General features: G+C 49.7%; 14 protein-coding genes across 30 annotated transcripts in view; 10 read left to right on the plus strand and 4 right to left on the minus strand.

The window, feature by feature from the left end:
* The first annotated feature begins 1,676 nt into the window (after positions 1 to 1,676).
* Positions 1,677 to 7,229, plus strand: LOC310757115 (uncharacterized protein). The gene is made up of 2 exons (XM_083602308.1): positions 1,677 to 1,762; positions 5,019 to 7,229. The coding sequence occupies exon 2, from the start codon at positions 5,096 to 5,098 to the stop codon at positions 6,500 to 6,502; it is 1,407 nt and encodes a 468-aa protein (XP_083458434.1). The 5' UTR covers positions 1,677 to 1,762; positions 5,019 to 5,095; the 3' UTR covers positions 6,503 to 7,229.
* Positions 7,230 to 22,261: 15,032 nt separating this feature from the next.
* LOC310758056 (uncharacterized protein) lies at positions 22,262 to 31,363 on the plus strand (the record flags this gene model as incomplete). The annotated part of the gene is made up of 3 exons (XM_083603994.1): positions 22,262 to 22,331; positions 29,574 to 31,012; positions 31,203 to 31,363. The coding sequence occupies exons 2-3, from the start codon at positions 29,656 to 29,658 to the stop codon at positions 31,361 to 31,363; spliced, it is 1,518 nt and encodes a 505-aa protein (XP_083460120.1). The 5' UTR covers positions 22,262 to 22,331; positions 29,574 to 29,655.
* Positions 31,364 to 44,204: 12,841 nt separating this feature from the next.
* On the plus strand, positions 44,205 to 78,845 carry LOC310756938 (uncharacterized protein). 3 transcript variants are annotated; one of them, XM_083601902.1, is made up of 4 exons: positions 58,055 to 58,142; positions 59,450 to 59,492; positions 74,478 to 74,604; positions 76,642 to 78,845. In XM_083601902.1, exon 4 carries the CDS (start codon positions 76,720 to 76,722, stop codon positions 78,124 to 78,126), a length of 1,407 nt encoding a protein of 468 aa, XP_083458028.1. In that variant the 5' UTR covers positions 58,055 to 58,142; positions 59,450 to 59,492; positions 74,478 to 74,604; positions 76,642 to 76,719; the 3' UTR covers positions 78,127 to 78,845. The 3 variants fall into 3 exon arrangements, 2 of the variants coding, with proteins under 2 accessions (XP_083458027.1, XP_083458028.1); XR_014544993.1 differs by lacking the exons at positions 58,055 to 58,142; positions 59,450 to 59,492; positions 74,478 to 74,604; positions 76,642 to 78,845 and adding exons at positions 44,205 to 44,312; positions 64,204 to 64,289; XM_083601901.1 differs by lacking the exons at positions 58,055 to 58,142; positions 59,450 to 59,492; positions 74,478 to 74,604 and adding an exon at positions 44,214 to 44,312.
* Positions 78,846 to 80,137: 1,292 nt separating this feature from the next.
* On the plus strand, positions 80,138 to 102,203 carry LOC310756941 (uncharacterized protein). The gene is made up of 2 exons (XM_083601908.1): positions 80,138 to 80,475; positions 99,595 to 102,203. The coding sequence occupies exon 2, from the start codon at positions 99,672 to 99,674 to the stop codon at positions 101,244 to 101,246; it is 1,575 nt and encodes a 524-aa protein (XP_083458034.1). The 5' UTR covers positions 80,138 to 80,475; positions 99,595 to 99,671; the 3' UTR covers positions 101,247 to 102,203.
* A 12,464-nt stretch (positions 102,204 to 114,667) lies between these two features.
* Positions 114,668 to 118,085, plus strand: LOC310756216 (uncharacterized protein). Its single transcript, XM_083599921.1, has 2 exons — positions 114,668 to 114,824; positions 114,885 to 118,085. Exon 2 carries the CDS (start codon positions 115,192 to 115,194, stop codon positions 117,220 to 117,222), a length of 2,031 nt encoding a protein of 676 aa, XP_083456047.1. The 5' UTR covers positions 114,668 to 114,824; positions 114,885 to 115,191; the 3' UTR covers positions 117,223 to 118,085.
* Positions 118,086 to 120,710: 2,625 nt separating this feature from the next.
* On the minus strand, positions 120,711 to 132,853 carry BRD2 (bromodomain containing 2). Of its 10 annotated transcripts, none has more exons than XM_083600819.1 (13): positions 132,361 to 132,851; positions 126,785 to 127,085; positions 126,226 to 126,313; positions 125,747 to 125,884; positions 125,431 to 125,572; positions 125,069 to 125,280; positions 124,586 to 124,960; positions 123,775 to 123,903; positions 123,414 to 123,668; positions 122,985 to 123,211; positions 122,462 to 122,775; positions 121,793 to 121,915; positions 120,711 to 121,696 (listed from the first exon to the last, which is right to left on the minus strand). In XM_083600819.1, exons 4-13 carry the CDS (start codon positions 125,855 to 125,857, stop codon positions 121,566 to 121,568), a joined length of 2,019 nt encoding a protein of 672 aa, XP_083456945.1. In that variant the 5' UTR covers positions 125,858 to 125,884; positions 126,226 to 126,313; positions 126,785 to 127,085; positions 132,361 to 132,851; the 3' UTR covers positions 120,711 to 121,565. The 10 variants fall into 10 exon arrangements, with proteins under 10 accessions (XP_083456945.1, XP_083456939.1, XP_083456946.1 ...); XM_083600813.1 differs by having other exon boundaries at positions 123,414 to 123,590; positions 132,361 to 132,834; XM_083600820.1 differs by lacking the exon at positions 132,361 to 132,851 and adding an exon at positions 131,993 to 132,187.
* LOC310757260 (uncharacterized protein) lies at positions 127,092 to 132,350 on the plus strand. 2 transcript variants are annotated; one of them, XR_014545059.1, is made up of 2 exons: positions 127,092 to 128,462; positions 132,193 to 132,350. XR_014545059.1 is itself a non-coding variant. In XM_083602552.1 (2 exons), exons 1-2 carry the CDS (start codon positions 129,361 to 129,363, stop codon positions 132,206 to 132,208), a joined length of 543 nt encoding a protein of 180 aa, XP_083458678.1. In that variant the 5' UTR covers positions 129,353 to 129,360; the 3' UTR covers positions 132,209 to 132,333. The 2 variants fall into 2 exon arrangements, 1 of the variants encoding a protein (XP_083458678.1); XM_083602552.1 differs by lacking the exon at positions 127,092 to 128,462 and adding an exon at positions 129,353 to 129,887 and having other exon boundaries at positions 132,193 to 132,333.
* A 3,849-nt stretch (positions 132,854 to 136,702) lies between the features above and the next one.
* Positions 136,703 to 142,206, plus strand: LOC310754144 (class II histocompatibility antigen, M alpha chain). The gene is made up of 5 exons (XM_083595688.1): positions 136,703 to 136,853; positions 138,173 to 138,430; positions 138,654 to 138,935; positions 139,042 to 139,170; positions 139,472 to 142,206. Exons 1-5 carry the CDS (start codon positions 136,769 to 136,771, stop codon positions 139,474 to 139,476), a joined length of 759 nt encoding a protein of 252 aa, XP_083451814.1. The 5' UTR covers positions 136,703 to 136,768; the 3' UTR covers positions 139,477 to 142,206.
* A 4,079-nt stretch (positions 142,207 to 146,285) lies between these two features.
* LOC310756208 (class II histocompatibility antigen, M beta 1 chain) lies at positions 146,286 to 152,289 on the plus strand. Its single transcript, XM_083599906.1, has 6 exons — positions 146,286 to 146,739; positions 146,929 to 147,213; positions 148,382 to 148,666; positions 149,574 to 149,690; positions 150,480 to 150,515; positions 151,387 to 152,289. Exons 1-6 carry the CDS (start codon positions 146,679 to 146,681, stop codon positions 151,392 to 151,394), a joined length of 792 nt encoding a protein of 263 aa, XP_083456032.1. The 5' UTR covers positions 146,286 to 146,678; the 3' UTR covers positions 151,395 to 152,289.
* On the minus strand, positions 151,931 to 165,072 carry RING1 (ring finger protein 1). The gene is made up of 7 exons (XM_083599904.1): positions 164,952 to 165,072; positions 163,743 to 163,826; positions 162,783 to 162,943; positions 160,731 to 160,946; positions 157,415 to 157,711; positions 155,786 to 155,954; positions 151,931 to 154,071 (listed from the first exon to the last, which is right to left on the minus strand). The coding sequence occupies exons 2-7, from the start codon at positions 163,818 to 163,820 to the stop codon at positions 153,970 to 153,972; spliced, it is 1,023 nt and encodes a 340-aa protein (XP_083456030.1). The 5' UTR covers positions 163,821 to 163,826; positions 164,952 to 165,072; the 3' UTR covers positions 151,931 to 153,969.
* Positions 165,073 to 178,541: 13,469 nt separating this feature from the next.
* Positions 178,542 to 184,232, minus strand: HSD17B8 (hydroxysteroid 17-beta dehydrogenase 8). Of its 2 annotated transcripts, XM_083595325.1 has the most exons (9): positions 184,165 to 184,232; positions 183,481 to 183,671; positions 183,016 to 183,132; positions 182,775 to 182,870; positions 181,658 to 181,743; positions 181,313 to 181,397; positions 181,180 to 181,222; positions 179,866 to 179,940; positions 178,542 to 179,262 (listed from the first exon to the last, which is right to left on the minus strand). In XM_083595325.1, the coding sequence occupies exons 1-9, from the start codon at positions 184,208 to 184,210 to the stop codon at positions 179,246 to 179,248; spliced, it is 756 nt and encodes a 251-aa protein (XP_083451451.1). In that variant the 5' UTR covers positions 184,211 to 184,232; the 3' UTR covers positions 178,542 to 179,245. The 2 variants fall into 2 exon arrangements, with proteins under 2 accessions (XP_083451451.1, XP_083451452.1); XM_083595326.1 differs by lacking the exon at positions 181,180 to 181,222.
* Positions 184,233 to 185,942: 1,710 nt separating this feature from the next.
* On the minus strand, positions 185,943 to 195,868 carry SLC39A7 (solute carrier family 39 member 7). The gene is made up of 8 exons (XM_083602157.1): positions 195,602 to 195,868; positions 193,821 to 194,346; positions 192,721 to 192,889; positions 192,466 to 192,540; positions 190,220 to 190,345; positions 189,324 to 189,434; positions 188,984 to 189,180; positions 185,943 to 187,112 (listed from the first exon to the last, which is right to left on the minus strand). Exons 1-8 carry the CDS (start codon positions 195,739 to 195,741, stop codon positions 186,861 to 186,863), a joined length of 1,596 nt encoding a protein of 531 aa, XP_083458283.1. The 5' UTR covers positions 195,742 to 195,868; the 3' UTR covers positions 185,943 to 186,860.
* A 308-nt stretch (positions 195,869 to 196,176) lies between these two features.
* On the plus strand, positions 196,177 to 213,614 carry RXRB (retinoid X receptor beta). 4 transcript variants are annotated; one of them, XM_083601848.1, is made up of 10 exons: positions 196,177 to 196,423; positions 200,661 to 200,893; positions 202,860 to 203,013; positions 204,340 to 204,519; positions 206,579 to 206,748; positions 207,366 to 207,495; positions 209,575 to 209,707; positions 209,819 to 209,910; positions 210,079 to 210,184; positions 211,989 to 213,614. In XM_083601848.1, exons 2-10 carry the CDS (start codon positions 200,762 to 200,764, stop codon positions 212,134 to 212,136), a joined length of 1,245 nt encoding a protein of 414 aa, XP_083457974.1. In that variant the 5' UTR covers positions 196,177 to 196,423; positions 200,661 to 200,761; the 3' UTR covers positions 212,137 to 213,614. The 4 variants fall into 4 exon arrangements, with proteins under 4 accessions (XP_083457974.1, XP_083457973.1, XP_083457972.1 ...); XM_083601847.1 differs by having other exon boundaries at positions 196,203 to 196,423; positions 206,579 to 206,811; XM_083601846.1 differs by lacking the exon at positions 196,177 to 196,423 and adding an exon at positions 196,455 to 196,674.
* Positions 213,615 to 223,962: 10,348 nt separating this feature from the next.
* Positions 223,963 to 242,500, plus strand: part of COL11A2 (collagen type XI alpha 2 chain) — a 97,592-nt gene continuing 79,054 nt past the window's right edge. The window contains exon 1 of the mRNA XM_083600295.1: positions 223,963 to 224,056. Coding sequence (XP_083456421.1) covers positions 224,002 to 224,056 — 55 coding nt within the window. The 5' untranslated portion in view covers positions 223,963 to 224,001. The remainder of the gene's footprint in view (positions 224,057 to 242,500) is intronic.

A 242,500-nucleotide genomic window follows, 5' to 3' on the forward strand; every position in this document is an offset into this window, starting at 1 on the left:
CGCCACCATTATCCTGTGAGTCTCCTTGTAGATTTTGTGTAGTTCTTCTGGAATTTATATCGCAATATCAGCTCATGAGAAGTTGTCCACATGAGCCGGAAAGCTGCCTTGCTCCCTTGGCCTGAAAGCGGATTTAAGCACCACACGCCATAGTCAAATTCAGCTGGACTTAACTGCCCAGGGGTCCTGTACCTTTTACCTGTATATAAACCCTGAATGCATTTCTATAGCATCCTTCACCCCTATTTCTGGGTTGCTGTACATCATCGTCAGCTTCAATCAGCCACGCAGCGGAAATAAGAGCTAAAACCGGAAGCCTGAGAGAGGGAACCTCTCCCAGGTGGACCAATGGTTTCATTTGGTATAATGCAGCGTCCTGCGTCTCTGAGGCAACAGCTGACCTGAACCATGGAGGGGGTGGGGGAAGTGGACCCCCCTTTCCAGGGACCCCTCTGTCGAAGAACTTGGAGGAGTAGCAGATTCCTTGCCAGGAGGGAGAAGCCAAGTGCAATAAACTAAAATCTGCCCTTATTCCCTTATGGGGGACACAAGAGCCCTTCTAGAGTTCTTTGCAGGTTCTCCATCGGTCAGAGAGAGTAACAGAGGGAAACCAGGATGGAGACGACTCTCCAAAAGGCCACGTCTCTCTCTCTGTCTCCCCACTGCCAATGTACCACTGGGGGAAATGGGGGGACGTGTTGCAGGGGAGCCAGGCCTGCCGGTCTTTCCCTGGGAAGCAGAACTGGCACCGCTCCCTGACCTGCATTGCAGGATCCGGGTGCGAGTCAGGAGGGGGTCTCACCCTCATAGCGGGGAGCTGAATGGGGGGGGACAACTGCTCTGCCAATGAGTTGCTCCCCCCATTAGCAAAACTCAAGTTCAAACACCAGCCCCTATTTTAAAAAGGCCCCCATAATGACGGCACTGGACTACCCTTTAGGGTTGTTGCATGTCAAAGTGCAAGTAGATAAATAGGTACCACTCCGGCGGGAAGGTAAATGAGGTTCCGTGCGCTGCTCTGGTTCGCCAGAAGCGGCTTAGTCCTGCTGGCCACTACCCGGAAGCTGTACGCCGGCTCCCTCGGCCAGTAAAGCGAGATGAGCGCCGCAACCCCAGAGTCGGCCACGACTGGACCTAATGGTCAGGGGTCCCTTGACCTTCACTTTAAGTTACTGTTCCAGGCCCCAAACCCGTGTCAGGATGCCAGAGATTATCACTCAGGCAGAGGGGCTGCTGAATACCTGGCCTCCCGCTTTAGGCATCATGGCTGCCCCCGCTCACGGCCCAAGCTCCCCCCTTGGTCGCCATTTCCTTCCCAGACAGAACAACGGTGGACGGTTTGTGGTGTCGGGGCGTCATGCGGGGCTTTGAGGAGACACTGTGTGTGTGAATGAAGGGGGGGACACTGCCTGCTGGAGGGCAACCCCCCCAATCATTCTAAAAATTTATGTAACATCGGCAAGGGATTAAAAGAGATGAAGGGGGGCCTTTTTCCCAGTTGGGGGGGGTCTCCTTCCCTGCCGCCTCCGGGGATCGAACCCGGGACTGTCTCAGGAGAGAAACAGGAAAACGGAGCTGGTTTGGAAGGAGGAGAATTTGTGTCTTCTGGGAGGGAGGGGCCACTCATTCCTCCCCCCCCCCGGTCAGTGAGCTCCGCTTCCTAGAGAGGCAGGGAGGGAGGAGGCCAAGGGGGGGAGGGGAGGGGCCCGATCCACCTTCCCGGAAGAGGAGCAGCTCTGCGGAGGAGGAGGAGGGGAAAGAGGTGCGAAATATATCTATATCTGGGGGGGGGGGGGAGAAGGAGGGGCTTTTCCTCCCCCTGAATCTGCAAACAGGGCAGCTGGGAAGGGGGGCAGATTTGGGGGGGAGAAAGGAAAGGGGGGGATTCCTCCCCCTCCCCCTCCCTTCTGGGGATCCGGCGAGCGGGGGAGGGGCTGGTTTAGGAGAAAGGAGCCCCTCCCCCCGAGGGGGCGCCTCCTTGGAGACCCCCAGCCCTTTGTCTTGCGGGGAAGGAAATGGGAATAGCAGAGCGAGCGAGGGAGGGGGGAGAGGAGATGCTCAGCTGCCCCCCCCCCGGGAAGGAAATGGGACTTGAACCCAGGCCCCTCTGCGAGTTCCGGCTTCCCCCTGGCAGGAATCCCTGGGGCGCCGCGATCCTGGCTTGGCGGGTCCCCTTTGGGTGGAGACTGGGGACTCCATGGGTTAATGGGGGCGAGAGACGCCTGGATGGAGCCCCCCCCCGTCTCCCTCCTGGGATGGGGAGAGATTTGGCAGGAAGGCTGAGCCGGCCGGGGGGGGGGCCTCTGGGGAAAGGGGACCCGGGGGGGGCGGAGGGAGGAAGGGAGCATCCCTGGGGAGGGATCGGAGCCATCTTGGAGAAAGAGAGACGCCTGCCTTGACTTCTCCCTCCTGCCCAGGAATCTGCCAGGACTCCGCGTAGACCAGGGAGAGATCCCTGAGCAGGAGCCCCGATCCAGCCACCCTCTCCTCCCCTGAAGCTCAGTCCTTGCCCTGCCTGAGGTCCCAGATCAGGAGCTGCAGGGGCGCTGGGGGCTGTTCGAGCGAGTCCAGCCATGGGGGGAAAGAGGAAAGGGAGGAAGCCCCCTTTATTATCCCCCCCCCCTTTGAGGCTTCTCTCTGGGCAACTCCAGTCTCTCCCACATGCCTGTGTTTCTGTGCAGAAGCATCTAAAGGGCTCCCACCCAGAGACACCTGGGCCCAGCTCCTTCTCATATCAGATCTCTTAAATCTGTGGGTTTAAGGGATGGGGAAGATTGTTATGGAAATGGGTGGGTTCCCGTGTTCCCCCCTCAAGAGCCTGCCTTATTATTATTATTACAGTGGTACCTCGGGTTACATACGCTTCAGCTTACAGACTCCGCTAACCCAGGATGAGAACAGACATTGTGGTCCAGCGGCGCGGCAGCAGCAGGAGGCCCCATTATGTTAAAAACACTTTCTTAACCACCGGAACGAATTGAGTACTTAACCCGAGGTACCACTGTACCGCAGTTTCAGTTATTGTTATTGATTTATTTACTCTATTAGTTGCTTTCTCTTGCCCAGGGCAGCCCAAAGGGACTTACAACCAGTTGTTGTTGTTGTTATGTTCCACGGTGACACTCCAAGGCCTTCTTTGTCGTGTTTCCTGTATTTTGGGGGAAGAGAGAAGGCTGTTCTCGGGGCCTGCTCCCCCACTAGGGAAACTGAGGCAGCCCCCTCAGGCAGGAGATGCAGGGAGGGGCAAGGAGGGGACGGAGCTGAGTCCCATTTGGCCAGCCCTGATTTAACCCTCTATCCTCTCCTCCAGTGGAAGGTGCTGTCCCATTGCCAGTGTCCTAGACACAATGCAGCCGCCTTGGGAAGTCAATGGTGCAGGATGATTTGGGAATGTGTGCAGTTGGTTGGACTGCATCAGGAAGATGTTGGAGATCACGGAGGAAGGAGGAAACAAAATGCAGATATTCAGCGTTTTCAGGGGAGGGGGAAGAAGGGGAAAGTGTGTCCCCCCAGATAAGACTCCCTTCCTCCCTGGCCATGGGCCATCCTTCCTTGGGCAGGTGGTACTTTGAGTGCAACCACATCTGGAGGGCCAGAGGTGCCTCCTCTCAGCATAGACGGTTCCTCTAGGGCTCAGTGCTACTTGGGAGTTGGTGAAATTGGATCTTAAGGGTTCTTGAGACATTGCCAAGGGATTGTGATTGGTATCCAGACCCTAACAGTATAAAGCCAAGGTGTCCCCACTGAGCAGTTTATCAACCCTGCTGGCCGCTGGGGAAGACCTTCAGAAGGAAATGGTTTGCCCCCAAAGTTGCTTCCTTCCTTTCTCCGCTGCTGCTGCCACACTAAAGGAATGTCTGGATGAAATCCCAGGGATGTCTGGATCCTATGTCCAGTTGATATTCTAGAAAAAAGTGTGGCTAAGATTCTGAGTCACAATCGTGGCTGAGAAATACAGCCAGGGAATATGAAACTGATTTGAAAATTGGTTTCTTCTTTACACGCTGGGAATATGAAACTGATTTGAAAATTGGTTTCTTCTTTACACGTTGTTGTTGTTGTTGTTATATTACATTCAGGAGGACACACCACTGGTTTCATCTTCTTTCTATTCTTTCCCACAATCAGTGTTATTCACCTTTAATACTCACCTTTTTCAGTGTCACACAGATTTTTATCTTGTGATCTTCATATGAAGAGAGGTATAACAATTTAATAAATAATTCCCAGTTGGAGCAGAGCTAGAATATCCAGAAGCCCTTGGCCACCCAGGGCAAAGGAGGAAGAACAGTGAGAGAGGCCTGGACAGGGAATCTCCACTAAGATAAGCCAGTGTCAGGAGGCGGGTGCGAGACCCGGTGGCATATAATTATTATAAATCATAATTGGGGTGGGTGTCTCAATCTGGCCTTCCCAGCAGTCAGGCTCCAGCTGCTTTCCTTCTGCATCTCCAGCTCTCTCCATTCAATAATGCAAGGCTGAGAGATGGAGGTCCAACCCCAAGAACATTCTCCAACTGAGCGCTCCTTCAACCGACCACAAGCACCAAGCCTTGTCACTAGACTTATATATGGGTCTCCCAAAATGGTCACTATGCACCTCCTGAGGCCAAAGGGACTGTGCAGGTGATGAATAAAGATCTAGAGGTCGAAGGGGACAAAATGTGGCCCAAGGGGTGGAGGATTATAGTTCAGCGGATGAAGAACTTCATGATGAATTTAGGATCCTGATTAATATTGGCCAGGTTCATGGAACATAGAGCAGCTCCCGTTCCTGTGAGAAACCACTTTTTATAAAACGTAAACCCCACAGTTCAACCGTATTCTACGATACTGCTGCTTCATTAATGCTTAATTAAGGGTTAGAAAAGGCTGATGATGCATTACCATATTTAACATTATTTCATCTGTCTTTCCTAAAAATTTGGAACATATGGAGGACAGGAAAGAATGTACGAGACGTCAAAATAAGAGCAGGTGCTAATTGATGTGTGTAATATTCCTTTGTTCTCTTCCTAGGTTTCCTTTCCCCCCGCTCCTCCCTGTTGAAAGAAGACAATGGAGAAGGCAGTCAAAATTCTGGAGGGCCATGTCCAATGGGAATAACAAAGAAACCATATAAATTCATGGAATGTGAAAAGAGAGAGGAGAAACAATTTGAAAGTATGGAGTGTGGGAAGAGTTTCACTGACAGTGGAACACTTGGAAAACATCAATGGACTCACACAGGAGAGAAACCATTTAAATGTATGGAGTGTGGAAAAAGCTTTGGTTGGAGTTCAAACCTTCGTATACATAAACACACTCACACGGGGGAGAAACCATATAAATGTAAGGAGTGTGGAAAGAGCTTCAGTCAGATTGGACACCTTAGAAACCATCAACGAACCCACACAGGGGAAAAACCATATAAATGTATGGAGTGTGGAAAGAGCTTCACCGATAGTGGAACATTTAGAAAACATCAACGGACCCACACAGGAGAGAAACCATTCAAATGCATGGAATGTGTAAAGAGCTTCAGTCAGAGTAGAAACCTTAGAATCCATCAACGGATTCACACAGGGGAGAAACCATTTAAATGTTTGGAGTGTGGAAAGAGTTTCAGTACAAATAGAGGACTGAATATTCATCATAAAACTCACACTGGGGAAAAACCATTTAAATGTATGCTGTGTGATAAGAGCTTCACTGTTAGTAGAACTCTTAGAATCCATCATCGAATTCACACAGGGGAAAAACCATATAAATGTATGGATTGTGGAAAGAGATTCAGTCACAGTGAAACACTAAGAAAACATAAACGGACTCACACAGGAGAGAAACCATTTAAATGCATGGAATGTGGAAAGAGCTTTATTGATGGTACAGCACTTAGTATCCATCATCAAACTCACACAGGGGAGAAACCATTTGAATGTATGGATTGTGGAAAAAGCTTCACTTGTAGGGGAACACTTAGAATCCATCAACGGACTCACACAGGGGAAAAACCATTTAATTGCATGCATTGTGGTAAGAACTTCCCTGATCGTGGAACACTTAGAATCCATCAACGGACTCACACAGGGGAAAAACCATTTGAATGTAAGGAGTGTGGAAAGAGCTTCACTTCTAATAGAGCAGTAAGAAGACATCAATGGACTCACTCAGGGGAAAAACCATTAAAATGCATGGAATGTGGAAAGAGTTTTATTGAGCGTAGAGATCTGAGAACCCATCATCGAACTCACACTGGGGAGAAACCATTTAAATGCACTGAGTGCGGAAAGAGCTTCAATCGCAGTGGAACACTTAGAAAACATCAACGGACTCACACAGGGGAGAAACCATTTAAATGCATGGAATGTGGAAAGAGCTTTATTGATGGTACAGCACTTAGTATCCATCATCAAACTCACACAGGGGAGAAACCATTTAAATGTAAGGAGTGTGGAAAGGGCTTCACCAATGTTGGAAATGTTAGAAGACATCAACAGACTCACAGAGGAAAAATCATTTAAATGTATGGAGAGTTGAAAGAGTTTCTTTCAGAGTGGAGCCCTAATTTCACACACAGGAAACTTAGACGACATCAACAGACTCACTCGGGGATAAGCAAATAAATGTATGGAGTGTGGAAAGAGCTTCAATAGAAGTGGAAACCTTAGCAAACATCAGCGAACTGAAAAAGGGAAAACCACTTACGTATATGGAGCGTACATAGAGCTTCAGTCCTGATGTTCTTAGAAACCATCAATGGACTCGCAAGGAGGAAAAGCTTTAAGAGTTGAAACCCTACAATCCACAAACTGAAAAATCTAAAATGGTTTGAAAGGAAGGAGTGTGGTGCTGGAATGGATGCTGGGCTGTTTTTGCCTCTACGCATGGGTCTGGGAATGTTCTGATCAGTTCACATTGAGTTCAGTACCCTGACCTGTTCTTAACGCATTGCTGACCACATCTAGTGAACGCGGTTGTTATGTTATTTAATGTCATGCAAAATCAATCATTAGTAATAGTTTAAGTCTTGATACTCAATCACTAGTTAATAGTTTAATAAGGAGGTTTCACGCCTGTCCAATTCTGTGTTCCCTTTCCCACCCTTTAATCTATTGATGATTAATACTTATATTCAACCCTTGCATTGTATTCATGTTAACCAATCAGCAACAAGCACATATGTAATGCTGTAATATTCAATAAAAGGGACTCTCCAAGACTTGCTCGAGAGATGCCTCCCGTATGACACCTTGCCATTCGTCTGTCGCTTATTTCAACCCAACAGTGTGGGAAGTGTTTCAATTGCTTTATATATAGATAATTTTATTAATACAGTGGTACCTCGGGTTACATACGCTTCAGGTTACAGACTCTGCTAACCCAGAAATAGTGCTTCAGGTTAAGAACTTTGCTTCAGGATGAGAACAGAAACCGTGCTCCGGCGGCGGAGCAGCAGCAGGAGGCCCCATTAGCTAAAGTGGTGCTTCAGGTTAAGAACGGACCTCTGGAACGAATTAAGTACTTAACCTGAGGCACCACTGTATATAATTTTATTTACAAATTGCGCTCAAAAATGGAAGCATTCACCTCTGGGTTCTTGGCGTTTGAAAGCCCCAAACGTTCAACTTCCCAAGCGTTCTACAACCGAGATTCCACTGAGAATCCAGCAATAGTGTGTTGTCCAACGATATCCATTCTTTTAAGCAACACAAAGAGGCTGCCTCGTAGTAGAAAATCTAGCAGTGCGAAGCCACCTCTATTTTTAGTATCTATCAAAATTTTATACTTTATTCTTGGTGTTTTCCCCCTGACAGAGTAATCATGAAATATCTCTTTGCCATTCGTTAAAGAAGCTTGCATTATTTATTATTGGTATCATTTAGAATAAAAATAGTATCTTAGGTAAAACATTTCTCTTTATGGTTGAAATCCTTCGTAAAAGTGGTAGTTTCATCCTCCCCTATATTTCCAAATGTTTTTAACATTTTTTGATACTCTAACGTAATTGGAATATGTTGTAATTCAGTGTTTTTCAAATAAACCCTTATTTAGTCTCCATCTATACAATGAACTCTTTTCACCCCTCATTATCATCTATGTTGAGTTTTGATCTGATATAGTTCTTGGCTGGATCGCTACAGTCTTTAATCCTGTAGGGAGTTCCTTCAATATCCAGATCATGTTTCTTCTTCCCGCAGAATCCTTTGAATCAGAAGAACATGTTTACTCTTGTTCTAATGGGTGTCTGAATCTCCAAGCATCTGGGTTGGCAAACTAAGGCCTGTGGGCCAGATCAGGCACAATTGCCTTCTAGATCCGGCCTGTGGACGGTCCGGGAATCGCCGCATGGATTGCCAGCACGCACATTCTTTCCCTCTCCCTCACCCGGCGGCTCTTTTCTCCTCAGGGACAAGCAATCTTGTCACACACCGGGTGCCATCAACGGGGGGAGTCGGCTCACTCGCCTGCCTGCCTCAACAGGGTGGCGCTGGGAAGGGTGTGTGACGCTGGCTGCCGGTTGCTGCTGAGTTTTCCTCTTCTGCTCCTCCCTCTCCCTCAGTCCGCCCTTCCTTCCTTTTCTGTGCGCCTTCTCTGTGCCGCTTCCTCACGCACTTTCTTCGTCACCCCCTCCCTCCTTTGTTCCTCCCATGATGTTCAGGCGGTTTGTTGCAGTGGCTGCAGCTGCCGCTTGCGGGTGGGCGGGTGGCTCTATCTTCTCGGGAAGCAGCAGCATCAGCAGGTGGTGGGTAAAAGCTCTGGCAACGCCCCGGTTCCCCTGCCTCTGTTCGCAGCTCCGCCGGGGCTGCTGCTTCTGTCTTCAGTGGCCAACGCAGCCTCCAACCTGCCCTGTCACCTGGCTGGAGAAGCCCAACTGGGGCTATTGGGACGACAACTGGGACAGGTAAAGCCAAACATCTTCAGGCCTCTTTGCGGGCGGGCCAAAATCGCTCATTTCCTCCCGAAATATAGTCCGGCCCCCAACAAGATCTGAGGGACAGTGGACTGGCCCCCTGCTGAAAAAGTTTGCTGACCCCTGATCTAGTAGATGCATTCTTGTAACCATATCAAAAAAGTATTTGGTACTTTGCCTTCTTTTGAGACACTTTCCCTCAGTGTTCTGTCATAGTCCAGTGATACTACTCCATTAAATTCACCCGTAATAATTATATTTCTGTCATAAACCTCAGACATACTTTCCTCCAGTAGTTGGAAGAAATCTCATGCAAAAAGTGGCTCTGAAAGTCCCAGTCCCAAATCTTAATCCTGCCACCCTAAGATATTATAAGCAAGCCCCACATTCCTCTTTCCACCTGCAATAGGGAGGTTAGAAGAACACTTAATACCCTGCAGGGATATGTGAGATACTTCCTAGAACACTATCTGATCACAACCCAATAATATTACATTTAAATTGGAAAACTCAGGGTATGTACAGATGGAGAATGAATGACTATTTATTTGAAAAAGAAGAAGTGATTGAAAAGGCTAAAACCACCTTAAAAAACTACTTTGATTTAAATATCAATAAGGAGACAAACATGGACATAGTTTGGGATGCCAGTAAGGCAGTGCTAAGAGGTTTTCTGATACAACAAAATAGTCAAAGAAGAAAGGTGAGAGAACAAAAAAAAGAAGTTAATTACACAATTGAGAGAATGTGAAAAGAATCTGATAGAAAAACCGAGTGATGAAGGGAACAAGCAACTGTACAAGATATTACAAGCACAATACTCAACATTAATAAATCAAGAGGTAGAATGGGGAATTAAGTTAATGAGACAAAAATTTTTCGAATCGGCAAATAAAACTGGAAAGTTTCTGGCATGGCAACTGAGAAAAAGGAAAAAACAAAACGTTTTTAATAAAATAAAAGTAGAAGAACAAATCTTGGAGGACCCTAATGAAATAAAAAAGAGCTTCCTCAAATTCTATGAAAACCTATATAAAAGAGAAGAAGAAGATGCCATAGAAATAGAAAAATATCTAGAAGAAAACAGAATTAACAACATATCAGAAGAGGAAAGAAGTCTGTTAAACAAACCCATAAAAGTAGAGGAAATCCAAGAGGCGATAAAGAGGATGAAACTGGGGAAAGCCCCAGGCCCAGATGGTCTATCGGCCAAGTATTATAAAGTCCTAGAAGAACTTATAACACCGGTGCTATGTGAAGTAATGAATGAGATTTTAGGAGGAGGAAGAACACCAGCATCCTGGAAATAAGCATACATTACGTTGATACCGAAACCCGATTCGGACAGACAGATCATTAAGAACTACAGACCGATTTCATTACTGAACAATGACTACAAGATCTTCGCAGACGTAATGGCGACCCGACTTAAAAAGTGTCTAGTTAACCTCATCCATACCGATCAGGCTGGTTTTTTACCTAATAGGCAAATAAAAGACAACATAAGACATACAATAAACATCATTGAATATTTAGAATGCAAAAATGAAATCCCCGCAGCTTTAATGTTCATTGACGCCGAAAAGGCTTTTGACAATGTATCCTGGCGTTTTCTTATAAAATGTTTGGAAAAGACAGGGATAGAGGGCACATTCTTTGAAGGAATAAAAGCAATTTACTCACAACAAAGTGCCAAATTAATTATCAATAATAACTTAACAGAACCCTTTGAAATTTCGAAGGGTACAAGGCAGGGGTGCCCTCTGTCACCTCTTCTGTTTATTATGATGTTAGAGATAATTACAAATAAGATAAGGAAAACTTCAGAGATACGCGGAATAAATATTGGAGTGAAAGAATACAAATTGAAAGCATATGCTGACGATCTTATGTTGTCTTTAGAGGATCCAAAAGAGAGTGTTAGTAAGGTGTTAGATCTGTTAGAAGAATTTGGAAAATTATCTGGTTTTAAATTAAATAGAACAAAAACTAAAATGATGCCTAAAAATGTGAAAGAGGAGGTAAAAAACCATCTTGAATCTCAAACTGGTATTAAAGTAACAAAAAAAGTAAAATACCTTGGAATCTGGTTAACGATGAAAAATATAAATTTGATGGAAGATAATTACATAACCACATGGAAAGAAATAAGGAAGGACTTAGACACCTGGAATAGAATAAAACTTTCTTGGTCGGGTAGAATGGCGGCGATTAAAATGAGCTTATTACCGAAATTGTTGTTCCTATTTCAAAATATACCGATAATAAGGGGAACCTCAGTATTCAAAGATTGGCAGAAAATACTCTCTAAATTTATCTGGCAAGGGAAAAGGCCCAGAATCAGATTTAAACTACTCACAGATCAAAGAGATAGGGGAGGATTCGCAGTTCCAAATTTAAAGTTGTATTATGAAGCCTCGTGTCTTTGTTGGGTCAAAGATTGGATCGTTATTAAAAATAAAGACTTGTTAGATCTAGAAGGATTTAATATAAGATTTGGTTGGCACTCTTACCTATGGCATAACAAGGGAAAGGTTCATAAAGGATTTTCTAACCACATTTTTAGAGGACCACTGCTGGAAGTGTGGGAAAGAAACAAAAAATTATTGGAACAGAAGACCCCTTGGTGGCTATCGCCAATTGATATCCTGACGATAAAAAAACCAAACATCGAAGGAGAAAGATGGACATATGAAGACCTACTAGTAAAAACAGAGACTGGTTGGAGGATTAGGCCTTATGAAGAAATAAAGAACAAATTGACAGGATGGATCCAATTTCACCAAATTAATTCTATATGGTCTGAGGATAAAAAGAATGGGATAAGTGAGAAAAAATCTAGATTTCAGATTGAAATACTAGAAAGAAAAACAAAACTCCTATCGAAAATGTATAGCCTGTTACTTGAATGGGACACCAAAGATGAAGAAGTAAAGGAGGTAATGATCAGATGGGCAATGGACTTCGGACATAACATAGAGTTTGATAAATGGAAGGCATTATGGAATAAAGGTATGAGATTCTCGGCATGCACAACACTCAGGGAAAATATGTATAAAATGATGTACAGGTGGTATGTAACGCCCGTAAAATTGGAAAAAATATATAAAACTGGTGATAAATTATGTTGGAAGTGCAAGATCAAGGAGGGCGATTTCTATCATATGTGGTGGTTGTGTGAGCCTATCAAAAAATTCTGGGAATCTATTTACAATGAATTAAAAAAAATCCTCAAATATACCTTTATCAAAAAACCCGAAGCCTTTCTGCTGGGGATAATTGGGGAGGAAATTAAAAAGGAAGACCAAACACTCTTTCAGTATGCGACAGTGGCTGCCAGAACTCTAATAGCGCAGAATTGGAAGACATCAAAAATCCCAACTATAAACGAATGGCAAACCAAACTATTTGATTATTTAGAACTGGCAAAAATGACACAGAAAATAAGAAATCAAAAAGACATAAAGTTTAATAAAGAATGGAATAAATTTATGACATACATGGAAACAGAGGTAAAAAAATCTAAAAATCACAGTAGGTGTGACGTAACATGTGTGACGTAAAGAGTCTTTTGAGGAAAAGAAACTGCAGATAAAAAATCATATAATATATTCTGAAACCGAGATGAAGGGAAGTCAATTAATGTTGTGTGTTATTTAGTTATTTAGTTAATGTAAGTTAATTAGTTGGTGTTTTATGTTAGGAGATGTTTTTTCTTTTGTTTTTTTTATTATTATTATTTCTTTTATTTATGTACTCCTTTTTTGGTATGTATGTGTTATGTATGTTTATTTTTTCACTTGTTTTAATGTTGGATGTAGCAAAATGAATTAAAACCAATTAAAAAAAAAATACCCTGCAGGGATCATAAGAGCCACATATGTGAAATATCACTAGTGAACAGAATAATTTAAACAAGGAAACCAACAACAGTATTCAAAGAGAGAAAAACTGGATTTGAAATGACCCAACCACAAGATGAGAAGTCTCCCTACTAAATGAGGGAAGGGGGAGGCATGGGGGGGGCTTTTGAAGTCTCCCTGCTGGCAAGGGAAATCCAGAGCAAGGGCGCCTCTGTCTGTCTGGAATCCCTCACTGCCTCTGAATCCAGTGGGTGGTTTTTTAATGGGGGGAGGAGGGCTGGTGTTTGAAGCTGGGCTTGGCTGTTAGGGGGCGTAGCTCAGCAATGCAGCAGCTGCTCTGCATGCAGAAGGACCCCGGTTGAGTGCTTGGCATGCAGAAGGAGGCCCAGAAGGAGATGCTCCCCCTCCCTTAAAAATGATGGTGGGTGAAACTTGGCCAACTCCCCCCTCCCCTCTGGAGTCCCCCTCCCTGCCGCCAGTTGGGGGGCGGGGGCCGGGTCCCCATGGAGCCCCCAGAGCAGGAGGCCAGAGGCAGCGCCGCCCCGTCGCCTTCCCCTCCGAACACAGGGAGGGGCTGCTCTACCAAACGTAGCTCTAGGGATGCGCGCGTCTGAAAAGGAGCCGGAAGTGTCGCCCCGAAATGCGCCGGAAGTTCCAGACCGGGAAAGGAGGAGGGGCGTCGCTGAAGAGCCCCAGAGGTAAAGAGGGAGAGAAGGGGGGGAATAGAGGGGAGGACAAAGAGACCCCCCGTAAGGAAAGCGCCCTCTCTGGGGCCCGTCGACAGGGGCCCCGATCCAGGCCCCGACCCAGGTGGGAAGGGGGGACCCAACACCTGCAGGGCTGGCCTTGCAAGATCTCCTGGGCAGCAGCAGCACCGCCAGACTCCCCTTTCTCTTTCCTGGGGGGCCGAGAGATGCTCAGCTGCCCTGCCCCCCCTGGAGGCCTTGGCGGGAAGGGGAATGAGGACCCCAAGCAGGGCTGGGGGTGGGGCTGAGGCCCCCCATTCTCCCCTGGCAGGAATCCCTGGGGTCGTGGGGCGCCTGGCTGGGGAAACGGAGAGAGGGAGTCCAGGGAAGGGTTAAAGGAAGGGGAGGAGCCTCGACAGAGACCCCTCCCCTTCCAGCACCCCTGACCCCCTTCTCCCCCCCTTCCCTGATGACACCACCAGGTTATCTGCATTCACTAGGACTCATCTCCATACTTTGGATTGTCCTGAATACCACCATTTGGTAGCCTAGCCCAAACCCCAAAGTCCTGCTAGGATGCATCTTGGCTTGTCTGCTGATGAAACTGAGTGTGTGATGATTGATAATATTGTCATTTAGCCGTTTCACACCCCTAAGTAGTAGCAGCTGCCAGGACATTGTCCTGTTCGCCTCTGTATAGTTCCAGCCTTATTTCAGACATTGTGGTAGATTGCAATCAGGGTGGATTTGATATAAGTCAAATTGATTTCAATCACAATTTACGGTAAATCACTAGTCAGTATGATTCTATTTAAATCAAAAATTTCTCATTTGGTTACACTATTAGAAATAGACAGATAATTATGAAATCATTCTGAGGTTTAATAAGTTAATTGTCTATATTTGGACAACATTTCTGCTGTAATTTATTGGAAGGAGAAAAATAATCATTTCCTTAGTAACAACTTAAACAATTTATTTAACTAAAACAATAATATTATAGCATGTTGCTAAAAATATTTTTTTAAATAAAAAACAACCAAGCAGGATGAGTTTTAGCGCACATGAAAAACCTCAGAACTTAAGCATTTCACCACCTCCACTACCAGCCACCCCTTTGGACTGGCTTCTGCATCCAGGTGCCTATTCTGTACAGTTAAGTGTTAGTGCGGTTGTTGGAACCCAGTGGGATTGGGAAGAGGTTGCCAGCCCTGAAGAGCCTTCAGCGCTTGCCTCAAGTCTGACTTGCACAATTATTACACAAAGACCCCAAGATGTGTGGAGTATTCTGCTCACAAGGTTGCACTTTCATTTTTACTGCTTCACACTTAGCGACTTGTGCAGATCTCTTCCACTGCAAACCATCTGTTCATTGAACCTCTTGGAACTTAGAATTTAAGGGGTTGATTCTGTGTATATACATCTGCAAAGGAACAATGGGATTAAGGTTTTCCCTCAACTCTGTATATTTATTTTATAACATTTTTCATGCGAAGAAAAGGCATGTTATCTCTGCAGATACAGAAATTCACACTTTTGAGAGTGGCAAAAACAAGCATCTGTGACAATATCTTCTCATTAGAAAAACTTCCCCAAATAATCTTACAGAATTCCCCCACCTCCCGCAAAAGCCCGCAGAAGCCGCACACCCTTTGAAGAGCACGCCGCTCTTGGGGGCTTTTCCCAGAGGAGGGACTGACTGGCTGCGTCAGTCCCTTCTCCCACCTCGTAAAAAAGCTCGCAGGATCCGCACGCTCCTTAAAGGGTGCGCAGCTCCTGTGGGCTTTTGCGGGAGGTGGGGAATACTCCCAGAGCTTGTCAGGGCTGGCGGGGGAAGCCCGGGATGAAGGCTCGCTGCTGCCCTGCGGAGGCTTCACGGGCTACCCCAGAAGCTAGAACAGCTAGAGAGAGCGCTGCGCAGTGCTCCCTCTAGCTGTTTTAGCTTCTGCCTTAGTGGCGCAAAGCCTCCGCAGGGCACCAGGGAGCTCTGCTCAGCGCTCCCTTTAAATAATTTTAAATATTTTTTTTCTTGAATTCCCCCTCTAGAAACTAGGTGCACCTTATGATCAGGTGCGCCTTATGGAGCGAAAAATACGGTAGGTAGGAGAAAATAACAGAGGCCAACCAGAGGATATGGAGAAGCAAAGCGGCTAGTAAGCCTGATCTTTATTGCAACAGTGTCCCCCCCTCTCACCACAACCAGGAGGGAGGTGTGCAAGGCCTTATATAGTCTTTTGAAATTGCCCACCCAAGACCCCCCCCAATATCATACAGAAGGAGAATGTTTACAGCAGGAATACATCACAGGAGGCGGTCTACAGCAGAAAACCTGTCCCCAAGGATACCTGTTAATGGTCACAAACTGCATTACCTGGGCAGCCTGGCCATTCTTTTGTGATGGTAAATACTTTAGTTCCTGAATCCAGGTCACAGGCTCACCCTGTTCATCCCTCCTTAAGGCAGTATTTGTAAGCACAAAGACAATGGGAAGGCTTCCATTTGCCTCCTTTACTGCAGAGGAATATTTGAGTACGTTTATGAGCACAATTCAAAGTGTTGGTGCTGAACTTTCAAGCCCTACACGGCTTCAGTCCTGTATACCTGAAGGAGCGTCTCCACCTCCATCGTTCAACCTGGACACTGAGATCCAGCGCCAAGGGCCTTCTGGCAGTTCCCTCATTGCAAGAAGTGAGGTTACAGGGAACCAGACAGAAGGCCTTCTGGGTAGTGGTGCTCGCCCTGTGGAATATACCGTATTTTTCGCTCTATAGGACGCACTTTTTCCCCTCCAAAAATGAAGGGGAAATGTGTGTGCGTCCTATAGGGCGAATGCAGGCTTTTGCTGAAGCCTGCAGAGTGAGAGGGGAGACCCCGCTGCCAGCCCCGCAAGCTCCAGAGACAGCTGGGAGGCGCAGCGCGTCTTCCCGCTGTCCCCGGACCTGGTCTGAGGGCGGGCGGCAGGGAGAAGAGCGCTTCTCCCCGCTGCCTGCCCCGCAAGCTCCGGGGACAGCGGGGAGGCGCAGCGCGTCTCCCCGCTGTCCCCGGACCTGGTCTGAGGGCGGGCGGCAGGGAGAAGAGCGCTTCTCCCCGCTGCCTGCCCCGCGAGCTCCGGGGACAGCTGGGAGGCGCAGCGCGTCTCCCCGCTGTCCCCGGACCTGGTCTGAGGGCGGGCGGCAGGGAGAAGAGCGCTTCTCCCCGCTGCCTGCCCCGCAAGCTCCGGGGACAGCGGGGAGGCGCAGCGCGTCTCCCCGCTGTCCCCGGACCTGGTCTGAGGGCGGGCGGCAGGGAGAAGAGCGCTTCTCCCCGCTGCCTGCCCGCAAGCTCCGGGGACAGCGGGGAGGCGCAGCGCGTCTCCCCGCTGTCCCCGGACCTGGTCTGAGGGCGGGCGGCAGGGAGAAGAGCGCTTCTCCCCGCTGCCTGCCCCGCGAGCTCCGGGGACAGCTGGGAGGCGCAGCGCGTCTCCCCGCTGTCCCCGGACCTGGTCTGAGGGTGGGCGGCAGGGAGAAGAGCGTTTCTCCCTGCTGCCTGCCCCGCAAGCTCCGGGGACAGCGGGGAGGCACAGCGCGTCTTCCTGCTGTCCCCGGACCTGATCTCAAGGCGGGCGGCAGGGAGAAGAGCGCTTCTCCCCGCTGCTTGCCTCGCAAGCTCCGGGGACAGCTGGGAGGCGCAGCGCCTTAGAATTCATCTACGGACTCACACGGGGGAGAAACCATTTAATTGCATGGAGTGTGGAAAGAGCTTCACTACTAGCAGAAGCCTTAGAATTCATCTACGGACTCACACGGGGGAGAAACCATTTAATTGCATGGAGTGTGGAAAGAGCTTCACTACTAGCAGAAGCCTTAGAATTCATCTACGGACTCACACGGGGGAGAAACCATTTAAATGTATGGAGTGTGGAAAGAGCTTCACTATTAGCGGAAGCCTTAGAATTCATCAACGGACTCACACAGGGGAGAAATCATTTAAATGCATGGAGTGTGGAAAGAGCTTCAGTCAAAGTGGACAACTTAGAATTCATCAACGGACTCACACAGGGGAGAAACCATTTAAATGCATGGAATGTGGAAAGAGCTTCACTGAGAGTAGAACACTTAGAAACCATCAACGGAGTCACACAGGAGAGCAACCATTTAAATGCATGGAGTGTGGAAAGAGCTTCAGTCAGAGTGGAGACCTTAGAAGACATCAACGGAGTCACATGGGGGAGAAATCATTTAAATGCATGGAGTGTGGAAAGAGTTTCAGTACAAGTGGAGTTCTTTCAAAACATCTACAAACTCATACAGGGGAGCAACAATATAAGTCCTAGGGAAGTGGACAGAGGTTCAGTTGTAGTGGAAGTCTTACAAACCATCAAAAGACTCCGAGGGGTAAGAGCTGTAATAGTGGAAACACCTTCAGGCCATCAATTAACTCAAAGAAGAGAAAGGATTTAGACAGAAGGAGTGTTCATCCTGCTTCGGTTATTATGCAACACTTTTTAGAGTGTAGGACCTGTTTTTCTCTAAGTTGACACTTTTTTTTTAATAGCTTTTATTTTGCTTAAACAGGTACATATAAATATAAACAGCCAAAAATTACAAAGGAAAATTCCTTAATAGTAATGAAAAAAAACTACAAAAACTACAAAAAATATTGAAGTACATGACACAGAACATAAGCAACTATGGGAAAGGTAAAAGAAAAGAAAAAAGAAAAAAAGAAAAAGAAAAAGGAAGATGAGCCAAAGCAGGAAAGCTCATCTATTGTACACTTCCGTCAAACTCAACAGATCATTATTCTTATCAATTGACTCTATCTGCATTCCAAAGGAATCCCTCATCTTGGTATCAGGGAACATTTCTTTATGCGGTATCATTCTAAACATAGCCAGATCTTTCTTGCTGAGCCCTTGTCCCCTAAATTATTATTTAAACATTCCCATTCTTCTTTCACCAATTTTTTAGGTTTATCTCTTATTGCATCTGTCAGCTTTGCGAGCTCCAAGTACTCGCACAATTTGACTACCCATTCCTCTTTAGTGGGTATATTTTTATCTTTCCAGTGTTTTGCCACTATAACCATTGCTGCTGACGTCGCATACATAAATAGCCTAGTTTTCTTTTTGGGAATATTATCTGAAACCATTCCTAGTAAAAATTCTTCCGGTTTCTTGCTAAATGTAGTTTTTATCAATCTCTTTATCTCTTCATAAATCATGTTCCAAAATCTTTGTATCTCTAGACAGGACCACCACATATGGTCGTATGTTCCTATCTGTTCCTTACATCGCCAGCACTTATTATTATTTGATTTATTTATTTTTGCAAGTTTTACAGGGGTCAGGTACCACCTATAGTACGTTTTCATAAGATTTTCCCTTATAAGGAGACAAGCCGTGAATTTTATATTTTTAGTCCATAATTCGTTCCAAATATTGGGTTTGATCGTATGTCCCAGGTCCCTCTCCCATTTTACTGTAATTTCTTTGATATCTTCCTCCTTTCTTTGTCAATTCAAAAGTAGTTTGTACATTTTAGAAAGTGTCTTTTGATTATTATATAAAATATCCTTCTCTAGATAGGATATTTTTTTGTCAAATCCTTTGGTTCTTTTATCCTTTTCAAGGGCGGCTTTTAATTGATAATACTCCAGCCAGGTTATTCCCTTCTGTTTCAATTTGCCTAGGTCCTTTATTTTCGGATCATTACTAGTTTCCTCTACTAAATCCTTATATGTTAGCCAATCACTGTTCATATTCAGCCTGTGGACTGACATAGATTTCATTGGTGACAGCCACCATGGTGTTTTGGTTACTACTGATTTTTTACTCCTCTCCCATACTTCATATAATGCCCTTCTCACCATATGATTTAAAAATCCTTTGTGAAATTTAACCTTGTTATAGCCTATGTAGCCATGCCACCCGTACACAATATCCCATCCCTCCAGATCTAGGACTTCCGTGTTTTTAATTAATATCCATTCCTTAATCCATGTCCAGCACGCTGCCTCAAAGCACAGTTTAAGGTCAGGGACCGCGAAGCCTCCTTTTTCCTTCAACTCTGTTAGTCGCTTAAATTTTATGCGTGCTTTTTTCCCTTGCCAAATAAACTTGGCAAGGTCTTTCTGCCAATCCTTAAGACACTTTACGCCTCTAATTATAGGTATTGTTTGGAACATAAAAATCATCTTTGGCAATACCATCATTTTAACTGTGGATATTCTCCCCCACAGGGACAAATTCAATTTCCCCCAAGTCTCCAATTCTTTTTTTATTTCCTTCCACTTCTTCTCATAAGTGTCCTTATATAAGTTTATATACTTTCGTTCACATCAATAACAGGAAATCAATCTTAAACGCATGCAGCGTATGTGAGCTTTTGTTGTTTGCATGTAATGTTGTCTAGACATATATTTAAATAATGAAGGTAACATTTCACAATAGTAAGCATAATATAATATTTAATGTGAATCTGTAGTGTTGCTTCTGAATGAGGGTGGACTGAGAGTGAGCTGGTGTTGGTGTTTGGTGGAGGGAGTTGGAAATGTTTGTATCTGGGAATAGAGAGTTGCTCAAAGTGTAGCTGAGACTGGTGGTCTTGCATGAGGAGGGAAGGGGGCACAGGGAAGAAGGGGCCGTACCAGAACATCTCAAAGCAATGTGCTGGGGGGTGGGAGCCATGGTGACGCAAGTGTAGAATGCTATCCCCAAAATGACGCAGGCGAGAAACAATATGGATGAGTATAATGGGGAAGGAGGTTCAGGCAGGTCCCAAACCCAGAGTGCTAAGGGTCAGCTTCCTCCAATTCCACCAGCTGCCCCAAGGCACAATCCACCTCTGGGCCCTGAGGGTGGAAAGTCTCCTTGCACTTTTGCAACTGGACATGATCTGAGGGAGTCCTCCTGCCAGCAGAGCACAATGCATACTATTGATGTAATTATCTTATTGTTGCTGTTGCCATCATGGACTGGATGGATGCAGAGAAGGGGGGGAGACCCTTCTTTTCGCTCTCCTAAATCTTCCACCATTCCTGCTTCATGCTTCACTGGATTCCATGAGTTCTAGTTTTAAGGGGGAGTGGCTTTTCTCTATCCTCTTTCTCCATTCTATCTGACATGTCCTTCCTTCCTCGTCTTCTCTCCAAACTGAAAGGTCCCAGATACTGAACTGTGCACAGTACTCCAAATGTGTTCACACCATAGATCTCCATAAATAATTTCCATTCCTCCTTAAGGAGCAGATACGGGTTTGTTATGTGTCACATGTCGGTTTACAGTCTCATGCTCTACTGACTGAGCTATAAAAGTAAAAAACAGGACAACCCCAAAATTGTAGAGCTTTTTTTTAAACAAGGCCCCAAATAAACGCCAAAAAAGCCCATGAGTTTTCAACTGACTTGTCTTAAATTCAGGACAAAGTGCCATCATTTGGAAATTCCGCCTTTGAAATCTTTTGCAAGTCTTTCTTTTGAATGGGGGGGGGGTTCAATTGGCCAATCCCCACGCAAAAGAATAAATGGAAACGTATCAAAAAGGGCAGCATTTGGAAACCACCCCGGTTGCAAACCACTCTGGGTCCCTTGGCCTCCTGCTAGCAGAACTGCCTGAACTGCTGGCTCCGCACATGGGAGCAGAGTAGGACTTACTTCCGAGTAAGCAGGCACGAGACAAGAGAGGAGGTTCTTTATGCAGGCCCCAAACTAGACTCCAAGCAGCTATTTAAGGACAGTGAGGGAAGAATTATTAGTTTGGAAGTGACACTGGCAGGAAGGAAGAACAGTCCTGGAGGAAGAATTATACACAGCAAATGGGAAGAAATCAGACATTTACATACTGTATGGGATGCAGGCAGTGGTGAGGGGCTTTTTAGACAGCCTTCTTTCTAAAGAAGCAGAGGGAAGCTCCAAAAGCAAGATATATGAGCAGAAATCAGGGCGAATGAGAAGAAATCCACTAATAAAGCAGGGAGCCCGGGGAGTCTGCCTCCTTGGCGCCTGAAACTGAGGCGAGGCTCAGATGTCGAAGGGCGGGAAGTTGGGAAAAGGCGGGAAAAGTCGTTGCCCTCAGAGTCGCTGAGGGAAAGAAGCAGCGGGGGGAGGGGCTCCTCCTCTCTTCTCCCTCAGAGACACAACGGGGACCCTCTTGGGAGGGGAGCAGAAAGGGGTCTCTCTCTCCCCCCTCACAACCCCATTGCATTCCTCTCATGGCGGAAGGGGATCCGACCCTCTCCCTGCCTGGCGAGGGGGCAGCCGGGCCAAGGGGGTCTCTGGCCGCAGGAGAGCCTGTGGGGAGGAGGGGGAGAGGAAAGGAAGCGCCCCTTCGCTCTCAGGCAGCCCCATGTCTCTTCCCACCCCCAGAGGCTGGGTCCATCTCTGGGCTTCACAGAGGACCTTCCGAGGCAAACCTGGGCGGGGGGGGGAGGGACCCCCCCTTGGCTTCCCTGGCTCAGCCCCTCCCCCACTCTCCTGACCCACAGGGGGAGGGGCAGCCCTTCCCTCCTTCTCATTCATCCTCTTCCCTCCCAGCCTCCCTGTTTGCAGATTGAAAAGCACGTCCCTCTCTCCCCGCAAACCCAGGTCACCCCCAGATATGATGCCCCCCCGCAGCCATCTCGACCCCCTGCTGTGGGGAGGAGGAAGGAGGGGGGCCATGTCCCCATGGAGCCCCCAGAGGCAGCGCCGTCCCGTCCGCTTCCCATCTCAACACAGGGAGAGGCTGCTCTATGGACGTAGCTCTAGGGGCAAGCGAATCCCAAAAGGAACCGGAAGTGTCGCTGCTAAATGTGCCGGAAGTTTCCAGGAAAGGGGAGGAGGGGCGTCGCTGAAGAGCCCCCCCCCCCAGCCCTTTCTATTGCAGACAAGGAAAGCGGACTAATCCGGAGCCAGGGAGGCGGAGGACCAAGAGGTAAAGAGGGAGAGGAGGGGGGGATAAGAGGGGAGGACAAAGAGACCCCCCCGTAAGGAAAGCGCCCTCCCTGGGGCCCGTCGACAGGGGCCCCGATCCAGGCCCCGACCCAGGTGGGAAGGGGGGACCCAACACCTGCAGGGCTGGCCTTGCAAGATCTCCTGGGCAGCAGCAGCACCGCCAGACTCCCCTTTCTCTTTCCTGGGGGGCCGAGAGATGCTCAGCTGCCCTGCCCCCCCTGGAGGCCTTGGCGGGAAGGGGAATGAGGACCCCAAGCAGGGCTGGGGTGGGGCTGAGGCCCCCCATTCTCCCCTGGCAGGAATCCCTGGGGTCGTGGGGCGCCTGGCTGGGGAAAGGGAGAGAGGGAGTCCAGGGAAGGGTTAAAGGAAGGGGAGGAGCCTCCACAGAGACCCCTCCCCTTCCAGCACCCCCGACCCCCCTTCTCCCCCCCTTCCCTGATGACAGTACCAGGTTATCTGTATTCACTAGGACTCATCTCTATACTTTGGATTGTCCTGAATACCACCATTTGGTAAAAGGTAAAGGTACCCCTGCCGGTACGGGCCAGTCTTGACAGACTCTAGGGTTGTGCGCCCATCTCACTTAAGAGGCCGGGGGCCAGCGCTGTCCGCAGACACTTCCGGGTCACGCGGCCAGCGTGACGAAGCTGCTCTGGCGAGCCAGCACCAGCGCAGCACACGGAAACGCCGTTTAACTTCCCGCTATAAAGCGGTACCTATTTATCTACTTGCACTTAAGGGTGCTTTCGAACTGCTAGGTGGGCAGCAGCTGGGACGGAAAGACGGAAGCTCACCCCGCCGCGGGGATTCGAACCGCCGACCATGCAATCAGCAAGTCCTAGGCAGTGAGGTTTTACCCACAGCGCCACCCGCGTCCCTTTTCCACCATTTGGTAGCCAAGCGCAAAACCAAAAGTCCTGGTGAGATGATTATTGATAATATTGTCATTTATCCGTTTTAGACCCCTAAGTAGTAGCAGCTGCCAGGACACTGTCCTATTTACCTCTGTAAAGTTCCATCGTTATTTCAGACATTGTGGTAGATTGCAATGTTTAGCCCAGGGGTCGGCAACGTATGGCCCACGAAGACCATTTTACTGGCCCACGAGCTGCCCGTGGACCGAACTGTCCGCTCGGCGAGTCCCCTGTGCGCTGCGCTGCACCGGTTTAGCACAGCGCACAGGGGACTTGCCGAGCGGCGCCGGAAATCGCGTTTGCGCATGCACAGATACTGGAAATTGCTTCTGTGCATGTCCAGATGCTGAAAATCACTTCGCGCCTGCACAATTTTGGGCGTCTGGCCATGCGCAGAAGCTACTTCCGTCGACGCGGACATGCACAAACGCGTTTTCCAGCGTCGCGCTGCATTGGTCAGGCCCAGGGACTATCTCTGCAGGAGTGATAATGGCCCATGGCCATTATCTGGTAACATGACATTCACCAGGTGATATTGTGAGGTTTAGATGGTGATAATATTGCAATGTTTAGCTGGTGAGACCACGATGTTGGAAACCAGATATCGCCTAGTCCTTACACCCATTGTGTTTCGCAATATATTGTCGGCTCAAATATTAGGAAACAGCTACCACAATGTTAACTTCAAGGCAGTCTTGGACGATATATCGCCCAGCTCTAATTATGACTTATATTTCTGGCCTAGTGTATCACTGCTGATTTTACCAGTTTGTCTTTTGTTTCCCATTCCAATAGTATCTCTTACATTTTGGAAATCACTTTCTCTTTACTCTCAATGATATCTCTTTCAATGTGCAAACTTTGAGTCACAAAATCTCTTCTTTTATCTTGTATAAACAAGATAATTTGATGGTATTGTAACCAATCGATGGCTGTACCTCCCACCTCATCCTGTTTATTCAGTTTTCTTTTTTCTTCTGGAAAGTCCAAAAGATCTCTGTAAGTTGCCCATTGTTCTTCCATATTGCATCCTTTAGAAGCTATTGCTTCTGTGGGTGAAAACCAAAAAGGTGTCTTTCATTCCAGCAGATTCTCATATTTATCCCATACTCTAAATTTGTTTTTCCTAATAACATGATTCACAAAGCTCTTGTGTGTTTTAGTTTTATGATACTATGAAGAAACATGCCGACCAAAGGTGTTCTCATGACCTTCTAAATCCAGTCGCTTAGTGTCTTTCACTATCACACACTTCTTAAGCCAGCAGAGGCCTCATAGTAGAAACATAAATCTGGCAGAATCCACCTCTCTCCTAAGTATCCATTATAATTTTATATTTAATTCTTGGTTTCTTTCCTGCCAGATAAACCTAAAATGTGTTCTGGAGCTTTCAAAAACTATCAGTTGGTTCTGGAAAGAATGAACACTCACTCACCCCAACAATGTTGACAGATGGAGGTCTAGATCCAAGAACATTTTCCTATCTGAGCACTCCTTCAGCTGACCGCATGCACCAAGCCTTAGAAAACATCAAGGAACTGACATGGGAGAATCCTTTTAAATGTACAAATAAAGAGCTTCAGGCAGAATACAGAGCTTGATATGCATCAAGGGACCCACACAGGAGAGAAACCGTTTAAATGGATGGCGTGTGGAAAGAACTTCAGTAGAAGTGGAAAACTGAGGAGCCGTCAACAAGCTCAGACATAGGAGAAGTCATGTAAATGTCAAGAATATAGATGGAGTTTCAGTCAAAGTTTAAATCTGTCATGTATAGACATGAAGGTAGGGTCTCACAATAGTAAGCATAATGTAAGATATAATCAAAACAAAATAAAAAAGAATTCCTTCCAGTAGCACCTTATAGACCAACTAAGTTTGTTATTGGTATGAGCTTTCGTGTGCATGCACACTTCAGTCCCCAGAGGGGGCGCGTCCTTGGAGAGCCCCCAGCTCTTTGTATTGCAGGAAAGGAAATCGGAATAGAATAGCAAAGCGATGGCAGTGGAGGGCCAGAGAGGACAAAAAGGTAGAGCTGTAGGGTGGGGAAGGGGGCAATAGGTGGGGGGAGAAAGGGGGCAGAGACCCCCAACAACAACTCGCTTCCTGGGTGCTATATTTTTTTTCTTTTTTTAAATTGGTTTCTCCCCCCATGTTTATTTCCATGCTTCAGATAGGCTATCTAATTCAGCATATTCAGTCAATTTTTGTATCCACTCTTGGTCTAGAAGGAATTATGTCGCTCTTCCACCTTGTAGCTATAAGAACTCTTGCTGCCACTGTTGCATACAAAAAAGATCTTTACATTTTTTAGGAATATCTGAATCAGTGATGCCCAACAGATATGCCTCTGGTTTCCTAATAAATGACATTCTTAACTTTTTCTCCAGTTCAAGGTGAATTTCCTCCCAAACTTTCTTTATTTTGCTACATTGCCACCATATATGGTACAGTGAGCCTGTTTGGTCTCCACATCTCCAACAATTACTTTTGGTTCCTTTGTAAGCAAAGGTAAAGGGACCCCTGACCATTAGGTCCAGTCACGAACGACTCTGGGGTTGCGGCACTCATCTCGCTTTATTGGCCGAGGGAGCCGGTGTACAGCTTCCGGGTCATGTGGCCAGCATGACTAAGCCCTTCTGACGAACCAGAGCAGCGCACGGAAATGCCGTTTACCTTCCCACCAGAGCAGTACCTATTTATCTCCTTGCACTTTGAACATTTATCTACGTGCTTTTGAACTGCTAGCTTGGCAGGAGCAGGGACTGAGCAACGGGAGCTCACCCCGTCATGGGGACACGAACCACCGACCTTCTGATTGGCAAGTCCTAGGCTCTGTGGTTTAACCCACAGCGCCACCCGCGTCCCCTGCCTCCTTGGTACATTTTGGCTAATTTCCATGGAGTTCAATACCACCGGTGTTGCATTTTTAACAAGTTTTCCTTTATGGCATAGCATATAGTAAATTTCCAACTATTCTTCCACAGGTTTTCCCACTGGGACATTGTTATAGCATACCCAAAGTCTTGAGACCACTTTATCATATTCTGATGTAACTTCCCATTCGAGGAGGAGGCGGTAAGCTTTAGAAAGGGTTTTACTTTTTGAATTCATTACGTCGGATTCAAATCTCAGCGTTTCTCGGCGAACCCTTTTTGTTTATCTACTTTAAATCTTTTGAATATTTGATAATATTGGAACCAATCTGCAATGACATCTCTTCATTCCTCAAAACTCATAAGTGTCCATTGGTTCTCTTCTTCTTTTAAAAGTTTTTTATAGGCACAGTAGTCCAATTTTCCAACATGTTTTTCTTCTTTACCACTGTGGCCTCTACTGGAGAGGCAAACTTCCTGGGTGCTATCTGCAGAGGCCCCGATCCATGCAATCCGGCTGCAAATTGGAGACCCTCCATTCACAGGATTCGCATTGCAAGATCTCCTTTGCAACCCCTCATCCGCTTAAGAGTAGTGAAGAGATGCGCAGCTGCCCTACTCCCCACCCAACCCCGGTGCTTGTGCAAGAAGGAAATGGGAGGCCCCCCAAGGGCTGGGAGTTGAACCGAGACCCCGCACCTCTCTGGGAGTTCCGGGTTCTCCCTGGCAGGAATCCCTGGGGCGCCATGATCCTGGTTCCCGTGGGTGCCAAGGCGTGCCTTGGTGGGTCCCCTTTGTGTGGAGAATCAGAGAGAGGAAGTCCATGTAAGGGTTAAAGGAGGCAAGAGAGCCCCACCCTGTCTCCCTCCCCTCCACTCCAATTTGGCACAAATGGGACCCTCGGGGTGGAGGGAGGAAGGGAGCATCCCTGGGGAGGGATCGAAGCCATCTTGGAGAAAGAGAGAGGGACAGGGGGGCCGCCTGCCTTGACTTCTCCCTCCTGCCCAGGAATCTGCCAGGACTCCGCGTAGACCAGGGAGAGATCCCTGAGCAGGAGCCCCGATCCAGCCACCCTCTCCTCCCCTGAAGCTCAGTCCTTGCCCTGCCTTAGGTCCCAGATCAGGAGCTGCAGGGGGCGCTGGGGGCTGTTCGAGCGAGTCCAACCATGGGGGGAAAGAGGAAAGGGAGGAAGCCCCCTTTCTTATCCCCCCCCTTTGAGGCTTCTCTCTGGGCAACTCCAGTCTCTGCCACATGCCTGTGTTTCTGTGCAGAAGCATCTAAAGGGCTCCCACCCAGAGACACCTGGGCCCAACTCCTTCTCACCTGGTTTCCATTATTCCCACTATATCAGATCTCTTAAATCTGTGGGTTTAAGGGATGGGGAAGATTGTTATGGAAATGGGTGGAGTTCCCCCCCAGCCTGTGTAATTATTACTACAATTGTTATCTTTATTTATTTATTGAATCTATTAGTCGCTTTCTCTTGCCCAGGGCAGCCCAAAGGGACTTACAACCAGTTGTTGCTGTTGTTGTTGTTGTTATGTTCCACGGTGACACTCCAAGGCCTTCTTTGTCGTGTTTCCTGTATTTTGGGGGAAGAGAGAAAGCTGTTCTCAGGGCCTGCTCCACCATGAGGGAAACTGAGGGAGCCCCCTCAGGCAGCAGATGCAGGGAGGGGCAAGGAGGGGAGGGAGCTGAGTCCCATTTGGCCAGCCCTGATTTAACCCTCTATCCTCTCCTCCAGTGGAAGGTGCTGTCCCATTGCCAGTGTCCTAGACACAATGCAGCCGCCTTGGGAAGTCAATGGTGCAGGATGATTTGGGAATGTGTGCAGTTGGTGGGACTGTATCAGGAAGATGTTAGAGACAGGTATACAGTGTTTTCAGAGGAGGGAGAAGATGGGAGAAAGTGTGTCCCACCAGATAAGACTCCCATCCTCCCTGGCCATGGGCCATCCTTGCTTGGGCAGGTGGTACTTTGAGTCCAACCACATCTGGAGGGCCAGAGATGCCTCAACTCAGCATAGAAGGTTCCTCTAGGGCTCAGTGTTACTTGGGAGCTGGTGAAATTGGATCTTAAGGGTTCTTGAGACATTTCCAAGGGATTGTGATTGGTATCCAGACCCTAACACTATAAATCCAAGGTGTCCCCACTGAGCAGTATATCAAGCCTGCTGGCCGCTAGGGAAGACCTTCTGAAGGAAATGGTTTGTCCCCAAATTGCTTCCTTCCTTCCTTCCTCCGCTGCTGCTGCCCACACTAAAGGAATGTCTGGATGAAATCCCAGGGATTGTCTGGCTCCTATTACAAAGAGATCCAGTTGATATTCTAGAATAAAGTTTGGCTAAGATTCTGAGTCACAATTGTGGCTGAAAAATACAGCCAGGGAATATGAAACTGATTTGAAGATTGGTTTCTTCTTTACACATTATTATTATCATTATCATTATCATTATTATTATTATTATTATTATTATTATTATATTACATTCAGGAGTACACACCACTGGTTTTATCTTCTTTCTATTCTTTCCCACAATGGGTATTATTCACCTTTAATGCTCACCTTTTTCAGTGTCACACAGATTTTTATCTTGTGATCTTCATATGAAGAGAGGTATAACAATTTAATAAATAATTCCCAGTTGGAGCAGAGCTAGAATATCCAGAAGCCCTTGGCCACCCAGGGCAAAGGAGGAAGAACAGTGAGAGAGGCCTGGACAGGGAGTCTCCGCTAAGATAAGCCAGTGTCAGGAGGCGGGTGCGAGACCCGGTGGCATATAATTATTATAAATCATAATTTGGGTGGGTGTCTCAGTCTGGCCTTCCCAGCGGTCAGGCTCCAGCTGCTTTCCTTCTGCATCTCCAGCTCTCTCCATTCAATAATGCAAGGCTGAGAGATGGAGGTCCAACCCCAAGAACATTCTCCAACTGAGCGCTCCTTCAACCGACCACAAGCACCAAGCCTTGTCACTAGACTTATATATGGGTCTCCCAAAATGGTCACTATGCACCTCCTGAGGCCAAAGGGACTGTGCAGGTGATGAATAAAGATCTAGAGGTCGAAGGGGACAAAATGTGGCCCAAGGGGTGGAGGATTATAGTTCAGCGGATGAAGAACTTCATGATGAATTTAGGATCCTGATTAATATTGGCCAGGTTCATGGAACATAGAGCAGCTCCCGTTCCTGTGAGAAACCACTTTTTATAAAACGTAAACCCCACAGTTCAACCGTATTCTAAGATACTGCTGCTTCATTAATGCTTAATTAAGGGTTAGAAAAGGCTGATGATGCATTACCATATTTAACATTATTTCATCTGTCTTTCCTAAAAATTTGGAACATATGGAGGACAGGGAAGAATGTACGAGACGTCAAAATAAGAGCAGGTGCTAATTGATGTGTCTAATATTCCTTTGTTCTCTTCCTAGGTTTCCTCCCCCCCCCCCCCGCTCCTCCCTGTTGAAAGAAGACAATGGAGAAGGCAGTCAAAATTCTGGAGGGCCATGTCCAATGGGAATAAGAAAGAAACCATATAAATTCATGGAATGTGAAAAGAGAGAGGAGAAACAATTTGAAAGTATGGAGTGTGGGAAGAGTTTCACTGACAGTGGAACACTTGGAAAACACCAACGGACTCACACAGGAGAGAAACCATTTAAATGCATGGAGTGTGGAAAAAGCTTTGGTTGGAGTTCAAACCTTCGTATACATAAACACACTCACACGGGGGAGAAACCATATAAATGTAAGGAGTGTGGAAAGAGCTTCAGTCAGATTGGACACCTTAGAAACCATCAACGAACCCACACAGGGGGAAAACCATATAAATGTATGGAGTGTGGAAAGAGCTTCACCGATAGTGGATCATTTAGAAAACATCAACGGACCCACACAGGAGAGAAACCATTCAAATGCATGGAATGTGTAAAGAGCTTCAGTCAGAGTAGAAACCTTAGAATCCATCAACGGATTCACACAGGGGAGAAACCATTTAAATGTTTGGAGTGTGGAAAGAGTTTCAGTACAAATAGAGGACTGAATATTCATCATAAAACTCACACTGGGGAAAAACCATTTGAATGTATGCTGTGTGATAAGAGCTTCACTGAGAGTAGAAAACTTAGAATCCATCATCGAACTCACACAGGGGAAAAACCATATAAATGTATGGATTGTGGAAAGAGATTCAGTCACAGTGAAACACTGAGAAAACATCAATGGACTCACACAGGGGAAAAACCATATAAATGTATGGATTGTGGAAAGAGCTTCACTTACAGTGAAACACTAAGAAAACATCAACGGACTCACACAGGAGAGAAACCATTTAAATGCATGGAATGTGGAAAGAGCTTTATTGATGGTACAGCACTTAGTATCCATCATCAAACTCACACAGGGGAGAAACCATTTGAATGTATGGAGTGTGGAAAGAGCTTCACTTGTAGTGGAACACTTAGAATCCATCAACGGACTCACACAGGAGAGAAACCATTTAAATGTAAGGAGTGTGGAAAGAGCTTCACTTCTAATGGAGCAGTAAGAAGACATCAGTGGACTCACTCAGGGGAAAAACCATTAAAATGCATGGAATGTGGAAAGAGTTTTATTGAGCGTAGAGATCTGAGAACCCATCATCGAACTCACACTGGGGAGAAACCATTTAAATGCACCGAGTGCGGAAAGAGCTTCAATCGCAGTGGAACACTTAGAAAACATCAATGGACTCACACAGGGGAGAAACCATTTAAATGTAAGGAGTGTGGAAAGGGCTTCACCAATGCTGGAAATGTTAGAAGACATCAACGGACTCACACAGGGGAGAAACCATTTAAATGCATGGAATGTGGAAAGAGCTTTATTGATGGTACAGCACTTAGTATCCATCATCAAACTCACACAGGGGAGAAACCATTTAAATGTAAGGAGTGTGGAAAGGGCTTCACCAATGTTGGAAATCTTAGAAGACATCAACGGACTCACACGGGAGAAACCATTTAAATGTATGGAGAGTTGAAAGAGATTCTTTCAGAGTGGAACCCAAATTTCACACACAGGAAACTTAGACGACATCAACAGACTCACTCGGGGACAAGCAAATAAATGTATGGAGTGTGGAAAGAGCGTCAATAGAAGTGGAAACCTTAGCAAACATCAGCGAACTCAAAAAGGGAAAACCACTTACGTATATGGAGCGTACATAGAGCTTCAGTCCTGATGTTCTTAGAAACCATCAATGGACTCGCAAGGAGGAAAAGCTTTAAGAGTTGAAACCCTACAATCCACAAACTGAAAAATCTAAAATAGTTTGAAAGGAAGGAGTGTGGTGCTGGGATGGATGCTGGGCTGTTTTTGCCTCTACGCATGGGTCTGGGAATGTTCTGATCAGTTCACATTGAGTTCAGTACCCTGACCTGTTCTTAACGCATTGTTGACCACATCTACGGAACGCGATTGTTATGTTCTTTCATGTCATGCAAAATCAATTGTTGTTGTTGTTTAGTCGTTTAGTCGTGTCCGACTCTTCGTGACCCCATGGACCAGAGCACGCCAGGCACCTCTGTCCTCCACTACCTCCCGCAGTTTGGTCAAACTCATGCTGGTAACCTCGAAAACACTATCCAACCATCTCGTCCTCTGTCGTCCCCTTCTCCTTGTGCCCTCCATCTTTCCCAGCATCAGTGTCTTCTCCAGGGAGTCTTCTCTTCTCATGAGGTGGCCAAAGTACTGGAGCCTCAGCTTCACGATCTGTCCTTCCAGTGAGCACTCAGGGCTGATTTCCTTAAGAATGGATGCGTTTGATCTTCTTGCAGTCCATGGGACTCTCAAGAGTCTCCTCCAGCACCATAATTCAAAAGAATCAATTCTTCGGCGATCAGCCTTCTTTATGGTCCAGCTCTCACTTCCATACATCACTACTGGGAAAACCATGGCTTTAACTATACGGACCTTTGTTGGCAAGGTGACGTCTCTACTTCTCAAGATGCTGTCTAGGCCTGTCCTTGCTTTTCTCCCAAGAAGCAAGCGTCTTTTAATTTCGTGGCTGCTGTCACCATCTGCAGTGATCATGGAGCCCAAGAAAGTAAAATCTCTCACTGCCTCCATTTCTTCTCCTTCTATTTGCCAGGAGGTGATGGGACCGGTGGCCATGATCTTCGTTTTTTTGATGTTGAGCTTCAGACCATATTTTGCGCTCTCCTCTTTCACCCTCATTAAAAGGTTCTTTAATTCCTCCTCACTTTCTGCCATCAAGGTTGTGTCATCTGCATATCTGAGGTTGTTGATATTTCTTCCGGCAATCTTAATTCCAGCTTGGGATTCATCCAGCCCAGCCTTTCACATGATGTATTCTGCATATAAATTAAATAAGCAGGGAGACAAAATACAGCCTTGTCGTACTCCTTTCCCAATTTTGAACCAATCAGTTGTTCCATATCCAGTTCTAACTGTAGCTTCTTGTCCCACATAGAGATTTCTCAGGAGACAGATGAGGTGATCAGGCACTCCCATTTCTTTAAGAACTTGCCATAGTTTGCTGTGGTCAACACAGTCAAAGGCTTTTGCATAGTCAATGAAGCAGAAGTAGATGTCTTTCTGGAACTCTCTAGCTTTCTTCATAATCCAGCGCAAATCAATCATTAGTAATAGTTTAAGTCTTGATACTCAATCACTAGTTAATAGTTTAATAAGGAGGTTTCACGCCTGTCCAATTCTGTGTTCCCTTTCCCACCCTTTAATCTATTGATGATTAATACCTATATTCAACCCTTGCATTGTATTCATGTTAACCAATCAGCAACAAGCACATATGTAATGCTGTAATATTCAATAAAAGGGACTCTCCGAGACTTGCTCGAGAGATGCCTCCCGTATGACACCTTGCCATTCGTCTGTCGCTTATTTCAACCCAACAGTGTGGGAAGTGTTTCAATTGCTTTATATATAGATAATTTTATTAATACAGTGGTACCTCGGGTTACATACGCTTCAGGTTACAGACTCTGCTGACCCAGAAATAGTGCTTCAGGTTAAGAACTTTGCTTCAGGATGAGAACAGAAACTGTGCTCCAGCGGCGGAGCAGCAGCAGGAGGCCGCATTAGCTAAAGTGGTGCTTCAGGTTAAGAACGGACCTCTGGAACGAATTAAGTACTTAACCTGAGGCACCACTGTATATAATTTTATTTACAAATTGCGTTCAAAAATGGAAGCATTCACCTCTGGGTTCTTGGCGTTTGAAAGCCCCAAACGTTCAACTTCCCAAGCGTTCTACAACCGAGATTCCACTGAGAATCCAGCAATAGTGTGTTGTCCAACGATATCCATTCTTTTAACCAACACAAAGAGGCTGCCTCGTACTAGAAAATCTAGCAGTGCGAAGCCACCTCTATTTTTAGTATCTATCAAAATTTTATACTTTATTCTTGGTGTTTTCCCCCTGACAGAGTAATCATGAAATATCTCTTTGCCATTCGTTAAAGAAGCTTGCATTATTTATTATTGGTATCATTTAGAATAAAAACAGTATCTTTGGAATATGTTGTAATTCAGTGTTTTTCAAATAAACCCTTATTTAGTCTCCATCTATACAATGAACTCTTTTCACCCCTCATTATCATCCATTTTGAGTTTTGATCTGATATACGGTAGTTCTTGGCTGGATCTCTACAGTCTTTAATCCTGTAGGCAGTTCCTTCAATATCCAGATCATGTTTCTTCTTCCCGCAGAATCCTTTGAATCAGAAGAACATGTTTACTCTTGTTCTAATGGGGGTCTGAATCTCCAAGCATCTGGGTTGGCAAACTAAGGCCTGTGGGCTGGATCAGGCGCAATTGCCTTCTAGATCCGGCCTGCGGACGGTCCGGGAATCACCGCGTGGATTGCCAGCACACACGTTCTTTCCCTCTCCCTCACCCGGCGGCGCATTTCTCCTCAGGGATGAGCAATCTTGTCCCACACCGGGTGCCATCAACGGGGGGAGTCGGCTCACCCGCCTGCCTGCCTCAGAAGGGTGGCGCTGTGAAGGGGGTGTGACGCTGGCTGCCGGCTGCTGCTGAGTTTTCCTCCTGCTCCTCCTTCCTCTCCCTCAGTCCGCCCTTCCTTCCTTTTCTGTGCCCCTTCTCCGTGCCGCTTCCTCACACGCTTTCTTCGTCACCCCCTCCCTCCTTCATTCCTCCCATGGCGTTCAGGCAGTTTGTTTCACTGGCCGCAGCTGCCACTTGCGGGTTGGGAAGCAGCAGCAGTTGGTGGGTAAAAGCTCCAGCAACGCCCCGGTTCCCCTGCCACTGTTCGCAGCTCCGCTGGGGCTGCTGCTTCTGTCTTCAGTGGCCAACGCAGCCTCCAACCTGCCCTGTCACCTGGCTGGAGAAGCCCAACTGGGGCTATTGGGACGACAACTGGGACAGGTAAAGCCAAACAGCTTCAGGCCTCTTTGCGGAAGAAATCTCATGCAAAAAGTGGCTCTGAATCTGAAAGTCCCAGTCCCAAATCTTAATCCTGCCACCCTAAGATATTATAAGCAAGCCCCACATTCCTCTTTCCACCTGCAATAGGGAGGTTAGAACAACACTTAATACCCTGCAGGGATCATAAGAGCCACATATGTGAAATATCACTAGTGAACAGAATAATTTAAACAAGGAAACCAACAACAGTATTCAAAGAGAGAAAAACTGGATTTGAAATGACCCAACCACAAGATGAGAAGTCTCCCTACTAAATGAGGGAAGGGGGAGGCATTGGGGGGGGGGCTTTTGAAGTCTCCCTGCTGGCAAGGGAATTCCAGAGCAAGGGCGCCACTGTCTGTCTGGAATCCCTCACTGCCTCTGAATCCAGTGGGTGGTTTTTTAATGGGGGGAGGAGGGCTGGTGTTTGAAGCTGGGCTTGGCTGTTAGGGGGCGTAGCTCAGCAATGCAGCAGCTGCTCTGCATGCAGAAGGACCCCGGTTGAGTGCTTGGCATGCAGAAGGAGGCCCAGAAGGAGATGCTCCCCCTCCCTTAAAAAACGATGGTGGGTGAAACTTGGCCAACTCCCCCCCTCCCCTCTGGAGTCCCCCTCCCTGCCGCCAGTTGGGGGGCGGGGGCCGGGTCCCCATGGAGCCCCCAGAGCAGGAGGCCAGAGGCAGCGCCGCCCCGTCGCCTTCCCCTCCGAACACAGGGAGGGGCTGCTCTAACAAACGTAGCTCTAGGGATGCGCGCGTCTGAAAAGGAGCCGGAAGTGTCGCCCCGAAATGCGCCGGAAGTTCCAGACCGGGAAAGGAGGAGGGGCGTCGCTGAAGAGCCCCAGAGGTAAAGAGGGAGAGGAGGGGGGGAATAGAGGGGAGGACAAAGAGACCCCCCCGTAAGGAAAGCGCCCTCCCTGGGGCCCGTCGACAGGGGCCCCGATCCAGGCCCCGACCCAGGGGGGAAGGGGGGACCCAACACCTGCAGGGCTGGCCTTGCAAGATCTCCTGGGCAGCAGCAGCACCGCCAGACTCCCCTTTCTCTTTCCTGGGGGGCCGAGAGATGCTCAGCTGCCCTGCCCCCCCCGGAGGCCTTGGCGGGAAGGGGAATGAGGACCCCAAGCAGGGCTGGGGTGGGGCTGAGGCCCCCCATTCTCCCCTGGCAGGAATCCCTGGGGTCGTGGGGCGCCTGGCTGGGGAAAGGGAGAGAGGGAGTCCAGGGAAGGGTTAAAGGAAGGGGAGGAGCCTCGACAGAGACCCCTCCCCTTCCAGCACCCCCGACCCCCCTTCTCCCCCCCTTCCCTGATGACACCACCAGATCATCTGTATTCACTAGGACTCATCTCCATACTTTGGATTGTCCTGAATACCACCATTTGCTAGCCTAGCCCAAACCCCAAAGTCCTGCTAGGATGCATCTTGGCTTGCCTGCTGATGAAACTGAGTGTGTGATGATTGATAATATTGTCATTTAGCCGTTTCACACCCCTAAGTAGTAGCAGCTGCCAGGACATTGTCCTGTTCGCCTCTGTATAGTTCCAGCCTTATTTCAGACATTGTGGTAGATTGCAATCAGGGTGGATTTGATATAAGTCAAATTGATTTCAATCACAATTTACGGTAAATCACTAGTCAGTATGATTCTATTTAAATCAAAAATTTCTGATTTGGTTACACTATTAGAAATAGACAGATAATTATGAAATCATTCTGAGGTTTAATAAGTTAATTGTCTATATTTGGACAACATTTCTGCTGTAATTTATTGGAAGGAGAAAAATAATCATTTCCTTAGTAACAACTTAAACAATTTATTTAACTAAAACAATAATATTATAGCATGTTGCTAAAAATATTTTTTTGAATAAAAAACAACAACCAATCAGGCTGAGTTTTAGCGCACATGAAAAACTCAGAACTTAAGCATTTCACCACCTCCACTACCAGCCACCCCTTTGGACTGGCTTCTGCATCCAGGTGCCTATTCTGTACAGTTAAGTGTTAGTGCGGTTGTTGGAACCCAGTGGGATTGGGAAGAGGTTGCCAGCCCTGAAGAGCCTTCAGCGCTTGCCTCAAGTCTGACTTGCACAATTATTACACAAAGACCCCAAGATGTGTGGAGTATTCTGCTCACAAGGTTGCACTTTCATTTTTACTGCTTCACACTTAGCGACTTGTGCAGATCTCTTCCACTGCAAACCATCTGTTCATTGAACCTCTTGGAACTTAGAATTTAAGGGGTTGATTCTGTGTATATACATCTGCAAAGGAACAATGGGATTAAGGTTTTCCCTCAACTCTGTATATTTATTTTATAACATTTTTCATGCGAAGAAAAGGCATGTTATCTCTGCAGATACAGAAATTCACACTTTTGAGAGTGGCAAAAACAAGCATCTGTGACAATATCTTCTCATTAGAAAAACTTCCCCAAATAATCTTACAGAATTCCCCCACCTCCCGCAAAAGCCCGCAGAAGCCGCACACCCTTTGAAGAGCACGCCGCTCTTGGGGGCTTTTCCCAGAGGAGGGACTGACTGGCTGCGTCAGTCCCTTCTCCCACCTCGTAAAAAAGCTCGCAGGATCCGCACGCTCCTTAAAGGGTGCGCAGCTCCTGTGGGCTTTTGCGGGAGGTGGGGAATACTCCCAGAGCTTGTCAGGGCTGGCGGGGGAAGCCCGGGATGAAGGCTCGCTGCTGCCCTGCGGAGGCTTCACGGGCTACCCCAGAAGCTAGAACAGCTAGAGAGAGCGCTGCGCAGTGCTCCCTCTAGCTGTTTTAGCTTCTGCCTTAGTGGCGCAAAGCCTCCGCAGGGCACCAGGGAGCTCTGCTCAGCGCTCCCTTTAAATAATTTTAAATATTTTTTTTCTTGAATTCCCCCTCTAGAAACTAGGTGCACCTTATGATCAGGTGCGCCTTATGGAGCGAAAAATACGGTAGGTAGGAGAAAATAACAGAGGCCAACCAGAGGATATGGAGAAGCAAAGCGGCTAGTAAGCCTGATCTTTATTGCAACAGTGTCCCCCCCTCTCACCACAACCAGGAGGGAGGTGTGCAAGGCCTTATATAGTCTTTTGAAATTGCCCACCCAAGACCCCCCCCAATATCATACAGAAGGAGAATGTTTACAGCAGGAATACATCACAGGAGGCGGTCTACAGCAGAAAACCTGTCCCCAAGGATACCTGTTAATGGTCACAAACTGCATTACCTGGGCAGCCTGGCCATTCTTTTGTGATGGTAAATACTTTAGTTCCTGAATCCAGGTCACAGGCTCACCCTGTTCATCCCTCCTTAAGGCAGTATTTGTAAGCACAAAGACAATGGGAAGGCTTCCATTTGCCTCCTTTACTGCAGAGGAATATTTGAGTACGTTTATGAGCACAATTCAAAGTGTTGGTGCTGAACTTTCAAGCCCTACACGGCTTCAGTCCTGTATACCTGAAGGAGCGTCTCCACCTCCATCGTTCAACCTGGACACTGAGATCCAGCGCCAAGGGCCTTCTGGCAGTTCCCTCATTGCAAGAAGTGAGGTTACAGGGAACCAGACAGAAGGCCTTCTGGGTAGTGGTGCTCGCCCTGTGGAATATACCGTATTTTTCGCTCTATAGGACGCACTTTTTCCCCTCCAAAAATGAAGGGGAAATGTGTGTGCGTCCTATAGGGCGAATGCAGGCTTTTGCTGAAGCCTGCAGAGTGAGAGGGGAGACCCCGCTGCCAGCCCCGCAAGCTCCAGAGACAGCTGGGAGGCGCAGCGCGTCTTCCCGCTGTCCCCGGACCTGGTCTGAGGGCGGGCGGCAGGGAGAAGAGCGCTTCTCCCCGCTGCCTGCCCCGCAAGCTCCGGGGACAGCGGGGAGGCGCAGCGCGTCTCCCCGCTGTCCCCGGACCTGGTCTGAGGGCGGGCGGCAGGGAGAAGAGCGCTTCTCCCCGCTGCCTGCCCCGCGAGCTCCGGGGACAGCTGGGAGGCGCAGCGCGTCTCCCCGCTGTCCCCGGACCTGGTCTGAGGGCGGGCGGCAGGGAGAAGAGCGCTTCTCCCCGCTGCCTGCCCCGCAAGCTCCGGGGACAGCGGGGAGGCGCAGCGCGTCTCCCCGCTGTCCCCGGACCTGGTCTGAGGGCGGGCGGCAGGGAGAAGAGCGCTTCTCCCCGCTGCCTGCCCGCAAGCTCCGGGGACAGCGGGGAGGCGCAGCGCGTCTCCCCGCTGTCCCCGGACCTGGTCTGAGGGCGGGCGGCAGGGAGAAGAGCGCTTCTCCCCGCTGCCTGCCCCGCGAGCTCCGGGGACAGCTGGGAGGCGCAGCGCGTCTCCCCGCTGTCCCCGGACCTGGTCTGAGGGTGGGCGGCAGGGAGAAGAGCGTTTCTCCCTGCTGCCTGCCCCGCAAGCTCCGGGGACAGCGGGGAGGCACAGCGCGTCTTCCTGCTGTCCCCGGACCTGATCTCAAGGCGGGCGGCAGGGAGAAGAGCGCTTCTCCCCGCTGCTTGCCTCGCAAGCTCCGGGGACAGCTGGGAGGCGCAGCGCCTTAGAATTCATCTACGGACTCACACGGGGGAGAAACCATTTAATTGCATGGAGTGTGGAAAGAGCTTCACTACTAGCAGAAGCCTTAGAATTCATCTACGGACTCACACGGGGGAGAAACCATTTAATTGCATGGAGTGTGGAAAGAGCTTCACTACTAGCAGAAGCCTTAGAATTCATCTACGGACTCACACGGGGGAGAAACCATTTAAATGTATGGAGTGTGGAAAGAGCTTCACTATTAGCGGAAGCCTTAGAATTCATCAACGGACTCACACAGGGGAGAAATCATTTAAATGCATGGAGTGTGGAAAGAGCTTCAGTCAAAGTGGACAACTTAGAATTCATCAACGGACTCACACAGGGGAGAAACCATTTAAATGCATGGAATGTGGAAAGAGCTTCACTGAGAGTAGAACACTTAGAAACCATCAACGGAGTCACACAGGAGAGCAACCATTTAAATGCATGGAGTGTGGAAAGAGCTTCAGTCAGAGTGGAGACCTTAGAAGACATCAACGGAGTCACATGGGGGAGAAATCATTTAAATGCATGGAGTGTGGAAAGAGTTTCAGTACAAGTGGAGTTCTTTCAAAACATCTACAAACTCATACAGGGGAGCAACAATATAAGTCCTAGGGAAGTGGACAGAGGTTCAGTTGTAGTGGAAGTCTTACAAACCATCAAAAGACTCCGAGGGGTAAGAGCTGTAATAGTGGAAACACCTTCAGGCCATCAATTAACTCAAAGAAGAGAAAGGATTTAGACAGAAGGAGTGTTCATCCTGCTTCGGTTATTATGCAACACTTTTTAGAGTGTAGGACCTGTTTTTCTCTAAGTTGACACTTTTTTTTTAATAGCTTTTATTTTGCTTAAACAGGTACATATAAATATAAACAGCCAAAAATTACAAAGGAAAATTCCTTAATAGTAATGAAAAAAAACTACAAAAACTACAAAAAATATTGAAGTACATGACACAGAACATAAGCAACTATGGGAAAGGTAAAAGAAAAGAAAAAAGAAAAAAAGAAAAAGAAAAAGGAAGATGAGCCAAAGCAGGAAAGCTCATCTATTGTACACTTCCGTCAAACTCAACAGATCATTATTCTTATCAATTGACTCTATCTGCATTCCAAAGGAATCCCTCATCTTGGTATCAGGGAACATTTCTTTATGCGGTATCATTCTAAACATAGCCAGATCTTTCTTGCTGAGCCCTTGTCCCCTAAATTATTATTTAAACATTCCCATTCTTCTTTCACCAATTTTTTAGGTTTATCTCTTATTGCATCTGTCAGCTTTGCGAGCTCCAAGTACTCGCACAATTTGACTACCCATTCCTCTTTAGTGGGTATATTTTTATCTTTCCAGTGTTTTGCCACTATAACCATTGCTGCTGACGTCGCATACATAAATAGCCTAGTTTTCTTTTTGGGAATATTATCTGAAACCATTCCTAGTAAAAATTCTTCCGGTTTCTTGCTAAATGTAGTTTTTATCAATCTCTTTATCTCTTCATAAATCATGTTCCAAAATCTTTGTATCTCTAGACAGGACCACCACATATGGTCGTATGTTCCTATCTGTTCCTTACATCGCCAGCACTTATTATTATTTGATTTATTTATTTTTGCAAGTTTTACAGGGGTCAGGTACCACCTATAGTACGTTTTCATAAGATTTTCCCTTATAAGGAGACAAGCCGTGAATTTTATATTTTTAGTCCATAATTCGTTCCAAATATTGGGTTTGATCGTATGTCCCAGGTCCCTCTCCCATTTTACTGTAATTTCTTTGATATCTTCCTCCTTTCTTTGTCAATTCAAAAGTAGTTTGTACATTTTAGAAAGTGTCTTTTGATTATTATATAAAATATCCTTCTCTAGATAGGATATTTTTTTGTCAAATCCTTTGGTTCTTTTATCCTTTTCAAGGGCGGCTTTTAATTGATAATACTCCAGCCAGGTTATTCCCTTCTGTTTCAATTTGCCTAGGTCCTTTATTTTCGGATCATTACTAGTTTCCTCTACTAAATCCTTATATGTTAGCCAATCACTGTTCATATTCAGCCTGTGGACTGACATAGATTTCATTGGTGACAGCCACCATGGTGTTTTGGTTACTACTGATTTTTTACTCCTCTCCCATACTTCATATAATGCCCTTCTCACCATATGATTTAAAAATCCTTTGTGAAATTTAACCTTGTTATAGCCTATGTAGCCATGCCACCCGTACACAATATCCCATCCCTCCAGATCTAGGACTTCCGTGTTTTTAATTAATATCCATTCCTTAATCCATGTCCAGCACGCTGCCTCAAAGCACAGTTTAAGGTCAGGGACCGCGAAGCCTCCTTTTTCCTTCAACTCTGTTAGTCGCTTAAATTTTATGCGTGCTTTTTTCCCTTGCCAAATAAACTTGGCAAGGTCTTTCTGCCAATCCTTAAGACACTTTACGCCTCTAATTATAGGTATTGTTTGGAACATAAAAATCATCTTTGGCAATACCATCATTTTAACTGTGGATATTCTCCCCCACAGGGACAAATTCAATTTCCCCCAAGTCTCCAATTCTTTTTTTATTTCCTTCCACTTCTTCTCATAAGTGTCCTTATATAAGTTTATATACTTTCGTTCACATCAATAACAGGAAATCAATCTTAAACGCATGCAGCGTATGTGAGCTTTTGTTGTTTGCATGTAATGTTGTCTAGACATATATTTAAATAATGAAGGTAACATTTCACAATAGTAAGCATAATATAATATTTAATGTGAATCTGTAGTGTTGCTTCTGAATGAGGGTGGACTGAGAGTGAGCTGGTGTTGGTGTTTGGTGGAGGGAGTTGGAAATGTTTGTATCTGGGAATAGAGAGTTGCTCAAAGTGTAGCTGAGACTGGTGGTCTTGCATGAGGAGGGAAGGGGGCACAGGGAAGAAGGGGCCGTACCAGAACATCTCAAAGCAATGTGCTGGGGGGTGGGAGCCATGGTGACGCAAGTGTAGAATGCTATCCCCAAAATGACGCAGGCGAGAAACAATATGGATGAGTATAATGGGGAAGGAGGTTCAGGCAGGTCCCAAACCCAGAGTGCTAAGGGTCAGCTTCCTCCAATTCCACCAGCTGCCCCAAGGCACAATCCACCTCTGGGCCCTGAGGGTGGAAAGTCTCCTTGCACTTTTGCAACTGGACATGATCTGAGGGAGTCCTCCTGCCAGCAGAGCACAATGCATACTATTGATGTAATTATCTTATTGTTGCTGTTGCCATCATGGACTGGATGGATGCAGAGAAGGGGGGGAGACCCTTCTTTTCGCTCTCCTAAATCTTCCACCATTCCTGCTTCATGCTTCACTGGATTCCATGAGTTCTAGTTTTAAGGGGGAGTGGCTTTTCTCTATCCTCTTTCTCCATTCTATCTGACATGTCCTTCCTTCCTCGTCTTCTCTCCAAACTGAAAGGTCCCAGATACTGAACTGTGCACAGTACTCCAAATGTGTTCACACCATAGATCTCCATAAATAATTTCCATTCCTCCTTAAGGAGCAGATACGGGTTTGTTATGTGTCACATGTCGGTTTACAGTCTCATGCTCTACTGACTGAGCTATAAAAGTAAAAAACAGGACAACCCCAAAATTGTAGAGCTTTTTTTTAAACAAGGCCCCAAATAAACGCCAAAAAAGCCCATGAGTTTTCAACTGACTTGTCTTAAATTCAGGACAAAGTGCCATCATTTGGAAATTCCGCCTTTGAAATCTTTTGCAAGTCTTTCTTTTGAATGGGGGGGGGGTTCAATTGGCCAATCCCCACGCAAAAGAATAAATGGAAACGTATCAAAAAGGGCAGCATTTGGAAACCACCCCGGTTGCAAACCACTCTGGGTCCCTTGGCCTCCTGCTAGCAGAACTGCCTGAACTGCTGGCTCCGCACATGGGAGCAGAGTAGGACTTACTTCCGAGTAAGCAGGCACGAGACAAGAGAGGAGGTTCTTTATGCAGGCCCCAAACTAGACTCCAAGCAGCTATTTAAGGACAGTGAGGGAAGAATTATTAGTTTGGAAGTGACACTGGCAGGAAGGAAGAACAGTCCTGGAGGAAGAATTATACACAGCAAATGGGAAGAAATCAGACATTTACATACTGTATGGGATGCAGGCAGTGGTGAGGGGCTTTTTAGACAGCCTTCTTTCTAAAGAAGCAGAGGGAAGCTCCAAAAGCAAGATATATGAGCAGAAATCAGGGCGAATGAGAAGAAATCCACTAATAAAGCAGGGAGCCCGGGGAGTCTGCCTCCTTGGCGCCTGAAACTGAGGCGAGGCTCAGATGTCGAAGGGCGGGAAGTTGGGAAAAGGCGGGAAAAGTCGTTGCCCTCAGAGTCGCTGAGGGAAAGAAGCAGCGGGGGGAGGGGCTCCTCCTCTCTTCTCCCTCAGAGACACAACGGGGACCCTCTTGGGAGGGGAGCAGAAAGGGGTCTCTCTCTCCCCCCTCACAACCCCATTGCATTCCTCTCATGGCGGAAGGGGATCCGACCCTCTCCCTGCCTGGCGAGGGGGCAGCCGGGCCAAGGGGGTCTCTGGCCGCAGGAGAGCCTGTGGGGAGGAGGGGGAGAGGAAAGGAAGCGCCCCTTCGCTCTCAGGCAGCCCCATGTCTCTTCCCACCCCCAGAGGCTGGGTCCATCTCTGGGCTTCACAGAGGACCTTCCGAGGCAAACCTGGGCGGGGGGGGGAGGGACCCCCCCTTGGCTTCCCTGGCTCAGCCCCTCCCCCACTCTCCTGACCCACAGGGGGAGGGGCAGCCCTTCCCTCCTTCTCATTCATCCTCTTCCCTCCCAGCCTCCCTGTTTGCAGATTGAAAAGCACGTCCCTCTCTCCCCGCAAACCCAGGTCACCCCCAGATATGATGCCCCCCCGCAGCCATCTCGACCCCCTGCTGTGGGGAGGAGGAAGGAGGGGGGCCATGTCCCCATGGAGCCCCCAGAGGCAGCGCCGTCCCGTCCGCTTCCCATCTCAACACAGGGAGAGGCTGCTCTATGGACGTAGCTCTAGGGGCAAGCGAATCCCAAAAGGAACCGGAAGTGTCGCTGCTAAATGTGCCGGAAGTTTCCAGGAAAGGGGAGGAGGGGCGTCGCTGAAGAGCCCCCCCCCCCAGCCCTTTCTATTGCAGACAAGGAAAGCGGACTAATCCGGAGCCAGGGAGGCGGAGGACCAAGAGGTAAAGAGGGAGAGGAGGGGGGGATAAGAGGGGAGGACAAAGAGACCCCCCCGTAAGGAAAGCGCCCTCCCTGGGGCCCGTCGACAGGGGCCCCGATCCAGGCCCCGACCCAGGTGGGAAGGGGGGACCCAACACCTGCAGGGCTGGCCTTGCAAGATCTCCTGGGCAGCAGCAGCACCGCCAGACTCCCCTTTCTCTTTCCTGGGGGGCCGAGAGATGCTCAGCTGCCCTGCCCCCCCTGGAGGCCTTGGCGGGAAGGGGAATGAGGACCCCAAGCAGGGCTGGGGTGGGGCTGAGGCCCCCCATTCTCCCCTGGCAGGAATCCCTGGGGTCGTGGGGCGCCTGGCTGGGGAAAGGGAGAGAGGGAGTCCAGGGAAGGGTTAAAGGAAGGGGAGGAGCCTCCACAGAGACCCCTCCCCTTCCAGCACCCCCGACCCCCCTTCTCCCCCCCTTCCCTGATGACAGTACCAGGTTATCTGTATTCACTAGGACTCATCTCTATACTTTGGATTGTCCTGAATACCACCATTTGGTAAAAGGTAAAGGTACCCCTGCCGGTACGGGCCAGTCTTGACAGACTCTAGGGTTGTGCGCCCATCTCACTTAAGAGGCCGGGGGCCAGCGCTGTCCGCAGACACTTCCGGGTCACGCGGCCAGCGTGACGAAGCTGCTCTGGCGAGCCAGCACCAGCGCAGCACACGGAAACGCCGTTTAACTTCCCGCTATAAAGCGGTACCTATTTATCTACTTGCACTTAAGGGTGCTTTCGAACTGCTAGGTGGGCAGCAGCTGGGACGGAAAGACGGAAGCTCACCCCGCCGCGGGGATTCGAACCGCCGACCATGCAATCAGCAAGTCCTAGGCAGTGAGGTTTTACCCACAGCGCCACCCGCGTCCCTTTTCCACCATTTGGTAGCCAAGCGCAAAACCAAAAGTCCTGGTGAGATGATTATTGATAATATTGTCATTTATCCGTTTTAGACCCCTAAGTAGTAGCAGCTGCCAGGACACTGTCCTATTTACCTCTGTAAAGTTCCATCGTTATTTCAGACATTGTGGTAGATTGCAATGTTTAGCCCAGGGGTCGGCAACGTATGGCCCACGAAGACCATTTTACTGGCCCACGAGCTGCCCGTGGACCGAACTGTCCGCTCGGCGAGTCCCCTGTGCGCTGCGCTGCACCGGTTTAGCACAGCGCACAGGGGACTTGCCGAGCGGCGCCGGAAATCGCGTTTGCGCATGCACAGATACTGGAAATTGCTTCTGTGCATGTCCAGATGCTGAAAATCACTTCGCGCCTGCACAATTTTGGGCGTCTGGCCATGCGCAGAAGCTACTTCCGTCGACGCGGACATGCACAAACGCGTTTTCCAGCGTCGCGCTGCATTGGTCAGGCCCAGGGACTATCTCTGCAGGAGTGATAATGGCCCATGGCCATTATCTGGTAACATGACATTCACCAGGTGATATTGTGAGGTTTAGATGGTGATAATATTGCAATGTTTAGCTGGTGAGACCACGATGTTGGAAACCAGATATCGCCTAGTCCTTACACCCATTGTGTTTCGCAATATATTGTCGGCTCAAATATTAGGAAACAGCTACCACAATGTTAACTTCAAGGCAGTCTTGGACGATATATCGCCCAGCTCTAATTATGACTTATATTTCTGGCCTAGTGTATCACTGCTGATTTTACCAGTTTGTCTTTTGTTTCCCATTCCAATAGTATCTCTTACATTTTGGAAATCACTTTCTCTTTACTCTCAATGATATCTCTTTCAATGTGCAAACTTTGAGTCACAAAATCTCTTCTTTTATCTTGTATAAACAAGATAATTTGATGGTATTGTAACCAATCGATGGCTGTACCTCCCACCTCATCCTGTTTATTCAGTTTTCTTTTTTCTTCTGGAAAGTCCAAAAGATCTCTGTAAGTTGCCCATTGTTCTTCCATATTGCATCCTTTAGAAGCTATTGCTTCTGTGGGTGAAAACCAAAAAGGTGTCTTTCATTCCAGCAGATTCTCATATTTATCCCATACTCTAAATTTGTTTTTCCTAATAACATGATTCACAAAGCTCTTGTGTGTTTTAGTTTTATGATACTATGAAGAAACATGCCGACCAAAGGTGTTCTCATGACCTTCTAAATCCAGTCGCTTAGTGTCTTTCACTATCACACACTTCTTAAGCCAGCAGAGGCCTCATAGTAGAAACATAAATCTGGCAGAATCCACCTCTCTCCTAAGTATCCATTATAATTTTATATTTAATTCTTGGTTTCTTTCCTGCCAGATAAACCTAAAATGTGTTCTGGAGCTTTCAAAAACTATCAGTTGGTTCTGGAAAGAATGAACACTCACTCACCCCAACAATGTTGACAGATGGAGGTCTAGATCCAAGAACATTTTCCTATCTGAGCACTCCTTCAGCTGACCGCATGCACCAAGCCTTAGAAAACATCAAGGAACTGACATGGGAGAATCCTTTTAAATGTACAAATAAAGAGCTTCAGGCAGAATACAGAGCTTGATATGCATCAAGGGACCCACACAGGAGAGAAACCGTTTAAATGGATGGCGTGTGGAAAGAACTTCAGTAGAAGTGGAAAACTGAGGAGCCGTCAACAAGCTCAGACATAGGAGAAGTCATGTAAATGTCAAGAATATAGATGGAGTTTCAGTCAAAGTTTAAATCTGTCATGTATAGACATGAAGGTAGGGTCTCACAATAGTAAGCATAATGTAAGATATAATCAAAACAAAATAAAAAAGAATTCCTTCCAGTAGCACCTTATAGACCAACTAAGTTTGTTATTGGTATGAGCTTTCGTGTGCATGCACACTTCAGTCCCCAGAGGGGGCGCGTCCTTGGAGAGCCCCCAGCTCTTTGTATTGCAGGAAAGGAAATCGGAATAGAATAGCAAAGCGATGGCAGTGGAGGGCCAGAGAGGACAAAAAGGTAGAGCTGTAGGGTGGGGAAGGGGGCAATAGGTGGGGGGAGAAAGGGGGCAGAGACCCCCAACAACAACTCGCTTCCTGGGTGCTATATTTTTTTTCTTTTTTTAAATTGGTTTCTCCCCCCATGTTTATTTCCATGCTTCAGATAGGCTATCTAATTCAGCATATTCAGTCAATTTTTGTATCCACTCTTGGTCTAGAAGGAATTATGTCGCTCTTCCACCTTGTAGCTATAAGAACTCTTGCTGCCACTGTTGCATACAAAAAAGATCTTTACATTTTTTAGGAATATCTGAATCAGTGATGCCCAACAGATATGCCTCTGGTTTCCTAATAAATGACATTCTTAACTTTTTCTCCAGTTCAAGGTGAATTTCCTCCCAAACTTTCTTTATTTTGCTACATTGCCACCATATATGGTACAGTGAGCCTGTTTGGTCTCCACATCTCCAACAATTACTTTTGGTTCCTTTGTAAGCAAAGGTAAAGGGACCCCTGACCATTAGGTCCAGTCACGAACGACTCTGGGGTTGCGGCACTCATCTCGCTTTATTGGCCGAGGGAGCCGGTGTACAGCTTCCGGGTCATGTGGCCAGCATGACTAAGCCCTTCTGACGAACCAGAGCAGCGCACGGAAATGCCGTTTACCTTCCCACCAGAGCAGTACCTATTTATCTCCTTGCACTTTGAACATTTATCTACGTGCTTTTGAACTGCTAGCTTGGCAGGAGCAGGGACTGAGCAACGGGAGCTCACCCCGTCATGGGGACACGAACCACCGACCTTCTGATTGGCAAGTCCTAGGCTCTGTGGTTTAACCCACAGCGCCACCCGCGTCCCCTGCCTCCTTGGTACATTTTGGCTAATTTCCATGGAGTTCAATACCACCGGTGTTGCATTTTTAACAAGTTTTCCTTTATGGCATAGCATATAGTAAATTTCCAACTATTCTTCCACAGGTTTTCCCACTGGGACATTGTTATAGCATACCCAAAGTCTTGAGACCACTTTATCATATTCTGATGTAACTTCCCATTCGAGGAGGAGGCGGTAAGCTTTAGAAAGGGTTTTACTTTTTGAATTCATTACGTCGGATTCAAATCTCAGCGTTTCTCGGCGAACCCTTTTTGTTTATCTACTTTAAATCTTTTGAATATTTGATAATATTGGAACCAATCTGCAATGACATCTCTTCATTCCTCAAAACTCATAAGTGTCCATTGGTTCTCTTCTTCTTTTAAAAGTTTTTTATAGGCACAGTAGTCCAATTTTCCAACATGTTTTTCTTCTTTACCACTGTGGCCTCTACTGGAGAGGCAAACTTCCTGGGTGCTATCTGCAGAGGCCCCGATCCATGCAATCCGGCTGCAAATTGGAGACCCTCCATTCACAGGATTCGCATTGCAAGATCTCCTTTGCAACCCCTCATCCGCTTAAGAGTAGTGAAGAGATGCGCAGCTGCCCTACTCCCCACCCAACCCCGGTGCTTGTGCAAGAAGGAAATGGGAGGCCCCCCAAGGGCTGGGAGTTGAACCGAGACCCCGCACCTCTCTGGGAGTTCCGGGTTCTCCCTGGCAGGAATCCCTGGGGCGCCATGATCCTGGTTCCCGTGGGTGCCAAGGCGTGCCTTGGTGGGTCCCCTTTGTGTGGAGAATCAGAGAGAGGAAGTCCATGTAAGGGTTAAAGGAGGCAAGAGAGCCCCACCCTGTCTCCCTCCCCTCCACTCCAATTTGGCACAAATGGGACCCTCGGGGTGGAGGGAGGAAGGGAGCATCCCTGGGGAGGGATCGAAGCCATCTTGGAGAAAGAGAGAGGGACAGGGGGGCCGCCTGCCTTGACTTCTCCCTCCTGCCCAGGAATCTGCCAGGACTCCGCGTAGACCAGGGAGAGATCCCTGAGCAGGAGCCCCGATCCAGCCACCCTCTCCTCCCCTGAAGCTCAGTCCTTGCCCTGCCTTAGGTCCCAGATCAGGAGCTGCAGGGGGCGCTGGGGGCTGTTCGAGCGAGTCCAACCATGGGGGGAAAGAGGAAAGGGAGGAAGCCCCCTTTCTTATCCCCCCCCTTTGAGGCTTCTCTCTGGGCAACTCCAGTCTCTGCCACATGCCTGTGTTTCTGTGCAGAAGCATCTAAAGGGCTCCCACCCAGAGACACCTGGGCCCAACTCCTTCTCACCTGGTTTCCATTATTCCCACTATATCAGATCTCTTAAATCTGTGGGTTTAAGGGATGGGGAAGATTGTTATGGAAATGGGTGGAGTTCCCCCCCAGCCTGTGTAATTATTACTACAATTGTTATCTTTATTTATTTATTGAATCTATTAGTCGCTTTCTCTTGCCCAGGGCAGCCCAAAGGGACTTACAACCAGTTGTTGCTGTTGTTGTTGTTGTTATGTTCCACGGTGACACTCCAAGGCCTTCTTTGTCGTGTTTCCTGTATTTTGGGGGAAGAGAGAAAGCTGTTCTCAGGGCCTGCTCCACCATGAGGGAAACTGAGGGAGCCCCCTCAGGCAGCAGATGCAGGGAGGGGCAAGGAGGGGAGGGAGCTGAGTCCCATTTGGCCAGCCCTGATTTAACCCTCTATCCTCTCCTCCAGTGGAAGGTGCTGTCCCATTGCCAGTGTCCTAGACACAATGCAGCCGCCTTGGGAAGTCAATGGTGCAGGATGATTTGGGAATGTGTGCAGTTGGTGGGACTGTATCAGGAAGATGTTAGAGACAGGTATACAGTGTTTTCAGAGGAGGGAGAAGATGGGAGAAAGTGTGTCCCACCAGATAAGACTCCCATCCTCCCTGGCCATGGGCCATCCTTGCTTGGGCAGGTGGTACTTTGAGTCCAACCACATCTGGAGGGCCAGAGATGCCTCAACTCAGCATAGAAGGTTCCTCTAGGGCTCAGTGTTACTTGGGAGCTGGTGAAATTGGATCTTAAGGGTTCTTGAGACATTTCCAAGGGATTGTGATTGGTATCCAGACCCTAACACTATAAATCCAAGGTGTCCCCACTGAGCAGTATATCAAGCCTGCTGGCCGCTAGGGAAGACCTTCTGAAGGAAATGGTTTGTCCCCAAATTGCTTCCTTCCTTCCTTCCTCCGCTGCTGCTGCCCACACTAAAGGAATGTCTGGATGAAATCCCAGGGATTGTCTGGCTCCTATTACAAAGAGATCCAGTTGATATTCTAGAATAAAGTTTGGCTAAGATTCTGAGTCACAATTGTGGCTGAAAAATACAGCCAGGGAATATGAAACTGATTTGAAGATTGGTTTCTTCTTTACACATTATTATTATCATTATCATTATCATTATTATTATTATTATTATTATTATTATTATATTACATTCAGGAGTACACACCACTGGTTTTATCTTCTTTCTATTCTTTCCCACAATGGGTATTATTCACCTTTAATGCTCACCTTTTTCAGTGTCACACAGATTTTTATCTTGTGATCTTCATATGAAGAGAGGTATAACAATTTAATAAATAATTCCCAGTTGGAGCAGAGCTAGAATATCCAGAAGCCCTTGGCCACCCAGGGCAAAGGAGGAAGAACAGTGAGAGAGGCCTGGACAGGGAGTCTCCGCTAAGATAAGCCAGTGTCAGGAGGCGGGTGCGAGACCCGGTGGCATATAATTATTATAAATCATAATTTGGGTGGGTGTCTCAGTCTGGCCTTCCCAGCGGTCAGGCTCCAGCTGCTTTCCTTCTGCATCTCCAGCTCTCTCCATTCAATAATGCAAGGCTGAGAGATGGAGGTCCAACCCCAAGAACATTCTCCAACTGAGCGCTCCTTCAACCGACCACAAGCACCAAGCCTTGTCACTAGACTTATATATGGGTCTCCCAAAATGGTCACTATGCACCTCCTGAGGCCAAAGGGACTGTGCAGGTGATGAATAAAGATCTAGAGGTCGAAGGGGACAAAATGTGGCCCAAGGGGTGGAGGATTATAGTTCAGCGGATGAAGAACTTCATGATGAATTTAGGATCCTGATTAATATTGGCCAGGTTCATGGAACATAGAGCAGCTCCCGTTCCTGTGAGAAACCACTTTTTATAAAACGTAAACCCCACAGTTCAACCGTATTCTAAGATACTGCTGCTTCATTAATGCTTAATTAAGGGTTAGAAAAGGCTGATGATGCATTACCATATTTAACATTATTTCATCTGTCTTTCCTAAAAATTTGGAACATATGGAGGACAGGGAAGAATGTACGAGACGTCAAAATAAGAGCAGGTGCTAATTGATGTGTCTAATATTCCTTTGTTCTCTTCCTAGGTTTCCTCCCCCCCCCCCCCGCTCCTCCCTGTTGAAAGAAGACAATGGAGAAGGCAGTCAAAATTCTGGAGGGCCATGTCCAATGGGAATAAGAAAGAAACCATATAAATTCATGGAATGTGAAAAGAGAGAGGAGAAACAATTTGAAAGTATGGAGTGTGGGAAGAGTTTCACTGACAGTGGAACACTTGGAAAACACCAACGGACTCACACAGGAGAGAAACCATTTAAATGCATGGAGTGTGGAAAAAGCTTTGGTTGGAGTTCAAACCTTCGTATACATAAACACACTCACACGGGGGAGAAACCATATAAATGTAAGGAGTGTGGAAAGAGCTTCAGTCAGATTGGACACCTTAGAAACCATCAACGAACCCACACAGGGGGAAAACCATATAAATGTATGGAGTGTGGAAAGAGCTTCACCGATAGTGGATCATTTAGAAAACATCAACGGACCCACACAGGAGAGAAACCATTCAAATGCATGGAATGTGTAAAGAGCTTCAGTCAGAGTAGAAACCTTAGAATCCATCAACGGATTCACACAGGGGAGAAACCATTTAAATGTTTGGAGTGTGGAAAGAGTTTCAGTACAAATAGAGGACTGAATATTCATCATAAAACTCACACTGGGGAAAAACCATTTGAATGTATGCTGTGTGATAAGAGCTTCACTGAGAGTAGAAAACTTAGAATCCATCATCGAACTCACACAGGGGAAAAACCATATAAATGTATGGATTGTGGAAAGAGATTCAGTCACAGTGAAACACTGAGAAAACATCAATGGACTCACACAGGGGAAAAACCATATAAATGTATGGATTGTGGAAAGAGCTTCACTTACAGTGAAACACTAAGAAAACATCAACGGACTCACACAGGAGAGAAACCATTTAAATGCATGGAATGTGGAAAGAGCTTTATTGATGGTACAGCACTTAGTATCCATCATCAAACTCACACAGGGGAGAAACCATTTGAATGTATGGAGTGTGGAAAGAGCTTCACTTGTAGTGGAACACTTAGAATCCATCAACGGACTCACACAGGAGAGAAACCATTTAAATGTAAGGAGTGTGGAAAGAGCTTCACTTCTAATGGAGCAGTAAGAAGACATCAGTGGACTCACTCAGGGGAAAAACCATTAAAATGCATGGAATGTGGAAAGAGTTTTATTGAGCGTAGAGATCTGAGAACCCATCATCGAACTCACACTGGGGAGAAACCATTTAAATGCACCGAGTGCGGAAAGAGCTTCAATCGCAGTGGAACACTTAGAAAACATCAATGGACTCACACAGGGGAGAAACCATTTAAATGTAAGGAGTGTGGAAAGGGCTTCACCAATGCTGGAAATGTTAGAAGACATCAACGGACTCACACAGGGGAGAAACCATTTAAATGCATGGAATGTGGAAAGAGCTTTATTGATGGTACAGCACTTAGTATCCATCATCAAACTCACACAGGGGAGAAACCATTTAAATGTAAGGAGTGTGGAAAGGGCTTCACCAATGTTGGAAATCTTAGAAGACATCAACGGACTCACACGGGAGAAACCATTTAAATGTATGGAGAGTTGAAAGAGATTCTTTCAGAGTGGAACCCAAATTTCACACACAGGAAACTTAGACGACATCAACAGACTCACTCGGGGACAAGCAAATAAATGTATGGAGTGTGGAAAGAGCGTCAATAGAAGTGGAAACCTTAGCAAACATCAGCGAACTCAAAAAGGGAAAACCACTTACGTATATGGAGCGTACATAGAGCTTCAGTCCTGATGTTCTTAGAAACCATCAATGGACTCGCAAGGAGGAAAAGCTTTAAGAGTTGAAACCCTACAATCCACAAACTGAAAAATCTAAAATAGTTTGAAAGGAAGGAGTGTGGTGCTGGGATGGATGCTGGGCTGTTTTTGCCTCTACGCATGGGTCTGGGAATGTTCTGATCAGTTCACATTGAGTTCAGTACCCTGACCTGTTCTTAACGCATTGTTGACCACATCTACGGAACGCGATTGTTATGTTCTTTCATGTCATGCAAAATCAATTGTTGTTGTTGTTTAGTCGTTTAGTCGTGTCCGACTCTTCGTGACCCCATGGACCAGAGCACGCCAGGCACCTCTGTCCTCCACTACCTCCCGCAGTTTGGTCAAACTCATGCTGGTAACCTCGAAAACACTATCCAACCATCTCGTCCTCTGTCGTCCCCTTCTCCTTGTGCCCTCCATCTTTCCCAGCATCAGTGTCTTCTCCAGGGAGTCTTCTCTTCTCATGAGGTGGCCAAAGTACTGGAGCCTCAGCTTCACGATCTGTCCTTCCAGTGAGCACTCAGGGCTGATTTCCTTAAGAATGGATGCGTTTGATCTTCTTGCAGTCCATGGGACTCTCAAGAGTCTCCTCCAGCACCATAATTCAAAAGAATCAATTCTTCGGCGATCAGCCTTCTTTATGGTCCAGCTCTCACTTCCATACATCACTACTGGGAAAACCATGGCTTTAACTATACGGACCTTTGTTGGCAAGGTGACGTCTCTACTTCTCAAGATGCTGTCTAGGCCTGTCCTTGCTTTTCTCCCAAGAAGCAAGCGTCTTTTAATTTCGTGGCTGCTGTCACCATCTGCAGTGATCATGGAGCCCAAGAAAGTAAAATCTCTCACTGCCTCCATTTCTTCTCCTTCTATTTGCCAGGAGGTGATGGGACCGGTGGCCATGATCTTCGTTTTTTTGATGTTGAGCTTCAGACCATATTTTGCGCTCTCCTCTTTCACCCTCATTAAAAGGTTCTTTAATTCCTCCTCACTTTCTGCCATCAAGGTTGTGTCATCTGCATATCTGAGGTTGTTGATATTTCTTCCGGCAATCTTAATTCCAGCTTGGGATTCATCCAGCCCAGCCTTTCACATGATGTATTCTGCATATAAATTAAATAAGCAGGGAGACAAAATACAGCCTTGTCGTACTCCTTTCCCAATTTTGAACCAATCAGTTGTTCCATATCCAGTTCTAACTGTAGCTTCTTGTCCCACATAGAGATTTCTCAGGAGACAGATGAGGTGATCAGGCACTCCCATTTCTTTAAGAACTTGCCATAGTTTGCTGTGGTCAACACAGTCAAAGGCTTTTGCATAGTCAATGAAGCAGAAGTAGATGTCTTTCTGGAACTCTCTAGCTTTCTTCATAATCCAGCGCAAATCAATCATTAGTAATAGTTTAAGTCTTGATACTCAATCACTAGTTAATAGTTTAATAAGGAGGTTTCACGCCTGTCCAATTCTGTGTTCCCTTTCCCACCCTTTAATCTATTGATGATTAATACCTATATTCAACCCTTGCATTGTATTCATGTTAACCAATCAGCAACAAGCACATATGTAATGCTGTAATATTCAATAAAAGGGACTCTCCGAGACTTGCTCGAGAGATGCCTCCCGTATGACACCTTGCCATTCGTCTGTCGCTTATTTCAACCCAACAGTGTGGGAAGTGTTTCAATTGCTTTATATATAGATAATTTTATTAATACAGTGGTACCTCGGGTTACATACGCTTCAGGTTACAGACTCTGCTGACCCAGAAATAGTGCTTCAGGTTAAGAACTTTGCTTCAGGATGAGAACAGAAACTGTGCTCCAGCGGCGGAGCAGCAGCAGGAGGCCGCATTAGCTAAAGTGGTGCTTCAGGTTAAGAACGGACCTCTGGAACGAATTAAGTACTTAACCTGAGGCACCACTGTATATAATTTTATTTACAAATTGCGTTCAAAAATGGAAGCATTCACCTCTGGGTTCTTGGCGTTTGAAAGCCCCAAACGTTCAACTTCCCAAGCGTTCTACAACCGAGATTCCACTGAGAATCCAGCAATAGTGTGTTGTCCAACGATATCCATTCTTTTAACCAACACAAAGAGGCTGCCTCGTACTAGAAAATCTAGCAGTGCGAAGCCACCTCTATTTTTAGTATCTATCAAAATTTTATACTTTATTCTTGGTGTTTTCCCCCTGACAGAGTAATCATGAAATATCTCTTTGCCATTCGTTAAAGAAGCTTGCATTATTTATTATTGGTATCATTTAGAATAAAAACAGTATCTTTGGAATATGTTGTAATTCAGTGTTTTTCAAATAAACCCTTATTTAGTCTCCATCTATACAATGAACTCTTTTCACCCCTCATTATCATCCATTTTGAGTTTTGATCTGATATACGGTAGTTCTTGGCTGGATCTCTACAGTCTTTAATCCTGTAGGCAGTTCCTTCAATATCCAGATCATGTTTCTTCTTCCCGCAGAATCCTTTGAATCAGAAGAACATGTTTACTCTTGTTCTAATGGGGGTCTGAATCTCCAAGCATCTGGGTTGGCAAACTAAGGCCTGTGGGCTGGATCAGGCGCAATTGCCTTCTAGATCCGGCCTGCGGACGGTCCGGGAATCACCGCGTGGATTGCCAGCACACACGTTCTTTCCCTCTCCCTCACCCGGCGGCGCATTTCTCCTCAGGGATGAGCAATCTTGTCCCACACCGGGTGCCATCAACGGGGGGAGTCGGCTCACCCGCCTGCCTGCCTCAGAAGGGTGGCGCTGTGAAGGGGGTGTGACGCTGGCTGCCGGCTGCTGCTGAGTTTTCCTCCTGCTCCTCCTTCCTCTCCCTCAGTCCGCCCTTCCTTCCTTTTCTGTGCCCCTTCTCCGTGCCGCTTCCTCACACGCTTTCTTCGTCACCCCCTCCCTCCTTCATTCCTCCCATGGCGTTCAGGCAGTTTGTTTCACTGGCCGCAGCTGCCACTTGCGGGTTGGGAAGCAGCAGCAGTTGGTGGGTAAAAGCTCCAGCAACGCCCCGGTTCCCCTGCCACTGTTCGCAGCTCCGCTGGGGCTGCTGCTTCTGTCTTCAGTGGCCAACGCAGCCTCCAACCTGCCCTGTCACCTGGCTGGAGAAGCCCAACTGGGGCTATTGGGACGACAACTGGGACAGGTAAAGCCAAACAGCTTCAGGCCTCTTTGCGGAAGAAATCTCATGCAAAAAGTGGCTCTGAATCTGAAAGTCCCAGTCCCAAATCTTAATCCTGCCACCCTAAGATATTATAAGCAAGCCCCACATTCCTCTTTCCACCTGCAATAGGGAGGTTAGAACAACACTTAATACCCTGCAGGGATCATAAGAGCCACATATGTGAAATATCACTAGTGAACAGAATAATTTAAACAAGGAAACCAACAACAGTATTCAAAGAGAGAAAAACTGGATTTGAAATGACCCAACCACAAGATGAGAAGTCTCCCTACTAAATGAGGGAAGGGGGAGGCATTGGGGGGGGGGCTTTTGAAGTCTCCCTGCTGGCAAGGGAATTCCAGAGCAAGGGCGCCACTGTCTGTCTGGAATCCCTCACTGCCTCTGAATCCAGTGGGTGGTTTTTTAATGGGGGGAGGAGGGCTGGTGTTTGAAGCTGGGCTTGGCTGTTAGGGGGCGTAGCTCAGCAATGCAGCAGCTGCTCTGCATGCAGAAGGACCCCGGTTGAGTGCTTGGCATGCAGAAGGAGGCCCAGAAGGAGATGCTCCCCCTCCCTTAAAAAACGATGGTGGGTGAAACTTGGCCAACTCCCCCCCTCCCCTCTGGAGTCCCCCTCCCTGCCGCCAGTTGGGGGGCGGGGGCCGGGTCCCCATGGAGCCCCCAGAGCAGGAGGCCAGAGGCAGCGCCGCCCCGTCGCCTTCCCCTCCGAACACAGGGAGGGGCTGCTCTAACAAACGTAGCTCTAGGGATGCGCGCGTCTGAAAAGGAGCCGGAAGTGTCGCCCCGAAATGCGCCGGAAGTTCCAGACCGGGAAAGGAGGAGGGGCGTCGCTGAAGAGCCCCAGAGGTAAAGAGGGAGAGGAGGGGGGGAATAGAGGGGAGGACAAAGAGACCCCCCCGTAAGGAAAGCGCCCTCCCTGGGGCCCGTCGACAGGGGCCCCGATCCAGGCCCCGACCCAGGGGGGAAGGGGGGACCCAACACCTGCAGGGCTGGCCTTGCAAGATCTCCTGGGCAGCAGCAGCACCGCCAGACTCCCCTTTCTCTTTCCTGGGGGGCCGAGAGATGCTCAGCTGCCCTGCCCCCCCCGGAGGCCTTGGCGGGAAGGGGAATGAGGACCCCAAGCAGGGCTGGGGTGGGGCTGAGGCCCCCCATTCTCCCCTGGCAGGAATCCCTGGGGTCGTGGGGCGCCTGGCTGGGGAAAGGGAGAGAGGGAGTCCAGGGAAGGGTTAAAGGAAGGGGAGGAGCCTCGACAGAGACCCCTCCCCTTCCAGCACCCCCGACCCCCCTTCTCCCCCCCTTCCCTGATGACACCACCAGATCATCTGTATTCACTAGGACTCATCTCCATACTTTGGATTGTCCTGAATACCACCATTTGCTAGCCTAGCCCAAACCCCAAAGTCCTGCTAGGATGCATCTTGGCTTGCCTGCTGATGAAACTGAGTGTGTGATGATTGATAATATTGTCATTTAGCCGTTTCACACCCCTAAGTAGTAGCAGCTGCCAGGACATTGTCCTGTTCGCCTCTGTATAGTTCCAGCCTTATTTCAGACATTGTGGTAGATTGCAATCAGGGTGGATTTGATATAAGTCAAATTGATTTCAATCACAATTTACGGTAAATCACTAGTCAGTATGATTCTATTTAAATCAAAAATTTCTGATTTGGTTACACTATTAGAAATAGACAGATAATTATGAAATCATTCTGAGGTTTAATAAGTTAATTGTCTATATTTGGACAACATTTCTGCTGTAATTTATTGGAAGGAGAAAAATAATCATTTCCTTAGTAACAACTTAAACAATTTATTTAACTAAAACAATAATATTATAGCATGTTGCTAAAAATATTTTTTTGAATAAAAAACAACAACCAATCAGGCTGAGTTTTAGCGCACATGAAAAACTCAGAACTTAAGCATTTCACCACCTCCACTACCAGCCACCCCTTTGGACTGGCTTCTGCATCCAGGTGCCTATTCTGTACAGTTAAGTGTTAGTGCGGTTGTTGGAACCCAGTGGGATTGGGAAGAGGTTGCCAGCCCTGAAGAGCCTTCAGCGCTTGCCTCAAGTCTGACTTGCACAATTATTACACAAAGACCCCAAGATGTGTGGAGTATTCTGCTCACAAGGTTGCACTTTCATTTTTACTGCTTCACACTTAGCGACTTGTGCAGATCTCTTCCACTGCAAACCATCTGTTCATTGAACCTCTTGGAACTTAGAATTTAAGGGGTTGATTCTGTGTATATACATCTGCAAAGGAACAATGGGATTAAGGTTTTCCCTCAACTCTGTATATTTATTTTATAACATTTTTCATGTGAAGAAAAGGCATGTTATCTCTGCAGATACAGAAATTCACACTTTTGAGAGTGGCAAAAACAAGCATCTGTGACAATATCTTCTCATTAGAAAAACTTCCCCAAATAATCTAACAGAATTCCCCCACCTCCCGCAAAAGCCCGCAGAAGCCGCACACCCTTTAAAGAGCACGCCGCTCTTGGGGGCTTTTCCCAGAGGAGGGACTGACTGGCTGCGTCAGTCCCTTCTCCCACCTCGTAAAAAAGCTCGCAGGAGCCGCACGCTCCTTAAAGGGTGCGCAGCTCCTGTGGGCTTTTGCGGGAGGTGGGGAATACTCCCAGAGCTTGTCAGGGCTGGCGGGGGAAGCCTGGGATGAAGGCTCGCTGCTGCCCTGCAGAGGCTTCGCGGGCTACCCCAGAAGCTAGAACAGCTAGAGAGAGCGCTGCGCAGTGCTCCCTCTAGCTGTTTTAGCTTCTGCCTTAGTGGCGCAAAGCCTCCGCAGGGCACCAGGGAGCTCTGCTCAGCGCTCCCTTTAAATAATATTTTTTTTCTTGAATTCCCCCTCTAGAAACTAGGTGCACCTTATGATCAGGTGCGCCTTATGGAGCGAAAAATACGGTAGGTAGGAGAAAATAACAGAGGCCAACCAGAGTATATGGAGAAGCAAAGCGGCTAGTAAGCCTGATCTTTATTGCAACAGTGTCCCCCCCTCACCACAACCAGGAGGGAGGTGTGCAAGGCCTTATATAGTCTTTTGAAATTGCCCACCCAAGACCACCCCCCCCCCAAATATCGTACAGAAGGAGACTGTCTACAGCAGGAATACATCACAGGAGGCGGTCTACAGCAGAAAACCTGTCCCCAAGGATACCTGTTAATGGTCACAAACTGCATTACCTGGGCAGCCTGGCCATTCTTTTGTGATGGTAAATACTTTAGTTCCTGAATCCAGGTCACAGGCTCACCCTGTTCATCCCTCCTTAAGACAGTATTTGTAAGCACAAAGACAATGAGAAGGCTTCCATTTGCCTCCTTTACTGCAGAGGAATATTTGAGTACATTTCTGAGCACAATTCAAAGTGTCGGTACTGACCTTTCAAGCCCTACACGGCCTCAGTCCTGTATACCTGAAGGAGCGTCTCCACCTCCATCGTTCAACCTGGACACTGAGATCCAGCGCCAAGGGCCTTCTGGCGGTTCCCTCATTGCAAAAAGTGAGGTTACAGGGAACCAGACAGAGGGCCTTCTGGGTAGTGGCGCTTGCCCTGTGGAACGCCCTCCCATCAGATGTCAAGGAATTAAGCAGCTATCCTATTTTTAAAAGACATCTGAAGGCAGCCCTGTTTAGGGAAGTTCTTAATATTTAATGCTGTATTGTTTTTAACACTCGATTGGGAGCCGCCCAGAGTGGCTGGGGAAACTCAGCCAGATGGGCAGGGTATAAATAATACATATTATTATTATTATTATTATTATTATTATTATTATTAGTCTGTGGTGCTCAATGTTTAGGTATAGTAAATATTAGGATTTAATTAGAACTTGTGTGTTATAGCGGGGATATGTTATAAGATGGTCTCAGTGTATTTTAGAAAGGGAGTTATGTAAAGGGTTTTTTGTGTTTGATCCGTGTTTCTGTGTAAATACTGTGCGTCAGACTGAGAATGTCATCAGGAAGGTCTAGGAAAGGGTGCACCTGCTTCTGAGCATCAGAAATGAGCATGGAAAGAGTTAATATCATAAACCTACCGGAATCGGCCCCCTCCCTTTGTAACAAGCAGCTGTAGGTCTTTTGGGATTTAATATCAGCTTATGAAAAGTTGGGCACATGACCCGGAAAGCTGCCTGGCTCCCTCCGTCTGAAGGCGGAGATATGCACCACACGCCATAGTCAAATTCAGCTGGACTTGCCATGGGAACGCAGAAGGGGCAAGCAAGGAAGGGGGAGACGGCCAAAGAAACCTGCTCTCACACAAGTGCCCCCCCTGCCAATTCCGTAACATTAGCAAAGCCCAAGTTCAAACACCAGCCCCTATTTAAAAGAGGCCCCCGTAATGATCACACTGGACTGCCCTTTACGGTTGCCGTAAGTTACTCTTCCAAGTCCCAAAAGCACGTAGCAACTCCGGTCTATTTTGCAGGGCTGTTGTAACGGGGACACCCTACGCCACTGCCCAGGGCAGCCTAAAGTGACGTATAACCAATCGTTGTTGTTGTTGTTGTTGTTGTTGTTGTTTTCCACGGTGAGACTCCAAGGTCTTCTGTGCCATGTTTCCTGTGCAGTGGACGTTCAGGTTGCGAACGTAATCCGTGCAGGAGGCAGATTCACAACCCGCAGTGCCATGTCTGTGCATGTGCGGGTTGCAATTCGGTGCTTCTGCACATGCGCAAAGCGTGATTTAGTGGTTCTGCATATGCGCAAGGGCTGAAACCCGGAAGTAACCTGTTCTGGTACTTCCAGATTCCGTGCGGTGCCCAACCCGAAAACACAACTCGAAGCGTCTGTAACCCGAGGTATGACTGTCTTTTGGAAGGCAGCGAGAAGGCTGTTCTCAGGGCCTGCTCCACCGTGAGGGAGACTGAGGCAGCCCCTCAGGCAGAAGATGCAGGGAGGGGCAAGGAGGGGACGGAGCTGAGTCTCATTTGGCCAGCCCTGATTTAACCCTCTATCCCAGGCATAGGCACCCTAAGGCCCATGGGCCAGAAGTTTGGAAAAACTTTAAAAAGTATAAAAACTCACATTAGGTAGTAAAAAAATAGTAATTTAAACAAAATGCTTATAAAAAATAAGATAATTACTTAACATTTAGCTTCTGTTACACATTATATCCCCATAAGTCAATATATAAGTATATAAAGTATATAGAGATGATGTTCAAGATGTGCCCTTTGGGAAATTTGTTTTTGGCAACCGCAAAACAACATCCTTCAAATCAACGCTTGCAATAGGGAAGACAAACATACAAGATCCTGGTTTTTTCCTGAGATATGACACTTGTTTAGAGATTATTGTACACTAAGCGGGGCACTTTAATGCCGTATTTTTCACCCTGTAGGATGCACCATCCCATAAGGCGCACCTAGTTTTTTTGGGGGGGGAATTTTTCCCCCAGGTGCAGGGCTGGGGCGGGGGAGGCCCGAGCTTCCCCCGACCCCAGCCCCAAAACAGGCAGCTCTCTGCAAGCCGTGGGAGCCCAGCGCTGGCTCCCGCTACTTGCGGAGAGGTCCGCGAAGCCTGGAGAGTGAGAGGGGTCGGTGCGCACCGACCCCTCTCGCTCTCCAGGCTTCAGCGAAAGCCTGCATTCGCCCCATAGGACGCACACACATTTCCCCTTCATTTTTGGAGGGGGAAAAGTGCGTCCTATAGGGCAAAAAATACGGTACATATCAATGCGTCCCATGTCTTAGTGTATCAAAGTGCCCCAATGGACATTTTCAAAAAACTAACAATTGTTAATAAAACCACTGAACTTATTTGAAAATCACGTGTAATCCTGATTATTGAGTGGAATAACTTACCTTTGGTATTTTTAAATCTTAACTAAATGACGTAAAAAAGTGTTGGAACACTTTTACATTTCACATAATTTTTAAGTTGGTCGTGCTAAAAACACACCTACTCTCTTCAAACGCCAACGGCTAACTGGCGGCCAGCGCAGTGGCAACTGTTCTACTCACACATGTATAGGCACATTTGGGTGATGTCGCGACACGAATACCATTTCTCGATATTGAAATATTGTTGGTGTGTAAATGTGCCCCTTGCGTCAATGTGCCCCTCCTCCCCCATTCAGCATTTTCAGAGGAGGGGGAAGAAGGGGAAAGTGTGTCCCACCAGATAAGGCTCCCATCCTCCCTGGCCATGGGCCATCCTTGCTTGGGCAGGTGGTACTTTGAGTCCAACCACATCTGGAGGACCAGAGATGCCTCCTCTCAGCATAGACGGTTCCTCTAGGGCTCAGTGTTACTTGGCAGTTGGTGGAACAGGATCTTAAGGGTTCTTGAGACAATTGTTCAGGGATTATGATTGGTATCCAGACCCTAACAGTATAAAGCCAAGGTGTCTCCACTGAGCAGTTTATCAACCCTGCTGGCCGCTGGGGAAGACCTTCAGAAGGCAATGGTTTGCCCCCAACGTTAATTCCTTCCTTCCTCCGCTGCTGCTGCTGCCCACACTAAAGGAATGTCTGGATGAAATCCCAGGGATGTCTGGCTCCTATTACAAAGAGATCCAGTTGATATTCTAGAAAAAAGTGTGGCTAACATTCTGAGTCACAATCATGGCAGAGAAATACAGCCAGGGAATCTGAAACTGATTTGAAGATTGGTCTCTTCTTTACACTTTTTATTATTGTTGTTGTTGTTGTTGTTGTTGTTGTTATATTACATTCAGGAGGACACACCACTGGTTTCATCTTTCTTTTCTTTCCCACAATGGGTATTATTCACCTTTAATACTCACCTTTTTCAGTGTCCCACATATTTTTATCTTGTGATCTTCATATGAAGAGAAGTATAACAATTTAATAAATAAATCCCAGTTGGAGCAGAGCTAGAATATCCAGAAGCCCTAGGCCACCCAGGGCAAAGGAGGAAGAACAGTGAGAGAGGCCTGGACAGGGAGTCTCCGCTAAGATAAGCCAGTGTCAGGAGGTGGGTGCGAGACCCGGTGGCATATAATTATTATAAATCATAATTTGGGTGGGTGTCTCAATCTGGCCTTCCCAGCGGTCAGGCTCCAGCTGCTTTCCTTCTGCATCTCCAGCTCTCTCCATTCAATAATGCAAGGCTGAGAGATGGAGGTCCAGCCCAAAGAACATTCTCCAACTGAGCACTCCTTCAACCGACCACAAGCACCAAGCCTTGTCACTAGACTTATATATGGGTCTCCCAAAATGGTCACTATGCACCTCCTGAGGCCAAAGGGAGTGTGCAGGTGATTAATAAAGATCTAGAGGTCGAAGTGGACAAAATGTAGCCCAAGGGGTGGAGGATTATAGTGCAGCGGATGAAGAACTTCATGATGAACTTAGGACCCTGAGGAATATTGGCCAGGTTCATGGAACATAGAGCAGCTCCCTTTCCTGTGAGAAACCACTTTTTATAAAACGTAAACCCCACAGTTCAACTGTATTCTAAGATAATACTGCTTCATTAACAATAATTAAGGGTTATAAAAGGCTGATGATGAATGGCCATTATTTTACATTATTTCATTTGCTTTTCCTAAAAATTTGAAATATATGCAGGACAGGAGAGATTGTACAAGATGTTAAAATAAGAGCAGGTGCTAACTGATGTGTGTAATATTCCTTTGTTCTCTTCCTAGAAAACAAATAGGATTTTCTCCCCACCCCACCCCATCGAAAGAAGACAATGGAGAAGGCAATCAGAATTCTGGTGGGCCATGTCCAACGAAGAAACCATTTAAATACTTGGAGTGTGAAAACATAAACAATTTGAAAGTATGGAGTGTGGAAGCAGCTTCAGTAAGAGTAGAAACCTTAGAATTCATCTACGGACTCCCACGGGGGAGAAACCATTTAAATGCATGGAGTGTGGAAAGAGCTTCACTACTAGCGGAAGCCTTAGAATTCATCTACGGACTCACACGGGGGAGAAACCATTTAAATGTATGGAGTGTGGAAAGAGCTTCAGTAAGAGTGGACACCTTAGAATTCATCTACGGACTCACACGGGGGAGAAACTATTTAATTGCATGGAGTGTGGAAAGAGCTTCAGTCAGAGTGGACACCTTAGAATTCATCAACGGACTCACACAGGGGAGAAACCATTTAAATGTATGGAGTGTGGAAAGAGCTTCAGTAAGAGTGGACACCTTAGAATTCATCAACGGAGTCACACGGGGGAGAAACCATTTAAATGCATGGAATGTGGAAAGAGCTTCACTGAGAGTGGAAAACTTAGAATTCATCAACGGACTCACACTTGGGAGAAACCATTTCAATGCATGGAGTGTGGAAAGAGCTTCCGTCAAAGTGGAAACCTTACAATTCATCAACGGAGTCACACGGGGGAGAAACCATTTAAATGCATGGAATGTGGAAAGAGCTTCACTGAGAGTGGAAAACTTAGAATTCATCAACGGACTCACACTTGGGAGAAACCATTTCAATGCATGGAGTGTGGAAAGAGCTTCAGTCAAAGTGGAAACCTTAGAATTCATCAACGGACTCACACTGGGGAGAAACCATTTAATTGCATGGAGTGTGGAAAGAGCTTCACTGACAGTGGAGGACTAAAACTACATGAACGGACTCACACGGGGGAGAAACCATTTCAATGCATGGAGTGTGGAAAGAGCTTCAGTCAAAGTGGAAAACTTAGAATTCATCAACGGAGTCACACGGGGGAGAAACCATTTAAATGCATGGAATGTGGAAAGAGCTTCACTGAGAGTGGAAAACTTAGAATTCATCAACGGACTCACACTTGGGAGAAACCATTTCAATGCATGGAGTGTGGAAAGAGCTTCACTGACAGTGGAGGACTAAAACTACATGAACGGACTCACACGGGGGTGAAACCATTTAAATGCATGGAGTGTGGAAAGAGCTTCAGTCAAAGTGGAAACCTTAGAATTCATCAACGAAGTCACACGGGGGAGAAACCATTTAAGTGCATGGAATGTGGAAAGAGCTTCACTACTAGTGGAAACCTTAGAATTCATCAACAGAGTCACACAGGGGAGAAACCATTTCATAGAATGATAGAATCATAGAGTTGGAATAGACCACAAGGGCCATTGAGTCCAACCCCCTGTCAAGCAGGAAACACCATCAGAGCACTCCTGACATATGGTTGTCAAGCCTCTGCTTAAAGACCTCCAAAGAAGGAGACTCCACCACATTCCTTGGCAGCAAATTCCACTGTCGAACAGCTCTTACTGTCAGGAAGTTCTTCCTAATGTTTAGGTGGAATCTTCTTTCTTGTAGTTTGGATCCATTGCTCCGTGTCCGCTTCTCTGGAGCAGCAGAAAACAACCTTTCTTCCTCCTCTATGTGACATCCTTTTATATATTTGAACATGGCTATCATATCACCCCTTAACCTCCTCTTCTCCAGGCTAAACATGCCCAGCTCCCTTAGCCGTTCCTCATAAGGCATCGTTTCCAGGCCTTTGACCATTTTGGTTGCCCTCCTCTGGACACGTTCCAGTTTGTCAGTGTCCTTCTTGAACTGTGGTGCCCAGAACTGGACACAGTACTCCAGGTGAGGTCTGACCAGAGCAGAATACAGTGGCACTATTACTTCCCTTGATCTAGATGCTATACTCCTATTGATGCAGCCCAGAATTGCATTGGCTTTTTTAGCTGCCGCGTCACACTGTTGGCTCATGTCAAGTTTGTGGTCAACCAAGACTCCTAGATCCTTTTCACATGTAGTGCTCTCAAGCCAGGTGTCACCCATCTTGTATTTGTGCCTCTCATTTTTTTTGCCCAAGTGAAATACTTTACATTTCTCCCTGTTAAAGTTCATCTTGTTTGTTTTGAAGTGTGATCCTGTCCTCTGGGGTGTTAGCCACCCCTCCCAGTTTGGTGTCATCTGCAAATTTGATCAGGATGCCCTTGAGTCCATCATCCAAGTCGTTGATAAAGATGTTGAATAAGACCGGGCCCAAGACAGAACCCTGTTGCACCCCACTAGTCACTCTTCTCCAGGATGAAGAGGAACCATTGATGAGCACCCTTTGGGTTCGGTCAGTCAGCCAGTTACAAATCCACTGAGTGCTAGCATAGTCAAATGCATGGAGTGTGGAAAGAGCTTCAGTCAGAGTGGAAAACTTAGAATTCATCAACGGAGTCACACAGGTGAGAAACCATTTAAATGCATGGAGTGTGGAAAGAGCTTCAGTCAGAGTGGAAAACTTAGAATTCATCAACGGACTCACACAGGGGAGAAACCATTTAAATGCATGGAGTGCACCTTAGCAAACACCATTGAACTCACAGAGGGAAAACCACTTACTTATATGGAGTGTAGATAGCGCTTCAATCCTGATGTTCTTACAAAACATCAATGGACTCACAAGGAGGAGAAGCTTTAAGAGTTGAAACCCAACAATCTACCAACAAACTGAAAAAGCAGAAATGATTTGAATAGAAGGAGTGTGGGAAGTTCTTCTATTACTTTATATGTATATAATTTTATATGCAATTTATTTTTATATGCAATTTATTTACAAATTGCTACATACTTTCCAGATACACATTTATTTCATACTTGACTTCCTCTCCATGGTTTCCCCATAGAATTTTTAAATTGCTGCATATTTCAGATATTTACACCTTACCTTTTCCATACTCTTCTCCAGCAATTATTCAACTGTTGTTTTCCATTCAGCTCCTACTTGTGTTTGTACATGTTTACAAAAATTCTTTAAATATTCCACAAAAGGTTTCTACTCCTCCTTAATGTCTGTCTTGATCTCTTATTTTCATAGTTAAATTTGCCAATTTGACATATTCCATCACTTTTAACTGCCGCTCTCTTGATCAAGTGTAGCTGTCTCTTGATTTTGCCATTTTTGTGCATAAAGTACTCTTGCTGCTGTCGTTCATCTGTCTTCATGGAACATTTAACCCAGTTATCCCTAAAAGAAATGGTTTCTTCAGGAGCGTCACCCTAAGTAATTTTCTCCCTAGTTATAAATCATCTGGTTGGCTGAAAGCCACAAAGATGTTTTCTTTTCCAACAAATCCTTATACATTTCCCAAACTCTTTATAAATTCTTCCTAATTACATAATTAATTACAAAAAAAGTATTTGGTATTTTGCTTTCTTTTGAGATACCTTTCTGCAGTGTTCTATCTTAGTCCAGTGATACTACTCCATTAAAATCGCCCATAATAATTATATTTCCAACATAAACCTCAGACATACTTTGATCCAATAGTTGGAAGAAATCTTTCTTTTTCCTCATTAGGTGCGTCAGCTCCTACCAATAATATTTTTTTCTCCTTCACCATCACTTTCACTGCAATAATTATTCACCTCTAAAGATCTGTTTAGAGTCCAGTTTGGAATTCATATATAGTACCACCCCTCTTTTCTGTGTTTTATATGAATTCCTGTCCTAGTCCTTTATTTACCAATAATCATTTTTGTTGTTGTTTCCTTGTGAAAATATGTGTAATTTTATTTCATTTGGTTTTGTTGTTCAAACCATTCACATTCAATGAAAACAATTTTAAATCCATCATTGAATCCTTTAAACAGTTTTAAGTCCCCTTTCCCCTTATCAGCTATCTCCCTCCTCCAGCTCTTCTACTGATGCATCTCCCAGCTCTTTTTTTAAACATTTCCTCTAGAATGCCTCTGCTTTTATTGGCCCTTGCCATCTTTGTTTCTTCCCTATGTACATAAAATAATTCCCTTCCAGGAATTCTCAACTAAAGGGAATTGAATTCTTCTTGAGCGTATCAGCCAGAAACTTATAGCTGGTTCTTTTCTTCAGCAATTTTGAGCATTGTAATCAGTTTTTCTGGTAGTGTGTTTGGAGTTATTGATCTTGAGTTTCATAAAATCAATCAAACTCCTGGTAGTTTATTTGCTTTTGCATAAGCTGATTTCACTCTGAAAGCAAGAATCTCCATCAAGTCGGTTTTTTCTTTCTTTCTCCTCGTTTCTCCTTCTCTACTTTGGTTGAGGGTGTCTTCCTCGTCTGGCCCATAGTCATGTTATTGTTAACACCCAACATTTTTATAGCTTTCCACTTTTGGCAGAGTGCTCCGATGTTCCAGTAACCCCAGAGCCTTATGGGGGGGCTATACCCACACTCTCTCCCACCCCCATGGCACCTGTAGTAAAGTTAGCACTTTGGTCAAGCGGAGTGTGAGGCCTTGTGGGAAACCAGCAAGAATTATGGGAACTAGGTCCTGTTGCTTTAACCCGTAGACCCGTTGGCTCCAAGGGCGTGAAAGGTTTACTATGGGAGAGGAATTCTCTGGATAATGTGAAGGGTTGATACCTGTGAGGGAAGTTATGTATATCCAGCCGGTGATGTTATCTCCCTGTTAATTGCCCAAAGGAGGTGCATCTGCATAAGCTCCAAGAAAGGGAGGAAACATCTTTGATCTAGGCTCTGGAGTCTTAATTGGCCCAGCTGTCAGAAGTTAAAATTATTAGCCCACAAGCTGGTCATTGGAGAATTCAAATGTAACCAAGAGTGGTGATTGTCCTGGGGGATCTGATTCCACGTGCAAATTAGGGATAAAAGATCTTGAGAATGGCTGGGAAGGCTGGCTCTGCAATCCGAAAAATGGCAAAATCGCCCGGCTGCTGATGTTCCACCTGAGCAGCCGTTCTTTTGTGATGAAGATTTTTTAAGACCTCTGAATGCAGATCTCTGAAGGACTCTGAACTATCCTATCTTTGCCTTAGAGTGTAGAAGTGAGTATTAGCTAGCTATATTTTGCAACGTTTTTATTTTCTCTTTACTTGTAATCTACCAAAAGATGTACCTACTTTTTAGCATGTTCTTTATGTTTTAAAATAAATTTTAAGCAAGAAACTTTCTCTTGTATTGTGTGTGCCTATCCGTGGGAATAGCTAAATCCAACGCCTAGCTTCTTGGTTGCGCCTTACTAAAGAATTTCTGCCTGCAAGCTTGTGGAAGCAACTTGTAGTTTGGGGTTAACCGGTAACAAAGAAGCACAGCCGTCTCCCTTGAGCTGTGGCTTAAGGTAACCCTGGGACAAGGGAGTGGTGGCAGCCTTACCAGTTCTGTTTCGTCCTGTTTCTGAAAAGGTAAAAGGGTCTGCCAGCCTTGCTCCAGAAACCTGGTCTGGCCGGAGAGCAAAGACAGGTGAGGGAGGGGCAAATGGTTGGGGACCAGTTTACCACAGGACCTGATCTGCTGCGGAGGGTGCATGGCAGGCGACTGAACTCCGATGCGACAACCTGGAAGTCCCAGAGCGGTGCATCAGTTAGAATGGGATGCTTAAGAAACCTCTACAGATTCTCAAAGGGGAGAAAACATTTAGATGTTTGGAGTGTTTGACGTATTTCTCTCAGAGTTCACTTTCCTTCCCATCAATGAACTCAGATAGTGGGAAATCAGTCTTAAATGCATGGAGTGCATGTTAAGTTCTGGTATTTGTATATAAAGTTGTATAGACAGGTCTTTAAAGAAATGAAGGTCATGTCTCACAAGTATAATAGCAGATATAATATAATGTTAGATACGGAGGGGGAGAATCTGGAGTGCTGGGGTGAGTGATGATGGGCTGAGAGCCAGCTGATTTTGGGGCCTTGGTGGAGAGAGTTGGAAATGTTGGTGTTAGGAGTTGTGGTATTAGTTTGGGAGCGGGATTGGTGGGATTAGTATTATAGGAACAGCATCATAACTCCCATTGATGGAACAACAAAGACACAAAAAGACGAAAAGCATCTTATACATTTTGATGCTATGGCCTGTCGGCTACGCAAATAAAGTCTATTCATTCATTCATCTTATACATAGACTGAAAGGGCTTAAGGTCAGTGAGAAAGAGGAGGATTGGTTTGAGAAGATACTGAATTATTTGGGTAGGTTTGAACAATTTGGGGCAATTAAAATGTTAAAAGTTAAATAAACCTTGTGGAGGGAGGAGTGTTAAGGTATATAGAATTGTACATATGGTAGAGCTGAATATGTTATTATTGAATATGTATATTCTTGAATATTGTATACCCAATGTATTTTTTATTAATAATAATAAACTCCAGCACCATAATTGGACAATGTTCTCGAAGCTACCAGCATGAGTTTGACTAAACTGCAGGAGGCAGTGGACTTTAGAAAAAGTTTTGTGTATTGAGGTACAAATATTGATGTTTATAAGATAAAATAAGTTTAAAAAAATGAATTAAATATAAAAAGGTTAATAAATTGGGGATAGGAACTTGTTGAACAAACAATTTGAATTGGAATACAAGAAGGGGAGGTGTGGGGAAGTCTGGGAAATATGGTAATGAAAATATGGAACTGTAAATTTTATGTGTTTTTAAATCTTTTCTTTGCATTTTTTGTTCTTTCTGATTTTTTTTTTGTATTGAATTTGGAAAATCTTAATAAATATTTCATTAAAAAAAAAAAGGAAGACAGGAGTGCCTGGCGTGCTCTGGTCCAGGGGGTCACGAAGAGGCGGACACGACTAAACGACTCAACCACCACAACAAGGGCTGACTTCCAGCTTTCCATTACTAATTACCATCCATTAATAATTATATTCCATTAGAAATTATTTTTCTCTCTTGAGTGAAGGATTGCCACATCATAAAACAATGTAGTGCATGTATAGAGAAAGAACAAAGGCTGTTAGGATTTCATGCTCCCCAATGCTGATTTTATGTTTGCTATATTTCACACGCCTGTCTTGAGTGGAGCGTGAGAAAGGAAGACTGTCTTATCTCTCTTCCGGTGTGAGACTGTGAAACTGCTGTCACTTTTATGTCCTTCTGTTTTGTTGTTGGAGCTGATGAGAATGGATGCCATTATGCATATGTATGTAAATGTTATGTAAATAAATAGTAGTTTAGAACTACGATGCTTCTTTCTTTTGCTGTGTTAAGCCGGAAGGCTAGTGTGCATAAATCAAGATGGTTTATGTCGCTGGAGCGCCCTGGAGAAGAAGGGGATGCCTTTTCCAGAGCTATGCTCACCGGAGGACGCTCGGAGGGAGATCCGGAAGGGGGGCTGCAGGTAGCCCAGAGCGTTTTCCAGCAATGGCTTCCCTTCACTCACCTTCCAATCCGGCCAGACAGGAAGGACTGGCCTCCGAGCTGCACATCTTGCATGAGGAGGGAAGGTGGCAGAGCAGAAAGTGGGCAGTGCCAGAGAGACCTCGATGCAATGGGGAGGTGGCCTAAGTGTGTGTTAAATGCTTCACTGGAAGCTCGTATCACATTATCCCCAAGATAACACACTTAGGGGAGAAACCCTGTGGATGTCTATAGTGTGTGTCTGGCAGGTCCCAGACTTAAGGGTCAACTTTCTACAAATCCACAAGCTGCCTGGAGGCAGGAGCCACCTCTGAGCATTGAGGCAGCCAAGAGGAAGCTTCCTTTGAAGGTCATAGGGGCACGTGGACCTGGTGTGGCCAGTTTTCAGGGCTCTTTCCAGGAACGGCTGAACCCATCATTCACAAGTGAGGCCTGGTCTGCTCTGAAAGAGGTGGGGAAGGGAGGGAGAGGCCCAAAGTCTCTGCCTCCTCCACACCCCCAGGGGTTTAGCCTGTATCTGGACTGCACCACTTCAGCCTGCAAGGAAGACCCTCTTTTCTGGGACACATTGATTCCACCACTTGGGGAAGCAGACCAAGTCAGGGGGGAGGAGATGTCCAGCCAGGACCCTCCTCCCTTGGGAGAAGGAGTGCACTGGGGAGCAGTCCATCCTGCCAGCTGCCTCCCCTGCAGTCTGAGGCGGGGCAGATCCTGCCCAGCCATAGATCCACCACTCGGGAGGACCAGGACCGAGAATTTGGGTGCAACTTGCGCTATTGATGCTCCCCTGAGACTTACTGTAACAGGAATAGCAGCTCCGCTGGGGCACGTCCTTGCATAACAAAATGAGTAACAAAATGAACTTCAACAGGGGCAAATGTCAGGTCCTGCACTTAGGCAGGAAGACCCACCTGCACAAATAGAGGATGGGGGACACCTGGCTGACTAGCAGTACATGTGAGAAGGATCCAGGGGTCTTGGTGGACCACTAGCTTAACCTGAGTCCGCAGGGTGATGCAGCAACAAAGAAAGATTATTCTAGGCTGTAGGGTAGGACTCGAACCCATGGCTTCAAGTTGCAAGAAAGGCGATTCTGACGAAACCTTTGCCAGCAAGAGCTGTTTGGCAGGGGAAGAGACTCCCATGAGAGGGGGTGATGCTCTGGCTCTGTCTTCAAAGGGGGAGAGGAAGGGGGGAGCCCTGGATCTGGAGATGGCCACCCATGGAGAGGAGGGGCGGCGGAAGAGCTCTTTGCTACGAATGGGGAAAACCTTTGCATTTCAGTCTTGCCTTTCAACCAAAGCTGTCCTGCGAGCAGCAAAATAAGCGGATCTATATATATATAATGGCAAGGGAGAACAGCATTTAGGGTGGTCGCAACTTACTGCTCCGAGTCCCCAAAGGGCGTAGCAACTCCGGTCTACTTTGCGGGGCTGTTGTAACGGGGACCCCCTGCGCCCCGGCCCTGCCTCCCCCCCCGTCGGGAAATGGGGGGGTGAAACTGACCGGACCCCCCTCTCCCGGCAAGGGATTAAAAGAGATGAAGGGGGGCCTTTTTCCCAGTTGGGGGGGTCTCCTTCCCTGCCGCCTCCGGGGATCGAACCCGGGACTTTCTCAGGAGAGAAACAGGAAAACGGAGCTGGTTGGGAAGGAGGAGAATTTGTGTCTTCTGGGAGGGAGGGGCCACTCATTCCTCCCCCCCCCCGGGTCAGTGAGCTCCCCTTCCTAGAGAGGCAGGGAGGGGGGGGCCAAGGGGGGAGGGGAGGGGCCCGATCCACCTTCCCGGAAGAGGAGCAGCTCTGCGGAGGAGGAGGGGAAAGAGGTGCGAAATATATCTATATCTGGGGGGGGGGAGAAGGAGGGGCTTTTCCTCCCCCTGAATCTGCAAACAGGGCAGCTGGGAAGGGGGGGCAGGATTTGGGGCGGGGGTGTGAAAGGAAAGTGGGGGATTCCTCCCCCCTCCCCCTCACCCCCCCTTCTGGGGATCCGGCGAGCGGGGGAGGGGCTGGTTTAGGAGAAAGGAGCCCCTCCCCCCGAGGGGGCGCCTCCTTGGAGACCCCCAGCCCTTTGTCTTGCGGGGAAGGAAATGGGAATAGCAGAGCGAGCGAGGGAGGGGGGAGAGGAGATGCTCAGCTGCCCCCCCCGGGAAGGAAATGGGACTTGAACCCAGGCCCCTCTGCGAGTTCCGGCTTCCCCCTGGCAGGAATCCCTGGGGCGCCGCGATCCTGGCTTGGCGGGTCCCCTTTGGGGGGAGAAGGGTTAATGGGGGCGAGAGAGGCCTGGATAGAGACCCCCCCCGTCTCCCTCCTCTCCCCCCTCAGGAAGTTGGGGGGCGGAGGGAGGAAGGGAGCATCCCTGGGGAGGGATCGGAGCCATCTGGGAGAAAGAGAGACGCCTGCCTTGACTTCTCCCTCCTGCCCAGGAATCTGCCAGGACTCCGCGTAGACCAGGGAGAGATCCCTGAGCAGGAGCCCCGATCCAGCCACCCTCTCCTCCCCTGAAGCTCAGTCCTTGCCCTGCCTGAGGTCCCAGGTCAGGAGCTGCAGGGGGCGCTGGGGGCTGTTCGAGCGAGTCCAGCCATGGGGGGAAAGAGGAAAGGGAGGAAGCCCCCTTTCTTATCCCCCCCCCCCTTTGAGGCTTCTCTCTGGGCAACTCCAGTCTCTCCCACATGCCTGTGTTTCTGTGCAGAAGCATCTAAAGGGCTCCCACCCAGAGACACCTGGGCCCAGCTCCTTCTCATATCAGATCTCTTAAATCTGTGGGTTTAAGGGATGGGGAAGATTGTTATGGAAATGGGTGGGTTCCCGTGTTCCCCCCTCAAGAGCCTGCCTTATTATTATTATTATTACAGTGGTACCTCAGGTTACATACGCTTCAGGTTACAGACTCCGCTAACCCAGGATGAGAACAGACATTGTGGTCCAGCGGCGCGGCAGCAGCAGGAGGCCCCATTATGTTAAGAACACTTTCTTAACCACCGGAAGGAATTGAGTACTTAACCCGAGGTACCACTGTACTGCAGTTTCAGTTATTGTTATTGTTATTTACTTATTTACTCTATTAGCTGCTTTCTCTTGCCCAGGGCAGCCCAAAGGGACTTACAACCAGTTGTTGTTGTTGTGTTCCACGGTGACACTCCAAGGCCTTTTTTGTCGTGTTTCCTGTATTTTGGGGGAAGAGAGAAGGCTGTTCTCGGGGCCTGCTCCACCATGAGGGAAACTGAGGCAGCCCCCTCAGGCAGGAGATGCAGGGAGGGGCAAGGAGGGGAGGGAGCTGAGTCCCATTTGGCCAGCCCTGATTTAACCCTCTATCCTCTCATCCAGTGGAAGGTGCTGTCCCATTGCCAGTGTCCTAGACACAATGCAGCCGCCTTGGGAAGTCAATGGTACAGGATGATTTGGGAATGTGTGCAGTTGGTGGGACTGCATCAGGAAGATGTTGGAGATCACGGAGGAAGGAGGAAACGAAATACAGATATTCAGTGTTTTCAGGGGAGGGGGAAGAAGGGGAAAGTGTGTCCCCCCAGATAAGACTCCCATCCTCCCTGGCCATGGGCCATCCTTCCTTGGGCAGGTGGTACTTTGAGTCCAACCACATCTGGAGGGCCAGAGATGCCTCCTCTCAGCATAGAAGGTTCCTCTAGGGCTCAGTGTTACTTGGGAGTTGGTGAAATTGGATCTTAAGGGTTCTTGAGACATTTCCAAGGGATTGTGATTGGTATCCAAACCCTAACACTATAAATCCAAGGTGTCCCCACTGAGCAGTTTATCAACCCTGCTGGCTGCTGGGGAAGACCTTCAGAAGGAAATGGTTTGCCCCCAAAGTTGCTTCCTTCCTTCCTTCCTCCGCTGCTGCTGCCCACACTAAAGGAATGTCTGGATGAAATCCCAGGGATGTCTGGATCCTATGTCCAGTTGATATTCTAGAAAAAAGTGTGGCTAAGATTCTGAGTCACAATCGTGGCTGAGAAATACAGCCAGGGAATATGAAACTGATTTGAAAATTGGTTTCTTCTTTACACGCAGGGAATATGAAACTGATTTGAAAATTGGTTTCTTCTTTACACGTTGTTGTTGTTGTTGTTGTTGTTATATTACATTCAGGTGGACACACCACTGGTTTCATCTTCTTTTCATTCTTTCCCACAATCAGTGTTATTCACCTTTAATGCTCACCTATTTCAGTGTCACACATATTTTTATCTTGTGATCTTCAAATGAAGAGAGGTATAACAATTTAATAAATAATTCCCAGTTGGAGCAGAGCTAGAATATCCAGAAGTCCTAGGCCACCCAGGGCAAATGAGGAAGAACAGTGAGAGAGGCCTGGACAGGGAATCTCCGCTAAGATAAGCCAGTGTCAGGAGGCAGGTGCGAGACCCGGTGGCATATAATTATTATAAATCATAATGGGGGTGGGTGTCTCAGTCTGTCCTTCCCAGCAGTCAGGCTCCAGCTGCTTTCCTTCTGCATCTCCAGCTCTCTCCATTCAAGAATGCAAGGCTGAGAGATGGAGGTCCAACCCCAAGAACATTCTCCAACTGAGCACTCCTTCAACCGACCACAAGCACCAAGCCTTGTCACTAGACATATATATGGGTCTCCCAAAATGGTCAGTATGCACCTCCTGAGGCCAAAGGGACTGTGCAGGTGATGAATAAAGATCTAGAGGTCGAAGGGGACAAAATGTGGCCCAAGGGGTGGAGGATTATAGTTCAGCGGATGAAGAACTTCATGATGAATTTAGGATCCTGATTAATATTGGCCAGGTTCATGGAACATAGAGCAGCTCCCGTTCCTGTGAGAAACCACTTTTTATAAAACATAAACCCCACAGTTCAACCGTATTCTACGATACTGCTGCTTCATTAATGCTTAATTAAGGGTTAGGAAAGGCTGATGATGCATTACCATATTTAACATTATGTCATCTGTCTTTCCTAAAAATTTGGAACATATGGAGGACAGGAAAGAATGTACGAGACGTCAAAATAAGAGCAGGTGCTAATTGATGTGTGTAATATTCCTTTGTTCTCTTCCTAGGTTTCCTTCCCCCCCCGCTCCTCCCTGTTGAAAGAAGACAATGGAGAAGGCAGTCAAAATTCTGGAGGGCCATGTCCAATGGGAATAAGAAAGAAACCATATAAATTCATGGAATGTGAAAAGAGAGAGGAGAAACAATTTGAAAGTATGGAGTGTGGGAAGAGTTTCACTGACAGTGGAACACTTGGAAAACATCAATGGACTCACACAGGAGAGAAACCATTTAAATGTATGGAGTGTGGAAAAAGCTTTGGTTGGAGTTCAAACCTTCGTATACATAAACACACTCACACGGGGGAGAAACCATATAAATGTAAGGAGTGTGGAAAGAGCTTCAGTCAGATTGGACACCTTAGAAACCATCAACGAACCCACACAGGGGAAAAACCATATAAATGTATGGAGTGTGGAAAGAGCTTCACCGATAGTGGAACATTTAGAAAACATCAATGGACTCACACAGGAGAGAAACCATTCAAATGCATGGAATGTGGAAAGAGCTTCAGTCAGAGGGGAAGCCTTAGAATCCATCAACGGATTCACACAGGGGAGGAACCATTTAAATGTTTGGAGTGTGGAAAGAGTTTCAGTACAAATAGAGGACTGAATATTCATCATAAAACTCACACTGGGGAAAAACCATTTGAATGTATGCTGTGTGATAAGAGCTTCACTGAGAGTAGAAAACTTAGAATCCATCATCGAATTCACACAGGGGAAAAACCATATAAATGTATGGATTGTGGAAAGAGATTCAGTCACAGTGAAACACTAAGAAAACATAAACGGACTCACACAGGAGAGAAACCATTTAAATGCATGGAATGTGGAAAGAGCTTTATTTATGGTACAGCACTTAGTATCCATCATCAAACTCACACAGGGGAGAAACCATTTGAATGTATGGATTGTGGAAAAAGCTTCACTTGTAGTGGAACACTTAGAATCCATCAACGGACTCACACAGGGGAAAAACCATTTGAATGTAAGGAGTGTGGAAAGAACTTCCCGGATCGTGGATCACTTAGAATCCATCAACGGACTCACACAGGGGAAAAACCATTTGAATGTAAGGAGTGTGGAAAGAGCTTCACTTCTAATGGAGCAGTAAGAAGACATCAATGGACTCACTCAGGGGAAAAACCATTAAAATGCATGGAATGTGGAAAGAGTTTTATTCAGAGAAGAGAGCTGAGAACCCATCATCGAACTCACACTGGGGAGAAACCATTTAAATGCCCCGAGTGCGGAAAGAGCTTCAATCGCAGTGGAACACTTAGAAAACATCAACGGACTCACACAGGGGAGAAACCATTTAAATGCATGGAATGTGGAAAGAGCTTTATTGATGGTACAGCACTTAGTATCCATCATCAAACTCACACAGGGGAGAAACCATTTAAATGTAAGGAGTGTGGAAAGGGCTTCACCAATGTTGGAAATGTTAGAAGACATCAACAGACTCACAGAGGAAAAATCATTTAAATGTATGGAGAGTTGAAAGAGTTTCTTTCAGAGTGGAGCCCTAATTTCACACACAGGAAACTTAGACGACATCAACAGACTCACTCGGGGACAAGCAAATAAATGTATGGAGTGTGGAAAGAGCGTCAATAGAAGTGGAAACCTTAGCAAACATCAGCGAACTGAAAAAGGGAAAACCACTTACGTATATGGAGCGTACATAGAGCTTCAGTCCTGATGTTCTTAGAAACCATCAATGGACTCGGAAGGAGGAAAAGATTTAAGAGTTGAAACCCTACAATCCACAAACTGAAAAATCTAAAATGGATTGAATGGAAGTGCTGGGATGGATGCTGGGATGTTTTTGCCTCTACGCATGGGTCTGGGAATGTTCTGATCAGTTCACATTGAGTTCAGTACCCTGACCTGTTCTTAACGCATTGTTGACCACATCTAGTGAACGCGATTGTTATGTTCTTTCATGTCATGCAAAATCAATCATTAGTAATAGTTTAAGTCTTGATACTCAATCACTATTTAATAGTTTAATAAGGAGGTTTCAGGCCTGTCCAATTCTGTGTTCCCTTTCCCACCCTTTAATCTATTGATGATTAATACTTATATTCAACCCTTGCATTGTATTCATGTTAACCAATCAGCAACAAGCACATATGTAATGCTGTAATATTCAATAAAAGGGACTCTCCAAGACTTGCTCGAGAGATGCCTCCCGTATGACACCTTGCCATTCGTCTGTCGCTTATTTCAACCCAACAGTGTGGGAAGTGTTTCAATTGCTTTATATATAGATAATTTTATTAATACAGTGGTACCTCGGGTTACATACGCTTCAGGTTACAGACTCTGCTAACCCAGAAATAGTGCTTCAGGTTAAGAACTTTGCTTCAGGATGAGAACAGAAACCGTGCTCCAGCGGCGGAGCAGCAGCAGGAGGCCCCATTAGCTAAAGTGGTGCTTCAGGTTAAGAACGGACCTCTGGAACGAATTAAGTACTTAACCTGAGGCACCACTGTATATAATTTTATTTACAAATTGCGCTCAAAAATGGAAGCATTCACCTCTGGGTTCTTGGCGTTTGAAAGCCCCAAACGTTCAACTTCCGAAGCGTTCTACAACCGAGATTCCACTGAGAATCCAGCAATAGTGTGTTGTCCAACGATATCCATTCTTTTAACCAACACAAAGAGGCTGCCTCGTAGTAGAAAATATAGCAGTGCGAAGCCACCTCTATTTTTAGTATCTATCAAAATTTTATACTTTATTCTTGGTGTTTTCCCCCTGCCAGAGTAATCATGAAATATATCTTTGCCATTCGTTAAAGAAGCTTGCATTATTTATTATTGGTATCATTTAGAATAAAAACAGTATCTTAGGTAAAACATTTCTCTTTATGGTTGAAATGCTTCGTAAAAGTGGTAGTTTCATCCTCCCCTATATTTCCAAATGTTTTTAACATTTTTTGATACTCTAACGTAATTGGAATATGTTGTAATTCAGTGTTTTTCAAATAAACCCTTATTTAGTCTCCATCTATACAATGAACTCTTTTCACCCCTCATTATCATCTATGTTGAGTTTTGATCTGATATAGTTCTTGGCTGGATCTCTACAGTCTTTAATCCTGTAGGCAGGTTCCTTCAATATCCAGATCATGTTTCTTCTTCCCGCAGAATCCTTTGAATCAGAAGAACATGTTTACTCTTGTTCTAATGGGTGTCTGAATCTCCAAGCATCTGGGTTGGCAAACTAAGGCCCGTGGGCCGGATCAGGCGCAATTGCCTTCTAGATCCGGCCTGCGGACGGTCCGGGAATCGCTGTGTGGATTGCCAGCACGCACGTTCTTTCCCTCTCCCTCACCCGGCGGCGCTTTTCTCCTCAGGGACGAGCAATCTTGTCCCACACTGGGTGCCATCAACGGGGGGAGTCGGCTCACCCGCCTGCCTGCCTCAGCAGGGTGGCTCTGTGAAGGGGGTGTGACGCTGGCTGCCGGCTGCTGCTGAGTTTTCCTCTTGCTCCTCCTCCCTCTCCCTCAGTCCGCCCTTCCTTCCTTTTCTGTGCGACTTCTCCGTGCCGCTTCCTCACACGCTTTCTTCGTCACCCCCTCCCTCCTTCATTCCTCCCATGGCGTTCAGGCGGTTTGTTGCAGAGGCCGCAGCTGCCGCTTGCGGGTTGGGAAGCAGCAGCAGTTGGTGGGTAAAAGCTCCAGCAACGCCCCGATTCCCTTGCCTCTGTTCGCGGCTCCCCCGGGGCTTCTGCTTCTGTCTTCACCAGCCAACGCAGACTCATGCCCTGCCCTGGCACCTGGCTGGAGAAGCCCAACTGGGGCTATTGGGACGACAACTGGGACAGGTAAAGCCAAACATCTTCAGGCCTCCTTGCGGGCGGGCCAAAATCGCTCATTTCCCCTCGAAATATAGTCCGGTCCCCAACAAGGTCTGAGGGACAGTGGACTGGCCTCCTGCTGAAAAAGTCTGCTGACCCCTGATCTAGTAGATCCATTGTTGTAACCATATCAAAAAAGTATTTGGTATTTTGCTTTCTTCTGAGATACTTTCCCTCAGTGTTCTGTCATAGTCCAGTGATACTACTCCATTAAATTCACCCGTAATAATTATATTTCTGTCATAAACCTCAGACATACTTTCCTCCAATGGTTGGAAGAAATCTCATGCAAAAAGTGGCTCTGAATCTGAAAGTCCCAGTCCCAAATCTTAATCCTGCCACCCTAAGATATTATAAGCAAGCCCCACATTCCTCTTTCCACCTGCAATAGGGAGGTTAGAAGAACACTTAATTCCCTGCAGGGATCATAAGAGCCACATATGTGAAATATCACTAGTGAACAGAATAATTTAAACAAGTAAACCAACAACAGTATTAAATTTGCAGGGAGAGAGAGAAAAACTGGATTTGAAATGACCAAACCACAAGATGAAAAGTCTCCATACTAAATGAGGGAAGGGGGAGGCATGGGGGGGGGGCTTTTGAAGTCTCCCTGCTGGCAAGGGAATTCCAGAGCAAGGGCGCCTCTGTCTGTCTGGAATCCCTCACTGCCTCATCTCCAGCAGGAAGGGAGGATTTCCAGACTGGGACCCTTCACTCTTAGGGGGAGGTGCTGGGGCCTGGGCAGCTGGATGGATGGACATCAGCCTGCAGAAATGCTCCCCCCTTCCTTTCACAGGACTGTTGTGGTGTTGCATGTGTGTGACAAGGCAACACTCAAGAACAGTTCCCACCAACCAACATTACATCATTCCTCCACTGCCCACAAGAGGGCGATCTTTCCTCTACACATGGTAGAATCCTAGAATTGCAGAGTTGGAAGGGACCACGAGGGTCATCTAGTCCAGCCCCCTGCAATGCAGGAATATTTTGCCCAAAGTGGGGCTCAAACCCCCGACCCATAGATTCAGAGTCTCATGCTCTACCGGCTGTGCTCTAAAAGGGAGTTTCAGTTCAGGAAGAGCCCAGAATAATTAGTGTTGCCATACTTCAAAAAGTAAAAACCAGGACACCCCCAAATTTGTAGAACTTTTTCTTTTTCTTTTTTAGACAAGGCCCCAAATAAACGCCAAAAAAGCCCATGAATTTTCAATTGACTTGTCTTAAATCCAGGACAAAGTGCCTTCTTTTGGAAATTCCCCCCATACGTCAATTCCACCTTCGAATTCTCAGGAAAATCCAGATGTATGTCAGACCCACAACAATATACCTAGGGGGGAAATGGTTCCGCAGGTTTTCAGGGAGGGCGAGACAGAAACTCAGTGGGCCCTGCAGGAAACCTCTGAGCCCAATTCTGTCCCTGTACCTATTTAAGCAACACAATCACAGGACCTTGTAATTTTAGATGGGGACATTCCCAGTTCTCCCTGGAGGTGCCAGGGGTGGAACATTGGGCCTTCTGCATGCAAAGCGGATTTTCTTACCACTGAGCTTAGCCAAAAATATTTAAAATGCCACCAGCCAGCTTTTGCTAGTAAATGAAGACAAAGAAAGACTGAAGGCATCTTGTTCTAGGAAAATCCTTGGGCTCACTTGTACACAAAGTTATGTTGTTGTTGTTGTTTAGTCGTTTACTTGTGTCCGACTCTCCATGACCCCCTGGACCAGAGCATGCCAGGCACTCCTGTCTTCCACTGCCTCCCGCAGTTTGGTCAGACTCATGCTGGTAGCTTCGAGAACACTGTCCAACCATCTCGTCCTTCGTTGTCCCCTTCTCCTTGTGCCCTCCATCTTTCCCAACTTCAGGGTCTTTTCCAGGGAGTCTTCTCTTCTCATGAGGTGGCCAAAGTACTGGAGCCTCAGCTTCAGGATCTGTCCTTCCAGTGAGCACTCAGGGCTGGTTTCCTTAAGAATGGAGAGGTTTGATCTTCTTGCAGTCCATGGGACTCTCAAGAGTCTCCTCCAGCACCATAATTCAAAAGCATCAATTCTTCGGTGATCAGCCTTCTTTATGGTCCAGCTCTCACTTCCATACATCACTACTGGGAAAACCATAGCTTTAACTATACGGACCTTTGTTGGCAAGGTGATGTCTCTGCTTTTTAAGATGCTGTCTAGGTTTGTCATTGCTTTTCTCCCAAGAAGCAGGCGTCTTTTAATTTCATGACTGCTGTCACCATCTGCAGTGATCATGTAGCCCAAGAAAGTAAAATCTCTCACTTCCTCCATTTTTTGCCCTTCTATTTGCCAGGAGGTGATGGACCCTCACTAACTCAGGCTGCAGGTTGCTCAGGGCAACTGCATCCAGGCCCAGACGGGGGGGGGGGGGGGCGTCATATGGGCCACTTGGCCAGGGCCTCCGATTCCAAAGGGGGCCTCGGTCTGCATATTCACAATCACAGGGGATGCTCTGTCTTTATCTGCAGGTCCGGTTCAAGCCTTGAAATAAAATTATTTGTCAGCATAACTTTTGTGAAAATTATCTCCCTGACCCGGGTCTCTGCCTGGCTCTGCAAGGCCCTGACTGAGTCCACACTGAAATGAAAAACAGAGCGTGCCTTTCTGCTCCCGGTGACTAACCAAATGCAGCAGGAGGGAGGGAGGAGCAGACAGGGGGGAAATCCACCCATTTCTGAATGAAATATCACTTTTACCACTAAACGCCGAGCTGGAAAGAGACAGAGAGCGAAAGAACAGCCTGAAAGACCTAGACTGGCTCCCAGTACATTTCTGAGCACAATTCAAAGTGTTGGTGCCGACCTTTAAAGCCCTAAACGGCTTTGGTCCAGTATATCTGAAGGAGCGTCTCCATCCCCATCGTTCAACCTGGACACTGAGGTCCAGCACTGAGGGCCTTCTAGTGGTTCCCTCACTGCGAGAAGTCAAGTTACAGGGAACCAGGCAGAGAGCTTTCTCGGTGGTGGCACCCGCCCTGTGGAACACCCTCCCATCAGATGTCAAAGAGAAAAGACACCTGAAGTCTTTTAATTGGGGGGGGGGCTGGTGTTTGAAGCTGGGCTTGGCTGTTCGGGGGCGTAGCTCAGCAATGCAGCAGCTGCTCTGCATGCAGAAGGACCCCGGCTGAGTGCTTGGCATGCAGAAGGAGGCCCAGAAGGAGATGCTCCCCCTCCCTTAAAAATGATGGTGGATGAAACTTGGCCAACTCCCCCCTCCCCCTGGAGTCCCCCTCCCTGCCGCCAGTTGGGGGGCGGGGGCCGGGTCACCATGGAGCCCCCAGAGCCGGAGGCCAGAGGCAGCGCCGCCCCGTCGCCTTCCCATCCTGACACAGGGAGGGGCTGCTCTAACAAACGTAGCTCTAGGGATGCGCGCGTCTGAAAAGGAGCCGGAAGTGTCGCCGCGAAATGCGCCGGAAGTTTCCAGACCGGGAAAGGAGGAGGGGCGTCGCTGAAGAGCCCCAGAGGTAAAGAGGGAGAGAAGGGGGGAAATAGAGGGGAGGACAAAGAGACCCCCCCGTAAGGAAAGCGCCCTCCCTGGGGCCCGTCGACAGGGGCTCCGATCCAGGCCCCGACCCAGGTGGGAAGGGGGGACCCAACACCTGCAGGGCTGGCCTTGCAAGATCTCCTGGGCAGCAGCAGCACCGCCAGACTCCCCTTTCTCTTTCCTGGGGGGCCGAGAGATGCTCAGCTGCCCTGCCCCCCCCCCCGGAGGCCTTGGCGGGAAGGGGAATGAGGACCCCAAGCAGGGCTGGGGTGGGGCTGAGGCCCCCCATTCTCCCCTGGCAGGAATCCCTGGGGTCGTGGGGCGCCTGGCTGGGGAAACGGAGAGAGGGAGTCCAGGGAAGGGTTAAAGGAAGGGGAGGAGCCTCGACAGAGACCCCTCCCCTTCCAGCACCACTGACCCCCACCCCCATCGCCCAGTCTCCCTGCTGAGGGTGTTGGCTGTCCCAGATCATCTGTATTCACTAGGACTCATCTCCATACTTTGGATTGTCCTGAATACCACCAATTATAGCCTGGCGCAAACCCCAAAGTCCTGCTAGGATGCATCTTGGCTTGCCTGCTGATGAAACTGAGTGTGTGATGATTGATAATATTTTCATTTATCCGTTCCAGACCCCTAAGTAGTAGCAGCTGCCAGGACATTGTCCTGTTCGCCTCTGTATAGTTCCAGCCTTATTTCAGATGTTGTGGTAGATTGCAATCAGGGTGGATTTGATATAAGTCAAATTGATTTCAATCACAATTTACGGTAAATCACTAATCAGTATGATTCTATTTAAATCAAAAATTTCTGATTTGGTTACACTATTAGAAATACATAGACAGATAATTATGAAATCATTCTGAGGTTTAATAAGTTAACTGTCTATATTTGGACAACAGTTCTGCTGTAATTTATTGGTGCCTATTCTGTACAGTTAAGTGTTAGTGCGGTTGTTGGAACCCAGTGGGATTGGGAAGAGGTTGCCAGCCCTGAAGAGCCTTCAGCACTTGCCTCAAGTCTGACTTGCACAATTATTACACAAAGACCCCAAGATGTGTGGAGTATTCTGCTCACAAGGTTGCACTTTCATTTTTACTGCTTCACACTTAGCTACTTGTGCAAATCTCTTCCACTGCAAACCATCTGTTCATTGAACCTCTTAGAACTTAGAATTTAAGGGGTTAATTTTGTGTATATAAATCTGCAAAGGAACAATGGGATTAAGGTTCCCCAAATATATTTTGGGGAATAAATTCACACTTTTGAGAATGGCAAAAACAAGCATCTGTGACAATATCTTCTCATTAGAAAAACTTCCCCAAATAATCTTACAGAAACCTCTGGAAGAGCATGACATTGTGAATGGGTTAATGGAATTCATTTACCCCAAAAATTAAATATTGAATATAAAGCCTCATGCTAGATAATTAAAAACAAATCCTTATTTCCTGATGAATAGCCTTTGGACTATAATGTAATTAAATATAAAACTATCTTTAGATAGATTTTTTCCTCTAAAAGCATTTTATTTTTTAAAAAATTCTGATTAAAATAAAAGAAAATTCTGATATAAATAAAAAAATCCGATTTTTATTTTTTAAAAAAATCATTGATTGTATCCACCCTGATTGCAATCTTTAGCTGCTGATAACATGGCAACGTTTAGCAGGTCATATTGTGAGGTTTAGCTGGTGAGAACACTGCAATTGTTAGCTGACGAGTTATCACGATATTGAAAATCGGATACCGTATTTTTCGCACCATAGGGCGCACTGGACCATAGGGCGCACCCAGTTTTTAGGGGGGGAAATCAAGAAGAAAATCTTTTCTCCCCCCCCCCCAGCCCCAAAGAGCAGCGTACAGGCTGCGCACAACCTCTCCCTGCCAGAGGGGTTGCGCGCAGCTATGGAGCAAGCCAAGGCAGGGCTGCGGGATGGATCCCGCTCGCTGTTTAGGCTTCTCCTTTAGCCCCGTGCAGCCTCTCCTTGCCGGAGGGGTTGCGCGCAGCTATGGAGCAAGCCAAGGCAGGGGGCGGGATGGATCCCGCTCGCTGTTTTGGCTTCTCCTTTAGCCCCGTGCAGCCTCTCCTTGCTGGGAGACGCTGCGCAGGGCTTTCCTGGCTTTCCTGGGAGGTGGGGGGATTCCCTCACCTCTCGCAAATGCCCGCAGGAGCCGCGCAACTCCTTTAAAGAGATCGCGGCTTCTCCTGGCTTTTCTGGGAGGTGGGAGAAGGGACTGATGCGGCCAGTCAGTCCCTTCTCCCTCCTGTGGAAAAGCCCGCAAGAGCGCACGGAGCTTGTGTGCGGCTCTTGGGGGCTTTTCCCGCCTGCCTCCCCCTGCATTCGCTCCATAGGACGCACACACATTTTCCCTTGCTTTTTAGGAGAGAAAAAGTGCGTCCTATGGTGCGAAAAATACGGTATTTCCTAGTCCTTATACACATTGGATTTGCGATATAATGTCAGCTCAAATATTAGGAAACGGTTAGCACATTAACATCAAGCCCAGCTCTAATTATGACCTAAATTTCTGGCCCAGTGTATAATTGCAGATTTTACCAGTTTTATTTTGTTTCCCATTCTAATAGTATCTCATACATTTTGGAAAGTTTTTTTAAAAAATTGTTCAGTAGTACCTAAGAGACCAACTAAGTTTGTTATGGCGATGAGCTTTCGTGTGCATGCACACTTCTTCAGATTGGACAATTTTCTACCTGAAATTTGGGAAACACTTTCTCTTTCCTATCAATAATATCTCTTTCAAACTGTGAACTTTCAGTCAAAAAACCTCTCCCTTTATCTTGTCCAAACAAGATGATTTGATGGTATTGAAACCAATCCGCCACCACACCTCCCACCTCATCCTGTTTATTCAGTTTTATTTCTTCTTCCAAAAAGTCCAAAAGATCTCTGTAAGTTGCCCTTTGCTTCTTCCGTATTGCATTTTTAAAAAAGCTGTTGCTTTTGTGGGTGGAAGCCAAAGAGGTGTTTTTCTTTCCAGCAGATTATTATATTTATCCCATACTGTAAAAAGGATTTTCTGAATAACCTGATTCATAGAGCTCTTGTGTGTTTTAGTTTTATCCTGCCATAAATAAGCCTGCCAACCAAACATATTCTTACGACCTTTGTTATAATAAAAAACCTGCTCCTTTCCCCTTATGGGGTATCCAAGAGCACATATAGTCCTTAAGTGGGTTCCATATTGGTAGGAGAAAATAACAGAGGCCAACCAGAGTATATGGGAAGCAAAGCGGCTAGTAAGCCTGATCTTTCTTGCAACAGTGTCCCCCCCTCACCACAACCAGGAGGGAGGTGTGCAAGGCCTTATATAGTCTTTTCAAATTGCCCACCCAAGACCACCCCCCCCCAAATATCATACAGAAGGAGACTGTCTACAGCAGGAATAGATCACAGGAGGCGGTCTACAGCAGAAAACCTGTCCTCAAGGATACCTGTTAATGGTCACTAACTGCATTACCTGGGCAGCCTGGCCATTCTTTTGTGATGGTAAATACTTTAGTTCCTGAATCCAGGTCACAGGCTCACCCTGTTCATCCCTCCTTAAGGCAGCATTTGTAAGCACAAAGACAATGGGAAGGCTTCCATTTGCCTCCTTTACTGCAGAGGAATATTTGAGTACGTTTCTGAGCACAATTCAAAGTGTTGGTGCTGACCTTTTAAGCCACGGGTGTCAAACACAAGGCCCGCGGGCCGAATCCGGCCCGCCAGACCTCGTCATGTGGCCTGTGTAGCCGCCGGCGGCCGCCAGCCTTCACCTTTTATTCTCGCTTTATTTTTATTTTTTGACACAAGAAAGCTGCCTCTTCAGCGCATGCGCGGCAGCCTACAAGCCAGAGAACGTCTGCCCTCTAGCAGCGCCGGCCGTTCTACACAGGAAACCTCCACTTTACATGCATTCAGGGAACCTCCACCTGTTTTTATATTGAGTGCATGCCATCCTGTGATGTGACAGATCCAACGGCTGCCTGAACCCTTCTCTCCTGTACTGTAAGTCCTACAGATACAACCGGCCCTTTGAGGGTGACCAAACTGGCTGATGCGGCCCCCGATGAATTTGTGTTTGACACCCCTGTTTTAAAGCCCTAAACGGCCTCAGTCCTGTATACCTGAAGGAGCGTCTCCACCTCCATCGGACACTGAAATCCAGCGCCAAGGGCCTTCTGGCGGTTCCCTCATTGCGAGAAGTGAGGTTACAGGGAACCAGACAGAGGGCCTTCTGGGTAGTGGCGCTTGCCCTATGGAATGCCCTCCCATCAGATGTCAAGGAAATAAGCAGCTATCTTATTTAAGAAAGTCGGCTTTCTTAAAGTCAAGAAATTGAGTCCTAGTATGCTTGGCTGCTCCTTTCCGCTGTATAGTGAACTTCAGAAGAGCATGATCACTCGCGCCTAATGATCCTTCCACTTCTACCCCACTAACCAGGTCATCAACATTGGTTAGGACCAGATCTAAAATGGCTGTTGCTCTTTTACATACGCTTCAGGTTACAGACTCCGCTAACCCAGGATGAGAACAGAAATTGTGGTCCAGCGGCGCGGCAGCAGCAGGAGGCCCCATTATGTTAAGAACACTTTCTTAACCACCGGAACGAATTGAGTACTTAACCCGAGGTACCACTGTACTGCAGTTTCAGTTATTGTTATTTTTATTTATTTATTTAATCTATTAGTTGCTTTCTCTTGCCCAGGGCAGCCCAAAGGGACTTACAACCTGTTGTTGTTGTTGTTGTTGTTGTTGTTGTTATGTTCCACGGTGACACTCCAAGGCCTTCTTTGTCGTGTTTCCTGTATTTTGGGGGCAGAGAGAAGGCTGTTCTCGGGGCCTGCTCCCCCACTAGGGAAACTGAGGCAGCCCCCTCAGGCAGGAGATGCAGGGAGGGGCAAGGAGGGGACGGAGCTGAGTCCCATTTGGCCAGCCCTGATTTAACCCTCTATCCTCTCATCCAGTGGAAGGTGCTGTCCCATTGCCAGTGTCCTAGACACAATGCAGCCGCCTTGGGAAGTCAATGGTGCAGGATGATTTGGGAATGTGTGCAGTTGGTGGGACTGCATCAGGAAGATGTTGGAGATCACGGAGGAAGGAGGAAACAAAATTCAGATATTCAGTGTTTTCAGGGGAGGGGGAAGAAGGGGAAAGTGTGTCCCACCAGATAAGACTCCCTTCCTCCCTGGCCATGGGCCATCCTTGCTTGGGCAGGTGGTACTTTGAGTCCAACCACATCTGGAGGGCCAGAGGTGCCTCAACTCAGCATAGAAGGTTCCTCTAGGGCTCAGTGTTACTTGGGAGCTGGTGAAATTGGATCTTAAGGGTTCTTGAGACATTTCCTTTTTTTTTTTATTGGTTTTAATTCATTTTGCTACATTCAACATTAAAACAAGTGAAAAAATAAACATACATAACACATACATACCAAAAAAGGAGTACATAAATAAAAGAAATAATAATTTAAAAAAAACAAAAGAAAAAACATCTCCTAACATAAAACACCAACTAATTAACTTACATTAACTAAATAACTAAATAACACACAACATTAATTGACTTCCCTTCATCTCGGTTTCAGAATATATTATATGATTTTTTATCTGCAGTTTCTTTTCCTCAAAAGACTCTTTACGTCACACGTGTTACGTCACACCTACTGTGATTTTTAGATTTTTTACCTCTGTTTCCATGTATGTCATAAATTTATTCCATTCTTTATTAAACTTTATGTCTTTTTGATTTCTTATTTTCTGTGTCATTTTTGCCAGTTCTAAATAATCAAATAGTTTGGTTTGCCATTTGTTTATAGTTGGGATTTTTGATGTCTTCCAATTCTGCGCTATTAGAGTTCTGGCAGCCACTGTCGCATACTGAAAGAGTGTTTGGTCTTCCTTTTTGATTTCCTCCCCAATTATCCCCAGCAGAAAGGCTTCGGGTTTTTTGATAAAGGTATATTTGAGGATTTTTTTTAATTCATTGTAAATAGATTCCCAGAATTTTTTGATAGGCTCACACAACCACCACATATGATAGAAATCGCCCTCCTTGATCTTGCACTTCCAACATAATTTATCACCAGTTTTATATATTTTTTCCAATTTTACGGGCGTTACATACCACCTGTACATCATTTTATACATATTTTCCCTGAGTGTTGTGCATGCCGAGAATCTCATACCTTTATTCCATAATGCCTTCCATTTATCAAACTCTATGTTATGTCCGAAGTCCATTGCCCATCTGATCATTACCTCCTTTACTTCTTCATCTTTGGTGTCCCATTCAAGTAACAGGCTGTACATTTTCGATAGGAGTTTTGTTTTACTTTCTAGTATTTCAATCTGAAATCTAGATTTTTTTCTCACTTATCCCATTTTTTTAATCCTCAGACCATATAGAATTGATTTGGTGAAATTGGATCCATCCTGTCAATTTGTTCTTTATTTCTTCATAAGGCCTAATCCTCCAACCAGTCTCTGTTTTTACTAGTAGGTCTTCATATGTCCATCTTTCTCCTTCGATGTTTGGTTTTTTTATTGTCAGGATATCAATTGGCGATAGCCACCAGGGGGTCTTCTGTTCCAATAATTTTTTGTTTCTTTCCCACACTTCCAGCAGTGGTCCTCTAAAAATGTGGTTAGAAAATCCTTTATGAACCTTTCCCTTGTTACGCCATAGGTAAGAGTGCCAACCAAATCTTATATTAAATCCTTCTAGATCTAACAAGTCTTTATTTTTAACAACGATCCAATCTTTGACCCAACAAAGACATGAGGCTTCATAATACAACTTTAAATTTGGAACTGCGAATCCTCCCCTATCTCTTTGATCTGTGAGTAGTTTAAATCTGATTCTGGGCCTTTTCCCTTGCCAGATAAATTTAGAGAGTATTTTCTGCCAATCTTTGAATACTGAGGTTCCCCTTATTATCGGTATATTTTGAAATAGGAACAACAATTTCGGTAATAAACTCATTTTAATCACCGCCATTCTACCCGACCAAGAAAGTTTTATTCTATTCCAGGTGTCTAAGTCCTTCCTTATTTCTTTCCATGTGGTTATGTAATTATCTTCCATCAAATTTATATTTTTCATCGTTAACCAGATTCCAAGGTATTTTACTTTTTTTGTTACTTTAATACCAGTTTGAGATTCAAGATGGTTTTTTACCTCCTCTTTCACATTTTTGGTCATCATTTTAGTTTTTGTTCTATTTAATTTAAAACCAGATAATTTTCCAAATTCTTCTAACACCTTACTAACACTCTCTTTTGGATCCTCTAAAGACAACATAAGATCGTCGGCATATGCTTTCAATTTATATTCTTTCACTCCAATATTTATTCCGCGTATCTCTGAAGTTTTCCTTATCTTATTTGTAATTATCTCTAACATCATAATAAACAGAAGAGGTGACAGAGGGCACCCCTGCCTTGTACCCTTCAAAATTTCAAAGGGTTCTGTTAAGTTATTATTGATAATTAATTTTGCACTTTGTTGTGAGTAAATTGCTTTTATTCCTTCAAGGAATGTGCCCTCTATCCCTGTCTTTTCCAAACATTTTATAAGAAAACGCCAGGATACATTGTCAAAAGCCTTTTCGGCGTCAATGAACATTAAAGCTGCGGGGATTTCATTTTTGCATTCTAAGTATTCAATGATGTTTATTGTATGTCTTATGTTGTCTTTTATTTGCCTATTAGGTAAAAAACCAGCCTGATCGGTATGGATGAGGTTAACTAGACACTTTTTAAGTCGGGTCGCCATTACGTCTGCGAAGATCTTGTAGTCATTGTTCAGTAATGAAATCGGTCTGTAGTTCTTAATGATCTGTCTGTCCGAATCGGGTTTCGGTATCAACGTAATGTATGCTTCTTTCCAGGATGCTGGTGTTCTTCCTCCTCCTAAAATCTCATTCATTACTTCACATAGCACCGGTGTTATAAGTTCTTCTAGGACTTTATAATACTTGGCCGATAGACCATCTGGGCCTGGGGCTTTCCCCAGTTTCATCCTCTTTATCGCCTCTTGAATTTCCTCTACTTTTATGGGTTTGTTTAACAGACTTCTTTCCTCTTCCGATATGTTGTTAATTCTGTTTTCTTCTAGATATTTTTCTATTTCTATGGCATCTTCTTCTTCTCTTTTATATAGGTTTTCATAGAATTTGAGGAAGCTCTTTTTTATTTCATTAGGGTCCTCCAAGATTTGTTCTTCTACTTTTATTTTATTAATAACGTTTTGTTTTTTCCTTTTTCTCAGTTGCCATGCCAGAAACTTTCCAGTTTTATTTGCCGATTCGAAAATTTTTTGTCTCATTAACTTAATTCCCCATTCTACCTCTTGATTTATTAATGATGAGTATTGTGCTTGTAATATCTTGTACAGTTGCTTGTTCCCTTCATCACTTGGTTTTTCTATCAGATTCTTTTCACATTCTCTCAATTGTGTAATTAACTCTCCTTTTTTGTTCTCTCACCTTTCTTCTTTGACTATTTTGTTGTATCAGAAAACCTCTTAGCACTGCCTTACTGGCATCCCAAACTATGTCCATGTTTGTCTCTTTATTGATATTTAAATCAAAGTAGTCTTTTAAGGTGGTTTTAGCCTTTTCAATCACTTCTTCTTTTTCAAATAAATAGTCATTCATTCTCCATCTGTACATACCCTGAGTTTTCCAATTTAAATGTAATATTATTGGGTTGTGATCAGATAGTGTTCTAGGAAGTATCTCACATTTCAACACTCTTATTGTTAATTCTCTTGATACCCATATCTGATCCAACCTGCTCCAACTCTGATGCGGCTCTGAGAAGTGAGTGAATTGTTTTGTCATGGGGTTTTTATATCTCCATATATCTATTAAGTCTAAATTTTCCTCGAGGTCATTAAACGATCTCGGAAGTTTCCCTTGATTTAGATTCTTCCTCTTTGAGCTTCTATCTAGTTCTGGTTTCGGCACTCCATTTAGATCTCCAAGTAGGACCAGTTTATTATTCTCTAGATTTAATAAGACTTGTTCCAATTTTTTGAAAAACTCCAACTTATTTGTATTTGGCGCATAGACTGTCACCACGTTGAGTTTTTCTCCCTGAAAATTGATTTGCACTCCTAAGATTCTTCCTTCCTCGTCCTTACATATCAATTTAGGTTCTAATTTCTCTTTCACATAAATTGCTACCCCTCTTTTTTTCTTGGAATCTGAGTTAATGAATTCTGTTCCCAACTTTTTATTTATTAAAATATGTTTGTGTTTTTTGGCAACATGTGTTTCTTGGCAACAGATCACATCAACATTTTTTTTCTTTATAATTTTCTCAAATTTATTTCTCTTGGACTTTTCATTAAAGCCATTCACATTCCACGACAGAAACTTAAGGGTCATTTCAGCTAACAACCCTCTATCCTAATTTCTGATTTAAATTCTGGTGCTTCTGTTTCCAATAGTCTCTACCTCTTCCCCCTCCTTTTCCTCCCCCGATCCTGCACCTTCCGCCTCCTCCTCTGTCTCCCCTCCCTTCCCCTCCAGTCCCTCGGCCTCTTTCCCTCCTCTCCCTCCTCTTTCCCCCACTCTCCCCTCTCCTCTTCCAAATCTTTCTTCTTCCCTACCCAGGTCCTTTTCGTATCTTCTCAAAAACTTTCCGGCTTCTTGTGTGTCTATCAGTTTGAACTTTTTATTCTTATAAAAAAAGGAAATCCCTTCTGGGAATTCCCATTTGTACTGTATTGTATTTCTCATCAGGACATTTGTTAAATGCCTGTATCCTTCCCTCTTGCACAGAATCCTGATTGGAATTTCTTTATAGATAATGATTGGACAACCTCCAATGATTAACTTTCTTTTGTAGCTTGTTCTTAATATAGTATTCTTCATTTCCATTGAATTAAATATTACTAAACAGTCACCAGGGATTTTTTTTGATTTGATTTGTTGTGATTTTCCTCTTATTCTAAACGCACTTTCTATTGTGTATGCTACTTGTTCTTCTTTTATTTCCAACCATTTTGCAAGTTCTTTAACCATTTTTTCTCTTATATCTTCATTTACTTCTTCTGCAACTCCTCGGAATTTTAAATTAAGTTGTTTCTGACGCATTTCTGTCATGGCTAAATTGTCCCATAATTGATTTTGCATTTTATTTAAATCTTTTACTTCTTCCTTTAATTTTTCTGTTTCTTTTTTTTTTGGTCTCTCAGATCTTTTTGAGTTTTTTTATTGGTTTCTTCAATTATTTTTGACTTGGCTGTCAAGTCTTGTACCTTTCTAGAGAGTTCTCCTACAGCACTTTCTATTTTCTTATCTATCTGTTCCTGTATTTCTCCTAATTTGTTTTCCATATGCAATTTATTTTGCTTGAATTCCTCTTTAATCTTTAGCCATAAAATGTCTAAATCTCTAATTTCCTCTTGTTGGGATACCTTTCTCTCTCCTGGTGTCCCTCCTACTTTTTTCCCATTTTCCCCCGACATTTTATGGGTTAATTCTCAGTGGCTGGCTTTACTTTTTTCTCTCTCCCCTAGGGGGCTCACAATCTTTCCTTTACCCTTTCAGTAGTTTCAGTACCTTTATTTATATATTCCTATATTATTTTCTTATATCACTTTGCCACTCTTATTGACATATCCTCTTTAATTACCATCCAACCTATATTCCCCAAAGGAAAAGAGAGATCTTTCAATGGCTTATTCAGAGTTATCAAATCCCATTAGCTTTACCAATAGTCTTTTGTTATCATATATTTAAATTGTGTTAATATGTTAGTATAGCTGTTTCAACAACAAAGAAAGAGAAAGACAGAACGGAGGGCAAAAATCAAAAATAATATTCTCTTTTTGTAGTCTAGAAAAGATTGTTCAGTTTCTGTACTCTTCAGCCACTTGTCGGCCTAATCCGTTTCACAGAAAATACGTCAGACTTTCATTGTTTTCTATTACCTCGAGATTTGAATTTATTGGTTCACTTTATGGTCCTAGAAAGGATGTAGATATTTCAGGGAGTTCTCAGTGAATTATATCAAACAGTCTCCAACTTTTCAGAATCTGAAGTTATTCAACATGTCATTTACTTAAAAAGACGTCTTGGTTTTAATGCTAGTCCTGCTTAGGTTGGTGGAATCAGGGTAAATTTTCCTCAGGGCTAAGGGTAGGGAAGATAGATTATTAGTTATGTTAATTATAATGGGGAGCGAAGGAGAAAGGAAGATATAAGGTAAGAGAAGAAAACAGATACATAGAAATAAGGAAAGAGAAAAGAGAGGGACAAAATAACCAGATAATTTTCTAATTCAAATCAAAATGTAAATATCCTAAATACCATAAGAGAACAAGGAGGGAAGGGGAGAAAGTGGGAAGAGGAAAAAAGCCAGGGGTTTATGAGCGGGACATAAATGCAGCCTCTGTGGAAAGTTCCAGAGTTCAAGGGGTCCTAGGGTTCTTTGGACTAAAGTTCAGATAAACATACGTAAAATAAATCCCAGAAGCGTCGATAAATTCCCAAGGTTGGGGGAAGTTAGAGAAAGTTCTTTTTCCGAGTATTTCTTTAATTTCTTTGGGTCGTATTTCCAGCTGTCCTTTTAAGCAGTTCTAAGAAGCTCCGTTTTAAATGGCTCTATGAAGTTTCCTTGCTTGCTCTTTTTTTTTTTTTGTCTGCCTCCCCCGAAAAGAGCAGAGCATGTGTCATAACGGTGGAATGTTTCAAGTTCTTTTAATTCCCCACAATAAATCCCGAAATGTTTACTTTGTATTCACTCAGTCACTCAGTCAGGCGAGGGGATACTTCCTTCCTCCACCTTGTGACTTTGTAGCCTGCGCCATTTTAATCCTCTTCCGAGCTGAATTCCTAAATTAAATCATCTAACATCCGACGTTCTCTTAGTGTATTTTCAAATTTTGTAGCATTAAATAAGTCTACTCACACTAAGGGTTCCGTTCTTGCAGTTTTGGAGGTCCGTCGCATTCTTCAGTGGGAGTCAGAGGCATCGTAATACAGGGTCGTTGCTCTCCCTTTTGTGCTAGCGGTTTCGCTGCCTCGAGATCTTCCAAGAAAAAAAAACCCCGAAAAAACAGCTGACCGCATCCACACGGCTGGGTATCTCTCCCCCAAGGGTCTCCCCCTTGAGATTTTTGGGGGGCGCGGTGCCTTTGCGGCACCCCCAAGCCCCTGTATTACTCGGAAAACTCCTCCGGAGATTTTCCTCACTCCCTGTCTGTTCGCGACAAAAACCGGAAGCCTCAGGGTTCTTGAGACATTTCCAAGGGATTGTGATTGGTATCCAGACCCTAACACTATAAATCCAAGGTGTCCCCACTGAGCAGTTTATCAACCCTGCTGACCGCTGGGGAAGACCTTCAGAAGGAAATGGTTTGCCCCCAAAGTTGCTTCCTTCCTTTCTCCGCTGCTGCTGCCCACACTAAAGGAATGTCTGGATGAAATCCCAGGGATGTCTGGATCCTATGTCCAGTTGATATTCTAGAAAAAAGTGTGGCTAAGATTCTGAGTCACAATCGTGGCTGAGAAATACAGCCAGGGAATATGAAACTGATTTGAAAATTGGTTTCTTCTTTACACGCAGGGAATATGAAACTGATTTGAAAATTGGTTTCTTCTTTACACGCAGGGAATATGAAACTGATTTGAAAATTGGTTTCTTCTTTACACGTTGTTGTTGTTGTTGTTGTTGTTGTTGTTGTTATATTACATTCAGGAGGACACACCACTGGTTTCATCTTCTTTCTTTTCTTTCCCACAATGGGTATTATTCACCTTTAATACTCATCTTTTTCAGTGTCACACATATTTTTATCTTGTGATCTTCATATGAAGAGAGGTATAACAATTTAATAAATAATTCCCAGTTGGAGCAGAGCTAGAATATCCAGAAGCCCTTGGCCACCCAGGGCAAAGGAGGAAGAACAGTGAGAGAGGCCTGGACAGGGAATATAATTATTATCTATATCTATATCTATCTATATATATATATATATATATATATATATATATATATATATATATGTATATATATTTAAAATAATATTTATTACTTTTCCAACAATTTAAAAACTACAAAAACAATATAATACAAAAACACTACATAACATTGACACATTAAACTAGCAAAACAAAACAAAAACAATCAAATAAATCAAACACCGACTCTTCTCCCTGGTCTCGGATTCTGCCAGTCATTTCCGCCAGTTCCATATAGTCCATCAACTTCATCTGCCATTCTTCCCGGGTGGGTAAATCTTGTGTCTTCCAATATTTCGCGATAAGTATTCTTGCTGCTGTTGTTGCATACATAAAAAATGTTCTGTCCTTCTTTGGCACCAATTGGCCGACCATGCCCAGGAGAAAGGCCTCTGGTTTCTTCAGGAAGGTATATTTGAATACCTTTTTCATTTCATTATAAATTATCTCCCAGAATGTCTTAATCCTTGGGCATGTCCACCAAAGGTGAAAGAATGTACCTTCAGTCTCATTACATTTCCAACATTTATTGTTGGGCAAATGATAAATTTTTGCAAGCTTGAGTGGTGTCATGTACCACCTATAAATCATTTTCATTAAATTTTCTCTTAGGGCATTACATGCCGTGAATTTCATACCTGTGGTCCATAACTGTTCCCAGTCAGCCATCATTATGTTATGTCCAACATCTTGTGCCCATTTAATCATAGCTGATTTCACCGTTTCATCCTGAGTGTTCCATTTCAACAGCAAGTTATACATTCTTGACAACTTCTTAATTTTTGGATCTAACAATTGTTTTCAATTTTGATTTTTCCACCTGGAAACCAACTTTTTTGTCCAAATTGTATGCCTCCATTATTTGATAATAATGGAGCCAATCTCGCACTTTATTTTTCAATTTTTCAAAGCTCTGCAATTTTATTCTGTCTCCATCTTGTTCCAGAATTTCCCAATATTTCGGCCATTTGGCCTCCATATCGAGTTTTTGCTGTGCCTTCGCTTCCATTGGTGACAACCATCTTGGGGTTTTATTTTCTAGCAAATCTTTATATCTTGTCCAAACATTAAACAATGCTTTTCTAACAATATGATTTTTAAACGCTTTATGTACTTTTACCTTATCGCACCACAAATATGCATGCCAACCAAATGCATTATTGAAACCTTCTAGATCCAACACGTCAGTGTTTTCAAGAAGCAGCCATTCTCTCAGCCAGCAAAAAGCAGCTGATTCATAATAAAGTTTAAGGTCTGGCAGGGCAAATCCACCTCTTTCTTTAGCATCAGTTAATATCTTAAATTTTATTCGAGGCTTCTTGCCCTGCCAAACAAATCTGGAAATATCTTTCTGCCACTTCTTGAAACAATCCATCTTATCCAAAATTTGTAATGTTTGAAACAAAAACAACATCCTTGGCAGCACATTCATTTTTATCACAGCAATTTGGCCTAACAATGATAACTTCAAATTTGTCCATATTTCTAAATCCTTTTTCACTTCAATCCAACATTTTTCATAATTATCCTTAAATAAATTCACATTTTTGGCAGTCATGTTAACCCCTAAATATTTCACTTTCTTAACCAGTGTTAGTCCTGTCTCCTCCTGAAACTTCTCTCTCTCATTCACAGTTAAGTTTTTCTCTAAAACTTTGGTTTTCGTCTTATTCAGCTTAAAACCTGCTACCTGTCCAAATTCTTGAATCAGTTCCAATACCCTTTTAGTACTAGATTCTGGCTCCTGTAAGGTCAATACTAAATCAATACTAAATCATCAGCAAATGCTTTCAGTTTGTACTGGTTAGCTCCCACTTGTATACCTTTAACCTCTTGGTCCTTTCTTATCATGTTTAACAAAACCTCAAGGACCGATATAAAGAGCAATGGAGAAATTGAGCAGCCTTGCCGTGTCCCTTTCTCAAGGGAGGCGGGTGCGAGACCTGGTGGCATATAATTATTATAAATCATAATTTGGGTGGGTGTCTCAATCTGGCCTTCCCAGCAGTCAGGCTCCAGCTGCTTTCCTTCTGCATCTCCAGCTCTCTCCATTCAATAATGCAAGGCTGAGAGATGGAGGTCCAACCCCAAGAACATTCTCCAACTGAGCGCTCCTTCAACCGACCACAAGCACAAAGCCTTGTCACTAGACTTATATATGGGTCTCCCAAAATGGTCACTATGCACCTCCTGAGGCCAAAGGGAATGTGCAGGTGATTAATAAAGATCTAGAGGTCGAAGGGGACAAAATGTGGCCCAAGGGAGGGAGGATTATAGTGCAGCGGATGAAGAACTTCATGATGAATTTAGGATCCTGATTAATATTGGCCAGGTTCATGGAACATAGAGCAGCTCCCGTTCCTGTGAGAAACCACTTTTTATAAAACGTAAACCCCACAGTTCAACCGTATTCTAAGATACTGCTGCTTCATTAATGCTTAATTAAGGGTTAGGAAAGGCTGATGATGCATTACCATTATTTAACATTATTTCATCTGTCTTTCCTAAACATTTGGAACATATGGAGGACAGGAAAGAATGTACGAGACGTCAAAATAAGAGCAGGTGCTAATTGATGTGTGTAATATTCCTTTGTTCTCTTCCTAGGTTTCCTTTCCCCCCGCTCCTCCCTGTTGAAAGAAGACAATGGAGAAGGCAGTCAAAATTCTGGAGGGCCATGTCCAATGGGAATAAGAAAGAAACCATATAAATTCATGGAATGTGAAAAGAGAGAGGAGAAACAATTTGAAAGTATGGAGTGTGGGAAGAGTTTCACTGACAGTGGAACACTTGGAAAACATCAACGGACTCACACAGGAGAGAAACCATTTAAATGCATGGAGTGTGGAAAAAGCTTTGGTTGGAGTTCAAACCTTCGTATACATAAACACACTCACACGGGGGAGAAACCATATAAATGTAAGGAGTGTGGAAAGAGCTTCAGTCAGATTGGACACCTTAGAAACCATCAACGAACCCACACAGGGGAAAAACCATATAAATGTATGGAGTGTGGAAAGAGCTTCACCGATAGTGGAACATTTAGAAAACATCAACGGACTCACACAGGAGAGAAACCATTCAAATGCATGGAATGTGTAAAGAGCTTCAGTCAGAGTAGAAACCTTAGAATCCATCAACGGATTCACACAGGGGAGAAACCATTTAAATGTTTGGAGTGTGGAAAGAGTTTCAGTACAAATAGAGGACTGAATATTCATCATAAAACTCACACTGGGGAAAAACCATTTGAATGTATGCTGTGTGATAAGAGCTTCACTGAGAGTAGAAAACTTAGAATCCATCATCGAACTCACACAGGGGAAAAACCATATAAATGTATGGATTGTGGAAAGAGATTCAGTCACAGTGAAACACTGAGAAAACATCAATGGACTCACACAGGGGAAAAACCATATAAATGTATGGATTGTGGAAAGAGCTTCACTTACAGTGAAACACTGAGAAAACATCAATGGACTCACACAGGGGAGAAACCATTTAAATGCATGGAATGTGGAAAGAGCTTTATTGATGGTACAGCACTTAGTATCCATCATCAAACTCACACAGGGGAGAAACCATTTGAATGTATGGAGTGTGGAAAGAGCTTCACTTGTAGTGGAACACTTAGAATCCATCAACGGACTCACACAGGGGAGAAACCATTTAAATGTAAGGAGTGTGGAAAGAGCTTCACTTCTAATGGAGCAGTAAGAAGACATCAGTGGACTCACTCAGGGGAAAAACCATTAAAATGCATGGAATGTGGAAAGAGTTTTATTGAGCGTAGAGATCTGAGAACCCATCACCGAACTCACACTGGGGAGAAACCATTTAAATGCACCGAGTGCGGAAAGAGCTTCAATCGCAGTGGAACACTTAGAAAACATCAATGGACTCACACAGGGGAGAAACCATTTAAATGTAAGGAGTGTGGAAAGGGCTTCACCAATGTTGGAAATGTTAGAAGACATCAACGGACTCACACAGGGGAGAAACCATTTAAATGCATGGAATGTGGAAAGAGCTTTATTGATGGTACAGCACTTACTATCCATCATCAAACTCACACAGGGGAGAAACCATTTAAATGTAAGGAGTGTGGAAAGAGCTTTATTGATGGTACAGCACTTAGTATCCATCATCAAACTCACACAGGGGAGAAACCATTTAAATGTAAGGAGTGTGGAAAGGGCTTCACCAATGTTGGAAATGTTAGAAGACATCAACGGACTCACACGGGAGAAACCATTTAAATGTATGGAGAGTTGAAAGAGATTCTTTCAGAGTGGAACCCTAATTTCACACACAGGAAACTTAGACGACGTCAACAGACTCACTCGGGGACAAGCAAATAAATGTATGGAGTGTGGAAAGAGCGTCAATAGAAGTGGAAACCTTAGCAAACATCAGCGAACTGAAAAAGGGAAAACCACTTACGTATATGGAGCGTACATAGAGCTTCAGTCCTGATGTTCTTAGAAACCATCAATGGACTCGCAAGGAGGAAAAGCTTTAAGAGTTGAAACCCTACAATCCACAAACTGAAAAATCTAAAATGGATTGAATGGAAGTGCTGGGATGGATGCTGGGATGTTTTTGCCTCTACGCATGGGTCTGGGAATGTTCTGATCAGTTCACATTGAGTTCAGTACCCTGACCTGTTCTTAACGCATTGTTGACCACATCTACGGAACGCGATTGTTATGTTCTTTCATGTCATGCAAAATCAATTGTTGTTGTTGTTTAGTCGTTTAGTCGTGTCCGACTCTTCGTGACCCCATGGACCAGAGCACGCCAGGCACCTCTGTCCTCCACTACCTCCCGCAGTTTGGTCAAACTCATGCTGGTAACCTCGAAAACACTATCCAACCATCTCGTCCTCTGTCGTCCCTTTCTCCTTGTGCCCTCCATCTTTCCCAGCATCAGTGTCTTCTCCAGGGAGTCTTCTCTTCTCATGAGGTGGCCAAAGTACTGGAGCCTCAGCTTCACGATCTGTCCTTCCAGTGAGCACTCAGGGCTGATTTCCTTAAGAATGGATGCGTTTGATCTTCTTGCAGTCCATGGGACTCTCAAGAGTCTCCTCCAGCACCATAATTCAAAAGCATCAATTCTTCGGCGATCAGCCTTCTTTATGGTCCAGCTCTCACTTCCATACATCACTACTGGGAAAACCATGGCTTTAACTATACGGACCTTTGGTGGCAAGATGACGTCTCTACTTCTCAAGATGCTGTCTAGGCCTGTCCTTGCTTTTCTCCCAAGAAGCAGGCGTCTTTTAATTTCGCAACTGCTGTCACCATCTGCAGTGATCATGGAGCCCAAGAAAGTAAAATCTCTCACTGCCTCCATTTCTTCCCCTTCTGTTTGCCAGGAGGTGATGGGCCCAGTGGCCATGATCTTCGTTTTTTTGATGTTGAGCTTCAGACCATATTTTGCGCTCTCCTCTTTCACACTCATTAAAAGGTTCTTTAATTCCTCCTCACTTTCTGCCATCAAGGTTGTGTCATCTGCATATCTGAGGTTGTTGATATTTCTTCCGGCAATCTTAATTCCAGCTTGGGATTCATCCAGCCCAGCCTTTCGCATGATGTATTCTGCATATAAATTAAATAAGCAGGGAGACAAAATACAGCCTTGTCGTACTCCTTTCCCAATTTTGAACCAATCAGTTGTTCCATATCCAGTTCTAACTGTAGCTTCTTGTCCCACATAGAGATTTCTCAGGAGACAGATGAGGTGATCAGGCACTCCCATTTCTTTAAGAACTTGCCATAGTTTGCTGTGGTCAACACAGTCAAAGGCTTTTGCATAGTCAATGAAGCAGAAGTAGATGTCTTTCTGGAACTCTCTAGCTTTCTCGATAATCCAGCGCAAATCAATCATTAGTAATAGTTTAAGTCTTGATATTCAATCACTAGTTAATAGTTTAATAAGGAGGTTTCACGCCTGTCCAATTCTGTGTTCCCTTTCCCACCCTTTAATCTATTGATGATTAATACCTATATTCAACCCTTGCATTGTATTCATGTTAACCAATCAGCAACAAGCACATATGTAATGCTGTAATATTCAATAAAAGGGACTCTCCGAGACATGCTCGAGAGATGCCTCCCGTATGACACCTTGCCATTCGTCTCTCGCTTATTTCAACCCAACAGTGTGGGAAGTGTTTCAATTGCTTTATATATAGATAATTTTATTAATACAGTGGTACCTCGGGTTACATACGCTTCAGGTTACAGACTCTGCTGACCCAGAAATAGTGCTTCAGGTTAAGAACTTTGCTTCAGGATGAGAACAGAAACCGTGCTCCAGCGGCGGAGCAGCAGCAGGAGGCCCCATTAGCTAAAGTGGTGCTTCAGGTTGAGAACGGACCTCCGGAACGAATTAAGTACTTAACCTGAGGCACCACTGTATATAATTTTATTTACAAATTGCGTTCAAAAATGGAAGCATTCACCTCTGGGTTCTTGGCGTTTGAAAGCCCCAAACGTTCAACTTCCGAAGCGTTCTACAACCGAGATTCCACTGAGAATCCAGCAATAGTGTGTTGTCCAACAATATCCATTCTTTTAACCAACACAAAGAGGCTGCCTCGTAGTAAAATCTACCAGTGCGAAGCCACCTCTATTTTTAGTATCTATCAAAATTTTATACTTTATTCTTGGTGTTTTCCCCCTGACAGAGTAATCATGAAATATCTCTTTGCCATTCGTTAAAGAAGCTTGCATTATTTATTATTGGTATCATTTATAATAAAAACAGTATCTTAGGTAAAACATTTCTCTTTATGGTTGCAATCCTTCGTAAAAGTGATAGTTTCATCCTCCCCTATATTTCCAAATGTTTTTAACATTTTTTGATACTCTAACGTAATTGGAATATGTTGTAATTCAGTGTTTTTCAAATAAACCCTTATTTAGTCTCCATCTATACAATGAACTCTTTTCACCCCTCATTATCATCCATTTTGAGTTTTGATCTGATATACCGTATTTTTCTCTCTATAACACACAGATTTTTTCTCCTAAAAGGGAAGGGGAAATGTCTGTGCGTGTTATTGAGCGAATGTGTGGTCCCTGGAGCCGACTAGGGCAAGCGCAGCAACAAAAATCAGTCAAAAATCAAATCGCGTGTCGGAGAAGGGAAACCTGAAAAGAGGAAGTTGCTGCTTTCCAGCATTCTGCCTCAGGGTCTTACTGCCCACCCGCTTGTGTTTCGTTGCTGTGTTTGCTCAAACGGAACAAAGAGCAGGCAAATCCCCTTCCCTCCAGGCAAGCAGAGGGGAAAGCAGAGCGATCTTCCTTCTAATTCCTCTCCCTGCTCCTTGCAGGCAGCCAGAAAACATGCAGGTGGGAGAGAGGGAGGGAGAGAGAGAGAGGGCTGGCTTGGGTGGGGTGGGGTGGGGTGACTTTTGCCTTTCTTTCCTCCCTCCCGTTAAATCTCTCTCCTGCATTCTTATGCTCCTTGTCCCTTCTGTGTTTTTCCTTCCCTCCCCACCTAAAATGCAGTTACAAAGCATGGATCCACATGGATCCTCAGGATCTCTGCTTTGGGTCACCCCAAATTCGCCATCAGATCACATAGCATGTCCATGGCTACAGCCTGCCCCCCCAAAATCACGCACCCACTGTTGCTTGGGGCTGCAATGGTGCAAAAACGTGGTTACAAAGCATGGATCCACATGGATCCTCAGGATCTCTGCATTGGGTCACCCCAAATTCACCATCAGATCACATAGCATGCCCATGGCTACAGCCTGCCCCCCAAAAATCACGCACCCACTGTTGCTTGGGGCTGCAATGGTGCAAAAACGTGGTTACAAAGCATGAATCCACATGGATCCTCAGGATCTCTGCATTGGGTCACCCCAAATTCACCATCAGATCACATGTCTGTGGCCACAGCATGAAGCACAAAAATGATACATCCACTATTTCATTCAGAATTCCCCCCCCCTTGTTTTCCTCCTCTAAAAACGATGTGTGTGTTATGGTCAGGTGCATGTTATAGAGTGAAAAATACGGTAGTTCTTGGCTGGATCTCTACAGTCTTTAATCCTGTAGGCAGGTTCCTTCAATATCCAGATCATGTTTCTTCTTTCCGCAGAATCCTTTGAATCAGAAGAACATGTTTACTCTTGTTCTAATGGGGGTCTGAATCTCCAAGCATCTGGGTTGGCAAACTAAGGCCCGTGGGCCGGATCAGGCGCAATTGCCTTCTAGATCCGGCCTGCGGACGGTCCAGGAATCGCCGCGTGGATTGCCAGCACGCACGTTCTTTCCCTCTCCCTCACCCGGCGGCGCTTTTCTCCTCAGGGACGAGCAATCTTGTCCCACACCGGGTGCCATCAACGGGGGGAGTCGGCTCACCCGCCTGCCTGCCTCAGCAGGGTGGCGCTGTGAAGGGGGTGTGACGCTGGCTGCCGGCTGCTGCTGAGTTTTCCTCTTCTGCTCCTCCCTCTCCCTCAGTCCGCCCTTCCTTCCTTTTCTGTGCGCCTTCTCCGTGCCGCTTCCTCACACGCTTTCTTCGTCACCCCCTCCCTCCTTCATTCCTCCCATGGCGTTCAGGCAGTTTGTTTCACTGGCCGCAGCTGCCACTTGCGGGTTGGGAAGCAGCAGCAGTTGGTGGGTAAAAGCTCTGGCAACGCCCCGGTTCCCCTGCCTCCGTCCATGGCTCCGCCGGGGCTGCTGCTTCTGTCTTCTCTGGCCCACGCAGCCTCCAACCTGCCCTGTCACCTGGCTGGAGAAGCCCAACTGGGGCTATTGGGACGACAACTGGGACAGGTAAAGCCAAACATCTTCAGGCCTCTTTGCAGACCGGCCAAAATCGCTCATTTCCCCCCGAAATATAGTCGTGCCCCCAACAAGGTCTGAGGGACAGTGGACTGGCCCCCTGCTGAAAAAGTCTGCTGACCCCTGATCTAGAAGATCCACAGTTGTAACCATATCAAAAAAGTATTTGGTATTTTGCCTTCTTCTGAGACACTTTCCCTCAGTGTTCTGTCATAGTCCAGTGATACTACTCCATTAAATTCACCCGTAATAATTATATTTCTGTCATAAACCTCAGACATACTTTCCTCCAATAGTTGGAAGAAATCTCATGCGAAAAGTGGCTCTGAAAGTCCCAGTGGCAAATCTTAATCTTGCCACCCTAAGATATTATAAGCAAGCCCCACATTCCTCTTTCCACCTGCAATAGGGAGGTTAGAAGAACACTTAATTCCCTGCAGGGATCATAAGAGCCACATATGTGAAATATCACTAGTGAACAGAATAATTTAAACAAGGAAACCAACAACAGTGTTAAGAGAGAGAAAAACTGGATTTGAAATGACCCAACCACAAGATGAGAAGTCTCCCCACTAATTGAGGGAAGGGGGAGGCATGGGGGGGGGGGGCTTTTGAAGTCTCCCTGCTGGCAAGGGAAATCCAGAGCAAGGGCGCCTCTGTCTGTCTGGAATCCCTCACTGCCTCTGAATCCAGTGGGTGGTTTTTTAATGGGGGGAGGAAGGCTGGTGTTTGAAGCTGGGCTTGGCTGTTAGGGGGCGTAGCTCAGCAATGCAGCAGTTGCTCTGCATGCAGAAGGACCCCGGCTGAGTGCTTGGCATGCAGAAGGAGGCCCAGAAGGAGATGCTCCCCCTCCCTTAAAAATGATGGTGGATGAAACTTGGCCAACTCCCCCCTCCCCCTGGAGTCCCCCTCCCTGCCGCCAGTTGGGGGGCGGGGGCCGGGTCACCATGGAGCCCCCAGAGCCGGAGGCCAGAGGCAGCGCCGCCCCGTCGCCTTCCCATCCTGACACAGGGAGGGGCTGCTCTAACAAACGTAGCTCTAGGGATGCGCGCGTCTGAAAAGGAGCCGGAAGTGTCGCCGCGAAATGCGCCGGAAGTTTCCAGACCGGGAAAGGAGGAGGGGCGTCGCTGAAGAGCCCCAGAGGTAAAGAGGGAGAGAAGGGGGGAAATAGAGGGGGGGATAAGAGGGGAGGGCAAAGAGACCCCCCCTAAGGAAAGCGCCCTCTCTGGGGCCCGTCGACAGGGGCCCCGATCCAGGCCCCGACCCAGGTGGGAAGGGGGGACCCAACACCTGCAGGGCTGGCCTTGCAAGATCTCCTGGGCAGCAGCAGCACCGCCAGACTCCCCTTTCTCTTTCCTGGGGGGCCGAGAGATGCTCAGCTGCCCTGCCCCCCCTGGAGGCCTTGGCGGGAAGGGGAATGAGGACCCCAAGCAGGGCTGGGGTGGGGCTGAGGCCCCCCATTCTCCCCTGGCAGGAATCCCTGGGGTCGTGGGGCGCCTGGCTGGGGAAAGGGAGAGAGGGAGTCCAGGGAAGGGTTAAAGGAAGGGGAGGAGCCTCGACTGAGACCCCTCCCCCTCCAGCACCACTTATTCCCCAGTCTCCCCCCTTCCCTGATGACACTACCAGATCATCTGCATTCACTAGGACTCATCTCCATACTTTGGATTGTCCTGAATACCACCATTTGGTAGCCTAGCCCACACCCCAAAGTCCTGCTAGGATGCATCTTGGCTTGCCTGCTGATGAAACTGAGTGTGTGATGACTGATAATATTGTCATTTATCCGTTTCAGACCCCTAAGTAGTAGCAGCTGCCAGGACATTGTCCTGTTCGCCTCTGTATAGTTCCAGCCTTATTTCAGACATTGTGGTAGATTGCAATCAGGGTGGATTTGATATAAGTCAAATTGATTTCAATCACAATTTACGGTAAATCACTAGTCAGTATGATTCTATTTAAATCAAAAATTTCTGATTTGGTTACACTATTAGAAATAGACAGATAATTATGAAATCATTCTGAGGTTTAATAAGTTAATTGTCTATATTTGGACAACATTTCTGCTGTAATTTATTGGAAGGAGAAAAATAATCATTTCCTTAGTAACAACTTAAACAATTTATTTAACTAAAACAATAATATTATAGCATGTTGGTAAAAATATTTTTTTATATAAAAAACAACAACCAAGCAGGCTGAGTTTTAGCGCACATGAAAAACTCAGAACTTAAGCATTTCACCACCTCCACTACCAGCCACCCCTTTGGACTGGCTTCTGCATGCAGGTGCCTATTCTGTACAGTTAAGTGTTAGTGCGGTTGTTGGAACCCAGTGGGATTGGGAAGAGGTTGCCAGCCCTGAAGAGCCTTCAGCGCTTGCCTCAAGTCTGACTTGCACAATTATTACACAAAGACCCCAAGATGTGTGGAGTATTCTGCTCACAAGGTTGCACTTTCATTTTTACTGCTTCACACTTAGCGACTTGTGCAGATCTCTTCCACTGCAAACCATCTGTTCATGGAACCTCTTAGAATTTAAGGGGTTAATTCTGTGTATATACATCTGCAAAGGAACAATGGGATTAAGGTTTTCCGCCAACTCTGTATGTTTATTTTATAACATTTTTCCTGTGAAGAAAAGGCATGTTATCTCTGCAGACACAAATTCACACTTTTGAGAATGGCAAAAACAAGCATCTGTGACAATATCTTCTCATTAGAAAAACTTCCCCAAATAATCTTACAGAATTACCCCACCTCCCGCAGAAGCCGTGCACCCTTTAAAGAGCACGCCGCTCTTGGGGGCTTTTCCCTGAGGAGGGAGAAGGGACTAACTGGCTGCGTCAGTCCCTTCTCCCACCTCGTAAAAAAGCTCGCAGGAGCCGCATGCTCCTTAAAGGGTGCGCAGCTCCTGTGGGCTTTTGCGGGAGGTGGGGAATACTCCCAGAGCTTGTCGGGGCTGGCGGGGGAAACCCGGGATGAAGGCTGGATGCTGCCCTGCGGAGGCTTCGCGGGCTACCCCAGAAGCCAGAACAGTTAGAGAGAGCGCTGCGCAGTGCTCCCTCTAGCTGTTTTAGCTCTGCCTTAGTGGCGCAAAGCCTCTGCAGGGTACCAGGGAGCTCTGCTCAGCGCTCCCTTTAAATAATATTTTTTTTCTTGAATTCCCCCTCTAGAAACTAGGTGCGCCTTATGATCAGGTGCGCCTTATGGAGCGAAAAATACAGTAGGTAGGAGAAAATAACAGAGGCCAACCAGAGTATATGGAGAAGCAAAGCGGCTAGTAAGCCTGATCTTTATTGCAACAGTGTCACCCCCCCCCCCTCACCACAACCAGGAGGGAGGTGTGCAAGGCCTTATATAGTCTTTTCAAATTGCCCACCCAAGACCCCCCCCAATATCATACAGAAGGAGAATGTTTACAGCAGGAATACATCACAGGAGGCGGTCTACAGCAGAAAACCTGTCCCCAAGGATACCTGTTAATGGTCACAAACTGCATTACCTGGGCAGCCTGGCCATTCTTTTGTGATGGTAAATACTTTAGTTCCTGAATCCAGGTCACAGGCTCACCCTGTTCATACCTCCTTAAGACAGTATTTGTAAGCACAAAGACAATGAGAAGGCTTCCATTTGCCTCCTTTACTGCAGAGGAATATTTGAGTACATTTCTGAGCACAATTCAAAGTGTTGGTACTGACCTTTCAAGCCCTACACGGCCTCAGTCCTGTATACCTGAAGGAGTGTCTCCACCTCCGTCGTTCAACCTGGACACTGAGATCCAGCGCCAAGGGCCTTCTGGCGGTTCCCTCATTGCAAGAAGTGAGGTTACAGGGAACCAGACAGAGGGCCTTCTGGGTAGTGGTGCTCATAGAATCATAGAGTTGGAAAAGACCACAAGGGCCATCGAGTCCAACCCCCTGCCAAGCAGGAAACACCATCAGAGCACTCCTGACATATGGTTGTCAAGCCTCTGCTTAAAGACCTCCAAAGAAGGAGACTCCACCACACTCCTTGGCAGCAAATTCCACTGTCGAACAGCTCTTACCGTCAGGAAGTTCTTCCTAATGTTTAGGTGGAATCTTCTTTCTTGTAGTTTGGATCCATTGCTCCGTGTCCGCTTCTCTGGAGCAGCAGAAAACAACCTTTCTCCCTCCTCTATGTGACATCCTTTTATATATTTGAACATGGCTATCATATCACCCCTTAACCTCCTCTTCTCCAGGCTAAACATGCCCAGCTCCCTTAGCCGTTCCTCATAAGGCATCGTTTCCAGGCCTTTGACCATTTTGGTTGCCCTCCTCTGGACACGTTCCAGTTTGTCAGTGTCCTCCTTGAACTGTGGTGCCCAGAACTGGACACAGTACTCCAGGTGAGGTCTGACCAGAGCAGAATACAGTGGCACTATTACTTCCCTTGATCTAGATGCTATACTCCTATTGATGCAGCCCAGAATTGCATTGGCTTTTTTAGCTGCCGCGTCACACTGTTGGCTCACGTCAAGTTTGTGGTCAACCAAGACTCCTAGATCCTTTTCACATGTAGTGCTCTCAAGCCAGGTGTCACCCATCTTGTATTTGTGCCTCTCATTTTTTTTTTTGCCCAAGTGCAATACTTTACATTTCTCCCTGTTAAAATTCATCTTGTTTGTTTTGGCCCAGTTCTCTAATCTGTCAAGGTCGTTTTGAAGTGTGATCCTGTCCTCTGGGGTGTTAGCCACCCCTCCCAGTTTGGTGTCATCTGCAAATTTGATCAGGATGCCCTTGAGTCCATCATCCAAGTCGTTGATAAAGATGTTGAATAAGACCGGGCCCAAGACAGAACCCTGTGGCACCCCACTAGTCACTCTTCTCCAGGATGAAGAGGAACCATTGATGAGCACCCTTTGGGTTCGGTCAGTCAGCCTGTTACAAATCCACTGAGTGGTAGCATAGTCAAGACCGCATTTTACCAGCTTCTTTACAAGAATATCATGGGGCACCTTGTCAAATGCCTTGCTGAAATCAAGGTAGGCTACATCCACTGCGTTCCCTTCATCTACCAGGCCTGTAATTCTGTCAAAAAACGAGATCAGGTTAGTCTGACATGATTTATTTTTCAGAAATCCATGCTGACTATTGGTGATCACAGCATTCCTTTTTAGGTGCTCATAGACTGTTTGCTTAATGATCTGCTCCAGAATCTTCCCTGGTATTGATGTCAGACTGACTGGGCGGTAATTATTTGGGTCCTCTCTTTTCCCCTTTTTGAAAATAGGGACAACATTTGCCCTCCTCCAGTCTGCCGGGACTTCGCCTGTTCTCCAGGAATTCTCAAAGATGACTGCCAGTGGTTCTGAAATCACATCTGCCAGTTCTTTTAATACTCTTGGATGCAGTTCATCTGGCCCTGGAGACCTGAATACATCTAAACTAGCCAAGTATTCTTGTACTATCTCCTTAGTTATTCTGGGCTGTGTTTCCTCTGCTGAATCATTTGCTCCAAATTCTTCAGGTCGGGCATTGTTTTCTTTATCGGAGAAGACTGCGGCAAAGAAGGCATTGAGGAGTTCAGCCCTTTCTGTGTCCCCTGTTTGCATTTCACCATCTTCTCCTCTGAGTGACCCCACTGTTTCTTTGTTCTTCCTTTTGCTACGAACATACCCATAAAAGCCTTTTTTGTTGCTTTTAACCTCTCTAGCAAGCCTGAGTTCATTCTGTGCTTTAGCTTTTCTGACTTTGTGTCTACACGTGCTGGCTATTTGTTTGAATTCCTCTTTGGTGGTTTCCCCCCTTTTCCATTTTTTGTACACATCCTTTTTTAATCTTAACTCAGTTAAAAGTTCTTTAGATAGCCACCCTGGCTTCTTTAGGCACCTTCCATATTTCCGTCTCATTGGTATTGCCTGAAGTTGTGCTTTTACTATCTCCCTCTTAACAAACTCCCAGCCATCATGAACTCCCTTTCCTTTGAGTATTACTGTCCATGGGATCTCACCCAGCACTTCCCTAAGTTTTATGAAGTCGGCTTTCTTAAAGTCAAGAAATTGAGTCCTAGTATGTTTGGCTGCTCCTTTCCGCTGTATAGTAAGCTTCAGAAGAGCATGATCACTTGCGCCTAATGATCCTTCCACTTCTACGCCACTAACCAGTTCATCAACATTGGTTAGGACCTGATCTAAAATGGCTGTTCCTCTTGTTGCTTCTCCCACTTTTTGGACAGTGAAGTTGTCTGCAAGGCCAGTGAGGAATCTGTTTGACCTTATGCTCTTGGCTGAGTTTGACATCCAACAGATATCCAGGTAATTGAAGTCCCCCATTACTACTATCTCCCTTCCTTTTGCGTGCTTGGCCATCTGTTCCAGGAAGGCATCATCTATGTCCTCCGTTTGGCTTGGGGATCTATAGTAAACTCCCACAATGAGGTCACTGTTATTCTTCTCTCCCTTAATTTTGACCCAAATGCTCTCACTTTGGCTTTGAGGTTCTAAATCTTGGATCTCTTCACAGGTATACACATCCCTGACATATAACGCCACTCCTCCTCCTTTCTTGTCTGGTCTGTTTTCTCTGAAATAGATTGTATCCCTCCATTATTACATTCCAATCGTGGGACTTATCCCACCAGGTTTCAGTGATGCCTATTATGTCATATTTAGTTTGCTGTACCAAGAGCTCAAGCTCATCTTGTTTATTTCCCATGCTTTGCACATTAGTGTACAGACATTGAAGTCCATTAATCATTCCCCCGTGTCTCTTATTTAAGGATTTTTTCCTCCCACCACTAGGTCTGCGTGCTGTTTGCTCCATTTGGTCTATGACATTTGGATGATCATCTTCATCAATTGATAGACTCCTACCTTCAGGAGCACTGTCTCCCTCCCCCACATTAGTCAGTTTAAAGCCCTCCTGATGAGGTTTCTGATGAGGTTTCTGCTCGCCCTGTGGAATATACCTCCCATCAGATGTCAAAGAATTAAGCAGCTATCTTATTTTTAAAAGACATCTGAAGGCAGCCCTGTTTAGGGAAGTTGTTAATATTTAATGCTCTATTGTTTTTAATATTCGATTGGGAGCCGCCCAGAGTGGCTGGGGAAACTCAGCCAGATGGGCAGGGTATAAATAAATTATTATTATTATTATTATTATTATTATTATTATTATTATGGCAGCATTGGAAGAGTTAAAATGGCTTCAGCATGGTTCTCCTGTAGTTTTTCAGACATGTGGTTTGTATACTTACTGTGAGGAATGTGTGTGGTTGCTCACGAAGTAAGCAGCCAGGACTCCGTCCTGCCTTTTACAGGTTTTACTGAGTGGAAAACTATGTACATTGCAGAAGTCCAAAATCCATGTCTGCCTCAGTCACTAGTAGATTCCGGGAGTGGTTTCTTCCGGTTTGCCCTCCAGCACAAAAGCCCGGGAAACCTCCCTCTCCTCCTTTCTTCCTTACGTTTATTTCCCTGGCGAAAACTATGCGACGGAAACAGCACGTCACTCTCCCTTTCTGTTTCCTTGGGAGCGGTGTCGTGGCTCACCTCAGCCTGAGTGAGCCTTTGCTTCATAATAATAATAATAATAATAATAATAATAATAATAATAATAATAATAATAATTTATTATTTGTTTCCCCAGCCACTCTGGGCGGCTTCCACAAAGACCAAAAATACACTAAGATGTCACACATTAAAAACTTCCCTGAATAGGGCTGCCTTAAGATATCTTCTGAATGTCAGGTTGTTGTTGTTCTCTTTGACATCTGATGGGAAGGCGTTCCACAGGGCAGGTGCCACTACCGAGAAGGCTCTCTGCCTGGTTCCCTGTAGCTTTGATTCTCGCAGGGAGGGAACCGCCAGAAGGCCCTCGGCACTGGACCTCAGCGTCTGGGCAGAACGAAGGGGGTGGAAACGCTCCTTCAGGTATACTCGGCTGAGGCCATTTAACTCACCTCTACCTGCAATAAACTAATGAGCTTGCACCGAAAACGCGAGGTGAACTGCCTCTCCCGGTCAGAAATTACCCTTGAAGGAACCCCATGCAGTCAAAAAACGTTTTCCTTGAACAACTTGCTGGTCTCCTCCGCTGTCACCACCTCCCATGGCCTCCCGGGTGTGGGCAAAGGTTCTAGTAACCCTGCCGGTGCCGCCCTCTCTCCCTTAGCCCTCTGACATGTTCACAACCTCGCACATATTCCCGCACGTCCTCCGTCACTTTGGGCCACCAAAAGTCCCTTGTAACCAACAGCATGGTCTTGTGTTGTCCACAATGCCCCGCAATATGGTTGTCATGGAGCTGTTTGAGAACTTTGGCCCTTAGGGACTCTTGGCACATATAGAGCCCCCAGTAGAACAACAGCCCCCCTTTCTCCCCAAAGCCCCCCTCTGCTCCCACTCCCTCCTTGACTTCACTCAACTTCCTCTGAGCAAAGGCATCGTCTCTGGTCAGTCGCACTAGTTCAGCTTCTTCTACTAGTGCCCCTCCACAAGTCCATGAGCCTGGCCACAGGAGGTCCCTCTTCCTCCCAGTACTCGGGCTTGTGAGATAGTGCATCTGCCTCTCACGTTCTGCTCTCCCGGAACGTACTGGATCCTAAAGTTAAAGCTGGCAAAAAACTCGGCCCAGCGTATTTGTCTTTGGCAAAGCACACGCACGGTCCACCACTACTCCAGGTTCTTGTGATCTGTGCACACCTGTATCTGCTGCTTTGCCCCAATCAGGAAGTGCCTCCACTGCTTAAAGGCCACAAAAATTGCCAGCAATTCTTTGTCATAGTTTTGCTCTGATTTGTTCAGTTTCCTGGAGAAAAAGGTGCACGGCCTTCAATCTCCCCCGGCATCTTGCTGCAGCAGGACCGCTCCGATTGCCCAATCAGAGGCGTCAGTTTCCCTTCCAACGGCTTGTCCGGGTTCATGTGCAATAGCTGCCCCTCCAATGCAAAAAACCTTCTTTAGTTTATCCAATCCCCTTTGTGCCTCCTCAGTCCACAGAAATTTCTTCCCACTGAGGCAATCAGTTATGGGCGCTGTCAAGTGGGCAAAGTTCTTGATAAACTTTCTGTAGAAGTTGCTGAAGCCCAGGTCCCGCTGGACATCCTTATTTGTCTTGGGGCTTTGGGTGTGGAGGATTAGTATGCAGAGGATGAAATATGTCATTAGAAACTATGAACCACACAAGTAGAAGGCATGTTCATGGACATTTCTTCATTGCAGGGGGTTGGACTAAATGGCGCCCGGGGTCCCTTCCAACTCTCCAGTTCTGTTATTCTATGACACAGGGAGGACATGGGAGAATGAATGAGATGTTTAAAAAGGAGAATATGCTAATTGAACTTTCTGTGCTTAATATTCCTTTGTTCTCTACCTTGAAACCTGAACAGGACTTTATTTTCCACGCGCTCCAAAGCAAGCAGTTCAGAAGACATTTCAGGGTATGGAGCCTGGAACAAACTTCACTGGTAGCAGAACATTTAGAAACCATCAACAGAATCACACGGGAGAAAAACCATTTAAATGTATGGAGTGCGGAAAGAGTTTCACTTGTAGCGGAACATTTAGAAACCATCAGCGGACTCACACAGGAGAGAAACCATTTACATGTATGGAGTGTGGAAAGAGCTTCAGTCAGAGAGCAAACCTTTATTCACATGAACGAACTCACACAGGGGAGAAACCATTTAAATGTATGCAGTGTGGAAAGAGCTTCAGTATGAATTCAAACCTTAAGAAACATCAACGGATTCACACAGGAGAGAAACCATTTGAATGCATGGAGTGTGGGAAAACCTTCACTTGTAGCGGAACACTTAGAAGACATCAAAGAAATCAGACAGGAGAGAAACCATTTGAATGTATGGAGTGTGGAAAGAGCTTTATTGACAGTGGAAAACTTAGAATACATCAACGGATTCACACAGGGGAGAAACCATATAAATGTATGGAGTGTGGAAAGTGCTTCCGTCAGAGTGGAGCCCTTAGAGTTCATCAACAGATTCACACTGGGAAGAAACCATTTAAATGTATAGAGTGTGGAGCGAGCTTCACTGACAGTTCAAAACTTAGAATTCATCAACGGATTCATACAGGAGAGAAACCATTCCAATGCATGGAGTGTGGGAAGAGCTTCAGTGCAAGAGGAACACTTAGAATTCATCAACGGATTCATACAGGGGAGAAACCATTTAAATGTATGGAGTGTGGAAAGAGCTTCAGGAACAGTGGAAAACTTAAAATACATCAACGGATTCACACTGGGGAGAAACCATATAAATGTATGGAGTGTGGAAAGTGTTTCGCTGACAGTGAAACACTTAGAATTCATAAATGGACTCACACTGGGGAGAACCCATTTAAATGTATAGAGTGTGGAAAGTGCTTCAGTGCAAGTGGAAACCTTAAAATTCATCAGGTGATTCACACTGGGGAGAAACCATTTAAATGTATAGAGTGTGGAAAGTGCTTCAGTGCAAGTGGAACACTTAAAAAACATCAGCGGATTCACACTGGGGAGAAACCATTTAAATGTATAGAGTGTGGAAAGAGCTTCCATAAGAGTGAAACACTTAGAATTCATCAACGGACTCACACAGGGGAGAAACCATTTAATTGCAGGGTGTGCAGTAAGAGCTTTATTGATCGTGGATCACTTAGAGCCCATCATCGAATTCACACAGGAGAGAAACCATATAAATGTATAGACTGTGGAAAGAGCTTCAGTGCAAGTGGAACACTTAAAAAACATCAACGGATTCACACTGGGGAGAAACCATTTAAATGTATAGAGTGTGGAAAGAGCTTCATTGACCATGGAACACTTAGAATTCATCAACGGATTCACACTGGGGAAAAACCATTTAAATGTGTAGAGTGTGGAAACAGCTTCACTGAGAGTCGAACACTTAGAATTCATCAGCTGATTCACACAGGGGAGAACCCATTCAAATGTATAGACTGTGGAAAGAGCTTCAGTGCAAGTAGAACACTTAAACAGCATCAACGGGTTCACACTGGGGAGAAACCATTCAAATGTATAGAGTGTGGAAAGAGCTTCATTGACCGTGGTACGCTTAGAATTCATCAACGGATTCACACTGGGGAGAAACTATTTAAATGTATAGAGTGTGGAAAGAGCTTCAGTGCAAGTGGAACGCTTAGAATTCATCAACGGATTCACATTGGGGAGAAACCATTTAAATGTATGGAGTGTGGAAAGAGCTTTAGTATGAATAGCAACCTTAAAAAACATCAACGAATTCACACTGGGGAGAAACCATTTAGATGCATGGAGTGTGGAAAAAGCTTCACTGACAGTTCAAGACTTAAAATTCATCAACGGATTCACACAGGGGAGAAATTTAAATGCTTGGAGTGTGGAAAGAGCTTCAGTACAAGTCGAACACTTAGAATTCATCAACGGATTCACATGGAGAGTGGAAAGAATTTTCGTCCAAGTGAAACACTTTGAAAATCTCAGTAGACTCTCGAAGGGCAGAGACCATTTCAATGTATGCCGTGTGCAAAGAAGTTCACTGATAGTGTAAAACTTAGAAGACATCAATCAGCTCAGAGAAGAGAGAAATCATGTAAATGTCAGCAATATAGAAAGAATTTCCGTCAGTTTAAGTCTTTCATGTATTGAGATGAAGGTAGCATCTCCCAATAGTAAGCATAATGTAAGACTTAATGCAGGCGTCCCCACCCTCGGCCCTCCAGCTGTTTTGCGAGTACAGCTCCCATCATCCCTGACCACTGGACCTGTTAGCTAGGGATGATGGGAGTTGCAGTCCCAAAACATCTGGAGGGCCAAGTTTGAGGATGCCTGACTTAATGTAATGTTACATAGAGAGGGGGAGAGTGTTGCTTTGGAAGCAGGGCTGGTAATAGTAGTAGTAGTAGTAGTAGTATATAACCTGCCCATCTCGCTGGGTTTCCCAATGCCCTCACTGTAGACAGCTTAAAAACATGGGGGAAAACATCAAGCATAAAAAACCTCCTGATACAGGGCTACCTTCCGATGTCTTGTAAAAGTTGTGTAATTTTTTATCTCCTTGACGTTGGGCGCTACTGCCAAGAAGGTCATCTGCCTGGTTCCATGTAACTTTGCTTCTCTCTCCGTGTGTGTGTGTGTGTGTGTGTGTGTGTGTGTGTATTCTCCCACCCCCAGAGGCTGGGTCCATCTCTGCTTCACAGGTGATCTTGTAGTACAAACTTGGGTGGGGGTGGGACATCCCACTTCGCAGCTGGCTTGCCTGGATCAGCCCCTCCCCCACTCTACTAATCCCCAAAATGAAGGGGCAGGGGCGAGCCCTTCTCTACGCTTCTGATCTCCAAGGCGGAGGCAGGGATCTCTCAGCACGAAGCTGACTATTGCATTGCACAAACACACACCCAAACGGCCCAAATCCTGCTGCACCCCAAGGCGCTTTGCACGCACCCGATTCCTTGCAGGAGACAAGGGCATCCTGTGACTGCAGAGGGGACGGGACAGCTGTTCTGCTTAAGCCGCGCCCCCTTTCCCAAGTCAGTATCCAGCATCTCTCTCTAGCAGCTTGCACTCTCTGACTTTAACCCTTAAGGCAACGAGGCAGGGAAAGGTTTGCAGAAAGCTCCTCTCTCTGTCTGCTGCCAGGCACCTTCCCAGCTATAAAAGGAAACAGAATGCAAAGCCTGCGCTGCTTTTCCTTTCATGCAGGAGGATGGAAAAGCAGGGACAGGAATTGTGCCATGTTGTCACCTTCCTCAGTCTTGACACCCCCTTGTTGTCTGCCCCCACCGCCCCCTCTTCCTCTGCCCCAGGGGCCATCTAGTCCAACCCCCTGGAAGACAGGAATATTTTGTCCAATGTGGGGCTCTAACCCACAGTCCCTGGATTCAAAGTTTCATGCTCTGCCGACTGATCTATCCACTTGTGGGCTTCGTGTATTGTGAAAAAGGTGGGCTGTGGACCTTGTTCAGCTACCGCAAGAGAACACCAGGGCCCCCGCTGAATCACATCACCAGACTTGGCCTTGGGCACAAACCCCTTGCCTGGAATTTGCACTCCACAATGGGGCAGTTCCAGAATTTGTCTTGAACCCCCCCAAAACATTTCCTTTTGAAAAAAATGCAAGCGCTCCAGTTGGGAATGATCCCCCGGGGAGCTGTGTGAAGAGCTTCATTTTTGCCCTCATACGCATCCTTTTATTTTATTGGAGGACACTCTCTCTTGCTACCCACAGCCCCAAGTCCTAGGATTACAGATTTCAAACAATCCAGGCTGCAGGATGCATCAGTGGAGAAGCTCCCTTTCAAGAGCCTCATCCTCTCAGTGGCCCAGTACCTCCAGCCTGCCTCTGGATTTCCATCAGTGAGGAAAGAGGGGTGTCAGAATGTCTCCGCCCCGATACATGGGGCATCCCAGAGGCACCTAGCAAGCTGCTGTGGGGAGGCAATGCAGTGGGTGGGGTCTCTTAGAAAGCGGTTTCCCTGTGTCATTTCCACCACTCAGCTGTTTTTCCTTGGCGAACTCCATGGGGCAGGGGAGTCCCTTTCAGGCAAAGGGCCAAAGGGGGGAAATGGGTGGGGCTCTGGGTTTCCCTGACACACATACAGCCGGCTACAATCCAGCCCCCCAGTGCCCTCCTTCCTCAGGAAAGCCCTCCCAGCCTCTCACTGCCTGCCTCAGACCCAGGAAGAAGGAACAATAAGTTTCCCAATCAATTCTCTTCTTCATCCCTGGTGAGGGTGGAGCTGGGCCAAGGGGTCTCTGGGCAACATGGGTGTGGGGGGGACCCCACTTGACTTGGCTGGTTCAGCCCCTTCCCCCAGTCAAGCAAGAATTGCTTTCAGGCAAAGCCCTCCTGTGTGCAGCAGGGTCGGTACAGCAGTGGTGGGTCAGAAAACAGAGGTTCCCCACTGCAGCTCTCAGCCTTACCACCAGGGAAGGGGCTCCGAGCTCTCCACTGTTCTGCTGGCCTTTTTAGCTCCTATGTCCAGAGATTGTCTACAAATGCAGCCACCTTTGGCCTTCAGCAAAAAGGGGAAGCAAGTGTCAAGCTGATGGGGAACCTCAAAATTCTGCTCTGTGCCATCCATTAATTTGTGGGGAAGGGGGAGAATTGTCCAGTCCACTTGTCTTCTTGACTCTCCCTGGGCTCACTAAAGTACTCTAGGCCGTAACCAATCAGGCAAGTGGCAGATCTAGTCCAGCATCCCTTCTCGGTGGTTGACCAGAGGACCTATTATGGGAAACGAGGAAGGACAGACGCCTGAGACCTCGCCTTCCCTGCCCGCTGCAGGAGGGACTTGCAGCTTGATGTGTGAGGAAGTACCTACCTTTGCTCCAGTTTTCTGACCCTCAAGCTTTATCAGGTGACCCTGTGGGTTTTCTGCAACAACTATCTTCAAGACCCTCCCTTACCACACAGAAGAAGCTGAGCTGCTCAAGTGGGTTTGTGATGGCAGCGCAGCCAGCAGGCAAATGGAAGATTTGAAACCTCACATTAAACCCAAGCACATTTGTGATATTCTGGTTTTCCCCCAGGAAAACTGAAGCTTCACCCTGGCATATTTGGAAGCCCCACTGAAGTGTGATGGTCAACAACCTGGGGTGATCAGAAGGGCGGCTCCCTGTTCAAGAGCAGTCTGACTTCTCCTGCTACTGGGGGTTGGGGGGTGATGCTTTCCATACCCTCTCCTGCCTTAATTGCACCACACACTATTAAACAAACCACCTTGTGCACTTTAGAGAAGACTGCATTGAGGGGGTTGTACTAGATGGCCCTTAAGAGTCTCCTCCAACTCCCCGGGAAGGGGGGCTGCTCAGGAGACCCTAAAAAGCAGAGGAGCCAAGTACTGGCTGGAAGCAGGTGGGGCGAGATCCCTGACCTGGTGGCAGCGAGACCCTCGACAGGAAGGCTGCCTGTTGTCTGTGCCCAGCGCTGCCCTCTTCCCCACTCAATCCACACCAGCCTGTATAATATTTTTTTTTATTTACATGTTTAAAGAACCAGAAGGCTTAACATACAATAAGATGAAACAGAGCCCTGGAAGGTGGACATGGGCAAGGGGAATAAAAGGAACAGTAGAAAAAAAATATACAGTCAACATAAAAAAAAAACCTCAAGCGGGCTGCCCTCCCCCCTCAACCAGCCTCCCTTGAGGGGCGAAGAACATGCTGTCTCGATTTTGCCCAGGGACGTCAACGGTCGCACTCACTCCAGATCCCAGGGAAAGCCACCGACGGGAAACAAAGAAAAATAAATAAAGGAACCTCTTGAGTGCCTGCCAGGGGGAGTGTCAGAGGAGGAGCTTCTCCCCACAAGAGTCTTGTCTCCCCCTCAGGGCTCCAAGTCCAAGCTGGCGGGGCACAAACACCCCAGCGCAGTTCCTCGCCCGCAACCTGCCCATCCAGGAACGGAGCGTCACAAAACCAAAACTTGCTAAATGCTTTTATAAAAACCACAAGTTTGTTTCCTAAGATTCAACCAAAACAGGAAAACACTGCCCCCCCAATTGCTGCCCCCCACACTTGCTGGAGCCAACTGTACAGAGTCGGGGTGCCCCATGCCACAGCGCAAACACAGCAGGGCCAGCTCTCGCCCCAGGGCCCCAAGGGGGGCGGGACGACAGGGAAGCCGCCAGCCAGCCGGCCGCAGCCCTTCCGCCCCGGGCGCCCAGCTGGAGGGGGGGTGGAGGGGAGCCCGCTCGTCCGCCTGTGCTGCTCTCTTGCCAGTTCTGGTCCTGCAGAACCTCTTCCGAGCAGGCTGCCATCGCTGGCCAGCCACCCCCCGGCGGCTGATGCTGCCGCTGCCACCTCCACCAGCCTGCCTAGCTGGAGTCAGAGTCACTTGTGTCCGAGGAGGAGGAGGAGGAGCTGGAGCTGCTGGAGTCGGAGCTGGAGCTGCTGGCGCTCAGGCGGGAGACGGCCACTTGCTGCGCGGACTCCGGCTTCTCGTTGGCTGCACAGGGAGAGAGAGAGGGCAAAGGTGGTGAAGGATGCCAGAGGGTCAAGGACAGGAGAGAAGCAGGCCCAGGAATCAGAAGCCAGGGCTTACTTTTCTTGGGGGGCTTCTTAGCAGAGTTCAGCTGCCCGCTGACGTCCTGCAGGCGCTTCTCCAGCTCCCGCTTCTTCTCCAGGGCCAGCTCCTCCTTCGTCTTGCCCACTGGCTTCTTCAGGGCTAGAAGGAAGAATGAAGGAAGGAATTTACTGGGGAGCTCCTCTTCCCCTTGCGCCCTCATCCAGCTCTCATTTGGGACAACAGGAGGGCAAGCACTACCCAGCTCCACACAAGGAGAACTGCTTCTCACACCTCTGGCTGACACCCCTGAACACCTCCATTATCCCTTTTCAGAACATGGCTGCAAAAATCATTACAGCGGTACCTCTGGTTAAGAACTTGGTGGGAAGGGAAAGCCCACCAAGGGGGTCTTCATGAAGATCCCCATCCCCAAGCAGGGCTGGGGGTTGAGCTGAGGCCCCCCAATTCTCCCGGTTTCCCACTGGCAGGAATCCCTGGGGTCATGGGGCGCCTGGCTAGGGAGACCCCGCCCCTCCCCTTCCAGCACCGCTTATTCCCCAGTCTCCCTGCTGGCAGTCTGCAGTCCCAGATTATCCGTATGCATTAGGACTCATTGCCATTTTACTGAATACCACCATTTAGCAGCCAAGCCCAAACCCAAAAGTCCTGAAGGGATGCATCTTGCCTCCCATCGCCCCCACTCACTCTCGCTGTAGGGCTTGCGAGGCTTCTTCCGCAGGCAGGACAGGACGTAGCGCTCCAGCTCCCGCAAGGTGGAGGGCTTGAGGGTCTCGAAGTCGATCTCGATCTCCTCGGGGTTGGAGTCGCGCAGGGAGGGCTCCCGTGACTGGATGATGTGCACCACCCGGCCCAGCTTCTCCCCCGGCAGCTTGTTGATGTCCAGGCTGAGCTGGCGCTTCTCGTCGTACGTCATGGGCTTGCTCTCCTCCTCCTCCTCCGAGTCGTAGAGCACAGGGGCCGGCAGAGGGAGGGCCTTGGCGCTGGCCTTCTTCGGGTTCCTGGGGAGGGGAGACATGCCTTAGAGCCAGGGGCCCCACCGCTTGCGCACTGGGCGGGACCCAGCCAGCGGCAGCTGTCAGGCATCTTGGCTTGTTCTACAAGGAGTTCGCCACGGTCGATCCGCCGGGGAAAGAGAGTCATCAGCCAGCTGCTCGCCCTGCTCTCCCCACCCCGACCCCATCGCCGCGCACTCGCTTGCCCCACTTACTTGCCACCACTACTGCCACCTCCTCCGCCGCTGCCGCCGCCTGCCTTCTTGGACTTCTTGAGCTGGGCCTGGTGGGGCCGGGCCGCCTCCTCCTCGCCTCCCGCCTTTCCCCCTTTCCGCTTCTCCAGCTTCTTCTTCTTTTTCTTGTCCTTCTTGTCCCGCTTCTTCTTGGGCTTGGAGACCGGGCCTTGAGAGAGGGCCGCCAGCTGTTCGTGCACTGCCCGCAGCTGGGGAGGCAAAAGGGACACGGTTAGGGGGCTCCCAACCCCACCAACCGCAGGCGCCCTTTCCTCAATCCATGGCCGTGATCAACAGTGGCTCAAAGCCACTTCGGGGGGGGGGGGGAAGAGTGTTGCTCTTGTTCTGGGGTCTCACTTGCAGGCTTCCCTGCAGGGGGCATTGCTTTGGCCCCTGCTCTCTCTGCCTCACCTGTTCCTGGAGCTCAGCCAGCCGGTTGGCCCGCTCCTCCTCCGAGTCGGAACTCTCCTCGCTGTCCGACGAACTCTCGCTGCTGCTCTCGTCGTCATCCCCCTCCTCTTCCTCTTCGTCGTCGTCATCATCGTCGCTGGAGGAATCGTCTGAGGAGGACTTCATCAGGAGGCCCGGCTGTGGGAGTGACGTGGAGGGGGGGTTGATGTCTATGGGTTCATCTGGCATCTTGGCATAGCTGAACTCGAAGACATCCTGCGGGAGAGCAGCAAAGGCTCGAGGTCTGCTACTGAGGGGCCGGGTCATGGGGGGGGGAGGGAGGAAGAGCTACTGGCCTCTGTCTTCTTCCCATCAAACTCACCTGCAGCTTCCGAGCCATGGCCACCACGTCATGGTCAGGGGGGTTGTACTTGTAGCAGTTGGAGAACATCAGCCGCACGTCAGACGCAAACTCCTGGGCGTCACAGTACTCCCGGTTCTCCATCTTGCGCTGAAGCCACAGAAAAAGAAAAGGAAACCGAAGGTAGGTAGGTAAAAGGGGAGGATCATGAGCTTTGCAACACACAAGGAGCAAACAAGCCCCCCAAGACTGGTGTTTTGTTTCTTTTGTTTGCCCTTATGACTGCAGAAAGTCACTTAAGACACACGTGGCCAGTTCACGCTAAAAACCAGTGAGACTTGGGTGGGGTCTCCCCACCGCTGCTTGCCCTACTCAAGCCCTGCTTTGCCTGCCCTGGCATTGTCACATGACTCCCCTCTGCCATGCACCCATGCTCACTCATGTTCCTATGGCCTCTCTCCTCCCCCAACACTGACTGCAAAGCCCACTGGGGCGGAGATTGCAGCAGATATAAAGAACCTGTTCAACGGCTGGCACTGAAAGGTTAGCAGAGGGCACGTTTTCTACCTGGAACAGAAACACGCATTTCACACTAGGTGGCCCCTTTAAAGAATAGTAAGGCCACTCATACTGCCAACAAATCTATTTAACCTAGATTGTGGAAGCAGCTGCTTGTATAGCGAACATGAAAGACGTCAGCAGATTTTTCCTAAAATCCAATGCACACAAAAGACAACCATGTTCTGGAAGCCCCCCTCTCCTGTGCCCAGGAGTCCCCACCTGCTGCTGCTCCTCTCCCCTTCTTCTCTGTGGTTGCCAAGCCCCCGCCTACCTTGATGGTGCTGAGGTCCATGGGATGCTTGATGATCTCATGGTAGTCGTGGAGGCCCAAGGCGGAGGCGTCGACCGGCTTGTAGAAGGGCCAGGCGTAGGCAGCGTGCTTCTTGGAGACGAGCTCCTTGAGGATGCCGTTGCAGTACTTGAGCTGCTCCGAGAGCTTGCCCCTCTTGGAGGTCTGGTGCTGCTGGGAGTCGGGCAGGTCTTTGCGGGGGGGCTTGATGGGGCGCCCGCTCTCCCGCCGGGCCGGGATCTTGGCTGCCTTCGTCTCCAGCACGGCTGCGGAGGGAGAGGACTCTCCGCCGCTGGTGGCGATGATGGCTGTGGGGGTCGGGGTGGTCGTGTCCGCTTTCCGCTTCACTCCTTTCTTCTGTTGGGGGGCAAGAGCACGCCTCCAAGTCAGACTGGAGGGGGAACCCCAGACAAATCCACAAGGCCCCCACCCGCCTCCCTCGGCTGCCAGCTCACAGAGGCTCACCTTGGCCACCGGCTGCGTTGGGGCAGGCACCGCCAGCACCGGCTGGGAGGTAGCAGAGGAGTGCAGCGGCTTGAGGAGAGGTGTAGAGATGACTGACGGGTGAGGGATGTTGATGACGGTGGTGGGGATGTCTGTGGGGTAGAGCTGGGCGTGGGACACGGAAGAGATGGCCGGCACTTGCTGAGCAGCTGCGTTGGCTGCTGCCAGGAGTGCTGGAGGGATAAAAAAGAGTGCCTCTTTGTTAAACTGGAGGCAGCCTGCCCCAGACGGCCCCCAACTGGAGCAGAACGCAAGCAAGCCAGCAGGCACCCTAGCCTCTTCCGCCCCAAAGCCCACCCACCAATCCCCTCTCGCGCCATTACCTGCAGCCCGAGAGGCCCCCTTCTTGTGGCTGTTCTTGGCCACGGTGATCACAATCTCCTGCTCCTCCTGAGGCATCTGGGCCACCTTCTGCAAGAAGATCTTCTCCAGCGTTTGAGCCATCAGCACAATGTCATCTGTGGGCTACACCAAGAGAAGCCGTGACCAAGGCATGAAGTTGTCAGCAGGCTGCTCTGCAGTCTGTCTATGCGTCCTCGTCACTTGGAGACATTTCACACGCTTGGGAGTCTCTCCCCCCCCAAACCCCTCCCTCACAATCTATGCAACCACTTCCCTGACATTCCAGCAAACCCTCACCTTGTTGTAGATGTAGCAATTGGTGAACATGGTGTTGAAGTCCTGCATGCACTCGGCTGAGCTCCAGTAGTAGTTGTTTTCCAGCCGCCGCTTGATGGTGCCCATGTCCATTGGCTGCTTGATGATCTTGTGATAGTCCTGGGAGCAGAGAACAGCAAGCAAACCCACATGGTCACTCCAAAGAGCATGGCACACAGGCCGCACCGACCACAGGGCTACCCAGGCTCCTGCTCAACACCACATCCAAAGGTCCCTGGCCAAATGCTGGCTACAGGAGGGGAAAGGGCAGGGACTCCTGCGCAGCCTTGCAAAGAGCAGGAAATAAATGCTTCTCAGCTTGCTAGGCCAAGAGGGGATTCTCGCTTCTTTCCCTGGGGTGCAGAAAGGGTGCCTTCTGTCAAGGGACTAAAAAGCACCACCTCAGCACCCCTACTGTGCACAAAGAAGCTAGGCAAGCATAAACCTAGATGGATTTTTACCTCTGGGCGTTAACTCCTTAGGTGCCACAGGCGCTGGCCTTTAATTTGGGGGTCACTTGATGTCTTCTACAAAGTCATGGATGGGAATCTGCAAAACGCATTCAGGGCACAAGATTAGATTTGGGGCAGCGTGAGAGCGCAAAAGCGGCTGTATTGTCTCATCCATACCTTTGTAGGGGACATGGGGGGGGGAATCAGAGGAGCTGCTCCAGGTGAAATTCCTGGCCAAACCAACAGCCTTAAGATTGTTTGGGGAAGAGACGCAGCTGAGCTCAAACTCAGGAAACAGGAGACAACAGGCACATTTCCCTCAGTATGGAAAAGCCTTGCCTGCTGATTGGGGTGAGCAACCCTAGGAGCTCCCCAAAACACCTTGAATTTTAGCAGCCCAGCTTAATAACCCAGAAAGACTAGCTCAGCACACCTGATACAAACAAGAACCTTGGTTCATGGGATGAGGCAGGAAGCGATCCAGTAACCATAGCAACAAGGGCATCATTAACACAGCAGAACCCTCACGCCCCCAGCCCCCCCACAAGGCAAGGAGGAAGCTCATTACCGGAAGACCCAGCTTGACGGCATCCACCGGCTGGCGGAAGGGCCAGGCGAACTGGTGCTTCCAGAGGGCCTTCATCACCACTTTGTGGAGGTACTGCAGCTGGTTGGTGACTCTGCCCGGCTTCTTGGGGTTTGAGACCTCCGGAGGGGGAGGGTTGGCTGGGGCCAGCTGAAGGGCCGGGACGGAGGCCATGGTGGGGCTTTCGAAGCCCTCGTACAGAAGCGACGGCTTGCGGATCCGCTTCCCGGGCGCAGACTCGACTGCCAGACCCACCAGACCTGCATTGCCCTCCCCAAGGATCCTGCAAGACAGGGAGAGAAGGGCTGTTAAGGCAAGAGCCGGGGTCTGCTCCGATTCTGCGTTGGATTTCGCCACCTACTGCACTCTCCTCCCTCACATGAGCCAGCAAGTAGAACATGGAGGAGGGTAGCATTGGCCCGCCCCCACCTGTGCAAAAGTGCACAGAGATGCCCGTTCTGCCACCTCTTGGAAGAGAAACACCAAATTACATCCCTAAGCGCAGCAAGGCATCGAAGCCAGCTCCCAACAAGACCCAGGGGAAACTCCAGAGACCAGGCTGAGCCATCTGCACCCACTCCCCCCTTGAACCTCAGCACGCTGGCATTTCCAGATTGCAACACTACACTTGCTGCCCACAAAAACACTCCCCCTTAAAGTACCGTCATGAAGACCAGTAAACAGGAGGGTGTCGCAGGAATCCCACCAAGGCAAACTAGGCACACTCCCGAGAGCAGCGACAACATCTTAAAACAGTTCCAAAGATGCCCAGGATTGGTGTTTTGAATCAGAGAACAGGGACTCTTCCCCCAGGACGAATGAGGGGGGGGGGGGTAAACATCTGGGAAAACAGAGACACCAGGCTTCCTCCATAGTCAACATGCTCATAAGATGAAAAGGACAGAGTGCATTGCCAGTTGCCATGGTGCTGCCCAATCAGAGCGAGGGAGACAACAAAATGAATGGCTGACCAGGCCTCCACACAATGGGGCCAGCCAGTTGGCAAGGAGCAGTTAAGCCAAGGTGGGTTCTGAGTTGAAAAAACAATGGGGGCCATTGCAGAATTCTGATCTGTCTCCTGGCCCACAGATCCAGCTGCGGCACATTCTGAATACAGAGCCACGGATTCACAGGCTGCTGTCTTAGTGCACTAGGCCAGCGTGCAACAGTAGCTGCCAACCCATCACCCAGGACACCTGCGGCTCCACCACCAGCCCTGGGAAATGAGTGTGTTGGTAAACAGAGTGAGGGCATCAAAGGGCAGCAGCCCTGCCACCCCGGGAGAGAGGAGTGCTTCACAAAAGCCTGGCTTGCCCCCAAGGCATTACAGGGTCTCATGACAAGACAGCTCCCAATGCTATCATTCCCTTCACGGGCAACTCAAATCCCTTTAAAGTCATCCAAGTAATTCACGCAACTCATTGCTGCGGGGTTTACACCAGTGAATAACGGGGGGGGGTTGAAATAAGAGGGAAAAGAGATGGCACTGGAGCTGCAGCACTGCAAACGCTCCCCAGAGGAAAGACGGGCGACGTAAAATGTTGCTAAGCAATGGCGACGTCCAACGTTTCTCCTTTCCACACACGCAGGCAGGGAAGCCTCCCGCAAGTGGCACCGCGAGTTCAAAAGCGACGCCCGTCATGTGACACAACACAGCCAGGTATGCTCGATCAAGGCAGGCAGGCAGGCAGGCAGGCGCGCGCGCGCAGGGCTCGCTGCCCCCCCCGCCCCGGGCGACCCCCGATCCCCTCTGGCCCGGCCGCCCCTTCTCCCCCTCCCCCGGCGCACTCCCGATTACGTACTTGCCGTTGGGGTTCACGTTCTGCAACATGCCTGCAGGAGCGGCTCCAGCGCCAGAGGCGGCAGCTCCTCCCGGGGGCCCGGCTCTCTCCCGGGACGGTCCCGCTCCAGCCGCCGGCGCCTCCGTGGCCTCGGGGAACCCCCCCACTTTGCTCGGCGGTCTCGGCCTGGCGGGGGGAAGAAAACGCGCTCGGCGCCTGGCTCAGGGGCGCATCGCCGCCGCGCCTCCCCCCGCCGAACCGGAGGCAGGCGAGCTCGGCTACTGCAGGGCCCCCATCGGGGAGGGGGCCGCTCGCCCCTCCGCCGCCGCCGCCAACCACTAGGCGCAAGAGCTAGGAAAATGGCGGCCTTTGCAGCGGCAGGACCCCGAGGCGGGGCGGGCGGGGGTCCCTCCGGCCAGCCCCCCGCGCAGGGGCGCCGGCAATATAGGGCGCGCCCGTCTCCGCGGAGGCCGCCGCGTCCGGAGGCGCCGCTCCCCCGGCGAGTCGTCGCGGTCCGAGGCGCGGATGGCACTGGATTGTACTGGGATTACTGGCCGCACTCCACCTTTGCTCTCCGCCGCGTAGGTGGGGGCGGATGTTGTGGGGGGAGAAGAGGACGCTACGGAAGCCGGGAGGAGGGTCCGCCGAGCTGGCGCCTACAGCGATGACCGGCGATTAGGGGGCCGCCCGGCGAGGATGGATCTGGATTGAGTCCGCCCACCCTGCCCGGCACTCTCTTCCGCTCCCAGGCCAGGATCCTTCCTCCGCTCCAGCGAAATGGCGCCTCTCGGCCTGCCCCCGACCGCCCTTATAGAGACGCTCCCCGCGCTCCCATTGGCCCGCAGAGCAGCTGACATCACCATCCCGCCAAGCCACGCCCCTTCGCCGGCTCGGGAGAGCCCTCTGGGCGGAGGAGAGGCCGACGCCGGCCGCCCATTGGGCGACTTCGCCATCCATCACGCTCCCCCTTTCCGCCTCCTGTTGTGCGTCCCCGCTCCGTCGTCCCCGACAGGCGGCTCGCGCATTGGACGGCTCTGCCATTCGTTGCCTCCCGATTGGCCGCCCTGTCACGTGGGGGCGGGGCGGCGGTTGGGAAGCGGCCGTTGGTTGTTGTGGTTCTCTGCTCACCGCGGGGGGAAGGGAGGGGGAGAGAGGCAGCAGCGCCATTTTGTGGCAGCCCAGAGAAAGCAGGGCGCGGAGAGGGCGAACAATGAGCCGCGGCGGCGGCTGGACCGAGCGGCCCCCCAAGCCCAGAAAAATGTCCTCGCCCTTCCTAACCCCGCACGGGCAGAGCGGCCGCGAAAGTGAGGGCAGGGCGCGTTTAAATAAAAAAGGGAGAAACATTGTCCCTCAGGTCGTTCTTCCCGCCAAAACAAGAGCCCCTCACAGCGACACAAGAAAAGCCCCGTCGCCTCAGCGCAGCAGCCCGGGATCGAGGGGCGAACCCCTCACAGTGGGGCGGAAGCACCCGAGTCACACTCCAAAACGCCGCCTGGAGAGGGGGCCCCACAGCAGGGTCCAGGCGCCGCCGCCACGGCGGGCCCTGCGCGCGAGAAATGGCGCCCTGGCCGCCCAAAGTCCCCACTTCTCCCCCTCGCGCGTCACAGTTTGCACGTGAGAAACGAGGCAGGAGTTCAAGGCGCCGAGAGAGAGGGGGCCTTGAGGAGAAGCCAAACCAGCCGCAGAGCTTCCTTTAAAAAAGCGCCCCAAGGCTTCACAGCAGTGGCCCTGTTTTGCCTTGCCAGGGGCGAAGGTCAAGTGCCAGAGTGGAGCCCGGGCCAGACCCGCCTTTGAAGGGGCAGCCCCTCTGCACTGACCGCCACCAGTCAGGGGCCTATCGCTTTCGCCCACGAAGTCCTGTCCATAGACAAAGCGGGGCCAAAGGGTCCCCAAGGCCCAACAGAGAAACATTTCAGCCGGGGGGGAATGGGGGAGCCAATTTCAGAGCCCTGACCCCTTGGAGCAAGTGCCTGGCCTGGAGGACAGCAGGCCCCTTCCTGGGAGGCAGGCTGGCGTTGGCCTCCACCCCTGGGTGTGGGGTGCGTGGCCCCATGGCACGGTGTGGTGGTGGTGCTGGCAGGAGCCCCCCACCCCAGGCAGGGGCCATGCCGGGAGCCTCTCTGGCCGCGCCTGCCTCCTCCCTGCTCAATGGCTTCCCTTCTCCCGAGGGCGTGGAAAGGGGGCCGGTTGATCTAGGGGGCAGGTCCCAGGGTGCTTCTCTTTCCAGGCAGGGATCTCTCTCTACAGCCAAGGACAGAAATAAGGAGGCTGTTGCAGCTGCAGGGATCCACCAGCCGACTTCCTGAGTCCAATGGAACTGGGGGGGTCAAACTGGTGGCATATCCTCAGCCCCCCCTTTTCCTGGATTGTTCTGGAAGGAGAAGCAGGGGACGGTCCTTTGAGATGAGTCACATCCTGGCGCAAAGGCCAAGCGCCACTTTGGGCTGGAAGGAGGCTTCTCCCTCCCGCTGGCCTGTGAACAAAAGGGGGAGAGGCAGCACCCCCCAGCCCCAGCCGCCCCACACGCGGGGCTCAAGAGGCCTGTCCTGCCCCTGTGTGCCATGCTCCTCCGCAGGCTGTGCTTCTCTCCACAGCGGCCATTTTGCAGGGGCACCCAGAGCCTTCCAGCTGACAGCCTCCAGAAAGGGGAGAAAACTGGAGGGCTAGCGAAGGAGGGCAGCGCCAGATCCTGCCCCTTCCTCCTTTTCCTCCGCCAGCCCCATTGCGCTCCCGCCCAGCCCTATTCCAGCGAGGAGGCCTCTTCCTCCTCCTCCTCCATCACCAGGCAGGAATGACACAGCACATTCACCGCAGCCATTTTGGAGGCGCAGGGAAGCATGCCAGGCAAAGCCACCCCTCGCCCACCATGTCTGAAATGCTGTTCAAGTACTGTCCCCACTCACCTCCCTGCTTGCGCAGGGGACACACACACACACCCCTCCAGCAGCCTCCAGTTTCTGAGATTATTGAAAACGCCCTTCTCTCACATAGCCCTGCCTAAAAAACAAGAACCCCACATTGATATTCTTCGCTCCTTTCAGCCCAGATCCTGCTTCTTCTGAATCGCCTGCTTAGGGAGACTGCCTGGCCTCCCCCACGTGGCAACTGGGGGCTTGGAGGGAGAAAACAGCTCAAGGTCAAACAAAGGCGGATGCCAAGGTCAAGCCCACCCTCTGCTGCCCAGGACACTCTCCCAGGCACCCCCAATATCGCGGGGGGCTGAGGGCTCACGTCCCCCCTTCCCAAAAGATAGCCCCACCCCTTTCCTTTGCAAGGCAGCCCCCCAAACACCCCCCTTTTGCTTTAAAAGACGAACAATCCCCCCAATGCAAGCACACACACCCCGACTTAAGCAAGGCAAAGAGACGCCCCCCAAGCCCCCCCCCATCATTGCAAAACAAAACCCCACCTGTCATATTGAGATTTACCCCAATTCCTAGAAGCTTCTGCATCATTGTAGCTTTAAAGAAGCCTGGAATGAGCCACAAGACAGAGGGGGGGACACCTCTCCCCCCCTCTTCCGAAGACGCCCCTCCTCCCCCCCACATAAAAAAATGGGGGTCCCATTGTCAGGTGCCACGTGACAGCCAACTTCTCCCTTCATTTCAGGCAGCTGGCCCTTTAAACAGCCACCGCCCGTCGCCGCCTCGGATTGGCCAGATTGCGCCACCGGAGGCGGGAGCAGGGACTTGAGTGGCAGATCCCTCTCCTTCCCCATCCCCCAGCCAGCCGAGCCTTCACTCGTCCAGACGTGTCACGTGGGCAGAAAGGACTCACCTCATTGGTCGCCATCGGGAGAAGGAAGAAGGCGGGCGACCTTGACGGCCCCGGTGCGACGAGGCCCATCCTGATTAAATTCCGGCCAAACTTAGGCCCCCGCGACGTGACAAAGTAATAAGAAATAAAACACCCATTTAAAAAAAAAAAAATTCCCCTCAACGGTCGCTTCAGCTGCCATGGCCGGGCGGGAATCCGAAGTGACGCCCACGTCATCGTCTCCCGATTGGCTCCCCGCCGTCACGCGACCGTTCCATCAGAAAAATGCCCGGATGATCCTTCAAGGGGGGGGGGGTCAATCTATGAGGCGATTTTGCCCGTCCGCCGAGAAGAAAGCGCCAAACCGGTGGAGGGAGAAAAATAACCCGCCTCGTCGAAGCCGCCTGGCGGGGGGTCGGGATCGAGCGCCGCCCCCTCCCCCGCCGAGGTCTCGCTTTGGGGGTGAAGTCAGCATGGCTCCCGCGACGCCCGGGGACGGCGACTGCGCATGCGCCCCGCTCCTTCCCCCACTCTTCCCCCTCCCGCCCGGGGCGCATGCGCGCTGGGGCTTCGCTGCGGCGCGGGTCCCTTTCTGCGCGGTGGCGCAATGGCGCGGGGAAGGAGCGAGGGGAGCCCCGGGCACGGCGCATGCGCGGGAGCAGGCCAGCCCTTTCTCTGCCTGGTGCAGCTGTTGCCGGAGGGCGAGTCCCGCGCGAGCTCGCAGTTCCAGGAATAAAGAACGCTCTTTCCTTTCCCTGCACTTATGCATGTGCGCGACTGCAGCACGAGTGCCTGCTCTCGCCGTGCGACAAATGCGGAGTTGAACTGTGGAACTCCCTGCCACTAGAGGCGGCGCTGGCCATCACCCTGGAGGGGAATTAGACAGATATAGAGGAGGGAGCTAAGGCTAGAGAGGGCTCCTGGCCAAGAGGGCCCAGCAGCAGTGGCCAAGCAGATGTCCCGAGAGGGAAGTCCAGCAGCAGCAGCAGCCACCTGCTGCTCTCCTCCGGGGTAGACTGCCTCTTACAATGGATGTCCTAGCTGAATTTTATTATTACGGTCACAGACCAGATCCGGCTCACTTACAATATCAGGGAAATCATAAAACACAACAGGAATGCATTGAATTGCAATTGGGTATAACAAAGACAATACAGTTAAAAATATATATTAAATCTTGATCACTAAAATATAACCCAAAATTGTCATTTAAAACCTTAATCGTTTTGGTAGTTCCCTGAGTTTTATGGCAGTCGGACAGAATTTGGCCACCCTTAGCGTGATCTCTGGATCCTTGTCCTCTACCAGGAGTTTTAGACATTGAAGTTCGGACCCATTTGGAGATTTTGGTATAACAGGCGTGATAAATAGCGAGCGTATATCCCCGTAGAAACGGCAGCGTAACAAGGCATGAGAGACGGTTTCTACCTCCATCAAGCTGCAGGGGCAGACTCGTTCCGCATATTATGGTTTACCCTCGAATCTGCCCTGCAATAAGGCAGATGGCAGCACGTTGAATCTCGCGAGGGTGAACAATCGTCTGTATTTAGGTATTTGTAATTTTGATGTCCTCTTCACTGTGATCTGTTCATTGCAGGGGGTTGGGCTAGATGACCCTCGGGTCCCTTCCAACTCCACAAATCTATGCCGTAGCCACCATGGCCACAAATTTGTCTCATCCTGCCCCCTTGAAGGCCCTCTGAGTGGGTGGGCGTACGGCAGCCCCGCTAAAATCGAAGGCGGCTTTTAATCAATTTGCACCCATCACTCAGCGGTTGCCTTAATTTCTCTCTGTCCTCCCGCTGCACCCAGGCACAGAGGATTTGGGAGAATTGTGCCAGCGAGGGGTTGGTCTAGATGAGCCCCAGGGTGCCCCCAGTCCGCCTCCATCATATCGGCCAATCCATTAATTAAGGAGGATCTTGTTTTTATTCTTCCAATTCATCCATATCAGTCTCTTGGCCACAATAAGGGCACGTGGGATTCATTTCCGCTGTCAACTTCCACACGACGGGTATATAATTCAAAAGAATGTTTTCTTCTTAAAATCTTAGCTTTTTCCCTGCACAGTCATATAATTGATATATAGCCCCACACTTTCTCCCCAAAAATTCTCTGTAGGAAAATAGGTTTCAAAGAGCAGATAAGAAGATGAGGAAAGGGCAACCGGTTTGGGTTTTCTTGCAGGTTTCCTCTTGGAATAATAATAATAACATAATAATAATTTATTATTTGTACCCCGCCCATCTGGCTGGGTTTCCCCAGCCACTCTGGGCGGCTTCCAACAAAGATTAAAAATACATTAAAATGTCACATATTAAAAACTTCCCTGAACAGGGCTGCCTTCAGGTGTCTTCTAAATGTCAGGTAGTTGTTTATCTCTTTGACATGTGGTGGGAGGGCGTTCCACAGGGCAGGCGCCACCACCGAGAAGGCCCTCTGCCTGGTTCCCTGTAGCTTTGCTTTGCAAGTTTACATCGCCTCTCAACAAGGTCCCTTATGGGGCTTCTCGGGAGTAAGTTGCTAGGAGGTTCGCAGGGCAGGCGGCTTGGGAATTTCCCCTAGCACACTTCCTGTTCGTGACTCATTGAGTCTTTTATAACAGGCGCACACAGACAGGGCCTGACAAAAAGGGAAACTCCGAGAAGGGGACGGGGAAGTGAAAGCGAAACTCTGCCCCCGCCCTGAGCCCCCTGTGGTGGATTTCTATAGGGATGTGGGCAGGGGATGGGGGTCAGAGCTTGCTGGAGCCAGGCAAGATCTCCTTTTGCTTGTCTGCAAAAATCCATGGAGGATAGAACCTCCAGCGTCAGAGGCAGTATAACCTCTGAATGTCAATTGTTGGGGAACAATGGCAGGTAGGGAGTGGGGGGTTCCTGTTTAGCTATGGTCCCTGGAGCTCCTTCATCCTTCTTCATTTTCCTGTGTGATGCCCCAGATCACACCCACCCACCCACCGATTCCTGCATTTGCAGGTGTTGAACTATAGGACCCTGATTTATAGTGACCCTTAATTCTCCCATGGTTCTATGATCTATTATTTATTTATCATTAAATTTGTGTGCCGCCTTTTGTCCATGCATTTCAGGGCAGTTTGCAGCATAAAAATGTGACATTAAAAACCCCCACAAAATATACAATAAAAAGAAGAATGAAACAATAACCCCCTCCCACAAGCACATGTGAAAGTTTATGGGATGTTAGTCAGCCCAATGCTTAGGTGGAAGAGGAACGCTTTCGCCTGGTGCCTAAAGGTGTCTAATGAAGGTGCCAAGCAAAGTTCCTTGGGGAGAGCATCCCACAAACAGGGAGCCACTGCAGAAAAGGCCCTGTTCTCGTGCCCATTTAGGGGGCACAGAAAAAGAGGGGACCAGATGAGCAATGCAGAGCCTGGGTTGGTTCATAGGGGGAGAGGCAGACTTTGAGGTGGGGCAGGATATAATTATTATTATTATTATTATTATTATTCACTGAGGAACAATTTTTTAAAAATTTTCTGTTGCATGAGATTTTTCAACTGTTCTTATATGTTCTTTTCAATGTCATTTTCAATGTTACACATGTCATGTTCAATGCTATATAAGTCACTTACACATTTATACTCATATTGTACTACTTTGGCTATGTGTTTAATAAAATATTGAATACTTGCATTGTGAAAAACAGATTATGGTGAAAAGTGGAAAAATGCAAAAAAACCCCAACCCTAGAGCTTACAGAACAAAACCAACTTCAGATACAAAATCAGCACGTTGAAATTAGGTTAGAACAACTGCAGGTGTCAATCCAACAAAAAATTTGTTCCCCAGTGAATAATAATAATAATAATAATAATAATATTTATATTATTTAATATAATATATATTTATTTATTATATATATTATTTAATTATTTTATTTATATTATATTATATTATTTATATTTTTTATTATTATTATTATTATTATTATTATTATTATTATTATTATTATTATTATTATCCTGAGCCATTCAAGGCCTTATAAGGCAAAACCAGCACTTTGAATGTGTCCCAGAAACTAATTGGCAGCCAGTGCGACGTTCAAACCGTTTTACCCTGGTCAGCAACCTGGCCACTGAACCATCTTCAGAGTGATCTACGGTTCACTGGGAGCTTTTAAAGAGAGGTCAGACGGGCCCTGCGTCGGGGATTTCTTAGCTGGGGTCCCTGCATCTGCATGGGGTTGGGCTGGATGACCCTCCGGGGTCCCTGCGATTCTCTCCTCCCGCAGCCTAAGCAGCCCGTCGGCGCTCCAGAGCCGAAACCCGGCAGCCTCTCCCTGGCAACTGATGACGACGAAGCGCAACGAAGCCCCATTGGCTGCCTGGGAGAGGCATTCCCCGAAGCTGCTGCGAGTCGGGGGAGCTCAGCTGTGGGGCTCGGAGATTTGCTGTGGGCCAGCGAGGACGATGGGTCCCGGGAGGTGCAACTGGGGTCTGGCGGCCCTGGCCTGGGTCTGGGGGGCAGCGGCGGCTGCAGCGGCCGAAGTGCGAGGTACAAAAATGCGTCTCCCTATTTCCTGCCTGCGCGGGGTGTCAAAACGAAGGTGGGGGGTTTTGGGGGGCAGGTGGGGGGCTTTCAGGCTGTGTGCTTTTCCCTAGCCCTGGCGAGTTCTTACGAGCGGGCAGCGAGCCTCCCTTGGCAGCGTCCGTGTACTTGCTAGCATTTGCCAGGCGGAAATTCAACCGGTGCAGCTATCTCTCCCTCTCCTCCACCCCGCCCCAAACTCTTTTCTGGGGGGTCTGCAGCCCCCCACCCAGAAGATGCCGGCTCCTCTGGGGCTTCCAGGTGACCTTGGCTCGCTAGAGAAATGCCACCCCGTATTTATTTATTTATTTTTAAATCCCTTTCAAGTTTCACTTTTGCAGTTAAACTGGGGGGGGGGGGAGAGACTTCCGGGCAGCCTGTTGGTGTGACTTGAACTCGGATCTGACCCCCGTGTGCACACTCTCGACTCACAGGATTGGAGAGTTGGAAGGGACCATGAGGGTCATCTAGCCCAACCCCCTGTGAAGGCACAGTTGTTTACAGCGTTTTTCCAAATAATACTACCAATAATAATTTTTTATTTGTACCCCGCCCTTCCCGGTTCAAAAACCGGACTCAGGGCGGCTAACAACCAATTCGAAACACTTAATTATAAAAGCAGCATAAAATACAGTATAAAAACATGAATAACAATAAAATTCAAAAAATCAAAAATCAATTAGATAATCCCCAGGGCTAGCTGGCTGAATTGGTCCTACTTGGGCCAGCGAGGAGGCCAGGGGAGAATTAGCTGTGGGGTCTCAGAGTGGTTGATCTTCATAAAAGGGGAAGGAGAGGGAAGAAAAGGGAAATAAAAGATCAGGCTGAATTCAAATTAAAGGCCGGGTGGAATAGCTCTGTCTTACAGGCCCTGCGGAAGGAGGTTAAATCCTGCAGGGCCCTGGTCTCCTGGGACAGAGCATTCCACCAGGTCGGAGCCACCACTGGGAAGGCCCTGGTGGAGGATAATAGGTAACTTCCTTAGGGCCCGGGACCTCTCAACTATGTAAATAGTATTTTGGCGCCTAGTTTCCCCCTCTCTCCCCCATCCCCTAATAATCCCAAACCCCCATAACTGAGGGGGCTGCGGAAGGGGGAGGGGCAAATGGTGTTCGGGGGGGGGGGAAATGTGCTTCAGAATCCCCTACTTGCATTGAGTGGAACTCGAACCCGTGTCCCTGAGATTATGAGCCTCATTTTCTACTGACTGAGCTATGATTTGGGGCAGCTTCCTATCTCCACCTTGATGGTGGCGGTTGACCAATCTCCCTCTTTTTCTTGTCCAGTGGATCCTGCCCACCTGTTTTCTGAGGTCTACCTGTGCCAGCAGGATTCCCTGCTCCCTGAGATGGTCCAAACGCTGGACAGCGAGGAGCTCTTCTGGTTCAACTCCTCGGAGTCCGCCTGGCACGCCCGCCTCCCCGATTTCCAGCCAGGGGTGCGGACCCGGACCCCCGAAAGTCACATCCGGGTGCTGAACCAGCTCTGCAACGACGTGCTGAGCAACTTTTCATACTATTTCGCAATTATGCCGGAAGCGAAAGGTGAGGGGGGGTTTCTTTGCCTTGGGGGGAGGGAGGGAGGGGGCCACCAGAAACTTCCTCCAGCGAGGAATTGTAGAATATATGTTACAATAAAAAAAACAACTACGATAAAAATAATAATGAGTAAAATTAAAAAATGCAAATAATAATGTAAGTAAAAGGATAGGGAGCCACCACTGAAAAGGCCACGTTCTCAAGTTGCCACCCTCTGCCCCCTCCCCAGGTATTGCTCAGGTGAAGGTCTTCCCCCTGCAGCCGCTGCAGATGGGCCAGCCCAACACGCTCGTCTGCTCACTGACCAACCTCTTCCCTCCGGCGGCCGAGGTCACCTGGACGTACCAAGGTCAGCCCGTGACCCAGGGGGTCTCCACCCCTCCAGCAGTCCCTGTGGAGGACCTGGAGTTTGAGCTCTTCTCCTATTTGGAGGTGACCCCCCAGGAAGGAGACATCTACAGCTGCAACGTCAAGAGTCCCCGCGACACCTTCAGCATCCAGACGTTCTGGGGTGAGGCCCTGCTCTCTCCCCCTCTCTCCCCGCACCCTGCCCCGAATGACCCTTGTGATCTCACCCCCCCGACTAACCCTCTGTCCCCTCTCCCTCCCTCCTGCAGTCCCCCAAAATCCCGTCCCCTCAGAGCTCCTGGAGAACATCCTGTGTGGCCTGGCATTTGGGGTTGGCGTCCTCTTTGCCATCGCCGGTGTGGTCCTGGTGGCAGTATCCTGCAAGTGCGACAGCACAGGTAGAGCTGGAGGAGGCCCCCGGGCCCCTTGGGGAAGGAAAAGGCTGCAGCTCTGGGGCAGGTGGAACCAAAGGCTTGTAGGGTTGGAAGGGGTACCCCCGAGGTCATCCATCCCAACCCCCTGCAAGGCCGTGGGGTTCCCTTTTCATTCATCTGTTTCCTTGCTGGGCAAAATGTGTACGCCGCTTGACGTGAAAGATGGCAACCATCAAAGATTCCTGCATTGCGGCGGGTTGGGCTAGATGACCTTTAGGGGTCCCTCCCTCCAGTTCCGTGATTCCACGACATTTCTCTTTTCCAGAATGAAATCCCCAGAGTCGACCTGAAGGAGGGATTTGGAGGAGAAGGAGCATCACCTTTAAAGTCACCCCTCGCTCCCCCCCCCCGGTGGGAACTGCCCCTCGGTGCCAGAATCTCTCTCTCTCTCTCTCTCTGTGTGCGCCCATTTGCATTCAGTGAGCCTCGAACATCTGTCCGCCCTGCTTTGGTCACGTGTCTCCGTTGGCACTGGCTCCCGGCAGGGGTGGGAGAGAGTCCAGTCTGTGAACCCGGAGAGAAACTGCTGCCAGTCAGTGTGGGCAGTCCTGGGTGAGGCGGGTCAGTGATGTGAGTGAGCTTCTTCTGTTCCCGTTAAAGTTATTGCTGCAAGAGAAGCAGTGGGGTAAATGAGGGGGTGGAAGGAGCAGAGGAGAGGAGCCCAGCCAGGTTTGGATGAAGCAGGGCTGGCTCAGATCCCACTTCTGACACCGCTGTCGCACCAACCCCACTGCTAGCGCTGGCACTGTTGCTGCTGGTTTGTCATGGCCTTCGGCTAGAACAATAAACTTACATAGACTGAATATTGCTAGCCCCACAACCATCACTCACCCCAATGCTCACGTCGCCAGCACCACCACTCCTGCTTCTCCCAGCTATGAGTCTTTCTCGCCATATCTATTTTCTGGCCCATCAGCACCCAGATTTTCCGCCGCTCCCAGGGGAATGAGAGACCTTTCTGGTCTGCCAGTGGCCCTTTAACAGGACCTTCTCGTGGAGGTACAGAGATCATCACCTGCTAATTGCTGTGGCAGGAGAGGACTGTAGCCCCCGATTCTTCATTAGGGGCAGCTGGGCCCTGCAGTGCAGTTTTTCTTCTGTGTGCGTGGCAGGGCTGAGCCCAGGCACTTGTGAAACGATGGTGCCTCTGAGCGTGTTGAGAGAGCTGTCCATTACAGCAAGGAAGTGCAGTTTGTCCCTTTTCAGCTTGCAGAAGGCAGCTGCAGTATTTCTGGGCAGAGGTGATCCCCAGAACCCCTCTCCCTTTTCTACGTTTTAGCATCATAGACTCATAGAAGGGACACCAGGGTCATCTAGCCCAACCCCATGCAAGGCAAGAATATTTGGCCCAATGTGGGTTTCAAACCCATGACCCTGAGATTGATAACAACAATCACACATTTTTATTTATACCCCGCCCTTCCCGGTTCAGAAAACCAGGCTCAGGGCGACTAGCAACAAATTTAAAACAATTGATGCAACAAAAAACAGCATATAATACAGTATAAAACATGAATAACAATAAATTAAGAATTCAGAAATCAATTTAGGGGGGAAATCCATCCAATAAACATTAGATGATCCCCAGGGCTAGCTGGCTAAGTTAGTCGTTCTACCAACTGAGCTATCGGGGATGTGGAAGCACAGGAGATTTTTTGGGGGGGGGAAGCGTCACTACCAGTTGAATTTCTGCCCTTTCATACAGCAGCTATGGGGAAGGCTTGAATAATCCCCAGGACTCGCCTACCTTGCAGGGTGGTTGTGCTGGACAACATGATAAAAAGGCAGTGGGCATCTTCTTAGTTTTAAAAGGCGGGGGGAGGCTGGGAGGCCCACGCAGGACTAAAGAGGCATTGCAACTTTTAAAAGAGGGAGAGCAGAGAGGTGGAAGGAGCAAAAAAAAAAGGTGGGGGGATTTGTTTTGGGGGGGTTGTTTTCGGATCTTACGGATGCTGCACCTGCAATTGTTCCTGCTCAGCGATGTGTCCCTTTCCTTTGCGTTCCTGACGCCGGGTGCAAGAAGGAATTGTTGCCAGGGGTGCAAAAAAATAAAATGGGGAAAAACAAAAAAACCAGATTTTGGAACTATTCTTTCGCGTCCTTCCTGGCGATGCAAGCAGGAATTGAGGCAGAAGGCGGGGGGGTGGCTTTGGGGTGGGGGGAATCCGTGGGGGGGGTCAGGGCCAGAAAGATGGGGAGTGAGTCCATGGAAGGCGCGTTATTCCCTGCCAGGCAGAATTCCTCAGGTAGAGCGTAGAGCAGTGCTGGGGGCGGGGCTTGGTGAGGGGGCGTGGCATGGGGAAATAGAGCAGGGGGAGGGGCAGGCAGGTACAAAATCCGTAGCGTTTTCTTTTTTAAAAAAATAATTTTTATTGAAGTTTTTATGTGTTTTCCAAAGTACGTGCATTGTGTCTCTTTTTTTTCCAGTACGTGGGGGGTGGTGGTGACAAATTTGCAAGGGACTGCAAGATTGTCTCCTCCACTTTGATCTTCTTGCATGGGGGCGGCGGGGGGGGGAGGGACGCTTCTCCCCTGTCTCAAAAAAGTAGCTCCACACACACCTGCACTTTTTGTTCTTTGTTTTTTCCTGGCCCTGCTGTTCTCATGCAACAACATGACCAGGCTGGAAGATTTGGGAAAGCTTCACTTGTGGGGGTTTCTGTTTATTTTGCAAAAAAAATAAATGCCCTGGTTCCAGCTTATTTAAAGAGTTCTGCTTTACAAGTTGTTTAAAAAAAAATAAAAATGAGTGACTTCATACTGTATTCGCAAGGAGGATCAATAAAATGAATTTATTTCTTCTTCTTTTTTTCTTCTTTTTTTTACTATTTTCACATAACAAATTATCCCAACAATTATATTTTCCCCCTCCCTCCCCCCTACGACTTCCCTCAGTTCCTCTTTCTGATTTATTAACAAATATTGTTCTCTGCTAAGTAAAAATATCTAAGTTATAAATCTATTATGTTAACAAATAAATTTGTGTATGTTTATTCGAAACCTGCCAAGGAGTCCAACTCATTTTGTTGTTTCTTTAAGTACTTTGTAAAAGGTTCCCATTCTTCTTTAAAGTCACAGTTGTCCTTGTAGCGTGGTTTGTGCGTCAATTTTGCCAGTTCCGCATAGTGCATCAGTTTCTCTTGCCACTGTTCTTTTGTCGGGATTTCTTAATTCTTCCATCCTTGTGCTATTAAGACTGTTGCCACCGTTGTCACGTACATAAATATGTTCTTCATCTTCCTTGGCAGGTCTTTTCCTACAATCCCTAACAGAAATGCTTCAGGCTTTTTTTACGAATGTTAATTTGAACATTTTCTTCAACTCATTATAGATGGTAATGGGACGCGGGTGGCGCTGTGGGTAAAACCTCAGTGCCTAGGGCTTGCCGATCGCATGGTCGGCGGTTCGAATCCCCACGGCGGGGTGCGCGCCCGTCGTTCGGTCCTAGCGCCTGCCAACCTAGCAGTTCGAAAGCACTCTTAAGTGCAAGTAGATAAATAGGGACCGCTCTATAGCGTGAAGGTAAACGGCGTTTCCGTGTGCTGCACTGGTGCCGGTTCGCTGGAGCAGCTTCGTCACGCTGGCCACGTGACCCGGAAGTGTCTCCGGACAGCGCTGGCCCCCGGCCTCTAGAGTGAGATGAGCGCACAACCCTAGAGTCTGGCAAGACTGGCCCGTACGGGCAGGGGTACCTTTACCTTTACCTTTACCATTATAGATGGTACATAACACCAATACAGATAGGAAGAATGTATAAAACCGGCTCAAATATATTTTGGAAATGTAAGGAAAAAGAAGGGACTTTTTATCACATGCCGTGGGATTGTAGAGAAATTAATAAAATGTATTTCAACAGGGGCAAATGTCAGGTTCTAGACTTAGGCAGGAAGAATCAACTGCAGAAATATAGGATGGGGGCACCTGGGACGCGAGGGGGCATCCGAGGAGGGAGAAAAGGAAAGAGGGACAGAGACCAGTGTTGCCCCTGGCACCCCTGGCCGTCATTCAAGGCACCCCTGGGGGCCACGGCACACGGGTTGAAAACATCCGCCTTAGGCGGTGTAGAGACTCACCTCACCTTTTCCAGTACAATATATAATGAATTGAGAAAGGTTTTAAAATGTAACTTTAATAAAAAGCCATAGGCATTTTTATTAGATTTAATTGGAGAAGAAATACATAAAAGAGATGTAAATATGTTTATGTATGCCACACATAGCTGTCAACCGTCCCTTATTTGGCGGGAAACTCCCTTATCCCAGCGCAGTTTGCCGCTGCTGTCCCGGATTGATGATGTCCCTTAAATTCCCCAGGTTTCATGCTCGCCCGGCTCGGGAGGGAAGCAGTGGCTAGGGTTCCTCCGCCACGAGAAAGAGCGTCCGCATGAGCTGCCGCGTCTCCGTCTCTCCCTTTCCCCCCTGTGATAGGAATTTTGAGGTCTTAGATATATGGTAATGTTCATAAGTGTATCAACATAGATCAGCACAGGAACACAGACCTGGAACAATTTTGGTTCCTAAACTGAGCACAGTTTTCTCTGCAAGGTCAAAGTGGGAAACCTTCCATCTCTTTCCTCACAAGTCCTGTCTTAAGGGCACATTTAAGATATGAATAGGGTGTGAGCCTGTGACCTGGCCCAGGAACTAAGTGTTTATCATTACAAAAGACTGGCCAGGCTCCCCAGGCAATCCAATCAAGTACCTGCCAGACAGGAGATAAACAACGACAGGAGAAAAACAACATTCACATTTCTGTTTTAGACCGTGTTTTTTGAGATGTAGGTGTGATGTATCTGAGGGGTGGTCTTAGGTTACACCCCTCCTGTGATGTATGTATGATGTTTCTGGGGGTGGTCTTGATCTACAGGGTGGCAATTTCAAAAGTCTTTATAAGGCCTTGCACACCATTTTTGTGGGTCCTCCTCCTCTCCTGCGTGTGAGGGGAGCACCCTGTTGCAACAGATCAATAAAGATCAGGCTTACAAGCTGCTTTGCTTCTCAATATTCTCTGGTTGGCCTCTGTTATTCTCTCCTACCAATAGGGAACCTATGTAAGGACACTATATGGGTTCTTGGATACCCCATAAGGGGAAAAAGGGCAATTTTTGTTTACAGCACCCCTCAGGGGCGCGTCGTGAGGAGACGGGTGGCAGCGGGCGGGCAGGCAGCCCCTCTCTTGCAAGACTTCCGCTGCATTGCCAGGGGAAGCCGGAGGCGGCAGTGGCAGCTGAGGAGGCAGCCTGAGGGAGGAGGAAGAGGAGGGGATGGGGAGGGACGCAGAAGGGCGGCACTTCAGTGGCCACCGCGGCGCCGCAACCACCTCATGCCGGGCTAGTGGGCGGCATGGGCGAGTCTCTCTCCCTCCCCCCCACTCTCGGGCGGGGAAGGGCCGATGCCCCGACGTGCTGCTTAGCATCCCCTCCAACCCCTCTGCATCCCTTTCATAACTCTATTTTTAGAAATCCTTTGTCCATCCATAGTTCAATTTTTTACTACAAGTTTTCTGTCAATCCTATCAATGTATGTAACTCTTTGCAATAGCTTTTCAACTAAATTATAAACTTCCCCCATTCTTTATGAAAGAGGTCCTCTTCCTGGTTTCTAATTCTGCCTGTAAGCTTTGCCATCTGGACGTCGTTCATCAGTTTTGTCTGGCACTCTTCTTTGGTCGGAGTTGTAGACCCTTAGGATCATCTAGTCCAACCCCCTGCAAAACACAGTCAGTCCCAGCAAAAGCAGCCTGGCTCCATCGGTGCCGGATTTCTGTATAAGCTTAGCAAAATCCCCTATTTTGGCTGCTGGTCCCTTATTTTCGAGGCTGCTGGTCCCTTATTTTCAAATCTGTAACTTGACAGCTATGATGCCACAAGGAATGCAAGGATACTTCTGGCTCAGAAATGGAAACATCAGGAACATTGGAAGATTGGCAGAGGACGGTGGTGGAGGACGTGGAGATGGCCAAGTTGACGATCCGTAATCAGTGTGACGAACAAATTTATACTTCAATTTATACTTTATATGAAAGAAAATTGTAAACATCTGAAACATCTGAAAATGTTTGCAGGCTTGAATTGAAATGTTTTGCAATGTAAATATAAAGAACTGATTTAACAAGGTGAAATATTACAATAAGATAGAAGGTAAACATGTGATTATAGAAATGCGAAGAATTTAGAAAGGTGTGTGGAAGTCAGAAAGAGGGAGGGAAGGAGGTCGGTGCTCTTATAGAGTAAGGTATTAAGTTACAGAATTATGTTACAAAATGTGATTATGATCAAAGTGGAAAATTTAATAATTTTTTTTTTTTTTTTTTTTAAAGAGAGACTCGTCCCATCTTTTCCAAAGACCACGGTCCCTCACCCCCTCCCCCCTCGGGAACCCGAGCGCCGGCTTCCTGACGCTTCGCCCGCCTCCTTTGCAGGGCGAAAGTGAAAGTGGACCCGAGCCAAAGCGCAGTGGGGGAGGGGAGGGAAAGAGGAAGCGGGAGGCGGAGCGGGAGCGGGGCCTGATTCTATATCTGGCGGCGCCGGGCGGTTTCGGATCCCCTCTGGCTGGTGGTGGTTCTGCAAAATGCAAAAAGCAACGACCAAACAGGAGCTCTGGCTCAAGGGACTGGGGGCCGGTTCTGGCCCTCTGAGCGCCCCAAGATTCCTGCATCGCGGCGGGTTGGTCTGGATGACCCTCGGGGGTCCCATCCAACTTCATAGTGGAGCGAATTTCTATGGTTTTCTTCTTATTATTATTAGGGCAAGGCGTGTGTAGAAACCTCCCAACTGCGGCCCTCCAAGCCTCGCTGCCCGGCCCTCGGGACTCTGCTCAGGCCACGCCCCTTCTCCCAGGCCACGCCCCTAGCCGGCCCTGCTTTGCACCCGAGAAGCCGGGATGGGGGGCAGAGGGGGGGCGCCAGGGAACTAGTCTGTGGCCCCAGGATAAAATGCAACCCTTGCTCTGCCCTTCGCAGACTTTCCTCCTGAAAAACCCCGACGGCTCCTCTCTGCCCGGCGACTGATGACGCGGCAGCGGGCGGCCTCCCCATTGGCTCCCCACGGGACGGGGGATTTCTGGCTTCTCCCTCCCCACAGTGTGGGGCTGAGGTTGGGGGGCAGAGTCGGCTCCCCTGGACGCGGCCAGAGCAGCAGTTGCAGCAGAGGAGATCCTTCTCTCTGAGGAATCCCCTCGAGCAGCTGGGATCCAGAGACAGCGACCCTCCTCTGGAGGAAGGAAGGGATCCCACTGCCCCCCCACGCAAAAAAAAGATTCCCCAAAACTACAGTGAAGGGATCCGCGAGAGCAGATCTCTCGCTGGGATCCGGGGGCCGGTCAGAGTTGGTGATCCGGCCAGAGAGCGCAGAAACGAAACCCGGGATCCCTTGCCAAGTGGATCCCTAGGAGCGCGGAGAGAGATCCAGAGCCTGCGAAGCGGATCCACCTTCTTCTTCCTCCTCCTCCTCCTCGCCGCCCCGCGGAGTCAGGATGCGGCCTCTCGGGACAGCTTTGGCCGGCCTCTGCCTGGCGCTGAGTTACCTGCCAACAGGTAAGGCTGCGGAGGGGGGGGGCGGGAAGGATCGAGAGATCCGGGGCTCGTTGGAGGCGGAAGTTGCAGCCCGACCGACCTCGCAGGGTCGTTGTTGGGGGGCTGGAAGAGGGAGGGGAGACCTTGAGAAAAAGGTGGGGTGCAAATAACCCACCGATCGATCCCTTAACCCTTTCCCTGCCGGCGCAGGGGCTTTCGTCGTCCACCTGCAGGAGGACTGCTTCCTCTCGGACGGGGGTCGCATCCTCTGGCTCAACTGGACGGTGGCCTTCAACAAGATCCCCTTCATCTGCTTCGAGGGATCCAGCGGGAGCTTCGTGCCCTGCGGCCTGGGCGCCTACAGCCCCTGGGACCAGCTGACCGCCTACTTCGCCGACCACCTGAACGCCGTCCTGGGGGCGCAGATGAAGGGGGAGGCCCAGCGCTGCCAGGGGCAGGTCCGCCCGCTGTGGGGACCCTCGGGGCTCAGGAAGAGTGAGTGGGGGGCTCTGGGGCCGGGGGGGGGGAGAGAGTAGCAGCCCCAAACAGGTTGTACCTGGAGGAAGCCAGGTGGGGAAAGTGGGGTGGCAAATGAAATGGCAAGTGGGGTGGCAAGTGGAGGATGAAGTGAAGGCTGTTGGAGGTTGGATGGCGGCTAAAAGATTGAGGTTGAATCCTGACAAGACAGAAGTACTGTTTTTGGGGGACAGGAGGCGGGCAGGTGTGGGGGACTCCCTGGTCCTGAATGGGGTAACTGTGCCCCTGAAGGACCAGGTGCGCAGCCTGGGAGTCATTTTGGACTCACAGCTGTCCATGGAGATGCAGGTCAACTCTGTGTCCAGGGCAGCTGTTTATCAGCTCCATCTGGTATGCAGGATGAGACCCTACCTGTCCGTGGACTGTCTGGCCAGAGTGGTGCATGCTCTAGTTATCTCCCGCTTGGACTACTGCCATGCGCTCTATGTGGGGCTGCCTTTGAAGGTGACCCGGAAACTGCAATTAATCCAGAATGCAGCAGCTGGACTGGTGACTGGGGGCGGCCGCCAAGACCACATAACACCGGTTCTGAGAGATCTGTATTGGCTCCCAGTACGTTTCCGAGCACGATTCAAAGCGTTGGTGCTGACCTTTAAAGCCCTAAACAGCCTCAGTCCTGTATACCTGAAGGAACGTCTCCACCCCCATTGTTCTGCCCGGACACTGAGGTCCAGCTCCAAGGGCCTTCTGGCGGTTCCCTCATTGCGAGGTTACAGGGGACCAGACAGAGGGCCTTCTTGGTGGTGGCGCCCGCCCTGTGGAATGCCCTCCCATCAGATGTCAAGGAAATAAGCAGCTATCCTATCTTTAAAAGACATCTGAAGGCAGCCCTGTTTAGGGAAGTTTTAAATATTTAATGCTGTATTGTTTTTAACACTCAATTGGGAGCCGCCCAGAGTGGCTGGGGAAACTCAGCCAGATGGGCGGGGTATAAATAATAAATTATTATTATTATTATTATTAAGTGGTGTGACAAGTGAAGGCAAGTGACAGCAAGTGACTTGACTAGTGAAGGCAAGTGGTGTGGCAAGTGATGGCAAGATTATCCCAGCAGGAGGCATGCAGCTGAGCCAACCCTCAAAGGATCTAATGCGGATTCTGATTCTGTACCCCCTCCTCTCCACAGCTCCCCCAAAGGTCCGGGTCTTCCCTGTCATCCCTCAGAACACCCCGGAGTCCATCATGTTGGCGTGTGTCGTGTGGGGCTTCTACCCGCAAGACGTGACCGTCACCTGGCTGTGGAACGGGGGCCCCCTGAAGAACGGGACAGGCCCGCCGGCAGTGCCCTCCAGCAACGGGGACTGGACCTACCAAACTCTGCTCACCCTCCCCGTGGACCCCCGGCAGGGAGGCACCTACACCTGCCGGGTGACCCACGTGAGCCTGAATGAAACCCTCACCAAGGACTGGGGTGAGTGACGGCGGGGGGCGGGGCTGGGCTGCTTCACGCAGCACAGAGTTCAGCTATGGAACTCCCTGCCACCGACTTGGATGGCTTTGAAAGAGAATGGCAGCCTCCCACTGGATTCCCCAAATGCCTCTGTGCACGTGCAGAATGTCTCTTCGCCCCCCCCCTTCCAAGTGACCACAATGAGCCACCAACTAACTTGAGATCTGGAGGAAAGGTCCAGCTGCGATTCCTGCCTTGCAGGGGGCTGGCCTAGATGGCCTTTGGGGGTCCCTTCCAAGCCCACAAGCCTAGGATTCTATGATCTCGCTGAGCCTTGTCCGCACAGACTGGCAGCACTGGCTCTCCTTCTGCACACCAAGCATTCATTCATTCATTCATTTATTTTCTCATTTATTTATATCATTAAATTTATATGTCGCTTTTTGAGGGGGGGGACGACTCCAAGCAGTTAGTAAGAATCATAGAATTGTAGAATTGGAAGGGACCCTGAGGGTCATCTAGACCAACCCCCTGAAATGCAGGAATCTCAGGTAAAGCTTTTCCTGCCAGATGGCCAACCAACCTCTGCTTTAAAAACCCCAAGGAAGGGGGGGGGATAGAACAATAAGTAAAAATCTGTGATGAGCGATAAGCAGATTGAAACACCCACCCACATCTGCAGAAACAAGAATGCTTTTTAGCAGGCGCCTGGTATCAAGAGGCAGGGAGTTCCACAGGGCTCGGGAGCTGCCACACTGAAATGCTGATTCCTTACAAAGTCAGGACGGGTGTTAGGTGGCAGCCCCAGCCCCACAGATCCAAGCGGCTAAGAGGGTGGGTGGGTGGGGGGTCAGAAAACCTCCTGCCCCACAGGTGAGGAAGGTGACCCACATTTAACAGTTCCCTGCCATTTCTGTTTCTCCCTCAGCGCCAGGCGTGGCTCTGGACCTCCGGTGGAAAGTGGGGGTCTCGGCGGGCATGCTGGGGGTCGGCATCCTTCTCCTTGCCATGGGCACCGTGCTTTGGAAGAGGAGATTCCCCGAAGGTATGGGCCAGAGGAGAACATGCACTGGGGGGATGGGGTTTTGCTTTTTGCCAAATCCTTAAGATTTATACACTGCTTTATTGCCAGTTCCTTAAGATTTATACACTGCTTTATTGCCGAATCCTTAAGATTTATACACTGCTTTTTGCCAGTTCCTTAAGATTTATACACTGCTTTTTGCCGGTTCCTTAAGATTTATACACTGCTTTATTGCCGAATCCTTAAGATTTATACACTGCTTTATTGCCAGTTCCTTAAGATTTATACACTGCTTTATTGCCAGTTCCTTAAGATTTATACACTGCTTTATTGCCGAATCCTTAAGATTTATACACTGCTTTATTGCCAGTTCCTTAAGATTTATACACTGCTTTATTGCCAGTTCCTTAAGATTTATACACTGCTTTATTGCCAGTTCCTTAAGATTTATACACCGATTTTTGCCGAATCCTTAAGATTTATACACCGCTTTTTGCCGAATCCTTAAGATTTATACACCGCTATTTGCCGGTTCCTTAAGATTTATACACCGCTTTTTGCCAGTTCCTTAAGATTTATACACCGCTTTTTGCCAAATCCTTAAGATTTATACACCGCTTTTTGCCGACTCCTTAAGATTTATAACCTGCTTTTTGCAGATTCCTTAAGATTTATACACTGAAACCTCTGAGCTCCCGTCAGCTTGGGCCCTGTTGATGGGTGACCCCTCAGGTGGGCGGTTGGGTGGGGTTTTCCTCTGGTTGGGGGCCGTTCTTTTTGCTGACTCCCTCTTTCTCTCTCCACTTCCAGGCTACGCCCCCATTGATGGCAGCACCTACCCAAATGGTAAGAGCACTTTTGCTCCCTCCCTCCTGCTTAAACTATGGAACTACCTGCCACAAGAAGCCAACTTGGGCAGCCTTGCAATGTTCCTTGGCCTGATCCTGCAGGCTCTGCTCGTGTTCTTAGGACGACAAATTCTGGCTGAGCATTGGGGTTAGGGCAGTTGTTTGGAGGGGAAAGGGCAGGGGTCTCCCTTCCAGCAAAATCCCACAGCCAGCCTTCAAGTCCCCCACCCTCCAGTTATTCCAAGGATCGGGTCCACTCGGGCCCCCTGCTTAAAGAGTCAGGAAAGTGAAAAGCTTTTGGGAAATCTCTCCTGCCCTCCACTCCCTATTGCATTTATAGCAGCACACAGGGGTCTCCCCCCCCCATTTCACCCCGTACAACAACCCTGTGAGGTAGGGTAGGCAGAGAGAGAGAAAGAAAGAAAGAGATTGTGCCCCCCCCAGGTCACCCTGTGAATTACACAGCTGAGTGGGGATTTGAACTCTGGTCTCTCGCAGGTCCTAACTTTCTCAACTTTGAATTTTATTGTTATCCATGTTTTAACACTGTATTTTACGCTGCTTTTACAATTAAGTGTTTTAAATTTGTTGTTAGCTGCCCTGAGCCCGGTTTTTGAACTGGGAAGGGTGGGGTATAAATAAAAAAATTATTATTATTATTATTACACCACCCTGTCTCCCACAACACCCCTGCCAGGGAGGACTACACAGCCAGATGTTATACAAGAGTGCCCCCCAGATGTGACAGCGGGGGGGGGCTTGGCTTGGGACAGAGAACCACAAAGGGGGGGTCGCCAAGCAGAATAAAAGCTTTTACTCCCCACTTCCTGCCATGAACCTCTAAATTCCGACACCCTCCCTTTCTGCAGGTCGCTAGCCTGACTCTGAAGATGCCTCTCTCCCCAAACTCCTTCGTTGGTGATTTCATCCTGGATCCATTGGGGAGACCCCAAACTATCGAAGGGGATGCCACCAACCCTGGCCTTGCTGCTGCTTCAAAGACCCTCCAGAGACCCCCACCCCAAAGCCCCAAGGGGGTCCCTTGAGCCCAGCACCCTCCCCACACCCTGCCTCCTCCTCTGCTAATTTCTCTCACCCCTGTCTAAGTCGCCGCCGCCTCCTCCTTTGCAGCAGCTGATTAGAACCACAGAACTGTGGGGCTGGGACCCCGGGAGGTTCTCTAGACCAACCCGCTGCAGCGCATTGTGCAAAGATGCCCCTCCTCTATTCCCCCCTGCCTGTCATCAGGTACAATCGAGCTGAGATTCCTGCACTGCATGGGGTTGGGCTTGATGACCGCTGGGGGTCCCAGCTGTACAATTCTTTGATTCTGTGGGAGAGGAACTCTTTTTTTAAAATCCACCCATGGGGCTCCTTCTCTCCAGGTTTTTAAAGAGAGGTAGTGTGCACATCTGTATATATGCTTTTATTAAGACTTTTCATTAAAATAAAAACTAAGGAGAAAGCTAAGGTCCTGGGTGCGGGTTTGGCGGGTTCACCTTCCTGTGTGTGGGACAAGATTTACCTGTGAAAGAGGACTTTGCATTCAAACCATTTCCTATTTGCTTTTGTTATGCTGCACTTCCTGCATTGCAGAGGGTTCGTCTAGATGGCCCCTGGGGGCCCCTTCCAACTCTGCCCTCGCAAAGCAAGCCCCTTTCTCCAAGGACCTTCCGCCCTCCTCTTCCTAACCTGCTTGCCGTCGTGGGTTCGGGCTTCACTTTTTAAAGGAAATTTGTTGACACGAAAATAAAAGGCAAAATGCCTTCGGACGTGCTGTGTGGTTTCTCTCTTTGCCTTTGGGGTCATTGCTGCCCAGGCCTGCCCACTCTGACCGGCAGCCGATTCTGACTCCAGAATTCCAGGCGAGTTTTGTGCTTTTGGCAGCCCTGCTTGGAGATGCCACTGGCAGGATTTGAACCCAGAACCTCCCGGTGCTCTAACCACTCAGCTACGGAGGCCTCCCCCCCCCCCACCCTCAACCAACTGCATCCCGCTGCCTTTCCTAAGCAGAAGGGGTTTTTAAAAAGAGTCCCAGAGCCATGTCCGGAACCAAACGGGCAGCTCAGTTTTTAAAATATTCTTTTTTAGGGGGGAGAAATGTTCCTTTGCGGCTGCTAAGCTCACAAGCACTGAGTGTGTGTTGAGGTCTACGATAGAGTTTGAACCCGGGGCCTCCGTTCTGCAGTGCAAGCAGGTGTCCTGCCCCTCAGCCACAGGGCTGCGTCCCTGCCGGACCCTTCGCCCTTCCAAGCAGGTGTCCAACACAGCTGCCTTTGCAGAGTTAAACTGCAATTTTCCACACCTTAACACAGCATTTGGGGTGCGGACACACAAAAAGGGGACTCGTCGCCTGTGTTGTGTTATTATTGATCTGGCTATACCTCTCAGTTTGTGGCAGCAAAACACCCCTGGTCTTTTTGGAGTAGTGAGCACAGGGTGGGGGGGAATCCAGTTCCTTGAGATCTAGCAACTTGAGATTTCCCGGAGTTTGCCAGAGGCCCGAGAGAGAAGGGGTGAGGAGGGCCCTTTGCTCAAAACCTCACACGGCAGATACCTGCCGGATTACGAGGCAGGGCCAGGGGCTCCAAGCGCCCAGGTAAGGCAAAGGCTTTCAAGGTAGATACACCAAGGCTGCAGGTTCCAGCCCCTTAAGGAACAGCTGCATATTCCTGCATTGCGCGGGGTTGGGCTAGATGACCTCTGGGGTTCCCTTCCGGGTCCACAACTAAAGGTCAGAAGTAATGCCAGGCTCCTCTCTTAACGGGTTAACTAAATTGCATTCCATGTATTATTAGAGCCACCTGGCATGGATGCTTTAGCTGATACTCCTGGATTGCACGCGGTGGGACTAGAGGACCTCTGGGGTTCCCTTGCAGACCTACAATTTTGGGATTGTGGGGTCTGCATGCCCACCTGGCCCTGCCCCACCTCCTAGTGAGAGAGAGAGAGGCTCCAGTCTTTCAAAGAGGCAAAAAAACTCCTTGATGAATTAAATTCCACAAAAACGGGGGCGGGGGGGGGGGAGAGATAACAGCTGTAAAAAGGCCAGAGAGAAACATCTGGTCCAAGCAGCAGCAGCAGCAGCAGCAACAGCACCCCATCTTGCCCCCCACCATTGCAAGGCGCCCCCCCAATCATCCCTGCTCAGGGAGGGGGCACCCGTCCTTTGGAGAAGCCAAAACAGAGAGGGGTGGGACGCCATCGTGCTCCCCCACCCCCAGCCTTCTTGGGGGGGGGATCAGTCCTTTCTGGGGGGGGCTAAGTGTGCCGGAAGCGGTAGAGTGGGGGGGAGCAGTTTCAGCCATTTCGGCACCCCCCACCCATTGCAAAGCGCTTTCATCTCCTTCCTCTTCCTCGTCTTCCTCGTCCGAGTCCCCGTGGCGGGGGGGCATGCCGGTGCCCCCCTCTTTTGCTGTTAGCCCAACAGTCTTGTGGGGGGGTCTCGGCCCTCATTTCTGCTCCTTGGTGGGGGCATAGTACAGCTCCAGGGGTTTGCTCAGCTTCCAGTACTTCTCGTTCACCAGCTCCAGTGTGACGGATCCGTTCAGGGTCTGCAGGAAAAAGGAGAGGCGGCGGCGTTGGGAGTGCAGAACTAAGAGAAGCCCCCTTTCACCACAGACGGGGGGGGGGGTGCTATCAGCACAGCTGTCAACGTTTCCCTTTTTTAAAGGGAAATTCCCTTATTCCCAATAGGATTCCTCGCAAGGAAAGGGAAAAGCGGACAGCTATGGCTATCACCTTGCAGCGAGGCAGGCCATTTCCCCGCAGAAATGTTCTTTTTTTTCTTTTCCTTTATTAAATCTGCATGCCGCTCTGTGCCTGTAGATCTCGGGGGGGGGGGCGGGTTTCCACAACATAATGAGACTGGCAAAATGCACCGTATTTTTCGCTCTATAAGACACACCAGACCACAAGACGCACCTAGTTTTTGGAGGAGGAAAACAAGAAAAAATATCTTCTGAATCTCAGAAGCCAGAACAGCAAGAGGGATCGCTGCGCAGTGAAAGCAGCAATCCCTCTTGCTGTTCTGGCTTCTGGGATAGCTGTGCAGCCTGCATTCGCTCCATAAGATGCACACACATTTCCCCTTACTTCTCAGGAGGGAAAAAGTGTGTCCTATAGAGCAAAAAATACGGTAATTGTCATGGGCAAGACGGAGAGATATAAAGCATGGATTGTGGGATAATATGCAGTTGAAAAGGTTGACAAAAGGACCCAGGGAGTTCAGAGAAATCTCTAAATATGGATATGTGTTTTGTAATGTTATAATTCTGCAAATAAAAATTGTTTCCTCACCACCAAAATAAAGAGATTGGCAAAATATGAGATTCCCCCATCTGCACTGGAAACCCGCCGGCGGCTGAACAGAAACCTACTCAGGCAAACATTTGGCCACACCTGGAGCTTCTCTTATATATATCTCATAAGAAACAATGAAAACCGAACTAGTTTAAGAAGAAGAAGAAGAAGAAGAAGTGAGGGTTGTTTTATATATTTTTCTTTCCCCCCCTTTTTGTCTTTCACTCCTCTTTCACTCAACAACAACAATTATTATTATTACTATTGAGTGAAAGAGGAGTGAAAGACAAAAAGGGGGGAAAGGAAAAATAAATAAATAAAACAACCCCTTGCTTCCTTTTCATTTGGAGAGAAAGACAAAAAGGAAAAAGATAGAAATAAATAAAATAACATCTTCCTTTTCATTTTTGTCTTTAACCCCATTACTTTTTACACTTTTTGTGGACCAGGGACAACTTGGTGGGTAGAGCAAGAGATTCCTAATCTCAGGGTTCTGGGTTCGAGTGCCGGGTTGGGCAAACAGCAGCAGGTTGGGCCAGATGACCCTTGACAGTGCAAACAATCCTTGCAGCCCCCGTTTATTTTAAGGCTTGGACGGAGCCGTCCTCCCGTCTTGGGTTTGAATGATGCGCCATTTGATCTTTACCCCTGCAAACAGCTTAGAAGCCCTTTCAGCAAGCAAACGGTATACGGATTAACCGCGAAATATATTTCTATGCTCTTATTGCATCGTATCAAATAAAGTCGCCCGTCTAGGAGAAGGAAAACCCTGATCCTGGGACCCCCCCCCAAAAAAAGCTCCTCCCCCAGGGAAGCTCAACCAGCCCAGCCAGGCAGCAACCGGTTCCGCCTTCGCTACGGGGCCTCGAACCCAGAACCCCCTCGGCCTGCGGGGTGCAGCACCCTTCATCCCTCGGGGGGGGGAGACCATCCCCGTCAAGGTCCTGCACCCCCCCTGCCTGTTACCGTGAAGGCCCCCCCGGCCGTGGTGATGTAGATGGTGTACTGCTTCTCGCTGACGTCCTCCAGGGCGGGGGCTTCGGACCCGGCCCCCGGTGCCTCTTCCAGGGCGATGCGCAGGGCCAGGTATTTGGAGAGGTGGTCCACCGTGGCGTTGGCCGTGGTCTTGACGTACCTGGCGGGGAGGGGGAGGCAGAGTTAAGGGTGCAGGGAGGAGGTTGTGGGGGGGTCTTAGGACTCGGCAGTGAGCTCCCCTTCCTTGGAGATGCTGGAACAAGAGGCTGGGCTGGGGGTTGGACTGGATAATATTAATAATAATAATAATAATTTATTTATACCCTGCCCATCTGGCAGTTAGGGTTAGGGTTAGCCATAATAATAATAATAATGATTTATTTATACCTGTTGCAGGAATTCATATATAGGTTGGGGGGGGTTTGCCCCTCCAGCAGATATCATGCACATGCAGCCCACTACCAAAACCAGCACAATCGCTTTTGTGACTTTTGTGACATGTCCCCACAAAACACTTTGTCAAAGTTTCTTCCTATCTATTCAAAGGGCCTTTGCTGCAGAATACCAAATGTAAGAAGTCGATGATAAATGGATCTATGTACTGGCTCACAGGGAAAACTTTAGAAATTCATCTAGACATGTGAGCTCAGCTTCTCAGCAGCCCCTCTGCCTGAGTGATAATTCCTGGCATCCTGATACCTGAGAGCCAGTCCAGAAATAACAAACCCAGTTGAAGACAAACTTGGCTGGGAAACAGGGAAATGTAAATATCTTTTTTGTTACACTTGATGGGTGTTTGGTGGAGGGCAAGGAGAACCATGGGGCAGGGTCCAGGATGCTCAGATTACTGCCACCAGACCTCCCCTTTCATGATGTAACCGTGATGTAACTGTGATGTAGTTTGGGGGGTGTAACATGGGGATTAAGGTAAAGGGATCCCTGACCGTTAGGTCCAGTCGTGGCCGACTCTGGGGTTGCGGTGCTCATCTTGCTTTATTGGCCGAGGGAGCCGGCGTACAGCTTCCGGGTCATGTGGCCAGCATGACTAAGCCACTTCTAGCGAACCAGAGCAGCGCACGGAGTGGTACCTATTTATCTACTTGCACTTTGATGTGCTTTCGACCTGCTAGGTTGGCAGGAGCAGGGACCGAGCAACAGGAGCTCACCCCGTCGTGTGGATTCGAACCGCCGACCTTCTGGTCGGCAGGCCCTAGGCTCTGTGGTTTAACCCACAGCGCCACCCGCATCCCATAACATGGGGATGAGCAGCTAATAAAAGTTTGGGTTCTCTTTTGTTCGGGGCTTCCATCTTGTTCCACCTGGTGGCAGGTGGGAGTCCTGTCGCGACAGTCTTCAATAAAGACCAAGCCTACTGGCTGCTGTTTTGCTCTGGTCTTCCTGGCTGGTGTCCTTGTTTTTTGCCGTCGGATTTCTCCGTTAACATACCCTGCCCATCTGGCTGGGCTTCCCCAGTCACCGGGATAACCCCCGGGGGTCCCTTCCAGCCCAACGGCCCCCTGGCAAGCTTCCCCAGCGCCCGAGGTGGCTTCCCACTGGGGTGGGTGTGGTCACGAGCCCCCCTGGACGGGTCAGGAGGGTGCCCCACTGCCCCCCGCTCACCTGGTCTGGGCGTAGGCTCCCTTCTCCACCAGGACGGGGTGGGGCCGGAAGACCAATTCAATCTCGCTGCTGCCGGGCTCGGCTCCTGGCTCGGGGCTCCGGCGGCCCCCCTCGTGCGAGGTCTCCGGCTCGGCGCACGACTCGTCCGAGGCCCTGGAGCGCTTGCAGCTCGGCCCGGCCTCGATCTGGCTGGGGGCCGAGGCGTTGCTGAGGTGGGAGCGGCTGTCGCAGTTGTCCTCCGCCCCGCTGAAGGTGGTGTTGTCCGACTCTTGGGGGTGCTTCCGGGCACGCTGCCCCCTGGAGGAAAGAGGCGGGAGCGTCACACACCAACCGAATAAAAATAGCAAAAGCTCCGGCGGAACTCCCTGCCTCATGATTCCATTGTACAGTTATGGTTATGTTCCTTTCTACCCTGCCTCTTTCCCTGGCAGGGACTCAGGGCAGCTCAAACCCAAAGCAGAAAGAGCTAAAAAGACATTGGGGTGGGAGAGCAGCCGTTAAAAAACAACTAAGCATTAAAAGGATAAATATATGGTCTATTAAAGGACACAGGTTTATAGGATTCCCCAAAGCTGGTTGGAAGAAGAAAGTGTGGCCAAAGGACAAGAAGGATTTCTCTTGCACATTATTAATCTTGCATTATTATTAATTATATTAATAATATCACCAGGTGTCAAAGAGAAGAACAACTACCAGACTTTTAGAAGACATCTGAAGGCAGCCCTGTTTAGGGAAGCTTTTAATGTTTGATGCATTACAGTATTTTAATATTTTGTTGGAAGCTGCCCAGAGTGGCTAGGGAAACCCAGCCAGATGGGAAGGGTATAAATAAATGAATAAATTATTATTATTATTATTATTATTATTATTATTATTATTATTATTATTCCCCAGACTGGACCCAGGGCAGTTTACAGATAAGATAGAAAAAGTGGAAAACATCATAGAAAAGACAATAGAGAAAAAGCTATTAAACACTTGTGTGTGTGTGTGTGTGTGTGTGAGAGAGAGAGAGAGAGAGAGAGAGAGAGAGATTAAGAATACAGGTAATTACAATCAAAACATCACCACATGATCCCGCTTGCAACGCCTTTAAAGAAATCTATGAATAATTATTATTATTGCTGCTGCTGCTACTGTTGCTAGCTGACATTCCAGACTAGATGAACCCTGGTGTACGTTCCAAGCCTACCATCCCATGATTCTACATGTCTGGGTAATAATAATAATAATAATAATAATAATAATAATAATAATAATAATTCCTCTATTATTAGATTTCCTAAGCACCTCCTTTCAGCACTAGATTCCAGGGAAAGTGGCCTCAGCATAGAAATATTAAAATCGAGCAATTTGCAGTTGGAAGCAGAAGAAGTCGAGTTTCTTGGCAGAAAAGACACATAATAATCTTCACTCCAGAGACCCTGGGAATTGTTTTCTCTGGAGGATATATGAATGTGAACGAAGAAATAATCTGCATGGCATTTTAAAAAATAATCCCCTATGGCAATTGCTGAAATGTGCGTGTCTTTTGCTTTTAGTCTCTCTTTTCATAATATTATTGTCAGCTTTACCCAGCCTTGGCTGGGGAGGGCGGGGTATAAATAAAAATTATTATTATTATTATTATTATTATTATTATTATTATTATTATTACTCCCTGCCACTGGTTTTTTATTTTTAATGAATGCATCATACTATTGCATGAAGACGATGTAAGAGACTTTTATTCATTAAGCAGCACATAGATCCGGCTAAATGAAATTAAATATATGCGCCCCCCCAATCTACTCTGCCATCCTGTCAGCAGCTGGCTTCAGCATCTGCCTGCAGCATGTCAACCTCAAAATCAGGTGCTTTTAAATTATTGCGGATGCCCGAAATGTGCAGAAATGTTTCTACGTGTTTATTTATGGCGTTTTAACCGGAATCGTTTTTGCCATTCTGATGCCCCTCCCTCTCCCCCACCCTCTGGAGCTCCTTTCGGAAGAAATAAATCGTAAATAAATAAAATAAATAAATGAGCTTGCAAATTCCATCCACTTCCGCAAAAAAAAAAAAAAAAAAAAGGAGGAGAGAGGTTACAGCTGCTTTTGGATTCCTATAGAATCATGGAATCGTAGAGTTGGAAGGGACCCCAAAGGTCATCTACTCCAACCCCCTATAAAGTAGGGATCTCAACACACAGCCCACCCCAATCCAATTAGAAACCAAACTGGACCCTTTTAGCTTTCCAAATGTGCCAGTAGATTTTGTAAAAGCAGCTGAATAATAATAATAATAATAATAATAATAATAATAATAATAATAATAATAATAATATTTATACCCTGCGCGTCTGAGTGGGTTTCCCCAGCCACTCTGGGTGGCTTTCAAGAGAACACTAAAATACAATAACCTATTAAACATTTAAAGCTTCCCTAAACAGGGCTGCCTTCAGATGTCGTCTAAAAGTCTGGTAGTTGTTTATCTCTTTGACATCTGGTGGGAGGGCATTCCACAGGGCGGGCGCCACCACCGAGAAGGCCCTCTGCCTGGTTCCCTGTAACTTGGCTTCTCGCAGCGAGGGAACCGCCAGAAGGCCCTCAGCGCTGGACCTCAGTGACCGGGTAGAGCGATGAGGGTGGAGACGCTCCTTCAGGTATACTGGACGGAGGCCGTTTAGGGCTTTAAAGGTCAGCACCAACACTTTGAATTGTGCTCGGAAACATACTGGGAGCCAGTGCAGATCTCTCAGGACCAGTGTTCTGTGGTCTCAGCGGCTGCTCCCAGTCCCCAGTCTGGCTGTCGCACTCTGGATTAACTGCAGTTTCCAGGTCACCTTCAAAGGTAGCCCCACGTAGAGCACATTGCAGTAGTCCAAGTGGGAGATAACCAGAGCATGCACCACTCTGGCGAGACAGTCCGCAGGCAGGGAGGGTCTCATCCTGTGTACCAGATGGAGCTGGTAAACAGCTGCCCTGGAGACAGAGTTGACCTGCGCCTCCATGGACAGCTGCAAGTCCAAAATGACTCCCAGGCTGCGCACCTGGTCCTTCAGGGGCACAGTTACCCCATTTAGGACCAGGGAGGCCCCCACACCTGCCTGCTCCCTGTTCCCCCAAAATAGTACTTCTGTCTTGTTCAGGATTCAACCTCAATCTGTTAGCCGCCATCCATCCTCCAACCGCCTCCAGACATGTGGTCCCAAAGAACAAGGTTGCGCTGGGAAGACCCAGAGGAGATCCGAAAGGGATCTGGCTGCTAATCTCGAGAGGAGGTGGATCTCTCTCGGGGTCAGGGCAGGAGACCCCCCCCCCAGCCTGAGCCCCCGTACCTGTTCATGGCCTGCATCTTGAGCCCCTCCTCCATGCTGCTGCGCAGGGCCTGCTGGTTGTGCAGGCGGTTGAGCTTGGCCAGGACGCGGTCTTGGTGCGCCTCATACTCGTCCCGGCTGGGGTAGATCTTGGAGATGAGGGCGTCAAAGTTCGGGTCGGGGCGCAGGGAGCGCTTGGAGACCAGCTTCTTGCGGCAGGTCGGACACTCCTTGTTCCTGCGGCGGAGGAAACCGGGAAACCGAAATCAAGGTGTGGGCGGAGCGCGAGGAAGCAGCAGGAAAGGGTCGCGGGGCTGAAGCGCTTGGAACTCCTTGCTTTAGAGAAGGTAGGACTTGAACCCGCTGCTTCGAGTTACAAGAAAGAGGATTTTCTTTTCTTTTTTTCCTTTCTCCTTCTGTGTTGGAACTCCTATTTGGGGACTTTCCCTGGCTTTTTTCTGGCCCATGTAGGACCAGTCTGGATAGTTGGCCTTGGTGAAGACTTGACGTTTTTATCCCCAAAAAAGTTTTTGATTGAGTTCCATTGAAATGAGGCTGCATTTTAATGTTTTAATGTTGTATTTTAATTTTGTTTTTTAAGCTGTATTCTAATCAATTGTTTTTATATTTGGTGTTAGCTGCCCAGAGCCCAGTCTTGGCTGGGCAAGGTATGAATAAAATTTATCATCATCATCATCATTATTATTACTACTGCGCAACATCAGGAACAAACTTTCTGGCGGTAAGAGCTGCTGCTTCCCGTTGCTTCGTGCCGCGTGAGTGAGATGAATAAACACCCAGCAATAAAAGATAATGGGAGAGGATTTAGCCCAGCAAATTATTTGTCAAAATTACAAATACCCAAATACAGACGGTCATTTACCCTCGCTAGATTCAACGTGCTGCCATCTGCCTTATTGCAGGGCAGATTTGAGGGTAAACCATAATATGCGGAACGAGTCTGCCCCTGCAGCTTGATGGAGGTAGAAACCGTCTCTCATGCCTTGTTACGCTGCCATTTCTACAGGGATATACGCTCGGTATTTATGCAAAAATATCCAAATGAATCCAAACTTCAACGTCTAAAATACCTGGTAGGGGACAAGGATTCTGAGATCACGTTAAGGGTGGCCAAATTCTGTGCAATTGCCATAAAACTTGGGGAACAAGCTGTGCTATCATAATAATTAAGGCCTTAAATAGTAATTTTCAGTTATATTAAGTGATTACGTTTTAATTTACAGTGGACACTCTGGTTGCGATTTGTGCGCGACCACCGAAACCTGTTCCGGTACTTCCGGGTTTTGGCAGTCTGCAACCTGAAAAAACACAACCTGAAGTGTCTGTAACCTGAGGTATGACTGTATATATATTTTAACTGTTGCTTCAAGAGAAATGCAATGGTCAGTCATAATAACAATGATAAATTTTATTTATACCCGCCCTCCCTGGCGAGAGCCAGGCTCAGGGCGGCTAACACCAATAAAATCACAGTAAAAACATAATAGGGTGAAAAGAGGGGAGGGGAGGAAAAGGGGGGGAAACCCCAATTTAAAATACAGGTTAAAATGCAATTTAAAATGCAGCCTCCTTTTAAAGTAGCTGATAAATCAAGACCATAAGGGGAGGGAAACAGAAGGGTCAGACTGAGTCCAAACCAAAGGCCTGGTGGAACAGCTCTGTCTTGCAGGCCCTGCAGAAAGATGTCAAGTCCCACAGGGCCCTAGTCTCTTGGGACAGAGCGTTCCACCAAGTCGGGGCCAGTGATGAATAGGCCCTGATCCTAGTTGAGACCAAGCTAACCACCTTGCAGCTTGGGACCTCCAAAATGTTGTCATTTGTGGACCTTAACGTCCTCGGCAGGGCATACCAGGAGAGGCGGTCCTGTAGGTACGTGGGTCCTAGGCTGTATAGGGATCATGGATTTTGGACCAGGTACCCATTTGTAGTCGGGCCAAATTCGCCACTAGCCCCGGACAGCTTGGGACCGGCTCACCTGTGGGAACTCGGGACGGGCCTTTCTGGGACCTGCCTCTCTGCCCCCCCCAAATGCCCCCCCCGGGCCCCACGCACCCGCTCCGCAGGGCCGTCACGATGCAGTCGGAGCAGAACCGGTGCAGACACTCCTTGGTGGTCATGGTGTGCTTGAGCATGTCAAGGCAGATGGGACACATCAGCTCGCTGTGGAGGCTTCGCGGGGAGACGGCAATCTCCGTCCCGTCCATGACGGCCTCCTGAAAAAGAGAAAGCTTCGTCACTCAGCTTCCAGGGAGCAAAATGGGAGCGGGGCCGGCCTTGCAGCGGGTTGAGCTAGATGACCGCTGGGGTCCCCCTCCCAGCTCAACAATTCTTTGGCCGCCTGTCAGCAATGCTTCAGCTGAGATTCCAACTCTATGATTCTGTGATTCCAGAAGCCCACCGGCAACCACCCCGGTTTTTTTGCTGGAAAATCTATTATCATGAATCTATTCATTCCAAAGCATTTGTGAACCGCTTAATTTAATGCTTCCAAAATCTCCAGGCAGCAGACAGCATGGAAACGATCAGCACGAGCGCAAAAATGCAATGGAGAATGAGTAAAAAAACCAAAACAGCAGTGCGGAGAGAAATAAATATAAACAAAGGATTTGGACAAGTCAGAGAGTTGTTGGTTTCCTACACAAAAATGCCCAGGACAGCGTACAAGCTAATAAACAGTGTAGAAACTCTTAAAGGTTTCCTCTTAGCAGGAAGCATGTTAGCGCAAGATGCCCTGTGAATTGTGTTTTTCCTGTAGCTAAAGTACAAATAAATACCTAAAAGGAAACTGAAGGCAATTAAGAAAAATAAATTACAAAAACTCCCACCGCCACAGCTACCTAATTTGTGATCCCCTTAAATCTGGGACCTGGAGAGGGACTTAGAAGATCTTCCCACCAGACCCGGATATTTGAGGGGTGGGGGAGATCAAGAGAAAGGGGCCTCTTCCAAGGTCCCTCGTGGCCCCTGCCCCAAACCCAGGCCTACCCCCCTGGCGTCAGGCCTTCTCCTCACCTGCGGCGTCCGGTGAAGTTCGTACAGGCTGAGCTCCCAGGTCTTGCTGGCACTCTGCACGTTGGCCGGCGTCGCCATGGTGGGCTGCGGGTTCGAGGCAGGAAAGAGAAGCGCAGTTTAAATTCTCAGTGAATTGTCGGGTCGGAAGGGGTCCCAAGGGTCATCCAGTCCAACCCCGGCACCGCGAGTGCCCCGCCCCGTCCGTTCTTCCAGGGGCCAACCGGGTGCCCCAAACAGGAAGAAGCCCAGAAGTTGAAGGGAGCTGAGAGCAAAAGCAGCACCAGGGCACAGGGCTAGGAATGTACCAAGCCAGGCACAGGGAGGGACTGCCAGTCTGGCAGCCCCTCTGGGTTTCTTTGGACTCGTCCAAACACGGGGAGGGGGGTTGCTCCCACGATATTGATATTTTTTAAACTGGCGATGCAAGCAGGGTTTTTACCTGGGGGGTTTGTGTGTGTGCAAAGCAGCATTCTCCAGTCGCAGACCACAAAGGGGCTTACCCCTAACCCCTTGGTGCTCTGTACATGCTCAGAGGCACTGCTCCTCCTCGTTTATAAACGAGTTTTAATCTCTTGCTACTCTGACTTTTTGAAGGTCTCAGATTAGCGCTGTTCATTCTTCTGCTTGACAGATCTCAGAGCTGTGGGTTCCAGCCCCACGTCGGACAAAAAACCCCCCCCTGCGTTACAGGGGGTTGGACTAGATGACCCTCAGGATCCCTTCCAGCTATACCGTTCCATGATTCTGGGATGTTGTTATTAATTTCTGCGCAAACCATTCTGAGGTTGCTGCCGCCGTTCTGTCTACAGATCAAGCGCCAACGAACTCTTGTGATACGTCTGTATATGAAAGATAGGCGCGCGCACTCGGACTCTGCACGTGCTCAGGGGTAACCACCCCCCCTGCCCCTTCCGTCAAACTTCACGAAGCGGAGGAACGGGACTGGGGGGGGCATGTTCCGCGGGAAGATTCGGAGCTGCACTCTGCACGTGCTCAGAGACCCCCAGTCCTTTGCCAAAGGGGGGGGACACAAACCAGCCCCGGATCGGAGCAGCGTTGCAGCCCAGGGGATCCGGGGCTGGAAGGGAGGCGCGCTCGGCTCTCCTTTGGGGGCAGGACGGGGGCGCCCCCCAGACCCCTCCGCCCCCCAGGGAGGGGCTCCGGGGCTCCCTCTGCCCCCTCCCCAATCCTGGAGGGGGATCCCCCTACCTGCTGGGATCCCCGGGATCCCCGGAGGCGCCTCTCCGTCTCCTTCTCCGTCTTCCTCCTCCTTCTCCTCCTCCGGAGGCGGGAGAGGGTGGGAACCTCCGAGGCCGCGTCACTTCCTCTCCCCGCCCCCGCGCTGACGTCACAGAGCACAGAAAGAGAGAAGGGGGTCTCCCCACCCCCCCGCCCCGCCTCCCCCGCCCGTCCGCAGGCGGCTGCTCGTCCGGTGAAGCCCGGGAGCTGCACCGGTGGGGTGGCTGGCTGGGGGCGGAAAGGGGCCAGAAGAGAGGAAGGAGGGCACACACCCCGCCCCCCACTTCAATGGGGCGGACCCCCACCCCCAAGACAGCTTCCCCGGGTGGACAGCAGCCTGCGCCGCTGATGGATCCGTCCCGGGTCACTTGGGGCAGATTTAAAGCGACGCTTTTCACTGAATCGCAGAATTGTGGAGCTGCGTGGGACCCCCGGGGGTCATCCATCCCAACCCCCCGCGACGCAATCTCCCCCCGCCTCCCTCGGCTGCTTTTTCCGCTCGATTTGTGACTCAGCCTCCGAGATGCTCGCCGCAAATATTTACATGACCGGCGAAAAAGATGGAGAAGCCTTGAGCGTAATCAAAAGCAGAAGAGATGTGCTTTGACTTACTTCTTTTTACTTACTTAATTACTTACGTGCTTGCGATTTATTTAGGAAAACCCAGAAACCGCTTGACCGCGGAAAACCTCAAAGCGGCTTACAGGAAAAGACCATAAGATTATCAATTTTAAAATACATATTCTTTACTGGAAAAATAAAAAGCACGTAATTACAATCGCGCACAGAGTCAGATCAGACACAAAAAAGAAGAAAATTGATTATCAATAAGGTTAATGAGATGATCAACGAAGTTAATCAACTGTGACAACTTGGCACTTTTGAAAAGTTGAAATAACAGTCGGCCAAAAACAGATTTATTTGGGGCGGGGGCGGGTTATTGGGTTGTTCCTGTTTTTATTTTGATTATGTATTCTGTGTGGGTTTGGGGTTTTTTTGGGTAATTTTATCTTCTGAACCGCGCTGAGACCTGCAGGTACCAATAACAAACTTGGTCTCGAAGGTGCTACTGGAAGGAATTTTTTGTTTGTTTCGACTACGGCAGACCAAGACGGCTGCCTACCTATAACTAATAATAATCATGGCTACTTCCTAAATATCTGGGCAGGCTTGCCTGAATGGAATCGTTTGGACAAGGAACCCTGTTCAGGGAAGTTTTTGATGTGTGACCCAGCCAGATGGGAAGGGTACAAATAAATAAATAAATTATCATCATCATCATCATCATTATTATTATCATCATCATCATCATCATCATCATCATCATCATCATTAGGATCCTTGCCGGGGGCTGGACTGGATGACCCTCAGGCGCCCAGGAGTCCATGGGGCTCCCCGCATCCCTACTGCTATTGTCACAGCAACCCGGCCAGGTAGGGTGGGCTGAGCGGACGCGGCGGCCCTGAAGTCACACACCCAGAGAACTTCACGGGAAGATTTGAACCCAGGCCTGAGACCAGCACTGTTACAGAGGATGGGGGGGGAGAGGGGGAGGGAAATATGGGGAGGTCAAACTGGGCTGGGGGTGATTACCTTGGCAACACCCCCCTCCCCAAATAAGAGTGTCAGAAATATTCTTGAGACGCGTGGCAAGGACAGGGCTTCCGTCTGATGCGAAATCCTCTTGTTCCTTTCTTTTGGCTAAAGAAGAGACATATTATTATTATTATTATTATTATTATTATTATTATTATTATTATTATTACTTTATTCCAAAACCGAAAACATTCGTTTTGTAACATAAGCCTATAACATAGCTGACTAGATTTAAATTTACCTAGTTGCTATAGACTTCCCTTTGCTATATATAAATGCAACGCTATTAGCAACATATTAGTAGACATTTTTCTAAATTCCCCACTCCCCTTCACCCATGTGTGATCTCAATATATTTTTTTAACTTCTTCCATCTTGTTGTTGTGTTGCTGTAGTTTAATAATTATTCAATTGATTCTTTCATTATTTCATTGCTAACCCCGGAAGGTTTCACACATTATCTATTAATATTCCAGTTCCGGAATATCCCGGAGACTTGTGGCATCCGAAAGCTCGCAGATTTGTGTGCGTCTCTCATTCTGATGGAACCGGATAACGGCTGGGGGGTGTCCCATTTTGGAGGAGGGGGAGGCAAGAGCTGTGCTTGTGGCTGCTGCTTCTTCCCGGACCCGGTGCCTGGTTGCCCTCTGTGAAACGCTGGCGATGATCACAGACTACAATTCCCATCATCGCTGGCTCCGGTTGTCGGGAGTTGTAGTCCAGCAACCGCTGGGGCTGCGCCTTGGTTAAACGGCAGCCGGAGTTTGGGGAGATTTGGCCTGATCAATATGAACACAAGCCCCGCGGCGTCCTGTTTGAAACCTTCACCCGAGGAATCGTGGGAACTGTAGTTCCTCGTGAAGATCTGCCATTCTCAGTGCCCTTAATGGACTACGATTCCCATAATCCTGTGGTGGGTGCGTGGTGCAGGCATGGGCCGGCCTCTGTCTGGTCAGAAATCCTCTCTCTCTTTGGCTGAAGAAGAGACCTGTGGCACCCGGAAGCTTGCCCATTTCCGTGCGCCTTATTCTGCGGCAAGAACAGAAAGAGCGCTTCCAGAAAGAGCGCAAGTGGCGGGTTGTGGGGGGGAAGACAGACAGGCGCCCCCCCCCGCACCGACCCCAGAGAAAGATCTGTGGGGAAGGAAGCGCAGCCCCCGAGAGGGGAGGGTCTGACAGGCTTGGCAGGGCGTCTTTGGCCAACTCTGACAGCTAGTTTGAAAGGGGCCGTGGAGACCACCCAGGCTCTGCCTGCCCCATTGTCCCCACTGAAAGGGGCCTGGGCAGGGATTATAGGGGGCGGGAAGGGGGGGTCCGTTGCCTTGTGCGGCTCCTCCAGCAGCCGCAATCCCACCCCTCCCCAAAGGTCCCAGCCCCCTCTCTGCTCAGGGGGGCGCAGAGTTGGCCCGGGGGAAAGCAAACCCCTATTTGGGACGGCATTTTTGAAAAGGCTCCCTCTCCCCGCTGTGGGTCTGGCTGGTGGGGCGCCCTAAGCCCTGCGGGGAAAGAACTCTGTGCATGCTCAGAGGCCGTCCGTTGCTCCCCATCTTGAACGCTGTCGGGCCCTAAAGCAAGTTTGACGCGGAGGTAAACACGAGTTAGGACAACTTAGGGGAGTCCCCTAAATTTGGGGGGCCATCGCCGCTTGGGTTCCGCAATTATCATGCTCATTTTTAATTTTATTGTTTCTTCTCCTCCTATCAGACCGGGTTCCTCCAGCCCCTCTGAGCGGTTCATAGCTAGTGCCCCCACCCTAAAGAGAGAGAGAGAGATTGCGTGTTTGTTTGCTTTTGTAATCCTTTTATTTTTATTAACATTTTCGGAAACATCGTTTTGCACATTCCGCTCAGTAAAATAATAACACAACCAAACCAAGAGAGGGAACGATTGCTTGCACGTTTATTCAAAATCCAGTTAAAACTGTTAATCCCAACGAAAGGACGATCTCTAAACCAGCAACGCTGCCCGCCCCCCCCCCCAGCCGCCCGACCTTCAGCTTGCAAAACCGGCATTCTCTGCCACTGAGACCCGCGCAACTCAGTGGGTTGGGATGGATGCCCTCGCGGGGTCCCCCTCCAGCTCTGCGGTTCTGTCCTTCCATGACCTTTGTCGGCATCAAACCTCCGGCTCGCGATGTCCAGACTCAACTCTCAGGCCGAGAGACAAGAATTGCGTTTGGACAATCACGGCCCGGGGCTCAGGAGCGTCGGGGGGCGGGCGGGGCGGGGGGAGCTGGAGTTTCTGGTGGGGCAGCAGAGGGGAAGGAGGTCCTGGGAGAGGAAAGGAGGTGGGGAGGCGCCCCTTTTTCTGGAGGCATTTAAAGGAAGAGGCTGCAGGACAGACAGGAGCCATTGGGGGCGCTGTGGCTGCATCTTGCATTGAGCGCGGGCGGGGCTGGGATGGATGACCTCTGGGGAACTTGGCAAACTTTTTCGCTCTGAGATTCCTGCACTGGGCTAGATGACTCTTGGGGTCCCTTGCAAATCGACAGCTCTGCAAATCCCTTTTTTAAACTTAGAATATGATGACTATTCAGCAATGCATAAATACCTGGAATAAATAGTCCTGCAGATATAGGGTGGTATTATAATAATAATAAATACAAGGAAATAAATAATCCAGTTCACATCTGTGCTTCTCCTGCAGGGTTTTTGGGACAGCGGCAGGGGTATTTGTCAGCGGGCAGGACAGCAAAGCTCTTCCTTCTCAACCCATTTCCTTTTGGGTCACCAACTGCTAGGGATTATTTCTAGGGGGCTGGACTAGATGACCGCTTGGAGCCTTTCCCAATTCTACGATTCCACGATTCTCAGGTTCTGTCTCTGAGTTGGCCTTGGCTGCCCCTCTTCCACACCCTACATTTAAAGGCACCTTCTCACCCACCCAAAGATCCCTGGGAACCGCAGTTTGTTGCGGGTGCTGGGAGTTATAGTTCTGCGAGCGATGAACTACAGTTCCCAGGGTTCTCCCAGGGGCAGCTGCGTGCTTCAAAAGTGCCCTGTGGACGGACACAAGGCGATTCAGAAGGACGCTTCGCAGATCTGCCTCGGTGCTGGATGTTTCCGATGAGGCTCCCAGGATGTGTGGCATAGTGGTTAGAGCGTTGGGCTGGGGCCAGGGTTCGAATATTTTGTTGGAAGCTGCCCAGAGTGTCTGAGGAAGCCCAGCCAGATGGGTGGGGTATAAATAATAAAGTATTATTATATAAATTATTATTATTATGGGGGTGTCTCGTCCATACATGCCCCCCCGACCCACATCCAAGAGAGAAACACTGGGGAGAAACTCAGCTCAAGGAACTGGGGGGGGGATATTTTAAAGACTATATGAAGAGCTATATTGGACTTAAAGATGAATTCCGGGTCCCTGGGAGGGAAATTTCGGGAAACGCCATCTAGCAAGATGGGGGGGGGGAGCTGGATATTAATGACAGCTAGGAGCTGTTCTGGACAATTTGAGTCTTTTGAATCATTGTTATATGCATTTGTGGGAGACAAGCGGAAGATGCTCTTTGTTCTTTTGGGATTTTTAATTTTTGAGAAGCCTCTCTTCATTTTATTCATATCATAGCGTCATAGGACCCCAGAACTGTAGAGCTGGAAGGGAACCCCAAGGTACAAACCCCAGCAGGTAGGTATGTTGTGTTTTCTGAAGACTTATACTCTATTTGGAATAAAAAGATGCAGAAGAAGAAGAGTTGGGTGGGAAGAGAAAGGACCCCGGGAGAGAGATCAGCCGGCCGGAGGGGCCTTTCTCAGGTGGTGGGTGGGTTTAGAATTAAGATATAATAGCAGCAGAGGGTTATCCATATATAATGTTGTAATTTATCATCATCATCATTACTGCTACTACTAATACATAATAATAATTTATCATTTCCTAGAATTCCGCTATTCTATTTCTTTTCTTTTCTTTTCCTCTCCCTCCCTCTTTTCTTCTCCTCTTACACCTTTTCCTTTCTTTTTTCTTCTATTGTCTCTTCTCATTATTTCTCTTTAGATGCAGTGTTATACGTTGAAAAATGTTAACAATATATGTGTATATATATATAGATAGATAGATATATTATATTTATATATATATTATTGTATATAATATATAATTGTATATAGTATATAATATAGTATATAATATAATATAATATAGTGTGTGTGTATATATATATATATACTATAAAATGTAGTATATAATATAGTATATAATTGTATATAATATTATATATATATATATATATATATATATATATATATATGATTTTCTTGATTTACAAAAGTGTGTGCAATGTCCCTCTCTCATATTTCCCCCCCCCATGTAGCATTTTTACAAATTAGTTTCATTTGTTGAGACATTAGGAAGAAAAGGGATATATATATATATATATATATATATATATATTAAAAAGGGAGAGGGAAATATAAGTCAGCCAGCCCCTGGGAGTCTGGGGGGTGTCTCGCCAATGCAGCTCCCACCACACACCCATCATCCCTGAGACAAGCCGGCCTAGTGGTGAGAACGAGGGTGCAGACTTTGTGACTTTTGCACATGCTCTATGGGAGTCTCGTCTGGCATCGTTTCTTGCCATCCATCCCTGGCACGTATTACTAGCAAGGGAGGGCGAAGGGCAGAGGGCAGGCAGGTGTCATTTGCTGGAGGATGGAGGAACATGGAACATCGCAGAATAAAAATAATTGTGGAGTTGGGGGTCACCCCCAAGGTCATCTAGCCCAACCCCCTTGCAGGGCAGAAATCACAGCTGAATAATTCACAGCAGGTGCCCCCCTCCCCGCTGAAAAACCTCCAGCAAAGGAGAGTCCGTCCCCAACCTGTGGCCGACGGAAGGTTGCCCAGATCTGTCCTGGACGCTTTAGTTGAGATTCCTGCATTGCAGCGGGTTGGGCTAGATGACCTGCAGGGTCCCACCCGACTCTGCAATTCCACGATTCCATTATTCCATGCGGCCCTTGCTCTTTGCCGCCCTGGGCTCCGTAGGAGGAAGGGAGGGATATAAACTTGGTAATCAGGTAAAAGAAGGAAGTTTTTAATCTGGAAAAGCAGGGTAATTTCTAAACGGGCAGGAGATTACGTAGATCTATAGACAGAGTGTGAGAAGTAAATGGATCCGCTTTTGGTCTCAGGAAATCCCATCCGCAGAGGCTGCTCTGAGGGCTGAACTTTGACCTCCCTCCCAAATGGGAAATCCCATTAATTCAATCTGCCCCTGGGAAGGGAGCAAGGGGCTATATATTTATCCGTTTGTTGCATTTGCTGTATATCCCAACATTTTCTCCGCAAGGAGCTCAAGACGAATCACGTAGAATTGTGGGGAAATAGAGCTGGCAGGGACCCCTGGCGGTCATCCAGACCAACCCCCTTCGATGCAGGAATCTCGGCTAAAGCATCGGGGACAGAGGGCCACCCAAGCTCTGCTTAAAAACCACCAAGGAAGGAGAGTCCATCACCGCCTTAGCCAAGCAGCTCTTACCCTCAGAAAGTTCTGGGTTCGAGTCCTGTTTCTCCCCACCTCTTCCTTCCCTCCGCACCGCAGCTCTGCGAGGAGGCAGCGACTGGTCCTCAAAGGTCACTTGGGGGGATCTAGAATCGCGGAATCCTGAAGGCTGGAAGATTCAGGACGGATAAAATCATTCCCTTCTTCCCGTGGAACTCTGGAACTCTCTGCCACAAGAGTCAGGGATGAGAGCCACCACCGTCGTAAGACTGGAACTTCCTACTCCTAGTTGTGGCGGTGGTTTGGGGGGGCTGTGCAATCCCGCCCCCCCCCCGCGAGGTGCGTGAGTTCTGTAGAGCCTCCCCGTTCATGGGCAGTCTACCTCTGAGTCTCAGCTACTGAGGCGCAACGCCAGCGATGGGCGCGGACTGAGCGCGCCCTCTCCTCGCGCATCTGGCTGGCCTTCGCCGCCCCCCCCCCGATCTAGGAGGTTCCTACTTTTGCTGGGGGGGTCTCACACTTCCCCTGCGGCCTGGGGTTCCCCCACGCGGCGGGGATAGGACTCCCCACTTCCTGCGCAAACCGCCCCCTCAAAAAACCGGTTAGGCGCCCGATGGATCCGACTTTGCCTGGAAGAGCGATCAAAGCGGGAGGGAGATCCTGCTGGGAATGAAAGGCCGGTTCAGCCGATGAATAAACTTCCTTTCTCCAAAGAATTGGTTAAAAGGGAAAGTGTGGGGCGGAGAAGCGCCCCTCCCTGAGGCTGCCCCCCCACCACTTTGCAAAAAAATATATATGGGGGTTTTTCTTGAATGCAAAGCATCCCAACCCCATTTCTCCCCCGGTCTTGGTAAAATCAGAAATCCTCTCGCTGGTGGGAGCTGTTTTTTTGCGGGGGGGTCTCCTTCCCCGCCCCCCCCTACGCACGGGGTGGGCTGGATGACCCTCGGAACCCTTTCGGACTCTATGGCTTTCTCGGGGGAAACCCTCTCAAAGCTCATGGAGGGCGGTGAGGGGTCCCCCACTTCACACCCAATTTTAGGGAACTCAACCCCCCCCCCGCCATAAAAACCTCCTTGGGACATTTGGCTGGCGAGGGGCTTTAGACGCCCCCTCTATCCCCCTTCCCGCCTCTCCGATGCAATGAGGCCGACTTTATCCAGGGGGGTGCAAATTGGGGAGGGGGCATCTTGCATCTAGGCAGCGTCGAGATCGCTGCTTCCTCGCCATTAGCGCCAGAAAGAGGGAGCGGGGATATTTATTTAGAGACGCGGCGATAGGTGGGAAAACCCGGGAGTTTCAATAAGGTCACTTTTCATTTAATTATCAATCAACGAATCATTAATTGATTGAATAATCGTTCATTAACAACTAATTATTAGTTATGAGCTAGCTATTTACTTTTTGAAACACCGGGAGTTCTAATAACGCCACTTTTCATTTAATTATCAATCAATCAATTGATTGATTAATCGTTAATTAATTATGAACAGTCTATAATTTATTAAAAAAATACCGGGCCACTTTTCCAATTCATTATCAATCATTAAATTGATTCTCTAATCGTTAGTTCATTATGAGTTAATGAACTAGCTATTAATTGTTTTAAAATAATCGCTAATCACCCGCCCCTCGCCGGCGGCTCCCAGGGCGGGCTACAACCATTCGGAATTTAATCCCGTTAGAAACCAGAGTCCCGTCAGAGGAACGGGGTGGTCTCTCTCTCTCTCTGCCCCCCCTGCACCCCGAAATGCAAGAGCCCCCCCCGGCTCCACTCACCCCAATCCATCCATCCTTCGTTCCTTCCCTCGGTCCAGGCGCTTCTATTCCTCGTCCTCCGCCTCCTTCTTCCATCTCTTTCTGATGCTTCGGAGGGGCTGCTGCGTCACTCCAGGGGGGTCTCCCTGCCCTCCCGCCCCCAGGACAGACTTGGGGGGGGGGCTGGTCCGGTGTCCCAGATGGCGCTCGGGGTCCAGCCTCTCTCCCTCCCCCCCTCTCCACCGCCCGGTCCCATCTGGCGCCATCTCTGAAGTCTCGGAAACTCCTGAGAAAGGAAAGCGCACCCCCAACTCTGTCTCTCCTCTCCCCCAAACTCGTGGGCCCCGATCCTCTGGGGTCCCTCTGCTGAGGATGCCTTCCTCCCTCATTCCCGTCGCCCCCCCAACCCTCGCTTGGCCCCACCAGGGACCCCAATCCTGCCCCACAACCGTCCCCTAAACTCACCCTAACTTTCCCCTTCTCGCTGGGCAAGAGTTATTCTAGGCAACCCAGAAGCGAGATTTTGGGGGTGAGACTGACCTACTCACAGCCCTGCCTTCCCTCTGCCCCACTTCTGCGCCCCCAGTTCCTCCTCTCGGGGGTCCCGCTGCCCGGCCCAGCCGCCTGCCCGGCTCCCCGGCCCCCTCGGCCGGCCTTTGGGGGGCGAAGCGTCCCGGCCTCGCCCTCTCCCTGTCTGTGCAGCTGGACCCACAATAGGCCCCAGTTATGTGGGGTGGGGGAAGAGAGAGAAGGAGGTTGAATAGGGGGCGGCCGCCTCAATGGGGGAAAGCCCCCTCCCCTCCCTCCATGTGCAGGGTAGAAAAAGGGGGGTGGGCTGGAGAGCCACCCAGGGCGATGGGGGTCACCGTGGCCAGGATGGGGGGCGGATGAAGTTGCCACGGAGACGCCGAAGGATGCCGAGGAAAGGCCTTGGTGGGGGGCAGGAGGGCGAGGAAGGCCGAGGACCCCCCAGCGGGTCAGGGAGCACCCAGCCCGCGTTGCAGCTGGGGGTGGGGGGTCGGGTGGGTGTGGGGCGGGGGTCCCTGGCGGCCTCTGGTCTCTCCATCCTCGCCTGCGCTCCCCCGCCCCATTCCGTTGCCCGGGGTGATGCGCCTTTCAATGGGAGGTAGCAGGAGCCGGAGGCTTCAAACAGAGGCCGGAGAATAGGGGCTGGGCTGGGCTGGGGGGGTGGAGAGTGAGACCCCCGGCTAATCCCCCTCCCTCCTGCCTCCCCCTCTCCCCTTAACCCTAATCCCCCCCTCCTCCATCCCCAATTCAATTCAGGCGACAGAAGAAAGCGGTTGTCTCTCTCGCACACAGGCCCGTCTTAGGGGGAGAGAATATGGGGAGTGGGGGGGGAGGAAGAAGCCCACTCCCCACCTCGGCCTCAAAGGGAATGAAGAACCAAGCCCGTGGGGTGGGGGAGCCGCAGAAAGTGGCCTTCGGACCCTCTCCCAGATACCACATGGCAGCGCGATGGGCAAAGACCAGGGCAGGCTCTCGCCGGGGTGGGGGCAAGACCCCCCCGCCCCTCTGAAGAGCTCTTCCCTCAGCGAGGCTTGCGAGGAACCGGCGTCACGCAACACACACAAAGTTTGGGGGAAAAGTTCCCACCAAAAAGGCTTTTGCGCCTGGGGCAAAATCACAGAAACCGCTTGGAAAGGGAGCCGCGGGTCATCCATCCCAACCCACCGCAAGGCAGCGGAAGAATCGCTCCCACAGCAGCGATTCCTGCCTTGGACCACTAGATGAAGGTGGTTTTTCCCCCCAGGAAGGAAATAAAATGGCCCGGGAGGAAAGGGAGATCTATTCATTCAAGGTTCTTGTGTAATGTCCTTTCCCCCCCCTAAATTATAAATCTTCCCCAGAGGAGAGATTCGCGCGCAGAAAGAAGCGTCAGGGAAGACCCCCGCCCCCCCAAACCCCTTTCCGATGGGGGGTCAGCGGAGGGGCTTTGCTGCCCGCTTTGGACGGAGGAGAGGTTGTGAATATGCCCCTCCCACCTTTCCCACTCCTCTGGCTGAGTCAGGAGGAGCCCCTGAATAATTCCAGTTGTTGGGGGGGTGTCACGCGGGGGGACGACGACTCGCTGCCGCTGCTACTCGCATGATGATGGTATCGGACCCCCCCTTTGGCCTGATCCTGCTGCGGCTGCATCTCTGCGTCTCCGCAGAAGGAATTCGCGCGCAGGATCAGGCAACGTTGGGACCCCCCCCCCAAAAAAAACCCTTCCATTCCTGAGCGACTCAAGCACGTTTCGCTAGCTGCAGACATAGCAGCCAACTCCGAGGGGCTGAGGTCCCTTTGCTCGCCCCCCAAGGAAATATTTTAAGGGGCCGCCCCCAAAAAAGTTGATAGGATTTGCCATTCAAATAGCACGCGTCATGGGATGGATTACGCACGGCGTCGCTTATTCCGCCGCCCCCTCCAGCACAACAATATTTTATTCAAGTTGGCACCCCTGGCTCCAGATCAGCACCCCTGGCAGGGACCTCTGCAAACTGACAGAGCAGAATCATAGAATGGCAGGTTTGGAGGGGGACCCCTGAGGGTGGTCTAGTCTGACCCCCTGCGATGCAGGGATCTGGGCTCAAGCATCCATGGCAGAGGGCCGCCCAAGCTCTGCTTGAAAACCTGCAAAGAAGGAGAGTTTGGTGCAACAGCATCTTATGTATTAAATTTATTTCCCCCCCATGTATTCATTTATTTATTATTAATGTTGAAAAACGTATGAAATCTTTACATAATGATACATATACATTGTTGTTGTTGTTGTTGTTGTTGTTTAGTCGTTTAGTCGTGTCCGACTCTTCGTGACCCCATGGACCAGAGCACGCCAGGCACTTCTGTCTACCACTGCCTCCCGCAGTTTGGTCAGACTCATGTTTGTAGCTTCGAAGACACTATCCAACCATCTCGTCCTCTGTCGTCCCCTTCTTCTTGTGCCCTCCATCTTTCCCAACATCAAGGTCTTTTCCAGGGAGTCTTCTCTTCTCATGAGGTGGCCAAAGTATTGGAGCCTCAGCTTCACGATCTGTCCTTCCAGTGAGCACTCAGGGCTGATTTCCTTAAGAATGGATACGTTTGATCTTCTTGCAGTCCATGGGACTCTCAAGAGTCTCCTCCAGCACCATAATTCAAAAGCATCAATTCTTCGACGATCAGCCTTCTTTATGGTCCATATACATTATATTCTTAAATTTATATACTGCCCTTTGTCCAAAGATCTCAGGAAGGAATGAAAGATAAAAAATTCAGGATAAAAGCGCAAAATAAGCAGTTAGAAGAAAAATGAAACAATAACACACATTTCAAAGGCTGTAGAATATTCAAAGTATTGGTTTAGAAACACCCCCCAAAAAAGGAAAAATATGATCAGTATTAACTTTTGTATTGTTCTCCATAAAACCAAGTGAAATTTATTCAGAATAAAAAAATAACAGAATATTAACCAGCCCAAGGTGCTGTTCTGGTTGCCCCATCTTCAGAAGGATATTGTAGAGCTGGAAAAAGTGTTCAGAAAAGAGTGACTTCCCTTTGAAGAATAAATGTGTTTTTTGGGGGCGGCTTTTTAGCTTAAGAGAAAAGGCAAGTAAACAGGAGACACGATAGAATTTTGTGAAACTGCATGGCAAGGAGAAGGCAGACAGAGATGTTCTCCCTCTTTCGTAAGACTCGAACTCGGGCCCATCCCATGAAGATTTGGGGCAGATGAAAGGACTTGCTTTTAAACTTTGGAACTCCCTGCCACAAGAGGCAGTGAAGAGGATGAGACAAATTCAGGGAGGAAGATGGCTACTAGGCAGGATGGTTCGGCTCTGAATCCCAGCTGCCGGACCCCATAGGAGGGGGGAGGGCGTGTGTTCGAATCCTGTTTGCAGGTTTTTCTAGAACCTCCACGTCCAGAGGCAGTCTACCGGGAGTCCTTTGGGCCTCCCCAAAGAAGGCACTTCCTAGTTCCTCTGCACATGGGTGTTTCATGCGCACCTCTGCTGGGAGTTTGTGGGCCAGATTCTGCATTGAAATCGGTTTCCCAGGCATGAGAAGGGTCTGCTGGGTCTCCTCCGCATTGTCCGCCCGGACAGGGTGGGAAGGCCCAGCAGGGCCGCCTTTGGGTCGGGGGTGCAGACAGGGGCCCCCAACCCACTCAGCGGCTAATCCTCTTTCTCCCCCAGAGTAATCAGGGCTGCCTTCCCTGAACACCCCAATAATCCCTTGGGCAAACATTCATTAGTGCAGGCTCACAACTGGGCAGCCACCCATAACCCCCCTGGGATTAGCAGGCAAAAGGGGACCCAGGCGTCCGGGATCACAACCACCCCCCCCTTGCTGCCCATGAGACGGACAAACCTGGACCAAAATATTTTTTGAGAGTCACGTTAAATCAGGATCATTGCAGCTGCTGTAGGAAAGGCACTCTGCACATGATAAAGGCACACTAGTCCCTCAGGTTTTAAAGTTGAGCCTGGGTGCTTTGAGACGAAGGGCTGCTTACATTTTGGGGTGGGTGTTGTGAGACCCCAACGGCTCACATGGTACAGATCGTGCTGGACTGGACCACTCCAGGCTGGGGAAGGTGAGTGTGTTTGTGGGTGTGCGATTTCCTGGGGCGCTTCTTACACAAACGCAAGCCACCATGAAGCTGGGTGACCGGGCCAGTCCTTGCAGGGTTGGGGTGAGGATTAGATTGGGGGCATGCGCGACAGGATAACCAGATATACCACCCCTGAGCTGATAAATGCAATAAATGTATAAGAAAACTGAGCAGACGCAGCATATTTATTATCATAGAATCAGACCATCATATTATGGAAGACGTTTTCGTGGATGCAGGAAGAGTCACCCCCAGGGATATTTCCTGGGTGGGGGGGGGACAACACGGCAGAATACATGGGAGAGAGTCGATTGTAAAACGACTCTTATATATCTTGTTCCCATTCACATATATTTCAGGCTGTGTAAGCCTGCCGGTGTTTGTTCGGGTTGAAAAAGTGTCTCTTCCCGCAGTCCTCAAGCAACAATTTCTGCATTTCCCTTAAATTCCCCTTAATTTTCCCTATTTCAAGGTGGCTCACAGCATGAAAGTGTTTCTCAAAGAGGCACTTTGATCGCCTGCGCATTTGTAGAAGCCATTGATTTAACTGAGCGATATATATCCCAAAACAAGGCACAGAAATCCTTGGAGTGGAAGTCTGGGGTCTCCGTCCGGCGAGATCTCAGCCTCGCTCCTTGTGCAAAAGACCCCCCTCTCTTCTGGGGGGGGGGAGAGGCGCCCCTGCCTCTAAGCCCCCTCCCCAAATCTTGCATTCAAAGATGTTAGCTGGGAGCTTCTCCAAGACAGGGCCGTCTCTGCAGTGAAGGAGGAACCTGCCCCCCAAGTCCTTCCTTTGAAAGTGGGGGGGGGCATCAGGGAGTGTGGTTTCCTTGTGGGTGGGGGCGGGTTTCTCCAGAGGCAGGAAAAGGCATCAGATGAAAAGACCCCCTGGAGGAAGAGAAAGAAAAGGGGTCAGCGGCTGACCCTGTGGAGATGGTTGGAAGCTGCCCAGGGTAACCCATTCAGATAAGCAGGGTATTAAAAAATAAAATATAATATAATAATAATAACAATTCACTTAATTTTGTTCCATAACCTTTACACGCATTCCCAGAGGGGATAAAACAATCAAACTCTCTGCAAAAACGTTCAGATGATAAAAACCATGAGCTATAAAGGGAGATCCAAACATGCACCAGCTATTCTACATGTCCGACGGGAGAATTTATCTATTTTATGAAATTTATACAGGGTGGGAAACAGCTATGCAAACTCTTTAAAGAACAAACATTCTGTGTTTTTTCCTTTGGGTGGGTAGGGTGGTCTAAAATGGGAATGTTTTCTGTGGGCGCTGGAAGGAGTGCAGCGAAGGCGCCTGGCCTTTCAAGTGGCAGAGAGTTCCGAAGTCCACGTGGAAAGATCCAAGTTATCACAAATACGGGAGACCTTTTGGGGTCCCTTCTCACTGCTCCCCACCACCAGCGCCGGCATCCAAGGGGAGCCCCCCACCCCAAAGGGTCCCCAAATCAACCCCCCCTTCGCCCCACTTACCGGTCACCTCCAGGCTGGCGCCGGTGATGTAGCGGCTGTCGTCGGAGGCCAGGAAAGCACAAACCTCGGCAACATCTGGCGGGGATGGAGGAGACTGTGAAGCCCCCTCCTCCCAACGCCTGCAGCCCCCCAGACGCCGTCAGCCCCCTCCCAGGTAAAGAAACCTGCCCCTTTCTCTTCCGCAGCCTCAGAGAGATTTAGGCCAGTGAAGCCAGTCTTGTCGGCACTGGCCAGAAGCAACGGCGGGTCTTTCCCAGCTGCCAGTGGGGCCGGAGCCAGGGACCTTCTCATAGCATTATTATTATTATTTCCTGTACAATCTATACAGCATTGTACAGCTGGAAAGGGTCCCCCTGAGGTCATCCAGCCCAACCCCCTGCAAGGTAGGAATTGCGGCAAAGCTACATTCCTCCCCCAAACTCCCTTAGGCTATATTATTGGTATAGAAATATCGGGAATTGTGTGTAGGAAGGAGGAAATATCTAAATTAATGGTTCTTATTAGCCCAGGTAGCACCGAGTTAGAAACAAAAGAGGAATGCAAATGGGTAAAATTGATGGTCATTGCAGCCAGACAGGTTATAGTGAGTAATTGGAAAAATGCAGAAGAGGAAGGGGTGAACCAATGGAGGAAAAAACTGAATAATATTGTAATTTTAGAATACAGTATCTAACTGTGAAGATACATAAAACGAAAGGGTTTAAGGTCAGTGAGAAGGAGGAGGATTGGTTTGAGAAGGTATTGAATTATTTGGGTAGGTCTGAGCAATTTGGGGCAATTAAAATGTTAAAAGTTAAATAAACCTTGTGGAGGGAGGAGTGTCAAGGTATATAGAATTGTACATATGGTTGATTTGAATATGTTATTATTGATTATGTATACCCAATATATCAGCTGCCTGAGGGATTTCACTGTGTTTTAGTTGCTGGTAAAAAAAATTTAAAAAGAAAAGAAAACTTATTATTATTATTAGTATTAGTATTATTATTCCCCACATTAGGGGGCAGGGCCATAGCTCAAGGGGGAAAATATTATTATTATTAATTAAATTTGCATCCTGTACTGCCCTTCATGTGGTTCACAACATTAAAACACAGTAAGAAATCCCTGACAGGCAGCAGCTGAGAGGCATCGCTAAAAACCCCCAGATATTTTTCGGTTGGGGTCCCTTCCAGCAACACGATTCCTCCGTTCTATGACGTCTGGGCACTCCCCGCCCAGCAGGAGGAGGGAGGGCACTCTGCAGGCGCTCAGAGGCACCCTCCCCACCCTTCAAAGGAAGCGCAAACATCTTGCTGGACTGCGTCACCTGACCTTCGGGCTCCCCGAGGCGTCCCAGCGGCACCATGGCGGCAAACTGGGGAGAAGAAGGGACAGGGGTCAGGGAGGGATCGGGGCGGGTGCCGGCCGGGGTGGGGCCTGACCTCAGCCCCCCCAAAACACCCACCTTGTCCAGCACTTTCTGGGGGACCTTGTCCGTCATGGGGGAGCGGACGAACCCTGGCAGAACCGTGTTGCAGCGGATCCCGTACCTGCAGAGCGACAAGCAGAGGAAGCATCGCCTAGTGGTTAGACCCGGGACAGGGCAGGGTTCAAATCCTCAACGCTCGCTGGCTGCGGACTATTCGGTGCAGACGATCTCGCAGGGTCGTCGTGGGGGTGGAATGAGGAGGGGCTGCCCGTTCCTGCAACGCAGGAATCCCCGGAGGACGGCTGCCCAGGGAAGGAGGGCAGGCGAATGGGGGCTTCTTCCCTCCCCCCAGCTCTCCCTCTGCCCCCCAGCCTGGCTTACCTGGCCAACTCCTTGGCTGCCGTCTTGGAGAGGGCCTCTACCCCAGCCTTGGAGGCTGAATAGTTCACCTGCCCCAGATTCCCCACCTGGGCAGGAAGAAGAGAAGAAGGGGGGAGGCACAGGGGCTGAATAATCAATCAATCAATCAATCAATCTTTATTACGGTCCAGAGACCCAACGAATCCTTACAAAGCAATGCACAGTTCAGACAGCCTACCTCCAGGTTAAACAAGCATTTTGTTCAGACTTAAAGATAGGGATCATTGGTTCTTGCAACCACTGATAAAAACTTTGCCACTGCTAATGTTCTGGCGTTTGTCCGGTCTTCCAATAGGAACCTGACATAGTGAGCCTCTGATTTTCCCGGGAAAGGTACCAGCAAGGATAGTATCAGTTCAGCCCTGGCTTGCTCATATTTTGCACAGTGCAGCAAAATATGCTTTATGGAATCGATGTCTTGAGCACACGAGCAAAGTCTGTCCTGGTAGGGAACTCCTCTCAACCTGCCATCCAACACTGCAGAAGGAAAGACGTTTAGTCTGGCTTTGGTGAAAAGCCTTCGATAGTTTGGTACTGTCAGGTTTTTAATGTAAGGTGTTAACTTAAAGACATACCCATATTGTACTCCTACTGCCAGTGGACTACAGGCTGCGTGTGATCGAGATCGCAAGTCACTGTGTGCATTATCCCATAATCTTTGCTTTAACGTCTTTAGGGCGCCTTCATAACCCAGGTAATACAGTTGGGGGGGGGGTGACAGACCAACAGAGATGGCTTTTCTAGCCATGGTTTTCTGCCATTTGCTGACAAATTCCTCATTGGTCAGGTGTTGGTACAAACCCTTCCCTAGACCAAAGACTGAAATCCTGAGCCAATGTTTTAGGGCAGTTGAAATTGGGCATTCGCCAGCTTCTAACAGAAGTATGGAGTTGCAGACGCAGTTGGGTACCTGCAGCAGAGATCGTAGAAATTTGGCCTGAAAGTCACCTAGCTTAGGCAGGTCCCTATTATGCCAGACACTTGCAGCGTGCAGGAGTTGGGCAACGGATTTTGCGTTGAATTATTGGTGGTGGGGGGCAGAGGGCAAGGAGGTCATTAGGAGGAGGGGTCACTGCACCTTGCCCACGATGCTCCCCAGGTTGATGATGGAGCCCCCCGAAGCCCCGCTTGCCACCAGCGCCTTCGCCACGGCCTGCGTCACCAGGAAGGTCCCCTGCGGAGAAGGAAGAGATGGAGCAGGACGGGGTTGGGATGGATGACCACTGGGTTCCTTTACGAGCCTATGAGCAAGGCGATCGAGGGCCTGGAAACCAAGGGAGGGGGGTCTCCCGGGGACGCCTCCCTTGCCGGCCGAGTACCTTGAGGTTGACCCTGAGGACGGCATCAAAGGCCTCCTCCGTCTGCTTGAGCAGGAACTCGTCCATGGTGATGCCGGCGCAGTTGACGCAGACGTTGGCCGGGCGGGAGAAGCGGGCCTGGAGGCCAGAGGGAGGAAATCAGCACCAGAAGCTCTGTCGCGACCCCAGGAGGTAAAAAGGATTTGGGCCTCAACATCGCAACGCAGGGGGTTGGGATGGATGACCCCCGGGGTCCCTCCTGACCCAACAATTCTAGCATTCCATGATAAGCTCCCTGAAGGTCCTTAGGCTGGCCTACCTTGCAGAGCCCTTGTGAGGATGGAACCTGAGCGGAGGAGAAGGAAGGCGGGATACGAAGGCAGCCAATAAACGCAGGGTGCCGAGGCCGAATGCTGACTCAGGGCAAGGCTTGGCAGAGCAGGGACCCCCAGAGCTCATCTAGTCCAACCCCCCGCGGATGCCCACCTGGATCTGGGCCACGAGGTCGGCCACGCTCTTGGCGCACCCCACGTCGACGCGCAGGGCCTGGTGGTCCCCCGCCTGGAGCCCCCGAAGCGTCTGGGCTGCACCGGCCTCATCGCAGTCCGCTATGGCCACCTGGGCCCCTTCGCGGGCAAAGCGGGCGCAGATGGCACGGCCGATGCCGCTGCCGCCCCCTGAGGAAGAAGGAAGAGGAGCCTGGGTCACCCTCCCCGGACGGGCTTCTTCCCCAGCAACCCCTCTGCCTTCAACCGCTCCACGGCAGGCGGAAATGGAACGGGTGCAGTTCTTCTAAATAAAGAAGTTACATTCAGGGCTTGTCACCGCCAGGTCAGGGCTCCTGGGAGGACCCGAGAGGCGGAAATCCAACAGGTAGAGCCACCCTCTTTGCTCTCCATCAGCAACTGTGCTTGTGGGGCTGGGGCCTGGGATCAAGTCCAGAGTTTGGCCTTTGGCAGGTCACTCCTGACAGGCTGTTGTGGTTAGATGGGGGGGGGGGGTGGAGAGAAAGGTGGGGAGCAGAAAGGCAGCCAAGGCGTGAGCTCGACCTGTTGAACTGATGGCTGAAATATGCTGCCTTTCCCCATTGGCAGACCCCATCCCCAAATACCCCCCTCCCGCTGCCCCTGTTGAACTCCTGCCTGCCTCCCCCCCCCCAGGAGAAGGGACCTGTCACCAGGGCCAGGGTCCCTCGCAGCCGCAGGTGGGCGGCCATCGCTCTGTGGGGGAAGGACCGGAAGTGAAGAAGCTCCGCCCCCGCGCCGGAAGTTCAGGCGCGGAGGCCCTTCTGGGCCGCCGTCTCTATGGCCGCCGTCCTCCAGGGTGGGGGAGGAGCCAGGACTCCTGGGTCCTTGGGGAGGGACAGCGGATGTGTGTGTTCCCCCCCCCCCCCGCTCCATCCTTTGCAGCAGCAGGAGAGGAGGGGATCCAACAGGTGCTGCTCTTGCAGGACTGCACCTGTTGAATTTCCACCCAAGCGCTTATTTTTTAAAGAGACATATTTAATAATACGTTTTGTATGAACCGTAAGAGGCCCAGTGGCCGGGGAAAGCCAGTCAGAGGGGCAGGATATAAATAGGAAAAATTATTATTATTATTATTATTGGTAGTAGTAGTACTAGTTATTTACTGCATGTCTATCCCACTGGCTAATGTGGGGCGCATGCTTCTCCTTGAACCCCCACAACCACCCTGTGAAGGAGGCTAAGCTGAGAGAGGCAGAGACTTGCCCAGTATGGGATTCGAACCCTGGTCTCCAAACTCCTGGTCCGACACTCTAACCACTGCACCCCACTGCCTCTCAAGTGCTCAAGTTGCAGGAGACTCAGCCAGCGTCTTTTGCAAGCTTTACCAGGAACTTAGGTGTCCGTTCCTTCACCTTTTAACAGGCATTCAGCATTCGAACCTTCCCCTGTTGAATTTCTGCCTTCTGGGTGGGCATCTCAAGCCCACCCCGGCGCCAGAGGCTTCCTCTCTCATCAGACAGGGATGCAATCAGGCTGGGTTTTCAGATCTAAGCTTTTGGGCGGTTTGAGCGACAACAGAAACACCTGCGATATGCACACCCGAGACAGGCCGTTGCTCCATCCATTGCTGCAGCAGTGGCTCTGCACCACAAGGACTAGCGGCCTGACATCTCTGCCCAGCCCTGCCATTGGGGACTGAACCTGGGCCCTTCTGCACGCCAGGCGGCTGCTCCCCCAGCGCTGCAGCAATGAGAGACGCTTGCAAAGCTAAGCAGGGACTGGGATGGTTTCAAACTGGACGGGGGACAGAGGGAAAAGGGGGTCAGGCTAGATGACTCTCGGGACCCTGAGGTGTCGGACTTGCAGTTCCTACCTGGAAATGCCGGCAGAAATCGAACCTGGGCCCTGGCAAAGCAGGTGATGGACTGCCAATTGATGACCGCTCCAGTCTCCTGTGTCTTTCCTGGGCACGCAAGACGCCCTACCTGCTTAATGGTCAGCCAGCCCCCAACTTTTGGGAAAGGGTCATCTTGCTCTGTGGTTAGAGCTCAGGGGTTAGGTGCTTGGCATCATTCCTTGCTTCCCTCCCCCCAAAATATTCCTTTACCTCCGTGTTTACTCCGCTGCCAAGGTGGGATCCTGCTTCCCCCCCTAAAAAGGGCATTTCGATTTTTTAAAATAAAATCCCAGCTCGACGGCTCCCTGGTCAAGATGTTCAGGGGCTGGTGAGGAATCACAGGGAGGTAGGAATGGGAGGGACCCTGTGGGTCATCTAGCCCAACCCGCTGCAAAGCAGGAAAGCAATCGTGTTCTGTCGGCCTGAGCAAGATTAGCCCAGAGCAGGATGATGGGAGTTGTAGTTCACAGCGCCTGGGCTTCCCCAGGAGGGCGGCCAAGGCTGACCCAGTGGCCTTGGGGAACCTCCACCTCCACCGCCCCCTGATGACCAAGTCCAGGAACTACACACAACACCTTTCCCCCTTTTTTCCAGGGCAGAAGTCAGTTTTAATTGCAGATGCCACTATTCCTGTCCTTTACACATTTCTCCCTGGTACAACCGTTGCCCCAAAGTAAGATCCCTCCACCCTACAAAAGAAATTGCAAAAAAAAGAAACAAAAAGAAATATATATATAGATATATATAAAAATGACGTGTACACAGAAAGTCCGTTCCTAAACCCCCACACAGTTTCCTCGGAGTATAAATCAGGATTTCTGCCCCGGCTTCGGCAGCAAGAACAGACCTCCAGGAGTCGAATTTTACAGTAGCAGAAAAGCTTTTCTAAAGATCCCCTTGGGAAATTCTCCAATGGGGCGCAGTTTGGTTCCCTTTTGGGGGGCAGAGGGGGGTCCCCACTGTGACGCCCTCAGCTCCCCCCTTCAGAACTGCGCCCAAATATTCCATTATTGGCTGCCAGCAACTATGCTCCTCCTGCAAAAAAAGCATGATTTCTTCTGACCCCCAACCTCCCCAAATCATGGCTCCCCCATATCCCACACCCTGGTCCCCCATGTTCCTGGTCCTTGCTTCCAAGCCTCCAACCCCAACAATTCGGGGCCAAGAGGACAGACACGCAAACGCACACACACGAGAACCCTAAAATTCTCTTCCTACCCCCCACCCCTGCCCTATAGAAAAGGGCATTTTGCTATCTCCAAGCGGAGCAGAAGAGCTGGCCTCCCGGGAAGTCCCAGACTGGTCATTTTTTCTCCACTTCCTCTTCCTGCAGCACCAACACAGCGCCCCCTGGAGGAAGGGAGGTGTGCTGCAGCGGCTGAAATGACTGGACCCCAGATGGAGCTGGAGAGGGAGTGGGGGGCCGGGCTGTCCGTTTCTCCTTGGTCCCGCCTCCGCTGCCCCAAACGAGCGCCTGGCCCCCTCCCCGCCCCCCCTCCGCTCTACTCGTACTGGGCGATGAAGACCATCATGGCGACTCCGCCGACCAGTCCCAGCACCTCCAGGAGCGACTGCACCGGCCCCGAGTCCTGCAGCAGCTCGGGGATGACCGAGACGGTGGCCACGTAGATGAAGCCGCCGGCCGTGAAGGGCAGGATCCAGGCCGTGGCCGCCTCGCCCACGCCTTCCGCCAGCAGGGAGCAGACGGTGCCCGCCAGGGCGCCCAGCGCCGTCACCAGCTGAAGCTTCATCGCCTGGCGGAGGGGAGAAAAGGAGGACAGTCTCACCCAAGGCTCTTCTTGCCCAGCACCTCGTGCTCAGAGGTAGACTGCCCCTCTCTAAGGAGGCTCAACCTCTCTACCTCTCGTGAAAGCCCTGTGTGAGTGCCTGGAGGCGGTTGGAGGAGGGATGGCGGCTAACGGATTGAGGTTGAATCCTGACAAGACAGAAGCACCGTTTTTGGGGGACAGGGGGTGGGTGGGTGTGGGGGACTCCCTGGTCCTGAATGGGGTAACTGTGCCCCTGAAGGACCAGGTGCGCAGCCTGGGAGTCATTTTGGACTCACAGCTGTCCATGGAGGCACAGGTCAATTCTGTGTCCAGGGCATCTGTCTACCAGCTCCATCTGGTACGCAGGCTGGGGACCCTATCTGCCCAGTGCTGAGGGATTTCTGTTGGTTCCCTCCCTGCGAGAAGCCAAGTTACAGGGAACCAGGCAGAGGGCCTTCTCGGTAGTGGCACCCTCCCTGTGGAACACCCTCCCAGCAGATGTCAAAGAGAACAAGAACTACCAGACTTTTAGAAGACATCTGAAGGCAGCCCTCTTTAGGGAAGCTTTTAATGTTTGTACCGTATTTTTCGCTCGATAACACGCACCTGACCATAACACGCACATAGTTTTTAGAGGAGGAAAACAAGAAAAAAAAATTCTGAATGAAACAGTGGATGTATCATTTTTGTGCTTCATGCTGCGGCCACAGACATGTGATTTGACGGTGAGTTTGGGGTAGCCCAATGCAAAGATCCTGAGGATCCATGTGGATCCATGCTTTGTAACCACGTTTTTGCACCATTGCAGCCCCAGGCAACAGTGGGTGCGTGATTTTTTTGGTGCAGGCTGTAGCCATGGACATGCTATGTGATCTGATGGTGAATTTGGGGTGACCCAATGCAAAGATCCTGAGGATCCATGTGGATCCGTGCTTTGTAACCATGTTTTTGCACCATTGCAGCCCCAGGAAACAGTGGGTGCGTGATTTTTTTGGTGCAGGCTGTAGCCATGGACATGCTATGTGATCTGATGGTGAATTTGGGGTGACCCAATGCAAAGATCCTGAGGATCCATGTGGATCCGTGCTTTGTAACCATGTTTTTGCAGCATTGCAGCCCTGTTTTTGCATCAGATCATTGCTATGTGATCTGATGGTGAATTTGGGGTGACTCAATGCAAAGATCCTGAGGATCCATGTGGATCCGTGATTGGAACCACGTTTTAAGTAGGGAGGGAAGGAAAATCATAGAAGCGACAAGGAGAGGGGTGTGCAGAGAAGCAGCTGGCTAAGAATGCAGGAGAGGGGTTTTACCGGAGGGAGGAAAGGAAGGCAAAAGTCCCCCCCCCACAAGCCAGCCAGCTCTCTCTCTCTCTCCCCCCCCCCCCAACCTGCATGTTGCCTTCGAGTCCCAGACGCACGGAGAGGACTTAGAAGGACGCTCTGCTTGCCTGGAGGGGAGAGGTTTTCTCTGCTCTTTGTTCCGTCTGAGCAAACACAGTAAGGAAACAGAAGCGGGTGGGCAGTAAGACCCTGAGGCAGAATGCAGGAAAGCCGCAGCTTCCTCTTTCCTCCCTTCTCCGGACGATTTGATATTTGCCTGATTTTTGCCTTCACTCACGCTTGTCAGCTCCAGGGACCACACATTCGCTCTATAACACGCACAGACATTTCCCCTTACTTTTTAGGAGAAAAAATCTGCGTGTAATAGAGGGAAAAATACGGTATTTTAATATTTTGTTGGATGCCACCCAGAGTGGCTGGGGAAGCCCAGCCAGGTGGGCGGGGTATAAATAATAAATTATTATTATTGTGATATACGTATTTCAACCCATCCCCGCCAGGGAGACCCGTTACCTTCTTCTTGCTGCAGCCGGACTGGACGAGGATTGCGAAGTCGCCCACCTCGTGGGGCACCTCGTGGAGCAGGACCGTCAGGGTGGTGACGGCCCCCACCGTGCCCCCCGCCAGGAAGGACGCCCCCAGCGCCAGCCCGTCCGTGAAGTTGTGGGCAAAGTCAGCGGCCAGGTTCAGGTAGCCAGAAACGCGCATGGCTGGGGGGGGGGGCGGGAGAGACAAGCAGAAGAGAGAGAAGAGAAAGTGAGTCGGGGGGCTGTGTCCCTGGACCCCCCATTTTAGAAAAGCCCAATTTTTCCCCTGCAAAAAATCCAGGGCTCGCCCAAATGCACCACCTCACCAGAGTCGGGGGGCTTCTGCTTCCCCTGGGAGGGGGCTGCGGTTTTCTCCGACGTCTTTCCCCGCAAAGGCTCTTTCTCTGCCTCATCGTCGCTGCTCTTGGCTTTGGGAACTGGGGAGGAAAAAGGAAAGTTTTAGGGGGGGCCAGGAAGACACTCCCTGCCCCCCAACAGATAAAGCCACGGCAACAAGTTTATCTCCCCCCACCTCAATTAATCTTTATTAATTTCATGCAATGAATCACAGTTGCAACTCTCATGTTGATCATGTAGATAAACGAAGTACAACAGAAAAGCTGGAAATATGTTAAATTGTTCCCATATTGAGACTTCCCTCCTCCTCAACCTGGGTCTTCTATGTTTCTATATCGATTGCATATTAAACATAATCTATTTTACAATTATCCAACGCATCCAAGGATTGTGACACGTTGTAGGAATCATTCAAAGCCTGCCAACATGTTTACCGTGATCTTTTAGATAAATTTGTCCCGTTCTCTGATGAGTTTTTGATCTACATGGTTCCATCTCGGCATATTCTAACAGTTTCGTCTGCCCTTCCAATTTTGTCGGTATGTTCTCTCCTTTCCAACACTGGGCTAACAACATTCTCGCTGCCATACATAAATAATTTCTTTAAATTAAATCTTTCGGTATCTCCACGCCCATAATCCCCAGGAGAAAGGCTGCCGGTTTTTGGGGAAAGGTTAATTAAAACTTTTTTTTTTAGCTTGTTGTAGATCATTTCCCCAAATTCCTTCATCCTTTGGCAAGTTTATCTTGCCCATCGCCCCGAGGTCTTTGGACAAAGGGCGGTGTATAAATCGAACAAAGAACCGAATAAACGAGGAACTTGCTCAGGGGGCCGATTCGGCCCCGGGGCTTTGGCCGCACCCACCGTGGCTGTGTCCGTGGTGTCCGTGGCCTCCTTTGACGTGCCGGACGAACTTCTCCACCACCAGGAAGGCCACGATACCCCCCAGGACCCAGAGGCCCACCGACATCATGTGCTGGTGCTCAGAACCTGGAAGGAGGCCGGGGGGGGGGGGAGGCAGAAGATGATGAGAAAGAAGAGACTGCAGAAGGATCAGGCCCTTGACCCTGGTGGGTTCTATTTTAATAATAACAATAATAATTTTATTACTTATATCCCACCCATCTGAATAGGCTGCCCCAGCTGCTCTGGACAACTTCCAGCAAAATTTTTATAAAAACACAATGAAAGCTCAAACCTTAAAAACCTCCATAAATAGCACTGCCTTCAAATGTCTTTGACAAGTATTTTTTTCCCCTTCCTTTTTGACTTTTCTCTTGGTTTGTTTCTGATCTCTCTTCTCCAGTTTTCACTGTATTTTATGTTGAAAGGTATAAATAACTACACAACCTTTAGAAGACATTCAAAGACACCCCGGGATAGGGAAGTTTTTAATGTTTCTTATGTTTTACCATGTTCTTATATGTACTGGAAGCCACCCAGAGCGGCTGGGGAAACCAGGTCAGATGGGTGGGGTATAAATAATTATTTAATATTAAAAAGTTGCTGTTGTTGTTACTGATACATCACAACAAAAATGCAGTTGAAAAGGAAAGTTGATTTCCTGGATATCTGATGGGAGGGCATTCCACAGGGCGGGCGCCACTACCAAGAAGGCCCTCTGCCTGGTTCCCTGTAGCTTTACTTCTCGCAGGGAGGGAACCACCAGAAGGCCCTCAGAGCTGGACCTCAGTGTCTGGGCGGAATGATGGGGGTGGAGATGCTCCTTCAGATATACTGGCCGTTTAGGGCTTTAAAGGTCAGCACCAACACTTTGAATTTTGCTCAGAAACGAACTGGGAGCCAGTGTAGGTCTTTGAAGACTGGTGTTATATGGTCTCTGCAGCCGCTCCCAGTCACCAGTCTAGCTGCCACATTCTGGATTAGTTGTAGTTTCTGGGTCACCTTAAAATGTAGCCCCACGTAGAGCGCATTGCAGTAATCCAAGCAGGAGATAACCAGAGCATGTACCACTCTGGCGAGACAGTCTGTGGACAGATAGGGTCTCAGCCTGCGTACCAGATGGAGCTGGTAAACAGCTGCCCTGGACACAGATTTGACCTGTGCCTCCATGGACAGCTGTGAGTCCAAAATGACCCCCAGGCTGCACACCTGGTCCTTCAGGGGCACAGTTACCCCATTCAGGACCAGGGAGTCCTCCACATCTGCCTGCCCCCTGTCCCCCCAAAACAGTACATCTGTCTTGTCAGAATTCAATCTCAATCTATTGACCAGATTCCATCCTTTAAATTGTAAGCCTGTGCGGGCAGAGACTGTCTTGTTTCAATTGAGTTCAGGTGTGCCACGTTTTCGCCCAAGAGTGGAGTGCAAATTGTCCAGGTAGAAGAAGAAGAAGAAGAGTTTTGGATTTGATATCCCGCTTTATCACTACCCGAAGGAGTCTCAAAGCGGCTAACATTCTCCTTTCCCTTCCTCCCCCACAACAAACACTCTGTGAGGTGAGTGGGGCTGAGGGACTTCAGAGAAGTGTGACTGGCCCAAGGTCACCCAGCAGCTGCATGTGGAGGAGCGGGGAAGCGAACCCGGTTTACCAGATTACGAGTCCACCGCTCTTAACCACTACACCACACTGTAGTAAACTACTAAACTACCTGCAGAGATAGCGCAGGATAGTGCGCACCCCGGAAATGATCTCTTTCAGCTTCTGCCTTCTGGAAGAAGGGACAGGGTTATAAAGACTAGGACTAGCCGCCTGAGAAACAGTTTCTACCCAAATGCGATTCTGGTTTTAAACACAGTGCAAGGTAGTCTCTTTGGGAGTATATTGTATTTAATTATGGGGTATCAGAGTTTTGAGGGAGTCAGCCAGGCTGGGATAGCAGGCTTGTTGGTTTTTGAATGTCCGATGTAGATTTTTTCAATTTCGTTGTTCTGTATGGGACAATGACAATAAAGATTATCGTATCTTATCGTATCATAAATGAACAAATGTTTGCCCTCCCCTGCAGTGACTCAGCCTTTCTCCACCTGAGCTCCCCAGATGTCATTGGGCTACAACACCCATCATCCATGGCCGCTGCTTTGGGCTCCCTAGGGATTCTGGGAATTGTAGTGCAAAAACCTCTCCCCCCACAGTGCCGAGTTCTTACCCTGGTGAGAATGCCCGTGGGATTCCGGCTTCACGTGGCTGTGTCCTGCGCCTTCCCCGTGGTGGGAGTGCGGCTCTGGAGGGGAGAAGGAATGGGGGACAGAGTCACAGGGCTGAAAGGGACCTCTGAGGGCCATGTAGTCCAACCCCCAGGATCGCAGCTCACTCGGATGAGAGGAGGGGAGGGAAGAGGCCATCCAGCCCAAACAAGAGGCAGGGTGGAGGGACAGGACCAGGGGGCTGCCCTTCAACTCACCCAGCGCGTGAGGGATGAGGTGCAGGAAGGCGTCTCCCAGAAGCCCCCCCGAGGCGAAGCTGAGCAGCAGCTTGAGGAGGGCTTGGTGCTGGGAGGTGTTGGACTCCACCGGGATGAGGAAGAGGATGAAGTACGGGGCAGCGCTGATGAGGAGAGTGGCGCCAATGGCCTACGGGTGGGGGGAGAGAAAGAGAGGGTCACCCCCACAGCCAGCAAGGGCCCCTTGGCCCAACCCCAGAGTTGTTGAGCCAGCCAGCCCAGGCTGCTGCAATGCAGGACTTGCGAGGGCCCACCGCCAAGGCTGGGGGTCTCTTTTGCAGACTGAAAAAAGATAATAATAATATTAAATTTTATTTATACCCCGCCCTCCCCAGCCAAGACCGGGCTCAGGAAGACTAAAACCCTATATATAAAAAATTTGATTATAATACAACATTAAAACATTAAAATGCAACCTCATTTCAGTGGAAACTCAAAAACTTTCTGGGGGATGAAAACGTCAAGTCTTCAGCAAGGCCAACTATCCAGACTGGTCCTACATGGGCCAGAAAAAAGCCAGGGAAGTCCCCAAATAGGAGCTCCATCACAGAAGGAGAAAGGAAAAAGGAAAGAGGGGAAGGGAATCAAAAGGACTCCAAGCCAAAGGCCAGGTGGAACAACTCTGTCTTACAGGCCCTGCGGAAAGAAATCAGATCCTGCAGGGCCCAGGTCTCATGAGGCAGAGCGTTCCACCAAGTTGGGGCCAGTGCTGAAAAGGCCATGTCTCTGGTTGAGGCTAATCTGACTTCCTTAGGGCCCGGGACCTCTAGGGTGTTGCTATTTATGGACCTTAAGGTCCTCCGTGGGGCATACTGGGAGATAATGTTGGATAATAAAAAATGGGCAAAAGGGATGGCACAGAATTCACCATCAACACGATGGCGGCTCTCTCTACGGCCGCCCTGCTAAAGGCCGGGAACTTGCTTCCAAGACAACGCAGATGGGAAAGCGCTGCTGGCGTCTCCTGTCCCCAGAAAGAGCAAAAGACCCCCGTCCCACCCAGAGCCCGGGGAAAGGGATCCAGAAAGACCCTGAGTTGTCTGATGCTGGAAGCCACTCACGTAAGTCCACAACTGCAGTGGCTCCAATTTCTCCCTCCTTGGCAAAGGCTTCTCGTTCCCAGGGAAGGATTGGGCCTTGCTGGGGCCGCCAGCAGGAGACTCGTGCGAGTTGCTGTGGTGGTGAGGACCGTCGTTGAAATGGCCATGACCATGGTGGTGGCCCTCATGCCCATGGCTGTGTCCGTGGTGAAAATCCTCGTGCGAGTGCCCATGGTGCAAGCCTTCGTGCGAGTGGCCCCCGTGCGAGTGGCTGTGTCCGTGGTGGTCCTCGTGAGCATGGCCGTGCCAGATACCCTCGTGCGTGTGCCCGTGGCCGTCATCGTGGCCGTGCCAGATATCCTCGTGCGTGTGGCCATGGCCGTGAGCGTGGCTGTGGCCGTGGTGGAAGTCCTCGTGAGCGTGGCCGTGAAAGCCCTCGTGCTGCGCGGAGGCGCCCCACAGCAGCGCCAAGCAGAGCACCACGGCGGTGGCCACGTCCGTGGGCTGGGGGCTCGCGAACAACCTGCTAGCAGCCATGGCGCCGGATCTGTGGGGAGAAGGAAGGTCAAGGGCTGCACAACCACACCAGCCTTCGAAATTAGCCAGGAGCCAGGCGCATTTTGCCCCTGGCTTTCGACCACCGCCAACCAAGTGAAGATGCCCGGGTGCCAGGATGCTACCTAACATATCCAGTTTTGGGGGATTCTTGGATCTGGTCTGTTTTCACGCACTCAGACCCCATCCTGTAGAATTCCATCCATTATACTTTATCTGCACAATCGGAATGGATTTCTGGAACCAAATGGCTTTTTCTGTGCAGCCCAAGCGGGAGGAGCGAAGGACGTCATAGCTAATTGTCGTCGCTCATGATAGCTAATTGTTGTCGCTCGTCTTCTCTTACCATCCTCCCCCGCCCCCCGCCCTGCTCATTGCTGGGAATAATATTCCTATGTTGTGAACGATTCGTGTAACCATTAAGAAAAAGAGGACAAAATTGACTGTCCCTGCATTGAGAGACTTTCCTTCTCTAAGTTCCCAAAGATCTTCAGGTTGTCCTCTAAACTAGCCAGATATTTAACTGAGATTCAATCACAGTTCGTCATTTGAAAAACAAGAGTTTAGAGCCACCTTGCCCCCAAAAGGGCAACTAGACTTTCTGTTGGGGCAACTTATTTTAAGGAACGACACTGACCCACACAGGGTGGGGGGGCTCAAGCAGCCGGTCGACCCGCATGTCAGAAACTCAGATTTATCACCTGGGCCCCTTTACATGATGCTTTGCAGGATCAGACCCAGGCGCAGGAGAGCCTGCGAAGGATGCTTGTCCTTCTGCTCGCCCTGGCTTGGGACCCCCAGCCCAGCCCCTCTTTCCTGCCCCCCCCAGGGAGGGGGCGGCTGCGTTTTCTGCCCCAGGGCTGGCTTTTCAAGAAGGAAGGAGAGGGGGAAACACGTGTTGGGAGAAGACGGGGGGCAGGAGAGGGAGGGGGCAGCAAAGAAAAAGGGACCCCCAAGCGCAGGGAGACTGGGGGGCGGGGGTCCTCGTTCAGGAAGGGGAGGGAGAGGCTGCGAGTGGGGAGGGACCCCGGGGGCATCTAGTCCACCCCCTCGCGATGAAGGGGGCAGCAAGCGGCCCTCGCGGGGGTCCACGGAGGGGGGGTCCCTCCCGCTGCCCCCCCGCCCCCAAACGGGGGGGGACTTCCCAGAGGGACCCCCACCCATCTCAGGCCCCCCACCCCCTATGGGCCACGAGGAACCCCCCCCCGGGATTCCCGCCCCCCCCCCCCCGCGAGCAGGATTCTCACCCGGCTCTCTCCGGATCCGCTATCTCCTGCCTGAAGCCTGACGTGGCAGAAGAGCCCCGCCCACCAAGCCCCAAACATCGCGGGAACTCCACCCTCCCTCCATTCAAAAAAAGTGGTAATAATCCCCCCCCTTTGCCCATCCCTGTGATGGCGCCCACGGAGCGTTTCTGCCCGCGACAAAAATGGCGGCCGCGCACCTTCTTTCTTTCCTCCCTCCCGCGATAACTGGAGGGACGGGGGGAAATGGCGGCCGCCGGTGGCGACGGACCCTGCCCTCAACAAAGATGGCGACCGCTTAGGGTTTAACGGCCGTTTCCGCGGACGAGCGGCGCCATGATTGTTGAGGGCAGAGTTAAGCGTCGCTTCAAATAGATTATTATATACGGGCCTGTATTTATAATGCTATATACGTATCATATTACACTTTTGCATGCCGATATATATATATATATATATATATGTTTCTATATATGACGAGATTGTATTATAATATGAGAGGCCCCGCCCCTTCTCCCCCGCCCCGCCCCCTTTCGGTGAGCGCCCGGGGGGGGCCGCGGCGCCTGCCGGGAAACGCCTCGCATCCGGGAGGCCCCGCTGCATTGTGGGAGGCTGGCCCGGCGCCTGTCGGGCGGGCGGAGCGCGGCCCCCCTCTCTCTTCCCCCTCTCGCGCGGTGCCTGCCGGGTAACCCCCTCTCCCTCGTCCAATCGGCGGCCCGCTCTCCTGCCCTCGCGCGGTGCCTGCTGGGAGTCTGGCCCTGTCCCCGAGGCCCCCTCGCCCGGGAGGAGGAAGAGGCGGCGGCGGCGGCGGCCCCGCGGTGCATGGTGGGTGAGGAGGCGGCCGCGGGGAGGGCAGCGCCCGGCGGAGAGGCCCAGCGGAGGCCGAGGCAGGGGCGGCGGGGGCGCCTGGGCCTGCGCGCCAGGGGCATTGTGGGTAGGCCCAGGGAGGAGGGGGGAGGCCGCGTCGTCGTCGCGACGAGGCCCGGAGCCCCTGGCGGCGGCGGCGGCGGGGTCGCGGCCTCCCTCGGGATCCGCCCGCGGAGCAGCCATGGCAGACCCGGGACGGGCCGGAGCAGGTAAAGGGGGGCCCTCCCCTCCCCCCACGCGGACACGTGATTAGCCCCCCAAAACAGAAGGGGGTCCTCTCCCCCCCCACTTCGCACCCCACAAGGAGATGAGGGACGGGGGGGCTCCTGGCTGGTGGTGTGGCGGGAGGGGCGCCGTGTTCGCGTGTGCAGAGAAGAAGAAGGCTTTGCTTTGATCCTGTTTTCCCTTCTGTATTATTGGGCGTTTTGCCTTTCCGTTGTCTGCCTGTGATCTCCCGGGGAAGCGCGAGATTTAATTAATAACAATGATAATAGTAATGACTTGGGAAGTGCTGCTGCTGCTGCTCCTGGCAATAGTAATAGTAATAATAATAATAATAACAATAATAATAATATATTATTATTATTTATACCCCACCCATCTGGCTGGGTTTCCCCAGCCGCTCTGGGCAGCTTCCAACAGAATATTAAAATACAATAACCTATTAAACATTAAAAGCTTCCCTAAACAAGGCTGCCTTCAGATGTCTTCTAAGACTCCTGCACCGTCTGCACAAGGGTTACAACTAAGAGAAGCAGCAGCAGCAGGCAGAGACCCAAATGGTGCCGCTTTCCTCCTCCTCCTCATCGCTCCCCTTGCTTAAAAAGAAGAATCCTAGAATTGCCGCCTTGGAAGGGACCCAGAGGGTCATCTAGCCCAACCCCCTGCAAGTGGGATTAGGGAAGCTCTCTCAGAGCAGCCCCCTCGCCTTGTCCCTCCTTTTGGGCTGCAGAAGATGCTGGAGGAGCAGGATTTGGCCATGGTGGGCCTCTGCTCTGCACCCCTTGAGCTCTCCCAGGCAGTTTGATGTTGCACCAACATAGACGCACAGGGTCCCTGAGGCAAGATTTAACTGCAGCCCACCAGAGAAGCAACAAAACCCAAAGTGAGATTGTGTGGGGAGGGGTGCGTATGTAGAAGGTGAGGTAGAGTTCAGTCACCCTAACACCAGTGTCAGGTGTATAAGGTGATCGCCAAAATGGCACCTTTAAACTTAGGTTTTGGTTGCCACACAAGGGATTGTCTAGGTGCTATTTTCCCCCTTCAATTCATTTCTATATCAGTTTATATTTTAAAGTATTCTTGGAAGACAGTGGGGTGTAGTTACTACATTTATGTCCCACTCTCTTCTCCACGGAGTACATGGCGCACCCTTATTCCCTACAACGACCCTGCGAGGTGGGGAAAGAGGTTGTGACTGGCCCAAGTTCACCCCGCAAGCCAGGCCCTCGCCTGACACTCACCGTTACCCCCCACTGGCTTCCTAGAGTCCTTCTGCGGTGGGGCACCTATGTAAATTAAGTAGATAAATAAATATAAAGAAAGCCAAATGTCACTTAGAGAAGGATCTGAAACATTTCCCTTGGAAGATTGAATTAGTTTTATCCTGGATGGTTTTATCTGATGTGTGAACGTGCTGCAAGCCGCCTTTGAGATTTGTTCTTTTGAATGTAAATGCAGCGGTACCTCGGGTTACATACGCTTCAGGTTACAGACTCCGCTAACCCAGAAATAGTGCTTCAGGATAAGAACAGAAATCGGGCTACGGCGGCAGCGGGAGACCCCCATTAGCTAAAGTGGTGCTTCAGGTTAAGAACAGTTTCAGGTTAAGAATGGACTTCCAGAATGAATTAAGTACTTAACCCGAGGTACCACTGTAAATGAAATGAATAATAAAAACAACAAACCTCGTTGGGAAAAAATAAAAGGTGCCTGGACATTCCATTGTGGCAACCATAACCTAGATTTAAGGTGCCATTTGGCAATTATCTGTGAGTTGTGAACATTGTGATCCAATACTGATTACTGGAACCCTCAGGAGGGGAGAGGTGCTTGCTGGTTCCCCATTGGGGCGTCTGATCAGCCATTGTGAGAACAGGAGGCTGGGCAAGATAGATGGGCCCCCTTTGGCCTGGTCTAGCAGCCAGGCTCTGCTGATGTCCTTCTGGTCTGAGTGGCCTCCAGAGAAGGTCCCAATGGCTGCTCTGCCCGGCCAGACCCCAGTTCCCCGTCTCAGGACCTGGGCTGCCTCAAAGCAGCCCAACCATTTCCTTCCGCCCATGCTCCCCAAAGCAGGGAGGGCTTTCAAAAGAGGAACACACACCTTGCTCTGAATAACTTCGTGCCGATCCCTGTGGGGGGCGGGAGATCCTGGGCCCCCTGGAACTCACCACCACAGGACGCTTGGAGACTGTCTGCTGCACAGGTGGCTCCTGGCAGAAGGGCTGGGGTTTGTGTGCTCTCCTGCCAGGAACAAGAAGGGTTTTGCAGCTGTTTCGCCCTGGGAGTCCAAGTAATCAAGAGGCCGCTGTTCGCCCCCCATGGGGCCCTTTAACTGGGGCCTGCAGGTGGCACACTCCCAAGATAGTTTTCCGGGCTTCTTCAGTGGTCTAATCTCAAAGTCTTGATACGTATATTGATATTCACTGATAATAATTCAAACCAAATCTTATTAGAAATAGCTTAATGCACTTCTAAATGATCACATAAATCAAAAATACATATTCATTATACATAAAATCAAAATTTTGTAGTACAGAACAGCGGCCTGTCTCTATTTACAACTCTACTAGCAGCTCTCGGTATTTTGGATATCACCGAGTTTACCTTTTGTTGGTATCTTCATGAACTTATCTAGAAGACTGAGTTAAGCATTTGAAAAATCTATTGAAACCTGACATTACAAGTTCATTTTAGGCTGGGTAGTTCGCAAGTCTTTGTGGCTTTGTGTAATGTTTTGTATTTTTCTCAGAAGCTTGATAAAGTATGTATAATTATTGTTCTGTGTATATTAATCGCCAACGTGTTGCGTGAGTCGCACTACTAGGAACAAGAAGAGGGCAGAGTCCGGGGCAGAGGAAGCTGCGTGGGGGTGCGCAAGTTGTGTGGGAATGATCCTGAAGTGGCAGCTTGTTTTGAAGGAAGGAGGAAGTGGCAGTTGCTCAATCCACCAGCTCCCTCTCCCACTGAGCTTCTGCGGTTACTCAGAGCAGGCCATGTGAAGAAGCATAGAACAATAGAATTGTGGAGCAGGAAGCGACCCTGGGGTGTCATTTAGTCCAACCTGCTGCAACCTGCTGCAGAAGAGGAGGTTAAGGGGTGATATGATAGCCATGTTCAAATATATAAAAGGATGTCACATAGAGGAGGGAGAAAGGTTGTTTTCTGCTGCTCCAGAGAAGCGGACACGGAGCAATGGATCCAAACTACAAGAAAGAAGATTCCACCTAAACATTAGGAAGTACTTCCTGACAGTAAGAGCTGTTTGACAGTGGAATTTGCTGCCAAGGAGTGTGGTGGAGTCTCCTTCTTTGGAGGTCTTTAAGCAGAGGCTTGACAACCATATGTCAGGAGTGCTCTGATGGTGTTTCCTGCTTGGCAGGGGGTTGGACTCGATGGCCCTGGTGGTCTCTTCCAACTCTATGATTCTATGATTCAATGCAGGAGCCTTGTGCCCAACGTGGGGGCTTTTATCCCCGCAGGATTTGCTCACCTCTCACTTGATGGTTGGGAAGCTGTTCGTGAAGAGAGTAGAACATAAGAATGTAAGAGGAGTCTGCTGCAGGATCAGGCCAAGGGGGGGGGCGTTGAGAATCTAGGAATCAAGATAGGCTGCCTCTGGGACTGGAGGTTCCATAAAAAGAATCAATCTGTTCTAAACTTCCCAGCGTTTGGCTTCCTTGGCTCTCTCTGAGCTCCAGCTTCTGACTGCGCACAGGAGGGAGGGAGGGAAGGCGCCTGGGCGCCGGTCTCCTGGGTTCCTTCCCCACCAGAGGCGGGCGGCCAGGAAGCCCTTGAGTCTCGTGGCGCCTCTTGCAGGGTTGCAAAATATCCGGAGTGAGCAGTTCTGGGGAAACGCCGGAAGGGGTGGAGGCTGCGGGGGCTCATTTCAGACTTGGGTCTCTCTCCGGTGTGTGTCTTCACGAGCACAGAGGGGTGAGAGTCACCTTTAACGCTCTCTCCCCCCTCCTTCCAGGCTGCCGGAGTCCGGATAGCTCTTCTCTCAGTTCTTCCCCACCACTGCGAGGCACCGGAGCCTCCCCTCTGCCAGAGCCCTCGGCTCCCCTGCACCCTTCCATGATCGGCTCCGCCATGACCACCTCCATCAGCGGCCTGGGCTCTCCCTTCCCCGTCATCAGCTCCTCCATGGGGTCCCCGGGACTCCCGGCGACACCCTCCATCGGCTACGGACCTGTCAGCAGCCCCCAGGTAAGACTGCTCACCACCACCGCCCTCCGGGAGCTGGGTGAGGGGGAGCGAACGGGCTGGGAGCCAAGATCTGTGCCTTCTGCACCATGATTGGCTCCCAGTACATTTCTGAGCACAATTGAAAGCGTTGGTGCTGACTTTTACGACCCTAAACAGCCTCGATCCTGTATACCTGAAGGAGCATCTCCACCCCCATCATTCCGCCCGGACACTGAGGTCCAGCGCCAAGGGCCTTCTGGCGGTTGTTTCCCTGCGAGAAGCCAAGTTACAGGGAACCAGGCAGAGGGCCTTCTTGGTGGTGGCGCCCGCCCTGTGGAAATCCCTCTCACCAGATGTCAAAGAGATAAACAACTACCTGACATTTAGAAAACATCTGAAGGCAGCCCTGTTCAGGGAAGTTTTTAATGTGTTATTTGAAGCCACCCAGAGTGGCTGGGTTTCCCCAGCCAAATGGGCGGGGTATAAATAATAAATTATTATTATTATTATTAGGCAGATGTGGTTGGGCATGGGGTGGGTCTGTCTGTGTAGGTGGATCAGGCCTTATGAACCTCCCGGGACCCAACTCTGAGGTCTTTCTTCGTGTTCCTCTTCCATGAGAGGTCCAGGTGGCGGCCACACAAGAACAGGCCTTTTCTACAGTGGCCCCTCATTTGCGGGATGCTCTTCCCAGGGAGGTTCAGCTGATGCCTTTATTAGACACCTTCTGGCGCCAGGCAAAAACGTTCCTTTTTTCACCAGGCCTTTGGCTGATTGACATCTGTTGCCCTTTTAAAGGAGATTGTTGTTTTTGTGTGTGTTTTATATTGTAATTGTATGTTGTGGGCTTCCCTGAGAGCTGGAGCACAGTATACAAATTCTAATGGAAAATCAATAAACAGAAGAACACGTAAATAAACTTGGCGACCACTTAGTTCCCGGGCCCAAGTCAAAGTGCTGTTTTTGATCTACAAAGCATTGCTGCTGCTGTTATAATATTTACTTATACCCTGCCTTTTTCCCTGACGGGAATCAAGGCAGCTTACAGATAAAGTAGGAACAGCTAACAGCCTAGGAAAAAGGAAAACTGTCATTAAAAACAACGTTAATTGAATTAAATGTAGGCAGATAGATAGGTAGGAGGGTGGTGTTGCGAGAACGGGGCCTTTTCAGTGGTGGCTTCCCATTTGCAGAACACTCATCCCAGAGAGGCTCACCTGGCACTTTCGTTACACGTTTTCAGGCTCCTGGGGGGACGGACATTCCTCTCCAACCAGGCCTTTGGCTTTTATTTTTGTATTTTGCATTGTATCATCCCCCGCAAAACATCTAAAGTATGCATGTACTGTGGGATTGTAAGTTGCTTTGGGTTGCCATGGCAGAAAATGCAACCAAGGAATTTAATATGTCAGTAATAAAATGAAAAATTATTTCATTTCCTCTCGTTCATATACCCTGCTTGATTGTAAAAAACAAAACAAAAACCCAACCGAGCCTCAGAGCGACTTATAAGAAAGAAAACAACAAAATTCTCGCTAAGAGAAATTGACAGCAATACTTTCAGACTGTCAATAAACTAGAATAACAAGTTACAGGGAACCAGGCAGAGGGCCTTTTCGGTAGTGGCACCCACCCTGTGGAACGCCCTCCCACCAGATGTCAAAGAGAAAAACAACTACCAGGCTTTTAGAAGACATCTGAAGGCAGCCCTGTTTAGGGAAGCTTTTAATGTTTAATATTTTAGTGTTCTGTTGGAAGCCGCCCAGAGTGGCTGGGGAAACCCAGCCGGATGGGCGGGGTATAAATAATAAATTATTATTATAAATTATTATAGACTAAGAACTAAGGCGCATCGGGGGGAGGCGATTCGGCGGGTAATGAGACCTAAGTTGTTCAGCGCTTTACATTCCGATTGCTGCTCCTTGAGTGAACCGCCAGGCCAGTCTTCAGGCCGCACGACTGAGCGCCCTCTCTGGCCCTTCCGCAGATCAACTCCACGGTCAACCTGTCGGGACTCCACTCGGTCAGCAGCTCGGACGACGTGAAGCCCCCGCTGGGCATGCGGGTGGTGGCCGGCCACCCCCACGGAGCCATCATGCCCGGGAAGAGGCTCTGCGCCATCTGCGGTGACCGGTCGTCAGGTGTGCGTGCGGACCTCGCGGGAGCCCCAGTCGGCGGAGTCGGTGTCTCTGTGGGGGCGGGCGGGCGCTTGGCGCAGGGCGGTCAGTTCTGGCGTGGGTGGGGGCAGGGCTCGAGGCAGCTGGGTAGCAGGGGAGAAGTCTCTAGCTTGTTTGGACGGGGAAGCCGGGGGGGTCGAGAGAGGGAGCAGGAACAGCCCCTGCATTCCCATATTATTTTTATTATTATTATTAATAATAATAATAATAGGTGGGTGTTTAAATAATGTATTATAATTATTAGTGGGATTTAAATAATATTGTGACATTATCATCATAGCTGCTTTTAGGGCTAGCAAAAGGATAATAATAATAATAATAATAATAATAATAATAATAATAATGCAAAGATGCCCTAGTGGTTGGGGTGGCAAGGAAGGGGCGGGTCTCTCTGCGTCCCACAGTCATGGAGGGAGATATTTTGTCACTCTGGGCTCTGCACAGAGACTGGATCCGGGTGAGGTCCTGCCAGAGGAAGACAAGCAGGGTTGGGCGTATTCTGGCCCTGCTGCCTCATGTGGGATTCCCGGTCTCCAAACTGGGCAAAGCTGGTTTTTTAGGGGGGCCAATACAGTCTTAGGGACGCAGGTGGCGCTGTGGGTTAAACCACAGAGCCTAGGACTTGCTGATCAGAAGGTTCGAATCCCTGTGACGGTGTGAGCTCCTTTTGCTGGGTCCCTGCTCCTGCCAACCTAGCAGTTCGAAAGCACGTCGAAGGTGGGAAGGTAAACGGCGTTTCTGTGTGCTGCTCTGGTTCGCCAGAAGCGGCTTAGTCATGCTGGCCACATGACCCAGAAAAACTGTGGAGAAACGCCGGCTCCCTCGGCCTATAGAGCGAGATGAGCGCTGCAACCCCAGAGTCAGCCACGACTGGACCTAACGGTCAGGGGTCCCTTTACCTTTAATACAGTCTTGGATTTGTGGCACATTTAAGGAAGAAGGAAGGGTTGGCCAAGGGCTGCCGGGGTGTGTGTGTGTGTGTGTGTGATGCTTTGGGGAATGGGGGGGGATAAGGTGGGGGAGATTTTGAGGCCAAGGAAATTCCTGCCCTTTAGGGCAAGGGCCTAGGTGCCTCCCCCCCGTATACAGTTCTGTGACCCTACAAAATGGGCTGAGCCTGGGTTCCGGCTTGGGTGGGGAGGCGAAGGGCGTTGGAGGTGTCCTGGGTGTGGGGAGGGTGGGTGGGTGGGTGAGGAGCTGGCCCTTCCTCCTCCTCCTCCTCCACCCCCCGCCCCGCCCGGCCCCCTTGCTGCCCCCGCTCACCCCGTCCGTCCGGCGCCCTCCCTCCAGGGAAGCACTACGGGGTCTACAGCTGCGAGGGCTGCAAAGGTTTCTTCAAGCGGACCATCCGGAAGGACCTCAGCTACACCTGCCGCGACAACAAGGACTGCATCGTGGACAAGCGCCAGCGCAACCGCTGCCAGTACTGCCGCTACCAGAAATGCCTGGCCACCGGCATGAAGCGCGAAGGTAGCGGGAGGGAGGGAGGGGGCGGCAGGGGGGGCTGCAGCAGGGGCAGGGGCCTCCCAGGGACAGGCAGGCAGGGGGGCTGCAGGGGGCGGGGAGAGAGGCAGGGCCGCAGGGAGGGAGTCGGCTTCCTCGTAGATTCGTGGAGGGGGAAGGGATACCAGGGGGTCACCTAGACCAGCCCCACCGCCTTTCCGAAATCACAGCTTGAAAGTTGGCCACCCAGCCTCTGCCTAAAAACCTCCCATCTCCCGAAGGAGGCCGTTCCGCAGTACAACAGCTCCTTCTCTCGGAATATTCTTCCTGACGTTTAGTCAGAATCTCCTTGAAGCCACGGGTTCGAGTCCTCCCCTCCAGAGCAGGAGAAATCAAGCACCCTCCCTCCTTCATGGGACAGCCCTTGAGATACTTGAGGATGGCTCTCATGTCTTCTCTCAGTCTCCTCTTCTCCAGGCTCAACATAACCAGCTCCTTCAACCCTTCCTCATAAGGCTTAGTTTTCAGAACCTCGATCCTCTTGGTCTCCCTCCTCTGTAGTGATCACACCTTCCAGCTTGTCAACGTCTTTCTTGAATTATGGTGCCCAGAATTGGACACAGTACTCCAAGTGTGGTCTGAGTAAGGCAGAATAAAGTGATACTATCACTTCCCTTGATCTGGACACTAGACTCGATGCAGCCTGGAATCGCATTAGCTTTTTTTGCTGCTGCATCACCCTGTGGACTCATGTTCAGCTTGTGATTCACCAAGATCCCTAGATCCTTTTCACATGTACTCTTAGTGAGCCAGGTGTCCCCCATCCTATATTTGTGCATCTGGTTATTCCTAAGTGCAGAATCCCACATTTGTCCCTGTTGAAATTCATTTCCTTAGCCTGAGCCCAGTTCTCCAATCCGTTACGGTCATTTTGTATTACAGAGCTGCATCTTGGCACCTTAATTGTATAGCTTCCAGAAGATACAGTGAAGACTGTGCCTCTTGGGCTGCTTTTGATTTCTGCAGTCTGTGTTTTGAAAACTCACCTTGTTTTTACAATGGTGAATTGTTTCAATCTGTTGAGGTCATTTTGAATCCCAATTCTGTCCTCTGCGCCTTTAGCTGCCCCCTCACCTCTTTAACTGGGATCCCCAGAACTGGACATGGGACTGACCAGAAGCTCAGCGCTACTCTCTCATGAGTTGATTCTCCCGCCGTGTTGTTTTAGCTGTGATTCTGGCATTGCGGAGGGTTGGGCTCGATGGCCCCCGGGGTCCCTTCCTGTTCTGCGATCGACGCCTGCAGATCGTAGCGCTTGCTGACGACTCTTAGCCAGAGGGTGGCTTCCTTGAGCGAGGGCTTGTGCAGTGATCTGGTTGCCCACCTCCTTTCTCTCGCTGCCCCTGCTCCTGTCTCGCGCCAGCGGGCGACTGCTTGGACTGCAGAAGGAGAAGGAGGGCAGCTGTGGGAGCCCCCAGGGAGTTGCAGCCCACCATCTGAGGCAGCGCTGGGCATAGCGGAACAGCGTAGGTCCCTGAGGTAGCTGGGGAGAGAGCCTTCCGTCCCTCAAATCAGCATCATCCAGATTTGGTTGGGCTCAAACTCTTGGCCAGCGCAACCCAGAGGTTGATGGGAGCTGTAGAGCCAAACCCCTGCAGGGTACCGGGTCTGGCGGGCCGGACGGGGGTGGTGAGCGGTCCAGGCAGCCCAGGGTAGTAGTTCCAACAGCCCAGTGGCGGCAGCGGTTGATCTCTGTGTTCGTCCTCCACCCCTTCCCCCTCGGCAGGGACCCCCGCCCGTGCTCCCTTTGGGTTCAGGGGGAGCAGTGGCGGGGGTCGCGTTGCCTCGCCCCACTTCCTGCCCCGCCTACTCAGAATCCCCCCCTCTCTCTCAGCCGACGGGTTTGACCCAGAGGCAGAGGGAGAGAGAGGGATGAAGTTTGTGCTTGGGGTGATTCCTTGACTTTTCCCTCTCCCTTCTCTCTCTGCTTTCCTGGGGGGGGATTGGGACCTGCCCTCGTCCCGTCCCTCACCCCCGCCTCTCTCTCTCTCTCTCTCCCCCCCCGCTCTCCCGGGGTCCCCCACAGCGGTGCAGGAGGAGCGCCAGCGTGGGAAGGACAAGGAGGGGGAGGGGGACCTGGCCGGGGGCGGGGCCAACGAGGACATGCCGGTGGAGAAGATCCTGGAGGCGGAGCTGGCCGTGGAGCAGAAGTCGGACCAGGGGGTCGAGGGAAGCGGCGCCACGGGGGGCAGCTCGGTGAGTTGGGGTGGTGGTGCTGCGGGATCAGAACGCTCGCCCCGGACGTTTGACGTCAACGAGGTAAATACCCGCCGGGGGGAGAGGGAAATGAGGCGCGGTGGGGGGCAGGGGGGCGGCTGCGGTGCCCCAGGGCGGTGGAGGGGAGCTGGTTCGCCGGGGATACGTTGGCAGTGCGTCGTTCAGCTGCGGAACTCCTTGCCGCAGCGGGAGAGGGTTGCCTGCCGCCAGATTTGGGTTCACTTTGGAGGGGGCCCCAAAGGCCACGCTCGACCTCCACCGTCGGCGGCAGCAAATGCGCCTGGAACCCGTCTGCTGGAAGCCGCAGGAGAACACTGGTCTTGGGTTCGAGTGCTGCTTTCAGGCCGGCCTCTGAGCTCTTGTGATGAAGGGCTGCGTTTAATCACAGCAATAGGGGGCTGGACTAGGTGGGTTGGAAGGGTATTGAGGGCACCCAGCTGGGTCGGGGAGTGGTGTGAGGGGCCGAGCAGGGGTGGGTCGGGGGTCCTGGTCTCTTGCACAGCAGGGGTGTCTTTTTTGGGGGGGGAGTGGCATTTCTCCTGACGGAAACCTGCCCACCCACCGTCCCGGCCTCCTCCCTCTCTCTGCCCCTGCAGCCCAACGACCCTGTCACCAACATCTGCCAGGCGGCCGACAAGCAGCTCTTCACCCTGGTGGAGTGGGCCAAGCGCATCCCCCACTTCTCGGAGCTGCCCCTCGACGACCAGGTCATCCTGCTGCGGGCGGGTGAGTCAGGGAGGGAGTGGCGGGGGACCCTCTGCGGACGCCCGCTCCAAATACCACTGCATTTTATCCAAATAGAGTCTGCCTCCGTAAGCTGCCAGGCCCTGGGTGAAGGCGAATTGCATTCCTGTTCTTCCCCTTCCCCCCTTTCAGTCTCTCTTGCCACCATTAGGGCAGTGATTCTCAACCTTTTTCCGACCTTGTTTCCTTCCTGTTGCCCCCCGCCCCGTCCTACCATTAAATAATAATAATAATAATAATAATAATAATAATAATAATAATAATTTATTATTTGTACCTCACCCATCTGGCTGGGCTTCCCCAGCCACTCTGGGCAGCTTCCAACAAAGATTAAAAATACATTAAAATGTCACACTTTAAAAACTTCCCCAAACAGGGCTGCCTTCAGATGTCAAATGTCAGGTCATAATAATAATAAATTTATTTATACCCCACCCTCCCCATCCGGCCAAGACCGGGCTCAGGGCGGCCAGCAACCAATAGTAAAAACAAGTTGATTGAAATACAACTTAAAAAACAAGATTAAAATACATTAAAACATTAAAACGCAGTCTCATCACAGGAGGAGAAAGGAAAAAAGATAGTTGTTTGACATCTGATGGGAGGGTGTTCTACAGGGCGGGTGCCACTACCAAGAAGGCCCTCTGCCTGGTTCCCTGTAACTTGGATTCTCACAGCGAGGGAACCACCAGAAGGTGGGAGATGTTCTCTTTGTAAACAGAACATGTTTTATTTTAATTTTTTATTATTGTATAATTTAGATAATTTCACCTGTGGCCCCTTTGCAATATACTGGGAGGCCCTATGGTTGATAAACGCTGCATATTAGGGAACAGAGAATTCCTTTTTTCTGTCCCACATTGTCAGTTTCCATACAGTGGGTATACAGTGGAACCTCAGTTGTCAAATACTTTGGAAGTCAGAACTTCTTGGCTTTCAAACGCCAACAACCCAGAAGTGAATGCTTCCATTTTCCAAGCGCGCCTCCGAAGTCGAATGGCTTTGTTTCTCCATTTTTTCAATGGATTTTGCCGACCGGCAATTGCGCCTCGGTTTTCGAACGTTTCGGAAGTTGCAACGGTCTTCCAGAACGGATTACGTTCAACAACCGAGGTTCCACTGTGTAGTTCGAAAGAATATTGAAAATCTTTTTCCGTCTTGTTGATATATTCCAGCACTTTCTACCCAAACATACTAAGTGTGGGGCACAGTAAAAGCATCTTATTTCCAACAAGCACTGTCCGTATTACGTCTCCAGCAAAGAGCTACATTAGATGGGGAGTCCAATAGATTCTAAATAGTATTTTCTGTTGTGTGAGTCTCAGCTTATGGCCCTATGGAACTCCCTCCCACTGGAGACAGGGATGGCCGCCATCCTGGAATGCTTTGAATTAGGCCAACTCCCAAGAGACTGCGATCTACTCCCAGAAAAAAAAGGCAGTGATCTACCCATTATTTTGGGGGGAGTTCAGAGTTGTCAAGCTACTTTTAGGGGAGCAGGTCAGAGTTGTTGACCTTTTCTTAGGGGGTTACTTCCCAAAGTTATTGACTTTTTTGGGGGGGGGCCAAAGTTGTTGAGGTTTTTTTTAAAAAGCCAGTAAGTGCGAAGAATTGCAATAAATCCGAACACAATGCTAAAAAGGAGCGCCCACTAAATGCGAGGCAGGGAAAGAGTGAGGGAGCGGAGACGTGATTCTAAACAACGCGAGCGATAAGGATGCCGCGATGAACCAAGGTCACCTGGGGATCGACCTGTCGATCGCAGTCACCTGGTTGGACACCCCTGAATGAAGCGAATCCCCCGCCCTTCTCTGGCTTTTTTTTCTGGCCCAAAACCCCAAAAACGTTTTTGAATTGATTTTCCCTTGAACTGAGGCTGCATTTTAATGCATTTCAATGTTTTTAATGTTTTAAATTCTGTATTTGACTCTTGTTTTTATCTGTTGTTAGCTGCCCTGAGCCCAGTCCTGGCTAGGGAGGGTGGGGTATGAATAAAAATTATTATTACGATTATCATCATTATTCTTATTACAACCGCCCCCCCTTCCTTTCTCTCTCCAGGCTGGAACGAGCTGCTCATTGCCTCCTTCTCCCACCGCTCCATTTCCGTCAAAGACGGCATCTTGCTGGCCACCGGCCTCCACGTCCATCGCAACAGCGCCCACAGCGCCGGCGTGGGGGCCATCTTTGACAGGTGCCCGCCCAGGCGGGAGGGGGGCGGCGGACGCCCTCGATGGGGGTGGGTAGGTGGGGCTTTTCTCTCCTGCTGCTGACCCCCCCTGCCCTCCCTCCTCTGTCCCGCCAGGGTCCTGACGGAGCTGGTGTCCAAGATGCGAGACATGCGCATGGACAAGACAGAGCTGGGCTGCCTGAGGGCCATCATCCTCTTCAATCCAGGTGAGCGGCAGAGGAGGGGCCTGGGGGCACCTGGGGCAGCAGGGGAGGGGGCTGCGCGGCCCCCTTCCTTCCCCTCATCCTTGGGGGGGGGGTTGCAAGAGGCCTGTGCCTGGGAAGGGTCTTGAGTCCCTCTCCTTTCCTGAGCGCCTCCGTCTCCCTCTCCGGTAGATGCGAAGGGTCTCTCCAACCCCGGAGAGGTGGAGCTGTTGCGGGAGAAGGTCTACGCCTCCCTGGAGTCCTACTGCAAACAGAAGTATCCTGAGCAACAGGGCAGGTACGGGCAGGGGGGATTTGGGGTGAGGGGCTGCGCTGGGAAGGCCCCTGTGCCTGTGGCAAAGTTCCCCAGGATATTTATTATTCGGTTTTCACATCAAATTTTACAATCACATACCCAATATTTTAGGGATGCAGGTGGCACTGTGGATTAAACCACAGAGCCTAGGACTTGCCGATCAGAAGGTCGGCGATTCGAATCCCCACGACGGGGTGAGCTCTCATTGCTTGGTCCCTGCTACTGCCAAAAAGCACGTCAGTTCAAAAGCACGTCAAAGTGCAAGTAGATAAATAGGTACCACTCCGGCGGGAAGGTAAACGGCGTTTCTGTGTGCTGCTCTGCTACGCCAGAAGCGGCTTAGTCATGCTGGCCACATGACCCGGAAGCTGTACACCGGCTCCCTCGGCCAATAAAGCAAGATGAGCCCTGCAACCCCAGATTCGGCCATGACTGGACCTAATGGTCAGGGGTCCCTTTACCTTAACCCAATATAAAAAAAACAAAATTCCAGGGAATCTCCTGGACTTCCCTCCTCCCTTAGTGGGTCCTATTGTTAATAATTCCCTCTTGTATTTTTTATTATAATCCAAATAATCCATGGGATCATAAAGAGTCAGACACGACTAAACAGCAAATATTTTACATCTCCATTATGTCCAAAGTTCACCATTAATGCCGCACGTGTTATTCCAGTCCTGCTAACAGTGTTGATTACAATGGTTTTTGAGATAAATTATAAATTTCCTCCCATTCCTTGTTTGAAATTTTGGCCTTCCTGTTTTCTTATTCTTCCAGTCATTTTTTGCCAATTTGGCATAATCCATCAACTTCACCTGCCATTCTTCTCTGGTAGCAACTTCATCTTCTTTCCATCTCTGGGCCAATAACATCCGTGCAGCTGTGGTCACATACATAAATAGTCTTTTATGCTCCTTTGTCATTTCAGCACCTAGGATTCCTAAAAGAAAAGCTTCGGGGGTTTTTAGAAAAAGTTATTTTAAACATTTTTTTTCAATTCATTATATATCATTTCCCAAAATTATTTTACTACCTTACATGTCCACCACATGTGATAAAAGTTGCCTTCTTTTTCCTTACATTTCCAACATACATTTGACCCCGTTTTAAGCATTTTTGCTAATTTAAAGGCAAAGTAACAGTAAAGGGACCCCTGACCGTTAAGTCCAGTTGCGGACGACTCTGGGGTTGCGGCGCTCATCTCGCTCTATAGGCCGAGGGAGCTGGTGTTTGTCCAAAGTTTTCTGGGTCATGTGGCCAGCATGACTAAGCCGCTTCTGGCGAACCAGAGCAGCACACGGAAACGCTGTTTACCTTCCTGCCGGAGTGGTACCTATTTATCTACTTGCACTTTGACGTGCTTTTGAACTGCTAGGTGGGCAGGTATTTACTGGGAGTTAAATATCAACGGTACATCATTTTCACATACCCTACATGTCCACCACGCATGATAAAAGTTGCCTTCTTTTTTCCCTACATTTTCAACGTACGTTTGACCCTGTTTTATGCATTTTTGCTAATTTACTGGGAGTTAAATACCAGCGGCACATCATTTTCACATAGTTTTCTTTCGGCGTGTAACATGCCGTAAATTTTAAATCCCAGTTCCATAACTTCTCCCCCCCCCCCCCCCGGGATATTCTCGCTCCCCTCCCGTGGAAAGGTCCAGAAAGTGGCCTTTACGGAGAGCAGGGCGGCCGCCGAGGGAGGGTCCCCTTGCGTCCTGTGGCAGGGAGTTCCGCCGTTGCCAGCCGGGGACTTTGACACCTCTCCGCCCTTGTTCCAGGTTTGCCAAGCTGCTCCTGCGTCTTCCTGCACTGCGATCCATCGGGCTGAAGTGCCTGGAGCACCTCTTCTTCTTCAAGCTGATTGGGGACACCCCCATCGACACCTTCCTCATGGAGATGCTGGAAGCCCCCCACCAGATGTCCTGACCGCCCTCCTCCTCCTCCCCCCAAGTCACTCCTGCCGACAGAAATAAAGGGGGCACTTTTGTGGGGATCGCGGCAGGGGCTGGACTGGGTGCCCCTCACTCGCCTCTCTCTTCGCCACGACAACGGCCATCCCATCAGCTGTCTCTCTTCCCTCCCTGACACGCCTGCCCCCACACCGCCTCCAGAAGAGCCCCCCAAGTGAGGTGATGTTGGCTTCCTCCACGGATGGATTTTTAGGGTTCGGGACATGGGAGGGGTCGCTTTCTGGCCAGATCTCCCAGACACACTCCAGGGCTGTTGGGGGGCAGTTTACCTTTGGGGGAGCACCTCCTTGCCCCTCCCTCGACGGGGGGAAGGGATGCGGGTTTTAAAGGTATGGTACTGTGTTTGGGGGGCAGCCCCCTCTTTGCCGTGGGTCTCCTGCGCAGCCCCCCCCCGCCCACCTCTGAGCTTTGCAGGCTTTTGGGGAGAGGTCTTCCCTCTGCCCCACGGAGACAAACAGTGCTTCTGAGGGGCCGAGCGGGGGGCTTTTGGGGCGCAGCTCCCGACCCCAAAGAGGATTCCCGCAACAGACTTTATTTTAGAGAATGTGGGGAGGGGCACTGTAACCTCCCGCCGACAGCCCCTCACCCCCAAAGTAGGGGCGCTTTTTTTAAAAAAAGAAAAAATGGTTTCTAAGGTATTTGGGGAATGCTAAGCTTGTAGGGGGAAGTGGTCGAGTTTTTACCTCAATAATGGTTATCAGAAAATACGGTTTCCTAGATTCTCGTCCCTCCCACCATCCCCCCCAGGTAGAGTCCTAAGCAAACCCCTTTCCCTCTCCTCTCTTTCTCCCCTCACCCCCCCAAAAAATTCTGGTTTAGCACTTTGGACGTGGCCCTGTTCCTCATCTATGCAAGGAGGTGTGGAGTTTGGGGAGGGAGGGCGGGACAATAGAGAGCCCCCCCTCCATGCATGTGTTTCTCTCTACGCCAGGAAAACACCCCCCCCCAAAAAAAAAAACAAGGTTGAGGATGTTCCCATTTGGCCTCCTCCCCAAGAATGTCATGGACAACCTAGTCGGATGGTATATAAATAATAAAATTATGATTACTTTTTTGGGGTGGGCATAGCTGGGTTGATGCGATTCATGTTCCCTCCCCCCCACCTAGGCGTCTGACCTTCTCAAGGTCGGTGGGGAGGAATCCAGTGCTCCCCCCCCCCCCATATCCCTTTGGGTCTTTACTCCTCCTCCATTCTCCTTGGGGTGTCCTGGTCAGGGGGGGCTGGCGGTGACCCACATGCATGGCTCTGCTCTCTATTTGGCCTCCCCTCCCTCCCTCAGCATGCCCATATTCATTCGCTGCTTCCCCCCTCCCCATTAATTTTATTTCTGTTATTAAACTCACACACCCCAACTTGAATCTCTGCTTCTGGAACATGTTGATTTTAATAAAAGCTGCTCTTTCCGGAGGGGGGCTCCCTCTCCCCCCTCTCCATGTGCGTGTGTGCTCTCCACTAATTTATCAGTCTCTCCCCCCCGCCCATCCACACCCCGACTCTGGCGTAGGAGCAACAAAACTGCTCCCCAGACCCTTTCTATGGGATCGCATGCCAATGAGCAGCAGAGTCTCTGAGTGCACACAGAGGGCCTGTGAGCATGCATGAAAAAGGCAGGGGGCTTGGGAACGGGGGGGCTGCCCCCCTCTGTATCACGGGCTTCCCAGAAACATCCTGGGGGGGGGCTGAGTGGGACCCGCCGTGGCTCGCAGGCCCACCCTATATAATGCCTGTGGGGTCCGAACCTGAGGTGGCCTCAGTAAAGGAGTTGACCCTCTGGGTGGGGGCCGAACCCCCCTCCATGCAAGGGAACCTGAGGAAAAGGCTTGGAAATCAATCTGCCCATCTAATAAGGCCATTCTCCAAATCTATGGGGCAGCCTCATTTGGAATCCTGTGCCGGTTCTGGTTGCCTCGCTTCAGGGAGGATATCGTAGGGTGGGGCAAGGGCAACTGAAATGACAGAGGGGGTAGAGACCCCCCTCCCCTTATGAAGAAAGGAGGCAGAGTTTCTAGTTTAGCAAAAAGGCAAGAGCTGACGTGGTCATAGTTGATTGGCATCTGTCTCTCAATGGAGTGCGCCTTCATGGGTGAAGTCAAAGGGTTGGCAGGTTGCAGTCCCTGCTGCTGTGGCAGAAACAGAAATGGGAGAGACATGTTTTGTTGCAGCCGGGGCAGACGAAGGCGTCCGGCTGTGCAGAAGCAACGATACGATAATCTTTATTGTCATTGTCCCATACAGAACAACAAAATTGAAAAAATCTACACCAGACATTCAAAAACCAACAAGCCAACTATCCCAGCCTGGTTAACCCGCCTAAAAACTCTGATACCCCATAATTAAATACAATATGCTCCCACAGAGACAATCAGGGCATTCCTTGTGATTTTAGGTTGTGAACCATCATCAGATCTATGGGCATATGGCGGTAAACAAATTCAATTAATATTCATCATCTGCTGCTCCCGGCGGCCATTCCTCCTCTGGTCACTCCTACGGACACACAACCTGACAGTGGTGGTCTTGCAAGGGATTGCCAACCTTCGTGTCCCTTTTGCAGACCTCTTCCTAAGGCAGAGCGGCAGTATAAGAGGGCAGCCCCTGTGCTAGAGATCATTAGGAAAGGGACTGCAGAGAACAGGACTCTTAATCCCAGGGTTGTGGGTTCGAATCCCATGTCCGTGGGGGGAATTGCAGGCGGCTGGACTAAGTTGCCCTCATGGTCCCAGCTCTAATTATTCCAAATCTGCCAGTATCCTAATGCTGTTCTATAAATCTGCTGTGCAGCTGCCATTGGAGTACTGTGTCCTCTTCTGGTCTCCTCACCTAAAAAGGATGTTGTAGAGCTGGGAAAAGTTCAGGGAGGGGCTGCCCTGGAGTGAAGGAGTGGCTTCTCTTGGAAGGAAGATTGCAGGACTGGGGACTTCCAAGGAAGAAGAATGCTGGAAGATTCAGGTGAAATAAAGCCCTTCATGCAGCACATGGAACTCCCTGCCACAGGAGACAAGGATTGCCACCAATAGGAACTGCTTCGAAAGAGATTAGGCAAATTCGGTTTCTGGAAGTCGCAGGAGGGGAGAAGCGTCTTGTGCCTGAATCCTCCTTGGGGGGCTTCAGCCGAGGGCATCTGCTCGGCCCCTCCCAGAGTTCCTTTGGCCTGAGCCCCTTCCCGTCTTAACCCGAGTCCAGCATAGTCTGGCTTTCTCAGTGCAGTGTCACTTTCCGCCACTAGGGGGCAGCCGTGCCCCATGAGCTGAGCTGTGTATGAGATTTGGGGGGGGGGTGTCTGGTCTCCCACCTGCCACCTTCATTTCCTCTCCCCACCCTGCAAAGGAGGGTATTCCAGGTGACGCCTCCTCCGTGTCACCAGATCGCCTCCTCCGCAAGAGCCCTGCCCCATTCCTGGCTCCTAAGCACCTGGAATTTCTTTCCTCTTGGCGTCCCCTGGGGTGGGGGGGCTTCTCTCCCCCCCTGTACTTTATTTGGCTCTCCCGCGCCGCCGCCGCCGCCGCCAAAAAAAAAAAAGAGTAATGGTTGCTTTTTGTTCATGCTTTGCAGGGGTTTGGGCTAGTTCCTCTCTTCATCATCATCATCGCCCTCCTGTGGTCTATGGGGCACGCGCCTCCTGCCCCACTACTCTATAACTTCTTCCTGTGTGCCCCACACCTCCCCACATCCCCTGGCTGGGGCGCAACAGGTTCGAAAGAATGTGGCTCGTCTGCGCGGAGCAGCACCCAGACTGCTTCCTCTGAGCGCACGCAGAATAATTGCTGCCCAGTTCACCGCAGCCTGCCTCCCGCAGATTTAAGACACGGGGGGGGGGCGCAGAATGAAGGGTTCCCATTTCCAGGGACAGGCACCTCGTTCCCCACCCCAGAATTACGTCTCCCAGTTGGAAACGAAAGTTGCTTTTTCTTTTGCAGAACAGCCTTTCTCGCTCCCCTCGAAATTCCTGACATATTTCTAAACCTCCCAAGGATGGATACGGCTCCTCCCGCCTCGCCAAAACAGACCTCAAGAGGAAGCATCCCGCCTAAATCCGCAGGACCCCCACCTTTAAAAAAAATAAAATGCAAAATGGTCTTTTGGTGGCTTCCCTTGGCGCGATTCCTCTCCCTCCCCGCAGCCTGGAATCGTGGCCTGGGCTGACCCCCAACCCCCCCCCTCGCTGCTGCCTCACCGCCCCCCCCCCGGGCTCCATCCTGGCTCATGAATGGCGCTCAGTCCCTCCCCGAGCTGCTGTTTTCACAGGCCGGCCTGCAAACCGCCGCCCGCCAGGAGGCGGCACAAAGCCGGGCTTGTTCCGCCCCATCAATGGGGGCCTTGTCTTGCCCCCTCTCACCTGGCGGGCCCGGCAGGCCACGCAGACCCTGGCAGGAGGGGGTGGGAGGCGGGGAGAAGAGCGAGGGGGCGCCGGTGGGTGCAGAGTGACCCCCACCTACCTTTGAAATCCCCCCACCCAGGAAAAAATATAGGAATATATTTTTCTCCAAGGGGAGAAACCCAAGGACACACCGTTCAAAGCGCAACCACGCAGCATCAGCTGTTCAGTGGGGGGGGCAAGAAAGGGAAGCCCCCCCATATCCTTATCTCCCCCCGCTCACCATTCCCAAAAGACCTTCGGGGCCGCAGCAAAAGCCTTGCGCCCCTTCTGAAACGGGAGCTTCCATCCAAAATGTACACGCGCACCTCTGAACGCGTGCAGAGCGTGTCCCTGCATTCTGGGCCGCTGGCTGGCTTTTGGGATGGAAATTAAAAGACGCCTGCTTCTTGGGAGAAGAGCAATGACAAACCTAGAAAGCATCTTAAAAAGCAGAGACATCACCTTGTCGTAAAGGCCCATATAGTTAAAGCCATGGTTTTCCCAGTAGTGATGTATGGAAGTGAGAGCTGGACCATAAAGAAGGCTGATCGCCGAAGAATGGATGCTTTTGAATTCTGGCGCTGGAGGAGACTCTTGAGAGTCCCATGGACTGCAAGAAGATCAAACCTCTCCATTCTGAAGGAAATCAGCCCTGAGTGCTCACTGGAAGGACAGATCCTGAAGCTGAGGCTCCAAGACTTTGGCCACCTCATGAGAAGAGAAGACTCCCTGGAAAAGACCCTGATGCTGGGAAAGATGGAGGGCACAAGGAGAAGGGGACGACAGAAGACGAGATGGTTGGACAGTGTTCTCGAAGCTACAAACATGAGTCTGACCAAACTGCGGGAGACAGTGGAAGACAGGAGTGCCTGGCGTGCTCTGGTCCAGGGGGTCACGAAGAGTCGGACACGACTAAACGACTAAACAACTAGGATGGATTATATATATACGCGCGCACGCAACCGGGCTTAGCCTCTGCCCTCTGAGCATGTGCAGAGCGTGTCCACGCATTTAGGAGACCCGGGTCCCAGCCCTGATATATATATACGCGCGCGCGTAATCTGCCTTTGAACATGTGCAGAGCGTGTCGACACAACGGGGCGGGGGGGAATCGGCTGGCTTGGACAGATTTTTGCTCTTTTAAAAATGTAGATATCAGACCCTCATCCCGTCTGCGGGGAGAGTCGGCGGCTCTCCTGGACATCTCCCCCGTACGCAAAAAAATTCTCTTTTTCAGGCGCTCCTCCGCTGAGTCCCACTTGGCTCCGGGCGGCTCTGCGGCCTCTCGCTCCCACCCCGCCCGCTGCCAGGAATAGCCCGGGCGCTTGGCCGCCTCCCGAGAGGACATTCCTGGCCTCGCCGTCCTGGGGGACTCCACCCCAGAGGCATAAAATGGGAGGGGGGCAGGGATACCGAAGCGTCCTGGCTCTTGCAGATGCGCCTAAGGCTCCTCTTCCAGCCAGCCACCTTCGTGGCCCTCGCTGCCTCTTGTGGCGGGGAGTTCCGCAGTTTCTATGTGCCAAGGCAGCCCCTCTTCCTTCCCATGGACGTATTACCCGCTTGTTGCATTCCTGTCCCGCCGCCCTCGTTCAAGCCCCACAGCGACCCTGAGAGGTTGGGCAGGTCCCATGCTCACCCAGGGGGGGTTCCTGGTCTCCAAGTGCAAACTGGAACCCCTGGCCTCTAACCAATGCACCACACTGCCTCTCGAGGTGGCAGAGGAGGAGGAGGAAGTGGCTATTGGCTAGGATAGCTCTCCTGGACGCTCAATGCTTCTGAATCTCGGCTGCTGGAAACCCCAGGAGGAGACGGGGCTCTTGGGTTCGAATCCTCCTCGAGGGTTTCCCTTGGGGGGGGGCGTCTGGTTGGCCACTGTAAGAACAGGAGGTCAGCAACCTTTTTCAGCCGTGGGCCGGTCCACCATCCCTCAGGCCATGTGGGGGCTGGACTATATTTGGGGGGGGGGACGAATGAATTCCTATGCCCCACAAATGCATTTTAAATAAAAGCACACATTCTACTCATGTAAAAACACCAGGCAGGCCCCACAAATAACCCAGAGGTGCATTTTAAATAAAGGGACACATTTCACTCATGTAAAAACACGCTGATTCCTGGACTGTCCGTGGGCTGGATTGAGAAGGCGCTTGGGCCGGATCCGGCCCCCGGGCCTTAGGTTGCCTACCCCTGACATAGATCGTCAGGGTGGAGTGGGAATTCGAACCCTGCTCTCCCTAGTCCTTATCAGCCACTCTAACCATTGTACCACACTGCCTCTCACATAATAATAATATAAATTTATTATTTATACCCCGCCCATCTGACTGGGTTTCCCCAGCCACTCTGGGCGGCTCCCAACCGAATATTAAAAACAACACAGCATCAGAAATTAAAAACTTCCCTAAATGCTGGAAATGTGGGCTTGGGAGAGCACAGCAGGCGAGGTCGTGGTGCTGATAATGCCAAAGATGTGGGTTCAATTCCTGCCTTTCAGGGGGTTGGACTAGATGAGCCTGGGATCCCTTCCAACTCTATTAATTTATTGAATTTATATACCGCCCTATACCCACAGGTTTCAGGGCGGTTTACAGAATAAAATCAAAATATACAAACCACAAAATCTATAATCAAAATAAAATACCCCACATTTTAATAGGGCACTGCAATTCTGTGTGAGCAGAAGTCACAGAATTGAAGCCACCTTCTCCTCGCCAGCTGACTTTAGCACTGGGCAGAAGGGGGCCCTGCTTTTCTCTGGCCAGTTCCCTCCATCTGGGCAGCTGTGGGGTGCCTGCCCTCTGCCCCTCTCCACCACAGCCCCACCCCAAGCTGGCCAGCCCCACAACCAGGCCTTGGGCTGCTTTGAGCAGTGATCGGGTGCCCCTCGCCTCTGCATCTGCAGCTCAGAGCTACCCAGGGAAAGAAAATAGGTGGGCCCATAGAATAGATATAGATAGACGTCTATGGCCGGATCCAGGCAGCTCTCAAGGGCTGCAATTAGGGCCAGGCCAGGGTGGAAATTGCAGGCTGGCTGGCCAGGAGGGAAGGAGCGAAGGGGCCGTGAAACGGCAAAGGCGAGTCACTGTCTACAAGTGCGCAGAGATGCACTTCAGAATTGAGGTTGAATCCTGACAAGACAGAAGTACTGTTTTTTGGGGACAGGAGGCGGGCAGGTGTGGGGTACTTCCTGGTCCTGAATGGGGTAACTGTGCCCCTGAAGGACCAGGTGCGCAGCCTGGGAGTCATTTTGGACTCACAGCTGTCCATGGAGGCACAGGTCAACTCTGTGTCCAGTCATACAGTCATACTTCATGTTACGTTTGCTTCAGGTTGAGCATTTTCAGGTTGTGCCCCGCAGCAACCCGGAAGTACCGGAAAGGGTTACTTCTGGGTTTCACCGCTCGCTCATGCACAGACGCGCAAAATGACGCAATGCGCAGAAGCAGTGAATAGTGACCCGCGCACGTGCAGACACGGGTTGTGTTCAGCTCATGTTGCGAACAGGTCTCCGGAACGGATCCCATTCGCAACCAGAGGTACCACTGTATATTGGATATGTGATTGTGAAACATTGATTTGAAAACCAAATAAAAATCTTGTGTGTGTGTGTGTGTGTGTGTGTGTGTGTGTGTGTGTGTAAAGGTAAAGGGACCCCTGACCATTAGGTCCAGTCACAGATGACTCTGGGGTTGCGGCGCTCATATTACTGGCTGAGGGAGCCGGCGTACAGCTTCCGGGTCATGTGGCCAGCAGGACTAAGCCGCTTCTGGCGAACCAGAGCAGTGCACGGAAACGCCGTTCACCTTCCCGCCAGAGCAGTACCTATTTATCTACTTGCACTTTGACGTGCTTTTGAACTGCTAGGTTGGCAGGAGCAGGGACCGAGCAACGGGAGCTCACCCCCTCACAGGGATTCGAACTGCCAACCTTCTGATCGGCAAGACCTAGGCTCTGTGGTTTAACCCACAGCACCACCCGCGTACCTTATATATATCTATGTTGTTGTTGTTTAGTCATTTAGTCGTGTCCGACTCTTTGTGACCCCATGGACCAGAGCACGCCAGGCACTCCTGTCTTCCACTGCCTCCCACAGTCTGGTCAAACTCATGTTTGTAGCTTCAAGAACACTGTCCCACCATCTCGTCCTCTGTCGTCCCCTTCTCCTTGGGCCCTTCATCTTTCCCAACATCAGGGTCTATACACACACACAAATATATATATACATAAAGGGTGTTGTAGAAATTCAGTCAATGAAACAAAATACCCCTGGGCCTCTCTTGCACGTGGTCAGAGATGGGCTCCGGGGCCCGATATGCAGAACCAGATTGACTTGCCACCATGCAGAGTCCTCAGGGCCCAACTGCCCCCAAATGTGCCCCATTGGCACCTCCTTTCTGTTCTTCGCATCCCACACGCTGCCCCCCTCCCAGCTGAGCTGCTCCTTGCGCTTCACGCAGAGAGAGGAGGCCGAGAGGCTAATTACAGGGACCCTGATTATAGTGCCATTTTTAGGAGCTGGCCAGGGAAGCCACCGCGAGGGAGCCACGCCCAGCCTGCCCAGAGATGGCTTCCCTGGGCAAAAGCGGTGGTCAAGGGCAGGGCAGGACTCCTGGCAGATGTGGCAGTGTGACTGAGTTGGGCAAGGAGAAGGCCCTGGGAGACCACGCACCCCACATTCCCTGAGACCCATAGGCTCACTTGGGGGAATACGGCTCCTGGCACTGCGTGGAGCGGTGGTTCCCAAACGGGCACCTCCTGCTCTGTGGCAGGCCCTTCGTGAAGAATCATACAATGGTTGGAGTTGGGATACCCCAAAGGTCATCTAGTCAAACCCCTTGCAATGCAGGAATCGCCACTAAAGTACCCATGACAGATTTAGGAAAGATTTAGAAAACTTATCGATTAGAGTATTTGTGTGACCTTGTATGGGGAAAATACGGAATAACAGATACAACCTTGCTTAAAATGTATATAGGAAGTGCTGTGTAAGCCATGGAAGTCAATCAATGAAGTTTTATTATTATGTTTGTATTGAGATATTTGTAGAATAAACTTGGAAGAAATTCTTCCAACTTTTCTTCCTCTTTTCTCTTTATTTCCCCCCTTTTCTTCTTCTTTTCTCTTTTGTTCCTTTTTTCATACATATGTGCTCATTTGAAATAGGTATGTATGTATTTGCAATATTTTGCTTATATTTTGTAACAATTATGTTTAAAAAATAAATAAAGTATCCATGACAGATGGCCGCCCAACCTCTGCTTAAGAACCTCCAAGGATGGTAGAGTTCTTGCCACAGTGGAACAGCTCTTGCCACCAGAAAGTTCTTCCTGAAGTTCAGTCAGAGATATATAAATATATATATATCTCCAGGTGAGAGGAGATAGGAGAGTCTTCTTCCCATCTCTCGAGGGCTGCCCCAGGGAAGACAGAGCAAGCTGGTTTCCTCCTGCTCTGGAGGGTAGGACTCGAACCCATGGCTTCAAGGGCCAAGAAGAGAGATTCCAATTCAACATCAGAAAGAACTTTCTGACAGGAAGAGCTTTTGGATGGTGGGACAGTCTCCCTCCAGAGGTGGGTTTTAAGTAGAGGTTGGGTGGATGTCTGTCAGAGATCCTTTGTGAGATTCCTGCATCACAGGGGGTTGGACTAGATTACCCTGGGACCCCTTCCAATTCTATGATTCCATTTTGTGCTTTGCTTGTTGTTGTTTAGTCGTTTAGTCGTGTCCGCCTCTTCGTGACCCCCCGGACCAGAGCACGCCAGGCACTCCTGTCTTCCACTGCCTCCCGCAGTTTGGTCAAACTCATGCTGGTAGCTTTGAGAACAAAGTCCCACCATCTCGTCCTCTGTCGTCCCCTTCTCCTTCTCTTTCCCAACATCAGGGTCTTTTCCAGGGAGTCTTCTCTTCTCATGAGGTGGCCAAAGTATTGGAGCCTCAGCTTCAGGATCCGTCCTTCCAGTGAGCACTCAGGGCTGATTTCCTTCAGAATGGAGAGGTTTGATCCATGGGACTCTCCATGGGAGAGATCCATGGGACTCTCAAGAGTCTCCTCCAGCACCAGAATTCGAAAGCATCAATTCTTTGGCGATCAGCCTTCTTGATGGTCCAGCTCTCACTTCCATACATCATTACTAGGAAAACCAGAGCTTTAAGTATACAGACCTTTGTCAGCAAGGTGATGTCTCTGCTTTTTAAGATGCTGTCTGATTATTACAAATGTAATAAATAGCAAATAAAATAAAAGCCCATCCCAGACTCTCGAGGGAGCCTAAATGAAGCCGGAGAGAAAAAGCATAGAATTGTCAAGTTGGGAGGGACCCCCCAGGAACCACTGCTAACAGCTCAGAGTCAGAGAGCCTGGAGGTTGCCCAACTCCAGCTCTTTCGGACTACAACTCCCATCAGGCACTGCCCTTCAGGGGGCTGATGGGAGTTGTAGTCTAAAAACGCCTGGAAGGGGCTGCCTGGTCGACAGTCCTGCCTGGACACCCGGGCCGGCTTGGTGCATTCCCAGGCCAGCTGCAAGTGAGAGTCCAGAGGCTGCACCTCTGGAACCAGCTGTGCCCGCAAGGGAGGAGGTCCTGTGTTCGAATCCCAGCAGCTCCAGGAAAAGGATCTCAGGAGGTTGGGGCTGCGAGGCGACCTCACTCTGCCCAGGGCCCCGAGGGAATGCTGCTGGTCTGTAGAGAAAGACAGGAGGCAGCGGGTGTGGGGCATGAGCAATAAGGGCACCCCGGGGCATGTGCAGAGTGCTTTCTCCAAAGCAATGACACACACAAACACACAAGCACGCATATGAAAATATCAAGTATGTGCACAATAAAGGTAAAAGAATGACGCGCAAAGTTATTTTAAACCATGTTTAATGATAAACCCAGCCGACCAGAGAACCTTCCTACCAGAGGAGGCGTTTGAAGCTGGCAAGATAGACGGGGAGGGGAGGGGGCGTCACGACAGAGATTTATAAACTGATGCAGAGGACTTTGGAGGGGGGGCGATCCATGGAAGTCCAGGGGGTCCCAGAGGGGAGGGGACAGGCCAGGCTTAGGATTGGTGGGGGTTCCTGCTGTTGGCCAACATTGCCTGCCTTTGATATCCGCAGGCCGGGGAGAAATCCAACCGGTGCAGCTTCATGGAACACCTGGCCGGCTCCGATCGGTCTGTGGCGGGAGGGAGTGGCCGCGCCGTCCGAGGCTGGCGGCCGGGGCGTGTCGGGGGCCGTCCAGGCGGCCCGGAGGCAGGGCTGGAGGGGGAGCCAGGCTGCCTGGGGCTGCGGCGGGGTCGGGTCTGGAGCGAGAGAGCGGCCGCGCCTCCCTTTCCCTCAGCCAGACGGCGCAGAGGACCGACGGAGCGAGCCGCCCGCCGCCGGCCTTGCCTCCCTGCCTGCCTGCCTTCCTCCCGCGCCCGCCCCGTCCGCATGGGCCGCCGCTGACCGTCGCCCCTCGCTCGCCCGCCCGCCCGCCATGGAGGTGGCCCGGCTGCTCCTGTTGCTGCTGCCCTGCCTGGCCGCCCGAGCAGGTAAGAGCGCGCCGGACGCACCGTCCGAACTGGCACTTCGGGGTGGCGGGTGCGGCGCTCTTTCCAGCCCGCGCCGAAGGTCTCCTGCGCCGGCTGGGGGGGGGGGGGTCTGGCTTGTGCGCCCCGTCTAGGAAGAAGGAGTCAGTTTTCTTCTTCCAGAATTGGGGGCGCCCTCTTCTTTGGACAGAGTGGGGGGGTCGGTGCTTAGAGTCCAGGGGGTTGCAATTTGGATGGATGTGAATTGGGGAGACCGCGCCGTCTAGGACGGAGGTCCGGATTTTGGCGCAGCAAAAGACCCCGGCTGGGGGGGACTTGGCGCTGACGGTTCTTCTGCAGACCCCTCTTGGAATTAGGGTGTGTGTGTTGGGGTCCCCCACGGGAAGAAGGGCGATGGCGCGCAGGTGAGGATAGCAGCCAGGAGGCCAGGGTGATGGGCGCACGGAGACCTCCTGTTGGAAACGGTGGCGGGCGAATTTGTGGCGGTGAAAAGGGGCGATATGTTGGGGTCCCTCCGCCAAGGAGGGCAGGTGAGGCGCCGCAGCAGGACCAAACTCCCAACTGCCGGATTCAAGCGAGTTTTTGCGCTCATGACTCCGGCGCCGAGAGCGTTTGCAGGTGTTGCTGCAGCCGCGCACCGAGAGTCTCCTGCGGGGCTGGAAGTTTAACAGGCTGCCAGGACGTGGAAGGGGGCACTTGGGGGGGGGGGCTTTAACTGCAGAGGAGGTTGCCCAAGTTTTGGGGAGCTGCAAGATGTTCCTGGGGGGCGCAAGAGGTCTCTTTACCGGGCCTACAGCCAGCCTGCTCGAGGAAGCGCTGGTGTGACTCGGGGGGACACGCTCCCCGACTGTCACTCATCCCATCTCTGCCCCCCCTAATTTATGCAGCTCGCCCCGCGCCCACCAGGTGGCAGTGCCCCCCCCAGCGCCACGTGGTGATCTGGCTCCGTTGCTCCGTCTATCCCCCCCCCAAAAAAAAGGTGGCCCTAGAGGTATGGGCTGTCGTCGGGTGTACATTTCACGAACCCCCATCTCGCCATAAACAATTACCTTTTGGGAACGGGGGTGACGGGGTGACCTGCGCCATTTTCATTCGCCCCCCCCCAAAAAAACCTGTGGAGTCTGTTTAATACGTTTATTTCTCCCCTTCCCAAAGAACCATTCCGGGAAAGAGATTAGGGGAGGGTCGCCTCCGAAGTGCGTATCCGAAATCTCAGCGCTGGAGAAGCTCCGAGTTAGTCTGAGGGTCCCCGCTGATTTTGGGGGGGGGCTGGTGCTGAAATGTGCCTGTATGGAGGGTACCCCCTTTTGGTATTGCAGAGGGAGAGCCCTTAAGCCTTCGGATTTTTTCTGAGGGGGGCTGTCAGTTCCTTTTTTCCCTAATGCAGCCCTCCCATCCCCCCTTGTTTTTTTGGGGGGGGTGTCAGTCCCCTTTCCCTTCTGCAGGGGGCTCCTTTCAGTCTTGAGTTCTGGGAAGCAGTCACCTTTTGCTGTTGCGGGGGGGGGGCGGGTGTCCTCCAGCGTTGGCTTGGGGGGAGCAGTCTCCTTTGGCTACTGCGCAGGAGCTCCCTTCAGCCATGGGGATTTTTTTGGGGGGGGGGGTCTCCCAAGACCAGTTTGGAGAAGAGGCGAGGGGGTCTTTCTGCAGCGGGAGGGGGGTCTTTGCGGACGCCGCTGCCTCGCTCCTGCTGCTGCTCCTCCTCCGCTGCTGCCCGGTCTACCTCGCCCCCCCCCCCGCTCTGCCCAGACAGGGCGGCCTTTGTGCGCCCGAACAGTGAGCGAGTGTGCGCGGCCGCCCGCCCGGGCGGAGGTTGTTTGCCTTTGGGCGGCGGCCCCCGAAGCAGCTCCTTGGCCGCCGAGCCCCCCCACCCCGCTCCCCACACCCCCGCAGGGCGAGGAGACGCTTGCATGGGCACCCCTGCCCCCCTAAATCGACGGATTTATCCCCCGCCTTCTGCACATTCTGCCCGACCCTGGGAACAGGCAGGCAGGAGACCAACCGGTGCAGCATCCCCGCAAAGCGGACAGGGGGGGTTGCGGTACGGCACCGGGCGGGTTTCTGCCCGCTTCCTAGGCGTCAGAGCTGCCTTTGAAAGGCACCATGAGAAGAAGGAGAAGGCAAGAGGGGAGGGTATGGACGCCTGTCCCCCCACAACCCCCCCCCATAAGTGGGTCCTCACCACTTTTCGAAGAATTTCTCCCTCTTCTGCGCGTTCGTCCCGCCCAGGTTGCGGGGAACAGACAGGCGGGAGATCAACCGGTGCAGTCCCAGGTGTGGGGATGCCCGCAGCACCTGCCGGACTTATGTCTGTTTCTAATGCAAAATAGTTGCCTTTTAAAGCGACCCCCCCCCCCGCACTAAAGCAGCGACTTTTCCTGCTTTCCACCACTTAAATTGGGGGCGGGCTGCAGTGGGGCTGTGCGATGCACCCCCTTTCTAACAGGTGCCCTGCTCCGTCCCTTTCCTTCTCCTCCTCAGTAAGTATTTTACGGTTTGCCCCGGACCTCCTTCTGAGGGGGGGGCAAGGGGGTGTTGCTGTCATCAGGCTTGGTCCCTGGGAGCAAAGGAGAGCTGGGGTGCTGGCTGCCCCTTGCGGGAGGCGGCCCCAGAGAGAGGCTGGACAGCTCCTTCTTTGAGGAGGGTCTTGCCGGCCGCTTGACCTCCAGGGACCCTTTTGAACTCCGAGGAGCCAAGGATGCACTGGAGGTCTCCCGGGCAGCTACCTGCAGGGGGCGCACTCGCGCTGGCTTTCCTGCAACCGGAAGGGGGCGCGCGCGCGGGAGCAGCTGGCCGGCAAGGCCCTCCTTGCTCCTGGGATGCCATGAGCAACCTTCGGAACTCATTGCCGCATGATTTCATCACTGTCACCCACCATCACCTAAGAGCTGCTCAACGGTGGCTTTTCTTTTTAAACCGGGGTTGGGCTGGATGACCCCTGGTGGTCCCAGTTCCACAATTGCGTCGTCTTGAACGTACGTGCTGCAATGGGGCTTTCAGGAAATAATAGATCCTGGTCTGGGCAGCTCAGGGGCTCTCAGCCGCCCCCCCGCAGCCCAGAGGGACCCAGAATGCTGAGTATAAGCAGGATTGTTGTGGGGGGGATTTGGGGGCCACAGATCCCCTTTTTGTTGAGTTTCAGGGAGGGGAAAGGTTTGGACTCTGCTGGCAAAGAGAATAGTCTAAGCCGGGTTGTTGGTGCCAAAATGCAAATTTGCCCCCAAGGCTTAGCAAAAGGATGCATGGAAGAGACAGGCAGGAAAATATGCCCCTCCCCTCCCCCCCCGTTAGTTGGACCCCCTCCAGGGTCCGACTCCAAAAAGAGCTCAGGATGAGCTGTGTCAAGAGAGGGTTGGGTTGCCATGTTTTCTTCCGGGCAGAGCTCCTGTGCATTTAATAGCTGTCGCGGTGAAACTTTTCCTCCTGGCCAAGGGGGTGGGTGGGAACTGTGCTTGTTAGTCTCCTGCCTGTCACACGGATGTTTTTATGGGGATAAACCAAGTGATAAAATCAGAGCGTAGGGGGGACTTCAATTGTTGGGTTTATGCCTGGCAGGCGACTCCAGAAATAAGTGGCTCATCTTTCTGCCAAGCCTGTTTGCAAGACCCACCGACCTCCTTTTTGACAGCCACCTGAAAACTCTGCTGTACCCATTTGATGGAATGGCACCATTGAGGCCCTAGGTGTCCCATGTTGAAATCTGGACTGAGTTTCCCCACAGGAGGCCTGAAAACCCACCATTTTGGCCCTCTGATGGGGGGCAAAGCAGCGCTGAGCCCCCACTCCACCCATATATATACCCTTGGGATCCCTTCACCTCTCTCCCTCGTGTGAAGGAGGAGCGGCTAAATGAGAGGCAAAACTCCGAAAGGCTTTCCTGTTGAATGCCGGCCTGTAATGGGGAGACTGGCAGGAAAATCTCCATGCATGCCTGTGGTTGGACATTAGCATGCCCTTACTCCCAGGAAGCCTGCTGCCCAGGCGTCACCAGAGAGTTTAAAAATAGCTAATTGAAAACTAGACAAATATACGAATAACACCAGGTCAACCATCTCTCAGTGGGGACGTGCAGACTTCGGAGTTGACACAGAGCTCTTTGTCAGGAAGGATAGTGGAAGGCCTTTCCCTCCAGACCCAGAGCCAAGCTGCTTGCAAGAGGAAATGCGCGCAGACGGAGACAATGACATCAGGGGGGAAAAACACATTTCCACCTCACTGAGCTGTCTTCTGCTGGCTCCAGGTCCCAGCCATGTCCCTGACAAAGAGCTCTGTGTGACTCCACAAACTTGTGCTTGTTGTGAGTCACGAATGATGCAACGCCCAGCCAGAGCAATCCAGGCCTGTTCAGATCACAGAACTGCAGAGTTGGGGAGAGGTGCCAAGGGTCATCTACTCTAACCCGCATCCAATCTGCACCCGAGGCCAGCTGGGCACAGCAGAAGGGTGTGTACAAGTCGGCATCCAAACTCAGCGAGGGGCGTGAGCTTGCTTTGGCTGCATAATCTCATTTATTTTTTGTCTAGTTTGAGGCAAACTCTCAACTCCACGTTTTCCAGAGTTGAAAATCCCCGTTCACACAACAATATGTCATGGAGAACTGTAGAATAATAATAGCCAGTGCTCTCGTTTTGAAAAGATCTACCCATACTCTGCAAATTAAAAAAACCAGACGATACGATGCGATTCAGTTTAAATGTTTCTTCGATTGCCCTTGGGTCTCCCTGCCACACTTGCCATCGTCTCCTGGCAGAACCACCAGCCTCACCCGTTCAGAAAGCCAGGCCAACTGTCTCTCCAGGAACCAGAGTCGCCTCAGGGTTGCCTTAGCCCAGCAGGCTGGCCCACGAAGAGCGGTCCTGCAGGCCATTTCCATCTAAAGGTGTTGGCTGCATCCCTCCTGGCCGCCGTTTCTGACCCTCCTTTTTGTGGTTCATAAAAGGAGGGCCTCGGATGGTGCCCAAGGAGAGGCCAGAGAGAAATTCGCTTCCCTTTCCTCATATTGCAACTGGGAGGGGAGAAAAGGAGAAGGACATCACATTAACATGTCCCCAGTCGTGCAGGGACAGGTTATTATTATTATTATTATTATTATTATTATTAATTGAGTTTATATACCACCCTATACCCGGAGGTCTCCAGGCGGTCACAGGAAAGATCACAATGTATATAATCAGAATAAAAACAGCAGCCCAATAACACCCCCCCAAGAGCCACATCTTAAAACGGTGTGGGATGTTGCATCAGGTCAACCAGAGGCCTGGTTCAAAAAGAACGTTTTTGCCTGGTGCCTAAAGGTGTGTGATGAAGGGGCCAGGCGAACTTCCCTGGGTAGAGCCTTCCACAGAAGGGGAGCCACTGCAGAGAAGGCCGCAAGAGGAGGAGGCACACGAAGGAGGACCTGGGGTGATGAACTCGGGGTCCGGGCAGGGAAGAGGCAGTCCCTGAGTTATTGCGGTCCTGACCTGTTTAAGGTTCAGAAGTGCAGGGTCCCTTCTGGAGAGTCGCAGCCGCCTCCCTCACGGCCTTTTAACCCTTTTAACATTATGCAACCTTCTAAGAGCATACCAAAAAAACCAACCCTTACAATAATGTAATAATATTAATATTAAAGGAGGCATTGCAACGTTGTGCATGGGCAAATGGTTTGCTTCTATCAATGAGTGACTTGGTCTGTGCTTTTCTTGAAGTTACTGTGTTTGAAATTGCTGGTTCAGGCCAATGGCCCCTGGAGTCCAGCATCCTGTTCTCACAGATGCCACTCAGATGCCTATTATGGGAAACCTTCATGTGGGATCCCAGCGCAAGAACCACTCTCCATAGCCCTCTCCTCCTCCATGAACCTGTCTAATCCTTTTTTTTAAACCGTCCAAGTTGGTGGCCATTGTGGCAGGGAGTTCCACTGTTTAACTCTGCACTGCATGAAGAAGTCCTTTCTTCTATCTGTCTTGAATCTTCCAACATTCAGCTTCCTTGAATGCCACCAGTTCCAACATTATGAATGATGTTGATTATTATTATTATTTATACCCTGGCCTCCCCAGCCAAGGCCGGGCTCAGGGCGGCTAGCAACCAATAATAAAAACAAGTTGATTGAAATACAACTTACAAAACAAGGTTAAATACAACATTAAAACATTAAAATGCAGCCTCATCACAGGAGGAGAAAGGAAAAAAGAAAGAGGGGGAGGGAATCAAACTGACTCCAAGCCAAAGGCCAGGCGGAACAACTGTCTTACAGGCCCTGTGGAAAGAAATCAGATCCTGCAGGGCCCTGGTCTCATGAGGCAGAGCGTTCCACCAGGCCGGAGCCAGTGTTGAAAAGGCCCTGGCTCTGGTTGAGGCTAATCTAACTTCCTTAGGGCCCGGGACCACTAGGGTGTTGCTATTTATGGACCTTGAGGCTCTCCGTGGGGCAGACCGGGAGAGGCGGTCCCATAGGTACGAGGGTCCTAGGCCGTGAAGGGCTTTAAAGGTCAAAAGCAGCACCTTAAATCTGACCCTGTACTCTACCGGGAGCCAGTGCAGTTTGAAAAGCACTGGGTGAATATGCTCCCATGGCAGAGACCCTGTGAGGAGCCTCGCTGCTGCATTCTGCACCCGCTGGAGTTTCTGGGACAGCTTCAAGGGCAGCCCTGCGTAGAGCGAATTACAGTAGTCAAGCCTGGAGATGACCGTCGCATGGATCACTGTGGCCAGGTCGGGGCGGGAAAGGGAAGGGACCAACTGCTTGGTGCGGCAAAGGTGGAAAAATGTCGCCTTGGCTGTTGCTGTAACTTGTGCCTCCATGGAAAGGGAGGCGTCAAGGATTACACCCAAACTCTTAACGGAAGGCAATGGCACTAATTGGGCCCCCGCAAGAGAAGGGAGTTGGTCTCTCATCCCCATGCCATCCCGACCCAGCCATAGGACCTCCGTCTTCGAAGGATTTAGTTTCAACCGGCTCCCACGAAACCATCCAGCCACAGCTTCCAAGCATCTGGTCAGTGTGTCCGGGGCCCAGTCGGTGTGGAAGGAGAAAAACTTCTCTCTCTCTCTCTCCAGGCCAGACATAGTTTTATAAATTTCTCTCAAATCCTTACTTACCATTTCTCTAACTAAAAAGTCCCTTTCTCCACAGGGGAGTCGCTCCAATCCCTTTATCGGTTTGGTGCCTCTTTTTCCCCAACTCTAAATCCCAAATCTCTCTACTCCCCACCTGGACGTGGGTTCCTCGGGGAAGGGGGACCCCGGCCTCTACCCCACCCCGAGGCTGGAAAGGGGCCGCGCGCCGAGAGGGCGCCCTATAAATAGTCTGGGATATATATATAATAGGAAGGAATGCCGCCGGGGCACGCGTCAAAGGCGGGGGCGCGCCTGGCCACCCACGCGCGTGTCCCCTGCCGGCACACGCGCGCGCCACGGTTCACACGTCCCATCGCAGCCACCGCAGGCGAGGCGGCGTCTCCCCTCCACGTTCATCCAGTTTGTGGGGCCGAAGCCGAGCAGGTCTTTCTGCTAAACTCATCTCTGCCCGTTGCCTGGAGAAGGAGGCTGTGATGTGTGTATCTATATATATTTAATAATTTGGGTTTAGGACTCGAGCTTGGATGGTGGCCCCTTTGGAATTCCAGCCCGGGCAGGCGGAGTCTTGGCTGGTTCAGGATGCGTCTCCCACCTCCCCACCCCAGCCTTGCCTGATTTTGCTTCCCCCACCCCCCGCCCCACAATACAACAAAGCTTGGGATCCCCATCTTCAATTTTTTTCCTGGGAAGGAATGTGCAAACAGCCTCTGGACCGCAGAATTAATTCCCCCCAAATGACTCCACCAGGCCTCGGCATCCTAAAAAAGGGGGCGCCCCTCCCCGCCCGCCTTGTCTGCTTTTAGAATCATAGAACTGTTGGAAGGGACCCAAGGGTCATCTAGTCCAACCCCCTGCAGTGCAAGAATTATAGCTTAAAAACTGAATTATGAAATGCACCCCTTCTTTGCTTCCCCCAGCAAGGCTGCACCCCCGATTTCCCCCCCCCCCCGGGAATGAATCTGCAAGCAGATTCTAGACCCCAGACTCCCACCCCACACTTGCTCCTTGCAAATGACTTCGCCAGGCCTTGGCTTCCTAAGAAAGGGGGCGGCGCCTTCCCTCAACCCCCCCCCCCCGCCTCAGCAGGTCGCGCCTGGAAAAAGTCGTTTTTTTCCGGCTGCAAATTCCAGCCGGCGAAATTGCGAACAGCTGGCCGTCCGACGCAGCTGGCGGGAGCGGGGGGGGGCGTGTTGTTGAGCAGGACACCTGGGTTCTGGTGGGTGGGAGGAGTATGCAAAATGATCAGTGCATTTTAATTAATTCATAAAATTGTAGAGTCGGAAGGGAACCACAAGGGTCATCTAGCCCAACCCTCTGCAGTGCAGGAATCTCAGCTAAAGATAAAAGGAAATTTTGTGGGCCAGGTTTCTTTTTCGGGGAATTGCTATCCATAACAGAATCACGATCGTCGCTCAGGACTTAATAAAAATAAGAGAGTCTCTTGGCTTGATCCCAAATCCTTTTATTACCCAAAATTTCTGGCTGCTGCTTCTTGGAGACGGAGCAGGGAATTCTCCCCCCACTCAAATTCTTTCCTCTGATAGCTCTTTCGAAGCTTAAAATTCAAGGCCTGCTAAGTTGGATCGGACCCCGCTCCCCAAAAAAAGGCCTTCTCTGCCCTCTCGCAGGGGGTTGGACTTGATGACCCCGGGGTCCCTTCCAACTTGACGGGTCCATGGTTCTATGAATCCGGCAGTTGCCTCCAAAGCCAGGAGAGGTTGGCTTCACACGGGCGCAGTCTCCGATGGATTAGGGACCTTTAGTTCTGGCCACTGATCCATGGGGCAAGACCTACCAGGGATGGGCTGCTGGGCCTGGCGCTCCTGTGCGGATCGTGTGCTTACTAATAAAAAGTTAACTCCGACTTGCACACTCCTGACAGCATCCCCAAAGAGCCGTAGCTGCCAACCAGTGGAGGCTATATTGAGTTCCCCGGAGCAATGATCTGACTCAGTGGGTAGCAGCTTCTGGCGTTCCTTGCAGATGCCAGGGCCATTCGGACAGCGATTTAAAATTTATCATACCTGCCATGAATGGCTCAGGACTGCAATACCTCCAGGACCGCCTCCTCCCATATGAACAGACCAGGACCCTGAGATCATCTTCTGAGACATTCCTTCCTGTGCCGCCTCCTCCAGAGGTCCGGAGGGTGGCAACAGGAGAACGGGGCCTTCTCTGCAGTGGCTCCCCATCTGTGGAATGCTCTCCCCAGGGAAGTTTGTCTGGCGCCTTCATTATACATCTTTAGGCGCCAGGCAAAAACGTTCCCTTTTAACCAGGCCTTTAGTTGACCTGATCAACATCCCATACCCTTTGAAAATGTGGCTCTTTTTTGGGGGGGGTGTCATTGGGTTATTGTGTTTATTTTGATTTTATATATCGTGATATTTTTTGAGACCTCCGGGTATAGGGTGGATTATTATTATTATTATTATTAGTAGTAGTAGTAGTAGTAGTAGTAGTATAATGAGGAAAGGGGTGACTCTTCTATTGCTGAAGAATCATAGTCATGGCATCATATTCTTACAGAGTTGCAAGGGACCCCTAGGGGTCCTCTAGCCCACCCCAGCAATGCAGGAATTGCAGCTAGCAATCTAACATCTATATTCTGTTGGAAGCCACCCGGAGTGTTTTGGGCAACCCAGTCGGATGGACGGAGTATAAGTATTATCATTATCATCATTATTCATTATTATTATCATCATTTTTATTATCAGTGCTTTTTTCTTTAAAAATGTTTAGGGGTGCTCTCATTTGGACTCCAGAAAACCACCATTTTATCATTCAAATCGGGAAAAATAAAGACAGTAATTGGACAAAAGTACAAAGATCCACAAAATGTTTAGGGGTTTGCCTACCCCTGCGTACCCCCAAAAGCACTGAATATTATTATTCTTGGTTTTCGTCCTGGAGGTTCCCTAAATTTCCTAAGAGCAGTTCCAGCTCAACAGACTCCCTCGGCCACCTGCCACGGAATTTTTTGGCCCTGCATCTCAGGGGGTTGGGCTGGATGACCCCGGGGGAACCCTTCCAGCTCTGCAAGGCTTTGATTCTCACAGGAGAGAGAGGAAGCTTTGCTCCGGGGAACCAGAGAGGCGTTTGCTGTCGTACCAGACAGGAGGCGGCGGCGGAGGAGGAGAAGAACAGGTGACCCGCCGCTTGACACTTCCAAGTTTTTCCAGGCTTTGAGAAAGGAGCCAGCGGAATCCAGTGGGGGCGTCTTGCTGGAAAAACGCGCCTCCTTCGCCAGCCAAGCGCCTCCCCGGCTGGCTGTGGGGGTCGCGATGCAGCCCTAATAAGAAGACGTTCCCCAAATCCCCGACATTCCCAAAATAGCGTGGATCGGGTTTGGGGAGGGAGCTGGTTTCTCCGTGAGCGCGTTGCGCGCTTCTTTGCGCTCCATCAGAGCTGTCAACTTTCCCCTTTTCTTGCGAGGAATCCTATTCGGAATTAGGGGATTTCCCTAAAAAAAGAGGGAAACGTTGACAGCTATGCGCTCCCTGCGGGAATGTGGGTCATTTCTGGGAGTGGAATTTTGGCTCCAGGGAGAAGGTCACGTCGCGTCGCGTCTCTCGGGCGCTCCTCTCCCCGCGCCTCTTTCCTAAGTTTTGCAAAATGGGACCTGCGATTCCTGCATCGCAAGGGGGGGGTCGGGGTCAGGCTACATGACCCCTGGGGGTCCCTTCCAACTTCTGCGTTTCTCGGATTCACCCTGATCCCAGTAGCTCTTTCTTTCTCTCCCCGCGCAGCCCAATGATATTTAATGGGACTTCCTCCGCTTCCCGTTTTGGCAGCCAAATGATTTTTTAAAAATGAAATTGTAGCGTAGTCGGGGGAGAGAAGCCCCGACAGACTCAGAGTAACCCCCCCCCCCCCAGGAGCAGTGGCAGCCGGCTGGGGGCGGGGAGGAGCCGCAGGAACGGTGGGGGGTCAGGCAAATGGGGATCCGTCCGTCCATCCCACCCTCTCTTTGGAAAGGGACCAGTTTGGGAAACTGTTGTTCGCCGTTCCCAGGGCCGGAAGGGAGAGCTGCGCAGAGACACCGGGGGAGAATCACAGAAATGTAGTATTGTGGGGCTGGAAGGGACCCTGAGGGTCATCTAGTCCAACCCCGTGCAGTGCAGGAATCACATCGATGGGGAAATCGTGGAAAGTATGACCACCCTGCGTTTCCCTCCAAGATATGGTTACCAGATTGTTTTCAATGAATCCGGGACACTTTTTTTTTTGAAGCTGAGTAGCAACAGGGAGTTAGTAGTGGGGATGGAGAGGCAAAAGACCCTGGGCCCAAGCACACGTGCATATACCGAGCCTTCCCCTATGATCTGCCCCCTTCCCCCTTTGTTTTGACAGATCGGAGGAGTCGCAGGCAGGCGGGCAGGCGTTGCCCAGGATGGGCGCTCAGTGCATGGTTTCTCTGCCAGGCAAGCTGCAAAGCCCGTCTTTCGCACCCTGTGAAACATAAATGCACAGAGTTTTTAAAAAACTGGGCAATGGCTGGCCGGCCACGACTCCCGGGCCCCCCCCCCATCAGTCAAAACAAAGGGGGAAGGGGGCAGGAGATCTGTACCGCCAGACGTCCCCGGTTCCCCTTTGGCAGTGGCGGCCTGGTAGCGCAGTTGGCTCTGGCTGGATTCAGGAGCTGTTCGCTGCCATGGTGCCCGCCATTTTTCCTCGCCAGAAGTGCCCATGTGATGTGTTGCACACAAGACACATCATATGGGGACTTCTGGAGAGGAAAAATGGCAGGCGCCACGGCAGCGAGCAGCTCCTGAAGCCAGCCAGAGCCAGCTGCGCTGCCGAGGCTGCCGCTGTCAACGTTTCCCGGGGACAGATTTGCAAATCCGGGGACTGTCCCAGGGAACCGGGGACATCTGGTAACCCTGCCCCAAGAGGGCTGAGAATTGCTGACTGGCTGCTCAGGAGGGGGTCAGGGACCTGGAAGGGAAACCAGGGGACAGGGCGTCATCAAATGCACTGCCTGAGGACTCTGCACTGCAACATTTTGCTGCAGAACACCCCCTTTCCATATGTGCGGCTGTTCACACACACCAATTGAATATCCATAGCTCTTCCTTCGTGTGGCCACGCAGAGGCCTGCAGGGCTCACTTTTTACATCCTATGGTGGAGCACTGAGCTTATGAGGTCACCTCAAGCTCTATTCAAAGCTACTCCATTTTTGTGTTCCTTCATTGCAGGGGGTTGGACTAGATGACCCTTATGCCCACCTCCAACAATTCATTGTCGTTGTTGTTTAGTTGTGTCCGACTCTTTGTGACCCCATGGACCAGAGCATGCCAGGCACTCCTGTCTTCCACTGCCTCCCGCAGTTTGGTCAAACTCATGCTGGAAGAATGGATGCTTTTGAATTCTGGTGCTGGAGGAGACTCTTGAGAGTCCCATGGACTGCAAGAAGACCAAACCTCTCCATTCTTAGGGAAATCAGCCCTGAGTGCTCACTGGAAGGACAGATCCTGAAGCTGAGGCTCCAAGACTTTGGCCACCTCATGAGAAGAGAAGACTCCCTGGAAAAGACCCTGATGTTTGGAAAAATGGAGGGCACAAGGAGAAGGGGACGACAGAGGACGAGATGGTTGGACAGTGTTCTCGAAGCTAGCAGGATGAGTTTGACCAAACTGCGGGAGGCAGTGGAAGACAGAAGTGCCTGGCGTGCTCTGGTCCATGGGGTCACGAAGAGGCAGACACGACTAAACGACTAAACAACCACAACAAATGATCCGCCTGTGGGTATAGGGCGGTACAATTAATTAATTAAAGTAATCATCATCGTCATCATCACCATCACCATCATCATCTTATATTCCACTCTCTGTCCTTCCATGTGTACTCAATTTCCAGGAACAGCTCTGGAGTTACAGACGCCATCCTGGTTTCTGATCCAATCCCGGAATGTCCCCCTTTGGACATCCTTGGAGAAATGTTGGAGGGTGTGTGTGTCAGGCACTGTCTGGACACAGAGGAATGGCGGGGGGCACCAGCTGGGGAACCCCAAAGGGAAAGAAGGCTCAGAGCCCAGAGATTGATGGTGAGATGAGGAGGGATGAGGGAGAAGAGGGAGAAGACTGGGAAGAGGAGATGTTGGAAGCGGAAGAGGTGACAGGGCTTAGTGAGAGGGGAGAGTTGGTGGCAGAGAGCAGTCCAGACTCAGCAGCAGAAGCTGAAGATGGAGAGAAGGGAGGGAGACCAAGAGGCAGAGAGGAGTCAGGCTGGGGAAAAGGCACGGGGGTCTCCCTCTCCTGCTGCAACAAGCTCCCCTACTCCCAGGGGTGCCCCCCCAATATTTCAAGGAGGGGGTCGGTCTGCCTCAATATTCTCCATTATCATTGTTGCTTTTGTTATTGTTTTAATTAAGGATTTTCTTGGGTCACAATAGCACAAACATCGCCCCGCCACGTGACATCACATGCATGAGCCGGACCCCCCCCCCAAAAAAAGTTGGGCAGAACCTGGCGTACCAGGAGAGGCGTGAAGAGAGTGGAGCTGTGACAAGTTTCATGCAACCCAGTCAGATGGGCTGTGTACAAATAATAAAATTAATTATTATTATTAGTAGTAGTAGTGGTAGTAGGTGGACCTCGTGTCCTCAGCCTCTCTCCCGCCTCACAGGGATGTTGTGTTGATGAAATGGCTGGGGAGAAGTGTGCAGGTAACCCACAACTCCCGGGCAGGGAAATTGATCCTAGAAATAGAAGGGTTGGAAAGACACGCCTCTTGAGGATTTCTTACCTGTGGTTCTGGGGGCTGGGCTAGATGACCACTGGTGTGCCCAGTTCTATACAATTCCAGGATTCTATGTAGGGATAAGGATCATCCAGTCCGACTCCTGGATGCAAGTTTGAACAAGAACAGAAGAATAACGAAAAACAGCAAAATAGCTCTGTCAGCAGACCGCGAGGCTCTCAATCTCAGGTTCGCGGGTTCAAGACCCACCTTGGGCAAAAGATCCCTGCCTTGCAGGGGTTGGACTAGATGACCCCTCGGGGTCCCTTCCAGCTCTACAATTCTGTGATTCTAACTGCTACTGAGGGGCCTGTGTGCAGTGCGGGAGGGGACGTTTGGCGAACGTTTCCTGACGCTGTAAAAAAATGGACGGTGCATATAACCTGCAGGGCCCCCCCCAGGACTGAGAGGTGTGGGGGCTCAAACAGGCGACGAGCAGAGAGGGATGGGGGGCGCCTCTTGTATGCCCTCTTCTCATCCCCCCCCCGTCGCAGCAGCAGCAGGACGACCCCACCCCGGGACAGGGATGCCAACTTGAATAAAATATTTGGGGGGGGGACAGGACAGGTAAGACCCGCTCCCCTAATCGATCACATGACGTGATGCCTGCACACCTTTTGAACGGCAATGCCCATTGTCTTTGGCCCCTTCCCGCCCCCTAAAATATTTTATTGGGAGTTGCCTCCTGCGCCAAGACGAGATGGGGAGGTGGAGAGGCGAGAAGGTGTGGGGTGTCTATCCCACCCCACCCGCGCCCCCTCGCCCTCTGCTGCACCCCCTCGTCTCTCTCAGCGGTCAGCTTCGCGCCCAGCCGCTCCCCCCACCCCCGCCCTCCCGTCCAGTTGGCACCCAAAGGCGTCGGCTCGGATTTCCCTCGGAACAATAACAAGTCTGGGGAAGCCATCAGGAGCTGGGGGGGGGGAGTCGGGGGGGGGAGGCACACGCCGGGGGATGATGGCTTGGCCAGATGCGGGACGGGGAGCGCGAGGGGGGGGGGGGCACAAAACCGACGGCGGGCCAGTGCAGAGCCAAAGAGGCCCCCGGATCGCGCGCTGCGTCTTTGCGCGCGGATCTGCCGGTTCGGCTCTGCTGCGGACGCCCCCCACCCCCCGGCTGAAAGAACAGCCTTTGCCAAGCCGGCGCCCCCCGGAGGCCTGGGGCTGCCGGGGGGGGTCAGTGGTGTTAGTGGGGAAAGTTCAGGATAGGGGGCACAGAAGAGGCGAAATATATTTCCAGGTGGGAGGGAAAGGAAAATAACAGCGCGTGGGAATGACAACAGTCGGCGGGGTCAAGTTCTGGGCGGGGGGGTCACGTATTCATTTTATAGAATTGTAGCGTTGGACCCTAAGAATCATCTAGTCCAACCCCTTGCAATGCAGCTGAGGTTGCGAGGCAGGGAGCTGCGTGGCCACGTGGGGATTTGAACCTGTGTCTCCGGGTCCTAGCTCAGCACTCTAACCACTAGGCCTGCAGTGGCTCTGCCGCCCCCCTTATCCTGTGGTGGGAACTGCAGTCCTCGGCAGGTGGGCGGAGGCTGCCTTAGAGCAGGTTTATAGCAAAATACGCTGCCTCTCATCTCACGATTACAATCTAGTGTAGCCATTATTATTATTATTATTATTATTATTATTATTATTATTTTATAAATAATAAATAACCCCTGTCACACAAGCAGGGCTTAATCTAATGAAGGATTTTATGCTCATTAGCTCACAGCAGTTTAAGAACTGCTTACATGCCGGCCCCACTAGATCCCAGAATGTCTGTGCTGGGATCCAGGCACACGGATCTGGGATCTTGGAGGAGGTCCCGTTTGGACCTGGATTCAGCACTGGGATGATTGCACCCACCCTGCATATTATTATTATTATTATTATTATTATTATTATTATTATTATTATTATTATTATTACTATCTCTCAGAGACTTTCCATGCCATCAGCCAAGATGCCCTTCTGGAATCTGGAGCCTCTGTCTGGGTTAGGAGTGAGAAGGTCTCTCTTTTTGCAGTCAGGTCCAGAAGGTGGCGTTTTGAGGATGTTTTGATATTAGGATCCTGTGGGCTGGAGTTCCGCAGGATTGCACCTTCTCTACATAGCCACCCCCCCCGTTCTGTTGGGCATCTGTTGGGGTCTTCTGCAGTTTGGGGGTCCACTGCCATCCACGCACAGATGACACACAGATGACACGCAGATAGATGGCCCCTGTCAGGGATGCTTCCATTGCGACTGCCGAGGGCTGGACTAGATGACCCCTCGGGATCCCTCCCAACGCTCCCATTCTGCGATTCTGCATTACCCACACAAGCAGGGGAGGCAGAGGATAAGCTGAACTGGTTCCTGACCTTGGCAAGGGACTGGATGAAGGCCAGGAAACCGGAGAGCCATCCAGACAAGACAGAGGCGACGTTGGCGGGGGGGGGGGTTCATCTCTGTTGCTCGGCCAAAGGGAGGAAAGAGCCGGATAGTGATCTGGGGATGAGCCTGGGCCTCTTGGGGGCTCAGCCCCTGTCTGGATGTAATGGAAGAAGCAAAGGTCACTACCAACCTTACTATATGCTTGTGAAACATGGACCACTTATAAACGCCATCTCCAACTCCTAGGAAGATTCCATCAACAGTGTCTCCGGAAAATCTTACACATCACTTGGGAAGACAGGCCAACTAAAATCAGTGTACTGGATGAAGCAAAGATCACCAGTGTGGAAGCAATGATTCTTCAACATCAACTTCGTTGGACCGGTCATGTTGTGCGGATGCCTGATGATCGTCTTCCAAAGCAACTACAGTGGTACCTCGGGTTACAGATGCTTCAGGTTACAGACTCCGCAAACCAAGAAATAGTACCTTGAGTTAAGAACTTTGCTTCAAGATGAGAACAGAAATCGCGTGGCTGCAGCAGGAGGCCCCATTAGCTAAAGTGGTGCTTCAGGCTAAGAACAGTTTCAGGTTAAGAACAGACCTCCAGAACGAATTAAGTTCTTAACCCGAGGTACCACTGTACTCTATTCTGAACTTTAAAATGGAAAGCGTAATGCTGGTGGTCAACAAAAGAGGTTTAAAGACTGTCTCAAGGCAAATCTTTAAAAATGTAGTATAAACACCGACAACTGGGAAACACTGGCCTGCGAGCGCTCCAGTTGGAGAGCAGCCTTTACCAAAGGCTTTGAACACACTTGAACTCAGGACGCACGGGAGAAACGTGCTAAGAGGAAGGCAAGCCTGGCAAACCCCCACCGTGATCAACTCTCGCCCGGAAACCAATGTCCCCACTGTGGAAGGACGTGGGGATCCAGAATTGGCCTCCACAGTCACTCCCTGTTAAGGCCGCGTTTATGGAAGACAATCTCACTCGCCAGAGATAAAGATGTGGGTGACCTGGCGTCCACCTTCACGGTTAGACTGCTGCAATATTTGGAGATTCTTCCTGCTCCCAGGCATCCCTGGGTTCTGCTTTGGCTTCTCCATTGAGAAAAAGGAAGCTCTGTGTTTCCAGAGAGCAGCCAGGAGTGCAGAGGCTGTCTCCCAGTAAATAAATACGGGCCATGCCAGCGAAGGAGTTTTTGGCAGCCGGCGGATTCTTCCTCAGGCCGGGTACCTTCAAAGCACGTCTGGAGCTCATGAAACCTTGCCTGGCTCTCGTGATGCTGAAACTCACCCACACCCCGTGAAGCTGAAAGGCCTTGTTCACGCAGCACAGTGTTAGCCTATGGAACCTGCTGCCACATGAGAAGACTATGGATGGCTGCTAACCAAGGGGGCTGTGCTCTGGCTCCACAGTCCAGGGCAGCAATGCTTCTGAATCCCAGAAACCGCAGCAGGGGAGAGGGTCCGTGGGTTCGAATCCTGCTTGTGGGTCTCTCTCTCTCTCTCTTTTAAAAATAATCTTTATTAATTTAAATTACACACATATACAAAGAATTTACAGTCTCATACTACAGAAAGAAAATTAAAGAAAGAAAAGAAAAGAAGAAAAGAAGAAAATACAGAAAAAAGAAGAAAAAGCAGATTTACATCCATAAAAAACCTTAATCTTCCTAATTAATACTTAGATAAACACTTAAATAAAAAAGACTTCTGACAAAAATATTAAAGAATATAGAACTGTGGGGGGGAAATGTCAACAGTAAACCATGGTTAAAAACTGGTTAAAACCATGGAGAGACCTGGTCTGAACAAAGACATTGGATTCTTATCTCATTATACATGACAAAGCCATTTTTCACCTTCTCACCCCTTGCTTTTTCCTGTAAGACCTATTGCAGTCGTTAAGAGTCGTCAACAGGCTCATCACAGCTATCTGCCAATCACCCATTCCCACCACCCTTCTGAGTAATACCCCTCCCCACCTTCTCACTATATAGAAGGATCTGGCAACTTCTGTTTCAGTGTATCTGAAGAAGTGTGCATGCACACGAAAGCTCATACCAAGAACTAACTTAGTTGGTCTTTAAGGTGCTACTGGAAGGAAAAAAATTTTTTGTTTTGACAAAGGGCCACATGTACAGCTGTCGCTCCGCCCACTTTTGCCTCTGGCCCCGCCCACACCACCACCGGCCCTTGAAAGGTTGCCTCGAAAGGACGGCGGCCCACACATGGAAAACAGCTTCTTACTGGGCTTACAAGGCCAACCCCACTTACCTGGGA

This window comes from Podarcis filfolensis (assembly GCF_964270895.1).
Source record: "Podarcis filfolensis genome assembly, chromosome: 2".
NCBI lineage: Eukaryota > Metazoa > Chordata > Lepidosauria > Squamata > Lacertidae > Podarcis > Podarcis filfolensis.

What these genes read in the sequence shown, in the direction of transcription:
- LOC310757115 (XM_083602308.1), top strand. Translation starts at nt 5,096, where the DNA reads ATGGGAATAACAAAGAAACCATATAAATTCATGGAATGTGAAAAGAGA.
- LOC310756938 (XM_083601901.1), top strand. Translation starts at nt 76,720, where the DNA reads ATGGGAATAAGAAAGAAACCATATAAATTCATGGAATGTGAAAAGAGA.
- LOC310756941 (XM_083601908.1), top strand. Translation starts at nt 99,672, where the DNA reads ATGGGAATAAGAAAGAAACCATATAAATTCATGGAATGTGAAAAGAGA.
- LOC310756216 (XM_083599921.1), top strand. Translation starts at nt 115,192, where the DNA reads ATGGAGCCTGGAACAAACTTCACTGGTAGCAGAACATTTAGAAACCAT.
- BRD2 (XM_083600812.1), bottom strand. Translation starts at nt 128,633, where the DNA reads ATGTTGCAGAACGTGAACCCCAACGGCAA. An exon ending in CAACGCAGCCGGTGGCCAAG is followed by an intron (nt 124,961 to 125,068) that starts GTGAGCCTCTGT and finishes GCCCCCCAACAG; the next exon opens with AAGAAAGGAGTGAAGCGGAA. An exon ending in TAAGAAGCCCCCCAAGAAAA is followed by an intron (nt 121,697 to 121,792) that starts GTAAGCCCTGGC and finishes CTCCCTGTGCAG; the next exon opens with CCAACGAGAAGCCGGAGTCC.
- LOC310757260 (XM_083602552.1), top strand. Translation starts at nt 129,361, where the DNA reads ATGGCGCCTCTCGGCCTGCCCCCGACCGCCCTTATAGAGACGCTCCCC.
- LOC310754144 (XM_083595688.1), top strand. Translation starts at nt 136,769, where the DNA reads ATGGGTCCCGGGAGGTGCAACTGGGGTCTGGCGGCCCTGGCCTGGGTC. An exon ending in TGCAGCGGCCGAAGTGCGAG is followed by an intron (nt 136,854 to 138,172) that starts GTACAAAAATGC and finishes TTTCTTGTCCAG; the next exon opens with TGGATCCTGCCCACCTGTTT. An exon ending in CAGCATCCAGACGTTCTGGG is followed by an intron (nt 138,936 to 139,041) that starts GTGAGGCCCTGC and finishes TCCCTCCTGCAG; the next exon opens with TCCCCCAAAATCCCGTCCCC.
- LOC310756208 (XM_083599906.1), top strand. Translation starts at nt 146,679, where the DNA reads ATGCGGCCTCTCGGGACAGCTTTGGCCGGCCTCTGCCTGGCGCTGAGT. An exon ending in AACCCTCACCAAGGACTGGG is followed by an intron (nt 148,667 to 149,573) that starts GTGAGTGACGGC and finishes TTTCTCCCTCAG; the next exon opens with CGCCAGGCGTGGCTCTGGAC. An exon ending in GAAGAGGAGATTCCCCGAAG is followed by an intron (nt 149,691 to 150,479) that starts GTATGGGCCAGA and finishes CTCCACTTCCAG; the next exon opens with GCTACGCCCCCATTGATGGC.
- RING1 (XM_083599904.1), bottom strand. Translation starts at nt 163,820, where the DNA reads ATGGCGACGCCGGCCAACGTGCAGAGTGCCAGCAAGACCTGGGAGCTC. An exon ending in GTGACGGCCCTGCGGAGCGG is followed by an intron (nt 160,947 to 162,782) that starts GTGCGTGGGGCC and finishes CCTCCGCCGCAG; the next exon opens with GAACAAGGAGTGTCCGACCT. An exon ending in AAGATGCAGGCCATGAACAG is followed by an intron (nt 157,712 to 160,730) that starts GTACGGGGGCTC and finishes TCTTTCCTCCAG; the next exon opens with GGGGCAGCGTGCCCGGAAGC.
- HSD17B8 (XM_083595325.1), bottom strand. Translation starts at nt 184,210, where the DNA reads ATGGCCGCCCACCTGCGGCTGCGAGGGACCCTGGCCCTGGTGACAG. An exon ending in TCCTCAGGGTCAACCTCAAG is followed by an intron (nt 182,871 to 183,015) that starts GTACTCGGCCGG and finishes CCTTCTCCGCAG; the next exon opens with GGGACCTTCCTGGTGACGCA. An exon ending in ACGCCTCGGGGAGCCCGAAG is followed by an intron (nt 179,941 to 181,179) that starts GTCAGGTGACGC and finishes CATCCCCGCCAG; the next exon opens with ATGTTGCCGAGGTTTGTGCT.
- SLC39A7 (XM_083602157.1), bottom strand. Translation starts at nt 195,741, where the DNA reads ATGGGCAAAGGGGGGGGATTATTACCACTTTTTTTGAATGGAGGGAGG. An exon ending in CCACGGGCATTCTCACCAGG is followed by an intron (nt 190,346 to 192,465) that starts GTAAGAACTCGG and finishes GCCTCCTTCCAG; the next exon opens with GTTCTGAGCACCAGCACATG. An exon ending in ACACCACGGACACAGCCACG is followed by an intron (nt 189,435 to 190,219) that starts GTGGGTGCGGCC and finishes TTTCCTCCCCAG; the next exon opens with TTCCCAAAGCCAAGAGCAGC.
- RXRB (XM_083601845.1), top strand. Translation starts at nt 196,647, where the DNA reads ATGGCAGACCCGGGACGGGCCGGAGCAG. An exon ending in CCCGGGACGGGCCGGAGCAG is followed by an intron (nt 196,675 to 200,660) that starts GTAAAGGGGGGC and finishes CCCTCCTTCCAG; the next exon opens with GCTGCCGGAGTCCGGATAGC. An exon ending in GTGGGGGCCATCTTTGACAG is followed by an intron (nt 209,708 to 209,818) that starts GTGCCCGCCCAG and finishes CTGTCCCGCCAG; the next exon opens with GGTCCTGACGGAGCTGGTGT.